Here is a 224,818-nt window from a genome sequence, read left to right as displayed (position 1 = left end):
CTGACCCTTAATATTTTTAGTTTGTTTCATTGCTAAGTTGTCGTCTGGCTCAAAGGAATAGGCATTACAATTACAAACTGCTGGCTCTAGGTGTCTACAACATTGGGGATCACAGTTGGAGGTGTTCCTTCCACTGTGACATCACAAGTGGAGGTTTTCAATTCAATGTGACTAATAATAATAATAATTATATATATTATATAAGTAATTTCCAGCACATCATTAATCTTATGAAATTAACCTGTGACATTTCCAATCGTATTCAAGGAAAAAAAAGGCCTGTATTACACTGTGTCGACTGCCGGTATCAGAGCTGAGTCTGCTACTGAGTCTGACTTCACAAAGCAAGATCCTTTTTTTTTGTTTTTACTTCAGGAGGAGGTATATTCAACTGAAAACCTCAAGGATGTGTGCATACCAATTTCTGATGTCTGAAAACCTCTAAAAAGCTGTCATTGTAGTTATGAAGACTCGATAGCTCATCTATTTAGCCACTAGTACACAAACCCTTGTTTGTAGCACACCTGCACTGCAATGATGACAGAGTAATTCTGAACGCTAAGTCGAAATACAGTACTTTACTCTCTTATGTGTAAAAGTCATGCATTAAAGATTTACATGAGACAAAAAGATAGTATTATGAGAAAGAATTGACTGAAAAAGTATACAGGTTCTGCAGAAAGCAGTGACCTCTATGACTGATATTTTCTCATATTTTATTAGATTGCAAATACTGATGTGGTTTTGCTCAAAAGGCACTTTAATGTTGTAGTTGGTCGTGTTGGAAGTAGATTTAGCTGCAGTTAAAAAGTACAATCTGTATTCATTTTTCTCTAATCTTTCATTTTTTGTCAAATAATTGAATCTCTTTTGGCCTCACAGTTATTTAATTAAGCCATAATCTATATTCATAATAATGAATCAAGAGGCTATTAGTAATGAACCTATAGAGAAGTATCACATGGACATGCAGCTCCCCTTGGCTCTACAGAGCTCAGTAGTAAATTTCAGCTCACTGTACACTACTTGTTCAGCGCCAAACACTGGACATTCAAAGTTAGGGAGTAGCTGGTGAGCATAGTGGAGCATTTAGCAGCCAAAGAGCCTGATATTTTTCACAGGAATTGGTAGAGACCAAAAATGGAGCTAAAGGAGAGTCAACATTGGACTTTATTCATCAGGTGGCCAGAAACATGACTCCAAATGAATGATAATGTTGGTCTGTAACTGCTGGATGTCGAAATAAGCAACAGTTTCTTAACAAGTAAAGTTAAAGCAACTTAACAAGGTGGTGATAATATGTCAATATTGTGTTTACAACTTGTTTCTACTGCATCCAAGTGGCCAAAATCAGTTATTGCAGGTTTAGATAAAACAAATTGCAGAAAAGTGACAATGAGCCCCAAACACACAGGGCTCTTTTGTAAGGGGCCACAAGGTCTGGGATCTATTGGTATAATCTTGATCAATGCATAATAATAAGGTTTTTTTTATTTTAAATATTAGTCTGGAACTAGTAACTAGTTGTCAAACAAATGCAGTCAAGTACGAAGTATATTTTCTTCTGAAATGTAGTGAAGTAAGGTAGAAATTACAATTACCTCATATTTATACCTATGTACAGTACTTGAGTAAATATACTTTAACACCCAGAGGAAGACATTTACTTCAAAACGTCTATATTGAGGATGCTGGACCATTCAAAAAGCAGGTATCATCCCTGGTGGTCTCAGCATACATGTTGAAATAGTGTCATAGTTACTGCGTTACGGCTGTCAGATTTCATTGAGAAACAGCACGACACTGGGAGAGAGAATATTCTGCGGAGTCTTACCTCTCCGTCCTCGTCCATTAGATTAGAGCTGGCTGGCCGTGACCAGCCACTGGAGCAAATTGTCAATTATGATGTTTATTGTAGAGCACACAGTCGACTCCGTGGCCTTAGGGGGAAGGGTGGATGCTGCTGAGGAGGCACACGTCTCCCCTTCTCTTCTTCCTCACTTCATTCTTCCTCCAGGCTAATTCGGTGGCTGGTCTGTATGACACCTGCCACCGCGCCTAACAGAGATAACCATTTCCCCGTGGATTTCCCCTGGGAGAGACAGGAGGGAGGGCCTCTTTAATATTTGTCTGGATGCTCCTGGGGGCCAGCGCTGCCTATAGAGAAGTGGTCATGAAGCTGACAGAGTGGAAATGCCCCAATATCAGTGCTCATTATTTGATTATTGTGTATAAATTATGAGACGCATACAAATTTTACATTTAATTATCTCTATCAGAACTTGATTAATCAAAAAACTATCAAGACAAGGTAAAATTACAAGATTTTGTGGTTTTATTCACATATACAGTACAAACATTCACTTTTTATTTGTTACTGAAGTGCAATTTACAGACCTTAGCAGCAATTTTTCATATACTTTAATTTACATCATAATTAGACATTTGAGGATCTCTTTCACATATTCGTCAACATCTTTTATACATTTCTTTACATATGTACACTCTTAGATACAATATTGCCATTCAGACATGCCTTATATTTATTATCTCTCAAAATAAAATCTGTTTTCATGGCTAACACAGCCAATCTGACACGTGGCGTGACGTGATGAGGAATGTTGTTTCCTGTGTCGACAAATCGTGTCAAGTGGAGTGTAAGCGGATGATGAACGCTAACAGCGCACGCTGATGAAAGACAAACACTAACTCTTTGTTCTGATACACACAGACAAGATTTACACAGTCAGATTTCTGCCGCTATGGGAGAGCTGATGCAGGATTTCCAGCACTTGCTTGAGGTGTAAACAAAGAATCAGAGAGACTAAATGAGTTCCTGAAAACTGACCTCCGCAGTGTCAACTGGTTTTGGTATTTTCGTAAATTGCAGACATATAAAGGGACATTTACATGAGTGAAGGTCCGTATTCCGTCTTGCTACATGAACTAATGTTGCTCAGTCGCACCTGCTCTTGTGGCCAAATTTTTAAAATTTTTTTTTTGTTTTTAACCTTTATTTTTTAATCTATTTAGCTCTTGTGTAAAGTATGATCAATAAAATGCAATTTGGCAGTGAGTTCAGTTCAAGTAAATCTTATTTGATCTGAATTATAATCTATTTATTGTGTTTACATGGGGATTTTTTTCAAAATAAAGTTGCATCTTTTCAGATTACCACAACCTGACTAGACACACATTAATCTGCGTGTGTGGCACAGCTGCATCTGTAAAGGCGGCTGGTGTACAAGTTAATGTCACTCGCACATAATATCTTTGCATTTTGCCAATTTCATGACAAAAGAAACACTTTCTCTCCCAGTGAAAAAGCCTTAAAAGTGGCGTGCAACCAATCACATGACATAAAAACTCCAATGAATCATGAGATACTAAAATATTTTTAGTACCGCCATCTTTAAAAGACAGACACACGACAGTATTTAGTGTCAGTTGCCTTCAAACAAATCATTTTAAGGCTCTGTTTTTTCAATCAGTTTCTTACTGTGAGAAATGAGGTCTTTCAAGAACAGAACATTTTAGTTAGAACAGCTGAGGTTATTTCACAAGAGAGCTTTCTGGATTTCTGCTCTTCATACTGGTTCAAAGCGGTTGGTGCTTGTAAACCAATCAGGATTTAGCAACATTTGAATCAGCATGGAATCATATTTTGTCACTGTCACAGTTTTCAACGTTAAAATCACAATAAATATCACTAAGATTACACTAAGAATATGTTTGTTTTTTTCAAACTTTTACTTATGCCTCATATCAGGAATATTTATTGCGATTTATATATTCTTAAGATTTGAAACCGAGTTTTCAGAGGGCTTTAAAAATGTCAAAAAACAAAGAATTGAGCAATACTTAAAGGCAAATATCTTAGACGTATTAGAGACCTGGTAAATGAGTAAAAACAAGCCTATTTAATGTGAGTCCAGATGCAATTCACATGTGGGTCAGCGTCTTCTGTAAGTCTGCCTGTGTGTCAGAACATCTCCCTCACACACTGAAGGTCTTATCCGACTCATCAACAATCTGATTTGACACTGTATCCTGACTGGAGCACGTACTGTGATGCTGCCATAGCAGACCAGCACGGGGGAACAACGACAGAAAATCACCACTAGATGTCACTCTCACTACTCAGATTTTACTGCTGACTGAGCCATGCTGGTGGCAGTTTGGATGTCTGAAAAAATCCTTGAGGAGAACACAGCAACGACAGAACAACACAGTCATGATCATAATGAGTATCAACACTTGGCTGCATAAAAACAAAAAACAAAAAGTCACACACAGTGTGTTTGTTTACATGGAGCAGACATAAAAATAGTGTGAGCTACAAATGTACAGTGACGAGTGACGTCAATGTTCAATCTTTGATTTGTCAGTGAAAGTTGTGTGTTTGAGTGTGACAGAAATGGTGTTTAAAAATAAAAGCTCTCAGGTCGACCACAGTAATGACGGTGAGCAGGCGAGGGCTTACAAAACTTTCCTCCACATCGACTATTATCCGTTCAGGGCGGTCATGACCACGGAAAGAAAGTCGATCAGGTCAACGAGGCCTCGCTAATGAGTCACGACCTGAACTCACTCTTATTGGGTGGCAACAAGCTTCGATTCAGATATATGCAAACCGGCTGCGACAGGCTGAAAACTGAGGTCGCCCAGGTCGAAAGACAGAAAGAGACAGGAAACACATTTAGTATGAAAGAGAGGGGAAAAACAGGAAGCCACTCCCATTCCTCCACCGTCACCTCCACCTGTACTTAAGCAAAGCAGTAATGGCTGTGTTTACGCACCCTCTATTCTTCTCCCTCTCTCTACCCAGTGGGTTGAGGACAGGAGGAGAAAAAAAGAAAAAAAAAGGGTGTATTAACCTGTCGTCGTGTCGTGTTAACCTCAGCCGTGCTTGAAAGGCAGGGGGGGGGGGGGGGGGGGGGGGGAGGGGTGGAGCAGCAGAGGCAGAGCAAGGAGGAGAGAGTGACAAGGAGGAGGCGAGGGGAATGGGTGGAGGAGGGAGGAGAATGGAACGAGGGCAAGAAGGAGGGAGAGGTGGAGACATAAGGAGGAGGAAGTCAGGAGTCAAAGGGTGAGTCAGAGAAGGAGGAGGAAGACAGAAATGAGAGGAGGGAAGGTGAGGTGGCAAATGTGTGTCCTTTCTCTTTTTCTCACTCTCTCTTCCCATCGCTTCCTCTTCCTCTATCACCCGTCACCCTGACAGGGCTGGTAATTGGACGTGGACCTCTCTCCCTCTCTCTTTCTTTTTCTCTTTCTCTGTCTCTCTCTCCCCCGTGGCTCTACTCCTCAGCGGGAGCCTTGGGGCCCGGAAATAGCTGATGACAAGATAGCGGCTGCCTTTCATTCCGCTCAAGGTTACCCCACCCTTCCTTGACAGCCGAAGAGGGAGGCATTTAGGTGTGTGTTTGCTTAAACGTGTGTGTATTTTTCAAAGAAAGAGTCCATCTTTTTGTGTCCATTTTCTTTTCAGGCCGTCCGGTTGACCTTCTTCTTGTCGTTTTTCTGTTGGGTGGACTGGCGTGACATCCAGAATGACGTACACACATACAAAAACACACACACACACACACAGGGTGGTGATAGCCTTCTGTTTGGAGTTTGCAGTGGGAAACTTCCAGGTATGAAGGTGTGAAACAGGGTGTTGGTAAAGATCATGGAGTCATCTTACCCTACAAAAATAAAGGTTAAACACACACACTCTCTGTATCATTCACACACGCGCACACACACTCGTCCTCAGACCGTCAGCAGGAACTGTTCCTGCTCGGGCGGTTTCTTGACCCAGGTGCCGAGGCCCGTTTCCTGCAGAGATCTGAACCACTGCTGCTTCACTGTCTGGTAAGGACGCGCCGCCATCTTGGCCTCGCAGTACATGAGCTGGCGGTCGGCCGATCCGGACATGCGGATCCCCAACTGGAGAGAGCGAGTGAGCAAGAGAGAAAGAGGATAGGCAGAGAGAGACAGAGAGAAATTGTGAGTCAGATAACAGCGACACAGAGACAGACATGGAGATAGGAAGAGAAAACAAAGAGAGGAATAAAGCCGGGGCAGAGAGGCTAAAGGTTTCGTGAGAGAGAAGAAGAGGAGCGACCAAACAAAACGAATGAGCCGACACAAATGCATTTGGGTGGGGCTGGGAGGTGGCGGGGTGGTGTGTGTGTGGGGGGGGCTTCAACAGCTGTGTAATCTCCCCATTTAAATTTCACAAGCAATTGAACATTCTCTGTGCTTTTTGCGCATTCCTATTGTCGCGAGGGGAAACAATGAAGATCGGCGGAGAGACAAGTGGGGAGAGAGAGAGAGGGAGAGTGAAAGTTTCTTTTGGAGATTAGTGTGACTGCTCTTGCGTGGCCCTTATATACGGCGCGCAGGGAGCACTTAGGGCGGGGGCCTCCTCGAGTACTCCTCCAAATAATTATGGTTTCATAGTCATTATGCTTTAACGGCCGCCATTTGGGGATGCAGGCAGTGTCTGTTACATAAAAGTTTCAGAATGGAAATGAAAGTGCGGCGGCTCTGTGTGCTGACGTTAAAGATCCGCGCTGCCAGTTTTTGATAAGCCGCATAGACAGCAGATGTTGCCGGGCCAACACATTTATCTACGGCGGGGAAGGAAGGAGCGCTCACCTCCATCACTCTGATTTTAATACATGTGTCTGTGCTTTTCGACTGAGTGGATGTTGGCATGCATCTTTACAGTTAATATCCCTGTGTGTATGCGCCTGCATGTGATCCCTGATGGCAAAGGACGCCATTGCATATTGTTTTTGACGACATCTGAGTAATGCTTTTTTGCTTCCCAACAGAGGAGCGTTCACAGGGAGCCCAGACACTGATTCATATAAAAATGGACTATTGTTCAGGCTCATATTAATTAAATAGTACATCATAATATTTTTTCAGCAAGTAAAAGATACACTGTGGAGGGCGGCTTTTAATTAACATTTAAATTACTGGGACTTTTTCAGAGCAGATATTTCGACATGTCATAACAAGCAAAGCACAGTGTAATTAGAAATATCAGTAATGGCTGTGTTCCATTTAGTTGTACCACTGCACTGCACTGTGCAGGGTGGTATTCTTACATGGAACGGAGCTATTTTTAATGTTATACCTGTGCTTTTTTCTACCATAATGCATTCAAATTCACATTTCTTGCAATGATGCTAATGTAACTTGACAAAGAGACATGCGAGTCAGCTGGATAACTTAATGCTGTAATGACCAGTGTGTTATCAGCTTAGGTAGTTTAGGGGTTTAGGATCTAGGACCTTAGTTGCATCACACTCTCTCTCATTTCCTGTCACCTCTCTGCTGTCCATGACCTAATAAAGGCAAAAATACCCTTTGTTTCTGAGAAAGCCTGTACGTTTGGTGTGACAGGTGGCTCTAAATACTACAACACCCATGAAACTCTTCTTAGGCTATTTCTTTCAGCTGTAAAAATAGCGTTTATAGAATGATTATGAACTTTATTATAAATAAATGTGCAACTTGAACTTGAACCACTGCACTTGAGAAGCTCTCCAACAAACAATTCATGGTGCTGTTTGATTGCTGTCAGACTGCCCTGTTACTGCAGGTGTGTCCCTCCCATGTGTGCAGCAACACTTTTGAAAAATGTTGTTTTTGAAAGGCAAATGTGGACTGTAGCAGACTATTTCGTTAACTATAAACACATTGTTAAATTTGGAAATGATTACATGTGTCTTTTTCCAATACAGTTTGACTTTTGGACTTTGCAACGCTTTGGAGTTGTTGGTAATGTCTGGATCGCATGAAGACTGTTCAGCCTTGACGTGACTAGACACTCCTCGATCCTTTATCGGCCGTGTCGGTAAGCGGGGAGAAAACATTAGCTCAAGGCCGACTTAACACAGACCAAATATTGACTCTGTTGTTAGGTCGTTATTTAGGTTACTTGCTGGGGTAGCAAACAAGGTTTCATTACAAGTAGGAGTCTACTGATGCGACTAATATTTTCAGTTTTTAGTCAGACCTAGAGAGATAACACTAGCAAAAAGTATGTTTTTTTTTACTTTGAGAGCTAATTGTCCCACAACATGAATACATTTTGATTATGTATTTTTTTATTTATTTGGCACAGATTAAGTATAATTGCAATACTACACTCAAGGGTGCACCTTTGGCCCTGATCACATTACTGTCGTGCCACTAGTGACGGTAGAGCACACCCTCTTGTGTAACATTGCTTAATTATCTTTTATTGGATCGTTTGTACCAGTGATTCAAATGATCCAAGTCTTGGATGTGTTCCAGCTGCCACTCACCTCACATGGTCTGTGTATTTCAGAATAGCATACAATTGTGCCACTACCCAGATGTATTCCTCTCACATATTCTCTCTCCTGAGCCGATTCTGCCCCCGACTTTACCTTCTGTGTGCATGTTTGCCCTCACCTTGCGATAAAGTCTGTTCCAGCGGGTGAACAGGGCGTGCTTGCACAGACGAGAGGGTGTCCCCGATTCCCGTCTCCGTCCGGTGGCCGTGTTGACCACCTCCAACTGTGCGTCGCCAAATGTCCAGTTGACACTCACACACGAGGCCTTCCCCTGCTGCTGATACTCGGCACTGCTCAGCCCTACAGGGAAGACGAGGCAGGAGAAGAAGAATGACTTTAGGGTGGGTTTAATCCACGGGCGTTCCAAATGATCTTTATTGTGTAAAACAGAACGTTTCATAAAAGTGTTACAAAATGCACCTGTAAGTAAAAAACCCAGACAAGAAGTGGAAATTTGCAATTTTCCTTTCAAACCTCCACTTTGTTGTTTCGTTTAACCTTCCTTCACCCTTCCCTCACTCTCTCCCCGAGGCTAATGGCAGACATAAAGTTTTGCAGCGCTGCAAAAAAGCCAAGTCAACCAGGGCCTGAAACCGCATGGCTGTTTATATGAAGCTTTGATATACCCTCAGAGAGAGAGGCAGGGAGGTGAGAATAAGAAAGGCTATTGAGCATATAAGCAGCATGTTCCTGCCTTTGTATGAGTGCTTGTCTGCGCTTGAGTCCCTGCAGTTAACAATATTTGAGCGTTACCGGCTGTGATGTACGATGTAAATATTATCTCCAGTCACAAAGATGAAGCCTCCCCTACACCGGACTGTCTGCCTCTCTGCCCCGCCCTCGCCACCTTCGCTCTCTGAAATAATTAGCCTCGCTAGCAAAGCACACAAAGCGATCAGTCAAGGAACGAGAGAGAGAGAGAGAGAGAGAGGTGGAGGTGAGGCAGTCACATCGGGTTCCATGTAGAGAATTTCTGCACTGAGAACACTGGTGTTGGCAGAGGTGCGAGGCCTGTGGTGGAAACGGAGCTGACAGTGGGGTGAGAAACAAATGAAAGGTCAGGGCCAATATTTCCCCGAGAGGCCACAGTGACTGTTTCACAAGAGGTCGTTTCAAAGTAGTAGCAGCAGAAAATGGTGAATCATAAACTGCTTGGGGGTGGAGGGATGAAACTGATCTGCCAGAAGTTTCACGTAGTTGTAAAGAGGCATACTGTATATTTTTACTTCTTTGCACAGGAACAATGTGAATTGATCACTGTATATGTGCCAATGCTAGCCAGTAGCCAGTTTCCAACTGCTGTCCAAGGCGTTAAGTTAGCTGTAAAAGGGTTTTTGTGATTAACCATAAAAAAAAAGTATTCCTACAAATTAAAGAAGTACTGTAGCTTGTGACGCTCGCTAACAGCTGTCTAGCTTCGCTTAGCAGAAGCTGGAAACGTGGAAACAGTTAGCATGGCTCTGTCCGAAGCTAACAAAATCTGCCTAACAACTCATCAGAGAACAGTCTACTGCTCAACGTCAGCGAAACCAAGGAGCTGAGTGTTGATTTTAGAAAAAAAGGAGGCAAAGACATGCACCTGTCTACATCAGTGGAGCTGAGGATATTAAAAGGCACTACGTCCTACAGAAACTTAGGAAGGCTAAATTCCAGAGCCAGATTCTGGTCGACTTTTACAGAGGAGCAATAGAAAGCATCCTGACCAGAAAAATCACAAACTGGCATGGTTCGTGCACGGCCCAGGACCGGAAGGCTCTACAGCAGGTGATTAAAACCACCCAGTACATCACGGGTACCCATCTACACAGCATCAGCTACATCAGTGTGGTGAGATGTCTATAACGGCGGGAGGAATTTGACTTGAATGTTGAAATTGGACGTGTCATATCGAACATGGACGGGATAGTGGAGCCCACACTTTCTTCAAAGTTAATAAATTCTAGCCAACAGGTCTGAAGCAATCGTATTTTGGAGAAAGTGGAATAAGATTTACTACAACAGAGAAAAGGTTCGGTGCAATATGCGTCATAGTGTTGAGCCACACGTCACGTAGCATCTAGACTAACAAAACCTGACAGTTAAGTGCTGCTTTAACACTATATCCACTCTAAACCTGTAAAAAACTGTTTTCAGAAAGGAATCGCTTTTCTTGAATTTCACCTTGACTTCAAACCCAGTTTATTTATTGTATCATGCAGTGTTAAATGTAGGCTACCTTCATGGAAAATCAGCAGACAGATTCTGTGTGTCGGGTGAACAACAGTTGCCTCTGATCTCACCGTCTGACAGACAGCTTGTTATAGTACAATACCTGATGTACAATACCACAATACATGCCTGCAGATCATCTCTCTCCCTGCCACACTCATTTTCCCGTCTTCACTCTTCCATTCACCAATCTCAGCTCTTCTTTTCTGTAGCTCCTTGGAGCTGGAATGAATTGCCTGCCACAGTAACAATCCTCCAAGTCTCTTATTACCCATCTCTTCTCTCTTGTGGAGACGCACCTCTTTGAACAAAAGACTCTCCTATCCATCCTGCCTTTTTCCTTTCTCTCGCTCCATTCATGGCTCATTTCATCCCTTCAATGGACTTGACTCCTCTGTTTCTGTAATAGCCAATTTGATTTTTCCCTCATTGAAGACTTGATCAATTTCTCTTCTGGGAAGTGTTTGGCAGACATGAAAGAGGCAGAATTAGAGCCTTTGGTTATGGGATTTATAACTGTACAGTACACACACAACCGCGGCTTAATATCTGAGGCTGCTGTAGAAACACAATAAAGGATAGCCTGAGTGTTTATGTGTACACGTTGCTTCTATCCTGCATTACTGGAGTACTGCAGGGTTTTCAGAAGGGGTTCCTCATGGGGGTGGAGCAGCATAGGAGGAGTGATGAAGCAACAGGTATGCGAAAATGTCTGGGGTAGGGGTAGCAACTCATTTATGATAAAGGCTGGGATGTGACTAAAGGCTTCTGGTTCAAAGCACTGAAATTTCTTGGTATCACTGATCTTTATTCGCCATTAACAAGGGGACGGGCTATTCTTCTGATGGCCCATTGTTCTGAAACCCCAGTGGTCCAAAAAAAGTCCCAGTTGACTGAAAATCAATTTTCCCATTTGCCTGTTAAACCAAAACCAAATGTTTTCTGACGTGCAAATAAGGACGAAGTCAGGTGACTTTCATCAGGTGTCCTTTGGTGTCATGGTAACAATAATAACCAGGTGGTTAACAGATCAAACAGTTTCAGTTTAGTTAGGTTTAGTCATTAAAACTACTTGGTTACATTTAGGAAAAGATCATGGTTTGAGGTCCAGTGTGTAGGATTTAAGGGGATCTATCGGCAGAAATAGAATATAATCTTCTTATTATGCATTCATCAGTGTGTAAACACCTAATATTAAAAATTGTGTTTTTGTTACCTTAGAATGAGCCTTTCATATCTACAGAGGGAGTGGGTCCCCCTCCACCAAACACTGACTCTAGAGAATGTACATATATGTGAAATGTGAACAAAACAGGGTGTAGCTGTAAAACATGAATGTGCATTCAATCAAATGCAAAACTCCAAAACCGGAGAACAACCATTATCAATGTTTCCTTTATCTACTGTTGTTCTAATTCTTCTTATCCAAAATGACAGAAGCCGCAGTTTCTGTTCACGCTGCGGTGGATGTACACAGGCAGGACGGGAGTGAAGGACAAGTCAGTCCATCGATGTGTTTGGCCCTCGGGGTTCAGGTGGAGCTGCTTTGGCTGTGTGCGATAAGAGCCGGGCCCTGCGATCCCCAGGAATTTCCTCCGGGGGTGTTGCTTTTAAATAACCCTGGACACACAATAGCTGGGGAGCTCATCAGAGCCAATGAAAGGCTGGAGGAGGAGATGAGAGGAGGTGTGTGGGGGGGAGGTACGCACATCTGAATGCAACCGAGGCTCTCTTCTTTTTCCTCCCTTCCTGCCTCGCTGTCTTCCTCTCTTCCCCTCACCCTGTCTCTCTCTCTATCTGTCCAAGCTCCCTTCAGATTGAATGGCTGTCTGATAAGGGCTGTGATTACATTGATTTGGTGTAGGGCCATCTCCGCTGTCTGTCCATCTCCCTTCCTCTGCCTTCACCCTTCTACCCTTCAGTAGACTTTAGCTTCTCAAGGTACTGCAGGTGCAAAGATCTGATGCAGAGAACACACATGTTAGAGGGGAGGGCAGAGCATTTATGGGAGACGTGGGAGGCCATCTTTGTTTTGAGTAAAGAGGATGTCAGTGGGTAAAGAGCCTGCCATGCCTGTGTGATTCGTCAACATGAGGAACCTTTGATACTAAGAAATAGTGTGAAGGGCACTCTGCAGCATCATTCATTCGTCATTAAACAAACTATGTACTCACTGTGAGATCTATTATAGTTTAAGTGAATAACTTAATATTGTAACTAAGTGTGAATGATGAACAAATTGATCACACCTGACCACAATTCTCCAAATGTGAACCGCAGCTTGTAATATCTGAAACCAAAAAACTCTGCTCCAGACAAGTCAAACGACTCCATTCAAAAAGCCATCGAACAAATCATGAGAAATGCTCGCCGAAAGGCCGTGGTCGGAGGATTCGATGATGAATCCGTCCTAGCTATCACCACCAGAGGACGATTCAGTGCAATTATCAATCTTGATGAGGATAGGCCTCACAAAATATTCATCCTCATGGCACCCAATTACCCGGAGCAGAGGCCCGCAACGCAAAGAGCTCCTGTGCCCTTCAAGAAGTACACTCCGAACCTGATAAAAGTATGGCGGGTACGGAGAACGTAGTATGTGCTGTATGTGATTGTCACCGTCTTTGTTCTCATCAATGACGCTTGCGACGAAATGTGCCCTACATCGCTGCGCGTCTCTGTCGCTCAGCCACTCCGGCTGGCCTAGATCTGAAGTGATGGCTGATGCAGTTTCTACAAGTTGGGTGTCATTCAGATCCTCTTCCAGCATTCATCTTCGCTACAAACGGAAGCCTCCGGTCTCAGCGGAGCCCCGCAGGCAGACGTGCCAGACAACTTCTTAGCTGTTGCCTGTCTGGCTGGCACAATGTAAGCGTAGAGAAGCAGGGGTACACGAGTTTGTTAAGCGTGTGCGGGTGCGTGTGTGTGTGTGTGTGTGTGGGTGATACATGTGTGATCTGTTGTGATTCATTTGGTCGGGAGCTGACATATTTATTAGAATGAACCTCTGAAAATAGATGCTGTATGGATCTCAGTATGGGATGGTCCCATCTGAAAACACAGAGACGCTTTTATTTAGCACAGGGAGGAATGTGACTGGTGAAAGAATAGAAAGCACAGTGAGTGATTTAGCTGGAGAAAATGTAAAATATAGGGAATAACTTTAACTCAGCCAACCCGTGAACACCTGGTTTAGTTTAATTAGTGTCTTTAATTAACTGGATGGGCAACAGGCTCCTCCAGTGTGTTTTCATCATGCTTTAAAATAGTTAAATTACATTAATCCTTATTTTTCTGCAACTTATTGTTGGAAATATGAACATAAAAAATTAAGAAGTCATTAAAAATTGACACAAGCAGACATCCATATCTTCTCAGTAGATCTTTTAATGTGGTAAAGTACAGAACTAGCTTTATATTAAATTGAGAAGACTAATCTTAAAAGTGGCTGTAACCAATATTCTAATAATAAGGATGGATTCAATGACTATGTTTAATGTAAAAAGGGGTAGTGAAAAACCCACAGAGTTATCATCAACTTCCCCGGGCTGTGCAGAGCTACCATGTTTTCACTCACTGTTTGGGTTTTCTACCTGCATCTTGTTCGTTTTTGTTCACCCTTACCACTCTATGGCCTCTTGCATCTTTTTCAGCCAGAGGAAGCTGTTTTCAGTGAAAAAACCTGCCCAGCGCCAAACATCAGCTACTTAACAACCACCTGGTGAACAAGACCCTTTTCACACTAGACAAAAAACCTACACCTACTAACAACTGGATTTTGTCGTTCCTGTGAATGGGTACAATCTCCAGCTCTGATGGAAACACAACACCTGTGTGGTCATGTAAATTTCCGCCTTTTGTAAAGTGTGATGCTACAACACACATTGAAGTTAAGGCCGCTGGATTGTTAATACTTTTTCATCCATCTTCAAGCAGCGCTTGAGCATCATTCAGTCAGCGCTGAGTTTGAAAAGAGATACTGAAGTAAAAGACAAAGAAATAAGTTCCCACTGTAACGCAGTCAGTGACTTCTGTGTCACTAGGGTCTCAACAGAGATGAGAAAGAAGCAAGATGTCTCACTTCTTAGCCACTTCCATCATCGGCTCCAGAATAAATGATGTGACTAATTCAGAATGTTATAGATTAAGACATTTTAAAACAAGTTCGATGTATTAAATGGATGTATTCTGATGAGCGATATGATCTGCTGCTTTCTACCGTTTCCTGTTTTTCCAGCGAGATCGTGGGGACGTATGTGACGTCGCTGTGAGTACTGAAATCACTACTCATATCAAATACTGCATCACTCTTGAGCTAAGAGTGTCCTTCAACCACTTCAAAAAAGAGCTGAATTACTATTAATCTAACTTTAGAGCCAAATGGATAATCTGGGTGTCCATATTTGTATCACATTTCAGGGAAACTGAACAAAGCAGCGAAATTTCGGACAAAAATCAGTTCATTTCAACGGAATCGCTGCCGTGACTTGATTTGCTCACAGAAGTAAATGTGCACTCTTTCACCGTCTTGACAGTTCTGACCTTTGAGGAAACAGAGAGACCTGGAGACAGATTCAAAACAAAGAGAAATCTCATTACCTGCGCACAACAACTCAAATAGTCAATATGTCACCAAGCTTCCAGCAACAGCTACACTGAAAGGAAATTTCATTGTACCACTTTCTGGCGCGAAGTAACTTCCCAAAGTCGATGTATTCCTGAATGTAATTATCGCACTGGGACATGTGTGACTGTGTGTGTCGCAGTCGTACCGCTGAGCAGGGGCTGGTTGCGTCTGTGCGTGGCGGGCAGTGGGCCCAGGCGCTCCAGCCGCTGGTTCAGTACTCTGCCCAGATGGCCCGTGTGGCGAAGGCTGCCGACGGTCACGCTGTGCAGGTACACCGGCTCCACAAAGTGGCTCAGCAACGCCCCCTGCAGGCCGAGGATGTTCCATCTGAGGGGAGGGAGTCAGGGAGAAAGTGGTATGATGGTTTGAAAAGTAGATAAGGAAGGGAAGGTGGGCGAGGAAGAGAAAGGAGGATGAGTGGACGAGGATGAAGGAAAAAGGGAGGGAAGGCAACAGTTGGGGGGGAGAAACGGGAGAGATAGGCAGAGAGAGGATGGGAGAGTCAGATGTGAGAGCTTCAATGACAGGTAGAGACAATTTGATCATTATCTTGATGTGGGACGTGATGAATAACAGCCACCGGACTGACAACACACACACAAACAGAAACACACACATAATCTGACAGAAACACACACACACATGTCCTCTTATTCCACTTTTCCTGGTTCAGAGACACAAACCATCACCACCACCAACAACAACAACACTGCCAAAGGTCAGTGCATCAGCATTCATTACATGGAACAACACATTACCATGTGTGCATTCATCAGTGCCACCGAGGTTAATGCACTGCGCCGGGCTGCGGGAAAAGCTTCCGTCGATTGCTCAGCGCGAGGACCGATCACCTCAGGATTTGTTTCGGGGGATCCACGAGTGACACAAAATCACTGTGGGGCTAATCCTGCCAGTCGCACCGACGCCTGGTACTGTAGCCAGCTGGTCGTGTGCCACCTACTGTCGAAATCCCCTCTATTTAACCAGCAGATGCTAATTTATGGATGGAAAATGATAATTACCGTGTTTATTATCATTCCTGCCCTTCATAGAGAGAGAGAGAGCCTGCTGTGTGCCTGAGCTGCGTACTCCGGTGCGCCGGAGTAATGAACTTATGCGATGCACAATCAAAGGCTCGACATTATGCTGCAAATTTTTAGATCATTGTTCTTTTTGTTAATCAATGTCTCTTTATCATGTATGCAATTACAGCGGCTGCTTGGTTTTTTTTTTTTGTGTTGTTTTTTTTCCTCTCCCCCCGACTTAATAATCACTCATTACGGCTTCCTTCGCTTTCCCGAGCAGTCAATTAACATCAGCGGCTTTCTGGGAATCACTTAATGCGCTCACGATGCCTACGCTTTACCTGCAATCTGTCAGCGAGATCTGTCCTTGCCTCTCAAACAGAGAGGAGGAGCTTTTGTTCAAAAAGCTCACGCGCAACCTCGGTGCCCCACCAAAACAGAAATAGTTTAGCCTGAAATATTAATTTACCCAGAAAGCGACACCGTGAATCAGAAACATCTTCTAATCTCATGCAAGAAAAGACAGCCATCTGGCTCTGGGTGTGTGAATTTAAAGAGAGGAGAGGGGAGAGACCTCTCTCCCTCTCCCTCCCGCTCTACATCTTCCCTTTCTTCCCTCTCCCGGTAAACGCCGACCATTAAAGTAATGTGTTCATCTGCATAAAACTGCAGTGGAATTGAGAACATCATCGTTATATGAAAGCCATTTAGGCCCCTCAATTAAATCCAGCTGTCGACTTCAAATCAAATATTAGCAGAGGAGCCTCATCGGGGCCTTGCTTAAGAAAACAAAGCGATGATCATCAGGTGAAGCGACGACGGGGGTGAGACGTTGCACATTATCAAAAAATGTTTATAGTAAGAACAAAGATCCTAAAATCCCCGATGGTCAGAGCTGAACCAACTATAATAAAGTGCAGGACCTGAAGGAAGTGGGGGAAATAAAAAAGTAATGGGAGGTTGCAAAATGAGTGTGACAGAGGACAAGAAGAGTATCCAGGGGATCACTTTAAAACCGCACCAGTGTGTGTGTGTGTGTGTGTGTGTGTTGAGTCTGCGCTCCTAAGCTCCTCTCAGTTCCACCCTCCACCCTGACCTTGATAAACTGGCCCTTGGTGACCCACTCACTTTAACGACGGCCACCCATCATTTACAGCAATATAAAAGGGGAAAAAAAAAAGAAAAACGGAAAGGGGAGGCTGTGGAGCAAAGAGAGTGCGTCTGCCGTCTGGCCTGGAGGGGGTGGAGGGGAGGTGATGGTGGGAGGGAAGAAAAGCAGGGTGTCCCTTCTCCCTCCCCCGTCACTCTATTTTTTTGTAAAGTAATTGCTTTCACCCCCGTTGGTGACCTGGGTAGATTTAATCACACCATCTCCAGCCCTGGCCAACTGAATCAAATTGGTCAAATTAACAGCGGCTCCACAGGAGAAGGGTTCACCTCTCTCTCTCTGTCTCACGCGCTGTCCCTCGCTTCCTCCCTCTCTCCCTCCATGTGTGTGTTTGTGCCAGGCCTTTCACACACACACACACACATACAACAGTGGCTCAGCTGTAGTCCTGTACGGCTCAGTTGGCACAGTGCGGTGCTTACTAAGCTAAATTCATGGGTTCAGTTCCTGTTGAGGCCCAGACCTGGCAGAAAAACTGAGACTATATTAAAAATTGATTTCAGATATGTCAGAAAAGACATCAAGGGTGGGAGTATTTATTTATTTATTTTTATTTTAGCCAAGCTAACGGCATGATTCTAGGGATAGTAATGTCACTCCACCATAATGTCCAGTGCTTAGGTTTATGAAAAAATACCCTACAAACTGAGTACAGTCCCACCAGCCTCAGCTGTACTTGTTTAGTGAGAATTTCCAATTGTTAGCATGCTAACAAGTTAACGAAGATGGTGAATGTGGTTCAAAATGGGACATATGAGCTTGTGGTTATGACATGGGAAGCCGTGTACGTGATATGCTTGGTGTTTACGGGGTTAAGCGTTAGGCAACAACGTCTAAAAGCTACAGAAGCCAACAATTTGGCAAGCTAGCAAGAAGGTAATGTAATGCAGGGAAGTGCAAAAGCATGAAAAAGATGAGGCTTCTGGAACATTTTCCTCATATTATAAAATTGCGCAGAAAAAAATTATTCAATATATCACTTCCCATCTGTCAAAAATGTAACTTCCATGGCGTCTGCCAGTACTGAAAACATCAGCAAGCATGTCACAACTCGTGAACTCTGAGCTTTCAGAAATTGCCACCGATGAGGTTGCTAATACCACAGAAGGGGAGCGTTCATGTGTGAACGCGGTTAAGGAGACCCCATTTGAAGGCAGCATACATTGTCATGTTAGCTTGTGAGAATTTGAGCAAGCTAATGTTAGCACAAAAACACTGCTGTGCTGCAGTGGCTTACTAGCATGGTTACACCACTGCTACCACCAAAAGACTAGTAGTGCTATGATTTGATTAGGCTGACTCTTAATGTTGTTTACTTTAAGGTGTGCAGTGATAATATAATATGTGATATGTTCCTAAATATGTACATTTTTCCTTAGTCTGGTATGACCAATAGTGTATTGTAGCTAATGTTAGCAAATGCTAGCTAACCTTAGATATATGTTGTAACTCACATTTATAACATTTCACAGTCTGTATTTTAATATTAACCATTAATCAATAACCGAAGTTTAGCAAAGGATACACTGACTTGGATATACTGTAGGCTAAGTCATTGTAAAACTTCTCGTTCATGGCTTCTGGTCCCTACAGAAGCAGATGTTCTCTAACTGAAAAAAGGCACAAATAGCCTCTTTTCACACAGTGTGTGTACAACTAAAATACAAATTCATTTAATTAAAGAAACATAATGATCAGCTATCACCTCTAATAGTGTGTTAAATTAAATATCCAGTAAGTAAATATCATTATGCATATTTGTGTGTGTGTGTGTGTGTGTGAAGATGTCTCCCTCTGCCTGTAAAGATGCTCCAGTGTGTACACACTGATGCCTTCACTCCTCACACACGAGGACAGTGTGAAAACGGAGGCGGAAGAGCAAAGCTGTCCTGATTTAGCGGCGCCGTCTGTCCTGCGCAGGCTTGCCAGCATGCATTAACAATTTATGAACATACACAGGCTCCATTGTGTTTTTTGTTCTCTGTGTAGTACGAAAGTTACCAGTCGCAAGTCGGCAAAATAAATGGCTAATAAGTGACACTGTTATTAGTTCCAAGTTAAACTGTTTAACCTTGATAGCGACATACAGATTCCATTGTAGAAACATGCCGTCACATTTTGGCATGTACCTGGTTAAGTACCAATACAGCCTACAGTTGTGAAAGGGTTGTATGACTAATATGATAGCGAGCTAGAAGAATCTGATCTGGGGATTAACACAATGACGTGATTTATACACTAATTCATTACAATGGGATTAGACGTTCCAGTCACATATGGGAAATCAATACTCACCACCCACGCTATAAAAGATTTCACATACAGCATGGCTCATGTCAACACAAACACACACACACACACACACACACACACACACACACACACACACACACACACACACACACACACACACACACACACACACACACACACACACACACACACACACACACACAGATGCCCTGAGGTAAATATCAGACAAATCTCTGCCCAGCTCATCATTTTAAAATGCTTTATTTAAACAGAGATCACTGCTTCTCATAAGGAAACTAATCTCCTCATAAAGTTAAACTTTCAAACAATCCTTTGACCTTTTCTTTTCTTATGTAGGTCAGGGACCTCCTGGGTGACAGGATGTGCTGATCACATGGTGTGTTAGGAGGTCATGTTAGGATATCTTGTGTCGACCTTTACAATGAAATCGACACCGATTACTGAAATGATAGAAATGAGGAAAAGCAGTTTGGCAGTGGTGTTGATGGTATGATGGTTTCCCTTTATCTATTTACCAGTGGTAAATGCTTGAGATATAGAACTGCGGGTCTATTCAACTTCACTTTTATGAGAGAGATATGGTCAATAAAGCAGTAATAAGAGAAAACAGTCTAAGTCAAAACTGCAAAACAGTGAACAGAGTAGGGTTTTCTCTGCAGTCCAACATCAAACTTCAAGGCTAGATCAACAGCACCTCATCTGATAAACTGATTCGATTTTAAGTTTGAACTCACCAGGAGGGCTCGTTCAGTTTACAGGTTATTCAGAGTGTCAGCTGGACAGAAAGGAGCGTCTGTTCAATTAAGTTTTGACCCACTTTGACGGATATATTCAGGAGGAATATAAACAGAAAGGAAAAACACAACCTAAAACCCATAAAGTAATAAAGTTCTGAACCCACAGGTAACATCTGGCAGCACTGACCTGGTGATCTTGTCGGTACAGGACATGGTGATGAGCTGCTCCCCCTGTAAGACGCCGTCCCACGTCTGGACGGGTCCCCGGCATCGTACAGGCACCGTCCCCTCGCCGGACTCGATTTTGGTCCGCAGGTGGCTGCGGTGCTTTCTCATGAGGTGTCTGCTGCTGTGTACTGCCAACACAACACAAACAAAACCAGCCTGAGCTCCATCGCTCCACATTATGTCATTTCTTATCACACGGCTTTGCTGGATACCCAATTTAAAGAGCCGATAATGAAGTCTGTTATTTCTTTAAAACACAAAGCTTTTTTCATTTTGTAGGTTTTTGATGAAAATGTACTTAATACACACCAGATCAGAAAGCCGTGCTGAAGACAGTTAACATCTTGCAATATTACTTTTTAGATATTATAACAAAATATCCATTATATGGCACACATCATTTTCTGTTTAATTAGAGATGTTCTCAGCTACTTAGCATTAGTGTTCCTATGCACTTAGCTGCATGTAATTAGAAAAAGTTTTATTGTTTATCAGCTTACCATAATATTGAATAAACCTTTAAACTTTCAGATTCCAGTGGAGCACAAATATTGCAATTCCTTGCAAGCAAAAGTTTAATTGAGGTTAATCGCTTATTTAAGGCAATTAAATGTAATATTTTGGGATTGCTGACTGCCTAATTGATAATGATTTTGACTGGACTGTTGCTGGCTATACAGAGCAGTATGCAGTTAGGAACCATTCACCTGGATTAAAGGGTAACTCCACCAATTTTACACATCAAAGTGTGTTTATAGGTCTTAGGGAGCACTGTTGCATATATGAAAAAAAAACAAACTATTATGAAGCCTAGTGTGGCTCCAGAGGAACCTCTATGCAATCTGATAAATTGCCTCCAGTGGCTAAGCTGCATTGTGGGTAATGTAGGCGTCAGGTTTTAAAAAGCAGTCCACTGGTCTAGCATTGCACTCATTCAAGGACAAAAAAACAACAAATGATAAAAATCAATACAGCAGAGATATCGCCTTTTTCATTCCACGCATTCTTTTTCCTTTTCAAAACCTGGTGCCTACACTACCCACAATGCAACTTAGCCACTGATTGACATCACTGGAGGCAATGTATCCGATCCTTTTACACCAGTTCCAGTTTCATGTGGGGGTGCAGGACAGCATGAACTCTAGTGCTAATATAGTTAAAGGTGCACTGTGTCGTTTTTGGGTAGACATTTTAAGAGAGGAGAAAGAGAGTAAGAGACAAGAGAGAATGATTGATTTTAATGACTGAAACAACTAAAACAAACACAAAGGAAAACACAATTTCATACTGTTTTACCTGGTGTACACTTGCAGGACCCTCCTACATAGCTATCTTTTTAGCAGTGTTCTGAGGACCTTATTTCCCTCGAGGATGGCTTGTTTAAATGTAAATATATCAAATCACTATTTCTGAGTTTGTATTGTTACCTTATGACTATTGTAATTATTAATTTTCTGAGTTTTGATTTCTTTTCTGAAACTATATAGTGCATGTTTCAAGTACGGCATTCATAACATCAGAAAAAGAAGCAGAATATCCACTTTCAGAAAACAGCCGCACTGGATAAATTGTAGATATTGTTTTTCTTGCTTTCAGTAAAGTTACAATATGGAGATCTCCTGAACAGAACAGGGTGAACGAGTGTATGTAGATAACTGCTGTTTTTTGTTTTAATAACCTCTCAATTCTTGAGGCTTAAACTCTACTTCCTTCTCTCTTCCCATCCCTCTCTTCCTCCATGGCTCATGTCACAGCAGCTAAAAATTAAGCCCCGACTTCCAGAACAGTCAGAAAAAGGTACTAAGTAATTTTCTAATCTCTGAGAGCGCACTGCAGAACATTTAAAAAGGTTTAATGACCAAAGACGTTGGGTTCAAAGGCTTCTCCAACAACAGCATCGTCTTCTCTCCCTTTCCATCCTCACTGGCTTCATGTAAAACCTCCCCATGCACTCCACTGTAGTGTATATTCATAGAGCCGAATAGCAGCTTCAGCCTGTGATGAAAGGAAGGGGGGGTGTATATATTCTACTGATGGAAACTGCCGTCCAGATTACATTTCTCAACTCGTAGGCCACCAGAAAAATGCTGGGCAAACTGTCTAAATGAATATACAATTTATTTTCAGCGGGTAAGCAATAAAATGTCATCTAGTCAGCACAGCGTGGCTGAAAGAGGCCAAAGACGGAATGTGACATGAAAAGGATGCCAGCTCCTTGACTGTGTCTGGTGAAAAAAAAAAGAAGAAGCAGAGCAGTGCCTTTTGAGAATATCTGCAAGATATATCTCCATAAACCTGACAGACTGAAATGACAATGACTGATTAAAAAGCAATACATCATCACGTGTTCATTACCCATAGATTTCATTTTCTATTTTCAGCATTATCAACCTATGTAGAACAATAAAAACAGAAAAGGCCCGGTGTCTTACGGTCGGTGGTGATTTCATACGGCGAGTTGAGCCTCCCGTCCCCGCACGGCGACGTGCTGATGTACATGTGGAAATGGACGTTGTCTCTCAACCTGTAGCCGCACTCCTTGTGCCGGACGAATATCGACTCCTCCCAGTCCTCTGGCCTTTTACTTCAGTTGTGAAAAAGAGGAAATGCAAACAACAAGTACGAGGGAGACTGATGAGAGAGGCCGCACCATTCATCACAGCATAGGAAATAGATTTCCACTTTCAGTTTACAATGATGGAGTGAGGCAGAGAGATGGACACTGACTCTCTGCCTGACCACGGTCCATTCTCCTGCTGTCACACAGACTCTGAGACATTACTTGGGCCGTCTAAATGTCTCGAGGGGAACAGGGAGGACAGCCTTAACGTGTGGTCTAAACATGCTTTGCATTTTAGTCATGAAAGTTTCATCATGAAGGTCAACTAAAGATGTGGCTGTGTTAAAATGATGGTTAAGTGTAAAACTAACATGCAAGACAGTGAGGAATATCTTAAAGTGCAGAATTTCTGGCAGTGTAAACAATACATAAGTTACTAACTAGCTAAAACTAGAGCTAACGTCTGTGCAGTCCTTTAATTGGCTCGCCCTACTCTGCTGCAATTGGCAGGCACTTGTTGCCCCAACACTTAATCGTGATTGGATGCCAGCTTAAGTCATAGGCGAGTCTAATAGCCGATACACTGAAGGGTCCTTTTTTAGGGTTTTTAAAATATGTCACCCACTGCTGACTATGAGTGCAACTCCTGCCCGATTGTGGTGTAAGTGCGGGTGTAGATATCGGCAGTTGGAAGGACTCTATAAAGGAGGGCATTGCTAATGAAATTATTATGGATCCCACTGGTTTTCTCTGTTTGGCTTGCGTCTGTCATTGATTGCTTCATGGTCCTGGTACTTTCAACTTATTCTTCCCATCCAATAAACTGAATAAATCTCACAGAGATTTTCATGCCAACACCCCCCTGGGTACCCCGGTAGTCCACTGGAAATTGAGTGATGAATTGGTCGAATTGCTCGGTGTGTTTACCGGGGAAACTACAGCTCATAAACCGCCATATAAGAGCAGCAAGCAAAGCAGACATAACACGCTACACTATGAGTTAACAGTTTGAGTCAAGCATAGAGAATGCAACCAAGGAAGGCAACCAATCAAAGGCAGGGTAGGGTGGGTCTTGCAAGAAAACCAGTGGGATCCATAATAACACGTCAAACACAAGGACTTCCAACCAGCTGACTAGGGTACATTTCCTGTGTGAAAACAAAAGTCAATGTTGATTTATATTTAGACATCGACTTTTTAATCTTTTTTTATAAAACACGTGTTAGAAATGCCTTCCAGTATTAAAAAGGACACTTCTGGGTAATGAATACTATCCAAACACAGCTAAGAAGTACTATCTAAAGAGCACAGTAAGACAGGACTACTGTAGGTGGCCCACTCTTTATGTGGACCACCTACATTATGTATTAGCTAGCAAGCTAACATCTGTACAGTCCGCACATTAGTAATTAATTGGTTGGTAAATACACACTCATAATGCTAGCAACTGCTATCTGTATGTACCATTTTACTGTAACAACAACACAGGATTGAGGTGACTCATCAGAAAAGATGCTTTTTTTAGGACATCAAAAGTTTTTCTCATCCATTTACAATGAGCTGAATACTCGCAATGTGTAAGACTAGGTGATACATAATCTAACTTTAAAAAAAATGGGTCATTGTTTTTGAGCAGGGATAAGGCCTTCATCACACACACACACACACACACACACACACACACACACACACACACACACACACGCACACGCACGCACGCACACATGCACACACACACGAGTACGTACACAAGGTATATTTAAACTATGCATCACAATGCAAAGCACGGCTGCACTCTTTCTATAACCTCTCCTCTGTCTCCGATGTCCTTTCACTGAGTGTAAATATGGCAGTTCTGGCATTTTGTTTGGTCATTTCATTATGAGTTATCTTCCCCATTAGCCATTTTACTCAGCCGCAAAGTCTCTGTACCTGCCATCCAGCATTGTGCTAAGACAAAAAGTCAGTGCTGCATATGCAAATATGACATTCAACGATCTAGACTTCTAGCCACTAATCTGATGAATCAGCCTTGCTATCGAGCTCCTCAGGGAGCTCAAAAACATAATATATGCTTATGCACTGGAGGCAGTTTGGAGTCAAAGCTCATCAACACTGTCTCTTGATACTGTTAAAAATGGTTGGTGAGACTTTCTGTGCACCGGATCGTGCTTTACAGGTTGCAAAGGTACACAAAGTAGATGCATTTAGTGCAAAGTATAGTGCTAAAAACAAATAGGCTGCGACCCTGAGCTGAACTAGTTGAGTGTGTGATAGTATGCCTAGTTAGCTGGAGAGAGCTGCACACATATGGCTCGTTGATTATTGAAAAGTCTCTGGTGAACAAAGCAGTACAGTTTCCATGGAGCTTATAATAGAGGAGAGGGCATTCTTTGGCAGTGCAGCGGGAGTCACAACAAACAACATATTTAATGCTATTAAGCATCCTGTAATGTAATGCATGGTACAGTTGTTGGAGGCACCTTGGAAACTACAGTCTATACAAACTGCACAACTTTCTGCCCTTTTTGTAGTCAAATATAATGTCAACATATTTTAATGTAACGTTAATAGTCTTTTCTATTTACATGGAAGAAAAAGGTCTTGAGAAATATCAGAAATGTCTCAATTGGCCGTGGGGGTTCGTCCTTGTTTAACTGACAAGTGCAAGTGTTACACCACAGGGAACAAGACAAAGTCAGGGTTCCCACTATTTTCTCTGTATCATTTTCCAGGACTTTTCCAGGACTTTTCCAGGACATTTTCAGTGATGATCTAGCTGGTACGATAAACAGGGAGCGTGCCCATACACTAATGCGTTGCTTAATTGATCAATTTATAACTCCAATGCCTTTTTCTTTTGTGAATTACAGTGTATTATCCATGGCTGCCTGAACATCAATAACTGAATAGCATGAAGTAAGCAAGGGGTTGTTGAAAGTTTTGCTTTCATCAAGATCAATAGTTAATATACAAAAGAAAAATGAGACTCTTCAAACAACAACTGACTGGTTCATTTGAATTCATACCACTAATACTATACTGTTTTGTGTAGTTTTGGGGAATTTCAATAATGTTCCAGGACGACACAAGATTTCCCATGACATTTTGCTTTTTCTCTAATTTTCCATGTGTTTTCTATGACTGGAAAACTGGTCAACTGTTTTCCAGATTTTCCAGGTTTTCCAGGACAAGTGAGAACCCTGAAAGTAAACAAACTTGCAGTGACGCCTAGGCAGTGTGTTCTTAGAGGTATTCAAGAGAACGGAGCAGACCGGCATCTAACTGGACTGAAGTGACATTTGCAGCCACGTTTGCATGGCGTTTAATGTGCTGCAGCCGAGCAGCTAATTAGCTGTCTAGCCTGCAAACTGATGTTAGCAGTGGAGGACACGTTTTCCTCTGTGAATGTTTGCGGTCTCGTTCAACAAGCTGACGGACATGATGTGTGTTCATGTTTGTAAAGTGGATAAGAAGGAGACGGAGGAAAACTAATGTGTGACTGTCTGCCTGTCATAGAACACTGATGTTACTGCTTAATGGAAGATAGATACACTGCCAATCGACAAGTCATAGCGAGCATTATCTGGCTATTTCAGGGGATTCATGTAAAAATCACAGGAATTGCAAAGCTGCAGACGATGTAAATGCAGCACTTTAAGAATGAGACAGCAGAGAACAGATCTATTACCTCAAGAAGAGTTCAAGTTGAGAGTAGAGGAAGCGTAGCAGGGCTCTGCGGGCCGTGACCTCAGCGTGACAGTCATTGACCACTTGTCCCTGGTCGCTCAGATACTCCCCGTTGATGCATTTGGTCCCCGTGGATAACGCCACCACCTGGGCGTGCCTCAGGTCCAGACCTGTTGAAAATAACACACAGACAAATGTTCTCCTTATTGTGCTTGTCGTACAATCCACTGACTACATCGATTCCTTAATTCATGAGCTTAATAGTAACCCTCAATTTTTAATACCTAATGCATGTCCTTCCTCAGCTTTCTGTCTGTGGGAGGCATTTCATCTTTATTAAGAAAGTCCAAGAAGGAGGAAGACAGACTCAGATTCCTTAGATTGCTAAAACTAACAACAAGAAACCAACAGCAAGGTGGCAGAAGGTGAAAAAGCCAGCGTGTTCTCAGACAATAAATGCAAAATATCTGTTTGTAATATATTTATACATAATCAATAAAGACTTGTTTTGGTAAAGGACACGAATAAATAAATAAATGTTGGGTTTCAAGCACATGTTGGCATAAAAAAAACATAAAGAAGCCAGTAGAAGCCCAAGACAGCTTTCCTCTATCCCATTTTTGTGCTGAATTATATAAATAGTCTAATTTGTATGCTGCGGAGGCGTCATATCTTAAGTATTTTAGAAAATAGAGCTACAGTCGCCACAAGGCCTTCTCCAGAATAAATACTGAAATCTGGTTTTAAGAAATGCATCTTCCATCAATAGGGTCATGCTCTGCTTGCTGCCACTTTGCACCTGTGCACATTTTAACAGTTTGAGACATTGCCAACTTGGCCTGAGGAAGTAGTGAATAGACAAAGAAGTCCGGACACTACTTTGTAAAAAGCATTTTCATGTCATGCAGCACAAAATAAAAGGCAAATTAGTCTCTTTTGAAAAATATAAGACAAACTAAAATAAAGTCAATGCAACCATTAACAGAGATGGAAGGATGTGAAACTAAACCACAAACTGAACTCGGTTGTGTCCCTCACTTGACCAAACAAGAGTTCCCTTTGCTCACATAGCGAAACGAAAATTAACACATGAGAGGAGAACAGGGTGAAAAGGTCATTCTGACAGATAGCTTTGGGTTATTTCCATAACCACAGTTCTCTGAGTAGCATGAGTGAGCGTCTCTTCAGAAGCTCCTATCACACCACACCAGCCAGGATTAGCTGGATCCAAGGAGTGAGGGAGGGAAGAGACCCTCCACCACCTATAAACTCAGCTAGCACCACACCTTCTCATTCAATATTCAATGGATGTATAGCAACCTGAGTGGTCTTTCTCCTACACCAGTACATTTTACAAATACCTTTGGAGGACTAGATACAGAGTTGATCCTCTGAGAAGGAAGCCTGATTTGTCTTCTGTGGGTGTTATATAGAGATGCAAATAAAGGCATCTATTAAAATCAAATGAACCAAACACAAAGGCCTAGAAAACACAGCAGAGAACCAGACTTGCTCTCTGTATACAAGTAGGCTATCAGGCCTGCTGCCTCTTTCAACTGAGGGGAACTGGAGGCAGGTTGGACAGTCCAGGGGCATGCTTGCTGGAAAAAATATTTTCTTTATGTACAATGGACCCTTGGGATGAAGGGCTGTCTGTTACCGACTCAGCACGACACAGTCTGAGCAAATGTCTAGCATTGCACCACAGGAGTGATGATCCTTTGTAGACTTCACAGCCTTATCATCCCTCTTTTTCTACTATCTTGCATTTATGTGACAGCTGCAACAAAGATCAAGGTCCTGGAATGTTATTAAAGTCAAGAGGATGTCCTCATTGTGCTGCTGGACCATCAGTGACTGACCTTGAGAAGGTACATTTCTAAACCAGGGAAAGAGGGTCAGCTACTGGGTAGGGGCTGTGGAAGCCGCAGCATCTGATATCGCTCTTTTGTTTCTGCGGTATCATAATTATTAATGTTGCTTCAGGACCATCACTGCAACTGACCAATCACCTTTTTGTAATGTCATAGCTATGAGACTTAGGAAAAAGACCAGAAATATGCACAAAGGAGTAGTAGTAGTGGTAGTAGTTTAACCTAAATCATGACCCTTTCCTAAACCTATACATATGTTGCCTAAACCTTACCAAGTACATGTGTTGCCTAAACCTAACCAGGTGCTTGTGTTGTCTAAACCTAACCAAGTACTTGTGTTGTCTAAACCTAACCAAGTACTTGTGTTGTCTAAACCTAACCAGGTACATGTGTTGCCTAAACCTAACCATGTACTTGTGTTGTCTAAACCTAACCAAGTACTTGTGTTGTCTAAACCTAACCAGGTACATGTGTTGCCTAAACCTAACCAGGTACATGTGTTGTCTAAACCTAACCAGGTACTTGTGTTGTCTAAACCTAACCAAGTACTTGTGTTGTCTAAACCTAACCAGGTACATGTGTTGCCTAAACCTAACCATGTACTTGTGTTGTCTAAACCTAACCAAGTACTTGTGTTGTCTAAACCTAACCAGGTACATGTGTTGCCTAAACCTAACCAGGTACATGTGTTGTCTAAACCTAACCAGGTACATGTGTTGTCTAAACCTAACCAGGTACTTGTGTTGTCTAAACCTAACCAGGTACATGTGTTGCCTAAACCTAACCAAGTACTTGTGTTGCCTAAACCTAACCAAATACTTGTGTTGTCTAAACCTAACCAGGTACATGTGTTGCCTAAACCTAACCAAGTACTTGTGTTGCCTAAACCTAACCAAGTACTTGTGTTGCCTAAACCTAACCAAGTACTTGTGTTGCCTAAACCTAACCAAGTACTTGTGTTGCCTAAACCTAACCAGGTACTTGTGTTGCCTAAACCTAACCATGTTCTTGTGTTGCCTAAACCTAACCAAACTGCGACAGAAAAATGAAAATAACAATAAATAAGTCAACTAAATCAAAAGTACACACACTGACACCTCCTGCTCCCTTTTTAACTTTTTTCTCTTTTTGGTCAGTTGTGATGATGGTCACGAAGCAAATTTTCATGTTGTAGGAACAACACCAACACACTGATATCAGATAAACCGTGGAACCCATCGCTGTATCATTGCAGCAAGAAATCAGTTTGTAGTGCCAGTCTTCACCTTGAAGAAGAACCAGCACAGTTGGTCAGCTTCTTCAAGAACTCAGTGGTGGCTTGAGAGAGGAGCTTCTAACCCACCCAACTCACATAAGCAGCATTGTCAATGTGAGACATAAAGCGATCATAGATCACAAAGTCTTCCTGTCTCCTGTTGTTTTTTCTTTGAGAAAAAGACACTTTTGTCGGTGAAGATTCAGGCCAGTGCAGGGCCATGTGAGACCCCAACTGACTAACAGATAGACAGGGGTGGTGCAGAGGGGGAGAGGCTGGATCAGCACGTTAACAGCATGCCATTCCTTCCTTGGCTGCCACAAATCTCTCCCCATCGGCTCTGAAAGTCAGGCTTCGCTGGCTTCTGGCAGACCTGCAGGCATCGGCGGCCCGGCACATGAGCTTTTATCAGCCTCGGCCCAGATGGCACTGCGGCGTTAGAGTCCTGACACCTCCACTGATGAGGAATGGGAAGGAGGGCAAAGGAGGTAAAAGTTAGAGGAGGTAGGAGTGTGTGTGTGGGCAGTTGTGAAAAAAAGAGCATAGAGAAGAAAGGAAAGTCTAAGGTAGGGTGAAACAAGTTCCACTTATACTGTCGAAACTACAGCAGAAAAAATAAATCATTTTTCGTGTAAAATCTAATATTATATGAACTAAGGACTAATCAAAAGATGAGTTAATGGCACTGAAAATTGGGTTTGATGTACTCGGACTAGACTTCAAAATATACTTACAAAGTGCTTACTTGGAGCCATGGAATGAGACTAAAAACAGCATCAACCTATTATATTACATTATTTTTCATCTCCTATTTTGTCCAGTAGACGAAAAATAATTACACTTGTTCCGAAGCATAATGAATTAATCTGCCTTATTCTGTACAATGACAAATGAAATGAATCACAATTCTTCATCATGTTGTTGAAGTTATTTCCTTGCTTTTACTTAAAACTGCATCACCTCTTAAGTTTTGGATTCTTTTCTAGCCACCTGGAGAATTGTAGTCCAATATTCACTCTCCTTTTGGCTCTGTTTTTGTTCTCTACCAGCTCCTGTGAAACATATCTGGCTCTTTAGTGGCAAAAAGCTCCCTTATCTTTACTTCTACTTTCTAACATCCATTACTTTAGTCTCTCTTCCACACTCAACGCAAGCTGAACAATGGAAAATGGACATGGTGCTTGAACAAAAACGGGTCGGAAAGTATTTTCTATCGTCCAGAACTTCGCATAGCGTTCCGGCAGAAAGTGTGTCCACCCTTTTTTTCCTTTTTCACACTCAAGTGCTGTTTGAACAGAGACTAAACTATTTATGCACCTATGTCCGAAACTTCAACGCGGATCATAAAATTGCAACAGAAAAGGGGGTAAAAAATTAGCGTGTAAAAGTGTCATGTTTCCATAACAGCCGAGTGGAGTTGGAACCAATAAACACCTGATGCTACTGGAGACTCATTTGACCCGGGAATGAATGCTGATGTTTTTTTCCTGTGTGAAAGGGGTGTAATACTGTATAGCAAAATTTTATCTAAAAGACACTGCCGGTGTAGGAGGTGATTTTAATCTATATAAAAAATGGTAAGTGTGCTCTTGCCATGGTTGTTTTCAGCACTATTTGACACATTTCTGTATTCGCTTGGATTGAAGCTTTTTCTAAATTAAATGTTAAAGTATGTTCCAAAGCAACAAGTGTTGTAAGTGCTCTTGTTGTAGTCATGACATAGTGAGTCATCAGTACATTTTTTCAGTTGCATGTTTTACTAGCATTACATCTTTGTTTTGGTGTAAATAAGTCATTTGTATATACACATTATCCCGTGCATACAGCCATGTGAAGTGATCGATCAAATGTTCCAACAGTTCAAACTATTAAAGCATCTTTTAGCACCTTTTGTTGCAAATATCAGATATTGAGCATTAAGTTAAGGCCTAGAAAACCTTCTATACTACTGCACAGAAAACATACAATATGTATTATTGAACAGTGCCATAAAAATCTCTATATCATGAGGTCAACTACTGGAATTCCCTGTAAGCAATGCACCCCAATTCCTTCTCGGTGATAAAGCGAGTTCAAAAAGGTAACAGACTCTCCCAATTTCATTCTCCTGCTTTTCCTTGCCGTTCCACTTTGCGATTGTTTAGATCAATTTTGCAGTGGATAATTTCTGCTGCGCTGCTCACTAGCCTGGCATGAAATTGGCAGTGAGGTTGCCTTCAGTTTGCAGGAGGAGAGGAGAGGAGGAGGAGGAGGAGAGATGAATGAGAGAGAGGTAGAAAGAGAGAGAGACGCACAGAAACGATCGAGAGCCCTACAGGCAGTACGCTGTTTTTAAACCAGGAATAATCAGCTGCATCACAGAAATACAAAAAGAGAGGGTCAAAAGGAACAAGGTAGAGTAGAGTCGAAGGCCTGAGGCTCTCTTCACACACAAATACATCTGTTACTGGTGATTCAAAGATGTCACACCCCAGGATAACAGCACTGTCAAAAAGCATGCACATCACAAGCTAGGACCTGGAAGTACTCGCTATTGCAACTGTTCACAACACAGCACTACCAACGACCTTTAACAGGAAAAGCAAATGTAACTCGACTTTTGTCAGGTGAACACAGGTATTTATTTAACAGTATTTTGAGGCTGAACCCTAAGAAGATGGAAAAGTGAGTATGGGGTGTGGTTACAATCAAGTAAAATGGTACAATTTCCTACCAAGCATTAAAGGGAACCTGTGCAGCCAAAAAGGTCTGAGAAAACCACTCTCAAACTCAAATAAAGTAATATTACGAGCAATTTCTGAGCCCCAGTTGGTCACTTCAACTTATTTATATTTATATTATATTCAGCCATGGGGATTGTAGTTTCCTCTTGAGAGAAGCTCTTGTGGCAGATCCAGTCTACACAGCTGCAGCCATCACAAAAGTGCTTGAGTCCTGTGGCATAGAAATACTGCTTTCAAAATAAGGCAGCGAGGTAATTTTATTGGTCATGACTGATGTCAGCACCTGTGCCTAAATGTATTCTTCCAGCTGTGCCACAAAACTTTACTTTCTAATGACCAGACATTGGTCATTGCTCTGAGGACTAAAGACTAAGGTGCATGTAAAATCCGTAGATATTTTTGTTGATCCTGTTTTTTTTTTCCTTTCGTTAAAATGTAATGTTATTAATAAAAAAAGAAAAGAAAAAAACAGAGAATATGTATTACCTCTGTGTTTCTGCTTAATGTTGCATTACTTCCACCCCACAACACCGGTTCACCACTTGTTCTGTCTGCACGGCCTCTCGCAACCAGGCTGCATCACACTACATTACACACTGCCGCAGCAGATTGTGAGCCAGTCGTTTAGGCTGTTAGACGAGACAGACTCACCCACATTTATATTTTGATTTAAGAGGCCAGGCCTCTGATTGAAGGGGCCGGGAAAACAAAATGTGAACCGCACCGCCACATGGTCAGTTGATAAAAGGGATAAATCCTCAGTAAAAAAACAAATGACATCTATCAAATGAAAAGCGAGGACTAAATTGAAAAGATGATCAGGAACCAGTGGGAGAGTCAAACAGTGAAATACAAACAAATGATATGACCATGAACTTTAAAGTGATCCACTCCAACAAGGCGACTGCAATCAACAGACACCATTAGTCATTATCTGAATCCCTTTATTCTTTATGGTTATAAAACAGGGGAAAATGTTTCCTAATAAGCCACCCATTATATCTCTGAGCCTCATAAAGCAGACATAAGAACATTTTCTTCTAAAGCAGAATGAGTGCTCAAGGTCAACTTTTAGTAAACTCATTTATATGCCATTTAGGTTGAGCTCCATAAATCCCATCTTTCATGTGTTTCTTTCATCACAAGTTGTTGGATGATTGCGCTGAATGTCATTCAATGCTTGTCATTTGAATGACAGAAAATCTCTGAAAATGCTCAGCTCTTGCATAAAAAAAACAACAACTTGGCAAGAGTAGAGAAAACACCCTGTTGAATCTTTATTAGCAACCGCTCTGAACATATAAGGGTGTCTTTGTGAAACGCTGCTGAAGCTCTCAAATCTCTCTGTGCTGCAACACACCCCGATCACATCTCCGCTAATTTTTTTTTTTTTGCCTCTTAGCGAGCTGTTTTGCTGCTGCTTGTGATTATTGAACATTAAAATTTGCAGCACCGGAAAACCAGATAAAGAGTAAAAGTAAAATCCCTATTTGAAAATGGATATGCAGACTAAGAACCGTGGCTTAACTGTCGTTTGTGATCAACTTGTTTGAAGCCCTTTGCTCTCATCTCTCTCTTTGAGCCCCTGTGGTATTTTTTCCCCACTCTGAGTCTCTTCACTCTGCTGAATAAAAGGCCTCAGAAGATCTTTCTCTCATCCCAACAAACAAGTTAAAAAAAGGAGGAAAAGGAGGTTCTTTTTTAGCATTTTTCCATGTGGACGTTCCTGATTTTTCATGTCTCTGAGCACATCTGAACACTGTTTACCATCTCCAGGCACCCAATGCTATCTCAGATAGATTCAAATGAGATTTTCCACACTATTTGTCAATGTGTGCTGGTGGTTTACTTTGGCGGTCGTCTCGCAACTCTCAGCCTGGTGGCGAGGCTAATCTCACTCAGGTTGCAGCTCAACTGTCTCGGCGGGACTCCAGCAAAGGGTTGGTGTGGGGGGGGTTTGCTGTCTGTCTACGGTTCAAAGACGGACCTTGATTAATATTCTTGAGGCAAAGGCAGAGGCATGAGACACACAGAGAGACAGAGAGAAAGAGGGTGGGGTGGGGGGTGGGGGGGCAGAACAGGACTCCCCAGCGTTCCTGTCAAGTTTGGTGTCTGACTGTACGGATGCCGGCCACCTCGACGCTGCTGCCGCTGCCGTCTCGCTGCGAATACTTGGCAGCCCAACGTCTGGATCTCTGAAGATAACGTGTGCTATTAATAAACAAACAGAAGCAATTACTGGGAGGCAGAGGAGAGGAGAGGGATTGGATTAGGTCAGGATGAGCGGCGGTCTCACTGAAGTCTAAACTGATGAGCTGCAGCACTCCAAAGACAGGAGAGATACCAATCCCTCCTCACTGACCCCTGCACTCCCACAGCCTGCAGCCACACGGGGAGATAACACCCCTCTGTGTGTGTGTGCGAGCATGGATTTGTGTTTGTGTGTCTGTACTCCACATGTGCAGATCTGTGTGTATTTGTGGATGTGTGGTCATATTGGTTTTTTAAAAGTGAAGGCCCCGTGCTTTGGAAAATAACGTCCACTGTATTTTTTTTCGTTGAACACTGCTGTTTATTGTCATTTTGGTTGCTATTTCTTGGGGTTATGGTTTATTTTTGGTGAGTTGGTGACACAAGTTGACATCTGCCGAGGCTAGGTGAGCCCAATATACAATATATGTTGAATGAGTTTTAATCATTAGGCCTTGCAGTGTGGATCTCTGACAGGTGACACCATTCTCTAGCCCTGACCTAATGTAAACTCATCCAAGCAAGGAGCAGACACTCAGAGCAGCTTGACCACCCCCTTATATCTACATTGTATCTGAGTAAACTACAATGGCTGGCCCCTCTGGCTTAAGGGGCACCATCTAAATGCAATGGCCCACTCAGTTGTCCAGTCACTATCACTGCATATACATTTTCCCCCTGTTTTTTAAAGAACCAATAGTTAGCAACCCCTCTGTTATGAGAAGCTTTGCATGAATCATGCTCCTTCACTTGTCTTACTGAAGAAGAAATAAAAATGGGTTCAAGATGAAGTTGTGTGTAAGCATGTAGACAGGTTTACAGGTTCATCAGGTGAGCACCTTCTCAATAACTAGTGTTTCACTGCGTTGGATCCACAACATGCACTTGCACCCACGCACTCAAATGCAAGCAATATTCACTTGTTTCTGTAGCATCGTCAGCTAACATCATCAGTTAATAACATGTTAGCTAACAACAAGCTACTTAGCATTCGGCCTAGCCCACCAAACACACTCCTCGGCTATTTCACCCTAGTAAGCAACACTAAAACTTCAACAGCTAAGGGCAACAACTATCTATTAACATGGTACGCTCATGGATGGTGACCAGATGTTCACAGATAGAGCTGTCTCTTGAAATGTCCAAATTTCAATTGTGCATTAAAAGACAGAGAGGAACGATATTTTATGTGGCAAGAAAGAGCGGGCAGCAGAGCCTGAACGTCAGAACAGTTGGCATCTCTATAACGCTGTGCTTGCTTTGACTAACAGAGATGGGCTGCTTCATATCAACAATAGCTAACAATGTTAATCTAATAGCATGTTAGGCTCGCTAACACCAACAACACAACAATAGCTAACAATGCCCCTCTAATAACATGTTAAGATAGCTGACATCAAATGAACAACAGCTGTTTTTGGGTCTGATTTAACTTTGTTTTATATAAAAAGTAAAACGTTAAAATTGTCAGCAGTTTTTCATAAATTGCAGATTTCTATCCTCCTGGGGTTTATGTGTGTATCAGTGCGCCTATTGTGTTATGTGTGAGTTTGTATGGATCTGTCTGTTTTCACGTGCACTTGTGTAGGAGGCCCAATGTAATATGCAAAACAAACACCACGCACGGAGGATAAATAAAGCATTAAAGTTAAATGTGTGGTAATAACTCATTGTTTCGTGCAGCAGGAGAACAGCAGTGTGGAGCTTCCTCCTTCTCACTGTTCCTTCGGCGTGTCACTTGGCTGGGTTTCAGATTAAGTTTTAAGATGATCTAGTTACGATTTCCACTGTGGCATCTGGAAACTCCTGTCAAAGCTGCCCGAGCACAGCAAGTCCAGCATGCAGTGGGGATGACTGACACTCACTACCATGTCTCATTCTCCTCAGAGACTCTGAATAGTCAATAATTCATCAGGAAGGTATACTCTCCTGCACGAATGTAAGGTACAGCACGGAGTGGAAACTCTCTCCCTCCTCCCTCCTTCAGTTTATCATTTCTCTCTCAATCTAGAACTCCTTCCTCTTCCCATTTCTTCTCCCCTCTCTCTCTTTAGCTCCCTCCCTCACTCTCTCTATATTGCACCACTTCAATAATTCAAAGTGATATATAAAAGTCAATGAAATTTGCCATACCTCGGGTCATTACGATGCCTGCCAGGGATTTGTGTCGAGCGTGCGCAGGACTGCAGCCGCCCACCAGCGACCGGTACTTCTCCCTCACCAAGTGGAATATTGAATCGGCAAAGTCCTGAAAAACACAATCGCTCCCTTAATTTCTATTAGACACAATCTATAGAGACTGACTTCATTTCGCTGGATAACGTTCCACTTCCCTGATCTGTTCAGGTAAGACAGTGAGTTTTAGAGAGACTGGCCCGAATGCCAACTTACCTGTTTAGAGTACATATAGAAATTAGCAATCAATATTCGTCATTACAGTGATGTTTCCGAAACTAAGTAAGGTTTCAGTCATGACAGTATGTTTATGTTATTGCATACTGTATGTTAATAATGTTTTATAGCTCATATAGCCAAGATTGCTCTTGGAACTATTTGAGGTGAGAAATTCATCGTCTCCTCTACTGTGTGAGTGTATTCTGCACACAGTCTGACTTTAGGAAACACTTCTTACTTCCATATGTACAGGGCAAGTACACCCCTGATACTCACCAAGCACAAAACTGCAAGTATCCTGCTATCACTCAACATATAGTGTACACTAAAGCCTCTATGGGGACACATACAGTGGATTTAGTGTTAACATTCTCATAACTTAAAGGTTAAGTTGACCAAAGGAGCATAAACGGTATCATCTGTATATTTTATGGATATCATGTATTTCTTTTCCAGTATGAAGTTTGAAAGATGGTGGTATTCACAAGGCATGGAGGGTCTGAGGACAGATGCTATGGAATTACATTATGGGAAATGTAGTAAACGACATTTTTTGGGAGCTTGATCCATACAAGAGACTAAAAGTGAGGATGACTAGACCACTGATGCTCACATTTTGATGATCCTTTATTTATTCCGTCTCTTGTGACTACCCCTTAATAAAGAAAAGAAAACAAGAAGGCAAATGAGGTTTTTTCAGAGTTGAAAAAGCCTTAAAATGTTCAACCTGGGAGGGCAGTGAAACATTGCTTTTCAGAATAATTAATTACCATGAAAAAGCCACAAGAAAAAGCAACAGTGGATTGAACCCTCATGTAATCAATGTCGTATTGTGAGTGCAGAATACACAGAAATAATAATGGTTACACTATGATTATGATGAGACCGCACTAGGAAGAAACTGTTTCCTATTTAACCATGTGCTAACGGATTGGCCTATTGCTGCCAAGTTTTCACTGGCATTGTCTGACCGTGTGGTGTGAATCACATTGTGAAAAAATGAAATGTATTTCTAATCGGAGCATTTCTGGCATCAACATCAACAGAACCATTGTTAGGAGAATGGTTACTCATCGGCGTAAAAAAGGAGTTTTTTAAAGTGGGAGGAGGTGCACCAAAATGTTTCAGGGGTGGCTCAGAGAATCAAGGTGAAAACAATGCTAATGACAAATATCAAAAGAGAAACATGCCGTATTGCCCAAATATCTTTAAATTGGTTAAAACCACATTATGTAACTATTCTGTCTCAATCTAAGAACAGTTTTCAAATCATTTTGATGTTACACTGATTGGTAAAAGGGAGAATGGTGCCTCTGTCATTGCCACCAGTCACTGAACTTGAGTAAGCGGGTACGATCTCCTGCAAGAAGTGTGTTTTATACTATGCTGAACAGCAATATTAGATTATTTTAACACACTTGCTGGATATCTATGGGATCTGCTACGTGACCCCATAGACATGCAGGAGATGAACTAAAGGCAAGCTTGTTTTTTCTAGGCTTTGTCCGAGGAGAGTGCTTCAATGCCATAGGTAGCCTGGTATGTTTTATATATTTATACATACACCATCTGTCACATTTTTGAAGACTCTCTGAAATCTTTAGTCTCCTTTGTACTGGAAGAACAGTGCTCCAGTTTTGTGCTGTAAACAAGCTCTCTTTGAGCCACGAAGCAACCCAGAGGATTTACCGCCGATTTGTCCAAATCTTTCACATTATAAAATGCAGACTGTTATGAAGTATGTACAGAACTCAGAACAATACTTCTAAACAGAAATCCACTGAATCCACACTGTTCAACAGATCATATCCACGCCTCTCCAAACCTTTAATGCTCATTACTCTAGTGGTAATTAAGGGCTTAGTCTCTGAGCGGCCTTCACGCCAACTGTAGAGCATAAATGGATCACCGGGAGATGGCAACAGAGTGGCAGCAGAGTGGGCCTTTTGGACAGATTGAGCCCCCAGTAGCTAAAAGGAGATCAACAGATGCCACACTGACGGACGTGTAGAGTGAGAAAGGAGGAGATTAAGGGTGAAAAAAAGGGAGCAAGAGGGAGGGAGCGACTGAATTAGTGAGCATATTGCACATTATAGCCCTCGTCGGGGCTGTGAAATATTCTCACAGTTGGAACTGGCGGTCGAGGTGCTCACAGCCTGTGATGTGGTGGGTGGTGTGTGTGTGTCCATGTGTGTGTAAGCACATGCACATATTGCTGCTCTGACACTGGTGTCAGACTGAAACAGAAAAGAAGCGGCGAGGTGTTGTGAAAAAGTAAATGGTGAATAACTTTTAGCAGTTTGTTTCAGGAGGTGCAATGATGCCTCGTCGAGCTCTATAAAAGTTACATGACAGGTCACTGCTGAGATGGATGTAGCTCTCTTGGACAACTGGCAGGCAAGACAAGATAAAGAAAAGGTATTTTTCTGAACTTTTCCATGTTGTTTACTTTATGCTTGAATAACCAATCCTGTTTTAGAGCATGTTTGTCGAGCTCTAACTCAGTGCGGCTCATGTTACAGGGCAATGAACAGAAAATTCAAGTGGACAGGTCTTCAGTGGATCTGTTGAAAAAACTCAGAGGTCAATTTATGCTGCAAAAACATTTACCCTTTGTAAAAAGGGAATATTTTAATTGTTGAGCTTCAGTCTATCACAGACTCAGGACAGAAGTGATTCAATAGCAGCAAAACGGATTTTAAATCCCCTCTTCTAGATTCCCTTATGCTAATGCCATTCAAGCTAGCTAACTAACTGAGCTAACGTTATTTTACAAATGCTGTCTCTGGTCCACTCTTTCAATGTTGTCAGACGATAAATCTGGGGGCATGTGACACACATAAACAAACATTTCTTTTTAATAGGTTTATATAGAAGAACTAGATACCAGATGGAAAGATGAGAATTGCTCGTCTGGCGCATAGACCCCAAAAGTTTTCTTGCTTCCGAGTTTACTTCCTGGTTATGCAGCACATTGAACATGTGCAGTGCAGTGGCCCCACCAGCGAGTTCCTGCTCGGCCCATAGACTTTACATTGTAATGACGTCACAGATTTTTAAATCATTTTTCTCAGCTTATAGGAATTTTTCTTTGCAGTTCTTTATGTCCTGACAACAGTTTTACAGATGTCTCTTTTAAAATGGTGGTCTATGTGGAAAAATGCTTTTTAGGCCGCACTGGAATTTTTAGCTGCAATCCCGCAAGTGGGCACCTTGCCAAATTAGAAACAAAGCTAGGCGACCTGACCGAAGAGGGACGGCCACCTCACCTGCTGCAAATCACCCACTGGGTATGACCCTGCTAAACCCACTTTTGACATACAGTCAAGTTGGGCTGTAGTCAGTTCCAGTATTGTTAGATAGGTAGAAGGATATACAACTATAATTGGTTGCCATATCTTGATAAATTGCCTGATATTGTCATGTAGGATTTGTGTCCATTTCTGCAAAGGCAGTATTCTTACAACCCTTCATACGAGTCATCCACTGAGGGAGCATTTTTTGAAATCCAAATTTTAACCATGTCTTAACAATATTTCCATGGCAACAATTTTGATAGACTGATCATTTATCTGTTCATCAATGCCAAACATTTGCTAGTTTCAGCTTCTAACGTGAAGGTTTCTCTTTCTCTGTTTTATATCATTTTGAATGGTATATTTTGGCTTATTGATTTTTGATGGGCCAAAACAAGACATCTAAACATGTCACCTCAGAAATTGTGGATTATCTTTCTTTAACCATCAGCCCCTTTTACACAGCCTGTTCAAGACTGTTGCACCTTTATACCACCTCTCCGTTTTCATATGAAGTACCAAGGCGTAACAGGGGATCATTGTTGTTTTGCCTCTGAGCTGGCAGATGAGGTAGTAACAGCGCCAAGATCAACGTGTGTGTAAAAAGAGCAAGCCGTAGAGGCAGCAGGACGGAAAGAAGAAAAATGTCTGCAAAATTGGGTAGGAAACGAGATCCAGAAACTCCTTACTCTCAGAGGAGCAGAGGACGAGATCAACAACCATATAACAGTAGAGACAGTAAATGATTACAGTAAATGATTGTTAAATCCATGTTCTGCCATTGTTTAGAAAGCGCTGCCCAACGTGTATTTAAAATGTTACACTATATGCTGATGATGTTGAGTCACACATCTTTTGCTCAGAGAATACCAGCATGCTATCTAAAAAAAAAAATCACACGCTGGGCTGTCATTATGCTGCCATTGTTCTATTCAGTGCAAATAAACAAAAGGTGGCGTAAAGAAGGGCCTTCGTTGCTGCAGTATTGCGTGATCTCTGGGTAAAAAGGGCTATATTGATTAAAAAAATCTGCCTATGAAGTGAGAGCCCTCTACCTCTTTAAAGTCAACTTTTCAGGAATGTAAGAAAAACCTTGTTGAGAAAAGCTTTGTTTTGAGATTATACACTGGATTTCATCAGCCCAAACGTTGCAGGATCTTTTGATTCGCTCAGAGCACGAGTTACAAAAATGTGGAAAGAAAAAAAAATATGCCTTGTTCCTTGTACCTGAAAGTGACATCCAATTAATTCTAACAGAATCCAGCTTGGCTTGGCAGCGTCAGCTGGTGTCGGTCACAGTCTGAACCCCGAGTCAAGTCCTCCATCCCTCCTAAAGGCCTTTTCATTGATGACATTACAGAGGTGAGAGAAGGTGGCAGCTCAGAAAGGCCCAGAGAGCAAAGGTGGAATAGACCCTGGCACACGGCCCAGCTTTTTGTCCCTCCCTCATGCTTCCTCCTCCTCCTCTCCTTTTGTTCTCTCTCCTCTCTTCCCCTTCACACTTCCTCGTCTGCTCTCCCATCTTTATTAGTCCAACTCTTCAGATTCTGGCCTCGCCTTTCATTCCTCCTCTTCTCCCTTTAACCAACCTGCCTCCTCCTCCTTCTTCATTGTCAGGTTTCCTTTCCCTCTCTCATGCTGGTGTGTGATAGAGGGCAGTGATGTGCCAGCGCTAAGAAGCCAACGGTGAGTCAGAACCTATAATTTCCTCATCCTGTGAGCCAGAGTGGGGGAAACAACATAATCTACATCACCTGACAGAAAAAAGGAAAATAGGCTGTGATTTGACAGCAGTGGTTCCCTTCATGACAAATAAACATCTTACACTTTCTCTGTTTATATGAGCTAATATCTAAATACATACATCTGCAAGTACCCGCATTTCTCACATTTTCCCCTATCATTTTTCTTAACATACGTGCACACACTCTCTTTCCTCAGTGGGAGAGTTGAGTGCCACCTTCAGTGTGGGCCTAATGTGGCAGAAAAATGGGGCCAAGGATCTTGCTCCTCAGTCAGACAGAACATCAGCGCGACCTGCCACACAGCGAGAAGAGCGGCCGGCATGTGGCTGGCTGGCTGGCTTCCTCTTGGATGAGCATCAAGGTTAACGCTGCTCCATATAGCCACATTTGGGAATTTGGCTTTTAAAATCTGTTTCAGGTAACTGATGTAAGCTCCACTCGGAATACATCTCAGGTAGAAAGTGCTCAGAGCAGAAACTGCTGCGGTGGCTGTTGTGTTACTCACCCCACCTGGTGTCTTTCCTGCATTAGTTCTGACCAATTTACTCAGAAACTCCTCTGGGCCTCCTCAGGTGGAAGAAACAAGCAGCAGTGGTTATTTGGTAACTGCTACAGCTGCAAGATTTACTGCGGCAATGCCATAATCAGCCTTAATAAAGAAGAGGTGTTACAGAACATTTAAACTGATCTGCTGACTTTTGACCCCATTTACACTTTTCTTATAGTGTAAATAAACAGGTGGGATAGGTCTACAGCAAAACACTGAAATACATGAGAACATATGCTCATACAGAGGTTACACACCGAGGTGTGATCTGTTATCTGATCCCAGATTATTTGTACAACTTATCGGTATGGGTGAGGTTTGAGTGAGAGCCGATAAAACTTTAATATTGTTCGTATTTCATAGATTTGATCATCAAATCATTTGCGTGTTTGTTTCAGTGTATGGAAAGTTGCTAGCTAGAAGTCATTGCTAACATTTAAACGTTGTAATTAGACTACTGCTGAAATGATTCCTCTTCCACATGCATTAGAATACAAATGGGTAATTTCTGTACCTAAATAAACAATAAAATCCATTCTGTCAACGTACAAACTCAATTACTGCAATAGCATGACACATAATCCAAGTTCAAATTTGCCAATGATGCTACAAACACTGATAAGCGTCATAATTTCCAAAAAAATTTCTGAAAACGGTCAGTTTTCAGTGACCTGTAATGTGTGCACAGAAGGCCCAAACGCATAGAAAGAGCTTCATTCTAAGAAATACCTGTGGACAAGGCCTAAGAATGAGGATTTACATCCTGTTACCATGGAAAACACCTGTTCCTGTTAAGTGGTGGGATGCACAGAAAGTCGTGCCCATGGTATGATGAGGGCGAGGAATAAGGTGGATACAGAATCAATGTAAAGAAACGGAAGAAAAGAGATGAAAATATATTCAAGGCAACAAGGCAAAGAAGAAGCCACTTGAGTTAAAAAAGGGGAAAAATATCATTTGTCGGCCCCTAAATACCACTGTGAACAAGGTCTGACTCACTGGATGTAGACAGTTGGTCTAAGCCAGCCAACTATGTAATGTCAATAATCATTTTAGTTTCAAAAATTTGCGACTAGCCCTTTGCCTCACAATGGTTTTGACCCACTGTTCCTTAGCAGAGTTATGGCGCTGCTCTCGGTGTACCCCTTAGGAATTGCTTTTTTCATGCATCAGATTTTTGCCCTTTGGTGAGCTAAAAGAGCTAAAAGACGCCATGGAAGCCCCTAGAACTGGAGGGAAACTGCAGAGTCAGGGACTAATTCAATGCAGATATGTTACTTTTTACAACAATACGACTTTTTCTTCGTCTAGTTGCGTGATGTTGTGAATATAGAGGCTTTAAGTTGGGTTGTACTGTAAGTTTCTGGTCATCAAAATATTTTTCAGAACCCACAGAACAAAATTTAAAGGAAAGATAAGATCTTAAATGTGTCGCTGTCCTATTTTGCTCAACTTTCCTTCATTTTTTTTATCCGTCCATCAATCCATCCATCCATTCCAGCCCTCTCTGCATCTTTTTTCCTTCTCTCCCCCTCCCCAGCCGTTTGTGCACGTAGACAGTTCGGCATCTATCTCCAAGGTAATGTGGAATGTCACCAACAATCCTCCTGCTGCCTTCCCTCTGAAGTCAATATTGGGCCAGAAACACAAAATGTCAACGGGGAAAATTTTCCCCGCTGCTGCCTGACCTAGAAGTGTGTGCATGCTGGTAGGAGTGAAGATATGAGTGTGTGTGTGTGTGTGTGTGTGTGTGTGTGTTTGTGAGGAAGGGAAAATGTTTGATTGTATAATTTATTGTTTAGCACGAAGGGAAGTGATGACTGCAGATTTAATGATTACAGTTTGAGGTCTTCCATATGCCACTGTATATTGTACCTGAGTGTAAAACTGAGGCAGCCATGTTGATTGTGAGTGTCCATGTGTGTCGCTGTGTTCGGGGTAGAAGGGGGTGGATGTGGGTTTGATTTTACCCCACCCTCAGGAAAACACACACACACACACACACACACACACACACACACACACACACACACACACACACACACACACACACACACACACACACACACACACACACACACACACACACACACACACACACACACACACACACACACACACACACACACACACACACACGCCTAAACCCACCACCCTCACCACCTTATCACCCGCCTGCAGAGCAGCCCAGGCAGCATAAAAACGGGGCCATGTCTTATATTTCTTTATAGAGGTATTTAACAATTCATTCTCCCGAGTTTTAATAGTGTCTGCCCTCTGCCTAGATATCTTCCCCCGTACACCACCACCGGCCCACCCTTCCCTCTCCCAGTCCCCTCGCCTGCCGCCAAGCATGAGTCTTTTGAAAATGGATATCTATTCATTTGGTGGAAACTTTGCCTCTGGGGGCTTTTTTAGATTCTCAAAAAGCCAGACTCCTTGCGGCGAGACAGATTTCCCTCTTGTTTGTTCTCCATATGACACATGGCATCTCTCTCACTCCTAAATCTTTTGCTCCTCTCTGTCCTCCAGATCTGTATTACAAGAGGAAACAATAAAACAAAATAAGACACGTCAGTGATCATACTCAGCGGTTCTACTGTCGTCTTGTCCTTTTATTGACAGTAAAAGATGCTGTTGTGTCATGTGATAACAGAGTGCGACCCAGAGACGTTGAACTGTGTACAAATTTGGAGAGTGCTGTGAAACACTCCAGCACCTCGCCTCTAACTACATCCAACCTTTTCTTGTGTGATGGCCAGATGGCCCTGCAGCCCATGGAACAGATTTTTCTCAGTGTGCGTGTTTGTGTGTCAAACTTTTCGCCTGAACAGCAGGGCCTTGTCAGTCAGATCAGACAGCCGGCCTGCACCATGCTGCCGCCATCATCATAAGAAGAGGTTTTTCCCTTTCAAACCACAAGCTTGATGTTAGCGAGCGAGAACAAAGGCAGATGAAGGGGCACAAGAGACAGAACAAGTGACAGAGATTGTGCAATTGATCTGTCTTTGCCACAGCGCGCCCAGCCTTCTATCCCCGGTGTGTGTGAGGAGGGGGAGATGGGATGCTGCACCACAGGTTCTCGTCAGCAAAGCAAAGCTCAAGCAGAGATTCCTCATTAGGCCTGAAACGGTAGAAAGCAAGACGAGCGTGGTGCATGTGGTAAGGATCAGAGTCAGGGATAAGCTGCCACAAGAATGATAGCCTCACCAAAAAACCAAGGACACCACTTCCTAGTGGTGATGCTAAACATAGAAGTAGATCATTATTTAGTTCCTATTCCTCACTTGGGGTTACCATCAATCCCTATGGCCCAGTTCTTCTGTAAGAAACCTTTCTAACTGTAAAGCAAAATACACAACGAAGACCACAGACAGCTTGGAATATACAACGAGATCTTCAGCCACGCTAGCAGCATGGCTCTAGGGATGGTAAAGTCATTGGGTCCAATACTTTTGTCCAGGCTGAAAAAGCTCAAGAACTATTGGATTGATTGTTATGAAATTTTGTGGAGACACTCATGGTCCCCCATAGGATGAATTCTGATTCTCTGACTGTTCCTCTGACATCACCAGAGACATCAATGTCATTTCACCTAGTGAAATATCTCAACATCTATGTGATGGATTGGAAGCGCCTGCCCTTTTCCAAACAGTTTTGGTGACTTCCCACATGGTTCTCTGTGACAAACCATCTGGCACGTTAGGTTACTTAAGGGCGTGGCTAACTTGTTACTGACAAGGTAACTGCCACGTCACTACCAGGTGACGATGACTACCACGTGTGTTTACAGGTTCTCAGTGAGTTCCAATCAGGACGTCCACCCCAGCTCCACCCTCTCGTCCAAATATGGTCACTTCTTGCTTCAAAAAAACAAAACGTTGATGGCAAAAATGACAAATTTGAGGCTTCAAAACAGTAGCCCATAAACCAATTGATGAGTTCATGGTGGGGTTAAGTATGACTTGTCAGCTAACACACAATTCTAACAAACATGATAGATTTTCTCTACAGTTTTGTTATTAATATGCTTAACTCAAAATAACATAAGAATGAAGTACTGTAAATGCAACCACAGGAGATGCATTTGAGACAATTTCACTATTTCACAATTTAACTTGAACTTCAGTCACGACTAACTTCATATGTCCCCTGATTGGTTACATCTGCTCAGAGCCACCAAGGCTCTTAAGCCTAAATCCAAACATTAATTTGGGAAATGAAACCCCAACATTCAAAGCCAAAACGAACTGAAGCCACTGAAACATAACCACCAACCCGCAGATGTTAAGCACGACTGACTCTAAAACTCATTATCAATCTAAATTCTCTTCATCTGATCAAACAAGCACAGCCAGTTATGACAACATACACGCTATCAGGTCCTGGCCCATGTTTGGCGCCATGTTTGTTGTGGTTGTAACCTGGTAACTGTGCCAGCCAATTTCCCACATAACCTTCACCAGCCCCCCTCCGCATGGTTTTTCTGCGGTTCAGCCGAGTTCTCTGCCTCAAAAAGGCAACAGCAAACAGAGACATATGTGAATTTGTGGGTCTCAGACATGAGACACAGTCAGAGCTACAATGTTCAGCCTATAAGCTCATATACGTCAAAGGGCCTGGGCTATGTCTCTATAGGGAAATATATCATTTGTTTGTCAAGACAACACTCATTTGCTGAGCGTTCAGGTCAGGCTTTCCATCACTCGAAGCAAGAAACTGATAAATGCGTACATTTTCAAGGCCTTTAAAGAAAAGCCTGGCTGATGAGGAAAATAGCAGTTTAGGCTTCTAGCATTTCTGCTGTTCAGTGTTCAATTTATTTTTCAATTTTGTAGATAAATGCAAGTTATTTGAAACCATCCACAGCAGGCATGGTAAACTAACAGAGAAATAATGAATACTGATGACAATGATTTCATATCCAGTATGATGGTAAGAGAAGTATGTTTTACAATTACAATGTCTAATATGATACCGAGTTTCCCATTTAAACCTGTAATTTATAGATTTGACTGTATTAAAGGACCAGTGTGTAGGATTTAGTAGCATCTTGCTGTGAGGTTGCAGTACACGAAAGGGCCTCTGTGTAGCCGGATACATTTTTTTGGCATCACAATTTGATCCATTTGGTCCTATAAAGATTTCAAAAGTCTAGAAGAGCCACAGGATTAAATCATTGTATCTTCCTTCAAGTTATAAGAGGAAATATTCACAGGAAGTAAGCCGGCAGAAGTCTCTGGTACACATGGGCCCCACAATATGGAAACTATGCAGACATACATGGGAAGTCAAACACTTTTGGCTTCATGCGCCACTGACAAACTTTAAATAAATGGGGCCCCACCTCCAAAACTGTATCCAGATTTTCCTTAATATACCCAAGAGACCTGCTTCCTTTGTAGATGTAAAAGGCTCATCTGAGCTCATAAAAAAGCCCAATTATTATTTTCAGGGTGATTATACACTAATGAAAACATAATTATGAATATCATATGCCGAGAGAGCCCCCTAAAATCCTACACATTGGACCTTTTATGCAATAATTACTGTAATTAACATTACCGAGAAATTAGAGATGCAATTATGCTGCATTTTCCTCCTAGGCTATGTATGTAAAAGTTGCTAGACGCAGTATTAATTGTTGTAAATCTGCGTGATGATGCACCACAGGGCTGCTCCGAGACCTCCCAAGAAATCACTTTATTCACTTCTGCTTTACTTGACAGTTCACAGTTTAAATTGACTGGATAGACTAACATCCTGTTCCTCAATCTGTCTTTAAAATATGCACAGGGCAGAAGAAATGATCGAGTGAGAGGAGGAAAAGAAAAAAAAAAGGTTCAGGGTGACATCGGTTGAAGCGCGTCTAAGTCGTTTTGGTATAAATCCCCTCTGATTAACCTCCACGGTGGAGATAAAAGCAGCGATATGCCTGAAACGACTTAATAATGTCAGGCACAGTGTAAAACACACACCAGCGGCTTTATACATTATGCACCAAAGGCCAGCAGAGGGACTCCTGCGAAAAGATAACATGACCTACCCCCGAGAGAGATGGAGAGAAGGGGAAGAGAGAGGGAAGGAAGGAGAGAGGAGATGAACAGGCAGCCACTTAGAGAGGCTGGATGGAGACAGAGGAGGAAATGAGAGGGTCAGCAATGAGGATTTAACAAGAGTCTATCAACTACAGTACGTAGTTGACTAAGGGAGGATGGAGGAGGAGGAGGAGGAGGAGGCCACTCCAAAGGCCCCTGAGGGCTGTTCACACAACTCCCATTAATCTGCACATGATTCAGCAGAGAGAGGGAAGAGACACCAACCTCTGTGGTCCGCTAGATCATCACACACCACAAACTGGAGTGTGGCAGGAAATTCTTGCAAATCCGTAATAATTTAAGACATGTTGTGATATTGAACAGCAGCCTAAGAGATTTATTAGCCACTTTGAAGGGACAAGCATTAAACAAGTGTTTATCAACTGCAACTAATAGTCACTAAAAGATCAACAGATATGAATACATGGAGATTTTCTGCGTGAGTCTGCTGAGTTGATTACAATCCATGATTTATTGCTGAAACCAGGTAACCATATATCAACACCTGTTTATTAACCCTAGAGTAATGTGACTTTTTGAAGTTAGTGATATTACCAGAAGTGAATATTTGGGCATTTCCAAGATCTTTAATTTGCATGCCTCAACAATTAAAAGGGCAAAGAAGATGTAAGTAGGATGTAATGCAGGCTCTCATCAGAAATCTGTCACGTTGTTGGGTGTGAACATATGGTGTTAAGTTTTTTACAATACGAATGTGTTAGAGGCACGTTATGTTATTAGACCTCCTGTTATATGAAGTAGTTTTCCCAGCTTATAGTAGGCACTAATTAAAAGAAAGATTTCTGATAACTGATATATGCACACATTTTCTCTACCTAAATGCAGAGAACATCACGTCTCTTCTTTAATGTAATTATCATGTGAGACATTCATGCTTTTCAAAATCTACATATTCACGGGGCAATATAAGAAACCTTCTTAGGCAATGACTTGTGTAGTGGGCGCAAAATTAAAGCATCATCTCATCTCATCTTTTTGCTGATGAAATACTCCATTTTAAAGTCTTGAATACGGATGACGTGTTGATTTCATTGTGCGTCCCCGACAGAAATATATTGAGAAGCAAATACAAAACAAAACACAAAGAAGTAGCCTACTTGATGGACAAGCGCAGATCACATCAGGGCCAAAGTTACTGTGCTTGAGTCAGAGTTTTAACAGCTGCATACACATGACACAGGCTTTCTGCTAAAGTCAAATTTTTCTAACTCGTTCAATTGGGGAACTACGTTTCATAAACCCTGTACAATATATTGTCATCGCAATGTGCATGTGTGCAATAGTCACATTGCAGGACATGCAACGACAAATAAGGCAAATTTACTTTTAAATAGTGAAAGTTGCCGGCAACCATTTTCATTTGGATATTATTTGAGGCCAGATGGAATGTGTCCCAAAGGCAAATTACAGGCTGGTGCAGCCACTCCTTAAAGCAGGCTGATGCAGGTTTTACTCCAGGGTTTATATGGTCACTAAATATAGTACCCCCACACCGCGCTAGCAGGGTTTTTTAAGTCATATATGTGACATAAATTGAAATCATAATAAAATAATACCCACTAGCTGTGGTCAGATACTGACGCTATCATACCAGAGGTATGGGACTTTGAGTTTTTAATAAAGCCACATATTGGCATGATGTGTACATGATATGTGTGCTCACAGATTTTCAGTCTGACACTGTTCTCAGTCTCCCGACAGAGAATTTCTGTCTGGAATCTGTAATATTTTACGCCGGCCAGAGCAGAGCCACAGAAATAATAACAACAACCAAACGGTGTTTGCTGTTTCGACATGTGGAGAAGCTGCAGCGACAGCTTGAAAACATCCGGGAGGACGGCGGGATCTCACATCGCCTTTCATGTCTTAAAAGAGCCGAGCCATTCAAATGGCTCCTCTGAAGCGCTGCGATGGCTCCCTCCAAAGGCTGGGCGATTGTGACGGCCTCCACCCAGACGCGGCGACCGCGCCTCCATCTCTGCTGCTCTTGAAGATACCGCTGTGGCTCTTTTGGCGGGCTCGACCCTGGCAATCAGCGAGACTTCAAACCCCGGCGCCACCCTTTGAACGGTGCTCATGAACGTCTGTTGCCAAGCACCGCTTTCCCCTCGGCGTGGAGATTAGAGATGCAGACGAGGGGAAACACTGGTGCTTTCAGATGCCTCTCTGTCTCCTTGTCAAGCCATGCCTGCAACATAATGTACTGTCAAGGGTACAATGTGCTGCTAATACCAGTGTAGAAATACAGCAAACTCACTACTGTTCACAATTATCAGGACACGATCATGCCCAACTTAAATGATGCCAACATTAATAAACAGTACTATTCTGCAAGAGTTAAATAAGTTTGTCTTATTATGGTTAACAGTGCAAATACTTGGAAGTATCTGAAAATGTCCTGGCTGACTTTTTGGTTCTGTCTTTCAAGAAAAATAATAGTTTTTTATGATGGAGTATGAGTCTATTTGACACCTTTAGCTGGGTTTTTTGCAGTACATTCCCTTCTGAAGGAGTCATTTATCCAGCGTCCTTCCCTCTGCTGGTGACTAAGTGCAGACCAGACTCTGTGTCATGTCTGTGGGTGCTGCTGTGGCCAAAAGGCCTTACAGCCAGCCATACATCATCAGATATTGATACGGCTGCACCACAGAGCCATGGCTGACATTTGATTCATAGCTCTGGGTGCTCTTTTTGAATTCCTAACAGTCAACAAGGGATCATGGGGAAATGTCAATGTTGTGTTGGTTTGGGGCGCCTCGATGACATGAGGCAGACCGGTAGGAATAATGGAGGCGGCCTGGACAGGTAGCTAACTTTGTCTCAAACTAATGGCCCTTTGGCGTGTGGCTTTGTTTGTGTTTCTGGAGGCAGGATTTAACATAGACTTTATACATTTGATCAAAGTTCAAATCTGTTTGTCAGTTTTGTTCCAGTTAATCCTTTATAATATATGATTTTGTTAAACATAATAAAGGATGAGTATTTATTATTAATATCATTATCATACATACATTTGGTGCATAAAGATGCAGCAGCCGGTAGCTCCTTCAAATCATGCTACATTTTTGTTTTTTTCAACCGTCATTTTTCAGCTTTATCATTGAAGCATATACTGCCTATGGCTGAAATACTGTCATCATCATTGGAGAAGACAGCCGGTGTTTTGGATTAAGGGCAGTGGACTTTGAGACCATCATGGCCTATGGCGTCTTTTCGACCATCCAACCTGAAAGTCTGGACCGCCCCAGGGAGGAAGAGAGTTGGAGCCATGCTAATCCAGCTTGGTTTAAGAAGGCTGCTCCTGGCTAATGTCTGGTGGCAGGGAAAGGAATGGAAATGGATAAAATGGGACTCAGGCTTGAAAAACAACATGAAATTAGAGACTGATGCCCACAGAGACCTGTCTCCACCACAACATTTCAGATCAAGCTGTCATGCAACCCAGTGTTGTATAATGTAATATAAATTACCTTGTATGTAATAAGATGAAGCCCAAGTGAATGTAAAGATGATTTGTGAAAAAGTGAAAAAAAAAAGCAACAACTCTCGACAAAAACCTGAAAAGGGCTCTTAGCCATTCTGCATGCACTTTTGAGACGGTCCCTAACCTCAGCTTGTGATCTATAGTTGAGTCGTGTAACGTGCTAGCAAGGGATCATTGCAAAAAACGTGTGTATATCAGCTAAAACGTTGATGTCAGAATTTTTCTGAAATATTGGTATCTGCATTGGCCCCAAATATAGAGTATCAGCCAAGCTCTAGTTAAAATTGTTATAGAGTTATTAATAATGAATACTACTACAAAAAGTATTTCTGCATAGTGTGTTATCCGTTTGTTCAGGGCCTGACTCTCCAAGCAGGTCTATGCATTGTTGTGAAGTGAGCCCAGCTTCAGTGCTGCAATGATTGGACAACTAATCGATCAAAATAAACCACGTTTCCAACTTATTTGATAATTGATTTATGAAAATCTTATGAAGCGTCTTTGGGTAATGGACTGTTGGCTGAAATAAGCAATTTGATGACCTCGCTGTGGGCTCCTGGAAATCGTGATGAGCATTTTTCACAACATTCTGACATTTTAAGAACATACTTACAATCGATCAGTTGTGAATATAACTGGCAGATTAATTGATAACGAAAACAATCGTTAGTCGCAGCCCTATTGCTGGGCGAAACTCCACGCCTTCAAACTTTACTGACTGCCATGTTTCAGCTTCTCAGTGTGGTGACAAAGTTAACCTTTGAGGGCTTACGACAACCTTAAAATCCCCTCTGGACAAACCGAACGCATGTATGTCAAACTCCAAACAGAGGTGTTCAGTTGCAGATGTGAGCTTTTCTCCCAACAGCAGTGATGTGTTTATCCTGCAGACAGTGGCCATAAGTTCACACCTGCCCTTTGGAGAAAACAGCGCTGCTCTTTTCTGCCCTGATGAATGCGGCTTCTAACAAACCTCCCCTGACAGAAGAGGCTTAAACAGCGCATGATCCCTCTCACCGCCGACCGCTGTGCACACACAGATGCAGCCTGTGCGACATAATATAATATGCACTTCACAGCCCCGCGGATGGAATGAATGCAAATAACTGCGTGAGAAAGGCTTTTGAGCGTGCCGGAGAAATCAGTCTGTGGCCCCTGCTCTTTTAACATTTGCTAAAAATCCATCACGTGGCGTTTGCAGAGTAAGCAGAATGGCAGATAGACTGTAACAAATGCTCATGCTCTCTTTTGTCACCTTTTCTTTCCTTTTTCCGAAAAAACCTTTCAAGTGCACATACTTCATAAGCTCCTGCAGCAGGCCAGCAGAGAGAGCAGGAGAGGCATGACAATAGACTGAAAGGAGAGTCAATATTGAACTGAGCAGGAAAAAAGGCAAAGAACACTGAAAGGTCTTTACCTATTGTGTGTGTGTGTGTGTGTATGTGTGCATGGTGCACTTTTAAGTCTCTGCCTCCTTTTGAAAATTACACACCACCGCTTGGCGCTGTCTGATGTGTCAGAAAGTTTCTCTAATGAATGCATGTCGAGCTGCTAAGCGTGGAGATTTAAGGAGATTTAACAAGCTGTTTTCTTTATTCCTTTTTCATGTTTTCCTCTGGTCCTTCCCTGCAGCTCATAATGTGCGTGGTGGCTACGTTAGAGAGTGGGGTGAAGAGTGGTCAGAAAAAAGAAACGGAGACAAATGAGCGGTTCACCTTAAGACAGGGAGATCATCGTTTCTCCGCCTCCACAATCTGTGGGTGCATCTCCCTCGACCGCTGGTTAGGTTAGGCTTTATAACAGCAATGAGAGAGAATGAATGTCAGCTGTGCTGAGGCGCCTGGCTGCTGTTGTGTAAAGTAGCTGCCACATCTAAACAAGCCAAAGCTGTAAATGGGTTATTAAGTGGTTCAGAGGGGAAGATGCTTGACATTACAGTTGTGTAGAGAGAAGAAAGAAAGAGGAAGCAAATGACAAAAGACAATAGAGAGGAGTGTGGTTTGCATACATACATGTGTATGGATGACAGCATGTGTGCATGTGCTCCTGCTATGAGTACCACCTGATTATGAGCACTTGTGTGGGAGACTGAGAATGAGACTGAAATGAGGCAATACAGCACAACATGTCACAATGCTCAGTGCTGACATTTCACGCAGCAATTAGAAAAAACATAACCGCAGCCAGACTAATCCCTTACAAATAACTGCACATTTTTAATTATTTAAGTATTGTAAAAAAGAAAATCAACCATGTATCTTCAAAATGTCAGCTTCTCATGCGTTAAACCAAACAGCTCTTTTCAGCTTTGTGACAATGCAGTTTCCAGATGATCTAGTAGGTTTGTAAAGTGTTTTATTTAGCTTAAAGTAGCAGTATAATGCTTAATATATATATATATATACATATATATACATATATACACATATATACACATATACACATATATATATATATATATACACATATGTATATATATATATATATATATATATATATACATACACATATGTATATATATATATATATATATATATATATACACACATATGTATATATATATATATATATATATATATATATATATATATATATATATATATATATATATATATATATATATATATATATATATATATATATATATATATATACATATACATATATGTATATATATATATATATACACACATATCTGCATGTTAATCAGTTTTAAATATTGCAGGGGGGTAATAACACAAGAAGGAGCAGCCACAGTGAGCTGTTAGCAAGCTAACCAACTCCTTCTACTGCGCCCTGCTGCTGTGCAGAAAGCTGCTCGCACCGTGCACAGCATGAGATCAGATTGCGGTTGCTCTTGGACTGATGGAAAAAAGGCAGATTATTGACTGACTTCTTTATTAAAACAACATGAGCTTTTACACCACTTGGTCTTCTGTTGTATTTCTGACAAAGAAGATGCTCAAGACGTGTTACCACGGCAACCGTAGGTGTTGCCAGATCAACCAGAGGGTAATTTTTAAGGATTAATACTTTAATTAACTGCGAAATTCTGATGCTTCAGTTTCTGCTTTAGTTTCAATCATTGTTATTTCTTGTTTTTTTCATTTCCTCCCCCACAATAATTATAATAATAATAATAATAAATAGTTTTGTTTATTTTGCTCGTGGCTCTCACCATCACTGTCACATCATGTGTGGTGTAAAGCTCCCTACTGTGTGAGAACCTGTTCCAGTGGAGGAAAACCTGAAAACATCCTCACACAGAAGGATGTTTTTAACACACACCACTGTTTTGTTTATGCCTTTAGTGTCTCAAACTCTTGTTGTCAGCCCACATGTGGCTGTGGTGCTTCATCTCTACATCAGCAGGGACGCTGCTAGTTCATCATCCTGCACAGGAGAGTGCAACAACAGGCCCTGAGACCCAGCCGGGGCATGGAGACAGGGAACAGGGCAGTGGGAATGGATTTGTTATGTAGCTGCTGACGTACAACCAGGTGCTAAAGCAATGCTAGAAATGTCTTAAAACTCAGAGTGTGTGCATTCGTCGCCGGCGGTTACAGTTAGACACTTTACCAGTATTAGTAATTCAACATCTTTGTACCAAATGTGATGGATAAGTGAAGCGAGCGGGGTCAAACTTTTCTTAGACTAAAAGCTTAAAAGTCACCAGGACTGAAAACTTTTCCTTTCAGCCTCTGACTAAAGCATATGATAACTATTCATGCTGTGAGCGTGGAGGTTTTTTTTTTTTTGTTCCTTGTAACACAATCTGTCAAAGCTTTATCACTGCTCTGTGAAGCCAATCGAACGCCTAATCAGCCAATCTACCCAGAAGACTTTGTTCTAAAGTTCACGCTGCTGAGATATCTTGAGGCCGCACATACGAGACACCTCTGTGATAGTGTTAATGATTGGTACAAATGTTCGAAGGCCATGATTTGCCCTAGCCTCCAGAATGGCTCTTATTTGATCTGCTAAGTGCTTTGCGAGGAGACGGCGTCGAGCGAAGATATTATGACTCACGGCAACCGCCGCCTGTCATCTGTATGCAGAGTTCAGCACTTCCTGTATCGGAGGGGAAAGAGTGCCATCAAAGGTCGCCCCAGAAACATCCCTCTGTGACAATGACAACGGAGACGGTATTAACAGGCAGCTTCGGGTCCGCCTCTTAAATTTGGAGGTGACGCCTGCGACCCGAATCGGCAATTCAGCTGTTCTGGAAGGGATTGTTACCACAAAAAAAAAAAAAGAAAAATCAGCTGATAAGAGCAGAGAAAGGATGAAGTTCAGTGTGAGTTCAGCTGCATTTACTTTGTGCATCATACTCGTCTTATTTGTCAGAGCTCAGCTATGGCGAAGGGGAAATGCTGCTATACGGAGTGAATACTATGAAATATTGCACCCATTTCCCTGCGATTTTATACACACACACGTGCATGCACGCCTGATCACATTTACAAAATATGTGCGGAGAAATCCAACAGGAGTGTGAAACCATCATGTAAACATTATGCGGTACATGTATGACCTCTGTGCCTCCTCTTATTGCCCAGTGGGATAACATAAAAATACATGAAGATGTAGAGGGAGCTCCATCCATAACACAATGGACAGTGGTTCCAGGCACAGCGCAGACCTTAACTAGCTGCCTGTTGTATACTCATGGGCAGGCAGGCTGAAATATGAGGGCTGAGGACATGAGGTCTTCCCAGAATGCTAAACTCTCCCCCTCTCTCCCCCTCTATATCTCTCACCCTCTCTCTCTCTCCCCCCGCTGTGCCCTGCAACCAATCTGACGCCTAATTAATCCTGAAGGTCTTTTGTTCCGCTGAGGTTTTCCTCTCTTTCCCCCCACTGCACTCCATCCATCCTCACCTCCCTCGCCCCCTCCCCACACAGCCTGCCTCTCATCCCTCCCCCTGCCAGCTTACCCCTCCATCTCCATCTCCACACACACCTACACACACTCTCTCATACATGCACCTCATTCCAGCCTCTCCCATTTTGTCTCCCCCAAGGGAGGCACGGTGCAGTCCCAGAGAGCAGGACGGAGGTAACAGATGTTTTGTGTTTCCACTTTAAGGTAATTTAGGCAGAGAAATATATGACTGTCATTACATGTATTCCCAGTATTCTACTAATTATGCACATATGGGACATTTTCATGGCTTTCAGTATGCAGGTTTGCGTCCGTGTGGATACAGAATAACGCAAAGATGTGTAACACACAACGATAACCCTAAATGGTTCACTTCTCATATCTTGAAAAAAGAAAAGGTTAACATTTTTGGATATACACTTATTTGTTTTCTTGCCAAGAGTCTGATGAGAAGATTGATACCACTCTCATGCCTGAACACCAAGCTATAACCAGTAGCTAGTTAGCTTAGCTAAGTCTATAAGTAAATAAGTAACAATAAGTAAAATGACATATAAGTAATATACAATAAGTAATGAATAAGTAATGTATAAGTTTGAATAATTAAAAAAAAACAGTAGAAATTCTCTGATTCTAGCTTTTTAAATGTGAATATTTTCTAGTGTCTTTCCTCATCTGTGGCTGTAACTGAATATCTTTGGCTTGTGGACAAAACAAGACATTTGAGGACGTCATCTTGGGCTTTGGAAAACACTGATCATCTGCATACTTCACAATGAGTTCTCTTGATGTGTGGAAGTATAGTTGTGGGTGTACAATGTGAACAGGAGGAGACTGAGCACACAGCCATGGGGGGCTCCCTATAAATAATGGAAAAAAATCGCTAGCAGCCACCCTAAAAACAATTGATATAAAACGTAGTTATTATTAGATTTTCACCAAAGTCAGTTCCTAAAAGACCATTCCTTTTTTAAGCATGCCATGGATGTACAACAGACCGATGCAAAGGTGAGTATTTTAACACAACAGCCGTGGTAAAACTCCCCTGGTCATATTCCATCCGTCAGTCGAGCTGAGCAGATCAACAACACAGGCTGTGTTGCCTCAGCCATGGCAGTGAGGGGAGGGCACCCTCGGGAGAACATCTACAGAGGTTTGGGGGAGGCCCAGTGGGTCCAAGTGATCAGCCAGGCATGTGAGTAGGTGGAGAGGGACGATCACTGTCAAGGGACGTATGTCTGTTTCTTTGTGTTTGTGTAGACATTTCGTTTGGGGGATATAAAACAGCGTCATGGCTGATTATTATTTTGTGAAAAGCCAAATCAATCATCAATGTAATGCCTTGAAACATCCACACTGTATTGGTAGACTAACAGCGAGATTTGTGAATCAGAAGGAAAGCAAATGCTGTATGCTGACTGCAAATATGATAATAGATTAATGTCTGTATAAAGAAATTACAGCTCATTGTTCCTCTGCAGATACAGATTTTTTTCTCCTTCCTCTTCCTCTTGCTCTGTTTTTTTTTTTACATTGTTAGAAATAGTAAAAATAATTCAAAGTTAACAGTGGTTATCTCCAACATGTACCGAGGCAGTCCAAACATTCCTGTCACCACACTTCCAAACTTCTCTACACATTGAACATACTGAAAGAAATGAAGTATTGAGTCTGCTGAATGTCTAATGCTTTCTTTAGCTATCCTGACTAAATTACCAACAGCCCTTTTCAACCAAATAGTTCAAGGAACTACGGAACCAGAGGAACTTGTGTTTCTGCTGCATCTGTTGAGCCATGAAGAGTCGGCACATTAAACTCCTGACAATTAAACCACTACAGTGGAGTTAAAAACGTAACTTTGATTGTAACTAAATTCAGTTGCTGGTTACTCCAGTCCAAATGCAAATATTGTCCCTAAAATGGTTCTTGGAGGAAAAGCTATGAAAGATACGTTTAGTCCTCTGAGAGGACAAAAACATCGTACCAGCTACTAAATGTCAGCTGATACTAATATGAATGATATCATGCAGTTTGATTGCATATTTAAAGCAGGATTAATTTGTGACTGTCACCCTAATCCTTTTGTCTCCTTTGGATCTAAATCCACGTTTCCCCTATGGGAACTTTTGCTAGGGACTAGGAACCTTTTGAGAACCACTGCAGGGACCAGAGTCTAAATCTAGTTCTAGGGACATTTTTTAACCCCCCCAAGAAGGCCCTGCTCAGGGGGAAATACTTTACAAAAGGACTGGAATTTTGGGGGCGGGGCTTGCACTGCTGAACATTTCTGATTGGTGGAATACTTGCATTAACTTTATTTCAGCCATTATTTTTTAAATCTGCAGCCGCAAACCAGTTTATTTTGTTCATTGTGCTTCAGCACATCAGCATTGACCGATGGCCTCTTTGCTGTGTACTCATGCACAGAAGTGACATGTCACAACAGCTGTCACCTTTTCATATGTCAGCGGACTAGTTTTTCTGATCTTCGCAGGTCCATCGTGGTGGAATAACAGACAACAAAGGGCATTTTTAGTAATATGGTTCCTTGAAAAGTAGTTCCTGGGACACTTTTGGGTGAAAATGCAGCTAATAGTTTCAATGATATAACTATTGTTCGGACAGCTTTCTTCTGCCTAATAAGAACAAAGTATATTAAAGATAATACATCTAAAACAGCTGAAGATAGAACAGTAAATCCGGTGGTGTTGTGGCTGCAGCATGTATGTTAAATTATAAAACTATCCTTTGGTGGCACATCTGTTGATCCACTGTCTGCACGTCACCGTGTTGGCTTCATGAACAATCTGATCTCCCAGCTGCGACGCGTCCTGATTTGGGTGTGTGCATGTTTCCATTCGCCGTGTATGACAGAACGGTCCATTGCTCCCGGCTGGAAGGTCATTTAAAGGCCAGACATCCAGACCTCTCCTCCCTCCTCTCCTCCTCTCTCCTGCCTGAGAGCCGGAGATAAACCTACACATGCCAGCCACACAGGACCAATAGTCGTGATTTATCGGAAGCCATTTGGTACCTGAACGCCTATGAAATTGTAATGAACTTGATTATCCTTTTAATGAAGTGTGAGAGGTTCTTCAGAAATGATTATAGCCATGCTCCGGCTCACAGCTAGGGGCTGTGGAGGGGAGAGGAGGAGGGAGAAAAGGGAGGAATGGAGGACTGTCACAAACAATGAAGACTTTGTAGCAGCGACTACAGAATAGTGGAGGGCGAGCAGGGGTGCAGACAGGAGCGCCACGCTTCTTTGGAATAGATTACAGGGGCGTTTTACTGTATATGCGAGGTGCCTTGACCCGACCAACCCCATTTCAATTCCTCTGTGCGCAGGGATTTTCCCTCAAAGCTGCATGCTGACGCGGTACATTAGATCCAACAGCCTGCAGCCTCATAGGTCATATTTTGCATACATATGAGACAGATGAGGATGATTCTAACCTTTCAATGTACAGGCTGCTCCCGTTCAGACGGGGAAACATTATCGTTCGGTAATTTCACACACAAATCTCCACTCTCCTGCGCTGCTTTCTCTTTAAATACCACATGATGAGGTAAGTGGCTGCCTAAAGGGCAGACTGACAGTCCAGGTGCAAACAGTGGCTTTTTGGCTCAAACTATTATTGTACGCTAAGTGACAAATTGTAATGAGACACTTCATGAATGCATATAAGGAATTCCCTTCGCACTCTCACTTACAGATCGGGAGTCATTTCAAATACAACAAGACGAACTGTTGTTCTTTAAAAGATCATTCTAGTTTGTTAAAAATAGTGTACGTGTCATTCTGATCAGCCAAGGAATTGCTATTGCTATAATATATACTGTGATCCAATCAGTGAAATAATACACTTGTGACATTTGAATCTTTCTATATTTTTTCAGCCTCCCTGGAGAAACACTCAGCCGCATGAGGCGTTTCGTCGGACTGCCTCCGTGGACAGTGATGGATGCAGATGTTTTATCACTCTATTTGCACTGCACCACTTACGGTGATTATCACAGTTGATCCTGCGAGTACAGTCTGCTGCTGTAGCTGTCACTATGTGTGTATCTGTCGCTGTCACTGTCCACATGCTGAGGCTGTAACACTATCTGCAAGGTCTCCGAAGCTGTTAATCAACTCCTCTCTAATGTGTTGTTCACACCTCTCCCTCTCCCTCTCCCTCTCTGACTTGGTGGATTTCTATCTTAGACAGGGTGCTTGGCTGGGCGATCGCTGTCGCTAATTTGTTGTGGCAATATTAATTAATGATCAGCCTGTCACAGCTGTTTATATTGAGACAGATTAGAAGTGGGAGAGATTAGACAAAGAAAACAATCTGCGAGAGGCTCAGCGGCTGACAGGGGTCACCTTTGCGTGTCTGAAATCATATTCAATTTGCCGCGGTGGAGGCAGGGAAATTACTCCACTTGACCAGTCTATATCCTTCTCTATCTTCGACGGCTCGCATTTAGATACAACTAAATCAAATCATTTTGAGCCACAATAAACTGAAGGACAATATACAGTCGGCTTTCATCTCAGCTGATATGATGAAAAATTAAAATATTCGGTTTGTAATAACCAAACGACAAACATGCTGAAGCTTTTTTTTTTATCCGTCTCTCTTCAACCCCTCCTCCATTAACCCTAATTTTCATTCTGCTCTGCCACTAAGCACATTTCCCTATTCAAATGGACTTTAATCCAAGGTGGCAGAGCGTGGCGTCCTGACCACTGACCTCTGCACTGTCCTTCCACGTGGACCTGCTGACGCTGTGACTTCCCACGGCTGCACACAAGTCTCAGAGCTTAGTTGACTTGGCATCACCACAGTGCATTGTGACGGCGAGGGGAGATTAAGTGGCCAATCAAGGCCTGAACAGTGGGGTAATCATTCCACTTGGTGAAATGGGTGTCAGGATTACTCCGGCACTTTCTCACTTCACTGTGCAGGCTTTAGCAGGGCAAAGACATTTTCCGGTAACTAGAGTGCTGTGAGTTGGATTAAAGGACAGCCTCTTACTGACTGATTAATAATGAAGACTGAAAGTTATCATTAGAGGTAAACATAACCTTGAGGTTAGAGACTGCACAGACACTATAAAGAGTATTTTACGTTTTATTGTTGCTGAGGCATTTCATATTTTATTTGATACAGCACGTCCTCACAAGAACAACAGCAGTGGGAGTCATTTTTGCTGCAGCTAAGTACGACCCATATTTATGTTAATTGTTAGACAGCGGCCTCTAGTGATGGTAGTAATTATGACAGGGGCTAAGGAGGAAGTCAGCTGAGTTCTTCTATTTTAGCGACATCATATACGTAATGTATCTTTAAGTTAGTAATGTAGCTTACTTAATCTTACTAATTTAGAAACAAAGCATGATCTTTTTCTACACCAAGTAGTTTTCGTGAATAAAACCTAACCGAACTAAAACCGTTTCATGACGTTAACCACATGGACGAAGGTCCAGTCCGGTTTTGGTTAGTGTGCCTGTCTCTGGTACTCTCCAACAGTCATATGTGAGGGAGGGAATGGTCATTTATGTCATTTTGGGGTGGATGGATGGCTCAAACAAATCCAAGACTTCAGGATACCACTTGTGTAACGTGCTTAACTTACATCATGTACATAACGTAACATTTACATACATAACATACTTATTATTAACCCAAACCATGATCTTTTGCCAAATCTAACCAAGTAGATTTGTATGTAAGTATTTCACAACATCAACCAACTGTCAAGGTAATGACAAAGGTCCACTATGCTTGTACGCCTGGTATGCTTGTCGCTGTCATTGGGGAGTCATCAACCTATTCAGTCTTTGAGGTGTGTGGGCGTGCTGATTTGATGTATTATATACAAGACTAATTATATAAAAAAGAGATGAACTCTAGAAATTACTTTACACTACATTTGACTTCTTTGCAGCAGCAAATACACTTTACAAGAAACATTATGGTTCCCAATTACATTTTAAATTAACATAATGAGGAAATTGCAACAACATTTCATTTTTTTCCTGCCAAAATACCCTACCTTGCAATACTTTATCCACTCATAGCAGCTTTGTTAACATTTTGCTATAGTTTGGTTTAAGCACTAGCCTTAAAGGAGCTCTGTGGAACTTCTTTGTTGTGCTGGAAGCCGGTCATTAGTTTATATTAGCGGACTCCATTTCTAAACTAACATTAGCTATGGTTGCTCTCTGTTAACAGAGCAGAGAGAGGCACTGAGACAAGGCACTCAAGAACATTGAACTAGTCCTTTACTCAAGTCCAGCAGCATTTAACAACTCAAACAAATCGTCTACAGTCTTGTGTAGGCAACTGAGAGAGACGGGGATGGTCTCGTTTTTCGCATAGGGTCAATAAAAAAAGTGAATAATTGCATGTAAGTAGCTACAAATCGTTACACAGAGTTTAAGTGCTTTTGTCGCACAAACCTAACCACAGACCAGACAGCTTTGTACGCCCACCATCCACTGCTGAGCGAGCCAGTTTACTCCCAATAGCTTTAAGAGCGCTGCTACTTGTTGATGAATGTAGTTTTGGGCATCTCTCAGCTAAGAATAAACAGAGAGAAGTCGATATAAGGCAAAATATCTATGCAGAATGCATTCTCGTTTGATTCCCTGGATAAATAAAGGTTAAATGGAGGAATAAGAAATTAAAGTCCATGCTGGAAGACAAATATATCCTTAATGTCAGGCAGACTGCAGCCCAGTGCCTCATTTCTGGTTTGATTGTTCAAGTCAATTCCCACAGACATGAGCGTAGGTGGGGTATAGGACAGTATAGGCTATATTAATGCAGGAAAGAGTCTATTGCATGTGTGGATTTGCAGTAGTATGCTTGTCTTGTCACCTTCGCTGTATTACTCCTCAGTATGTATTTGAAGAAGGATACAGCACCATGCAGTTCTGGTGAGTTTAAATATTTCATCGGGTGGAAGGATCCTGCAGCTCCCAGACATCCAGTTTGAGAGACTAATGCAGTTCCTCATGATTATGTTCCACTCTGTTGAGTTAATGCAATGTCCCCCCCCCCACACACACACTTTCATTGTCCACCATCAATATATTCAAGTGTTGAATCCATTTCTTCTTCTCTGCATCCCCACTTCTTTTTCCAAGGAGGAAGCAGCAGTGTTGTCATAACCCTGTGCTACACCTCTGACCCTGTCAGAAATCAGCCAGTGGTGTACCCTGTAGGTCTATATTAAAAGTAAAACAATCAATCCAGAGGTCGTTAATGAAAGCCCTCCAATCCCGAATGGTTAAGATGATCCATTGAGTACTTTGCCAGGAGGAACGTAAATACAGGGTATCCTCATGGTTAGGACTATTTTCCAGTGTGCTGTATCTTTGACATCAGGCTAGTGTTAACTGTATCTACAAAAACAGTGGTGACATTAGAATCAGTGCTCGGATGACTGCTGGGATTTATTCTGTTAAAAACAAGTCAGACAGGGCAAAAAGTAAATATTGTGCTAATCAAGTTAAAAATAGATTTTCTTTTTTTGTGAAAAACTACTAAACTACTAAACTAACTACAAAATATTTTTACTTATTAAGGCCTTCTAAATGATTATTTTATGAAACCATCTGAGATGTTTTGTGGGAGAAATGACTCGTGGAACTTCTCACACCTAATATGCGGCCAGTCATCAGGGTAATGACTGGAATGCTAAACAAGTTCACAGAAGTTGTCAGAGATCTTAAACGCCATCACGTCGAAACACAGAGGCTCATCTCCATCCGAGCTCACTGGTGAAATTTAGTTGCAAACTGTTCTGACTCTAACTTGAGGATTCATAGTAAAGTCCGTGTAGTATCTTAGTGGTGGTGACGTTGAAATCATGTAAACACAGTGTGGTTTGGTCATAGCCACAACATTAGCTTTTCACTCGTGGCGGTTTCATTTACGTCCCCAAAATCATAAAAGTGGTGTTCATCTGTGCAGATTATCTTGCAGAACAAAACGTGTAAACTTGTGTTTCCCATAGAGCTCTTTTTCTGCAATAATCCCAAATCCAATGGAAAAAAATCCCATAAGCTTTTAGTGGAGGGAACCAGGGCGATGCCAACATCCGGGTTAGCCTAAAAAAACCTGCAGCACTAGTTGACATTGGAGATATAACGTTTTCTTCTTCATTATAGGAAGTAGCATCCTACATGCATGAAACTTAAAAGAAACCAATTAAAAATATAAATTTCTCAAAGAATAGTGTGATAAGTAGTGTATGCTATTTATGCTATGCGACCATTAAAATCTTCTCAACAAAGCATTATCCTGCAACAGGTACAGCCAGAGGGAATTCTGGGATGAGAGAAAACAGACCGATGCGGTACACACAATTTGGCGTACCACCACAACGTTTGCATTACCCCGAGGCTACAGCTGGCAACCACCCCCACATTACCCGTCACATCTGCAGTGTAGTCAACCACTGCCCAAGCAATCAATGCTTGGCAAGAAGATCAACTCACATGTGAACATGGAGAGAGAGAAGAATCTGAGCTGGAGGGTTTTGTATTAACATTACGCAACAGCAAAGACTTGCAACACACAGTCACATGTTTATTCCCACATGCATACATAGCGTATGTGCGCTTTTGTGCCTCACCAATGAAAATAAAATGCCTCTCGAGCCTGGCAGACAGCACGGCTGACTTTCAAGAAATTCCACAAGCGAGTGCTTTCTGGAACTAAACGGGTGCGGCAAATCCTCTTAAAATCCTTTTAGACACCGTGGCAGCAGGGAGAAAAAGAAAAAGTTTCTCCGAGGCAAACATGTGCAGGTTTGTTGGGTTGATGTCGTGCTCTGGGGAAGGACACTCTCGCCAGTTTATTTTCTTCAAGGCTCGAAAAGAATGTTAATACGACACATACCCTACAGGACGCACGGGAGCACAATATGGTGGCGCGTGTGTCGACAGAAGGCTTCAAGGAAAGACTTTAGGGAAAGGACGCTTTGGATGTGTGCGGCTTAATTTTTCCGATTCCAGACTTGAAGAGTGTGCCGCTTTGCACATTTTTCTGTGGATTATTAGGACAGTAGGGGGAAGAATCTAAAGTTTCACATTCAGCTGCCGACATGTTTGACCCAGACGGCTTGTTTATAAGGTTTTTCTCTACGCAGACGATAATAAACAACTAAAAACAGTGTGACTATCTACTCAGGGCAGTCTTACTTTTCGATATTCTTCTGCGGAAATGAAGTTTTAAATGGCTGTCAACAAGTGCCAGCCAATACAGCCACTATGTCTTTAGGCTCTCCAATTTCCTCAAGTTTCTAAAAAACTAGTTTCCTCGCTCTGATTGCCATTTACATATTTGGGTAAATGAGCATGGGATTGGGCTCGGTGGTTTGTTTGTCGATTTGCTCTTTGCTTTTCTATCTCCTTTGGGCAGCAGATTGAATTAATGTTTGTAGACACAGTGATGCCACACATGAGGAAACAGGAGATCTTGCAAAATTACAAAACTCTCCCAATTACAGCTCTACAAACACATAATACTTGGAAAAAAACCTCATTTGGGTTATGATGCAGATTTCTCTTGTGTCAGATGCACAAGGACAATAATTAGCTTCATTTACATGCTTTTCTATTTAAATAGACCAACAAACAGATTTTGTTTACTGAAGGCACAGGCTTTGCAGAACACGCAAATGCACCCGCAAACACACAAATTCATGATTTGCATTTTCTCTATTTTTTGACACAAGGTAAATTCCAGCTTGCTTACACGTATCTTTATCAGCGCTGACACCATTTCTCCTTTCATCCCTGCTCTTTTTAGCTTGTATCTCCTTTCCTCCTTAATTACTTGTTGGAAGGTGTTTGGCTTTTCGCTGCACGCCTGCTGTTTTGGTCATTACAGGCCCCTGTAGGAAGTGGAGTGGCTGCCAAAGAAGCTTAGCGGAAGACAGCCGTGGGGATGTGTCTGTACTCACCTGGGGTAAATGAGGACAGCTCTTCCTGCTGGCTTTGAGGCCTGTCCTCCCCTCAGGGCCTGTCCTGATGTTGAAGAGGGCCTGAAGAGCACACTGGGCCGCCTGGTTCTTGGCCAGCTTCTTGCTGCGACCGCAGCCCTCGAATATCCGTCCGTCCACGCGCACCGCCATCACAAAGCTACGCAGCCGTCGGCCTTCGGCTCGTTCAGAAAGGCAGGCATATCGCAGGCCCGGCCGGAGCTCATTGAGCAAGGCTACGGGGCTCTTGGGGGCCTCTGGCTCTGGAACAATCCCACCCAGCCTCTGCTGAGCCTGCACCATCAGGTCCAAGGTATGGCGAAGCAACCGTCCATGTCTCAGTAGCTCACTCGATAATAACTCACTCTCTGCTGCTGAGGTGCAGAGCGAGAGGCCATCGGAGCACGACGAAGTCTCGAATTCCTTGAAGAGCGTGTCAGGGAAGTCTGCCTGATCTGAGGTGAAGTCAGCCGAAGGGTTGGAGATGTTTCCCATGGCCAGGTGGGCCTGAGGAGCGTTAGGGAACTGGACGAAGGACTTGAGGGCGAGCTCAGCAGCCCTCATCTTAGCTTTCTTCTTTGTGGGGCCCGTGCCCTCGAAGGTCAGCCCGTTCACCTCCACAGCGATGGAGAAGACCGGAGCATGGACCGGGCCTGTCTGTGACACCATGCGGTACTGCAGGCCCGGCCGGAGCTCATTGAGCTGCACCAAGGCATTCTTCGGTGCCTCCGACCAGGACAGTTTCTTATAGATCAGGCGAAGTTGACACAAGTGCCCGTTGTTGTCTTCCTCTAGCGGCCGTTTCCTTTTGAGGCCGGAGCTCCCACTTCTTGCAGAATCGGAGCAGAAAAGCGACTGGCACTCTGCAGGTCCTATGGAGCGATCCTCTAAGTTACCAATATTACGGTTCTCCTTTACCTCTGCACTGCTGGTACCTGCAGTTAAAACAGCAAAAAGAGAAACAGTTTGACTTAAAGTAATAAAAAATACTCCGAACACAAGAGCAAAAAAGCAGTCATTACTGTGCAGCGCTCACATTTATCCTGGCTGAACCAAATGGAAAATCTCCCAAGGCAGATTGAGCCACTTGATACACAATGAAATGGTAATGAACAAATCCACAATCATCTCCCTGAGCCGAGCCCACTTCATACCACAGGGCTCTATCATATTTAAGTGTTTTAAAATCCAAACACAAATCCCCTAAAAATGGCGATGTTATCTGCCAAATCATCCTGTAATCTGCCTCCAAATTGGTTCTGAATCTGTGTCGTAAGTGGGGAAACATCGGTCCCTGTGGCCAATGCAAAGCATCAATCCTATTTGTAATGGGGGTGGGGATCACATCGAGTGGCAGACATTCCAAGAAAGGATGAAATGTCTGTAGCCCGCTTTATTTCACACTTCTATCCTCTGTGAGAGCAAAGTCTGAACAGCTGTGATACGCTCTTCAAACCTAGTTACGGGGAAGTGGTGGCGTATTGCATTTCTGATGGGAAATGAACAAAAATAGGGTGTTCAGATCTCGCCACAAGAATGTTAATGGTGGAGTGGGAGTCTGGGATCAAGTGCTGACATTCACTGGTGGGCTGAAGCAGATTGTAGCTTGAGATGATAGGTACATGCACGCCTGCAGACACTATCTAATGACTTATTTATCACCAAACGCTCAGATTTAATATTCAATAGCTCACTTTTATAAGATAATACAGATTTTAACACACAAGCTGACACCCGTGCGTAATCAAATAGCCCATTTCCAAAATAATTAATTATGTGGGTGACAGAGAGATCATTTCCATATTAGGTCTGCCACTGAGGGAGTTAGTGCGGCGTGTTGACAGATAGACAGATAGAAAAGATGCAGCAGCTTACTTAAACTGTCCTCGTCCTCTGTGCTGCTGGTCCCAGGGCTTATGTACTTGAAAGGAGCGATCAATGCTGACAGCATACTGACTTTCTCTGGAGGAGAGACAAGAGACACGCAGAGTCAACAAGAGGGCAGGGGCGGAGACGGTTTGATAGTTTTATCGATTGAAGCCGCAGATCAGAGTCGGCCCAACACGGGGACAGAGACGGAGCATAAGTGAGCGGGGGTATGCACACAAGGCCACGTCTCTGTCACCCCTGCATGGACTACGGTGTATACACGCCCACATCAGGGAGCAAACACACACTTACACATGAACGTACACAACACACACACACACACATTTAATGAAATACACACCGGGCCTAAACCAAGGACATTTTCGTATTCTTATTCTAACACTTAATTCTGTTAGATTTGTGTGTTTGAGTCCGAAAACTCATTTAACTGGACAAACTTTTCGGGAATTGCTCATTTCATGATGGATGTCGTCTGTTCATGTGGAGGTGCGTGCTTGTGAGATTTGATCATATGAATAATTTGTGCTTCTTAAAGTGGGGTCCCATAAAACATCTAAAAGACAAAATCATGGGAGTCCGTGGTCTAATTGTGTCTGTCTAAAGATTGCTGACGTGAGAAAGCTTGAGAACCAAACACTCAACTCCCCAACAACTGCATAATATGGCTCAGTTTGTAGAAAAGTTTCAGAAATGATACCAAAAAGATGGCCATGGATGTGTTATCAGAGCAGCGCTGAACTGTGACTTTATGTTCATTCATTCACTCTTTATTTCTGTCAGTCTAAATAACGTCTTTCTAATGCAAAATGGTGCCGTAACAGTCACACAGACAGGTGATGTTACACTGTTAAGAAGGTAAGAAACAGATTTTTTTTCTAGTATCTACTGTAATTGGCTGCATAAGTAATTGGGATATGATATATTTAGCATATAAGATGGAATATGCTAAATTATTCACTTTATATTTAAACTCCTCTTCAATCATATCTTACATGCTGTATAAAAATGAACCTTGAATGAGAGGATATTGTATGGGGCCCTTTGTTATATGTATTTTACTATTTAAAAATAAATTTCATGTGTCATAATGAAAAAAGAACAATTGTTTGTCGCTGTGTCTGAAACACTAAGCTCTGCCCATGTTCCCACCCCTGAGCTGTGATTGGAGATTTATTTGGTTGTCAAAAATTCAGTTAGTAAATAAATAAATAAATATGTCATTTAAGTGCACAGCATGCAATTTCTGCCACTAGGGGGCTCTCAGTCAAAACAAAACAGAAGACGTTAAGTAGTGATGCATCATGGGGAGTCTTCAGTGTTAAACAACCACTGTTGCTGATGAAAATCTATCAACATGACTCAATCAGAAATGTTCACAAACGAGGTCATGTTATGAGGTTTATTGACGTTATGTTGTATTGTATCTTCCTTCCTCCCTCTCTGACTCTCTCCCAGAAGTTATAGCGACAGGCGACGAAATGAAACGCACAAGGTAAGTACACAACTCAATCAAATATACAGCAAAGGCCCAGTTGTTTTTATAATACAGAAATGTTACATATTAGATCTTTAAACATCAATTAGTTATGGCGCAGTAAATGCACACACACACACACACACACACACACACACACACACACACACACACACACACACACACACACACACCCCTTCTAGTGATAAACTTCCTTTCTTTATCAGCACTAACTTGTCGACACTGGCTTTCTCCTGTGTCTCCCTGGGGCCTGCTGCTGTCCAGGTGTGCGTGTTGTTTACAGTATGAAGCCCTATTAGGACCATCTCTTGGTCTGGTGCACTCCATGAAATGCTGAGCAGAATTGACAGACCCGTCTGGCTCCTTAATTACACCCCCTGTCTCCTCCCAACATCAGCTAATGATCAATAAAAGAGAAAGGTAAGGGAGAGGCAGCAGGAGGGAGGATTCGGGGGTGGACAGGAGTAGGGGGAGGTGATGAAGTGGGGAAAAAAGTAAGAGGAAGAAAATGAGGTGGAATGAGTTTATGTAGGAGTGCCGAAGGTTAGAGGGTGAGCCCGAGGTCAGGCTCTCACCGCCACGGTCGTGGAGCAGCGTTCACGCCCCGCAGCAGCAACAATCTCATGGAGCTAAATGCTGCATAAACGGGGCGCCACATTACAGTGCAATAAACATGTTTTGATAAGAGGGCAAGGTTGTGAATGAGCTCGGCCCCCGGTGCTTTCTCGCTCCTCGCAGCTCAACAGCACGAGAGGGGCTCAATGAGTCACTCTGACACACATGGATACACTCTAAACACCGAGACTGGAGCTGTGCTGGTCCTCGTGGGCCAACATCACAATACAGGCATTTGCATTCTGACCTAATTACGGACTAAAGCCCAATACAAGCAGCAATTTGGCCCTAAATGACTCCCTTGGCCAACACGGTCATTATCCAGACCATTTTCAAATCAGTCTATATTGTTTTTTAAGCCCCTAAAGCCCTACTTACAGTACAAACCATGGCTGTCTGGTATGTTTTCAAAAGTGGCAAAATTAGAGGTGTTTAAGGGGCTATTGGCCTGGACAGAGTATCTCAGCTCATTGTCGCATTTGTACACAAAATGTATCCAGTTCCACTGTAGCGCTAACGACAAATGTTCACATCAAGCCTGAAATTACAGGCGATTAACACACAGGAGGCCGAGCTATCACACTGTGGCCTGAAACGCCTGTAATGTATATTTGATAATCTTGTTTTTCGCCAAAGGGTCTAAAAACCACCCACTCTACAGCTTCTGCCAAGTCAAAAGGGCCCACTGGGCGATGAGACACCAAAGTTTGGTGTAAACAGATGACGAGGAGTGTACAATAGGCCGTGAGCTTTAAAAAAATCAAAAGGCTGCTACAGCATGAGCAAATCTCCTCTCCTTGGAGAATTATCTGACACTCACATCAACATGTTTACAGATATTCTATTGATCTCCTTCACTGCTGTCTTCTGTGAATGAAGATCTGAGGAACGATGTACAGAAGCAAAGGAAACCCAGATCACCCATGTGAGAGCTACCAGAGCCATTTTATCTTTCCCTTCTCCAACATAATAGGAAGCAGGTTTTTACATCTGGTTGCCAAATATGACCAGGGATGGTTTATCGCTGTGATGAAGATAGTTTTGTGAATACGCTGTGAGTGTGTTTAGTGGGCCCAAATGTTACCAATTGCCTTCTCAACCTGCAACATGCAACTCTCTTTTTAATCAGTGCTTATTTGAACAAATGTGCTGTTTGTTAAGAGTTCCAGGAGTTAGACAAGACCGAGGCCCCATTTACACCTGGCATTAACACATGATCTGTATCTGGATGAGGAAATAACACAAGTTAATATGGTAAAGGTGTAAATTAGGAAGTGGTTCAGCCTGCATTCAAATGATCTCAGCCAGGTGTGAATGCAAATTGAAATGTTCACCTGATGATGGTGCTAGATGAAAATTTAAGGGATCAAAGATTTTACAATTCAAAATGTAATGGCAATCCCTTCAAAAGTTGTTCAGATATTTAAGTTGTTTCTTTTTCTTTAATCAGTTGTATTACTTTATATTATTTTTCACAAATATATTTCACAGAGTACAGAAAGGTCACGTGATAAACTGTGTAGGAACGAACCACAAGACGAGTGTTAGATCAGCAGAGAAGCAGACACGCCTGCAGTTTTGTGCGACTGACATTTGCATTCTGCGTCTGACAGAGATGTTCACGGTGGACCCTCTGGCAGTGACTTTTACATTTAACGAAGAACTCCTGCCTTCTGTCAGGTGCGAGGCCCTTATGTTGTTTTCTTCTTTTCGACTGTTAAATCATTGTCACAGTTATGATTGTGTCTCGTTCAGCTCAAACCTTTAAGGAGCGCGGTGGGGCAGAGAGGCCGAGTGGACCGACTCATGCTGTGAGAATTAACGAGCATGGAAGTTGAGCCTAAAGTAGATTGTTGAGGACTTCGCAGTACACAGGACTGAGTGTTGTTCAGCAGGCAGGTGAGAACAAGAACAAACTCACTGATTGACAAACCGCTGCATTGCCTATAGCAACCCGTGGTGTTATCGTGTGTGTGTCAGTTTTTGTGTGTAAAAACTTCCTCTTGTGTATCCTTGGTGGTTGCACCCACGGAGTGTCCATAGCTCTTTTTATCAACTGTTGGCCATTTTTGTTTAATTGTCTGAGTTTTGTTTTATTTTTGAGTTTATTCTAGAAGTCTACAGTGAGAGAGGTGGTGGTTTATTAATAATTGCTCATCAGCTGTATACATAGGCTGCAAATGTCTGTCTGTAGAAATGCATAAATGCAATTTTTTTTTAAAGTTTGGACTGTATGGAGGACAGAAAATGCCAAAATCAAAAATAAAGAATTAAATGGCTTGATGAGTAAATTAATATGCCATTAAATGCCCCCAAAATAAACACAGGTAGTAATTAATTTTAAAAAATGTGACATTTTTTTTTTCTGCTTTAATTCACCTCTGTATTTATTTACCTTTGTAATAAAAATCTATGTATGTACTTTCCCATTTAAGTTTCCATTGTTTTAGTTAATTAATTTTTAAATGTACAAATGTATTCACACATTTATTTCTGCATTCATTTCTGTATTATTTTTCCCCAAACGTTTTTACATCCGTATTGTCCTTAAACGTTTCTTTATCCGTTTCCTTCATCATGCAAATGAGGCTGTAGTCACCTATTGGCTGATCAACATCAGAGTGCACAGATATATTATGCATGCCTGTTAGTCTCAGTATTGTACATATAGTATATTCCTCATTTAGTTTTGATTTTGGCAGCTTCAGTCCTCGGTGCGCTTCACACCTCAGAGCTGGAGTTATGTTGTCTCACCAGCCTGTTTGGTGACATGTTAATGCAGTTTGTTTTTAGATCTATCATATATTAATATTATCATCATTTTCCCTTTGAGAAATGCCACACAGTGAAATTGACATCACTCTACGATACATTTGCTCACAGGTAATTGTAATTTTACTTTCTATTCTTGCTCCATTAATCCCTGCAAAGAGGAAACTAATTCTTCGCTCTATCCTCAGTGCTTGCTGCTGCGTTGGGCTGTACAAAAGCCTGAATAGACCCTTTTATTCTGTATTCAGAGGATTTTTATTTTGATGACAAAGTTCACAGTCAGAATAGAGCTTTTCTGTAAAGCGCTCTTCAGGTCTTTATAATTTCAAAGTAGCCCTCAAAAACAATTCTTCTCTCTTTCAATGGGCCGCATTTCATTTCAAATGTCTCAGGAAGTAGCTATTGAGTGGAAAATATCATCATGTTTTCAGAAACTCTGATGCTGAATCAACTGCGCAGTGGTAAGCAGTGCAGTTTAGAGGTCATCCTCCAAATGCCACCTCTTATCGTTTTTTGATAGGTTTATGAAGTGCCGGCAGAAAAAACACACTTCAGCCTGATTTATGAGGGATCGGTGTAGAACGTCACGGGCAGTTTTTGTTTGTGTTTTACAGAATGTAGTGTGATTGATTTGCCCACAGAGATGCAGCATATTTTCAGCTGTGTAAATTAAAATATGGCAGAGGGTTCATGCGGTCCAAGAAAAGATCGTTCTGGTAATAAATTCTAAAGGTTAGTCCAGATAGTTGTGCGTATAAACAGTCCTAACCGATGTCCGTGACATTTTGGTAATGAGGACTTGATTTAATAAGGAAGTTTTCTGGAAATAATTGTTTAATTTGGTTGTAATTATAGGTAAAATAGAAATTTCCTAGAAAGCGTGGTGTTGCAGCATTCTCCCAACTAACTGAAGAAGATTGGGGAGTTGTTTTTAAAAAAAACAAACAGAAATAAGTATATAAAAAGGCTCCGTGCAGTTTTTCTGGTGTAATCCGACTCTCCAGAAGTCCTGAGATCCCAAATTGATTCGACAAGACGTTATATAGATCCTCGACACACGGTCGAGCTCGTGCACCCACTTCAAACGAAGTGCGCGCTAATGCTTTTAGCTTAGCAGCTACAGTGAGGATTTAAGCTTAATAAAAAGGTGTCAATAACATATTTTCAAGCCAATTTTGTATTTTGCATTTGCCAAACTATAAGGAGTCATTTTATGTCTATGTTTTTTTTCTTTTTTTAAACGTTTTAAAGCAAGTCCCCATCTACTTCCATTGTTTTGGAGAATGCTGCCACACAGGCTTTGGGTGAACTTATTCTCTAAATCTAATTCCTCAATACATCATGTAAATGATTGTAAACGGGAATAAATCACAACACACAACAAGAAGCTGCGAAGTGCTCATGTTTAAAGTGCTTGACAAACACAAAAAATTAAATCAACCTCAGATATTATTGGGATATTGTGAAAGCCACTGATTGATATAAAAGTTCAAAGTTAGTGTTGGTGAATCTCTATACCATAGAGCTGGCTCTTAAATATGGAGGTTTGGCAGAGAATTAATTTAATAATGTTTAAACGTACTGTAGGCTCCCCAGAGAGGCATATCAATGGCATCTAAAGCTGACCTACTGTGCACTGACGAGAAGTCTCTGTAGGTTACACTCGCAGTTCATTACAATTAATTACATGGTAATGTACCAATTGAGAACCACTTCCATTTTCCCTATCAGTACCAAATCATACCGTTGTTTTCAGGAAACTTAAAGTACATTTATAAGGAAATGTAAGGACCTGTATAATAAAGTGTTACTGAAAAAAAAAATGGAGCTACAGAAATTGAGAAATTAGAGAACACATAAGGAGATGTATTACAACCTGTGAGTACATTAAATCCAACACTTTAAACCGGCTATCTACGAATACTCAAAATAAATTATCAACATATTTTATTGCTCGTCTTGTCTTTTGTTGTTGTAGTCTACCTGAAAGAACCAGAGTCATTTAGAGATGATTTTAGGAATCAGGGTAATCTGTCACATTTGTCAAATTGCTTTACACAGGTAGTCTTTTTCTGTCTTTCCTAAACACAGTCTTCTGCTCACAGAGCCACTGTAATGCTGCTGAGGAGGTCCATATGGCAGCCAGGCTGTCAGACCACCTGAAAGCTACTTCACACAGAAATCATGCGAATGCTCATCCTGCATTTCTTCTTTGTGTGTGTGTTATTAAGTTAAACTGTCTGCAGGGAGGCCAGCTTTGTGTTTCCCATATTTCTCACCTAAACTGTGCACAGCGAGATCCTCCCAGTGACCTCGCATGATGTCAGAACTCCATTTGGGCTGTTATGGTGAATCTACAATCTTCTCTGTTAAAGCCTCACTTGTCTGGCCAGGTGCAAAGTTCATCAAATGTACCACCAATCACCGGCCGCTGATGTGGACATCGTTACCTTACATGCCCTTCACGCTATCTGTCATCCATCCCTTCTTATTCACCAGCCGGCCGAGCGGATGAGACAATGCATGCCAATAGTCTCGGCCCGCTACGTCCATCCCCCCACTGCACCAGGACACGGTGAGAGGAGACGACGCTCATTTGTTTCCACCGCACAAAGGCGGGGGAAGGCGGAGGAGAGCCAGGTTAGATAGGGAGAGCCTTGGCAGATGGCCATACACTCCTGATAGTGACAACCCTGGTGTTGGTGTCCATTCACAATGAGCTGGAGAAGAGGCTCTCAATCTCTCTCTCTCTTTCTCTCTCTCTCCTTGCACTTCCTGTATCAGTCCTGAGGAGAGGGTAATGAGCCCAATCAGATTTCCCCATGGCTCAGCATAACGAATGGGTCAGATGAGCGACAGGAGACACTATTGAAACAGGCGCTGGGGGAAATCATTGACTCTCTCTCTCTGTCTCTCTCTCTCTCACTCTCCTGTCTCTATCTTTTTCTCCATGTCTTCCTGCGAGCCTCTGATTGAAAGCCACTGAGCCACTAAATGAGAGGCTGCATTGTTTCTCCACAGCACTTAAAACCAGATTCCTGTCACTTCCCGCGTCTGATCTCCGAGCAAAGAGCAACACAAAAATAGACGCCGTGTTAAGTGTCATCTCCTTTTATCCGTAAACATTAGAGATAACTCCAGAGCTTACATAAAAAGTCTAACATAATTATATGTCGCCAGGACGCGTTCACCACCAACGCTGCAGTGCAATGTGACAAACATGTCGACGTGTGTCTTGGCGATGTGAGCTGAAGTTATCCAGGTACAGAACGCATGTGTGCAAGTGTTCTACTTGACAGAAAACGCCCAGATAGTGACTGGATGCAGCAAGTGATCGCCAGTTTTATACAGAGACAAATACCAGACACAACTCCAGCATAATAAACTATTTCCTTCCAAGTTTAAATAAGATTTATGTTCGATGCACCAACTTGTTTAAAATCAAAGATCTGTGTTAACTGTAGGCCTGATTATCAAAGGAAACTACATTCTTGATTCATCAGTAAGAGTTTTCCTTTAATCATAAGCTTTTTCCACTTTAGACCTTTGTGACTGACAATACGGAGAAAAAACTCAGGGAGAACAACAAAAACATTTTGAGCTTATTGTTAAACTGGCACAGACACATTTTCTGCTTCAGTGTATCATAATGAAGTAAATGTTGTTTACATTGGTTCCCTATAAACCTTGCCATCACTATACAATGTAAACTCGTGTTTTTATTTGCGACTCTGAGGAAAACAGGCACGATCCAGCTGTCTTTGCAATACGTGTGCTAACAATAATGTCACTTGGAAACACCGTTTCCTGTTGTCTGTTGCCAGTTTGTCACTTTTCACTGTAAAATATCCTGCCTCCAATATGACTTTGTGCTTCATTGCAAAAAATGTCTTTATCTGCTGATAAAAAGGAATTTTTTTTTACAAATGCTCATAATAACCTAGATTACTGGTATGAAGTACTGATTTTGCAAGCAGAATACCAGTATATACTGTATGCAGACGCAAAAGACGACACATATCCCAGCCACAGTCTGTTCACCCTGCTGCTGTCTGGCAAGCGATACAGAAGTATCCGCTGCCGTACCACCAGACTGCAGAGCAGCTTCATTCCTCAGGCTGTGAGACTCTCCGTCATCCTCCACACTCATAAATAATGAATATTTTTGTTTTGAGACTTGCATAAAGGGACGACAACTTGTATGTCATTGGACAAAGTTGTGTTGTAGAATGATAAATAAATTAACCTTCAAATGATTTCATCTTCTAACAAATGTGTTTGGCTCATGTGCATTCAGTGTCTGCATGTTTTCCCCTAAAAATTAAGTGACTTCACTGCTCAGAGTCTGAAAAGTACAACTGTGTTTAAATACAAACTCTAACGCATCAAAAGAAAGTACAGGGCTGTTAACACCTGCAGAAACTGATGGAGGACTACGATGTGGGGAAGGGAAGCAAGTGATAGGAGCATCTCAATCCCCTTAACTGCATCCATGTTTCTAATTTCAGGACAACAAGTGTTGCAGGACTGTAAAGGAAACAAGTATTCAGCTGTTTAATTGCATCTCCTACGTCACTGCAGAGCTTTAACTACAGCACAAAGCTCAGCTCTAGAGGCCAACGTGAACTTAGACAGCAAAACCATAAACAACACTTACACTGCCATGGGTCCCATTTTCACAGGCTTACTGCACATTCAAACATGGCTATGAAGTGGTTAGATGTGCGATTTCTCAGGTTCTCTGATGCTGGGCTCGATACTGCTGTATAAAAACACTTGTCAGCAGTGGAGACCCGTTCTAATCACAACCACCCAGTGATAATTAATAACAGGATGTGGCTTTTTAATTCAGACTCTGGTAGTGTGGGAGACATATTTAAATCAGCTCTGGATTGGAATTTGTCTTTAAGTTTCTATTGGTGAGTGTTGCTCCAGACATTATTGAGGCTACGTATGCTATGAAATAACTAGAATTATCCTTTTAATAGAGGACAGAGGGAGTAAAACAGAGGTAGGGGGATGTATTAGCACAGACTGATGGATATTTAGCACCTGATTAGCGGCAGTGAGGACAAAGTAGCCAGGCCATCTGCTTTATATTTGCTCTCCTGGCCATGAATGCCAAGGACAGAGAGCTGTTATGTTACGGTGTGCTCAGAGTAATATCAGCTTAAGCTTTTCACATAAATGTAGTTAATGTTCATGAAAATACAGCATATTGCAGTTTGAACGGTGCATACACATCATTCACCATATGCATGTTGTGACATGAGGTATTCATGTTGACGCCTTTAAAAAATGTCTCACTCTCTGTTAAGTTATTGTCATTTCTTGCTCTTGCATCTCGAGACTGAGGCTGGCAGATATTACTTTTCATTTAATCGTTTTATAAAGCAAAGTGTGTGACACCCTTTGAGACCGAGACTGATTAAACTTCTCTGAAAATTCTCACATCCGTTGGCTTCATAATCTTGCTTTTTTTTAATCATTTGATTTGTTTGCAAATAATATCTTATTTAGCTTTATAAAATAATCATTACAACAGATAATAAGATAAAGAGGAATTATGGAGGAACAAACTTCAAAAAACAATTAGACAGAAAAATAAAATAAAATACTGTATAACATTCACCTAAATTATTATATTAAACACCTACACACATTATCATACACTGATATACATTGACATTTTTGGCAAACAGGCAACAGGAGAAACAGCTGGTCTGACTGTCCAAAAGTACCTGTGGACTGTAGTTGTTTAGTGGTTTTAACAAATAACATGTAACAAGTTAATGAATGAGCTTTAGAGGAGCTGGTAGGTGGATTTTGACACCTTTGGACAGGGCCAGGCTAGCTGTTTCTTCTTGTTTCCTGGTCTTTATGCTAAGCTAGCCAGCTGGTGGCTGTACATATATATTTAGCATTGAGCTATTAGATAAAAAATATTGGGATTGGGATCGTTTTTGTTTTGTATTGCAATATAGACTTAAAATATTGTCATTTTATATTAAAGGTCCTAAACAGTAATATGTTAGTTTTCAGGTTCATACTTTTGTTTTGAGGGTCTATTAGAAAATGTTTACCTGCTTTATTGTTCAAAGAACACATTATGTTTCTCATACTGTCCATTGCTGCAGCACCTCCACTCACCTTCTGTCTGATCGCTTCCTTTGAGGGCCTGTCTCTTTAAGGCCCCCCTCCCAAAAAGCCCATTCTACTCTAATTGGTCAGCTCTCACACGCCTGAGCAGGCACCACCCACCGTATTTCTGCCAAGGTTTTGCCAAGCAGAGCCGTTCTGGCGGCATGGCAGAGGGAGGCAACTGTACAGTTGTGACATCACAACCTTAAGGAAGTCCTGACTACTCATTCAAGGGCGCAGTTTCTGAATATGTGCTGTGGCCAGATCTCTGTGGATTCAGCGTTTTGATACTTTCTCAGTGTTTATGTAGCACCTAGACCTGCTTATAATAAATAAAGATAGGAAATCTCACTTTCTACGATATGGGACCTTAAGGCCGTATTGCCCAGTCCTACATGACAGTGGTGTCTTCTTGTCCATAGTAACTCTCGGTGAGACAGAATACCAAAACACGTCTGACGGCTTGCTGTCATTAAGTCACATATTATAGCACTACCTTTGTGAAGTTTGTGCTTTATAAAACTCCATAATTAAGGAATCTAGACGATGATGAAGCCATATTTTGGGTCCAGTTGAAGAAGTCAAAAACATTTGTTTTTCTAAGTTGATTAATATGACAACACTCGTGTTGCCAAGATGTAATCAAGCAGCACCATCTCATCATGATCCCAGAGAATAAAAGTGACACAGCTGAAACGCAGCTGTCCTGCGTATCACTGGGCTCTCTCAAATTGTGTACATACTGTTTATCCAAACCACACATTATATCCTAACAGAGTGTATTGATGTAAAATTTCATTCATCTGATTTTTCTCAGCATGATTAACTGGTGTTGCTTTCTGTCATTGTGCTGCCTATGGACTTTCTTTTTGCTGTATTGCTTGCTGTAACAATGGGGGCCTGCTTTCCTACACTATATAATACAATCAAAGATAGGCTTTAGCCAGGCCTTTTTCAAATTCATAGGCAGTTTCACTCTGAGTGAAGTACCCCTCACTGCCAGCACCGAGGTGGCCACAGAATACAACAAGGTATTCGACTGTGCAGTGTATAAGTAGAATAACTCCAGTGGTCATTGAATTGCTTAATCATATTGTGCCACTGGGGAAAATTTGATGCCAGTTTCTCTCTTACTTTTTTTTTTTCTGTTGCTATTCCATTTTGACAGCGAGACACAGAGTACACTCTCCGGCTCCTGAGAGGCGACTTGCCATGGTTGAGTGTCATTGAGGAACCTGCTCAGAGTGTGTGACGGCTGTGGATTGTCACCGAGGCCCAGCAGACGGTGAGATGGTACAGCGGGGGCTTATGATCGCGAAGGGGCTCTGCCTCGTCGACCACACCGCCGCCTGACACCGCTCAAGCACTCAACCTCCGAGAGCCGCGCTTACTTTCAACGCGGGGATAAAAACTTGAGAATACTGTCGTGATAAAAGCTTTTTAATGTCACATCTCATGCCTGAACTGTACAAAAGCATGTTTTTTCATGAAACAATAAATATGAATTTTTCACTCCATGTTTTTATTCATCATGCACCTTGAACAGAAAGCATGTTGCCTTTGAATGTGTTGAGTTTCGCCGCAAAAGCTTTTAGAGCTAAAATAGCGCCGATGTACCTCAGAGTGCTGAAAGGCCTATATGAAAGAGTGAAGGAGGAGAAACACACAAGCAACATGTCACCCTAAAAACAAACTCGGCGTCAGCTGTAAAGTCAGTACGACCTGGTGCTGAAGTTGGAGTAGAAACGAGCCATATGAATCCCATATGTCGTCACCATCCTTCCCCCCGAATACCTTTTGGCAATTAAAAGCAAACAGGCATGACTTTTTTTTTTTTTCAAAGTTCGACACAGATCACGATCTCCACCTGATAAGTGGCGGATTTAATGCGCACTCGCTTCCCTCCTTAACAGAATATTAATGTAGGCTGTCATCCATGAGAATGACTCATTTACAAGCATGCAGAGGAAGCTGAGGACTGAAACCTGGATGAGGTTTGTCGCCTCGCTCGTTTGATAACAAGCACTCGAGTGTATTTACAAGGCAGAGCGAGCGAGATAAGTCTGCGGTGTAATGACACTAAGCAGGTCAGGAATGTCTCTGCCTCTCAGTGTGTTGTTGCTCATCTCCCTCCTGCGGTTATCCCTCTTTCTGTCAGGCAGCGACGCTCCCCCTGTGCAGCCTGACGCTGTGCAGCGCTGTCATCTGCGCCGATGCGACGCATGAATATCAAATGCTGCCATTCTCTAGTTTGACTTGTGAAGCCTTTTTACTGCTCTCTCGACTTTCATCACGTGTGTGCCTAGAGCTGAAATCCTGTCCTTCCGGTGCACTCGGAACAGAGAAAACATTGTGTTGCTCATTTCTTGCCTCGGCAGCAGGCGCATAACCATGCTGACACGGCACTCAGATGGTGTTGTGACCCGGCGTGTAGTCTCCAATCTCCGAGTGTGTGGGAGTCAATAGGTAGGTGTGAGGTTAGATACAAATTGGCCCGTTGGTGTCACAGCCCTGCAGTCACCAGCTCAAGCCTGGACGGTGGCTGGGACTGAAAAGCAACACTCTGAGCAGAGGGAAGGTGTGAGGGAGAAAAATAGCTGAAAGGAATGTGATATTTTTGGTGCAACTTAATATGAACCAAAAGTTATGTGTTTGGAGGCCTGCAAGAAATTTCTCAATGTTTCGTTCTTTCACTTTTATAAGCCTGCTCGCGTCTCCCTCCATCCATTCATTATTTCAGCGACATCCTGTCCTTTTCTGCCCAATTCCTCCCTCTCCTCTCATCAAATAAACCTGCCAGCTTCTCTGTGATCTTCCCCAGCAGTGTTTTATGCCTCACATTATGACACATATAATCAGCCTGGCTGTTTGCACTACTTTGTTCAGCACAAATTGCTGCACCGATGGTCGCGGCAAAGCACAGATGGGACGTGGACAGTTTTTCATCGGCTGTTCCATACCACAGAGCCCAACACATCTGGTATGCAGCGAGAAGCATCTTTGCACTAATTTGTTTGTCACTATACATTGAAGGGACTATCTGTCATCCTGCCATGCTTTGGTTGCAGCATGATGTTTGAAGAACATGGCTAGTCATAAGTTTCAGGCAGCCCGGCTGGCTGGCCGCTTGGGACTCGCTCACATGAGCCATCTGACTGTGGGAGTGAAGGGGGAGGAGGGGGGGAAGAAATGGGATGCAGGGGAGGGAAGGAGAATAGAAACAGGGCGAAGAGGGAGTCAAATTTAACTCCCCAACCCTGAATATCCAAGGTGAGGTGAGGAGATAATCCATTTTCACCTCCAACTTCTTCTTACCGAAACTGTCGCTGGACAATTTTATCATTAAACCTGCAGTGAGGGACTTTTACATATAACTGAACATCCGTTACATTCAAGCCCTTGCAAAAGGAGTTCTAATGATGCTCATTAAACTATCGTTTTTAAATCTGGAGTCTGTGACGGCTGATGTTTCAAGCCGACTCATTTTAAAATAAAATGTCTTAAATATGCATTTATTGGCTATATGATGTCCTGCTAAAAAAAAGATGATGATACATGCAGGCAACGTGAAAACATATAAGCAACATTATTCTTATACTGCAGCGTAGAACAAGTTAGCCAAAGTAATATAATGATAAGAAAAAATGTAAGATCAGACCGTTAAATCTTTCTACCAAATCCCTATTTAGCTGCTAAGCTAATATACGTGTTCATGTTTTCAAAAGGTTTGTTTTTACTTTCAGTGTTAGAAAAGAAAACACTTTCAGAATTAGGACTAATGGATGTATTTCTCTAATGTAAGGTTATTTGTGTGTAACTTCAACTCTGATAGCATCCCGGACCAGATTTAACACAGTGGGGGAACACTACACAGTGCTAAGTGCTTGTAAGCTCTATAAAAACAGTAACAGGTATTTACTACAGTAGCAGTAAGCTAGTGAGCAGGACATGCTAATGATTGACGCTTATTTTGAAGTGGTAAAACACACCGTTTATTCCATCACTTACTCTTTTGCACTGCTGTTAGTGGTTTATGAAAAGCTTTTAAAAAAAACAGAAACCACCTTTCAAACTCTTTAAATCAAAATGCAATCCAAAGCCTGACAAGCCTGCCGTACATTGTCAGGGTTTGCTAAGCTATGGTTGCACAATCTCTGAGCGGGGGAGGCAAACGGTCAGTTTCATGCCACAACATTTCACACATTGACGAGAGCAGTTGTGGAAATATCTGGATCCCAACCGCAGATTCCTCACAGGTCTCTCAGCCTAGTTTTTGTCGAGCCACAACTTTCCATACAATGCCAGAGTGGAAAAAACAGAAAAGAAGGTGATGAATTCAATCTGACAGCTCATAATATCCCCTTTCCCTTTCTATGCTCTACATTTAGTGTGATTCTAAGTCAATTAAAGAACTGTTTGATGTTGATGCATTCAGACTTGGACATTAAGCACCAGTCTGGTAGTTTGTTAGGTTGGTAGCGTTGGTCTTCATGTCCATTTTTTACACCAACAGTTTCCTACAGGCCCATACAGCTTTGCTGAGGATATCAGAACATATCTATAAATAAATATTGTAAACCTAGCTTTGGTTAACAATAGATGTTTTGATGATATATTTTTACCCAAAGTACCATAGAACAGGAAAAAGACTGGAAGGGGGAGTGAAAAAGTGTTTTTTGAGTGAAATGTAAATGGCTCGGTGCTCACATAGCAATCTATTTTTCAGGGAGAAAAAAAAGGCACTTTTATCTGACGACAAGCACTTTCCCTGGCTGCTTAAGAGTGACATTAATGTTGCAGGGGTGTGGGGGTGCGGGAGTGAGGGGTGACAATGTGGTAACACTGGCTGCAACGGGACTTGGACAGTTCCAACGCACTCAATATCTCAGAAATATCAGTTGTATGCTTACTTAAATTGACAAGGGAAAAGCTTATGCATTTTTCTCAGGGCTTGTTTTAGCCTTATCTTTATTACCTTACTGAAGTAACTAAAAATATTTTCCCATTTGCCCAAAATCCTGTTTAAAGAGCTCAAAATGACATGAGAGTGCAGAGCAGGAAAATGTGATTTCCTGTAATTCAATGGATGGAATTTGTGGAGTCTGAAATGGATGTTTTTTTTATGAAATAGAGAGACCGAATTTTCTCTGAGCAGGGACCAAGCTTAGTGGATTGTTCACATTCACAATGCTTTAAAATCTAAATTCAAACATTAAGGGGCAAATCTCTCACGTACAAACAGGTCGGTTTTGACTCAGTGAATAATTGTGAAACATGTGGCCTATTCACACGTATCTCCTCTTGCGTGTCACATTCAGGAGCACATCACTGTACAGCTGGTTTAATGCACAGCTGGTTTTAAAAAAAAATAATCTGAGCCTTCACATGAAACAAACGCACAGTCAAGCAGAATTGAAGAGAAAGAGAGAGCAGGTATATTTAGTCCTCCAACTGTCAGAAGTGTGCTGAATAATGGAGCGGTGGAATGTGGGCACGCAGACACAGTAAAAGGTTTTTGCTGTATTTCTTTGATTTGGTGCCAGTGAGATGAAGGTTTGCGTTATGTCATCATGATCCACATTTTTTAATGCTCTCCGTGCCCACATGCTGAAGCCCATACCTTCTCTATTACCATGTTTTCAAATCTTTTATTTCTCTAAGACATCCTACTGACCTGAAACAGAGGTCATGGTGGCAGATGTTTTAGAGTGTGACAAGCTGGGAGAAGAACCAAACAAAGAATAAAGCACTGTGAGACCACTGACAGCTACATATTCCCTTATCTGAACTCCATCACATTATATCAGCTAATAGTTATCAAAATAATAGATCTGAAAGTACTGTAAATTACTGTCATTTCCCAGATTAATAACTATTTAGTCTGTAAAAATGGAATAACATTAATAAAGAGTTCACTAGACTCTTTATTCAAAGTTTATTGTCACTTCATTAGGATATTTGAATTTTTAAAAAAATGAGAAGATTCGAGTGTGGAAACTGACGTTCGAACTTGTGCCTTAGCATGCGTCGTGACGTTCGGCATTGTTATGCTTACAAGATGGCGGGGAGCAGCGCGCCAACAGACGCAGAGCTGGAAAGCATAACTCCTGAAAACTTAAAAAGCGTCGTGTGGAAAAATTTTGGATTTCCATCAAGAAACGGGAAGATTACATCCAGAGAAACCGTCATTTGCAAGTTATGCTGTAAGTCGTTAAAGTACCACTCGACTACGAGCAACATGAGCGCACACCTCCATTCAATGCATTACTCGGAGTACGCAGAACTGTTAGCGACTGAGGAAGAGCCACGGTTAAAACAGGCAAGAATAACATCGTTTTTGCCTCCCTCCTCATCTCGTTGTCTGCCAGCTGCTCGGCAAGAGGCGATAATGAAAAAGCTGACTGAGTTTATCTGCAAAGATATGAGGCCAGTTAACATCTCGCAGGGGGACGGGTTTAAGGAGTTCATCCGCGAGATTGAGCCAAGGTACACGATTCCCTCTAGTGGACGTGGGACGTAGGCCTAATAATAAGCTGGTATCGGTGTATATAATGATATAATAATAAAAAAAAAAACATTAAAAAATGTGAATATTATTCGAATATTTAACAAAAGAAGCATTAGAAATTCAAATATGATTTGAGGGGAGGATTGACAGCCCTAATTTACGTGCATTAGTCACTTTGTTATTGGCCGTATGTGAGCGGATTGTAACATAACCCTAACCCTAACCTTTTCCATCTCTCCGTTACCTACAGTATACAAGCCTGTGTTGTTAAGTTGTTTAATGCTGAGTCCACAAACGTAATCAAATGAGCGGCTTCCAGCACAACACTGACGCTCCACAGAGCCACTTTAAACTAAACAAAATTTGAATATTTATAGATTTTGGATTTTTCAATAAGGAAGATAAAGTCTCTATAGACCAAGAACACATTTTAACGAGGTGATTTAACTTTTTCAATGGAGAAAGTTTTTTGATTTGTGAATGTCATAAAACATGTCTGGAGGAAGAATATTTAAAAATAGTATATGAACCATAAAAATCAGTACCATGCAGGGATGGAGTGGAGAGTAAACGCACCCAAATTCAGCTGCTTAAACCGAGTTTATCTCCCTTTCAGCCGACATAAAGGAGTGAAATCCACAGTGCTACAGTAGGTAGCAACAGACAGACAGAAGAGTCTCGAGCAGCAATCACACCGTATTTGAAGTAAAGATAAAAAAAGAGCTAATGAAGCCAAACATAGCGAGGCAAACGTCACATGGAATAAAACTGACTATTATTCTGAGGGGGGCATCATAAAGTCTTATCCAAACTACTCCAGAAATCGCTTTCATTCACGCAAGCCTCCCGCCCCCCCATCACCTTCTGCAAGCCTCGAATCCACAAGGCAGCACCACCCTCCCACCACAGCAGCATCTGAATGAATGATGAGTAATCGTGTAGGAGAGTGAGGTCATTATCGAGATGCGGAACTTTGAATCGGCACATGGGAGCCTTCATTTGTGCCGCATTCAGGACTCCTTTTGACTTTGAAGTGTGCAGCACACCTGACTCTTGGTGAGGAGACTGGTGTTTCTGCTCATTTCAGCTACGTCTTTTTGAAGCTAAAGCAGGCTGGTCTATTTTGAGAAGGGGCCTCTACAATACTTCCTTAAATGCTGGATGGAAGCAATGTGGGAAGCTGCTGTAAAATGTAATGTTCTTCTGTCTATGAATGTTAGTGTGTGTGTGTGTGTGTTTGTGTGGAGATTTCTTGCCCACAGTGTTTCTCGTTGCAGACGAGTAAGAAAAATAACAAGATGGATAGAAATGTGTGTGTGTGAGCGTTTGGTAAGACAGAGAGAAAAGTAGTTTATTGTACAATATTTCACCCAGCCAAAACATTTCAAGATTTTTCAATATGATGTTTTAATCATATGTTTGATGGCAACCAATGTCACCTCCGCACATACTAATTGTCATTTCTGTCTCATATCATACAAAGTACAACATGTTGAAACTGGCAACCGCAGTACATGCAAACTCAACAATCCTGCCCCAACGGGATTCAAACCCAGGACCTCCTTGATGTGAGGGAACAGTGCTAAAAACTGTGCTACTGTGCTGCCACTGTACTGATCAATATGGCTGCGTTAAATGTAAAAAGGGTTGTGTAGTGACGAACCCACAGAGAATAATGCACTGACTCTGCAGTTCCCTTTAGATCCACAGAGCATTTTAGCATCTTTAAGCTAATCGTTTTGGTTTGCAAGCTCCGCAACTTTACTGTTTTCATTTGGTTTCTAATCAGTCGCATTTTCGAGCAGCAGAAGGCAGCCGTTTGGACCAAAACATGCAATAATAGACTGATGTGTGCCACATACCCAGCCGCCTCAATGTTTGTACTTATTTACTTAATTCAGTCTGCTATACAAAATAAGTTTCAAGTATTTTCGAGAACAGCTGAAGACAACGTGTAGTTAAGAGTCTAAGTTAACTTCCAAAAAATTAAACCAATGTATCAAAATAAATTGACCTCCACCCATACTGTAACAACATCTTTATATACCCGTCTTACTTGTCAATTGTCTGGTTGTTATTCATTATTTGCGCTCGGCTGAATCTCACCTGCATGACACCAGGCAGGGTTGCTAGGAGACCTGTGACGCAACTCCAAAGTCTCTATGAGTATCACATTATACTAATTTCCAATAGAGGTGGTTTTGTGTGTGTGTCTGTGTCTGTGTGTGTGTGTGTGTCCGCGAGGCAACACCAACTTCACTCTGTGCGTCTCCCTCTGCTTCCCACCTGAAACGTCTCCTCTGAGTCACTCCATGGTTTCATTTTCTTTGATCTCAAGTGGATAGCTGTTATTTCAAGGGTGATGCCACATATTTAGTCATTTCAAGGTTGTGCTTGTTTGTGAACTACAAGAAAGTGAGTGTCGTGATATCCTCTAGAGTAACCAGGTGAAAACAAATTCTTAAAACAGAAAGACTTCCCCCTCCACAAAAAACCCCACAAACACCACAGGGAATGTTTAAGTCTTCCACAGAGTAAATAATGGGATCAGAGATGTTATCCGCTGTCTGTGTCGGCAAAGCATTTCGCTTCTGGTGCATGACCCAAAACAGACAAGCCCATGAAATGGAACACCAGCTTAGTATTGCTCTAGTAGACTCTGATGGGTGGAAACAAATGGAGTTTGGCACTGCTACCCAACATAGCTGTGTATGATACAGTGTGTCCTAAATGCTCTCTGACAGTAATACAAGCCTTTGTCTGTTTAGATCCATACAGGAATACAGATCGGAGGGAGGAGAGCACATCAGCTAAATGTACTGTAAACGCTGTGAGGCCTTCGCACGTAATCCTGCTTTGCAAATTGTGTTGGCATCCAAGGTAACAGAACCTGTATTTTTGCATTACAGGTGACCTTTCGACTAAACCCCTCCTTCTCCAGCAACTGGCCATCGTAGCTTGGCAATAGGGGATGCAACGATCGACCAGCTACCAGCCAATCAGTGTCAGATATATCAGATCCTCCCCCCAACAGGACCATCAGCTGAACTGAAAGACACAAACTAAATATTTTATGTTATTTACCAAAAATATGCATACTCCTTGCGTATCTTATATCTTTCATTTTCAGGTCAGTGTGAGAGCCTTTACTACGATTTGCCGTCATTTACAGCCATGACAGACACGGAGCGGAGCAGAGACACGGACGTTACTCTAGTTGACAACAGGATTTGTTGTGATCTCTTGCACTGTTCTCGTTTTTTGTTTTTTTTGTAGCCAAGGGTTATAAATTGTATATTTACCTTGAGAATAAGGATCTGCCAAGGATCTGGACATTTTCACTATTCACAAAAAGATTCATTGATACACCAGTATACACTTTTCACTAACAGGCCTTTTAAATATCTTTTTATTTAGTTATTCATAGGTAGTGTTTTATTACAAACTGGGGTTAGTTAATTTTCCGTGAAAAAAATGTTAGGGTATGCTGTTAATTATAGCTCTTAGACAGAAAGAAAAAATGAATCGGCAAAAATTGGAATCACCACGTGGACTTCAAATCAGAAATCAGAACCGTCCAAGGAAAGCTAATTCTACATGAGCCTTTCGTTTTACGTTTGTTGAGCTGTTTCTACATTTTCCAGTCCTCTTACTTGGATCATCAACCTTTCAGTATGTTGACTTTTAGCATTACATATGTCACAAATGTAGCTGCCATGTCTATATTTAAGATCATTTTTTAAAAAAGGCACCAAGAAGTCATCTGGAAACAGCAATTTGCTCAGATCCAGCATTTCGACCAACTCACAGAGCTATCGTTAGCTTAAATAGCTGGCTAGCTACAGCTACAGTTGTTCTTTCAGCTGGCACTGTCAGCTGCGTAAATGGCAGCTGTGCTTCACTGTTGCCTGTTTTGCCAGAATTTGTACCAAAGCAAATGTAAAAAGATGTCATGGCTGACTGTACTTGTGTTAAACCTGAGGAGTAAAAGGAAAAGGTTAAGGGTAATTACAATTTTATTAATGATCATCAAGTAAATATCAAGTGTGAGACCAGTGTCCTTGTGATCAGCTGCCTCTGCCCCATGTTACTGCCTCTCCCCGTCTATCTTTGCCTCCCTCTGTCTGCCTCCACACCCTGTGTGTACGCCTCCATAAGCCTCTCTACCTGGCTGCCTGTCGCCCTGCCTGTCAGAGCGACTATCTACCTATCAATCTGTGAGTGTGTCCGCCTGCGTGTGGTGATAAGGAGCCGTGGGTGTCTGTAGCCCTGACACCAGCTGATTTATGCCGGCCTCTTTCCCTTTAGGGGTCCGATTTGTGAGAAAATCCCCAACGAATCACGCTGACTTTGTGTGCGCGAGTGTGTTTTCTGTTTGTCTGGGTGTTTGCATGTGCGTGCGTGCTGCCGTTGCCAGGATCGTCTGTCAAAACAAAGATGACAGGGAGCTGTAACTCTTTTATTGCCATATTTCAACTCCCGTACATCACTCAAGCCTGATTTAATATTTGAACTGCCCTTCGAAAAACAACACAATGAAAAGATGTTCACTTACAGAAACATGTCTGAGTCTCTTCCGCCCACAACATGGCTGAAATCAATATGCAATAAAAGATAAATGAGTAAAAGCCCAAAGTATTGCTATCTCGACTAAAAAGTTGATGACTTCCCCCTAAAAGGACTGTTTGATTTGGAGTTAAACATTTATGTGAGAAACAGTCTGAAATCTGTTTCCCAGTGTGTGGGGGAGTCTTTCATATCTTATGTGATTCAATCAATTTAGATTTTTTTTTCATTTTTCAAACCAAACTTTACTCACTTTTTCTGCAAATCTAGAAAAATATCAGGCAGATCACAAATAACATGAAACATACATCTGAACAGGAATCTAATTAAAGCTCTCAAACCTGACCGGGGATTTTAGAAGCTGCACATTAGCATCCAACAATTAGATTTTGATAGCTGATACCTTAGTCAACATGTTTATTTATACCTATTCAATATGTGCATGAAGAAAACTGAGTGAAAACAGCAGGAATGTGAAAAAAGACAAAAAAACACTTAACATCGCAAAAGTTTTATGGGTGGCTGAAGTGGAGAAGTTGGTGAACCAATAAATAAATAAATACTTTTCAACATCCACCAAAGCTCCCACTCCGCATTACATATGTAGAGCGATGAGGAGACGGCAACGTTCCTCAAAATAATACAGCGAACAGATAGAAATGCCGTATTTTCATCATTTTCCTGTGTTAGAGGTTGGACTGGCACCCTTTTCTACAGCAATGGTTGAACCTCTTAAGCCCCAACTGAGGTTTATTTGAAACATTAGTGTTTTTGTGTCCAGAGCAATGCATAAATAGAATATTTCCAATCGTCTGAATGGCTCATATGGCTTCGATTAAAGGAATAGTTTTGAGAAATATGCCAGTTAACTTTCTTTCTGAGAGTTAAAGGAGAAGACTGATACCACTGTCATGATACGTTCAAGAATTATAAGTAATGACCAGGATTAACTCTCAAGGACAAACTAATTTCTACAATTATCTGCTTATTCTTAACTTAATTGCCTGGAAATTAAACCAAAATGTATGTAAAAGGTGCAAACCAGAGCTTATAAATGAGCGCCACCAACTGTTTATGTCAACACTTACATCTGCTACTATTTGTATCACTGTAGGATAGAGAACCCACATTATTTAGTCATTTTTGTTGCCAATTTTCTGGATGTTTGATTAAAATCTGTGCTACACTTGGATGGAAATGTGACTAATGTTCCATGGCCCAGGTGACTGAGTATAGGTATAGGGCCTTTCATTTGGTTTCGGGGTGCCATGCCATTGTTCCAACAGTCCATTGTTCCAAAACCATAATAGTCCCAAAAATGTTCTATTGCTCATTGCTACAGAAATACTTGTTCTTCCTGCAGTTGTTGGTTCCAGAAAAGAAAGCCTATGAAGGGCAAACCCCCGTCAGTTCAGCACCATGGACAGAGCCATGGACAGGGCTGGCAGTCACTGGAATAACAAAGGCAGCGAGAGTGTGTTTGGAGCACTAGGCATTCATTTTTGGGACAAAGGGGGATATTTGGAACTTTTGGGATTTTGGAGTGATGGGCTGTCAGTCCCCATTTTTTTGCCCTTATGTCCAATTCTGTTGAAATTCAGCAGGATACCTGCCATCTCTGGCATGTAAGAGCTGACCTGAAGTCAGGTCTCAGTTCATCATGTGCTAACCTGATCAGTTTATCATTTACATGAATGCAAATAACTCTAAAACTTCACATCAACAAAGATGACAATGACAGTGTTCTGCTTTGTGAATGTGACTGACCGTCATGGGTCAAGGGAAGACCTCAATCCACCTCGGCTGGCCAGATGTGAACTCAGTTCTGTATCTGTCTGTCATTTATCACATCTGCCCTCATTCGCCAAAAGCTACTCTCAGAAATCCAGAGCACTTAGGCTTCTGGATTGACTCGGATCAAGTGTGCTAACAGGGAAGCAAAGAGGAGACTCTAGCTAAGGATGGACCTGCTGGGTGGCATTCAGGCGCTGCCTTTGCACTGTGTTATTCAGCATGCAATGATTAGATCTCTACTTTGTCTCCAGCTGTCTTTGTAAAGTTTCGTCCTCATGTTTGTGGCAAAGCGACAGCCTGGAATGACAGAAAAGTCAGAATGAAACAACATGTCTCTGTACTGTTCTGGCTCCAGTACAACTCTGTTGATAGGATGTATATTCAACACACCCAGAGCCTGTTTGCAGAGATAATTAAATTCTCAAAGGATGCGAGGAGACGCAACACGTAAATTAATTTGAGCTGGAGCAACAGACAGGATTTATGCCGCTTTGGCGGGAGCATTCACTTCCAGAACAAATAAATGGGATGTTTTTGAAATTAATTACTGTTCCAGTGCGCCATTAAAGAGTATCAGTTATCAGATGACTTTGAAATACACACTTGGCTCTTTTGATGTGTTAATGATGACAAAGTAAATCATCCTCCCTGCCATGGAGGAGTAAGAGAGACAGAGGATGAGACAGAAATGGAATGAGAAAAGAGGAAAGAGCAGCAACGAGTAAAAGAAAAGGAAAGAAGACATGTGAAAGGAATAAATGGAAGAAAGTAACAGTGCAAACTCATGAAATAATGTGTTTTATATCAAACCCTTTAATACGAAGGTTATGACCTTCATGGCTCAGACACTAAAACATTTCTTTTGCTGTTTTTATTCCCCATTCACCATCCCCGAGAAGGTTTCAAGCGGAGGTTAGGATCATGCCTAAGGCTCGTTCAGTGTACTCTGAAAAGTACAAGCTTCACTCACTTTGAATGTGTGTCTGAATGTAGGCCAGAGTTACAGCGGATATGACTGATTGTGGTTCAGTCTCCCTCTCTGTTGTAATGTAGGGCTGGATTTAATAGTCTGCCTCTTAATCCATGTCAAGGAAGGCAGAAAAGGCCCATTTGACATGGGCTAACTTCCTTCTGTAATTAGAAAACCTCATTAAGTTCATTAAGTCATTCCCCGTGTTAGGGGATTTGTTTTACACGCGCCGCCAACAGACTCAGGCCACCGCTAGCAGAATGTGGGCTAACTGAGGCGGGACTCAGTGAATGAAAGACAGGGTGGGAAGCATTGTGAATGACAAATAAACATCAGGAAAACTTGTTAGAGACTTTAAACGTTAACACTTGACCTTTTTCAGATTTATACATGCCATAATTTTGCTGCTGGTACCTGACTTTTCCTTAAAGTGTCTGTACTTTCATTAAAAATGTTTACACACACACACACACACACACACACACATATATATATATATGTATATATATATATATATAAAAATTACACAAAAGACAGAGGGCAGTAGTGTGTGTGTGTGTGTGTGTGTGTGTGTTTGTGAGGGGGATATTAGTTCATACACCTCTATTGACTTTTTAAAAGATATCATAACACATTGAAAGCATTACTCCCTATATTGGATATAGGGGCGGCTGTAGCTCAGGAGGTAGAGCGTCTAGTAATCGGAAGGTCACTGGTTCGAATCCCTGGCTCCCCCAGCTGCATGTTGAAGTGACCTTGAGCAAGATTCTGAACCCCAAATTGCTCCTGATGGGCAGTTGGCACTTTGCATGGCAGCCTCTGCCATCAGTGTGTGTGAATGGGTGAGTGTGACAAGTGTTGTAAAGCGCTTTGACTGACTACTCATGACAGTTCTAGTTGTTTTAGATTTCTGGCCCTTCCAGTGTTAAAGGAAGAGCTCAACATCATCTCAAACTGTTGGGAAACCTTAAAAAAAGCTACATTTGAATGGTTGTCCTACAGCTTTTCTTCTTTTTCTATCATGACCATTTCTTCTTTTACAAGACACCTTTGCTGCAACCATCAGTCAACATCTCCAAATGGGGATTCTCATAGAAGCATCATTCTGATGGGGAGGGATATCAATGTGACACCTTCCTGAAAGGTCCTTTGTTTTTCTATTTATCAGCGGCCTTGAGCACACAGAGGGGGGAATACCTTGTGCGGCCTCGGAAAGCGACACAGTAACAGATGACTAGACGCCATCGCCAGAGGCCCTCTGTTTTTTTTTTTGTTTTTTTCCCTCCAGTTTTGGCTCCTGGACCCAATGATTCCAATTTGGGTGTCAGTGAGAGCAGCGATTCATCATTGGCTGGATTACTTAGTGGGCCGAGAGCAGAGGGCTATTCATCTCTGTAGCTGACATAACCCTGGCCAGAGAGACGCCATGCTGCCAGCGCTACCACTGCTACTGATGCAGCTGCTGCAAAACTGAGTGCTAAAAACACACACATGTACACAAGGAGTCTCCTTCACAGATGTATGTAGAAATGTGAAATGTCACTTGAGTTACCGTACACTGGAAAACATGTTACTTTAAAAATAAGTTTAAAAAAACAGTGAACACAGGGTGTTTCATGCTTGTACAAAGTAAAACAATCCCAATGGATTAAGCAAAAATTGCCTAAAAACAAGCCATTTATTAACTGAAATGCTAAATTCTAGGTGATTATGTCCTTTATTAAGTGTGATGAGATGATATTGACTAGAAATAGGAAACAAATACTGTGAACCTGTTAAGATATTTTTTGTAAAAGGTTGCACAGCTGCAATTTTTTACGTTTGATGTTTTTATACTTAAAAAAAAAAATAGTTGTATAATAATTTGGGAAACACGTTTACTTTCTGCCTGGTTAAGGATGTTTAGGGAAAATTGGTACCATTCACATATCTGTCCACTGAATACAAGGCTACAGTCAGCAGATGGTTAGCTTAGCTTAGCACTTTGACAGGGGGGTTAAGCTAGTTGCTAATTAAAAATATCTTGTTCAAAATCCATACAATAACTGAATCATAAACTATACCAGGGCTTATGTGTATGAGCAGTTGCCAGGCAACCAGCCGTGACTCCAGGAAGTTACTACTCCCAGTCCAGAAAAGGTCAAGCATTACCCTCCTCTAACCTGCATAGATTAACAAACTAATGCGGTATGATGTGGTAATTATTGAGCTATGAAGTTTCTGGTAGGCGAATTTTGTTTACATAAAGGTCCAGTGTGTAGGATTTAGTAGCATCTAGAGGTGAGGTTACAGATTGCAACCAACTGAACACCCCTCGACTTGAGCCAGTGTTTGATTTGTACATTCTGGGCTACTGTGGAAAACATGGCAGTGCAACATGGCGGACTCTTAGGAATATTATATTCCATATCTACCAATCAGTCCCCCTAAATCCTACACACTGGAACTTTAAGACAGAGCTAGACTAGCTGTGTCCCCCTTTTTGCAGTTGTTATGCTAAGCTAAGCTAATTAGCTTTAGTTTTGTATTTAATAAATGGTATGGAAGTAGAATCAATCTTCTTATCCAACTCTCCACCAAACTGCAAATAAACGTATTTTCCAAAATGTAGAACCACTCCTTTAAGATATGAAGGAAACAAGGACGCCAGTACATGCACAAATAAATCTAAGTATACGAGTATGTAAGATACAGCAAACAAAAAATTACTAAGACTATACAGGAAACCCTGACTCCACACACACACACACACACACACACACACACACACACACACACACACACACACACACACACACACACACACACACACACACACACACACACACACACACACACACACACACACACACACACACACCTCCTGCCAGGCCTAAACACCACTATGTGCTGATAAGACAGAGGAACCACTTGCTTCCCTGCAGGTGAAAAACAAGGTGGACATCCACATACTGCGCCTCACACAGCGTGCTGCATTTACAATACACCTCTGTGGCATCAACATAAATCTGCAGTGTGTGCTTGTCCAGAATACGCATGATTTAAAGCCCTGGAATGAATGTCGGAGCCTCTATTCATTTCAGGGACGACAATGGAATGAAATGCATATGCACAGGGGGAATAAAAGGGTTAGTTCAAAATGGTAAATGGGGCACCTCGAGGTAAAGTGGAGCATTTCTCTGTCTTGTAGTGGCACACTTTTACTTTGGTCATGAGTTGGATAAAAAAAAGAGAACAAAAAGGCAAAGGGCACATGGTCTCTCTACGTGCCTTCATACCCAGAATCGTTTTTCTTGTATTTATCTTCTTTCATTTTGTCTTTGACACCAGCCGTGGAGGTCCAACAGCACAAAAAGTGCGCGTCCCCCAACGTCATTTAGCTCCCACAGGCCACCACTACGCGTCGGACAACAATGCCGCGCCTCCATGTCATCTGTACTCTGCGCTAGCCCAAGCAAATGCACACACCCGTCGCCACAGAGTCTCCGCTGTGAACTGTGCACTCCATAAAGCTGTATGACAACTCAGGGAAATGGACTTCAGTCGTGCCCAGCCATCTGAAATGCCACAACTAAATTATCAGCTATCACTGAGGAGGGAGAAACACAGAGAGAGAGAGACACAGACGGAGAAGAGAGAGATTCCATCTAGAGTCCGCTTATTCTTGTGAGTCGCATCAAAAGGAAAAGTAATTAAGTCGTCTGAGGATGTTATTGGAAACGAGAATTCTATCAGTGAGGCTGTGGGCTTGTGATGCCTGCAGCTTATCCAGCCTGTGTGTGCGTGTGTGTGTGTCTGTGTGTATTTCTGTGACTGACACAGTAGAAGATGAGACCTCTGTTGTGCGTTTGTAACAGGCGCAGCCAGCCGCTCCTCATTAACCTTTTGGGAGATAAGCCTGTTTTAAGTCCATGTTTGAACAGCCTGTGTGAAGTATCTCCCACTGATATGTGGCTAGCCAACCACCCAAACCGTCCTTCCCTTCCCTCCCCTTTCACATTCAATATTCCTCTTCCCCTCACCTCCGCCAGATTACCAGAATTAAATTTCAATTTTAATCACAGGCCTGAAAATCTCCATAAATCTAGCACCTGAGCCACCCTTAATTACGGAACAAGCATTCTGGGGCGTGCGCTGCCGTGGCCCGCTAACAAGGTTAAAAGGTGCAGAGTGTGTGTAATGGGAGGCAGAGGAACTCACTGAGCAATTGTTAACACCATGTTAGCTACTCCACTTCTTTGTCTCATGCCATGTTCTCTTCCTATTTTCCCAGCTAGCGGAATACACAGAGCACCTTGTTAGAGGCACTAGGCTAGAAGTAATGTAATTTAGCTAAGTGGTGAATGTGGAGGTGCCAGATGCGCGTTTTGCAGTGGATGGTGTCGGCAGCGGTGATGGAGCAGGAACACAGAGGCAGAAGCTGTTACATTATCTGCTGCTCGCTGGTCTGCTGTAGACAGGATCTGATAATTGGCAAAGAGGTGGAGTCTGTTTTCTGGAGGGACCCAGACTTTTGTTGTGTTGTTTTCAACAGGCAAAACTGCCTCAAACAAAATACGTTAACAGTGATGAAAAACATTAAATGCCGTTTCTGATCTGACGCTGCACCGTATACATCACAATTATGCTGCAGGTACAGAAGATGTATACATTTAAATTAAAGGCTCAGTCTGATTCTGCCATGATGAGGCTCTACTAGGTGCACACCCATTCCCTGACAAATACCACCCCAAAGTTATATTCATTTAGATCATATTTGTAATCAAACTCTATTTTTTTATCCTATTTATGGTCGGCATTTGTTTTATAAATAGCCATCGTATACATTTAGTGGTTAACTATTTATATAGTTGTTTGCTAATGGTGGGGTCCGCCATTCCTACACTGGTTTTAAACAGACTAACCAAGGGTGAAACACAGGAGACACCTCAGTTGTTCCAACCAAACAAAGGGATTTAAGGTTGCACGTTCATCCATTCATATGTGAAGCCCACTTAAATGTTAGTTTCAATATTGGACATGGTTTTAGTGTAATTTTACTGGAAATGTGCATAACTACCAAAGTACAGTAAAGTATTTGTTTGTCTTGTGGAGATGCTGAAAAAACTCAAACATGACCAGGCCTGTTACAGTAATTACATTATCATCATATTGTGTCTTATTGACTTAGTTATATATGTACAAATATGCCATTATTTTTGCTGAACTCTGCATTAACTGAGCCGTGGTCAGTTTTATTCATTGTTTTGGTTTTGTGATTTATTTGATTTATTTTCTTTTTAGGATACTTCAATATTTGTTTCACTTTCCAGTTCCAATGTCTGAATATTCTTACGAAATAATTGTTCATCGCTCTTTCCAAGAGTGTACTTGTATTGTTATACTTAGTGTATATATTATCACATCAGTGGCTTAAAATGGTATCAAAACACAAATAATGTTAATCGCAGTTATTTGTGGGACCATATTTGGTCCAACTGAAGCAGCCATTGTGACAGGCCCAGATACGACCTCTAGATTTACAGTTAAGGCGCCATTTGTTTGCTGACTTTGCCTACACAAGATGATGGGATGGGTTTCAGCCTATCGAGGGAATAATCGGGTGAGTGTGCGCTGACAAAGACAGTCTGAGAAACCAGCGAATCCCACATACGCTCGAGTCTTTGTTTCACAATGTGTAAGCCGCAGGCGGTGAATTAAAGCGAGACAATGTAATGCAGTCCATAATACAATTATGCGTGAGAGGACTGCATGTAGGAATTGTGAAAAGGGGTTTTTGTGACAGGATTTTATGAGTGCGAAAAGCGACTTTAATTAAGCAGTGGTGCATAATAGAAGTCTTTGAGCTTTCCACTGTGTGAAATTGTATGCCAATTAGATAATCATCTGTGAAAACGTTGGACATGAAATACAATTCCATGATAACAGTATGATTATACACAAATGCAGCATCACAGTAATTATGCATGTCATTCATTTCGTGCAAAGTCTGTGTGATTATTATATTATCGTTGCACAAAAACACTCCCGTCGCCCGTGCAATGTGTCCCGACACAAACAGAGAAATGCCCATTAAATGTGCTTTCTGTTTACTGTATTGTTAATATCTTCTCCTCAGTCTTGCAACAAATAAATAAAAAATGGAAACTGCCAGAAAGGGACTAATTTACACAAGTTTCATCCTGACAGCTGGCCAGCTAACACTGCATAGCGGCCTTGTTTTGTTTACATATTGGCTTGATTTTGATCACTGGTCTGCACAGCTTTCCAGATGTCTTGCCCACATGTGTGTCTGCCATCTTTGAATGCTGAAACCTCAGTGATGGATCTGTCTGTCTGTCTGTCTGTCTGTCACATCTGAACATGTAATCTGTTTTAAGACGTGTTTCATTTTCTTCGACATCCACACACAGAATAATCAATATGATTCCAGCAGCAGTGAGCATTGAGTGTGCACGTGCAGGCGTGTGTGTATATCTTGTGTGTGTGTGTGTGTGTGTGTGTGTGACTTGTCAGATAGCGGTGGGGGAAGCAGCTGTTCTCCCTCCCGTCCCCTGCCACTGATTTAACATATGGCTAACCTTTTGGAGATAACGCCGCTGTTTACTTTCCTGCTCTGCACTGATAACATCCCCAAATCATTACCTGAAACCTGTGTCACACTAAGCTTTTAGAATCCAGCCACAATGAATTTGGTACTATACTCATGTTAAGGAGAGGAAACAAAAAGATGGCGATCGTTTGCACACATCTGGTTGAAACCTCACAGAGACGCAGGTTTGTTTTGTTCTGATCATCAGGGAAAATTAAGGCTCTGCATGGGCCAAATTAAATCTTGTGAACTTCTTGCAATTATTCAATGTAACTTTAGTATTGTAATGTTCAATGGAAATGTTTACATGTTGGACACCATGGGTACTTTCACTTTTAGTTATTTACCTATTCACAAACAAAAGTGCTTTAAAAAAACATTTATTAAGCTATTGTTTATTATAATGTTGCAACTAAACTACACACTATCTATTAACCATTTACGAACATTATTTGGACAACCATTATAAAATGTCAACTGATGTTTATAAACCTTTACAATTGCTTTAAAAATGGTTTATAAAGCATTTTTTTGTTAACAGTAAAATAACTATTAAAGAAGAAATGCTCATTTTCAGGTTCATAATTTTATTTTGGGTTACTAATACTCATAAAAGTTGAATCAGCTTTCTCATACTGCATCCCCCCTCTCTTTTAGCTCCTGTCTCTTTAAGGCTCCCCCCTCCCGAATACCCAGTTTGCTCCGATTGGTCGGCTCACACGTGCCTGAGCCAGCACTGCTTACCATTTCTCCAGGTTGGCTCTGTCCCGTTTTCAGCTTCCAGTTTGCTTTACTTCCATTGCAAATATAGCCACAAAGTATGTAATTAAAGGCGTAGATTTGGGGCTTTTTAACATTCAGGAGCGTCTACATGCACAAGCACCTAAATAACACAATGAAGGAAAAGGAAAAAATGAAAAAGCACAATATGTTCCCTTTAACTAAAGTTTAATTACCTATAAATGTAACATTTATTAATGATGGCTACCGTAAAATCTATTATGTGAATATACTGGGATTATATAATAAATATCACAGATTGAACTTGATTTTGAGTTTATTAGCTCAAGCTGTTGGTCGTAAAACCTGCATAATGCATCAGTGTATAATAGGCCAATGCGTTTGTGCCAAAGAAAGCTCCACAATGAGTAACCTTGTTAAGGTGAATCGTGAGGGGGTGGTTGTTTGTCGTGGCGTTACACACTTGGCTAATACCGAGGGACTCTTGCCCCTCTGCTTCCTAACAACATTAAATGAATGGTCCACTTAGAATTAATGACTTCCTCACTCTGGACAAATTTGATTGTGTTAAGCTAACGACCAATCCTCAGCGAGAACCGGGCCAACATTTAAGTAGAGCTACGATTGGTTCCGCCGCTGTTTCAGACCTTTATTGATAGCACCGCACACTCACACACACACACACACCAACATATACACACATAAGCACTCACAAATGGTTGCAAGAACACATACACACACCTTGAAATCAACACCTTCCCTCTGTTTCACAGTCAAGCAGGGGCAGCAAATCGCACGGCTCCCCAGACAATATTATCTCATATGCACAGACAAATTACCTCTTTGTTTTAAGGACATGAGTATTTCTCAAAAAGGGGAAAAAAACACACACACATTATGAAAATCCCTCCATAAATAGGAAAAAGAAAGCACTCAAAGGGGAAGCTAAAGTGGCACTTATGGATACTGTTAGCGTTTCGCGTGGCCAAAAGAAATGCTCCTATTAAATGGGTCTCTCTCTCTCCCTCTCTCTCTCGCCCGGCTCGCCGCAGAACAGATCAAATGAAGGTTACGCTGTCCTCTCTCATGGCCTACATCCTGATGCCAGAGCTAATTGCATAATTTGTTTCAGAATTAACAGCTAATAGCAGTCTCTTCTAGGCTCATGCCAGCCCCCTCCCTTCATATACTCACTCTATTTTTTTCCCCAACCTCTCCTTTCCATTATGCCTGTATTTGCAGAAGCTTTAAAAAATATAGCAAAAAAAAAACAAAAACCCAAATTTTTTTTTATATATATATATATATGCCATGAAGGCAGTCTGCTGATAAATTATAGGCCAATTCCCCCACTTGGCCCTTGCTTATTAAATCTAATAGCATTGTTAAAATCTACAATGGATATTTCTCACTGCATTGACTGTTTGTCAAAAAGAAATGAAAGGACACAAAAAACCATTCTAATGGGAAAAACCTGCAAAGATTCGCAAGCTACATTTTAGCCGTCAAACACGCCAATACCCTCATTTCCTCTCCGCAACAAACGTCTTGCTCATTACGATCAGCTGGCACGGTGGGATTAGCATCATAACACCTCAGGCCAGCCTGCTAACAGACGACTGAGGATGCAAGAAGCTGAGAAAGACAGATGAACTGCTTCGAAGGTGGCCACTATGAGTCAATGCCCCCTCGCGCCAGGCAATAACCTTCCCTCCTCTCCGTGTAATAACCATCCTGAGTTTCAAAACTAAACCAAACAAACAGGAAGGGGAGCGAGGGAGCGAGGGAGGAGGAGGTAGTGGAGAAAGACAGAGAGAGACAGAGAGAGAAGGACCAGGACTGCAGAACAAAGAGACCCTGGATTCAATCAATACTGTGATCCAGCTGTCAATCATCGGCTATATTAACCTGCGCTTGGAGGGTGTGAATGTTTTATCTGTTCATCTGTCCCAGGACGCATCAGTAAACCTCCGCAACCGGCCTACAGCATGGAAATGAGGCTTGCCAGGAAGTGAAGCAAAATGTGTTGTTTGGCTGCGGTCAAGTTCCGATCGGAGCGAGAATAAATATTTTTCCAAGAAGTTGTTGCAATCAATAAATCTGTGAGCGGTGTTATTTTCCCTGCCCTCACAGTGTGCCCCTTTTATACAAAACAACTACACATTCACGTCACCGAAAAAGCTACAATGCAACCTCTTCACATTTCTCAAATTAAAAGGTCACTTTCACCTAAAAAACATTAAAACTGGCAGGTAGTGAATGAGCTCACACGCCTCCATCTGTCTTGGGAAAAAAAACGAAAACAAAACATATTTGATTGCTAAGTCAGAAGGGTCACCATGGTGAAAATGTTAATACTTTCTCCTAATCACATGACTTGACCCGGGTAGCCAATGATCTGTATCTGGCTCTCGCTCGTTCCTGATGTACTACAGCTTGCAAACAGAGCCCCAGGCACAAAAATCTTAATTAAGGTCCTTCTCAATGCGCAACCTTCAGATGGTGACGCCGAAACAAAGAGAAAAAAAACGGAAAAGAAAACCTTTTTTTTCTCTAAATACCATTTAGGAAATAACAGCCACTCGTCGAAAACTCTTCAAACCTTTGCCTGCATTTGGAATTTGATTGTAACCTCAGGTTGCCTTTTCTATTATGGAGGGAAATACTGTTATAATGCATAGCAGCAGGTTTTAAATTGAAATTTGACAGCTCTACCGTGCAGCGATGTGAAAAAAAAAGGAGACTCAATATCGCGTATTCACAGAACTCTTTTTCCTTTCTCTGCTTTTTTTTTATGTGGTACAGAGTATTGTTAGCTATCTCCTTCAGTGGAGAAAAGGCTTAATCATGTAACTCTACACCTGATTTTTCTCCCGTCATTAACATTATACCAGCCGACACATACAGTATCTGCTCTATAACAAGAGTGCTGTGACTGGGTTCTGTGTTTTCGAGCCAGGATTTGCTGGGACTGCGGTCTAATGGGCCCCTTAATAGCCTACTTTTAAAAGGGATCACTGCTGTGCAATCTGAACAGCTGTTGGGTGACACAAAATCATTTTTAAATAATAAAATAATTGATATTAGACATATTATATTACACCATTTTTATTCTCAGTTACACTAGAAATGATATTTTTTATGTTCATATGGATAAAAAACAGGGCGAGAAAGAGAAAACTGAAGAGTATTTTACCTTTTTATTTATTTATTTTTAGTTTTTTTATTTGAGGTCAACCTTTAAGCTGCTCTGAATATAGAAAACCAAGCCAATTTACTTTAGTTGACATTTCGTGATTAAAAACTATGTTACCATGACAACTAAAATGGCTTAAATGACATTATTATGATAAATATTCAACAGTGACATATTTCGTGTTGACTGCTTCATATGTAGTTTTTCCACTTGTGGTGAAAATGATAAGTAAAAGCTGAAGATATCATCTAAATTCATCTTGTTGACAGCCCTTTGAATGCTGTTACGTTAGCTAACGTTGGCTAATGTTATATTTAGCCTACTATGCAGACTGACAGAACAAACTAAATGTTTACACAATTAAAGTATTAATGTAATGTACTTAAAAGAACTGACGAATACAAACAAATGATGGTTATCTGCTAGCATTTGCTTTTGCCCAGTGCTTTACTGCTATCTAGCTAGCCTACAATGTAGGCTACAGGGTGGGAAAGGATTTGGCAGCTGTTGCTCATTGCGAACAGAAAAAATACACAATTCTCACCATCTTCATATGTATCAAAACAACATAAAGGTGCATTTTCAGTCCATAAAAACTTTTTGGCAGAGCTTTGGCTAACTCAACAATGATGCTAACAGCTTATTAAATCTAACAGCAACGACCCCGCCCTTTGATTTTAGGCTATGTGGACAATTGTACGTGCATTATAGTGATTGGACATTTCACGTTTGTGTGTTTTGAAGGGCCACGTTGGGTGTGACCCGGTTTACCAGCGAGATGGAACTAGACGATCCGCTGTGGCGACCCCTAAAGGGGAGCAGCCGTAAGAAGAAGAAAAAAAGCCCCCTTTTATATAAAATATACGTTACAATTTGGCATAATCCAAGGACATTAAAAAGAAATGCTTAACATGTGTTAGGAACGTCATTGCATACATGTGAAAAAGGAGGAAATTCATCTTCCTGATGTTTCTACATGCTGTCAATCTGCAGGTCCAGTAACAATAAGGAAGCCCTCCAACTCGCACTATAGTTGTTCTGATCTACTGTATGTTACTCAGGTATCATCCAATTGTAACCCATCAATAGTGGGTGTAAAGTGTGCAGGCCACGGTCTGTTATTGGATGTGTGTGTGTGTGTGTGTGTGTGTGTGTGTGTGTGTGTGAAGAATGAATGTGTGTCATAATTCTTTCACTTTCAGCAGTGCCCCCTGTAAGCCCCCCACAGCCGGAGCAATATCAGCAGCACCAGAGACAGCATGTGACCCAGCTTTACTCATCTCGGCTAAACCCACCTCTGACACACACACAGGCAGACACACACACACACACAGGCAGACACACACACACACACAGGCATGTGAACATACACTGTGAAAAAGCACACGAGCTGAAAGGAGAGCTAATAACTGTCTTACCTGCTTCACCGAGTCAGCAGCAGCAAAGAGAGCGAGACAGGAGAGAAACAAAAGAAGTTGATGTGAGAGGCAGCATGAAAAAATATACTGCATTAGATTACAAAACAGGAGAAGTGTAGATGAATGTGCCTAAATATAACCATCAGGAAATTACACTCACTATATACACTTCATGTAGCCTGTTCAAACATTGTTATAGGCTATTCAAGTCTAATTAATCACTGCTAAATTAACATGGTTTAATTAGTGTAAACAAATGAAATCATGGTTGACATGAATATTGCCTTTATCTTATGCCAGTGGTACTGTTAGCACTGTTATGTTCAAATTAAGAGCACATTAACAACAATCCCTGTTGCTGACGATCTTTAACTCCAGTCAAGTATGTTGCTTTTAGCTTCAGTGAGGAGAATAATACATGCTGGAGGTCATTTGTTTCCCGCCAATTTCTTGGCTCATGATGTAAAATAACCGCACAGAGGACGCTGCATATCTTCTCTGCATTACACTTAATTGTTAAAGCAGTTGTTCGACATTTTGCGCTCATGCCAAGAGTTCGATGACACTTTCAAGTGTAAAGTTAGATATAGGAGGTGATAAGCTTATCTTAGCATAGCATGCTAACATGCTGACTAGAAGTAGAGAGAAACAGTAAGCCTAATTTAATCTGTACACAACCAGAAACACTTGTAAGAACGACAAGTTGCGGGTTGTGCAGTCAACAATTAGCTTAGCATTAGCTTAGCATTAGCTTAGCTTAGCAGAACAACTAAAAAGAAGGGAATACAGCTAGCAGGAACATTTGAGAAATGAGCTTTAGAGGTGCTTGTAGGGGGATTTTATTACCTTTAAACAAAGCAAACAAGCACTTTCTCCATTTCAAGTCTTTATGCTATGCTAAGCGCAGCTAATTGTTTGCTGGCTGTAGCTTCATATTCACTGTACAGACATGAGAGTGGTAGCAATCATCTAACCTAAAAGGCATATTTCCCAACTATTCCTTTAGAATTAATTATACTAATGTTTAAAAAAAGATTATGGTAATGATAACTATCATATTGTTGTACATTTCTCAGTTCATAACAACATCAAACCCCATAGATGTCCGTGCATACAGGGCAGTAGTGATGGTGATAACCTTGTACTCCTAATGTGCCTATAATGATGTTTATGATCCTTTATGAGCAGCACTTCATTAAGATAAAAAGGTATCAATATGGCTCGATCAGGACCATAAACAAAATCACTGCGAGCTGAACACAGGACACAACCTCCACTCAGCCGTTATGGTAAACAACACAGAGTAAAGCTGCCACGAACACAATGTAAAACAAATATTCACACCCTGAAAAGCAAGCATTAGGAACAGGGTAAAGGCAGGGAAGACGTTAGGAAAACGCAGGCATGCTGATTGGCTTTTTAGAGCGAGCAAAACCGAGAGATTTCAATCAAGATTTCTGACAGTCTATTAGGATTGGCATAGGTTATCATTACCTTGTGTGTCGGCATCCTAATGCATGTTTTCCTTATCGACGTTTAGCACATTGATAACGCCAGAGAGCAGCGAAATGTCATTCTCTGGCTAAAAGCAGGTCTATATGTCTGTGGCAAACAATGCAGCCGTCTTTGAAATAATCAGGTTTATCTTGTGGGGACACATATTGAGCGTCAACTTTGGTGAAGATTGAAGTAATGTCACCAATTTGCCTCTTGTAAACATCACTGCACCGGCCAAATGTCTATAGCGCAGAGCGAGTATGATGTGTAGTCAACAATATTTTGCAGAAGCATTGATGTCAAGGACAGCTATTGTATGTGTTGAATTCAATAAAAGTACAATACTTCTTTCTGAAATGTTCAAAATCCAAACTCTCAGTCTTTTGTTGAAGCATTTGAAAACTTTAACTTAGACATAATTATGTTGATATTCAAAGTTTAATTTGGGACCAGTTCATTTAGTGGGGACGGGGCTTCTTCCTGTTCTAGTTGTTTAGATTTTACCAAGATGTTGCCCAGGGGGGAGGGTCCTTCAAGCACAAAGCAAATTATTGTTGATTTGGTAGAAATTCGGTCTCAGAATTTGCGCTGTGAATGGAAATCTCAGCACCTTGCCTGTTTCTGACTCAACATCGATCTGCTGTTATTTAGAAAGTCACCAAAGTAGCTGCAAACTAAATTCCTGTAGTACATCCACAGAAATAAGGCAAAAATGCTTTAAATGTATATAATCTATTTTAATTAAATATCCTTCAACCAACTGACCTTTTAGATCGGAATAAAAAAAAACTGTCAATGTGTTTATATTTATCAGTAAAAGAATATGTCTATGCTAAGTTGCTAATCCTAACCATTAAATCACAAGCAAATCAAAGTACATTGGCGGTTTAAGCCAAATGTTAGAACAGTTCATTTACTAGCTTGCTAACATTTGCATAGCGCTGAACAAAATGTTGATTGATGGGCAAAGGTTTTGCACATATTTGGTAAGAGACCAAAGTATTGGGCAGATTGATATTCCCATTTACTTTACTCTAGCGACATCATCAGGGCAATCCATACTTAATGGCAGTTGCATCGAAAGGTAATCGAAAAGTTGGTTGAGTCACTTAAATCCATCTACAGTATGTGAACCTTGTGGTGGCGCTGGAGGAAAGTTCAGGTGGTCATCAAAGTCATCAGGGTACAACATATGGGAACCTTGAATGTCTGTACAAAATTTTGCACCAATCCATCAAGTAAATGCTGAAATATTTCAGTCCAAACCAAAAAGTGGTTGACTGACGAACAAACAATCTTTCCATAGAGCTGCTAGTACAGCTAACAATCTTGCCTAGTCTCAGTTTGGGCAGCAACCTGCATTCCACAATTCTGAACTTTTTATATCTCCAGATGACGTCTCTGCCAAGCCTTACAGCCTCTTGGAGAGCTACTTATCATTCAACCTCCCCAAGTACAGTATTCAAGCAACATGAGCAGGGAGACAAATGGATGAAAAGATAGCAGACTTGGAGACGATCTAAGGATGTGTGCCTACAGATATGCAAATAGAGATTAGAGGGAAATGGGAATGAAGAGGGGAGGCAAAAGCAGAGACAAAGTGAGAGACATGCCATGAGACACTGGGAGATTAAGCAGGTTTCTTGGCTGAGGCCACACGCACACACAGTCACGCCTAAAGAGTAGTGTGAAGTTGTAAACCTGAACAGCGTCGCTGGCAGGCAGGTTTTTCTCTCAACTGTCAAACGGATCATCCAAGTCTGGCCAGACGTGTTTTACATCTGTACTTACAAGTGGCTTTAGATGCTGAATGTTCAGTGATAGTGTGTGGTGGCAAAGTGATATGAAACACAGGCAAAGAATCTGGTTTTAACTCCTCTGTTCACTCTCCAAACTTTATAATACATGCATACTGTAGGCTATGTGCAGACAGTGCATTCACTAAAAAGTTAATAAACCAAAAATAAAAACAATAATCCTTGTGGTGAAGCCAGAAAATGAGATGTGGATATAATGTAACTAGACTTTTTTAAGAAATTATTATTAATATCATCACTGAAATATCTTCGTTTTTAACAATATAAGTCAAAGTGGCAGCAGGATCCTGGGTTTTGAAGAGTTTTAGGTTCCAAATCCTAAAAAGATTGAAGAATGTATGTGAAATACTTAATGTCAATAATGTTTTTTTTTTTTTTTTTTTCTTTTCAAAATTATACTGAAGATATTCGGCAGAAAATATTATTTTTGGTAGCATTCATCCACAAAATATCATTATTGACCTTCAATGACCCATTTCTGTCCCCTCCACTGCACACTGTCAAAAACAGCAATAGAGAAAAGCATTTGATGCCATTGTCCTCATTCTGCTGACATAGTTGCCAGCTTATCTCTTTGGTGAAACTGGAGCTCCTGGAGTCGGTGCTCAGAATCACACACATAGGCCATTACTACACAGATGTTGCGGTGTTGTAGCGCACAACTCTCCCATGATTTGATTGGCAGGCCAAGCCAGACAAGCGACACGGTGCTATAATTACTGATGGTGAGGCTGCATGCGCAAAAACAAACAGCAAGTCGACACAGAAATCTACGTTGAGTCGAGCTGCGCCATTCATCTCAACAGAGGCAACATCCTCAGAGTTGTGCTAACATCATTCAATCATGGAGGTAATTGATGTATTTTTTTGCAGCTACAAGCAAGCTCGGGGGAAGGCGCTTTTGTCAGTGTGCTTTTTTTCCCTCCTCACTCTTGCTTTTTCCTCTCACCACCTGCCACATGTTGCTCTGGCAGACAATCGACGGCACAGGCGAGGGGAAGAGAGCGAAAAAGGAAAAAATGCAGGGATGCAATGAAAGAAAGGAAAGGCACTGGGAGAAACTAAAAAAAAAAACAGTGACAGACAAACACAAGGACAGCGAGATCATTGAAGGCAGGGAAACTGGGAGTCAAAGTGGAGGAGGCAGATGAGGCGGAGGAGGAGGAGGAGTGAGTAAGTAAGTATGCATCCAAACAGAGCAAAACACACGAGGGCGAATGTGTGACAGAGTCGTGCTGGCAGCCATCCATCCAACACAGCGAGGCTGACACTAACATGCATGTCAAGCAATTAAGACACAGCCAAGGTGCAAAAGCCATAAATCATCAGCAGGCGTGTGAAACAATCTTCTATTTTATTATGTACTTGTAAATAGTGATGTGGGTTTACAATACAGTCCACAGGAAGGTTACATTAGACATTTAGAATTCAGACAGGCCTAAGAACTACACCTGAATAAGGTATGAAGGGAATAATAAGTCACGTTGTGTGCAACAATTAACTTCTTGCTCGCTAAAAGGGGCAAAAATTAGCGTGTCCACCCTGGTTTCATGTCAAGCCAATGAATACCCGTGACAAGTGCGGAGTCATTTGACCCAGAAATGAATGCCAGTTGTACCATTTCCTATTGAAGGAGTGTTAGTGGGCTCTATGTCCAGTGTTTAAGGGCTATACCGTAGCTTTAGAGGTGCTGGTAAATGATTTTTTTTTAACTGTGACTGAACCCTGGCTAGTTGTTTTCCCCTCTCTGTAGCTTTATACCACACGGACAGATATGAGACTGCCATCTTCTGATCTAACTTTCCACAATAAAGAATAAAAGCTTATGTCCCAAAGTATTATTTTATTTCTTTCACAGAACACTGATTAAAGTAACTAACTTTACTGGCCTCCACTGTGTGTTACTGTGATTTTGCACTGACTCCTCTTGAGTAGTTGTGGGTTATCTGTCGGCCTTGTTGGCTACAACACTCCCCTTGATACAGTAAGTGGACTGGATACCAGCTGCCAATGTTTATACTTCAAGTATTTATCAACCGATTAGTTATCCAGCTCAAGATCTGAGGCAAATATGTTTGAAGAGACCCCATTTCCCATGCTGCCCAACCCCATTATAGCAGAGTCCTGGCTTCATGATATTATGTGACCAGTGTTGAGAGTTGACCCATTTGTATGTTGCTGAGCGTGCCACAGTAGGAGGAAGGGGCCATTCTTCTGCCATCTGCTCCACACAGAGCCACAGTTGCCCACTGCCCCCATTGATTTCAACTGGCTGGAGGTGCAACTGCTGAGCCAGTCAAGACACAAGGAGGAGCATTCAGGTCCTGCCAGCTCCGACTCTCAGCTCGGTTACACAAGCTCACTTGTACAAATTGGAGAGCCAAAAACGAGATAGATGACGGTGAAAACAAATGAAGGAATAATGAGCCGCTCAGAATGCATGATAATTGGCAATACATCTGTTTGTCATTTTGCTGAACTTTCTGCTATCATAAAAAAAAACCTAAACCCAACTGACTAATTAGAAATAGGTTACATGGTTAAATGTAAATGTGTCATTATTTTGTGAAGCAAGTGCATTCGCCAGCGAGGGCAAGCGTTTCAGTGGTTGGGGCCTAATTAAATCTGGGTTTGTCTGCACACAGCCAATGAACCTTGATGTGCGATGCCATCTCATTAAATAACAGTGACGACTAGATGGATGGATAGATAGATGACTGGATGGATCGGACGGATGGATGGAGACATAAACAGAACACATGCGAGCGCTCGATGTCGCTGTCAAAACAAAAAGCCGAGACGAACACGAATGAAAATACACAGACGCCGCGCACACACAGTCGGCCCAGCAAACAGCTGGCTACTGACAGGAGTGCCAACCTGCCCAGCGTCGTATCTCTTTATTGGACACTTCATGCGTGACCGTCGTGATGCTGCTAAGTTTGGAGCACCCACAGACAAACAACAGGGGAAGGAAAGTTGTTTCTGTCAGTGAGTCAGAGGCTGACAGAATGAGACAGGGCTGACACGGCCACTGCTGTCTCTTACCAAGAGATATCTGCCAGTTTGGTGAAGAATCCCACCCGAACCCACAACCCGAGCCATTAGTGTAACTCGGGTGTCACGACTTAGCAGACCTGTAATTCAACGCATTATCAAGGAAGTAATAAAACCACTTAAGTGAGCGCATAATGTTGAGCTTATTATTATTATTATAGTAAGGCAGCATAAAGTGTGGCTGCCAGTGCCTGCCAGCACTAATACAATGTTGGCAAAGGTAGGCTTTCACAGAATATTTTCAGACTTCTTTTTTTTGCACATGATCTGTCTTTAAGGCTAAATATGCAACCAAGAGTAGGCGCATGGCAGTCATTCAGATGTGACTCAAGAAATAACAACTAATTGGCCGACCATGACTAAAAACAATTTTTTTTAATGTCTCTTCTTGGAGCGATACCTCGTTCTAAATTTGCAGAGCTGAGTCTCACCCAAAGATAAGCAGGCCATCCCACAGTTCTCTCTTCTCCCCCCCATTGTTAGCTTTCTTCCTGGCAGCCTCTCTAATATGTTTTTATAGCCCTGAAGCAACACAACATATATGTGTGACAGCGTTGTGTCCGGTAGTCTAACTCGGAGCTTGTGTTTATTCCGCGTGTATGTACGTGCATTAACCTGTCAAAATGACTGCTGTTCCTCCTGCTGCGCATGCATGTGCGTGTTAGCGTTTGCGTGATTTGCTTTAATTGGCTCTCTCAGGTGATCCTGCTTGCTGTGACATGAGCATAGCAGCGCTAAAGTGGCAGAGGGGATCCTCACCATCAGTGCCACCAATAATGCGACCAGTACTACAAACAGCAGTGTGTTGTTTAATGCCTTCCCTACCATTAACTCTCAGGGTGTGTGCTTGTGTGTGAAAGCATGTGTGTGTGTGGAGGAGAGAAGGATTTCCTCCGGGGGCCCTCTGGAAGACAACAAACACTTCAAAGGATCCCTCCGCGATACTGAGCATGATATCTGCCCGAAGACACAAGGTTTAAGCGCTGATCTGCCACTGTTTTCTTTACGATTAGCCAGGCGGCAGAGCAAAATGTCATTTAGTCTAACACTGTTCTGGTGGATTTGCAGCGCTGTTTGTCTTCTTAAATCTACAACAGAGGACTTGGCAAATGAACCCTGAGCCCTATGAATAAAACAACAGGGGAGGAGGGAGGTGGCGAGAGAAAAGCCTCGCTCGGCTTGAGCGTTTGAGGAACAGCGTGGTACAGAAGGCGCCGTGATTGGAGCTGACAGCGGCAGCCAGCAGTCACCTGCGCGGGAGAAAAAGCCCCGTCTGGCTTTGCTCAGAAGGGCTTTTAGCGTTCAATCAGAGAGGGAGCGTTTTGTCAGGTGTATTAACACGTAAGGCCCATGTGGCTTTTACCTCACTGCAGCGGTGTCGGCAAGGACAAGTTGTTGCCATGTTGCATTTTGTTCCACCCTGACCGCTTTTAAACGCTGTGACCCAGAACACACACTTGATCATTAGAGTTATTCATCACGGCTCCTGACACTTCATAACCCAGACTGTTTGCAAAAGCCGTTTCCAAGGCGCAGCCAGGCTCCTAAGACAGCAGATCTCCAGCTCTGACTTTGCACTGAGCCATTTAGCTTGTATTCATAGCATTTTTTCACGAGACACAGTTAAACAAAGAAAAGCATTGTAGGGGCGTAATTCATACTGTACTTGTTTGTTATTTAATATAAATACCAACTGCCTTGGAAAAAAAAAAACATTTAGGTCAACCTTCACTCGTTAATTACAAGTTGGACATGTGGGTTTATTTTGAAGGGCTCCTACTACTGAAGGGCAGATCCACCAGTGTTGTTTAAGGCCAAAAATGATGGACTCATCAGTCATTCATCTAATGGGTTTGTTTTTTCATTGTTTTTATATTTGCAGCAAATGCTCATTCAAGAGGCAACTGATGGTTCTGCATTCGTATTCATGCTAGCGGCAGGGGTCTATGGGTGTCAATCTCGGTCAGTTCAACACTTTGTTACAGACTGAAATATCTCAAAAACTTTTGGATGAGTTACCATGAAACTCATGTACATTCATTGTTCCCAGAGACTGATCATTTGTCTTAGCCGATACCGATAATTAACTTCTTCTCATGGCTGATACAGATAAGACAACCGATCATTTCACATATCTGTATTGTAAAAAGTAGTTCCTAACCTGTGGTTTATGCACATCTGAGGGCAAGAAAGGCTAAGATGTAGCGAGCAAGGACAGATGAATTATTATGCCATAGCTCATTTGTTATGTTAAAATGCATGGATTCAACATTCAAGGTGCAAACAGCCACCTTTTGTTTTCGGAGTGTGTAAATGCTGATCTTGTTCAGTCAAATTAATCTCGCTTTGTATTTTGGTTGGTCAACTATTTCACAAATTTGACCTTTCAGTTAACATACTATCACGCTAAACTAAGATTGCAAACATGTTACACATTATACCTCTTAACCTCAGCATGTTTGCTTTGCCATTATGAGCATGTTAGCACTTAGCTCCAAGCACGGCTATGGCCAAGCACTGTACAGCCTCACAGGGCTGCTAACATGGCCGGCAACTCTTAGTCTTGTTTGAGAAAATCACAAATAATTGATCATAAGAAATGTCTTTCCACTCAATTCAGCATTATTACAGTGGAATATAAATGTTATACTTAAACAACAATCACACTATCTGATCAGTTTTTTTATGCCAATCAGGTACCAGCACCTCATACCTACTGGTTATTTAATCAGGAAGAGGACCAGAGGAATATTATGACTCCATCTAACTCAGACTTGGAGGTCATTAGTCCAGGGAGACGTTTGGCCCAGTGACATTTCAACCAACCCAGTCAGTCATTCCTCACTAATGAATATGTTAGTGTCTGGCCAAAGAGAGCCTGTGTAATTTTTCCCTCCTTTTATCACAAGGATGCAGGCCGACACAGCCATGGCATACGTTCAACACTCTGCGGGGATAGACAAACAGGCTCTGCCAACAAGATGGAGTGTTTATGTATTTCCCACCTCTCAGTTAATATTCAAATACCTCTGCCCACTGGCACTGCGCGTGTTTGTGCCTGTGGTACACGAAGCACTGCTTTAGCATGATATCCTATCTCTCCGGTATTGATGACAACTCAATGTGCTCTCCTGATCCACTGGTCCTAATCACCATCATAATCCACCCACTCACTATCGCTCACCTCCTCCATAACAGACTGCTGGTGGCTGCGTCACCACTGGGCTCATTAACTTGTTATGTCAAGAGAAGTCTATTTTATGGTGGAGGCAGGTTGGTGGACAATAATTAGCCCAACATTTGTCCATATGCATTATTCAATTGTGTAGGAGGTATTTTGGCAAAGTAAAGTCAGAAATTCGCCTCCATATGAAGTGATTTGCAACTAATCACACCATTTACATATTCACATCTGAGAAGGTCCTTTCATTTCATTTCAAAGCAGCAACTTCTTGAATATAGTTACTGTATTAACAACAGCTTGGTTCCTTTTATTGTTGGATCATTCAGGTAAATAAAACTTGTTCTGCCAGTGAGTCAGACAATGATCATCACTAAAAGAAAGGCGAGAGTTGGTGAAGAAACACATCCAAGCTTTAATAGATCATTAGAGGCAACTTTTGGCTGACAAAAATGTCTTGGATGACATCTCGATGTAATAAACTGCCCCGGCGAGGTTTCAGATGAGGCTCTGAGGCCGGCTGCCAGCAGTGATAGAAGGTTGGCACATTCCAGCTAAACAAGAATATTTAAAAGACCAGTTCAAAATACACTAATATGCTTGTGGCGTTGACTCAAATGTTAACTCAACAAGTCAGCGAGTAAAGTAGAAATGCTGACAGTCCAAGCAAATATTATGGGCCACAGTCAGCTGCAATTTAAGAGATTTTGGAATGAGTGCCTCTTGCCTACTGAAAATACTCACGGGAACACTGATGGAGCACTTGTTTTTAATATCATGACAAAATGTATGAAGTCACAGAGTAACATATGAATGACTCATACAACAGATAATCAAGTTTAGCACGTCCCCATGCTAGTGAACTACTTGTATATCCTTTAAAGTGATATTACAAAACACATTGAGTGCCGCATGGGCAGATTATGAGGCACCCAGACTGAAAGAGACACAAAAGGACTACAGAGGACATGGCCGTGACATATGTCATTTCTCTTTAGTTCTTTTGTTCCTTCTTGTAGTCATTTTGCATATCTTTGTACTCCTTGTGCATCTCTTTGCTGTCATTTTGTTTGATAGCTCTTTGTATTTATGCATTTGTGTCTCTTTGTCATTATTTTGCATCTCTTTGCTTTTGATTTGTGTCTGTTTGCGTCTATTTGTAGTTGTTATCCACGTCTCTGTAGTCAACTTGTGGATTTGTAGTGGTAGTTTTAGAGACATGTTGCATGTCTTTGTATTTGTTGTGTGTTTATTTGTTGTAGTTTTAAAAACATTTTTTTTGTGTTGCATCTCTTTGTATTGTTTTGCATCTTTCGTGATTTTGATTCTCTTTGTGTTTATTTTGTATTTTTTTGTCTCTTAAGTGGTTTTGCATCTTTCTTTAATATTTTTCCATCTCTTTGTAATTGTTTTGCCTCTCTTTGTGTTGTTTTGCGTCTCTTTGTATTTGTTTTGCATGTCTTTGCAGTCATTTTGTGTTTCTTTGTAGTCGTTGTGCATCTCTTTGTAGCTGTTAAGCATTGTGCAAACTGAACTATCAGGTGCCGCTGTTGGTTCAAAGAAAAGGTCCGTTCAGCACTGCACCATCATGGCAGAAAAAAAAGGTTTCTTCTTTTCGGTAATTACAATTTTGTCCGAACAAGCATCACGTCACGTTGAAACACGCTACAAGATTTCTGGCTATTTAAATACGGATTTCTCAGCAAAAATGAATCTTAATTTCAGTTCGACTTTAACATTTAAGTGCAGCTTAATGGTTAGTCCAAATTCTACATTCTCATTCTACAGTCCTGCGACAACCATCTGCCAAACCAGAGACGAGGGAGAAGTGGAAGGCAATCATCGCTACATTTTATTAACAACTCCATTTAAATGGCTTAGTGGCAGCAGCAATCTGCAGAGGGCACCTTCAGCAATCAACAGCGTTTGAGCACAGCTGCCATGTGAGGTGCACTATGGGTAGCGGAGAAAGCTGAACAATGTGATAAATCCGGCAGGATAAGAGAAAAAGAAGAAATTCTACAGACAATTTAAGTGCCACGACCTATTTTGCCATACACAGGCCCGTTTGAATAAGTACTTCATTTAATAATAATTGATTGGGGAGAATTCTGAACGGTGAAGTTCGGTAGTGCACTGGTGACACACTCCCTCTCTCTTTCTCTCTCTCTTTTCTGCCCGCTTTTCCTCCTCTCTCCAGAAATGTATTTTGTGCTTGAGTGAATTAGGTGATCATTTTTTATCTTACATGCCGCGCTGGCTTCTGGAGTTTCTAGCTCCAAGGAAATTGGAAGGGAAGAAGAAGTCGAACATTTATCGCATGCCGAGGTTAATCTCCTGAAATGGTGGGATTTGGTCAGAGAGGAAGTAGAAAATCCACGCTTGCCACTGTTATTTTTTTCTCTCCCTTCTTTCGCTCTCTCGCTCACTCCATCCTGCCTTTCCTCATGGTGGAAGTAAAATCCTTCGAGCTGAACAGCGGTGACAAGACGGAGTAGCAATGCATAAATTAAGGCAGTGACTGTACTCATCACTCACTGTCTGATGCGCTGATAATACTGTGTGCCGTGTGATCATCTTTCATCGCTGTTGTTAATGCCTCAAACGCGAGCATCGGCGCTGTTGTGTTTTGTCTTGCAGCAGTGCACGTGAAATGTTAACTATGACGTGACCGCAGACGACTAACGATTTCGACAGGAGCGCTGCTAATTGCCGCGCTGCAGGAGAGATAAAAGAAACTTGGTGACGAATAGAAACTGACTGCAGGTGTCTTTTTCAATTGAGCTAATGCATCAGCATTGTAAAAGTAAAAGTACTCAGTGTTGAGTGAGGATTTCACCACCCCCATGTAACAGCACTGTTTTTTTTTGCAAGCAAAAGTTCAATCTTAAGCCATTTATGACGAGTTTAGTTCAAGTCATACATTTTGATAAGCAAACTCTTTTAGGTAACACCTTCTCATCCATGTCTGTTTAAAACTTGACCTCAAAGGTCATTATTGAACTTAAAAGTAGCAGTTTACAAATTAAATTTGGAATTAGAAACTGATCATGTGGTATCATACGAAACTCAAGAACAGCTACAAATGGACTTGACTTGTTTTGTCAACTGGTTCGAAGTAGAGATCGAACTTTGAAACTCAAGCTTTTAGCCAACGTGGATGAGAAGTCTATGGGATCAGAAAAAAACAATCAACATCCTCATTTTCCTGACACTGAGCACCACAGATAGAAACGTAGACGTCTCATTGGTCGCTGGATTGTACATCAACATTGCCGCATTTCTAAACAGATTTTAATAAGTCGTTTTTAAAATCAAGGGTTTATGATGTGGCTACATGGTGTAAGAAAAGGAAAAAGTGTGTCTGAGGCGGATGTTAATGTGGTGGAAATTAATTCATTGTCAATGTTTGTCCAGCATAATTTTGGCTTATTTTCCTTGGTTAATAGTTGTGGAGACGTCCCTTTATAATATAGTATGTGTCCAGAAAGTTTAATGAAATGTTTGGAATATAAGTAGAGGCTAATTGGGGCGGCTGTAGCTCAGGAGGTAGAGTGGGTTGTCTAGTAATTGGAAGGTTGCTGGTTCGAATCCTGGCTCCTCCTAGCTGCATGCCGAAGTGTCCTTAAGCAAGATACTTGACCCCAAATTGCGCCTGATGAGCAGTTGGCACCTTGCATGGCAGCCTCTGCCATCAGTGTATGAATGGGTGAATCTGAAGTGTTGTAAAGCGTCTTTGAGCAGTCAGTAGACTGGAAAAGCGCTATAGAAATGCAAGTCCATAATATAGTATTAATTGAGTAGTAGGTCCTATCAGTAGTACAACAAATATGGCGGCGGCGCTGACACATCGCAGCAACAACTGACTGACAGAGTTCCACAACAGACCTTTAACAAACTTAAGGTGAGATTTTTTTTTTTGTGTAAGAATGAAGTCAGAACTTTTGAACTGTTCCAGGATTTCACCAGGTCAAAGTGGTCATTTCTGTGTCTTACAGCAAGTCTGGCTCAAGTCATTCACGCAAAATAATAACTTCTTTCCATAACTTTCTCCTGAGTATTGTCTGAAATCACTGAGTTTTAAGAATTTTTGCCGACGTGCTGATAGCAGCCACGCTCTGAATAAAAGCATGTTGAATGTCTCGTCTCGGTCTAAAAGCTGGAGTTGTTAGCCTGCCTACTCTACAAATCCAGTGAGAAGTGTTTGCCATGATTGCAGCACATCTGTCAAAATCATCTACTGGCCTCCAAAGCTTTGTACCTGTTTTTTGGCACCTTAAAAAAAGCATGAGTCACCACTGTGTACCAGCCACTTCTAACACTACTGTAGAATACTTCTTTATGTTTTTTTTTTTCATTTACAGAATTGAAGAGGCTCTCACTGTAAACACATGCTTGACAAGACGACTGCTGCTGAAGAGCCCAGAAGCCTTAAATTAAGTGGATCTCGGTAGGAGATTTATACCTGCACTTTATGACATTTGTAAATGACTGTCTTAGTGGTGGCAGAGTAATTCCATCCTGTCATATTTGTCTTTAGAAACTGTAACAAATTACAGCGAGTTTGCGACAGAAGAAACTCTTCTACACCATTTTCCAGCTTCCTTCCCTCCTTTTTCGCCCACCCTTTTATCCACTTTCGGGCCGCAGAGATAAGTCGCTGATGGCAAGATTGCGGGGGCCATCCATTTACAGTGTGTGGCAGATGACAGGGAGACATGTTTCATTCTGCCTCGTGCCGCGTGATGTGGTTCCCTTTTCCCCTCACAGTCTATTCTCCCTCTTCTCTTTTCTCCTCCCCCCTCTGAACTCCCCCAGCTTTCACCCTTCCATCACTTTTCTCCTTCTCCTCTTCTTCCTTCCATCCCTCTCTTTTGACTTTCTCCCCCCACTTTCTAGAGGGGTGCCTGTCAGCATAACTCAACCCGTCAGCTCAAGGGACAGGATAGGGGTAATTGGGGTAGAAGTGTGTGTGTGTGTGTTTGTGTGAGATGGTGCTTTCATGGCAGACATAACTGCCATTCTCTTTTCCACTACCTACTAATGAGGTGTGACTTGTGTCTTGTGGAGAGTTGGACAGACGATCATACCCTCCCTCCCCCGGCACACACCTCCTAGTGACCCTCTCTTTTCCTCTTCTTTTCCAGTCAATAGATGCTGGAGATCCATCAGTCACCCAGACAACAACTGAGGCCTGACCAGAGCACAGCGAGCGGGGTGTCAACACATTGCACACGATTGCATCCGACCACAGCCAACACACTCTCTCCCCAGTGTCATTCTTACACGTATCAATACTTTCTGCGAAGACAGTGATTATTGGAACAGTAGCTGCAAAAAGTCATAAAGCGATTTTTATGAGTTATCTTACCAAGAACCTTCACAATATAAAGTCAAAGGCAAATGGTGTATATATACAATGACGGGCAGCATGTGTAGTTGCTGGAGTTACACAAAGTTACAGATATAAATAGAAAATCAACATTTTTGTTCCATTTCTCATCTTCACACTGCCAAACACACAGATGGATGACATCAACTAGAAAAGAAAATTTAAGTGCTTCCGCTGGTGCTGAAAATGCAGGTGCACCCACTGAAAACAGGTAATTCTTCTCTTGTTGCGGCTTAACTTGAAGCACCGAAAGGAGCTGCGGTGTCAGTTGGTGTTAAACCATTGAAAAAGCTTGGTGTGTCAGTAGTTGAGGTGTGAGGTAATGTTGTAGAGCACAGCAGTTATAATTGTTTGAAGTTTTTGCTGAAAATCCTGAAAGAATGTCAAATTCCAGTTGTCAGTTTTTATGTTTAATGTAAGACTAAGGGCTGGAAGCAGTCTTACATTGCCAGATTCTCAAGCCATATGTGTTGATGCGTAAACGCTAAAAGCAGTTGAACTGTAATTTAAAGTTCAACACAAAAGTTCAAATGTTAGTTGAACATTGGGATTCAATTTACAATGTCGCTCATCTGCAGATGTATTTATACACCAAAACTGATGTATTCAAGTTAACTCTGATAAGTCTATAGCCCAATCCCAAAACACCCCTTGCTCTGCCACTTAGCTCTAGGGGTAGGGTGTCCCACGTCACGTTGGGATAGAGGGGTAGGGTGAAGTATTGGGGCTACATGACCCTTCAAACAGGGGTTTTTCAGAGACACACTTCCAACTGAGGGTTTTGAGAACCTGTCGTTTCAATGTAATATTATCATTACGGTCGCTTCTAGTTTACTGATGTCTCGGTGTTATCGCTGATTTTGTGCACGACAGTCTCAAATTTTGATGTACTTCAATGTTGCATTCGCCCCTTCAATGGCACATGATGTCAGAGCAGACTGGCAGGGTAGGAGCAGAGATATTGCTAATACTAGCCTAAAGCACTGTGAGTGGTCGGATAATGAAGCAGTGAACGTCCTTGCTTTTCTATCTCCATTAGATAAATGGCAAATATCATTTAGATGATACCAGGATTGACACAGTAACACAACTGAAATCACCACAGCTGAAGGCAGCATGCTGAAAACGTCCGGTCACGTCTGTTCACATGAACGCCATTGACGACTGCTGATGACATATAAGGGTTCTCCGATTTCATAGGGGGCAAGGGGGCAATCAAAAACTAGGGACAGGAGTAAGTTATTATCCCAGCATTGTCAATCTTGGAGACACAGCTCTTCAAATGAGTTGTTACTAAGCATGTAAGGAGCCTATAGTAAAGGTAACTGCTATCAGGTGAGCCATCATTTGCAAAAACTTCCAGAACCAGCTATTGCTTGATTCTGATCTGCCTCTGTTTGGGCTGTTACAATAACAGTGCTTGGTTCCACCAAAAAGGACGAAACACTCGCAATAAAGCAAAGTAGCACTGCATATCTTGTTAAATTATTTATTGGTCACACCTTATAAACATTTAATGATTAATTTAGGAAAACTAACCCCCCTGTCTCAGCTAACACCATGAATAGAATCTAACTAACTAGATTCATCAAGACTAACGGGGTAAATCTAGAGTATTATTAAAGTGTGCGTATACATCATTGTCAGTAGTGCCCCAATTAAGTGGAATAGGGTGTTTTTTCTGTGGCAGCTCATATTGGTCATTGCTCATTAAGACCGAAAAGACAATGAATTGCTGCATGATGTATGTACAAAGCTACATACTTGTTGTACATTCAAGTCTATTGTCTAATACAACTGCAGTGACCCATGCAAATTAACTCCCAGCATCAGTGGTGGTGATAATGTACATTGAACATGTTCCATATCTGTCCAAAGTAATTATCCATAAAACCTAATACAAGACCCTTAGAACCATATATGAATGATTGTAGTGTTTAAAGGCAGCGGTGTCTCCGGACTGACGCACAGGATTTCTATTTTTAAACCCAGGGTTTTCAGACTTTGCTGGATATATATATATATATATATATATATATATATATTTATCAGACCCTGACCTGCTCTCACTCCCGACGCCTCAGCCACAGCAATGAGCATTTAGCCGGTGCACTCCCTGTTGCTCAGCCTGTCAGCCACTTTAACAAACCACTTGCTTGCTGTGGTGGCTTGTACCTCCGCAGCAAGGCCGGCGGTCTCATCGCTCAACTACAAAAGTGCCTGTGTACAATATCTCCTCTCATTAAGTCAGCTATAATGTGTCCCTCAGGCGGGAGTCACACGTAATGTGAAGCCGTCTCATTAGCGCTGTCACGTCACTTTCATTTAGGAGCTATCCGACAGCATTACGCGCCTCTTTGAGCGTTCTGGCCCTCCCGGCCTAGTTCAGCATGTCCAATGACTTATTCCTGCTTGGCGCTTCACATTTCCTTAACTTTCACTCATTACGGGTGTATTATAAAAAACATATTCACAGCAGAGTTCTGCCAATTTAATCTTTTGTCAAACGTGTGAGGTAAAGTTGTAATCTAATAAACCTCATTAGAAGGAAATAAGGCTTGATGAAGACGAGGGGATTTACGAGAGGCTGGCTAACCGCCCCGCTTCGGCCTTGAAAGAAATTTCTAATCAATGACCGGCCCACAACTAATTGCTAAAGTAGCTTGGACAGACATTCCCAGAGAAGCTCATGGGAATATTGCTGTCACTTTCTTCCATTCAACTCAAAACTGAGGGTATATGAAGTACATTGTGGACTGCGAAAAACGTCAGAGCTTCAGAGCTAGTTTCTACTGCACAGATACATTACTCACAGCTGTAAAATTATTTCAATAAGTTTGCCGTAATGCAATGTTCATGTTGAGCTATTCTTGTCAGATAATGCAGTTATTGCTAATTAATGGGCTGCAAATTGGTTTCACTTGCCTTTAGAAACTGTAAAAATGAATTAAAACAATATGACTATAGAGCTAAAGTGATTAAAAGAGTAATATTGCACCCTCATAAGCCAAAATAACCCCCTGGCATGAATGGTAATATGAGCTTTTTGCTGCAGTGCCTCTATTCATTCCCGACATTTAGCTGCTCATTTACACAGTTGTTAGCGTCTATACATACTTCAAACGCAACGCCTGACAAAACGACTTCAAGGAAACTGCTGTGTGTTCAGACGTTTTGTCGGAGAGAAAGGCGTGAGCGGCAGAGAGAAGCCAGATGAGAGGAAAAGTGGCCCTGAGCGGCAGGTTGGGAGCGTTAAGAGGAAATTTGAGATGAAAATAGTCACCTGGGTGTCGGCAGTGGGCTGGTTATCGATTTGTGCTCATGGGCGCCCGTCACTGAGACAAACTAAGGGGAAATCCCTGGAGGTGATCATTACCGTTGAACGCATGTCAGCGGGCCCATTAGGCAGCACGGCTGCCGCTGGACTAAAGGGAGGCAGAGGGGTAACACGCTGATCCTCATGGAAGCAACACAGCGCAGGAGACATGCACAAATAAATCACTGACCGCTCCCATTAGCTGGGCATCTTTATAGATCAGATACAGTACAGGTCACTAAGGGACTGTATAACAATTATAAGGGGTGGAGGGGGGGTCAAGGAAAGATAGTTTGGCCTTTATCAGAGAGCAGGGGAGGGTTTTAAAGCTTTACTCAGCAAAAATTCATATTTCAGCCTTTGCCTTGAACAAAAAAAGTCACAAATGATGGCAACTAGCCAATAGGACCCATATGTCAGTCGAGAGAAAATTACACATGGATCCTTTTGGATATAAGGAATTTGATTAGTATCTCTACAGTTGTTCTCTGTGTCCTACACTTAAGTTAAAAAAAAGTTTTTATACATTAGATCTGCAACGATAACTCTGCGATTTTTCTACCAAAAATGTCAAACAGTTCCTGGTCCCTGGCTTCTTAAATGTAAGGGTTTGCTGCTTTTCTTTGTTATATATGAGAGTTTTTGTGTTTTAGTCTGTTGGGTGGACAAAAGAAGCAAGTTTCAAGTCTTATAAATCAGGTTTAGCCTTTAGTTTGTTTTTCCATAGTCTAAAATAGAGAGCGGCTGGAATAATCATAATTTTTGGGAGAATGTTTTGTGAATATTTTTGGTCCCGAAAAATAATGGACATATTTCATTCGACTTTTATTGCATATCTATGCAGTTAGCCTTTAATATTTCTAGGAAGGGTCTTGCAGTTTTAAAAATGATTATATCAGGGCTTAAGAATTCATCAAAATGTTAGCGAAATTGCAAAATGGCCCTATGGATACATGCTTGCTCTCTACAGACCCCATCATCATTTTTATATGTGTATGTTTCTAACTGCAAAAATTACCATAACCAAATCACAAACCCAATATCTGTCAAAATAATCACAACCTAATTTTGCGGCATATCGTTCATCCCTAGATTATACTGTATAAAAACTCTCCTCACCATCAGACTTTTTCATACAGTTTTACCCAGACTCACTGAGTTAACACCTCAGAATTCTCATTATTTTCATTATTTTGTGTGTGCGTGTGTCTTAAATGACCATCTTTCTTCCAAAAATATAAACACCATGGAACATTTGTAATCTTTGGAGTACAAGTCTCCTGGGCTCTTTCCAAACACATTATGTGCAGTTCACTTAACTTTGATTGACAACAAGCCAGGAAAACATTCATAGGGAACAGCAGGCTGTGTGTGATACTGCTGACTACACAAACCCGCCGTTTAAGTCCTGCTCTCGCGCGCCAAGCTGGGCACTTTTTCAGCTACTTTTGTCCTTTCAGCTCTCCTTCGCTCCCCGTCTTCCTCCCTTTTCTCTCTCTCTCCCTCAATCCCCGTCGTCCTACCTCATTTGATCCCACTCTCTATCCTTCTTCCTTCCTTCCTTCCGTCCCCCTCTCTCTGTCCAAAGCAGAGACAAATTAAACAAGTCTCCCCGTAATGGTGGAAACATAAGCCTCTGGCAGTGCTCTATTAGCCGGGGCTGCTTATTTGTTAACAGACTGGATTAATGTGCTGTACTTGGTATGGGAGGCCACCTGCTCAGGCACTGAAGGGTATTCACAGGCTCACCGGTCCTCTCGCTAATCTGCCTCCAAGGATGATTGTAGGCTTCTGTGGCATGATAAGGCAGCTAACCCCTTTTCCTCCCTCCCTCCTGGAACATCAGTAAATGGTTAATTTCATCACTTGAGGGACTCTTGACCCCCGAGCTGCCTCCACTCCTCTGGTCTGTCAGGTCAACCCGCATGCTAATGGAAGAGATGCGTCAGCCGAGACTCGTTCCTTAACACTGAACTGCACTAGGCATTGTTAACATCCAAAGGGGATGCGGATATGTACGAAATGGGTTGTTTACTTTGGAGTACAATTTGACTAATGCGTCAAAGTAGAGGACTTCATGGGTCCACTAGCTTCCTTGTGACGAAAGGATTGTCCACACCTGGAAAGATCACTATAACGATAATGATATGAGCATCCATGGCCAGGCTCAAGATCCTGTCGTCGTGGGGATGAAAATGTGCTTTGGACGAACAGAAATCTTCCCAAAACTGTGTACTATCTATGTGTATGACTATCGCTTAGCACATGACAGATGTGCTCAGATGGATTAAACAAAAACTACGCAACAGACTTCCTTGAAACTTGGATGGAGGAGTTGTCTCAGCCCAGAACAGACCCCGTTATTGGGGATTTTTTGTTTAACATTGTGAGAGAGGCTGTTTTTACAACATTTTTATTAATTTCCCAGGGAATAATGCATGGACTTTGATTAATAAATCAGATTAATAATGTGTATTTAGGTGTCTGGTTTCTATCTTTGAATTAAAAAAGGGGACTGTTGGGCTTTTGGTCTGGGTATGCGCTCTAATTAGTGCCATTCTAGCTTCTCCTTGGATATAAGTTGATGCATAGCTGGATACAGGGCCCCTGGGGGTAAAAAGCTGCACTGACCCTACTGCCATCTGTGCAATGTATACTGTAAATACCAAGTCGCCCCCAAGTTCCCATAAAATACCAGTAATCCTGTTCTGGAATAATGCTCAATTTGCGTCAGGCTGTGGTAGTTTCATGAGACACAAATGTATTAGAAATATGCATTATAATCACGAATAGAGCTGTTAAAACTAGATTTTGACAAAGGGTTTCTCTACGAGGCATGGCTACAAAATTAGCTAATACTGGGGGACCTACTTAGTTCATCTTGTACTTAAGAGCTGCTTATTCCCAAACAAATTTGCCATTAATGACACCATCAAAACCAATTGACATGCAATGAACCTTGGGCTTATAGGACAGGACAATTGCCTGCTTATGTCAGGGCACTCGCTTTAAGCATTTCTCGTCTCATTATTATAGAGAAACTGGATCTTTCCCTGTGCATCAGATTGTTTTTCTTCATAAACCAGCAACAGGACACGAGCTGCTTTTGAACATCAAACTTAAAAGGCTTTCATGAATCACTCTTGTATTCCATAAATCAGAGAAAGAGACGAGCAAAGCAGCTATTTATTACAGATGAGTTAGACTTGAAGGCTGATAAAACTCATTCAGAGCACACAATAGAACAACAACGTGTGTGTGACAGTCGGACTGTATCAAAAAATGAGATTTTCAGCAGGCAGCGGCTGAGTGCTGCGTGGTGAGTTGAGTGCAGAGAAACAAAATTGATTTCCAGCAATTTGTCAATAGATTGATCACTTTGAAATGAATTTAAATGAACACCGCACACTGTTCGGTGTGTGAACTGACTTTCAATGTGATGAATTACCTGTGCTTCAAAAGAACTTCCAGAATAAAACTAATTGAATTGGCCGTCTGAACTTTACAAAAATGAGTAAACACTCTGCTGTATTGACAGTCTACACAGCTGCAGGATAATAAGATCAAATTAAGTCTTAAGGCAGCGTTTATAGTCGTGATACAATCGATGGTGTCCACGGCAACCTTGTGAAAATGTAGTTTGCGTGTATCTACAGTATCGCACAGCATGTTAACAAAGTGAGGCAGCCAGCTTGAATGGCAGGGGGCCCTGAGGGTTTGCAGTCTGCGGGAGGTGCTGATGGCTTGAGGTTTGGGCCCCTTTGCAACACACACAGACACACACAAACAGAGGCGATGTCATGCTCTGTCAGGCACCCCAGGGCTGTGCTGCTTGTACTGTGTCAGGGAAGAGAAATGATCTGTGAATCCTGGGGGAGCAGTCAACTAATGTGCACTGAGCTCTGTGTCCCTGTACAACCTGGATAAGTGACATAAAAGGTTCCCTCCACTGTATCTTTTTCTTCCCAGACACTCTTCATTGTCCAATGAAATCAGAGTGTGATGTTTATTTTGGCAGACAAACCCTTAAAAATTGTTGGAAGGTGAAAATATGACTGTGCTGTTAATGTGCTAAAGCTATCATGATCTAAAAGAAACTTTGTTAATTGACCACTCGCAACTTTCGTCTAATCATACCTTGGCAAGTGTAACTAGGCACAGCAGACCTAAAGCAGATACTCTGCATCTCCAGAGTTTGGAGGGCAGTGTCTTTGTTTTGAGCCAAAACAAAAACACAAAGCATAAAGAATGGATTAAACACCATGTTGTCTGATTTTGTGGCTGCTATGGGTGACAACTAGTTTGCGCTTGCCAAGGTTATTGGTGTTACCAGTGTTACATCGCATTCAGGCATACACCAACTTCATTACTTGCCCATTGTCGTTTTGTTTTTTGATTGACACTACAATACAAAACTGAAGGTGTCGGGAGTCACGCGTCACGTAATGAAAGTAAGGAGAGTCGACTGACAAGACGATGGCAGAGGATTTGTTGTCAGCGAAAAGCAAAAGCGCCAATTTTGCAATATTTTGGATTTAAACCCAGCGCTTACACCGACCCTGATAACAAACATGAGGGTAAAGGAGTTAGTTACCTCACTGAGAATTATGAAGTATACAGTGTTACAGGGCACTGGGCTGGACAGCAGCCAGCAGCTCTGGTGGTTTCCTTATGAAGCTTTGTTAGGCTACTATAATTGCTTATTCATTATTAGTGAGGCTAATTTTAAAATATTTTAAACATTTTCAATAAACTGCAGAGGCGAATCCTGAACACATTAGATTTCCTGGAACTAGCCTACTTCAAAATAAAAGTCAACTCATGTTACGCCAGTTAAATACTTTTTAATGTGAATCTGCAGCAGGAAATGTTGAATTTTCATTTACAGCAAATGAACACAGTGCTCCATAGACATTTATTGTAAAAAAAAAAAAAAAAATCCCAGTCTACATCATTAGCTAATTATTTTGTGGCTGTGTTAGAAGCACCCTCCTCAGGACATTCACTGGGACATTCACTGTTGAGTTTTAGCAACCCTGGCCCAGTCGTTTCCTGAGTAGTATCTCCACACTTTGTTTAAGCACTGTAAAAATTCCCGCCAAAATGAATGAATAGCCAATGGCGGGCTAATACCAGCAGCCTATTTTGTGTAAGTCAAACTATCATGTATGTAACTATTAACTGCATATTCAAAGACCCTCTGAGAGTCTCATTTCAGAACAAGTTGAACACAAAGTTTTCAAGCAACTATTGGAGTTACAGATGATTGGCTAGCTAGCCACGATAAAATATGCTATGTTTCGCTAGTTATGTGTTATTTCAAGCAGAATAATTTACGGTTGCCGGTGAGAATTGAGAAGCCTGCTTTTGTCAACCCTGTGTGGGACCAATCATTTCAAAAATCACTAGTCAAGTAGTAGATCTGCCACTGTTCTCATTGATGAGTATAAACAGTGACTACGGAGGCAGAGTTTAGCAAACAGCCAATTATAGAACAGAAATAATTCTGTAGAGATAGAGACCTGGCTTTTCACGACACAAGCCAAACATCTTTAACATTTAACATTGACCAAACAATCATTTGTTCCCTCTAAATATGAAATGAAGCCTTTTTCATGCCTCAATTAATTTGCGAGCAGAGAGACACAGAGACCGAGAGCAGAAGGAGGCAGGAGGAGAGAAGGAGAAATGAAAGCATCACAGAGAAACGAGTGGAAGAGATGAATATGATGAGAGCGAGCGAGCGAGCGAGGGAGACATAGATGGGCGCCACCACTCGCTGTGTAGTCGGGTGACAAAGCGCCCCGCCCGAGGCTACAGCCGTCATAAAAGCAGTAATAGAGTGAACACACATTTTCATTAGCTATTGATTCATTTCCAATTCTCCATTAATTTCGGGGGGCCATCACCGCACAGTGGCCTTTCTCCTCCCCAGGCTACGTTCCTCAGCTCCGCCTGACATAACCGTGGTAATTACTGCGCTCCCGCCCCGCAAGCTGTTCACAGTCTCATATAGCAGTAAAAATTGAATGAGTATTCTGGAGGAAAAAAAGGCAGACGAAGGGAAGAGAGGGAAGAAAAACATTGAGTGAAAGGGAGAAATCAAAAAGACAGCAAGGCTATCACCTACAGGCGCGCGGTTTGACAAAACAGAATCACTATGGGCCTGAACAATTGCCATTGTGCTATTTCAGCCTTAATTGTCAAAGTGCTCGATCCGTTCAAAGCTCCGGGTGTGCTGCTGCAGCTGTGGCGGCTACAGTAGGAGCAAACTTTTCCTCAGAAAGTGAGGAGAGTCGTAACAACAAGCACCAGTGACTGAGCGAATGATCCGACGTTAAACGAGACCAACCTTGAGGATAATGCTCAAGTCAGAAAGCAAGAGCTAACTGTGCATTATACTCTCCTTGGAGATGGTGATACATCCCCCATCCACTGTATACTTTATGGGTATATAATTCTCAGCAGCTGACAAACACACCAGGATGCATATGATGTATGACAACACGCGGCTGACCTGTGCTTTAGACTGCGGGGAGGTTTATCTCTGGGAGATTGTGCACACGGGCCTCTTGGCCTGTTAGCGAGAGGTCAGTGACTGACTCAAGTGTCAGGCATGATGAAACACATGCAATGAAATGTGTACAGTACACACACATAAAAAAACCACACTGGAAACAAAGCACGGGGAAGAGTTCTTACCTGACGGAGATAACATCACGAAAGACGTGAAAAAAGAGAGAAAAAAAGGAGTAATAAGTATTTTTGGCATCATAAGCAGTAAGTATATACAGCACGTTATTCATTAAACATCGCAGGAGGGCATTTAAATCATCTGAAAATTCACCCGACTGGAAAACACAAATTTCTCTTTTTCCCCTTTTCTCTCTTTAGAAAGAAATCGAAACACCATGCAGACTGGAAATCCACATATAATGGGAGACACATGTTTGGTAAGTGAGGAACATTACTATTCTGCCATAACCTGTGCTGGAAAGCAACACTGTTCATTGCACTGGAGGCTGCCCAGCAGTGTGGAGGGAAAAATGAACTCCACCAGGTTCATCTATCACACCAGCTGCCTCCTATGCTCCACAAAAGATGAAAAAAAGGGGGAAACAAATGGCAAAGCAAATCAATTACACGAAAAAGAATCATGTCACCTGTCAAATATACACTCTGTTCTACGTCGCCGTTTCCTTTTTTTTTTTCTCCAACGGCGCACATTTTCGAAATTGAATTTTGAAAACCTTATACATTATTAACACCCTTCATGCTTCATCAATTTAGCCAGGTAGATTCTTATTTTTTCCGCTCTCTCTCTCCTCTGTTTCGATGGGACAAAACCTAATGAACATGGCGTTTGTTCGTGGCATCGATGCTCTTTTTAATCCGACATGTTAAGAGCCCGATGCCACACATGAAATTCAACAGGGAGTCCCCTTCAAACTCACAACGGGTGTGTCGGGGGGGGAAGAATCAGAACAAGAGGAAGAGAGAAAAATCAAGCATCGACCACACTTTCCATTTAAGTCCCTCAAAAAAAAGAACCCCCTGATGTGGGCTTAAGAGGTCATACAGACAGCACTAGTGTGGCTAACTGGGGGAAAAATACACATGAAGAGTTTTCATATCCGCTCAGATTAAGGGTACTTGGAAGACGGGTGAAATAACGATGGCGTTGTCAAGGAAACAAGTGCCACAGCGACACCTTAATCTGGAGAAATATAATTGGAAAAGGAGTGATAAACATCTTCCTATCTGAGTGTGTGATGTACTGAACGGTATTCGTAAGGAAGCCGCCTGAGCACTCATTACTGGAGTTATTGTAAGAATAGCACTAATGAATGGAGAGATGTCCTCAGGGGCTAAAAGAAGGATCTAGAAACAGCCTCACAGCGCTTCTCTTACAGGATACGACAATGCTTAAAAGGGCTTGTTGCACATTCCCGCATGCAAATGTGATGAGCAGCAGTGGAAGCGGCACTTGTGTAGAAAATGACTCTGGATTACTCCACAAAACAAATATTGAATCTTGCGAGTGTACAGGTGCAAGCCGCACATGCTGCTTCGCTTCCCTCTTCGGCTGCACGCTCTCAGTTTGAATCCACAGCACAAGCAAGTCACACCGTGGGGCACAGTATCATTAGCGTCTCAACCTCCACAGATGAAAAAAGAAGTCATAAAGAACTCTGTGCAAAATGACATGCAAATAAGGAAGAACTCAAGAAATCTTTGCCATCTCTCACCAATTATCTTGTTAATTACAAGCCATTGTGAAGGGCTCCCACTGTCGACGGGCTCTCTGATTATACAGTGCATTTGTCCCCACTTTCCACAGCCTAATCAGTAATTACTACCTGCAGCTGCAGCTCAGTGCAGAGCAGGCTCGGCCATCTTGGGACAACAGGGAACGCTGGGCAATTTGAGCGATTCTGGGCCCGTCAGCGGCGTACATATTTAGTTCGCTCAGTAGGAGTGTGTTGCGGAAAGTCAGGTCTTCTGGGAGTTCACAGAGTTGCCCGTGAGTCACTCAGCAGTTCTCACTTTCACACCTCTCAGCTTCCTTTAACGGTGCTATGTGTAGCATTTGAACCATTTTACTGTTGGTAACTTGGCAGTTAAGCACTGTTACAAATTGAGACCATCTCCAAGACAACAAGTAGCCTTTATTTGTTTCTAAGTTTTATTTTGCATTCGAGAAGGTCAAGGAACTTGAAACTGAAACTGTTCTTTGACAAGTTATTAATGTATAGTGTATTGTTATTTCAATGGCCATGTAATGAGAACAAAAGAAATGCAGAACATCTCCGAAGGCATTCTGTAACTTGGTACCTGTGAAGCCAATGACAAGTCCTGCCTCTTTAGCATGTTGCCTTCAGTGCTCTATAACTCTTGAGCTGAAAAGATCATGCATCGGTAATCGTGATGATTTTATCAGAAACCTTATTAATGAACAGAGCCAGCCTGACACTTAGACACAAACTAAGTGTCTGCTCAGAGCCCAGAGGCTGCAAGAGAGTCCCCAAGAAATGTTACACAAGAGAGCTTGAAATGTTTTCTTTTTTTGTGATATATTATATAATGTCTGTATGTCTATATTAAAATAACAGAAAGGAGTAAACATCATGAAGAAAGGAAGAAATCATCTTTAAAATAGATCCATCTGAAGGTGGCACCAAAAAAAAAAAAAAAGATGGCAACCGTTACTGAAGTTTCGCTTTCAGTTTCCAATTCTGGTGGAGCCATTACATTGGCACACCGCTGAAAAGAGAGGAGCACAAGACAGTATGTGTCTGCTTTGTTTGTCGGCAGAATTTTTTTCACCTCTGATTCGATTTCACAACAGCAGACCAAAACCTTGTATGTTGAACTTGTTTACAGTACATCCATTGTCTGCTTGTTGTCCTGCCAGTCAGTGGTTGGTTAGCAGTATAAGTAATGGTACAACAGCACAACTCTGCCTTTTGCTACTGCTGCACCAACAGGAAGGAGTGAATCAACAGCATGATCCCTGTATTTAGCTGCCATCTTCATGTCGATATCCCTCGGGAAAACTTCAATCTACCTCCTATCTACACACTCCTGCGTTCCTCACACCTACTGGGTGTCATTGCCAAAGTCTCTCTCTGTATAGAATCTAAAAATCACATGGCAACAGCTTATAAAGACATTTTTCTGGCTTCTGTACAAATACATTTTAATGTGGCGTTAGTGGCGTTTCTGATGGGATCCTCATAAACTAATGAGGATCCTGACTCAAAAGCAACTCCTGGACTCGAGAGCAAACCAGGAACAATTATCTGAGCATCCAGCTCATGTAACACATTTCCGTGGGAGAAACCATAGGCTTCTTCTCCATTCTGTTCCAGGCTTTGGGGGTCATGACCCGCACCCACCCACCAGCACCTAGAGAGAAACTGGAAAGCAATGCATATCAATAGGGCTGCTCTATTAAAGAAGGTGGCAAGGGAGAGGATAACCAGGCGGAAGGATGGTTTCTATCTGACTGCCATCAAGGTCAGAAAGGGTTGAGGAGGGCATTAGGTATGATGACACAGACCAGATGGCTCCGCTGGTATGACTTATGGGTAATAAGAGTCTGGCCTTCGTCTTTCTCTTCGTCATTATCTCCCAACAGAAGACAACGTGGAGATGCACCAATTAATGGCTGGTCTGTGAAATACAGTGCTAAAGCTTCAGTTTCAAGTACACCACGGGGCTTATTTACGATCTCCACTTGGTCACTTGTCATTTGGCAGGGGTAGTATTATGACTCTGTGACATGCTAATGAAAGCCAAGGCGTCTTATCACACCAGTAAACCTGAGAGTCAGAGCTCTTCAGTGGCCAGTAAATACACAGAATATTGTCTCGTTGGTATTGGTGCAGAGGCAGTGGTGCGTTAGACTGCTTCGGTGTGCGCCCCTTCTTGTATATGGCTATGAATAAGTGTGCCGTGTGTGTGTGTGCTTATGTGGCTAGTCAAACAGGAAACAACCTGGCGACCTTCAGGGGTCAGGGCTCCACCGTCAGCCTATTAATCACAGCTGTGTCTCGCTCCTCTGCTGCCACAAAGGCAGACTGGCAGGGCTCACACTGTGTTTAGCGCTGATGTCTGAGTGTCAGGTTAGACATCCAACATTCAGGCTCACTGCCCACATGTCCGCTCCATCAAAGAACAACTCCCCAAACAGGCAATCAAATGAAACATCGTTAGTAGCCTGTTATTAGCCCAGAATTATTGCTGATCAGTGGACGTAGAGCATACTGAATGCATCATGGGTGAATCAGACGGCTATCTGATAGCAGAAAAGGTGTAAATGCAACCAGGAAGCATTCAGATTTGATTGTAGAATAACAGTTTAAACTGCATCTGTACAAAAGCAACTTTTGGAAGTATTAATTTATGATTTGGCAGCTGAATTGACACTAAAATAAGTATTTCAGACGACTCTTGTCTGACTCAGTCCATTCATTAAAGTATTTAATGTAGTTATGGTAGTTAGTAGTTTTGTTAGTTAGCCATGTAATCGCAAGGTCTGGTGAAAGACATGTCATAAAGAGGGGCGAGGTGCAATATCCGCTAAAATGTTGAGAATGGTGACTTCCTTCAGAATATTCATATTCATTGCACTTGTTTGTGCATACAAAAAGTGACAGAAGTCGCTGTGTGAAGAATGAAAAACGCTTGACAGCTGGTTCCTGCATACTGTGTTCTTCACACAGCTGGTCAATTGCTGCATAGAGTGGCAATGATGATATGGGGTTTTAGACACTGATGACTTGACGAGCACTTACTATGAAGGTACCATTATACTTCCTCAGAAATGCTTGTCCGATAGAGCTGTGACGATCAGTCGATTATAGATCGAAATAAATTTAGTTACAAATCAATTTGTCGTTTCAGTCATTTTTCAAAATGTTAAATATGTGCTGGTTCCAGCTCCTGAAACGTAAGGATCTGCCGCTTTTCTTTGTCATTTATGATAGTAACTGAAGAGTCTTTGCATTTTGAGTGTTAAAACAATGGCAATAAACATCTATTCTATTCTAAAAGAATCGGTTTAAAAGATGTCACTTTGCGCGATGGGAAATTTGATGACGATTTATCAAAATTTTTGAGATTTGAGAGACTAATCGATTAATCATGAAAATCATCGACAGATGGCCACTAGTGAACATGCTGCCATGTGTGGTGATTACCACTGTGCGTTCATGTGGTGATGTAGAGAGGAGATTTCTAACTGCAAGATGGACAGGAAGTTAGCTAAAACTTCAGAGTGGTTTTAGATGTCAGAATTAAAGGGGTTTTTAACAACTGCCTTCTGAGAGAGTCTGAAAATGTGCGTTGTTATCCCCATACTCTAATGATTATTTCGCCCCACTGTATGATGGCTGTGTCATCACTCCACCTTGGAGTGTAGCCTAACCAGACTGGCACCTAGCATGGGCAAAGCAAGACAGATATAACCTTATTTTAAAGCCGGCTAACGGAGACACAGTGGCTACATGTACAGTGGAAGCACTTTTACACGACCTCCTGTGCAAGGTTGCCGCGATCAGTGCGGTAGTGGATTTACCTATGCGTCACATACGCGGCGCCCCCTGTTGACACTACATTGTAACACATGCTGCTGCAGCATAGTTTGGGGCATCATTCTCACGGTTGGTTGGGACACTCTGAAGGGCTACCATTGTAAATAAAACAGTATTACATTGCACCTGAGTCTTGAATTTCAAGTTGGAGACTTGTGTGGGTGGTGAAGTTGGGATGCACATGGTGTTTTACAGTCTGATCACCGGTGTGATGGGCGGAGGAGGAAAACATCCACGTCTCAGCCAAGAACAGCACATCATGCAAAGGGCACAACAAGCTTTGAGTCTGAATTATTTTTAATACACCATTGTGTTTGATACATTTCTCCTACGACCTCAGGACATTTCTTTCTGCCACGTGTAAATAAATCATAAGCTTAGTTAAGGAGTTATTACATGTGAGAGTGCTTGATGACTAAGGTGCTTACTCACCTCCTGCTGCCAGCAAGGCATGAAAAAGGTTATTATTGAAGCAGAACAAGAGTTTGCCTTCTGTCCATTTCATTACAGTGTTTATACTCTTTTAGTTGATGCAGTACTTTGTCTTTTTGTCCTGATTATCAAACCATACCTCTCGTAGGGTTTGGGAGTAAGCATTTCAAACAGTGCTTAACATTAATTGACTGATGGTGATACTAAAGTAGGTGAACTGTATTCTTGATCATGTTACGCCGAAAGACAAACTTCCTTTGGTTCCCCGACAAAAGCTTGATGCTGAAACGCATCCAACATGACAACCTGACAATAAAGGTATCTTAACTGTTTAAAAAGGGAATGCCTCGGAGTGTTCTCGGGATTTTAATTGGCTCTAGAATGTCTAAAAAAAAAATGCAGAGATGTTGCCTCGCTAGAAACCTTCAATATCTCTGTGTGGGAGGATGGAAAGCTGAGAAGAGATGGACGGATGAATGAAGGGGAATGACAAAGGGGAGGGAGATCACTCCTGCAGCCCTGATGGGTGTACAGGTAAAGGAAATGGGGGGATGGTGCGCACAAGGATGAGCAGGCAAAGGAGCATGCCAGGAAGGGGGGGGGGGGGGGGGGGGGGACTGGAAGGGGAGATGGAGGAATGGATGGATGGATGGATGGATAGAAGTGGAGAGGAGAGGAGAGAGAATGCTTCAGTGGCTCCACTTGACAGCTGAGTGAGAGGGGAAGCGGAGTGGCTACTCTATGTAATTTGTTAGCGGGTCCATGATGCATGCAGGCATGATACCACACCAAGCCTGGCGAACACAGACTAGACAGACTGGAGAGAGACAGACAGCAGAGAGGAAGGAGGGAGGAAAGACAGGGGAGTATTTTTGACAGATCAGGGTGCATCAAGGGAAAGACAAGGTGTGGGAAGAAGAGGGGATAAAGATCCACATCCCGCCCTGTGTTTCCAGCCTCTGTCAGCCGGGTGAGACCGACTGGCGTCCCTATCTATCTCCCGTATTGTACACAAGGCAGGGGATGTTTAGCATAACAGCGGCTGCATCCTGCACAACTTTGCGACGAGCTTTAAAATCATTGTCTCCCCGTTATCTCGACAGCTCCTTCTGCTTTGCTCCGCGGCAGGTGCATCTCATCTCCGTACAAGCCACTCTGGATGCGTCGCAGACACAATTTGCCCGGGCTCGTCTGAGACGCTGAATAAAATGACACAAATCTGGGCATCAGCCCGCTAATAATGATGCCACGTTGATGTGGGACCTATCTTGTGTGTGCGTGTGTGTCAAAGTGTGTGTTTGCGGCTTGTTGACGTGGGACTGATCCAGGATGCCATGGCAGCTGTCTGCTATAATTACCTGGGAGCCCGATCACACACACAAACGCACCCCTACGCACACACACGCACGTCTCCTGATTACCTCATAAGGCGAGGTTTGTCTGATTAGCTTCCATATTTACACCAAAGACTTGTTATTAATGAACATGTGTTCGGCGTTTCGCTCCGCTTTACTTTGTAACTCTCCGAACATTTGGCAGGCAATCTTTGACAATGTTTGAGGAGCATCACTGATTAGATGCCACATTCAAAAAATACCAAGGCCCGTTTTGATTGGAAAAACAAATTTCCGCATGTGTATAATTTTCAAATTTTTGAGAACGAGGCTTTATGGCTGTTTGTTGTGCAGGAAATAGAAAGTGAGAACGAGGGGGGAAAGAGGGCGCCTGGCATCCCGTCGCAGACACCTTGGAGGAGCGCAGACATTACCAGACGGTATTTCTGGGGGGCATGTCTGCGAGACTGAACGGCTCCATCAACCAAACACAGTCTGCTGTCTCACACACATTCACACACACTCACAACAACAAGGCGGCGCAATCCCACCCACAGCTCTCAGCCCACACCTTTTTCTGCCAAATATTAGCATAATGAAATGCACTGTTATTTATGTGTCATCAGACTCTGCAGGACCTCAAAATGAAGTGCTCGTTAGCTGCATGGATCTCCAAACAGATCATCAGGGCGTCAAATACAGGGACAGACACACTACAGTGGCTCCTGCCTTTTTCCTGCCTCGCTTAAATGCCACACATTTGATTAAAAAAAATAATAATTATAATATTAGAGAGTAACAGAAGAGGGAGGGGAGCAAGCACTTGCAGGATCTGTAAAAATGAAAATACTGTAAAAATCAACCTGACAAGGGCGAGAAAGAGACATGAAAAGGAGGGATGGGAGTTGGACAAATGGGGGCAGCAAAGAAGGTGAGAAAGAGCATCGAGGGAGGGAGGGAGGGATTGTGGGTAGCGGAGGTGATGGGCTGCTCTGTTTTCTCCAGTCATGCCTGTCCATGTTACCTGGAGAGCCTTTTCCCCATTTATCAGGGCGTCAGGTGTGGAATGCAAATGGAGCCGGTGGCTGCCTGCATGTACTCGACAGCTTAGAGACCTCCAGGGCCGCCACTTAATGAGCTCACTTTAAGGCGTTAATATGGCAGAGAAAGACGGCGGTCGCGTGGTTAGCCTCAAACTGCTTTATGTGCTGGTCAGTGTGAAGGAGAGGAGGCAGCATTTTACTGGGTGTACTGAGAATAGAGTTATAGGAAAGGTGGGAATAAGAGTCAGCACAGGTGCAGGACAGAAGAAACGCAGAGTCTCAACATCTGCAAATGAATTGCTATGAAGTTTTTAACCAACTGAGGATTTAAGAAGTAGAAATTTAAAAAGAGTATGCAGGAAAGAGCGGCAAAAAAACACAAAAAGCTTTGAGCTAAGGGCTTTCATCAGCGTGCTGACATGCTCATGCTGATATGCTCACAATGACAATGTTACCATGCTAACGTTCAGTAGTTGTATGTATAGTGTGTTCACCATTTTGATATGCTAGCATGCTAACATTTGCTAATTAGCCCGAAAACAGCTAATGGCTTATTTAATAACACGTTCATTTCAAACGATGTAACCAAAACTGCCCACATGCTTCCATCCGTCCTTTATGTTGGCATGGATATTGAGCATCCATTAGACAACAAACAAACATGGCAACAGTCGAGGAGGTTGTGATAGTGTACCTGCAGGCAGCGTTGTAGACCGCAGGGGTCTGTGACGCCATTAAATACTAGAGGTGTGGAAATTTCTGAATTATAAGATGCATTCCAATGCAGACGTGGAAGATTCTGCATCGATGCAGAGACAGAGCATAATGGAGAGTCTGCAGCTTATGTTGATTGTTGATTGTCAGGCCTCAGCTGGACAATGAAGTTATGTTGCGACGTTGCTCCCATGCTTTGATTTGTGGGTGGACATTAGACTGACGTTACTTATGTAGGAGGAATGTTGGAGGGAGGCAGAGATCATCTGTGAGTGATTAAAAAAAAAAAAAAAAACTTGCCAAGCATTTTTTTTTTAAAACGGACATCTCGGGGCACATGTGGGATTTTATTAACTTTCTGGGAGGCACGAACTGGACGAGACCCACGCTGAACAACAATTACTAATCACGTTGGCAATTTTCACGTGAAGCTAACATCTGCAGCCATAAATAATAACTGTAACAACAAGCCCAGCTAATCAGCCAAGATCTAAAGAGGAGCTGTCAACCTTGGTGTCCAACTCAGGTGTGTCCAGCAGAGTCAAATGCCTTATCTTAAAGCTGCCATGTGAAAACAATAATTGTAGATAACAACAAACGTGTAAGGCACTGCAGACAGATAAATGTTTTGTTTTTGTAATGTTGATGTTTTGAAAAGATGCAGCTTTTATTTTATAGACTGCTGCAGTCTGATTGTTGGAAGGACTTTCTGAATAAAAGGGGAATTTAAATGATGAAAGAGTAGCCATGTGCAGTGATATAGATCACTGAGGATGCCATACATTGATGCATCGAGGTGCATCAAGAATCGTTTTGCATTCGAATCGTTGACAGTTGAACCGTAATCGAATCATGAGGCCAGTGAAGATTCACACCTCTATTAAATACATTGCAATGTGTCAACGGACGTCATTTCCAGTACTTTTGAATGTCAGCCAGTATTCACACTTCTTCACTGGTGACACTGACCCCATGATTTCAATTGGTACTGCTACATTTTGTCCTGATCCATAAGCTTTTAGAAAACTTGCACAAATTTGATCTTTTTTGTTTCTAGAAATCTAAAAGTATTTAAAAATATATATATATAAAAAAAATATTAAACACAGTTATGATATACCTATATTGACCTTATGCAGCCCGGCCTATGTATTGTCTCCTACTGCACATGAAAGTCTCTAATTTCCTTCCAGCTCTGGCAGTCCCTCATGCAGAACATTATATTATGAAACTGTTCATTTGCTGAAAATGTGGGCGCAGGCTGATCACAAGCAGCAGATGTCAACAACACAACACATCTCAATTTCCTTTGTAGACAGGAAGTCAAAAGACAAAATTACACAGTCGGATCACTCCCCTGTTGCTCAAACACATAAGGTCACCGTCGAAAAAACGGCTCACGTCCTCGTTTTAACTCCTATTGCACTCGGATGATCACACAGTAGACTTGGGGCTGGAGGCATATAGGTACAGAGAAAGAGTGTAAACACTGGGCTTTGTCTCTGTGGGCACGCCTACACAAGGAGAGGAGGATTTCTTTCCCTCTAATCCTCCCGTTTACAAGAGCAGCCACTTTCCAGGGCCATTGTGGACGGTCGTCTCCCTCCATTTACTCCCTGCATGGCACTCATTCCAGCTAGTTTAACGCTGCCTGGGTTCCAGGGGGAAGGATTAGGACGTGACGCGCGCCGGCTAGTGTGGAAACAACATTGACTACGGAGCCCTCTGTCGCTCCCCTCTCCTCCCTGAAGGGCACACTTGTGGACTTTGTGAAATTCTCCACATGGATTTATGCTGATTATCGGTGCAAGCGTGCATTCTTAAACCAATCAGGAGGGTTTGAGCTGCAGCAGGAGGGGAGCAGCGGAGCACTTTGCTACATTCAGAGGACTGGTTTTAGTCTATTTACCCCTATTAGTTAGGCTTTTTTTCTCCATGTCCCGAGACTAGAATGCAGATTTGGGGGAATTAATCTTGCCTTGTTTGTCTGGCAACACCCAGACTCTTCAATGAAGGAAGGAAGAAACGCTAACAGCAATCATCATCTGAGTATCTGTGGTCCACATGTTAACTTCTCAGCCTGGCAATTAAAGCAACCCCCTGGCTTAAATATCATTTGTGGGTTTGTTGTCTAATTGTAGGCCCCGAACAATGACTTGACATATTTTATGTTAATGCATGGAATGAGACTGGAAGCAGGGGTAGACACCTAGCCTGGCTCTGTCCAAAGATTAAAAGCTGTAACAACTGCAGTTTGAAGATGACAAGTTGTGGTTTAAGGTTGTACAAAGGGGTCGTTATGTGCTGGAACTATGTCTTGCCCTGGAGCAGTGACTTTCCTAGTGTAGTGACTGTGATGATGCTTGGAAAGTCACTGCTCTGACCAAGACAATCTAGCACATGAATCAAAATACAATCGCTTCATTTTGTATTTGTTTGTGTAAAGATATAATGTGTTATTCATTGATTATTTGATGTGCTGGTAGGCTGTTTTCTAAGTTTTGGACAGACCAGAGCTGGCGATTGCCCCTTTTTCTAGTCTTTATGTTAAGCTAAGTTTTAAGACCTCAGCATTGATCACTGAACATGACTTGAAATGTGTTTTTTTGTTTCTCTCCGCAGCTGAAGAACCAGTGAACTTCTACAATGATTCACAACAAGTTAACATTTGGGCACATTTGTACCAAACTGTACATAATGATGAAAGTAAATTAAAATGAGCTGACTCCATATCCATAGACAAACTTCTCCAAAGCTCCTCAAACATATGGCGGAAAAGAGTCATGTTGAGATAATGGTGATGAAATGAGAGTTTAACGGAGGGAATCTCCTCCCCCTGCGCTCACTGATGGGCAGCAAAGTGAGTCAGTGGATTACCCGATTTCACAGAGCTCACAGTGGAGGGCAAGGCTAATGGCACGTCACTTATTGAAATGGAGCAGCATAGGTTAACCTCACACGTGGGCCGACATCTTTTCATTTAGTTTGCACAGCTAACCAAAAAGGCGATTACCACAGGGAGCAAAGCCATTAAAATGCTGACCTTTTCCCTTTGTGAGGATAGCTGTGCATGTGTGTATGTGTGTGTGTGTGTGTGTTGGCCAAATGCCATAATAACTTGCATTAACTTGGTTAGCATGATCGAGCATTCGCAGCGTGGTGAGCTAAAGGGCAATATGTCATTTTAGGGAATGAGTACAAGTGTATGAGCACACACACCTGTCTCAATCCTGTTACAGGGTTTATTATATAAACCTTATAGAAGCAACCTTTCCTTTGTCCCAGTTGCCGGTTCAATCATTTGTAATTTTCCCACAATCCTCAGACTTCATTACAGTGATCAAAGCATATTGGAAAACCAATAAGATGCGAACTAACAGGTTGCAGTTCATCTAAAGCCTGAATTCATTTTGATAAATCACTGCCCAGCGGCTTAATTGCTTATTTTTCCTGACATGCCATTAGCAATTTCTGGAAGGCATTGTCCTCTTCTATTCAAAATGAATTGGTCAGAGGTACAGCCAGTGTCCTTTTGTGAATAAATCACTCAGAAATGTCCTAATTAAGTCTGCCCATTGGTGAGCGAGGGAAGTCAGCAGCCGACACGGGCAGAAAACCACGGGAAAAAAAAAAAAATCCAATTCCTTCTGTAAAAAGCGGAACAATGGCAGAGATGGCCGGGCCCTGGCTGACAAAAGGAGAATTCACAACAGCTGAGGCGCGAAGGCATTCTTTTTGACTTCCTATTATGTTTGTACCTTGGAGATGTTGGGATCTGATTTTCCTGCGCGCCGTTCTGTTCCAATCTCCCTCCATTCACTCGCACGTCAGTCCATTATCATTAAATACGTGTTTGATTTCCTCACAATGCACTCACTCCTCACAATGAACAGAGACGTAGAGAGTGAGAGGAGAAGGAGAAGGAGAACACATTAAATAAATGGCCTATGAGCGAATGACAACAATAAACATATTTGCGGTGGGAGCAATGAGCAGTGTTTATAGTGATAAATGATGTGCACAGGTGGATCGGCCTAGATGCACTGCAGGAAGGAAAGTGAGGACTCCTAATGAAAGAAGACACTGAGAGGAAGAACAGGTAATGAAAAAGAAAGAATATTTAATGTTACAGTGGTGCAATGTGATTTTGTAAGCAAATTTCTATCACTTCGGCTGAATAAATATGAATCAGTAAACTGCATTTATGTGAATGTATTCATGAGAGTGCGACAAGATAATGTTATTAATCAAACACTAGTGACTCTGATACCTCGTGGCATTTTATTGCCACTTCCCACCTGAGATGGCATTTGTGATTTTTAATGAACGACCGTGTCTCTTCTGATCCATCTGTATCCTGTGGTGTTTTCTCCGAGCTGCTATGGTAATAGATTTAGCATTTGAACAGATGATGTTGCATATTTCTGGGCTCTCAGGTAAAGTGGAGACGTAACGATGAGTTAGTGTGAAGGGAAAGTTTTATCTTCAGTTGGGAGATGTGGACAGAGGCGCAGGAATATAAGTGAGTCGGAGTCAGCTATGTGTGGCTGTAGCTAGGCACAGCAGTGCTTTGAGCTTAATGCTAAGATTAGTATATGCTAACATGCTGATGGAGTTACCAGGTTCACTGTCAAAGTTTTGCAGTGCAAGTTTTGCAGTTATTTGGTCATGAGGCAAAGTACCGGGCAAATTAAAATTTGTACCTGACAATGAGGCTGAATGAAAAGTCAGTAAAAGTAAATACGCACATTTCAAGCCAATGGCTGGCAAGATACAGTACTTCACTCAAACCTTTAAGTGTTATCTTCATGGTAGTGCTAAAGGAAAAGTCAGAGGATCACCAAAGTCATCAGGACACATCCTCTGGGAACCACAAATGGCTGTGTTTTTGTGCCAATCCATCCAGTAGATGTCAAGATATTCTACGTATATGTGAAGAATTTGACCTACTGTTGGCATTAGATGAAAGTCGGGGGATCACCAAAATAATTTAGATTCATCTCCTGGGGACCTCGAACGTCTGCACAAAATCTCATGGCAATCCATCAGACTGTTGCTGAGAGATTTCAGTCCGGACCAAAGTGGTGGTCCGACTGCCCTTATACTACTAATATATTCTACAGAGCCTGACAAAATTAGTTAGTAAATTGAGCAGCGCTAACTCTGATACATCATGACATTTAATACTTCCCACCATAGACAGCATTTGTGTTTTCTAATGAATGAATTTGTCTCTACTGATCCATGTGTACCCTGCTGTGTTTATCAGCGGCTGCTATGGTGATACAGAGGGGGCGAACATGCAACATGATGTTCACCCCTGACATTCTTGCTATGTTTATTCTTCATTCTTGGGCTTTCTGGTGAAGTGAAAGCTTTATATACAGTAGAAGTGGTTGAAACATCAGCCTCTGTCACATCTTACAGTTTTATGTAGAGCCTGTTCATCCCATTAAGTTCTTTACCAAAGACCTCCGTTTACACAGACGGAGTATTTTTTTTCTTCTGGTGCAAACATAATCAAACGTAGAGAAGATGACATGATATTGAGATACTTCCAACATCGCCACAATGGAGTCTGATATCACAAAGCGGTTTAGTGATCATAAAACATGAGCAGTGAATGCCAGGTTTTGGTGGCAGTCACTTGAAATCAAAGAGAACGGGCTTCTTTCTGCTTTTTGTACTGCTTCGCACTGACAAACAATGACAGTGGGAGATATTTATTATGGAACAGGATGTCAAGTTTCACAGTGACAGTGGCCTCCTTAGACCAGAATTCAGTACAGCGAGAAGACAGGTTTTGTTTTCAGTAAAAGAGCTTTATTGTGGAAAAAGGAAAACTACTACACTTGAATGAAGTGACACCTGTCCACATCACCTAGTCCCTTGGGGTTCCTTGAAATGCACTCTGGGACATGTAGGAAAACACTAAATGAGGCAAACAAGGCAAAATCAGAGACGGCAGTTACACAAACAATCCCCACCGTCATCGTTTCAGTTTAGATCCCTTTCAGGTCACAAACCTCCTGTGATACTATAACCTCGAGGCAACCACCGGCCCCATTAAACCCATCCAGAGACGTGCGCTGTGGGAGAACAGATCGACACGTGCAGCAGCACTGGGCCACTTAACCAGATTAGGAAGTAATGCCTGTCTGCTTCTCCAAGATACTCGGGACCTCTGGGGCTGATATGTGTGTTTATGTGTGTTAGAGAACACAGAGGATCCACACACACACGCACACACACACACACACACACACGGAGGAGAAAGAACAGGAACAAAAATTAAATATGTTAAATATAATGTCACATAAGAACCAAAGGGACCACACATCATGCTGACATGGCTCTGGATCAAGAGGGGAGGCTCATCATCACCCCGCTCCGTGAGATAACTGAAGAAAAGCCAGGGCACTATGGGTAATGCTGCTGATTAATAGCATTCAGCAGACATTAAGGCGCTATGATTATCTCTCCCGCACTGCACCTCTCTCTCCCGCTATGCTAATTATTGTGGTGTCGCTCTAAGCGGTATTTCTTTTTTTTTTTTCTTTCCATTTTCTTTTTCTCCCTTACATCTCTCGGCGACACGCGTTCCTCTCTCCCTGCATCTGATATCACTTGTTATCAAATCATCAAAACTTGCTTTTATCAGCTAAATCACTGGTGATTAAGTGAAGCAATGGCTGATGAATGACAAGATACTACCAGATGAAGATATTATTAGCCTTAAAATCTTTGTTTAGATATTTCCTGCAAACAGATCCCTGGTGATTTCTGCTTGATCTTTCCATTCGGATGATGAACGTAATGATTAATGAGACTTTCTTAGGCCTAAATGGCCAACTGAGAGCTAATCAAACAGGTGTCTGAGCAGCTGGGGAGTACAGCAGTCTGAGAGAGTCTTCTTAAATAAAGAAAATATCATACTTAATAACATACCTGTGAGGTTCAAAAAGACTTCAGAGTCTAATAGCAAGTAGAGACAAGCTGTTGTTATTCTTGTGCTGAAGCTAATGTTGTCCACATTTCATGTTGACTCTTAGAGCGATGCACAGAAATGTGTCTGGCAATATTTTCTGTCACCACAACTAATGGCAACAGAGCCATGACAGGTTGATTATACCTGCAGCAACAGCATGAAGGACATCCGTGGGAAGGTTGTAGCGGACAGATGTTTTACAGGCAGACATTGCTTCTTTCGTATTTATCGACAAAAAATATATAATTCCATCCTAATTTTCATACATTTCGTTCCGTCTACCTCGAGCAAAAGTGTTTTTGTAAAATTGGGAGATTGACTTGTTTACCAAGCCATTTTAAATGATTCCCTTTAAAAATTCTTGGCGAATTCGCATGTACAGGTTATAAAGCCAAAGGTGGGGATGTCACGATGATTCAAATCCACCATCCAATTTTACTTTCAATTTTAAGGCCACAATTCGATCGCCGGTACTGCCTTTGAATTCAGCGATCGAAACTGAAAGCTCATTTCGATCAATTTTTTATTTAGAATTGAAATCATGACACCCCTAGTCATAGGTGGAATAAACTTTATTTAACTATGTTTCATCAGCTGTAGCTTGCTGGGTAATTAAGTTAAAGTTAGCTCCAGGAGATTGTAGAAAATACTGTTTCCAGTTTACTCTTTCAACACATGCTTTAAAACGAGAACCTGTAATAGTAGTCTTAAAGGTGAAATTAGTAAGAAAGTAGATTTTTAACCGTCATTCCCAACTCGCGAAATACTGATGCTTTGGGATTGTACAACTTTTGATGGATTCATACATGATTTTGTACTAAAAGACTGAGAACTCTGCATGAAAAATAAAGAGATAGCAATGATCACATATACCTCTGTAGAGCTGCTTAGTCCAGGTATTATAAGTATGATTAGTAAATAAAATAAGACTGTTGTTTCATTCTCACATAACCCTGTTTGGCTGATGGCTAACATACTTGGACAGGCAAATTAACTTGTAATTTCAACAAGAAAAAAGCCTGCGGGATGAGGATTAAATTATGCGGTTGGCAAAAATAATGCTTTCTTAGATAACAAGTTTGGCTGTGGTTGTTTGGAGTGTCAGCTTCCCCAAATCCAATTAAGAGGAGGACAGAGCTGTGTTTGTAGCCTAAACTCTGATAAAGCAGCTACTATACAGAGGGGGAAATATGACACAGTGGATCTGAACCTCGGGTCTTTAGCTAATGTCATTTGTAACCCTACAAAATATAGGAATGACATGCCCCTGGTCATTGAAGTAACAGCGAGTTGGACTACTAAACTCTTTATTTACAGAGAATTACTCTCACTGCGGCACCATGCACACCACTTCAGCCATCATAACATAATCTATTACTTTGTAATTAAAACATGCAGTGTGAAAATATTCCATCACCAAATCATTAAATCTGATCACAGAATCTACTGCCTTATAACTGAAATATTTTCCGTGAGCATGGAGTAATGTCATTCATACAGAAGTTATGGGTCAGTGCTCAAATAAGCAGATATACCAGACAAGTTACTGAATTGGAAAAAGGAAAAAGCAGACAGAAATAGACAAATGTGTGTGTGTGTGCGCGTGTGTGTGTGTCTCAGGTATAAGCGTGTGGAAATTGGATGCCAGGCTTTGTAGATCCCCTTACCGCGATAACACACAACCCATCCACACGTCATAAACACATGCTCACAAGTTGTGACAGTTGAATATGAGAAAAACACTGAACTCTAACTCAGACCAAAACAAACCCGCCAAAAACAGAAAATGATTTGGATTTTAAAGCTGCGAGAACTCAATGCTCAAATCTGATGACTGACGGGACCTGTGAAACACTCGACAGCCTCATTGACTTCTCCTGAGTCTGCATGTGACAACGCTGCTGTCAGTGCGAGACAAGGCAACATTTTATATTCCACCAGAGGCGAGCCTGATCTGCGCTGCTAACGCTGGATGCCAAACGTCTTGAAATGAGCTCAGGCGACAAGCGAGCACACCCCCTGGTTGTTTCAATCACAGTTACAGGCAATGTCTCCTCTCTCCCAGGGCCTCTTCTTCCCCCTCGTTTGAAAATATAGACGATTCACGTGAAGGCTAGTGGCGCTGCTTTTGCGAGGATAGGTGGTGAAAATGCACAGCGGTGGTGCTGGGAGCGTTGGCAAGGATTTCTTGCTGGCCCAGTACGGTGGTTCTGATCCGGCCCTGAGGGAGAAGCAGCTCGAGGCGAGATGGCATGGGGAGAGCTGACACTTAACATGGACAGTGGCAGGATGGGGCAGGCAGGGAAGGTCACAAGGTCCCCCTGGAAGTGTGTATGTGTGTGTGTGTGTGTGAAGCAAAGCTAGACAGAGGTAGCGCCACCGGCATGTAGCCAGAGGAGAGGTTCTGAGACTGCTCTGCGTGCATATGTGAAGCATATACTGTATTGTGCATGGTTGGGAGTGTCTGCACAGTGTGTGTGTGTTTTTGTCCGTGTGTGTGAAGAGGTAATAGAAGCTGACAATAGCGAGGTGCGTCCCCTAAGTCTGAGTGGCCTGACAAGGACATGTGACAGCATCCAGGCCAGCTCAACTGTCAGCGCCACTCACCGAAGAGCCACACTGATGACAGCAGACAGCGGCCAAACACCACCTCGCACAGAACCACTGAACACACACGCACACCCTTTATGTTTTTATATTTACAGCGTCCCATCAGAACACTTAAAGTGATAATCTGTTATTTATGAAGACAAAACGTCTGTTTGCTACCGCCTGTGCCCTCTTTCTGTGCTTCAAACGGCAGCCGTTCTTAGAGCTTTTCAATATGCTGTCGCTCAGGTAGCACCTTACCGCGACACATCCTCTCACACACAGGAAGGGAGGCATTTAACAGTCCCTGCGGCAGCGATGTGCATTGTTTAGCATAAACAGAAGGATGACAGGGGACATAGCGATACAAAGTGATAGCCACAACTTCTGAGCAGACAGAGAAATTTCATAATTTGATTTCTTTACTGTAACACAAGATACCTGGTACTGCTAGATTGACAAATAGTGGTAAAAATAAGTTGTTTACTGGGTTAGGGTTAGCGGAAGCCATTTCCAACCTAACATTGGCTACTGAGAGAGAGAGGCACTTAGACAAAGCACTCAAGAATTTGCATGAAGTCACTCCAGCAGCATTAAACAACTTATACACATCATCCACAGGCTTGTATAGGCGACCGAGAGGGACAGGAAAGGTCTAATTTTTCACGTCATGTTGCCATCCGCGCACATATAGCCAGAAAAGTGTGATTCATACATGTAAATCCCTTTAAAGACTAAACGCTTGATCCTCACTATCGAGAGGTGCTACATTTTGTATTATAGAAGCCTACATTGGGAAGTTTTTCTTTCATCCATTTTCTCACAGTTGACTCGTTCGTTATTTCAGACAGAAAGACACTCATTTCAGTGCAAAGCATCAGATTGGATTGACGAAGTAGATTTTACCAAACTTTGCAACACTTTGTAACTTTTCCTAACCAGCGTCCACAGTGGCCACAAAGTGACATGATGGTAAAATAGTAAATACTAACAACCTAGCATAATAGTTTTCAGCAGAGAAAAGTCACAAAGTCAGCAAATCGAATAAGCAGTGTCTGTTTTAAGCAAGTTGGCTAACATTACCATCATAAGCTACAGGTCATACCAGACTAAGTAGCCTAAGGCTATAGCGAGGGTCGGTGCCACATGTGACTCAGCTGCTCCCCGGAGGAACATAATCAGAGCCCATTAATGACAGCAGCACTACAGTCCATCATGTCAACTGTGACACATCATGTTTTTATTTCTCACAACAATTCAACTTTACTTTTTAAATTCTGAAGTTTCATGATAAATAGATTAAGACTTTAGCTGAGTGAAACTGGAGGAAAGACACAGAAGCCCCATATACGTTTTTTTCACAACATGTTCCTGCAAATGCTTCCCAATAACAGCCTTGTTAAGAAATGAAAGGTTACCTGTTCACTAAATGCAGAAGGGCTTTTAATTTGAAATGGTTACAGGAAGTGTTGAGTTTGTATTAACAGCTTAATGCAGTACATTTAACAGGGCAAACAGGAGCAGAGGATCAAAACGAGGCTTTGTACTGCAGGCCACAGAAACACTTGACAAATGCTGGTTCAGGCATTCGGCACCAAATCAGACCAATTGCAGATTGTTCACCGGATCGGACCGGCACAACTGGAAACTTACCCAACCTTAGCTATAGCTGCATTACCTCTGAGTGTACTGACCCAAACAAGGGTGGGATTTATTTCTTGTTTCCTCGAAAACTTACATAACAAGCTTTTAATAAAAAAAATATATTTTCTATGAGTCAGAAGTTACTGAGCTGAAATCAGCAGTGAGGTACTTGGGTCACCCAGCAGCACTACCTCAGAGGACAAACAATACAACCAGTCACAGCTTTTCTGACAGAAGCCATTTCATTCGAGCCTTTTCTCTTTGCATTTCTACCTTCTCTGCCGTCGGCATTCTCTTTCCTGCGCTCTCTCCCTCTCACTGGAGGCAGGCGAGCCAGCAGCAACCCTGCCCGCCCCACATGCAGTACTGTACGGGAGCCAGCCCCTGGGTCCAGCCGTGTACTGCGAGGTCAATACACATCCTGACAGTCAGTAATTGTACCAGAGGGAGGTGTGGGAGGGCGCCATAATGCAGGGTGACATCTCGCAAGACTTCCAGGCAGCCAAATGCTGGGAGGGAGGAGGGGGAGAGAACGGAGAGCGGCACCTCAAAAAACACCACTGACAGATGTGGAAACCTCTGACTTGAGAGCTGACCCTTATGTTTCTACTTCTGTCATGAGTTCAGGGAGGATCTGTGAGATACTGTAGCAAACTGTACATTCCAGTCATAAAGCCGTTCAGTCCCCTCCGACAACAATCCTCCATAGAACTTAATGTTAATGTAACAAGTATTTAACAGTCTCCCGTGTCTGCATGCACCAGAAATCTGTTCATTTCGCATCCACTTCTTACCCAGTCACACCCCCCACCCCTCCCCTCCTCTCAAGAGGAAAAAAAAAATACAATTTAGCTGCCACTTTGTTATGATTGCATTTTGCAATCTGATGGGATTCTTAACGAAAGGAAAGCCAGTTGGGGTTTTTAGTCAGATGTTTTCTGGCGCTCAGCAGGGGATCTCCAGCTGATGGTATCTGATGGCACAACACACAACACACACACACACACACACACACACACACACACACAAACACACAGATGCCCTAGTCTATAGAGACACACGCATGTTCTCACACATACCATGCATGTATAAATGTACAAACGTTCACGCAGCATCTGTAATAAGGGTGTTAATCAAGGCAAAAATAACAGAGCATTTTCTGGGGTCTTTCAGAGATGCAGGGTTAATTTTGATACTGCCACTTGAAAGTCAGCAGGTTGCTGTGCTAATTAATGGAGCATGACTGCTGTCCTCGGGCAGATCCTCTCTCTCTTACACACACACACACACACACACACACACACAAACACACACACACACACACACACAGACACACAGACACACAGACACACAGACACACACACACACACACACAGAGGAATTAAATGACTAGACAAACACAGACAAACATGATAACTATAAAATATGATAACTTTTTATAGAAGTGTGTGTTTTAGTGTGTATCCATTTATGTTTGCGAAGGTAATCAAGTGACATGCAGCTGCACACTCAATCAGACCAGCCTCGATTGGAACCCACCCACACACACACACATGCAGATGCACCCAAACAAGCACACACACACACACACAGCGGCAAACAAACATTTTCCATTAGCTCAAATGCACATGCAGCAGTGGCTATATAATACGTAATGTTTAGTGGAGTCTTGTACACAAATTGCTTTAGCTAACTACTTAAATCATTTAGTCCATTATATTTGGCTAACTATTTTGACTTCTCCTGTAGCTTGCAAACTACTTTTCATTCATTTTTAATGAAAACAAGGTGTCAGTGTGTTACTCTGGTTACTCTGTAGTCACTCCATCATAGCTACAGTAGTATCTTATATTGTGACGATAAATGTATTAAATATCATTTGTATCATTTTGTAAGATAATGTTTCCATCAATGTTTCTCCTTAATACAGGTATATGCATATCTTTAATATAAAATCATAATTAAATCATAATTCCTGTTTCTTTAATATCAGTTGAGCTACTCCAGAATCTCTTCACGTACTCACTGGTAAAAGAAGGAATCTTGTTTAATCTTCAAATTAGTCTAAAAGAAAGCTACTTTACAGTTGGTGAACTGGACTAATATGGTTATGGTACTGACCTACATCATGCATAATCTCATATGATGCTGCATTGAGTCAGCACCTGTCTCAACAATCCTTGAACCAAGTCACCTATGTTCATCTGAGAGGCAGTGGTTACTGCTTTCATTTGAACGCAGTCAGGTCCATTAAAAAACGCACACATACAGTAAAATAACCCTGGAGGACGAGTAAGTGTGTGTCTATGTGTGTGCGTATGTGTGTGTTATGAAAATGAGGGAGGGGGCGGGGGGTCAAAGTCAGAGGCTGGTATCCTTGTGCATTGATGAGCGGGCGGGCTGCTGACATAACCATGATTATACAGGACCAGCTTGACCTGGAACAACACCACTAACAACAACACACACACACACGCACACACACAGCAGCACATGGTTATTTCACTGCGAGAGGTATAAAACGGGACAAATAGCAGGTTGGGAAATATACCAAGGCCAGATGGGACAAGGCAGCACATACACCTGTTCAAAATCACACAACCTGTCGGCAGACAAAAGCCTGCGGTGCCTGACATGAATAGCACCCTTGTTTTCCATCATGTGGACCGCACACACTGTCATTATGAATCACTGGAAATGAGCATTAAACAGGGAAGCCTCCGTGATGCCCGTTAGCACAGTATCAGATGTTCTATCCATGCTAATTATGTGACAAAACGGTGCGATGCATAGTTCAGTAGCAAATGTCACTTCTGCAGGTACCTGTTTTGGGGCAGATTGCACCATGTACAACAGCCTGTGCAAAATCAGGCCCACTTCATTCTGCATCTCCCAAAATGAAGAAGAATTTGTCTTTTAAAACGGGGGTTTCTGCCTTTCAAGAAACCTCACGGGCGGGGGTGGGTAGGGGGCTTTTCCCTCCAGCGAAGTGACTATCTGACGCCAACCCAGTTTCCAAATGACTATAATTTTGCTTTTAAGCTGAATCCTGACCCAGAATCATAATTCATTATCAGCGACGCCGAGAGAGAATGAATCGGGGACTCCGAAAAATTACTTATAAAAGCCATCAGTGGTCTGACAAGGGTAGTAAATCTTGGCTTGCACTCAGGTGTGACTGCATTGTGCGAATCAGGTGTTAAATTTGGAATTAGCTGCTTGCTGGCTAACAACACATACATCACACTAATGCAGTTCTGTCATTGCTGCGCTCGCCCTTAATCAGGGCGCATCTGTGTTCTGATGAGGCGCCTCGGTTTTCTATGATGATAATACACACACAAACACACGTAGAGGAAGTCCCCAGAAAGCTAATGTTTGCATTGGACTGCTGTAGGAAAGGTAGCAGATCAGTGTGACACAGATTCAGTCTGGTGTCATGCAGGGTTTTTGACGCTCCAAGTAATGGAGAATCACAGCTGGATCTGTGTGTGTTTACTGGAGTTCGGATGCCATTGTCATTTAGTTGCACAGTGTTGTTACCGCTAATGCTGAGGGGGCAGAGGGAATGTAGTCAGCCGCAGCTTTTACACAGCGAAGATTGACAGAGCCACACACCATTTCCTGCTACCTCTTTATATGGAAGCACTGTAATAAAAACTGGTATGTTATTCTGAAGAAACAGTTATGAACCTAATGGTTGAACCTAATGTTTGACTTTTAAAAAAGCAAACATTAATTTTTTCTATGGTTTTATATTTCCCTTAACTATACCCCCGATTTTCCTGATCATACATTAGAAGTGTAATAATTACTCCCTCCCCCCGTCAGTCCCTAATAAAACTTAAAAGACCTTTTACGGACAGGATAAGTTCACTGATCAGAATATTTTGGTCTTTATCGCCACAAAAAATTCCCCTTACTGTACTTTGGGACATCCCTCAGCAACTCAAAACAAGTATGTTTTCACTTTATCAGGGGTACAGCGGTTTGAAGAGGTGTTGAAACAGTTTTTATCACAAGTACCTCTCCCAAACGACATATTCTATTGATGTCTGGTACTTGACTTTTCTCTGAAGTACAGCTTTGTGATTCATGTCTGGCAAAAAAAACATCAATGAACACATCTTTTATTTTGTACCTGCAGGCAGTGTGACACGGAATATATTCTGACTAAAGCTTTTTGCTTCTTTCACGTCTGTAGACGGCACCTCCGATTTATCAGAAGTGTATCTGGGACCCATGCTGTTCAAAGGTGATATAAAGGCCATAAGAAATCTGTCTTCTGCTAATGGAAACATGGAGTCGTCTGTCAGTCCACCCCAAAGTTTCTCCCTCCCATGGATACAGACATGCCTCAACAAGGCCAGCGATGCAGTATCTGACGCAGTCTGCTCTCTCGCTCTTTCCATGTCTGTCCTGGGTGGCAGACTGTTAGTTATGACCCGGATATGTTTCATTATCACTGACAGAAGGTGGTAACACAGTGATGTCTACACCAGTGACAACTTCAGAAGCAGAAAAAAAAAACAGTTTTTGATTAATATTTGATTTGATGTGACCAAGTTTTGATTTCCTCTGCGATGGCTTTTTGAAAACGTTAAGTTTACATTCTGTTGTGACTGAGGCACCAATGACAAACACTCATTTCACAGAAATTATCTCATGACCTCTCAGTAAATTTGAGCTAGCTAATAGCCTAAATTGAGGCATAGGTTGCTAATGAGGACAAGGCTGGTTGTTCAGTGATCATTTTCAGTGACTGTATTCTACAACAAAAATGTTGTTTCAGTCATAATGTAACAACCCGATGTTATCTAAATACAAATGACCTAATTAGAACCAAGCAACATGGTACACAGTTACTGGAAGAGAAAAAGTAGGATCAGTGCATCAATACTTAGTAGAAGTTACTTAAAAGTTTAAAGAGTTTTTGTCTACTACTAGCTATAGCTGACTTGAATGCTTCAAAACTTCAACTGCTGCCATGATAACTGACATCCAAGTCAGTAATTGAAGGCTTCAGATTTTTTCTATTGTTTTAAAGAGAAAGTACAGATTGCATCGGCTGCATAAAAAAAAAAAAAAAAAACGCAAAATACTGGTGAAAAGCAAGATATGGAGTTCCTGTATAGCATTTGCGGGCGAAGAAGTTTAAATCAACTCAACTTTAGGAGAAAAGCAGCCCGACATCACGTTGCGATGGCCAATCACATAAGCTGCCAATCAGACTACAACCACAGTGGATTGTAACTTGATATGTAATGTGTATTCATTCAGTTTGGCTTTGTGCACCAGTTTAAAATACATCCATGGATGCTGATGATAGCTGTAGCACCGGCATGTTTAACCTACTGTTGCAGAGGCATGACCAGAGATCATAAACAGAGCAGAACGGATCAATTGCGAGCCATGTTATTAAGCATAGCTAAATGCTACAGAGGGAACACAACAGACATTTCTCTGTGTAGCGCTATGACTCATTTGTGATCACTTGGTTTGGTCTTGTGCACCAGTTTAAAACACACCTTAATGACATGCCTCGCATTGTTTACTGTTATTCTGAATCTGTCGATGTGGACATGTGGTCCCAGCACGTCACACTCACGGCAAGCTTGACCCTCCCTACATGCATGCAGTTTCTCAGCAGTGATGTCCCCTCTCCTGTCATCATCTCTCATTAGTCTCTGAAGTATGAAAAACATTACCACAAGAGGATTGCTTGTATTGTAAGCTTCAAATATTAACGGGTAAATGTTTTTGTGGGTAGGTCCTTGCTTCTTCCCCTATTCTATAAAGTTATTCAACTTTTCCAAGCATTTAGTAATACATTCAACACATGTTCAGACATTCAAACTTAATAACTGATGCTGCCATTTTCTGTGAAATAACAAAAAATAATAAAAATAATAAGTAAAATGACTCCAGAGAATCTCCTCTTCAATAGTGATACACTATACAATAAGTATACTTCAGCAGGGTTGCTGTTGGTGGACACAGTAGCCCTACCCAGATTTATAACTCACTACTCACCTCAACGGCCACATAACAATATTATCCACTCCCCATCACCTTCAACTTCATCCCACAAAAATCTTCCCCTAACTCCATGATTTGCCACATTTCCATGCTGCAGCACTGCCAGCATTTGGCGTCACACCTGACCATGGGATGGCTCCATCTGTGACCGGTTTGTCCTGGTTCATCCCAGGGATTATCAGCTATCAGCCGCTGACTTTTCCGCTGGGGCCGGCTCTCAAGTCATCTGCTCCTGAGCAGCGCTCCACTGCCCGTCATAATTGAGGCCGATACCGTTCCCCCATGGCTGCCATCTTACATTGCTTCCACCACCTCCACACTCCCTCCCCCTTTTCCCTCCTCACATCCCTCTACCTTCCGTTGTGTGCCTTATCGCTTCCCAAAAACCTTCTCCCCGGGCCAGGCCGGGAGAAAGCACCAGACAGCCCTGAGTTTAGTGAACAGTTTGTAGTCTCTTTTTTGACCTACAGCATATTAACATAGTTTCATGAAGACTGAAGGTTTTGAAGGTCAGTACCAATATTATTATTGTTTGACCTAAGTGACTCACAGCTAACATGTTAGCTACCAGGAGACTTAAGCTCTCCAAACCATTGGGTATATGACCCATTAGTCTAATTCTTTAACACACTTTCAATGTATGTGTTTGACTATGTTATTTGTGAGACTTTTCTGTTGAGATTTTCTAAAAATGTTTGACCCCTCTTTGCCAGAAATCAAAGTCGTCTTCCTCTGTCAGAGAGAGGAAGGAATGTGAGTTGAACTTTCAAAGGCTCAGACTGCTGGTTGACAGTGTTTTTCCTCCTTTGATCGGCGGCGATGTCAGACAGAAGACTCGCTCTTTGAGGTGCCAGCGAAGGTGAGAACAGCTGACGGGCTGGAACAAAGTCCTTGCTCTCGTCTATTAGCGAAAACAAAAAATCTGCTAACAATAAATCGTCCACATTTATGCACACAGGCGACACAAGATGGAAACTGCTTTGGGCTTTAGCACCAGCTACCTCCGTGAAGTCAACACACAGAGCACAAGATCTGAGGTAAGAAAGCTTTTCACTGAGAACAACAGATAAGGACGATAAAGTAAAAGCATTCACCTTTATTTCATTCAAACGGGCTGATAAAACACGAGCCCATAACCATAGCATTTGACTTTTATGCCCTAACAGCATATTCTGTCCATGCGTCATTGCGACCTTCAGATTCAAAACTGTGTGCTGTCAGGAGTAAAAAGGTAACTAGGTCATCTGTGCAGAACAGACGTCTATTCAAATGTTAAATCACCTTGCAAAAGGAATGAGCCATTTCTGCGTGTATTGCTGAAATGATGGCAGCAATAATACCTGGCGGTGAAAATGAACCATCCGAACAAGATTCTCTGACCCGGAATCTGCAGCCCAGATGAGACATCAAAAAATAATAAGAAATAAAGACAAAACAAGAACCATCATAGCCTTGCATAACAGTTACAGTGACTTCCCTCTTTTATATATCTTATCTGCATGCAAAGGCTGACAAATTGTGATGTACATTTTAGAACCAATAAACACATCCAGACAGACTGACTCACAAAACACAAGCGCACTGTTGGCGCTCATTATTGACCCAATTCCTCAACAAGTAATTCAATGTCATCTTCCTGGCATGGGAATACAGCTTAGTTTGCTCGTAACAATACCCGGGCTAAATAATGATGTTTGCCCCGCTAACTAACAAAGCCATCCAGCTCAGCAAACTTCCTAGACGAGACAGCATCATTATGTGCAAATCAGCCATGAAATGTGATCTAAAACACTTGATCCATCCGGATATTTGACAGCGACAAGAGGGAATGGAGTTCAGGGTCACTGATTTAGTTCACAGTAAGAGGATGAGGAGATACCAGCAGAAGTTGTTAGTATTTTCAAAGTATTTTAAAGGGGTAATCTATATTTTTATTTTTGGTGCCATCTTTGGTGTTACATGTAGTATTTCTGTCTTTGGAGACATATTGACATCTCTGTTCTGTTGTTAAAAGGCTGAGTTTTTGTACTTTCTTAGCCAGTTCAACCTTTTATTTCATGTTTCTTTATTTAAACAGGGATCATTAACCTTATATAAAACAAGGTGATATAGCAATTTGCTAAAACCTGCTACATTACATATTTTCAACCCATATTCCCTTGCAGGTAGGTTTAAGAATATCAGTGGTGGCTAATGCAGCTTAACTATCCAGTTCTTATTCAAAGGAAGAACACTCAAGACTGTTGAGGAGTTCAAAAGTGAATACATACTATGTACCCATAGGTTTCCCTGTCACTTACATCCTTTATTTCGCACTTTGTCCCAATAACAGAAAGTGACCATCAACCCGGAACACTTCTACGCAGGAGTGTAAATAAACAATCTCCCAAGTGCTGAGGCTGCCATGCGTAAAAACGGGCTTCACAGGCCAGGAAAAGAAATCTTAGTTCAGAAGGAGTAGTCTTCTACCATGACAACAAGGTAATTCCACGTCAGTGACTTCTGTTATTCTGTTATACTGTAAACACAGATCCATGAAAAGTACCATACAGATTATCTTCTATTTGAGATTGGTTCTAGTGATGGGTCCGTCTACCCATTCACCATCCATCCCTTGAGGGCCCGCGAGAGATCACTATTGCAATTGCTGGAAATCCAGATTTGTTTTCCCATTGTGTTGTCATTGAGAGAAAATCTGCCATTTACAGTGAGTTGGATCATTGTTGTGTTGCAGTAGCTGGCCATAGAGAGTAGTAAAACGGTTCATTCATTTCTATGGAAATGCTGGGGCCTAATACTTTATTATGTAATACATAGCAATAATCACATTTAAGCCTTATGTGGAATCTCCGTGGCTGCGTTAAAGAGGATTTTATCTCCATTCACTTAAGAGATCATCAGAGTGCTAACTTGCTTTTAGGAAGCCCGGCTTGGCTTCCGTTAGGTCAGGGATCACGTAACATAACACAGCTTGTGGCATCTCACTGTGTGCCACAGAGGTACAGAAGTATTAGAAGTGAGGGAGGGTGGGCGTTTTGGGCGGAAGGCAGGAGGCTGATCCGCCACCCGAATGCTTCGCCGAGTCTCCTCGCCATCAGTGAGCCAGTCAGTGGGCGCGGGGGAAGACAAATTACCAGAGGAATGACTGGAGAGTAAGGCGAGCTTCCCATTCCCAGCCTCCTCCAGATGGACATAATTAAACCATTAGCCGGCGAGTGGGGGCTGATGACTCCATCAGGACCCATTTTGGGCTTAAATAAACGGTGGAAAATAAAGCTGCGTTCAAAATTGCAGCCCGCTTGTTCACGCGCTGTTTACCAGCAGTGTGCTAGAAACCAAAGGGAAAAAAGACGGGGTGGGCTGTTTTTCCATATTCATCTGTTGTTGTTTTGCTTTTTCTGCCTACTTTTCTTTTTTATTCGATGACAGGGGGACTTTTTATCTCAGAGGAACTTAAGCAGCACTTAAGGAGGCTTGGCTGTGAGAGCATCTTGCAGGCAATCCTACTGGAGGATCCCAAACGAGGGTGATGATTTAAGACGAAACATTCAGGGATGAGATCTGAAGAGGCCTTCTCCCTTCTCCTCCTGGGTCCAGTTTATCTGTCTTCACCTCAGCTGTCCAATATATCCGCACACAGAGAGGCTGGTGGTATGAATCAGGCCTGCCATCATTCACTCTGTCCGAGTCTCTTAGAGTCTCTGCAACTACCGCCACAAGTGCTGCAGCAAGCAATCACGGCCACAATAGCCCCACATTTACTCCCTCTATCTGCTACTTTTAGCGGCTGTTTGAGTGATAAGACATCGATCTGTAGCGGGTGTTTTCTTTCCAACTCAAGAACACGATTCGACAAAGACAGCAAAGGTAAGATTTTCCTGCAACAAGACAGTTTTTTAAAAGCGGCGACCTGTGTTGTTGCACTCTCCCTTGCTATCCTTACCATCTGACTCCGGGGGCATTACTCACACACCTCACCTTGACAAATAACTTTCTTCAAAATAAACACGAAATAGCTAACATGAAGAGAACCTGACCTCTCAGTGACTTCAGCCACAGGGATTTATAACCCTATTTATCACCCTGTAAGGATGAAATAATGGCTGATCGTAAATTCTTCCGGATCACAGCGAAAGTTATATAACTCCAAAGGGCGATTTATTGTGAGGTGGCAAGCAAAACTGTCAAACTGATCTTAAAGATGTCAGCATCACCTTATACACAGAAGTAGCTGAATCATGGGAAATGTTGTTTTCCCATTCCTTCCGGTCTAAATGACAGGGCGCACTCGCCAGGTCAACCTGTGATTGAACCAGGCATCACTTCTCCTGTGCCTCTGTTTACCTGCCCCTGATTGCCAACACAAGGTCCTTTTTTTCTTCCCTCTCTTCCACACCATCAGGTAATATAAGAGCAGCTGCTCCAGGGTCTGTCGCTCCTTTTACTTTCATTTTTTTCCCGCCTCACCCCAATCCTTCTCCTCTCTCTCTGTACATCACAATGTCTCTAGTGTTTCTCTCCCTTTCTTCTCCCTGACAATGAAATACAGTGACACCAATCTCGGGGGTCCCTCGACACCAAAACACAGCTGTGTGGCTGTCCCACTTTCCTGCCATCGAACACCCCGCCTGCCAACACTTCCACTTAGTTCTACCAACAGCGCCGCTTTTCCTTTTCCTCCTCGTTGTTTCCTTTCACTCATCTCCTCCTCCCTCCCTCTTTATTCTCTCCTCTTCCGTCACTCACTTTACCAGAGGATGGCAGCGTCAAAGATAAGGGCCAAACAAAGTCAACATTCCTGTGAACATCTGTTCTGTATCGCCGCTCGCTCTGGTGCTCCATTTTACGTTTGATTTCTCTGTCAGCGTCAGGGGAATGCCACTTCGAGCTGCTAGCGTATGGCATGCTACAAGGCTTCCAAAACGCCCTTGTTGAATTAAAAATACAGCATATGCTGCAGACAGCGCTTTGTGATGTGACAAATAGCAGACATACCCCCTCTTTAAGAAGTGGAGCACACGACTGACATGAACAGAAAGGTGTTTACCGACATAAGAACTTATTTAGATAGAGGCAGAGGGGCATGCCAGTGTCAAGTCTCTACACGGGGGGTATGACTGTATTCTGCTTTAAATTATAATGAAGACAGTGATTCCTTATTGATGCCTTGGGGGATGTATCAGCAGGGAGGTTAGAGGTTGGCATCAACCACAGAGCAACACCCTTGGAGCAAGGATTAAGTGTAATATCTGACATGATACGACACAACATCACTTTGATAATTACCCCATCCAGCAGACATGGGGTCTTACGAACAAATATGAACATCTGGCATGACAATTTGTCCTTTAATCCAGCGTAGTTTGTCATGGATGGAAGATCACGGGAGACAACCGACTCTGTGTCCTGGGTGCCTCGAGTGGCCCAGACAGACAGACTATCATGTCAAACTTTTTTCCTCTTCTCTTGCTTAGTTTGACAATGTCTGAAACATGCTCTATGATGCTTCAGACGCCACAGTTGTTGACATTCCTGACACAGGAAGTCTGTCTCAGGCCCCTTCTGCCGCAATCTTTGATTGGTAAGGGTTCAACATGTCGTCTGACATGATTCTTGGCCAAGTCACAGAAGGAATACGAGACATCATGATCAACTAATCTGGTATAATGACCATGATAAAGTCTTAGTGTTGATCGGCATTCGGGCACTTATTTGGTTCGGTATAAACAAACTGATGCATTGACTCATTTGGATTGTTAAGGCTCCTGTGAAAGCTGTTAAACTCTGGGTAAAGACTTTGTTGTGTGATAGCAAAACAGACCAATCACGTGACTGCATGGTAGGATATGTGATTTTAAAGCTAGTTAGTCAGATTATTCAGTGTTGATGGGCTTCTACTTGTGATGTGTCACCAATCAGATAGTATAACAGAGAGAGATTACAGATAAGGAAAGGATGCTGCATCACAGCCAAAGTTTTGCAATTTTAAATTAATTTGTTTGATAGGCAATCAGACACAAAAACACTGATAATCAAAAAAATGCAGAATATCGGCCCTGATAATCGTCCAGGCCAATAATCAGTCTGTCACTGATGATAACATGTAACGTGTATCACCGTGTGGTCCTTGACTCCATGTTTTCAAGCAGTTTCACAATAGAAAGTGGGAAACAGAAAAGAAAGCTCTTTAAGACCAAGAGCGAAGATAAATGGTTTCAGAGCATCCAGTGACTTGTCAGTCCACATGACCTCATGTCCAGAGCTCTTGGTTTGTTGGTAAAAAGCCAATGCGAACATGCACTGGACCAGAAATAAAAGGCAACACATTCTTTTTTGTTTCTTGGCCTGGAAAAATGAACCAACTACAGGTGTGAAAGCACTGTAGAAATATAAAAAATACCAGAAACTGACACTTATCTTGATTTTGTTCTTCTGACAGAATAACAATGGACTCTAAATCATGGGTTGCAACCCCTTGAGACATTAACATATTAAGTCTGAGGGGCCCAAGAGATGATTAACAGAACAGGAAAGACAGAAGTGACATTTTCTGACTTCAGCTGCATTTTGTTGGACAGTTTAACCTATTGAAATATAATTCAAATGTAACAATCTGAGAAGGACTACTGGAACAGTACTCACAACTCATTTATATATACACACACACAAGATGAGATAAGGCATCTCTAGTAGAAATGCCTTTATTTTAAGGAGCCATGAGGCAAAAATTGTTGGGAACCACTGTGCTTAATTGAAAGAGACTGTACCTAACACGCACATCACCCATTTTTTAGGCCTCATACAACATTCAATGTAACAATTTGGGTTAGTATGTCACTGTCTTGTCTGTATTTTCTTCATTTTCTTATGTTAAACCTGCACACTTTGGACGGCGCAACAAGTTGTATCATCTTGAAATACAAATCGATAACAGACAAGACACCAGCAAACTGTGCTGAGCTCACTGTGTTGTTTCCAACATGTACAGCAGCTACAGTTGTAGCTGAGTGTTAATTTTGACACACTGTCACAACAGCAGCCACAGCAGGCTTTCACAAGGGGACCGCAGGCACCGCCAAAGACCCAGAACACCCACTCTAAAGCCCCGACCACCAGCCAGGCAGAGCGCATGTGGGGTAGATTGTGTCTGTCATGTTCAAGCTGAGACCCAGCGAGGAGAAGCTTTAGTCTTCTCTCTCCATCGCCCTCCCAACCCTCTAATAAACACTGACACTCACATCTCTTTGACATCCCCTCCTCCTCTCTCATCTGATGCTCCGGCGAAACCAGCAATTGGCCTCAAATCAGCCAAACATAATCTCGCCATCCTCCTCATTTCCTCGCCGACTTGCACGGGAGAGACAACAGAGAAGAACAAAGGAGCTGGTAGAGGTTTCGTGTCTTGATCCGGCTCAGCCGTTCTGCCTCCTCTGGTGTCAGAGAGGAGCAGTGTTTAGCACAGTCAGCTAGCACCATGCTGTCTCTATTGTTCTGTGTAATTGCACTCAATGGACCTTGAGAAGTACATAGGCTGCGGATGCTCTTCCTCTCACTTATGACTGCTGTCTTCATGGACACTGAGAAGGTGAGCGGATCGGAGCTGCCTTAAAAAACATAACAAAAAACTATCCTTTCAGTCTCCTGTGTGTGACTCCTGTGAGCCTCTCCTACTCATCAGTTCCTCTCCTCCAGCCCTCGTCTTCATCCATCAAACTGTCGCTCTCTAAACTGGGGGAGCTTGTCAACCTGGTGCTTAACCCCTCTTCTCTTCCTCTGCTCAATCATCCACCCTCCGAACTGCTTTCCCTCACACCTGCCCTGGATCGTTTGCATGTGCTTTGCTGAGTTTAACCTCTGGTTGCTCAGGTGCGATACCTGACCTCTGAGTAGGGGGGACACCAGAACTGGCAGCTGTCTCGACTGTCAGACACTCGTAGAAACACACACAAACTGCCACGTGCTCATTTCCTCCCCTCTGTCTCACCGTCTTCTACACATGAACACGGACACACACAGTTCCCTGGGAATCACCCTAATTTTCCATCCATCATCCAGTCCCACTACCCCCCACACCGTCGCCATGTGTGCCCCTGCTCCACTTTCATCCTGCCTCCCACTGCACCCTCTGGAATCTTTTTGTGCTTCTTATGCAGGAGCCCTCAAAGCAGAGGCAGCACGCCCAGGTACCAAGAGGTGGTGCTGGGTACATGCTCACAGACATGGATGGCTAACCACTTGAAAGGCAGGTGGGATTACCAAGACAATGGCTTGGCTTTATGGGACATTTGTGGGCTTTCTGGCCGGTCTGCCACAGAGTAGAGAAATCCAAGCTCCCTTCTGTGTTGGCAAACGTCCTTGAACAAGACACTGAATCTCTACCAGGTCTGGAGCGGTTGTTCTGTAGCTGGCACTGACCTCTGACCTCCCCTCTGGAGGAGGTGGAATGGAGCACAATATTTATGGGAATGCAGTGGTATTAAAACTTTAAGCAGGATGCAGTGTTGATGAGCATGTGCAGCTCTGACAAAGTTTTCAGTTTGTTAACCCTCCATGGACCTTGCTTAAACGTGGCACACTTAGCTTTGATGATGTGTTTTGTTTGAGACAGACAGATGGTTTATGAGAAATGTGGTCCCTTAATACTGATTCTAATACACAAAGTTATGGTTAGTAAAAACTAGAGAAAAAATCAGGGGCTCACCAAAGTCATCAGGATTCATCCTCTAAGTGGCCTGAATGGCTATACAAAATTTGATGACAATCCTTCAACTAGTTGTTGACTGACATTGCCATCCCTGGAGCCAAGCCAACAGCCTTCTTAAGGAAATACAAGTAAAATTTGCTCTGTAGAACTGATTAAGATCATTAATATTTGTGTAAGATGAGGCTGTAAATACACATAAAGTAGAGACATATATAAACCAACATCCTTTTTGGGCTTGTGCAAATGTTAATGTCCTGTATCTTCACTTCACCCAGGGACTAAAACTGTATTTAACCTAACGTGGCTCTGTCAAATCTCAACAATACCCAATCCACTTAGCATCAGTACCAGTGCTGATACTGATCCGACGGATCAGAGCATTTCTGCTAATACTTAAAATACCAGTGGTTATCTAGGGCCAAGGTATAAAAAATCCATTGAGAACAACATATTAATTTGCAAAGAATGGTAAAACAGAAGACATAAAAGAAAGTGAAACACCTACAGTATATTCTAGATCACCTTTAACCTACAGTTTGTCGCTTATTGGTTTTTGCCTTTGCTTTTCTCACTGGTTTTAAGTGGGTGGTGCCGAGTTGGACCATGGTGATGTCATGCATTTTCCTGCATCAGTCAGTGATATTTTAATCAAAATCTGATGTCAGATGTCTGGTTGTTTGTTTACGTTTCCAGGCCATTGTCAATTAATTGTTTTTGAGTGTTGATCTCTGACTGTTGCTTATTTGAGGCGAATCCTTTTTTTAGAGAAATACCTGAAATACCTAGTGTTTGAAACCGAGCTTTCATGTTTGTTTGACAGTTCTAACATCAAAACAAAACCTCTCGTTAACCTTCTATGAGCATTAGATTACACACATTCCACACATAACTGTGAATATAGCTCGACAAGCCTGAACAGGGAACATAGGGGAGATAATATGAGATTATCACCATGTGAAAACTATCATGATCACTGAGATGATGGCAATAAAGATGGCATATTAGTGCATAACGACTTGCAGGGGGAGAAGGGAAGTGTGTGTGCCCGCGTGTGTGTGCGTGTGTGTGTGTGTGTGGTGGAGGGAGGGCTTAGAGCAAAACAACGCCGGCTCCCATTTTCTCAAGTTCAATTAAATGGCTTGTGACAGTGCGCATGTGAGGGCATATCTGCCGCGCGCCACTTGACTCCCGTCATTAGGGTGTGATGGTGCCAGGCTACACCAGTTTTATAAGCGTATTTTTAGCCATAATAACCAGCTGGTGAACATAGATGGCTGCGGAAACGCTGGGGGGGGGGCCTGCAATCGCGTCAAGTTGAGTCTGAGGCTCCAGGGGATGATGAGTGACAATGAAGTCTTTGCTGTGCTGTTATTAGTGTGATTAAGGCATACAGTGAAAGGCAGCGGAATGTCATTTAGAAATATGCGTGTATGCATGTACCTGTGTGTAAGTGTAGCTACGACACAGGCTCTGCATCCTATCAGTAACACCTTGTCTTTCACAAAGCAATCTGTTGATTAGCTTAACAAAGAGGTAAGAAAAGTAAAACATGTCAAAGTAACTGCCTACTAAGTCTCCTGCCAATTGTCAGACTAATTAAAAAAACGCTAATTATAATGTGCGTTCGTCTCAAACAGGCACTCAGGTGAAAACGCCCTGGCTGTCAGGTGTAAACAAGGCTCACAGTTGCACAGGAAGGAAAATCAATCGACATCTGTTAATTTATCTCAGGCAGGAGACCAAATTGAAAAATGGATTGCTCGACGTGCGCCCGCCGCAAATCTGCATTGTGATCGAGGAGCGATACGTCTCAGCACCTGCTTAGAGCACGATAATGGGCATCACTGCAGTTTGGCCAAGTGAGCAGCCAATAAGGATCAGATTATCATCTTGGCAAGAGAGCTGGTTGACGACAAGCAGGTGTGTGAAGGACTTCAGTCTGGAAGCCGGAGCTGTTTTGATGAAGGGCGGAGAGAGAACACGACAACAGAAAAGTCTGATTATTTCAGTTTATTTTCCGGGACTGAAATGTTTGATGTTTGTCATGAACTCTGTGTTCTATTAATTTTTTTTTTGCTGAAAGCTGTGATTATGAATCCAAACATGAATCCAACAAATGTCTACAAAATCATCTGTACATGTGCATTATCACTTGATGATGATATTGTATTATCAAGTTATGATACAAAATGTTTTCTTTGGATAACTTTTACTGATTAAAACCTGAAAGTCGGCAAAAGTTGACTTATGTATAAAGGAGATAACTTGGTCAAGTTCTCCAAATAACTCAGTAAAACTGATTTATACACTAATACATACATAGTAATGTTGTTCCAACATAGTTTTTAACCATTTGTTCCCATGAAAAATGTTTACAAAACAACTGCTATATGGATAACGACTCAATAGGTCGATTGCCAGCAACTTCCAAAATGACAAATGATAAATTGCCGTTCCCAAAACAACATGACAGTTGCAGCATAAAAGCAAGAAGCATACTGGACCTCGTGGTATGGTCCCAGTTTGGTTAGGTTCAGGCACCTAAACTACTTGGTTAGGTTTAGGAAATCATCATGGTTCGGGTTTAAATCACTACGTTACTGCTGTAACTTTAGTTACAAAACATACCTATGTTACATTACGTTATGTATGTAATGTTACTTTACTATGATAGTTAAGAACTCAATGTTGACTTTTGGCTTCACACCGGACACAAACAGCAGCCTCTTGAATGAACGTCCTGTGCTTCCCGACCTCCTCCATATATGGACTTTACACTCTTTATACTACTCCTCCTCACTTCCTCCTTTGCAGCGGTAATAATTACTACAGCCACGAGAGGTCGCCACCTTACAACAAATGTAAATATGAGCGGTACTAAGCTGCTTTCATAGTCGAGCTATATGATTGTTTTTTTTAAATGGTGACGGGCTGAGATTACTTGTCAAAGGTGTGCAGTAGAGACACTGAGGTTCTACAATATATGCTGCTTCAGTTTACTAAACGTGAACGTGCATCCTATTCAGAACTTTATGCATTATGATGGAAACATTTGTGATGCAAGTGTTACGAAATTAGGAAAGTTTTATAGGAAGTTATAGATGTTAATAAAGACAAATAAGCATGTATATCTTTTTAAAACAACAGTGTGTTATAATAATTAATCATTGACTTATACAGTACATCTAAGAAATTCTTTACCAATTTTTTTTTTTTTAATTAATCTACAATACTTCTGCCATATACACTAGTATGAGTTTTATTTTTTGCTAAATCTTATCATAGTAGACACAGCACATTTCTTTTCTTTGGTGTTTTATGGTCTCCAGGTGTTGCTTACCGTGTTAATGTAATAATTAACAATGTTTTCCAATTTTATTTATCCACGCCTGTTTAATGTTGAAATTGCTGGTCTGGGCTCATTTAATACCCCCCACTCTGCTTTATTCATACGATAATCCTATTTTTCTTCAGTTCCCATTATTACAAGCTGCAGCTGCAACACCCCAATTCCCCCACAGGGATCATTAAAGTTTCATGTTATTTTATCTTATCTGAACAGGTGATGTTGGTGGCTGAGTAAAGAGTTGCCTGTTAAGAAGGTAAATTCTTGCTAGGAGCAAACCAGTCTTCATTATAGGAGCCTAATGAGTGGAAATGAAAGACAATGAATCTATTCTCCATTCAGGGTTGGCTGGCTCTTTACTGTAGCCAGACTAATGATAATGCTTTCTCTGGTTTGAACAAAGAGCCAATCCATATGCCCTGTGACTCATTACATAACATTGCTCCAACTCACAGCCAGGAGGTCTGGGTGGATGGTAAAAGCTAATCTGTTTATGTGGTAATGTTTTGCTCGTTTTATTGGAATTCAAAATTTCATTACTGCGTTCAGTTTATCATTGTAAAACACTGTAACAGCAGTGTTGCTCTCTTTATCACAAGTTACTGCTCTGCACTCATGTTTTCAGTGTCGGGCAATCACATTTTGATAGTTAAAATTTAACAATCTCATACGGGTGAAATGACACACACATATCTTTTCATTTTTTATCGTTAATATGACGACACAGTGAGTTAGTAAATACATTTATTTCCTTCATTATAGAGAGTTAGATGAAAGGATTGATACAACTCCATCTGTCAAGGAAATGTACGGCTAGAGCCAGGTGCTAAGCTTAGCTTCTCATCTGATTCTCAGCGAGAATGTTAGCAAGGGTTTTTCTCAATATCTCCAACTCTAACCTTTACCAACTAACATAACATCTAGCCTAATTAGCCTGTTTTTAAGCTTGGTCAGTGACTTCAAAAACAAAATGGACGATGTGGTCTTGCTAGAACTAGTCAAATTTAATGTTGCTGGTAAATGCTTTTTGTGTTTGTTTGTTTGTTTTTTACTTTGGACAAAGCTATGCTAGCTCTTCTCCCTGCTTCCAGTCTAAGCTAATCACCAGCTACAAGCATGAACTAAACTATTGAATCGAGTTTTATTGAAAAAAACAATTTCTAATTTCAAATTTGGACAAATGTGCGGGTGAATGCCACAGAATAAGTTCATTAAGTGGAAAAAAAATTATCACAACTACCAGATGTGTGAACATGGATAATAGGACATTGAAAATAAAGCATGGCAGTATGAAAAATAGAGTAACATTATAATTGCATGCTGAAATTGAGTCCTCAAGTCAGTCACTGTGGCTGTGAGTGGGAGGATGTGTGTGAGTGTGTGTGTGGCAGCATAAGCCTCCGACAGACAGGCATACTTGCCCGAAGACAAATAGTCCTTTGACCTTTGTATGAACCAGCAGCCCCTGGTGGGTGATAACTCATGACCTGGTGGACTGGTAGGGCATCCATCTCTCACCCTGGTAAGGATGAATGTGATGATGAACGCACCCGCTTGCTGCTATTTAGATAGCCCTGAAGTCACAGCTATGACAAACTACCCACACAGAGAGAGCCAGGGCTGAGCCTTGTTTATACTGTCTGCCCATTCAGCACCAGTCGAGCACTGTACAAACTCCAACTGTGCCACAGGGAGCTAGAACAAACTCAGGGTCAACTAAGAACAGATATCTGTCTCGGTGAGGACAAACTTAAGAGTTTCACAGTACGTACAGTATACAGAGCACTTAACATATTCCTACATTACACAGCTGTGTAGAATGAAGCCATCTTGATGAAGATGATGAGAATCAAAATAATATAAATAATCTCAGCAGCAACACGGACTGAAACAAAATGCGTGAACTTCATTGATTTCTTTCACCTTCACATTTGGTCTCATCTCAGCTATTTTGCATAGATACACAGTATAGTCAGGGTTAAAATGCCTCTCATACAGTATTCATCATGGTGCTTTAAGAGGCTCCAGAAATACAGACTATATGTAAAATTATTGAAATCAACATTATGTAACTCCTTAAACTTAAAATAACAGCTTCAAAATCATTTACAGCGCCTTGGAATAGGGTAAATGCTCTTCTCGTCTCAGCCACTCTGCCCCCCTTACTGCTTATTTCTGTGCTATGGTGAGCAGGTGGCATCACAATGCTTTACGTCAGTACATAATAAATATTTAATAAGCCAACTATCACTGCTTTTGTAGCTGGATAGTATTTCATAGAGAAAATCTGGTTTTCCCTCTGATGTCATCCAGCTGCTCTACCTCAACTCTCTGTGATTTATGGATTTATGAACACATGACAATCTCACATATTCATTCCACAATCCATCCAACCTGGTGAATTGTTTAAAGCTGAATAGATGTGTGGTTTCTTCCTGAAACAAACAGCAACTTAAGACTCTTTGTCTGCCATCTTGGTGTTTCAAGCCTCAGCTGTGGCTGACAGTTGGAGGAAACTCTCCTGGAACAGGTGCCAAGAAGATAATAGCACCTGCAGCCCAGAGAGGTCACCACACTGACCTGCGGGCATTTCTCTATTGTTGTGTCTTTGTTTGCAAGCACAGACCAGACAGTGTGTGTATGTGTGTGTGTGTACATGCATGTGCCTGCACCCTTTTCTCTCCATGCTCGAGTTCTCTTCCACACAAGTCAGCACACGTACGCAGGCGAGCGCTTCTCTCCTTATCCAACTGATGGTCCTTTCAAATTAAAATGAACCTCCATCACACTAATAGGGGGAGCGGAGAACAAAGCGCGGGCTCTCTGCAGTCAGCAGGAATAGCAGGAGGATTATCATTGCTATCGTCAGGGCTATTATCATTAAACCCAGTTGCCACTCTCCCCTGCCGCTGCAAACCAAACGGGCCACGCTGAGTTTACTGCAGCACAAGTTGGAGTTGAGCTCAGAGCGCCGAGCTGTTGTTTCAGTGGGAGAACCCTGCTGTGCTGCACATGTGGAACAGTAGACAGATGATAAGTTTTACTTCAAGATATGTTTCACTCTGTTTTATAGACAGTAAATATTTGTTAAAATCAACTGTAGTGAAAGTCAAGTTCATCTTAGAATATTTCATCTTAAACTGTATTTAAAAGCTGCACCTGGCTCTGTAGCATGAACATACCATTGCTTAAAAAAGAGTAAGCTTGTTTCATTTTTGAGCCGCCATGACAAAAAAGTATGAATTTACACTTCCATCCGGCTCTTTACATAAAAGGATCCCAAATTAATGTACAGTAGATTCACAGTAGGGATGTAACGCAACGCTACTATCTATGCCTCTATCTGCTATCTGTTATAAAATAATATATTAGATATTTTTAATATGTATTTTAGATTGATGGCAGGAATGGGGAAATCTTACATCATTAGTTGTTAGGCATTGTCTAGAGTAGGTCTAAATAAATGCTGTGTAACTGTTCAACCTGCAATAACTTTTTTTGGGGCCACTTGGGGGCAGCAGAGACAAGTTGTGAGCACAACACTGACATATTACCTCCCATAAGTTAATATATATTGAACACAGCAACATTATCATCCACTTGTCATGTTCCCGATGTTTCTGAAGTCCAATATTCACTCTCTTTTAGCTCTGTCAAGTCGTGAAAGGTGCCATGCTTCAGCAATGGAACATGAGGTGTGGAACATCATCACATTACCACCTTCTGTGTTTTTAGATGCCAATTTCTGCAAGTTTGTTTCATTTTTGTACAGTTCAGCTCACATTACCTGCCCATGTCTGAATAATGTCATCCAATTTGTTTACATCCCTGCAGATATATGACATTTGAAGTTCTGGGGTTGTTGTGTTTTTCGTGATTAATCAGAGAAATGGAAGACGTGCAAGATGAACCGAGGCGAAGCTGTTTGAGAGACTCCTCAGATGTACAGCGGGGCTTCTCCACTGAAATTGGGATAACTGGAGGCATATCTCTTACTGGGACTTACACAATATACCTTGAGTCTAAATTTGGAATGATGATTACGCAGGTTCATCTGTGCCAGCATTTCAGGGACTCAACCCAGAGACATCCTCTCTCTTTGTCCTTTACGCAAGGCAGCACTCGTAGCCTCGGGTCCTATGCACCCTTCACCCTTCACCGACAGCATCGGCCCCAAAGCACCACTGTGGGATTGTCAGTACGGGAGGGGTGGTGGTGGTGTTGGGGGGATTGGGGATGGAATTCTCCATCATGCCAAAGCCCATCCAAGCAGACCAGTGCCAAAGCACCATGTGTGTACAAACAATTCAACTGAATCCGACTCAATGTATACTCAGGCCTTATCTGGGCGAAGCCAAATACACCCTGAGCTATCAAAGGCAATGGATGAGCGATTGGAACTCTCAGTTTTTCGGCGAATGCAAACACATCTATTACGCTCCACCACTTCAAGCTGTACAAATCAAAATCAGTGCGGCAAGGAGGAAAAATAAACACCATGCCGTGTGACTGTTAAGAAACTTGGGAAACAGGACTTCACATATCACGCGGATCGGCCCAGAGGTATAAAAAACTCCAACTCGCCCATCGCCCGGCCGGCTCTGTGGTGATACGCACAACATTAGACAGAGTTAATGCAGGCAAAGATTTTTTTTTTTAAAATACCTTTTAAAGGATTTGCAAGATAAGCCTGTCGGTCTCTCCTAGAAGGAGCCCCTAAAGGATGCTTGAATCGATGGATGAGAGAGGATTTACTGTAGGGCGAAGAGGAGCAAAAACTGTTATTTAATGCTCGTGTGTGAACGGAATAATGAAGCAGCCGGGAAGCTCACATGTGTGCGCTCATCATTATCAATGCACTAATCTGCCATTAAGCAGTTCCATCAGCCACATGGATCTAATGTGCACCGGATGAAACGTTTATTTAACATTTACTACGACTCATTCTCCATCAGATATAATGTATTTACATAGTGAAGGAGAAGAAGAAGAAGTGGGAGACTGCTCTCAAGCCTTCATAGAGCGCGAGGTGAAAATATCACATTCTGTTTACAAGTACAGTAACTGAGCTCATGACACAGAGCGCTTTACTGCACAAAGATAAAGCACTGTCGCCCATAATGCTTCACACCGATCATATAATGTCGTCATCCTTTGTGGATATATTTCTTCATCATAACCAAACAGATAAAGGACATTTGCTCAAACACTCCTCCGAACAGTGATTGGCCAATCATTGCTTGGTAAAAACAAGTCAAGCTTTGGATTTTTCCACATGCCGAACCGCCAGACAAAGAGCTGTAGTAGGAGCCTACCACCTATAGTGGTGACGTAACATGGCGTTACTTCCAAGACCACATTAACTCATTATAGTTTTGGGGTTGAGTCAAAAAACATTCATGATTTTTACATCACCTGGTCCTGGATTACTGTATTATAATGTATGCTAGCATTAGCGTCTCTGTCTTTATCAGATTAAGAGAGTGTTGCACTCCAGCACCTGAGCACATATTGTTATTCGAGCTGGCGTCGTGTTGACCAAACGTATTAGTCCTCATCCTGAAAGCCCTTTCTATTGTAAGTATATGAACAATTAAGCTTAAATAAAGCCTCAGTCCTGCTTTTCCAAATATGTGAGCTAACCAATCAGGTTTATGATAAGTCTGATCGTGCATTATTTCTTCCAGCAACTTAGAATACATTGACTAACTAACTAATTCTTAACGCATAATGTAAATGACTAACAGAAAATATATTTATAGGCTAATCCTGTTGGTGTTAAAATAATAAAATCAGGAGCATCGGAGCGACCAATGAAAATGTTTAGTCGCACTTGACAGACTTTTGTGCACGTGTGATCAAAACATTCACCCTGGAGTATTGTGTAGCAGCAGTAACTGAGGGTAACTCATACGAACAACATACTACAGTGCTGACAGAGCAAAGGTGCAGCTTCTCCAGCTGCTCAGAATTATATTAATGAGCTTAAAAAAGATATATCAAGGATGGACAGCAGTGATTATGGTGATTGAGTGTCCACTTCAGCCAGTTGTGCGGAGCCACGTCAAGGTTAAGACAAGTTTCTTTGGGGAGAAGACACGCTGCAGTGTGTCTCCACGAGCCCACTCGGTGAAATGAACTCGTTCGGAGCCTGTTTAAGGTGTAGGATTCTCTCCGACCTCCGGAGAGAGCCCTCAGGAGAGGCCCTCTTGTAAAATGCTCCATCTTATTAATGGAAATAAATGCTGTTAGCGCCCCACCCCCTCCCCGTCGCCCGTCCCCCCCCCTCCGGCAATAAGACGTGTCTATTCTTGGCTAAAGTCCCCTTCATTAACGTTATCTCAAATAGGCACCCAGTCCGATGGTGAGAGAAGGGACGGCGCGCGGTTAAGCTGCTTCATCCAATTTCATTATTCCATATGAGGCGGGGTATCAGTGTTAACTTTGCTATGTCAGCACAGCGGACGAGGTAGTTGTGCCGTCATGTGTCTCTGGCGTGACATCAGTCGCTGAGAATCAACACTGCAGAGTCTGCCGGCTGATCAGATCCTGTCAAAGGGGCATTTATGTGTTTGTAACTTTTAATTTTAAACCTCACCCAAATGGCAGCTAAACATATTTCATGCATGACTCTCTGTATTTTTTGACCGAGTTTCTGAAATAGCAGAAAGCTTCTTTAGCGCACAAGCTCCAACACCTTCCTTAGCTATTTTCTGCTTATGAAATATGTCCCTTTTCACAGTAGCAGCTAGCGTGCTGTGAATACACACGAGCGAGCCGGAGGACAACAATAAGAGTGTGTGCGCTGCTGAAAATGAGACACAGGGAGGGCGAGAGAGAGAGAGAGAGAGAGAGAGAGAGGCAGAAAAACGAAAGAGGAGAGTGGAGAAGAGAAGAAGAGAGCGAGGAGAGGGATGAAGAAAGTGTGAAACTGCGGACCGTCAAATGATCTGGCCCCTCTCCAGGCATGATGACTCAGGGATGATGGCACAGTTAGAGCTAATTAGGATCATAAACTGGAGAAATGTTTTGCCACCATGATGTGTGGGGCGATTCCACACTATTGGCAGGACTTCAGATTAGATGTGAGAGCTTGTCTGGACAGCATGCTAAAACGGCAACGAAAAAAAAAGAGGGAAAAAAAAAAAAATCAGCTGCCTGCAATCAACGAGTGTTGATTTTCTGAAATACGCAGATAAAACCTATTCTGGACGACTATGCTTTTGTTTGAAGCTGGCTGTCATGATGCAAGAGCAGGCATGAAAAGGGGATTTCCGTTCATTTTACAAACTATTTTTGTACTTTACACTTTCATTTCCATTGTCATACTCAAATAAACAAAACTAGTCCCGCCCTCAAAATCCAAATATATTACAAGCGATTATCTTTACAAGCAGCCGCGAGGTGTGTTTTGTGATTTTCTGACGTTCTTTGGCCCCGAGTTTGGACTCTCAGCCTACGTACACGGTGCCCGACCTTCCTGTTGGAACTTTTTGCAGCCTGAGAGGAAGCCTGCAGACATTACTCAGGGTTGAGAAAAGCTCTGCATGTTTTCCCCTATGACAAAAACAATTTCATCTACAACATGTTTTAATTCGTAGTTTACTTTTTACTAAAAAGAGGCTAGAATTGAACATAAAAGTTAAGGCGACCCGTTACTTATCATTAAGTCTCTATCAAGGAAACAGAACATGATTTTAAAGTAGGATTAGTGCAGTAACAATGCAGATTTACAAAGCTTTCATATTTTAAGCAGTATTCTTTTTTTTTAAAATAAGTAATTAATTGAGCAACTATCAACGCAGGCATCTAATATGATGATTCAAAGAAGACATTGCTTTCCACTTGTAGTTGAACCTGTTCAAAACAAAATGTTTTTCTTTTTGATAAATTATTTAAGTAACTTCTCCAGCACTGAACTCTTAGCCAGACTAAACAGGACATTTATAGACATCAGCTTGGCCTCTGTGGAATTGTGATGGTAGTACTTTGACATTTGATGAGCAAGTTATTGATAGATTGAACAGGAATATTATTAATCAGATTAAATCAATAAATGAAAATAGTATTAAGTTGTGGCGCCTAGTGTTGTTTCAAAATAAGAGCCAACACCTAGATGATGAGATCACAGAAGAGTTGAAGCTCCTGCTCTAAAAAACATCAGAGATCTCTCATGTTAAAACTGCTGTGATGCGTTCACTGAACGCCTGACACGACATGTGCAACACAAAGTTATATACTCTCGCCGCTGTGACTCAAACGGCAGTGAAAGGGCTGCGCCTTGACTCGACATCCGACGCCACCTCAGACTCTCTTGACAGTCGCTACTAGGCAGTCTCGCTCCCTCTTTTACGCCATCAACTCTCTCATGTTGCGTTGTCTAGTGGACTGCAGACACACAAACGCTGACAGGAAGCGATAATGCTGCTGACTTGCTGTGCTACATCTCTGTTTATGAGGACTGACAGTTCGCTGCGAACGGCAGCACACCAGCTCGTACTGTACAAATAACCCACACAGGGAAAACACACATACACACAAATCTATTCTAATACACCCTCACAGACAAATTAACACACACACACACACACACACACACACATCTTCAGATTCACTCTGCAGCAGCAATACATTAGCGCGGGTGAACTATATTGCAGTATAACATTTCTCAGATGTCTTCCCAAGAGTAGTTATTGTAGTAGAAGCTGTTGTGGACAGACTGATGGAGTGTAAACACATGACTAACTCAATTAAATTTCTGTGTTTTGTCGTCATAGCAACAAGTGCAACAAGTTATTTGCGATGTGAGTAATACGCTTATCTCTCCAACTGTGGGAGTCATCAAACAACAGACTAATTAACTTAAGTGTCACCTTCTGAATTTTTTAAAATCTGCATCTGTGCTTTTTTGATTCTCGTGATTCATTTTCTCCCCAAACCTGACTCTCCGCACAGAATGTGTGTGTGTGTGAGACACTTTGGCACGGGATTTGTTTTCTGCGCCTGAACTTTAAGTACAATTTCTCACTGCCGAGCTCCAAAAAAGCCAAGAGGGACTATTACGAGATAATTACTAATTATGCTAATGTGCTAAAGTTGTGCTATTCCTTTTTCCTTGGTCATTTTATCAGCCATCCTCAAGAGACCACAGTCAGTAGTAATAACCTTTTTTCCCTCAGCTAAACGCTCAGTCAGTTAGAGGACGCTGTGTCCTAAACCGCCGACTCCTCCGCCGCTACCCTTAATCAGGAAGTGCCTGTAAATTCACAAAGCCATGCATGCGCACACAGAGGAGCGCCGCGCCGTTTCCATCGGCACTGACCTTCATTAACCTCATAAATGCCAGCGGTGTTTTCGTCGCCGCTCTTAATGCGGTTATCAGCACAAACACAAACAAATGTGACAGAAGTGTTTCAGGGCTAAAACTAGAGCGCTACATCTGTGAAACACATCTCGCTTTCCCTCCCACAACACATAGGCTGGGTGACATTGGGCTGTCCCAACATGGAAACCAGCACCGATAACTAGTGATCCACAACTAGAAACACACACACACACACACACACACACACACACACACACACACACACACACCCCCCGCTGTGAATAAACCTACATTACGACAGTGTGCATTTAAGTCCTATCTGTGTCTCGCTGCACTAGGATTGTACTAATGAATGGATATTGTGAATGTAAATCTAGGCCATGGCAGAGCATGTACTGCACCGTTACAATGCATATGTGCAGGTTTACAAGTAAAGTTAAGCTTTTTTTCCACCAAGCACAGAAAACACTGACATAACTGACAGGTGAGATAAAAATACTGAGAATGAATGAAACATTTTCATCTGAGCTGCTCATCACAGTGCACCACCATGAATGAACCGCAATACAATATTTGGACCGTTTACACAACTGTAGCTTGAGTGTGACCATTTTGACTATTTTTCAATGGGATCTCGGTGCAATATTATCTGTCATTGACCAGATCCTTGACTATTGACCTAACACTTATTGATGCTATCATTATGGCTCTAACAGACACCATGGAGAACCTGTGCTGCAAACAGCAGAGACCTTTTTACCAAAATTGTGTTATTTTTATTCTGTTCTTGCTTAAAACACCTCTGAACTGCAATTTTATTAAAATTTTTAGGAGGCTGACTAAAAAAAGCGACTTAAAAATAACAAAATCACATGCGAAGATGCATCTTGTAAGGTTGAATGCCAACTTAGCAACATTTGTGAGCTATAATTGCTTTCATATTAGTACAAGTTGAAATACAAAAACCCTCCAAGAGACCAAATTATCATTTAAAAGCATTTTTTCTTCGGGGACGGCCTTCAGCAAAACCATGTAACCACAGAGCCCCCAGCACCGTTCTGGCTGAGAACCTTTCCTGCATGTCATTCCCGCTCTTTTCCAACTGACATATAAACGCAAAACACTAAAAATATATCATTCTGCTATTGGGAATTAAAAAAAGAATTGGAGATGCACATTCACAAACATTTGCAAAGCACAGACAAACTGTCCTGACAGATAGCGAGTTAGAGGTGACAATATGAAAATAACTACTTATTTTGAACAGTACGGTAGTTTTCAAGCACTGCGAACACAACTGTGATTGAGCCACTTTACATTTCATGCTCCACTAAAGGCTAAATAAAACCGTACATCATCAAAAAAAACACTCTTTTGTTGCTCATTACAATATATGACATTTAGGAGATACAAGGCTTTCATCCAATTGTGACAAATACTGACAGTTTTGTGTTAACCAGTAAAAAAAAAAATAAAAAAATTTGCAGAAACATACCTGTCAGGTTCAACAAACACAGAATTTTGGATTTGTTAAAAACAGTAAAATCCTAATGGAGGTTATGTCTTCCTCGGCCTCCGCTCTCCATCCTGACCTTTGCCCTCACCTCCACGCAGCCTGTATCACCATCATGACCCTTAAGAGGGAAGTGGATGATACTTCAGTTCCCTCTCACTCTTCCTCCCTCTGTTGTCTGCATGTCAGACAGCCAGAGCGGCCCCCAGAGAGCATCGAGGGGCCGGACGCCGATCGACTCGTCCGCCCCGCTAATGTCTCTGCTGGTGGCCCCCTCACCTCTTTAAGAAAGGGGAGCCTCTGCTGTGAGGAAGGCGATGACCCTCGTCCCCTCTCCTGCCCCGCTCACCTCCCCTCTTCCCCTGCCTCCGCCACGACTTTCATCACCACCCGACAGCCCACACTCGACCCCTCTGCCTGCCGCGAGAGCGTAAACAGTAATTGCTACATAAATTATGTTACACTCTGTGTTTTTCACATTTCCCCCTCGGCGCTCTTGATGATGCGCTGATATACTGTACGCCGAGAGTACAGGGTGATAAGTGTGGTTGTAAAAAATAATGTCGGCCTATAAATCTCAGCTGTGCTTATTTTTTGTTCATAAAAAACACATTGTGGATAAAAGGCAAGGAATATGTTGTACGTATGAACAGTTTACGGTCGCAGAGAGAGGAAAAAAGGTCACGCTGTACTGATGATTGGCAGGTACGCTTCTACAGACGGTGGACGTTGCATCACTGGACTGTCACACACTTCCAAAAAGGATTTTATTTGTGGCGACGACATCCCTGAGGGACATAACCGTAAATCACAAAGGCTGTGACTAATTAAGAGACAGACACAGGGCGTTGTTCATGAATCCTTCTGGGAGCGATGACACTGGTCAAACATTGTGCTTAAGGGAGGGCTAACAGATGCAGAGCGAGGTGTGTGTACGTACAACGCGGAGCTGACAGGAGCACTGTAACCTGAACAATACGAGGAGGAGTGTGAGTGAAGAGCAGCAGAGAGAGCTTAAAACACAGATGATGAATTTAGGAAAGTGCGTGATTTCTAGGAACTCCGAGCACAGACGAGAAGTGTAAGCAAATAAATCTTTAATCTTCATCCTGTAGTTATTTGTTTTGCACTCTCACAGCCGGCCAAAAAAAAAAAACAGCGAACAATTGCAAAGAGGAGTTTGGTGGGAAATAAAATTAAGTTGTAGTGGGAATCTGCTTACAATCTTTTGAGTACACACACAGGTTTTACTGAGTCCATCTATGAATAATCTGCAGCCTTTTCAAGGGATTAACACCCAAATGCCACGCAATAATCCCTCTGTGACTTTTATGCCTTGAGGTCGATAAAAATAATTGTGCGAAATCTCAAGATGATAATCACTTGGCATTTGAGTCGAAGGATAATAATGATAAAAAAAAAAGAAAAAAGATCAATATGGCTTTGTGTAATTTGAAGTTTCAAGTAAGAAAAAAGAAAATCCTTCAATCATGAATTGTGCTCTTATTTTGACAGCTTAAGAGCAAATTCTGGATTTCCGAGAGCTACTCGAATGTGTCCCCGCCCGACCAAAGAGGAGAAAAAACACTGAAACACAGGAAAGAGAACCGATGTGACTGAGTGTTCCAGCTGCTGGAGCACAGTGAGCCCACCTCCTGCAGCTCTGGAGGAGTCAGTGGCCATCAGCACTTCCCAGAGACACAGTTCATTTACAAGCGGTCCCTGAACTGGCCCCTAATGTCCCGTGTTATCAGAATGAATCAGCAACGCTGATAAATTAGCCGTTCGGAAACACGCTGCGAAAGGCCTGTCAGCTAATGTGCGCGGGTTTGTGTGGTACTCATATGCAATGCTTAATGTTGTGGAACCAATTCTGTCGTTTCCATTATGTAAATACATTTGCCTCAGCACTATATTTTATGTATTGTCTCCCTTGTCTCAATTACTTGGGCTATTAAAAATCAAGAGGTTATGGAAATGAGGTGCAGTTGTCTGTTTGTAGTTTGATGACAAGTGCAAAGTGTTTATGAAAGCTCGTTATGCATTCAATTGCAGTCGGATACGTCAACACGCTCCGAGCGTTCATCCATATTCCACAATGCAATGGGGTGGCACGTCAGTGTCTCCAAGCATAAACAACACTAACAGTTGTGTTATCATCTGTTATACATATAAATAAATAAAAATAAAAAAATGTGTCATTGCTATTTCATTTAGAGCCTCCCTGCTCTCTTCTGGAGGAAGCAGAAAATGTGAAATTGGAGGAAAAAGAAGCTGATTTCTGGGAGCGTTTGTGGCCTGTGCCAGAGCAAATACGTGTTTGATGCTTCAGTTTTGGGTGACTTAGTGTTAATTAGCCAAAATACCTCAGGAAATAATCAAGAAAGCTGAATCAGGGAGGATCTCTTAAGAGGCAGTTAAGCTTTTAAGTATTAAAGCTTTCACTGACATATCGAAACAACTCCTTTCTTAATCTTTTTTTTTTTTTTTTTTAAATGTCATTTGCCCATTTTTCTTCCACTGCGAGGCACAGTATGAAATAAGTTAAAATGACTGCAATTGCAAGATTAATTTTTAACATTCTGGAGCAAATTGTGACCATTTTTTGAAATAGACAAAACACACACACACTCACACACACACAGAGAAAATCTCAAAGTGAGGGGTGGTTAGATGGAAATGTGGCACCAGTCAAAGTGCTGCAAATGTGCTCTTTTTTCTTCTTTTCTTTAGTAAATGCATAAATGGCATAAGTGTGGCAGAGAAAGTGTAGGTTTGCAGGGCATAAAAAAAAAAAAAACCACACAGGGGATTTGTTTACCGTGAGCTCCGGTCAGCATCCATTTACACCACGGCTACAGAGAAAATGTTGCATTGTTGTGATCATGTTTCAGTCACAAGAAATCAGCATGCCTTTTCCATTTTGATTACAGATTTAATTAGTTGTCGTGCGGCATGTCGAAGAGGTTTCACACACACTCCATCATGAGGAACACGTCGACTCTATGAAGGAAATTTTAAACACCCAAATAAAAGCAGTGGCTTTAAGTTAAATGTTATTTCAAAAAAGGAGTAAACAGCTGAGGACAGTTTTTTCATCTCCTCCTCTCTCCCTGCTGAAGGCCCAGAAGTGCTTCTCAAACTTTACACTCTTTAGTGTTTGGTAAAGCTGAATTAAGCCCAGCAGAGCGTTGAAGTCCAAACCTCTAATGAGGCAAAAATACTTTATGAGACAACAGCAAAAAGAAAGAAGCTCTGAGAAATTATAAGGAAGACTGCAGCTCAGGATGTTGGTCTGCTACAGCACACAGCAGTGACATTTAACTGTTTTCTTTATATACGTTTTACAGCTTTACTGCAATGAATGTGTCGTTAGTTTAAATATAAAAGCCACGAATACACACTGACTCTGTAACCTGACTGAACTGATGGAGGAGGTCTGCTGTTTTCAGTGAGAAGTTAAATGGGGTTCGGTGGAAACGTCGGCTCCGTTTTGGATGCAACAAAAACAACCAGAAAAACAAAGCAGGTTTTCCAGCATTCAAACTTGTATTAAAGCAAAAACGACTCAGCTGATTTTCCTCCTCGTCCTCGTCGATGTTTCACACAACGGCAGCTTTGTAACCGGACAACAGACGCGGCAGCAACTAAACTTTCAAACACAATGCGTCATTCAGAGCCGAGCAGGACCCGTTTCTCCAGGTTCTGTTTGTTTTACGGTCTGAACGTTAAAGAGGAAGTGAAGCGGCCGCGGCGTGTGCTGAGCACGAGGCTGTGTAAAAGCAGCGCGGGGGTCGGACCGGGGGCTGCCGCGCGCTCCGATGCCCCCGCCAAGGTGCGCACGACCTCTGCTCGCGCTGCGAAGAGGAGACGCAAAAAAGGGGGGAAAAGAAGAAGTGTTGTAAAGTTGTACCTTTTCTCTTCGACCGCCTCCTCCGTCTCCGCTTCAGCTTGCATTTGACCTGGCCGCTCTGAGCCCCCGACGCGCGGCTGCTGTTTCCAAGTACGGATGCCATCAGCGCAGCGCAGCCGCCTCTGGAGCGCAGCGCAGGAATAACTTGGACTCGGCGGCTCGACTCTCCTTTGTACTTGTCTCGCTTCAGCCTCCGTTGCTCTCTGATAAACGCAGCGTCCTCCGGCTTTGACGTAGACTCGGACTATATTTTCGGCTCTCCCCCTCTCTCTCTCTTTTTTTTTTTATCCCTCCAAACCAGGGGGGAGCGCGTCTTGCTGTTCCTATATCACCTCTGAAACTCCAGCTCGCCTCCAGCTCACGGAGAGGACTGTTCGCAGCGCAGCGTGGCAGCTCTCAGCAGCACTGATACCGGCGCCCCGTCTCCTCTCTGCTCCTCTCCGACAGTTTTTTTCCGCGCCTCTGCAGAAATTTTGGCATCAGCCACTTTGAATTCAATCATGCAGGACGCCTATCTATTTGCTGCCGAGCTTTCTAATTAGGGTCCAATCGTGGCTGTCTGGGAGGTGTGACATCACCAGCGACACCAACCAACTCACACCCCTTATTCACCCGCTGCTTTTTTAAAACCTTCTCTTACATTTGGACTTCTTCCTCGCACTTTTTTACTTTACTTTTTTTTTTCTCCACACTGCAGGGTGAATCTGTTCTCTTTCGCCCTCCGCAGGGCGGGGTCAGGGGTCAGCCCGGTAGGGATTTTGGCTCAAGGGCACCTCAGCAGCAGCAGCATGAGGGACTTGAATATGGTTATCCTCGCTCCATACATACTACATGCCACCCTGCTGCAAACTCACCACCAACTCCAGGCTATAAGAACAGGCAGATGTGGTGTTTTGGACACAAAAACACAAATTCTTCACTCCTCTGTTACACAACTCCTTCTCCTCATTCTCCTTGTTTGTCTACTGAGATTTGGGATTTATAATTTTGTTGCAGGATTATGGATCTGAAATAAATTCCCTCTCGTTCCCACTCTCTGTTCTAAAGTCACTGACAAGTCCTCAAAGGGAGATTACTCTAAGATGCACAGTGTTCAATGACAGCTCAGTTATAACAAACGCATCTTTCATTTAGTTTTTGAGTTTTCCAGCTCAATAATCACACCAGCCTCCTAATTACAAAAGTCTTCCTTTATTTTGAAAATCCTGTTTGGAAGTTGCAGGTGACCTTCAGCGCACTAGGCATAAACTCCAGCGACAGTGTGTCGCAGCCACAAAGTTTGAAGATTGTGACATTTTGGCATTTTTGTGTGAAAGTGCAGCGTTGAGGCTTTCAGAATGCATTTGTGGCTTTCGTAGCTCCAGGTTATTGTTTTATTCCCCCAGCCTCTGCTGTGGAAGGTCAGGTGTGGGCTGGGAGGAGGCGCCATGGTGCTGCTGGATACATTCAGGGCCAATGCAGTGAAATAAATGCAGATCTGTGAGGGCCTCATAAAAAAAAACAACATAATTTTATTTTGTTTTCTGCGGCTTTAAAGGGGCTCTATGTCACAATTTGTTTAGAAATGGAGTCTGCTAATATGAACAAACGACCGGCCACAACACCCTTTAAGGTTTTTGTCTTTTTTTTTGCATGTGCAGCTAAAAGAAAGAATTATATTTAAGAAATTACAAAAATCTGTCTTCTGTCTCCTGTAAATGCGGCTATTTTCCATATAAACATCTCCTTTAACCTCACCAGCTTTCATCCATTTTAATGTTAAAAAAAAAAAAGGAAAACAGCATTTGCAGGAGAAACCAGATGTCAGATTGAAAAGTCACTTTGAGGCCCTGTTGTCGGGTGAAAAAAAACATTTCCTCCCGGCCTGAGGGGCAGAGAAGGAGAGTGAGGGCGAGGGGCGGTCCGCCAGGCTGCAGCCTGCCCTCAGGACGCCCACAAATATCCATGTAAATTGCAGTTTAAGAGAAATCAATACAAGTGACAAGTTGCCAATGCCACTATCTGGGGCAGTAATGAAGGTATGCTAGCGGGGGGCTAGAGCGTACATAGATAACAGCAAACGGGCCGGGTGGGGCCGAGGTACAGGTCAGAGGAACGTGTACGTGCACACACACAAACACACACATCAAGGTCAGTTGTTTGATAGATGCAAAGTGCAACTTACCTGGATTATCTCCACGGTTACCAATCATATATCTCCATGTGACATGTGCCATTGTTGTCTACACATGGGTCGTTTGTTCACAGCTCAAACCATCAGGGAACCGTACACAACGCTTTAATTTATGGCTCTGTTCTTCAAATAAAACCCTGCCTGGCTTGTAATGGTGCTCTACTTCAGCAATATAAACTCCATGTTTTAGCATTTTCTGAAAAGTTCTTTTGCAGTTTAAGAGAAACAAATGACGTTGTAAAGTATACTGATACTGAAGGAGAGACGGACTAGTAAAATGTATTTATCTAATTTAAACCAGGCGTTAGGCCCAAACCTAGTGCAAGGTTTATATAAGGTATCCGTGAGAAGAAAAGATTTGCGCCATTTAAAACTAATGAACATGCAGATGTATAATTCTGTTTGCATTTCTTTTTGTTAAATTTGAAGAGAATATCAGTGCAAGGTTTCAGTGAGTTAGTTAAGAGTAGGGGGGAAAAAGACTTGTAATGTTAAAAACTAATCATATAAATATGTATATAAACAGCTATTTGCATTTTTGTATTGTTATGTTAACAACGGAATAAAAAACATTTTCAGTTAACTTTCTTGTAGTACTTAAACGCTGAAGTCCTACGAGATGACAGTACCAGCAGCAGCCCCAAGCTAATCTGAGTTTGAGACTTCTGATTTAAACCGAGTTTTATCAGAACCCCAGCGTCCACGGTGACATCTTCATATAGCTAATATCGCCAGACACAAATATAGGGGCCCTCATGTACAAAATCTTGAGCTATACCCCTGCTAACAGTTATCAAATTGGTGGAAGGTTTATTCTCTGTCTCTGTCAGCTGACTAATTGATATCAATCCAAATAACGTTAAACTCAAGGTTATATAACGTTAAAAAAAACTTAATGAAATGGACAATATGGACAAAAGACATTCGCCGAGTTTGTGTGGAGGGCCGGGTGGAGAGGAGGGTAGAGCCGCTTCTCAGCTGTTAAGAGCTAGCCAGCTCTGGAGGAGTGAGTTGGGTGCAGAGCCAGACCTCGTGGAGGAATAAACACCCTGGAGTCAAATAGGAACCAGGTCAGAGACAACATTTTAACATTTTTGGATTAAAAGGTGGATTTATCCTCTCTCCCATTTATCGACCTGACTGCAGCAGCGATCTGTTCTGTATAATGCTGACTGCCAACTGTAGCTGAAGGGGGAAATCTACCTAAACATTACAGAGAGGAGAGGAGAAAATGAAGAAAGAGAACCGGATTCTCTGGTGAGTGCGATCGACCTGAAGTCAAACACACAGACATGCTCGCCCTCGGCTTGTGTCGTTGCTTGCTATCTCACAGCTAACGTACAGTAAAGTAAGGTGGCTGTTTGGATGAGTAACGCAATACACACAAACAATCCCACAGTCAAACCCACGGCAGTCTATGTGACACGACTCAGGCACACATGTTCATGAGCGAGGTCATGTTTTTAAGTTTTAATCACATTACGTTTGGTTTTGTTGGGCTGACGTCCTTCCTCATGCGATGTCAACGTTAAATATACACTTGAAAAATATCTGCATTTGACTATTCCTGTTAGGCAAACACACTACGAGTTATGGCATGTGCTCTCTGTTTCTGTTTACTCACTCAGCCTAGCACTTGGCATTAGTCTGATGTCATATCTATGGATTAAAGAGTTTGATTTAAATTGAGATTACAGCAAACACGTGGCAACAACTCCTCTTTTTTTCCCATCATCAAATCAGACACCTGCAATCTAAGATAAGGAGGCCAATCAGTACGCCGTTCAGACACATTCATTTTCTGCACTTTTGATTTTGATTTAGAAAAAAACCCCATAAATGATGGAATATGGCTGTAGACGAATTAAGAAATAGCTGGTCTACATGCCTCAGTGCTTTTCATTTGCCAACTTTGATCTTTATTTTTTTTTAGCTGTTTAATCATTAGAATAATTAATATAACACTCTCAGTGTCTCCATGGTAATACACGAGTTGCTGTCTAATCAAAATACTGGAATCAACAGTTATTTTTCATAACTAATAGTTGAGGGGGAAAAAGCACGCTTGTCAATGCTGAGCAGAGCTTTTAGCCTTGAGACATCATTCGAGGAGACTGAAAAGAATGCTGTCCTGTGTCATTGTCTTATTATTCTTGACTTTAAAATGGAAACAATAGTGACCAAGTTCACAAAATATTCTCCTTTTAAAAATTGGGCATTTGCTGTTACAAACTCATGAACTAAATGTTGGGTGGATTGTGCTGCAGGGGGCTCTTCAGTCTCTACCATCAGGCCTGTAGCAAGCACAGGCTCCAGTAGCCAGCTACAGTAGCTACAGGAAGCTCATCAGTGTTCATCCATCCACTTTATACTGGGAATTATTGTTTTATATGGCTAAGAAGTACTGAAAAAAATGTGATTTAATAATAATATATATATAACTTTACACACAAAATTAGAATACATTCAGATAGATGTATGTATTGTTGCTGAATATGTCAGTATTGAGAAAATACAAGCTGCTGGTCTCATGTTATATTGTGAATAGCTCTGTATAGTATCTAGAGAAGCAGTCTTTAGCGTCGGCATTAAAGCCTGTCAAATCTTCCAACGTTTTTTCCCCTAAAGAGTTATTTATATGTTTGTTGCAACAGAAGTTATTTTCCTTTTCGCAGAGAAAATCCAGTAGTTCTGTCCATTTGACCTCCCTAGAAATCTGTGAAATATCTGAGACGTACTCCTCAACATACGGCCCCCACATATATACAGGGGGGTCATTCATCAGGGTTCAAATGCATCTTGACGAGGCTGGGTTTAAGCTAAAATGGCGTTTTAAGTTGTTCTTTAACATTAATGACTAATCGTGACTAAGTATGCAACAATTAGTTTAAAAGTTAGGGGAAAAAAAACATTCCTATGTATTATTTATTAAGGTTTTTTAATTGGTGCATGGGAGTATGTGACATTATCTTTTTCCTAATGAGCCCTAAATGACCAAAACTGTGTGCTCATATAGCACCACATCACCACAAGTCAATGACAACCACTTTCCTTAAGTGTAGATGGCACCTGCACGCATAGTGAGCTGTATTTGTATTGCAGTTATAGCTCACATTATGATGCTAGCAAAAAAACAACCTGGTACATACATAGAACCACAGGATCAAAATACAAACGAGAATCAGTACTTTCAATTAATGACAGAATGAGTCCCTGAGAGTCCACATGTAGACTCCTCTCAGCATCAGGTGTTACAGTAAGTGCTGTATGAATAGAGAGTGTTTTTACCTGACTTTAACATGTAGATCTAGCATCTGAAATAAACCAAGAAAGACAGAAAGAGTCCTGCCTGACATTAACATGCAACCTGTGTGGATATCAAAAGACTGGATAACAAATACATAAATTCAGGTGTAAGAATCCTGCACTGACGATCCTTAACACAACATCATCTTCATTTCCACAATCCCCATATAAGAGCTACGTAAACAAAAATAAGCTTTTGTACTCAGATTCCAGCGAGATGCGTCAAACAGGTGGCAGGCATTTAAATAAGCAATGCACTTCAGGAACCGGGCTGTCGAGACAAAAATCAAAACAAGTTTCAAGTGGTGTCAACACGAGGAGAGGAAGTGACATTTGTGACGAGCTGTTTTTGCAAATGAAAACGGATTCTGGGTCCAGCTGTGAATACATTCTGACTGCATCTAGAGACAAAACAAGACAAACAAATGTTTAGCAGCAGCTTTCAAACCATGTTCCTGCTCAAGTCTAAACTTTATACCGTCAGTTTCCAGAGGCTGTTGTTGCACGGCCGGCCGGCAGAATGAAGGACACGCAAGGACATTTGTGACAGGAAACTGACTGGTACCTTACTTGGCCTAACCACCGGTGGCAAAGAGCAACTAGAGGCAATATTGCAGAGCTGGAATTACACCAGAGAATGCATTTTTTTCTGGGGGAAATGTCAGGAATTTGAGGAAACTATGCCTTAATATACCTCGCAAACATTACCAACACAAAGAAAACTAATTGCTATTTGCAAACTCTCGCCCACATCTAATTTCAAGGTTGCATTCCCCTGCCGTATTTAAAACTTTGAAAGTCACATTGAAGATTTCATTTTACAGCACTCAGCTCACAGCCAGGGGGGCTAAATTCTCGCTGCCGCTGATGAAGTTCCGCCAATGTACCTTTTTTCTTCAGCAAGAATCTCCTTTGGATGACTTTTTCTTTTCTTTCTCAACCTCACCCCACCCCTCTTAAGTGACACCCATTAATCACATTAGGTCTTTGGGAAGAATTGTCTGCTGAGCGTCAAGTCTTGGCTGACCCCAACATTTGGAGAGTGAAGATAAAGACGTTGCACTGACAGCTCGGAAATAGCCCCTTTTTTCTGCGGGTCAGCGTTCAGGGGAATATGAATATTATTATACATAAAGAGAGGGGAAAAACAATTGAGTTCTTACTTCAGAGGAGCTGAATGACATTGGGAATTCTCCGTGTTTCTGCTGCTGTGGATAGATTGCCTGGGTAAGGTTTTAAATTAACGTATTGGTAGCAAAAGGCTTCAATGCGGCGACTATTATACGTGCAAATGCAAATGTACAAGTGAATAAGATCATCATTAAAGTCTATCTACCTAATGTTAATGCTGTATTAGTTAGTCTTCACTTTTTTGCCTATCTGGAAAGCAGGCATCTCCTGACACACAGGCTAATGAAATACTCAGAGTCGGCGATTGTGCAGATCAATGGTGATTGTGTTTAATATTGGATTCCTTAATTTCTGAAAGCATATAATATTATGGCACTCTTTGTGAGTCTACATTCCAATCAAAATGTCTCTGTGAATAGGAACTAACATCATTGCCCTTAATGTCACGTAACATTATCAGCCCTGTGGTTTAGCACAATGGAGCCATTGTGTTCTGTGGTGATGGGAGCTTATCAGTGAAAGACAGGAAAGGAGAAAGGAAAGGAGAAAATGAATAGAATAAAAAGTAAATTCGATCTCTGTTTAGCAAAGGGAGAGATTTCTGAAAATAGTTTCGTCTTTGCTATGCTTGATTCAGACACCTTGTTCAACTGACATGAGAAATTGCTAAGAAATCAGTATTCATTCGTAGTTTCATTGGTGAGAATTGTAACTATAAAGAAGCCAAAAAAGCACCCAATTCATTTATGTTCTCTAATTTGATTGGTCCAGTTTCTGTGTGGATGGACACTAAAAGTGGTCGGTGATATCATTTCAGGTCCAACCCAAATAAAGGCCAGCTGGGGACTGACATTGTTAGACACTGATATTTTACTCAGTGACTTTGTACGTCAGTTGCTCCGTGTCATCATTCAAAGCTACAGGTTTGAATTAAAGGACTACTTGTTGGAGGACTACCTGTTACAGGACTTCTTGTTGAGGTGACTTTTGACATTCTGGTCATTTGCCATATCGAGGCCCATGAAAGAGAATTCACGCTAGCTTCTTTTTTATATTATGAGCACAACACTGAGTGTCTAAGAACTGCCATTGACTCTGCATGTGTTGAACTACCATGTACGAAAAGTAACATCCAGTGGGAATCAGTGCTAACGTTAACGGTAGCTAACTAGCTTCCATGCGGAAGCTACATAGCCTATCATTCCAGCTTTCCAAGGGAAATACAAATTTAACGGAACAATGATCATAGGAAATCTCCAATCAGAGGAAAGAATTATGAGAAACCTAGAATTTTTTATAATTAGTATTTTGACTGATTTGAGGCCCCACACCGTTTCTGAGTGCAGCACTGTCGTAAATACTAATCCCAAGTGTATCTGTAATAAACTGTCAGATGTAATGTCACGTCATACCACTGTTAATTCTTAAAAAAAATGTATGTCTCTCGTCATTTGACAGTCATTGTTTGCACAAGCGCTGCACACGGCTTACTACAGTAAAAACATACCAAGCTAACGTAACTTGAACCAGAGACCGTTACACCTGACTGTAACATGCTACAGACTAAACCTCCGTCAAAATGGGCTAACTTGGCTTGTGATCAAAAGCTAGCAAATTATTAATGTTGCTAACACAGCCAAACATCGAGCGTGTGCAACAACACAAGACATATAACTTAGCAAGCCAGCTAATATTATTTACTATTCAACAGCAAAAGGTTTGAGACTCTTGTCTCTTGCAGACACTTTCGCCTTATATTGCTCTGGCAGCTGCTACGAACCACAAGCTACCGGCAAGTGCAGTTTTATTAGACTGGAGGGGTTCGCTGGTCAGCCCAAATTTGCATTTAATTGCAAGAATTTATGTTCCCCTCAAATTCAAGATAAGTCTTTAAAAAAAAACTTCCAAGAATGAAGCTGAAAAGACTTCTTTTTTGACAGAAATTTGGCACATAATAAGAGATAAACGAGCAATTAACACAAGGCCACAGGATTATATCTTGGAAATGATATTTCTAATTTCAGTGTGTCTTTAAGCTTGGGCTGTGTTTTCACAGATATGTCAACAAAGAAATTAAAATTATTTTTTGAAAAATTGGATAATATGTATGATAACCAAAGTGTCTTCATAGTGGACGTCATCTTACGCAAAAAGTGGAGCGAGTCCAGCTCAAATTGAAGTGAAACTTGGATAAAACCAGCACATTAAAAATTGTGTTTGACACTTGTTTTGGCCTTATTGATACAAGAGACCAACAAGTTCGACTGGAGCTCATGCTACATACTTCCATGTTTGTTCCTCTTGTAGTTTGTGTTTTCAGGCAGATGAAGAGTTATATCTGCACAGACAGATGGAGAAAAACCATTGTGGAGCTCCCGAAGGTACAGATGCCAGGTCTGATCAGGCTGAATTCTGCGGCCGAGGGGGGAAATGATGTACAGCTACATGCGGCTTTTGTTTTTGCTCATTGGCGTCAGGCAGGTACAGCGCTGGAAACCCTCCCCCACCCCCCAACCTGACCTCCCCAACGGCGGTTTTCATATATTTCATGAAAGTTAAAAAAAAAACCTCTCTGAAGCTCCGTTGTGAACAAACCTGCACTATGTTTGTTGAACACCTCATGTAGACATTATGAGCTGTTCTGGTTTTGACCTGACAACAGAGCGCGGAACAAGGACGCAAGTAAAAAAAAAAAACAAAATCAAATGTCAGCAGAGCTTAGTTCTGATCAAACATCCTGTTCCAACTGATAGTGGCCCGGACGGTGGAGCCGCTCGGGGAACTGGCTGTAATTGAAAATGAGCAAAACAAAATCAAACAAACTCCGGTGCTCTCATGCATGTCTGATTAAAAGAATGAATGGGTTTCATCACTAAACCTGCTTTTTTTAAATAACCCATAATTGCACCCTCACACATGCATGTTTGGATATCTGCCACACATTCACGCGCACCACCGTCAACATGACCACATGGGAAAATTAGTAAACAGAAGCTTATCATTTTCCAAAAGATCCTAAAGGCCTTGAAGCTCAGCTGTATCCCATTTTGAAGACAGAGATTAATTGCCTCTTTTCCGCCCCGACAGTAATCCTTGAAACTGCCTCTGCTTGGTGCAACAGCATCTCAGCCAGCCTCCACTCGTCTCACACACACCAAGGATACCGCCACATAGAGTCAAACAGGCAAACACACACACACAAACACACACATGCCTTGCTACATCGCTAATATCCAGCCCATTAGCACTTTAAAGCCAGCATCCAGAATTACTTTAAGTCTCGCAGGCGTTTGAAGTATTACAGAGTCGCGGAAAGTAACAATGATGCTCTGCTCATGTTTGCTCGGCTCGGCTCGAGTTGAGTTTGTTAATCTCACAATGCAGGGAGAATTGGTAGCTTGGGTATGGAGAGTCTTAGCACTTGTGGATTGTCGCTCCATCTCTAATCTAATACCTCACGGAATAAAACACAGAGCAGAGAGGCTACATCTGGTGTTTCCCTGTGATATTTGCAGGTCTTAATAAAAAAACAAACCCAGCAAGCCATGGTTTCAATTAATTTCTCCGTCTTTGTTCACAAGACCGAGCGTGTGCGCAGAATGGCAGCATATGGTGAGCTCTGTTTTGCAAATCCTCAAGAATCCAGACCCGTGTGGGATTTATGAATGTAACAGATGAGGTTTTGATGATTATGAGGTTGCTGATGGTCAACAACGCTGGAAAAGGTTGTGCCTTCGACTCAGCGGCGCAGCATATGCTGCCCGGTGGATAGCGAGAGGTCATCCAGATCTTCTGCCAGCGCTAGCCATTTCATTACACCAACAGATGGCTGCGGGGATTTTATCATTAAAACATCCCTCTGCTGAATCTTTCTTCATATTATGAAAGTTAGCAAATTGACATAGTCTTGTCATATGTGCCATTAACCACGCTGTCACTTTTGAATTTCCACTTTCATGGAAATGAAACTAAGTAGTCAAATGATATTATTGAGCTGTTGACCAAATGAGCATCATGCTTGTGGTTTGCTCATAACACTCAAGATTAATGAGGATTAGGGTTACAGGATATTTTTCACTGCATTTGCCAGCAATGAATCAAAGGCTGACTGGAAAGCACTCAAAGCTTTTACAGAACGAATCCTCGCTTGGCAATTAACTTTGTATGTGCTGAGGACATGGCAGATTTCGATTTTGGAGCTGAAATTATGACACTCGGTATGTGTCGGCGCTGAAATCAGCCGGGTGATTTTCCTACCACCACGGCGCCATGCCACCGCTGCATTGGCACTGATTACAAGGCCCCATTGACCGGCGGTGCATGCGTTTCTGTCCTCCAATGATGGCGCCGCATGAATGGGGTGTAATCAATCTTTGATCCAATCAGAGGTCGGTGTCCCGATGACTGACAGAGAGGTCTCTGTGGGGCTCTTATGAGGCCAGAGTTAAAGGGCTCCCAGGGGACCTGAGGACATTACAAAGAGATGCTCTGAACAGCGGTGACTCACTGAAATGAATTTAGTGAGCAGTGCTGACGACTATGTCCTCTGCTCTGTCCATCACAGCCTATTTATTAACCCCAAAAAGGAGTGTTTTGTAATGACAGTCCAAAGGATGTGACTTTATGTGCGTTTCGGATGACTTGTCTCAGTGCCTCTCTTTGCAGGGAGCTGAAGCTAACGTTAGCTTTGAAATAGAGTCTGCTAACATAAACTAACGTGCCACAGAGCCCCATGAATCAATCCTAAAGTCACATTTTAATATGTGGAACCAGCAGTTGACACCTCAAAGTATTTTAAAACAAAAGGATACAAATGAAACCATATGTGAGAGTTACTATTGCCAGTGTTTCGCACGTATCCTGTTACATTCTGCTGCAAAGATGTTGCTGCTTCTGTTTGCACTTGAAGAACAGTGCTTGCCATCTTTTGTGCAACCCAGCAGCTTTCTAAATTTAACATACAGTAAGGGCACACAATGAAATATACAGCTAAGTGCTGCTCTCTTTTAGTCGTGTTAAAAATACTACAAACACCACTTTTACATTCACAGGAAAAGTCACGAAAACTTAAAGTTCTCAAGGAAGTCTGCATTTACTCTAAGTTTTAAAAGTATTTGCTTTCAAAGCCTCGTACGCTGTCTTTAAGGACTAATGGTTTACTTGAGCGACATGGTGTTCGAATGATGGAGACCTTCAAGTGCACTGAGTGAGTGGGCCTGAAAACCTTGAGTTTCCTCATTCATTCTTTGCAGAAAGCTTCAGTGACTGGTACTTCTGGTGTACAGCACAAAGCCAGGAAGTGTAATGTAACCTCTGTCTTCTGCATGAAAGGAAGTAAACACATTTTTCTGATTCTTTCTTGCTGGCATATACATTAAAAAATCAATAATGCTGGTTATCCTTGGAAGCGTTGTATCTTTAAGTGCTTCTCAGGGACAGAGAAGGCCGGAGTCGACATCTTAACAGAGTGACTTTTCTAAACTGTGCTGCTTGTAATCAATCTCTCTTGCTCAGATTTGTCTGATCCCAGTTGTTTCCCATCTTTTGATTAAAATCAAGGTATTTTTCCCCTCCTTATTTCGTATGGAGCCATTTGAATCAAATGTTTTCAGCTTTAAAAAGTCAACTCCTCCAAGTGAACAGTAGATGGTGGTAGTAAACATTTTACATGGAGCTGGGACAGGGACAGCACAGTGTCAGACACAATGCCTCTTAAAAAATGTGCATTTGATTGGTGGATATTTTGTTTCATTTTGGAAATTTACAAGTTTTCATTTTTTATTCTGATGAGTTGATGGTTATGAGAAATGTCCAATAAATCCTTTACAGTTACAGTTTGAACGCATCTGCATGATGTTTTGTTTCACCTCCTACATATATAATTACCTTTATTCACCCCACTGTTAACATTTTCTAGGAATCAAAGACGAGTGTCATTACTTTCCTGTTTCTCAGAATAACAATCAGGCATGAGGTCTACACAGTGTTCGACAAAACGCGGGAAGGGAGAGACGGAGCTGCTAAATCCCCAAAGTTAAGCTCATCACCACCTCTTCTCTGAAGCTCCAGTCTTTCATCAGGCAGGGTTTATCACTGCGTCAGAGACCGCCAGTGTTTGAAGTTTCAAGCTTTCTCCCCTCACTAAACCGCACATCGAGGTGAGCAGCCGAGACTGGATCCCCGTCAAAATGGACAAAGGCGCTCACGAGTGCAGGAAGAAATAGGGTGAGAATTCAGCACGGCTGTCATTTGACATGCCAGACATGCGTGAACAGGGGTGGGGTTTATTTTTCTGTCAGAAGAAACACAGACTGACAAAATGCACAGACATACAGCGGTGGAGGGAGTGTATGGAGTTTTGTCAAGTGCAGGGAATGAAAGTGCTGTCGATGGACATTAAAGCTGGCAGATCAATAACTGTGGGAACCAAACCCCTGTCAGAGACAATACAGTACGAATACTAGACTCTAAATGTATTCTAGACTGATAATGGAACATGTTACATGTGTATGTAATATAGTGACATTCATTAACAGCCATTCTGCTTGGAAAAAAAAAAAACTTGAGTCAGGGTTTACTTTCTCAGTACTTACTGTGGCCAAAAGCACAATCTCGCTCTCATCAGTGTTTCCAGATGCAGCTTTTTTAGTGAAAGAAAGTCCCAAAAGTCACTGTACATGACCTGTTCGGCATCAAATGTCACACAGACAGAGTTAGCAACCAGTTAGCTGCTTAAATTGTGGCGCATATAGTAGCTAAGAGCCAGATATGTCTCTCAGAGATTGAATAATTGGAATTAAATTCAATGACAGCAAAAATATATCCAAAAGACGTCAATTCAACACCTGGATGACGTTGAAAAGACTTCCTTTTTTATTTTCAACGTTCACTATTGATGTCCAGGCGACATCATCACAGGGTTCAAAATTAAAGTTTTTATAATGTAATTTTAGACTTCTTTTCAACTTCAGTTACAGATGTCTAAATAACTTCCTGTGGTTCAAAATTTCTTAAATTTCTTTCTTTTCAAATTTTCAAAAGTTCTTATGATGGCCAAATTTGAATTCATGCAGCAAAAACTACAGGATGGATCTGATCCCCAAGCCTCAACCTCAGCAGCCTGCTGGAGGCGTGCACTTTACCAGGAGAGCTATTCTTGCACATTGTAAAAACTTTAATTTTGAACCCTGTAATGATGTCACTTGGACATCAATAGGGAACGTTGAAAAGATGTCTAAAAAGATATCAGTTCTAGCTCTCCAGTGGAAGTCGTTTCAACCTTCTCAAAGAAGCTGAATTGACATCTTCTGGATGTTTTTGCTCAGTGGGAGGTGGTCAAATGACTCTGTGTGCTGGATGTAGAATAAAAACCGTTTAATAGCAATATCATCTTTATAAGCTGATAATATGTCAGTGTAGTGTTTAGAGGTTGTCTACGCAGATTCAAACAAGTGGTTAAATTGCCTAAACCAACACATTCCCATACTTAAATGACTGTGTAGGTCCACTGACTCCCAAAATGACTTATATCACTATCTCCAACAGGACATGACTGTTGCAGTTTGGTTAGGTTTAAGCATTCAAACTACTCGCTAAGGTTCAGGATGAGATTGCTGTATGTGACTACATTACTAACTTAAAATAACTCACCCTTGACTTGTGGCTTCACACGCATCACAAACCGCAGTGTCTTGGGTGAAAGTGTTTGTCTGTCTACCCCTTCTACCTCCTTATGCAGACTTTGTTCCTCTTAACTTCCTCCTCCCCTGCTGTAGACTGCAGATACAACAGGCTGCTGCCCAACAATAAATGCAAACATGGGTCAGAAAAAGCTGCTCGCACAGTCGACCTTTATGGTTTTTTTGAGTGTTTTGGTGAGGACGGCCTGGCCTGAACATAAACATAAAAACATAAGAATGTTGATAATGAATATTTTGCAGATACATTTGACATGAACATCTTGCCTATGGATGTATTTCCATGAATATATGAAGGGGTGTCCCTGCGGTTTATGGTGCTGACCATGAACCACAACATCCTTGGTTCACATCTGACCAGGAGACTTTGTTTATGTGTATGTAGCATGCCATTCACCATATCTTTATTATCAGCACACAAATAAAGGCCTGAAGCACCCCAAATAATAATGTTTAAAACAAAATCTTTGCAGTAAGTGGCTGACGATGTGTTGAGTGAAAAAAATCTGGGTTGCATTTTGTGACACAAAAACATGTACGCACAGAAATACTAGAAATTCCATGTTAGCAGTGCTCCTTCAGCTTAATGAAAAATGAAATTTTAAATTGTGCTGTCCCTGAAAAATAGTCCAAGGGCACCCTGACAGCCTAGTTAGGGCAGATACCACATAAAATTCAACATCCACAGTTGTGTCTTGTACTCCTCTCTCTTCCTCCTCGTGTTTCTGGTCTCTCTACACAGTCAGATCTCAAATGAAATACAAAAGAAAGAAAGTCCCAACAAACACTTCCAAGACTGAAATGTTCTGTTTAATGTTGTACTGTACGTATACCAAAGAAAGGCCCAAAAGCATCTCCATGCATGTCTTTGAATTGACAGAGCTGAGGGATGGCAGAACGGCAGGGGAATTCTCTCTTTTGCCTCTTTAGCTGGAATTGATTTCTTCAAAGGCGACTGTTGTTTTTTAATTAAAACACTGAACTGGCTAATTGTGAAATTGATTCCGGTTGTGTTTTTCACTGCGTATAGCAATATACTGTTGCCCTCAGTGCTATCTATATTTATCAGGGAAAGTAAAGCAGCTTGCACTCTCTGCCTGTCTTGCTTTTTTCTATTCCTGCGACAGACACATATCTGTGAACACACACAAACACACAGACAGTTTAGACCGTTTAATGCTGTAATCCTGCAACTGTTCAAAATGTTTTGGAAGTTTCTCAGTAAGCTATACGTATAACTGACAGTGTGAGAGTCTTTAACTCACAGCAAACCCTGTAAGCTCATCCTCAAAGTAGCTTGAAAGTCTGTATCAACAACAGGATTAAACATTGGACCAATCCGAACTTTAGGAAGTGATTTGCACTTAGTTTACATGTTGCTTCCTGGTATCCTGGACAATTGAGCTATAATTGTGCGTGATGTAGACATATTCATGATGAACTTATTGTACTTTCCCCTGCCAGTAAGATTTATGTCGTGCCCGAGATGAAATTTCCCTTAGAAAATCGCATGACAAACCTCCACATCCGTCTTTCTTGAGGGCTAAAGTTACCTTCAGAGACGATATATTTCAGCAGGGCGTTTTGCCACTGGATTAATCATTAGGCCTTAAATTATTCATCCCTTATCCAATCTTGAAGAACTGTCCTCAGCTCAATGTAATTCCATAATTTTGCCAAGAAAAATGGCCCCATATGATGCTGCCGAGGGTGTCCTGGCACAGGTCCACTTGCTCGCCACGGTCTCTCTTCAGCGGCTCCTCTCAGCCATTCAGCAATATTATTTTATTAATTCAAAAATACGAAAGGTAATACTAGGTTCACACGTGTGAGCCACAAACTAGGCACTTACTGTAAGTCACATACACACAAACACTATCCAAGGTCAGAGGATACAGTTTGATAATTCTCTGAGGCAGAAATAATCTCATAGGTTGAATTAAAAACTGAAAGGACTGGATCACACCAAGTTATATTACCACAGACTGAAAAACATCTAACTATGCTATTGTGTCTAGGTTAGGTAGGGGATGGTTTTGTTAGCTAAATGTGGTACTGTAGCACCTCTACCTGAGGTTTAAACCACTACCACTTGGCTCTAGGGCAGTTCACAAGGTTTCAAGGTTAAAGGTTTTATTTTTATCGTCAATGTACAATAGTACTGAACAAAACAATGCAGTTGTTGGAAGGTGTTGCCAAAAAAGCGAAACGTTTGGCTGGTCAAAGGTCTTTCAGGCCCTTCTTGATTTAAAGTACTAACCAGTATGCCACTGTTTGTCCCATCCATTATTCTTATTTACTTCATCCATGTCGTGCAAGAGTTAAGTAAGAGACCATAAGGGATTCATATTTCGCCAGCTTAATTTCTGAGTGAAGCAAATTAAGTCACACTCTTCCCGTCTGATGTTTCCACTGGTGCAAATCTCTCATCGCTGACCTGTTCCTTTGAGGAGGCACAGCGAGACACCGCGGGGTTTGGGTCTGGGGGACAGACATGACAGCGCTATGTTAACCGCTCACGCTGTTAAATCTGCTGGGAAATTAATCCCTCGTTTGTTAGCTGCACACATTCCAATTAATCACGGCCCCCCTCAGCACACGGCTAAATGGTCGGAGTTTAGAATAATGTAAAGGAGTCAAGCTTATTTATTCCCGCCAAACACTTAAAGACTTCAATCAGCTGTCCCCTCAGCTGCTGCTCTCCCGCGGAGACACACACACACACACACACACACACACACACACACACACACACACACACACACACACACACACACACACAGAGATGATCTAGCCCTCATCATAAATCATGCTTCTGAGCCAATAAACAGCTCTGCTCGGCCATCTCTGAACCTTCCAAACGCACTGTTAGCCTTCCTGTCATGTTAGTGCTACGGAGTAATTAACAAGATGTTTCTGCAGGGAGGGAAAAAAAAGAGCCACTTATACACATTTCACTGGAGTGTGTGCTGTCTTTGAGTGTATTGCCATGGTGATGCTCACATATGAAGAGCGAGTCAACAAGGGTGACCCACCACTGGGAAAAACATCACGGTGCAAAGTTTCAGCAGCTTTTACTTTCATTTTTGATTTCGCTACACATGTTGAAACAACTTTATCACGCCATGTAGAATCTAGCTCCGCCGGCGTTAGCTCCATATTTAACTTTGGGCACATTTTCAGGCACTTATATAGCCAAAATGGCAGCTGCGAAGCGTGCGAAGAATGATTGAATAAACATTGAGATGTCATCCCAAACAAAGAGCGAGCAAGCCACAAATCTCACTGCTGAGAGGAAATCATTCTCACCTAAATCCCAGCGAGACTAAAAAGGATTCAAGGATTACAGCAAGCGCTCACTTAGCTTTAATCAAAGTGCAAAGCTGTGCAGGCTAGTGTCGTCCTTGGTAGACATTTGAGCAAAGGAAGGAGTTGGGTTGAGGAAGCGCTGTAGCACTAATCAGACTGGTGAGCAAATGCTTCCATTCTTTCACTCTTGAAAGGGAAACATCTCCCTCAGATATATTTTAGCTCGTGTTTGTTTCTTTGCAACAAATCTCAAAATATTCACCCTTTCTTTCTGTTTCCCTTGTGCGTCTTTTGTATTTCAAATGAGGGCAGGCGAGAATACTCTCATCTGATCATCTCCACCCTCAATGTTCCAAGCTCATGTTTTGCGTATATTTCTGTTGGATGTTTAAAGTGTTTTTGACGTCGCCTTGTTATCCTGCAGCGCTTGCGTACGCGTGTGATCTCCATATAGAAGGGTGTTCGTGTAGCCTTGTTCTCTATGAAACGATGAAACCCAGTGTATTTATGCATATGTCTGTTCTCGCTACGGCGGAGAGTGCATGTGTTTTCACTTCGTATCATACTCCACTCCTCCTTACCCCCACATCATTACATTGTGCTTTAATCCCTCCCCGCCTCTCTGGTTTACCTCTTTTTACCCACAGTTCCCTCTGGGAATGTGACTTATGCTACACTGCCTCTTTGTACATACAGCACAGGTAACACTGAGGACAGAAGGCAGTGTCTGTCTTGGTTCTTCAGGGAGCGGGGGAAAGACAAAGAGAAACCCTGAAGCTGTCTCACAGGTACAAAAACCAGCAGAGAAAAAGGTAAATATGGATTATTGAATGCAGGAGTGTGTAGGCAGCAGGTACAGGAATAACACTCATAAAACCTGATGTGAAAATTAATGGGTGTGGAAAGGTTCAGTTACAAATAACTTTCTGGAACTGTTCAAATTTTAAAATAATATTAGTATAAGTCATGGCTGCCCAAAGTGGGGCCTGCAGGCCAGAGGTGGCCCGCGGGCCATTTTGGCTATATCAAAGTGCCTGAAAATCTGCCCGAAGTTAAATATGGAGCTAACGGCTCTGAGCGGGTGTTCCCCCTTCAAATATATGGTGTTTCCAGTTCGGGATGTTAGCTACTGCATTTGGGGAGGGGTTATGTACTCCGGCCAACGATACCTGAGATATCAGTGGGCAGTGTTGGGGGAAACACACTGCAGAAGTAACATGCCACAGTAATATTTGACTTGTAACAGGGTATATAACCTGTTTATGTAACCCGTTAATGATTAAATTATGTTTTTTGTCTCCCACTGTCTGACATCAAGAACACATTGTTTAAAAAAATGACTAACAATTATGAGCGGTAATCTGCCTGTTGCTCCATTATCATTAGAAAATGCATGTGAAAGGGCAGACATGCTAGACATGCTAATGTTGCATCTTCCAATGTTAGCATATCAAGCTTTCCAATTTTGGAAAACACATAGTCTGACATATTGTTGAGCCTTTAAAAGCTTTACAAATACATTTACATGTTGTAAATCTCTTCAACGCTTGTCTTTGAGAAAACTTAAAGTAAAGATAGAAATAAGTTACATGGGTTAGCTATTGTAGCTAACGACATACGAATCTACTTCCATGGCAAATATCACCACACTTCACCTTCACCAGTAACTAACAGCTGGTGCCTTAGTTGGTAAGATAAACATATGTACAGGCCAAGTGTGCTTACTTTCTATGACCATGGCAACATAAAATCTTTCAGCCAAACTACTACAACAACTCTTCCTACTGCTACTTTTTCTGAGCTCAACAGTGTGAACTTCTCTCACTCATTAGCAGGGTAACCCAGGTTGACCATGACAGTCCTGAGATTAGACCCAAAGTCTTCAAAGGGAACCACGGTGGATAGTGGGGCTGAAAGTGATCAGGCTGCACTGGACAAGAGGATCACTTTTAATGAGTCTCTCCTCTGTTCCCACTAACCAGGCAGTACCACCTGAAGACCGCCTTCTGTCCGCTGGGAAACAGACTGATGTGCAGCCTGGTGGGAGGAACAGGAGCAGGTGAGGTTCTACTACAACTACCGCAACTTTCTTCAAGAACTGGGTGCAGCAGGAGCTTTAACTGGATCACTGAATATTGTATTCACAGCTTCACTATACACCTGCACATGACCTACGGCACTCTGCAGGTCTTTGCACCAACTCTCTCATTGGTCATCCTCTGCTGTAAAAAGTAATTATACAATAATTTATCATGGAACAGGTGCATAAGGAATAAAATATGTTATTTTTATTCTCTCGCACCTTCAAAATGCTCCACTGTGAAAGAAGAGGAAGAGGAACATGGCTATTTTAATTATTATAATCATAAAAAAAAAAATCATAAAGGACTTAAAGGAGTAACACAATTTTTTAATTGCAACAAAAAAAAAACACAAGATGTTAACAAATGACTACACAGAACCTACCAGGAATGAAAACAATTTAAGGCATTGTAATAGTCATAAAAGCCCAAGGCAACAACTTTGTTTGTACTCAGTAAAAATGCACTGCAGTGGATGTTCAATAGAATCAGAATCAGAATCAGAATCAGAATCAGCTTTATTGGCCAAGTATGTGAAACACAAACAAGGAATTTGACTTGGTTTTTTCTTCGCACACAATGTACATAGACATAGACATGAACATAAACAAACATAACAACATTCAACTAGAAGGAACAAGAACAACAAAGAACAGTGAGTTAAAGGTGTTCAGAAGTCCGGACTATTATAAATATATAAATATATATTTAAGTATATTTATATTATATTATTTACAGTGTGGATATATGTTGTTCAATTATGTACAGGTAGAAATATATATATATATATATATATACATATAAAGTGCAATTTGGTCTGTGAATGTAAAGACTATGAGTGGATGGTTTTTGGAGTCAGGGGGGTCACTGACACTGGGTGACTGATCAAGTGTTCATCAGTGCGACGGCCTGGGGGAAGAAACTGTTCTTATGTCTGGTTGTTTTGGCGAACAGTGTTCTGTAGCGCCTGCCGGAGGGGAGAAGTTCGAACAGATTGTGTCCAGGGTGTGATGGGTCTGCAGAGATGTTTCCTGCCCGTTTCCTGACTCTGGATGAGTATAGGGCCTGGATGGTGGGCAGTTTAGCACCAATGATTTTTTCTGCAGACCTTATTGTCCGTGTCAGTCTTTTCCTGTCCTGTTTGGTGGCTGATCCAAACCAGACGGTGATGGAGGTGCAGAGAACAGACTGAACTATTGCTGTGTAGAACTGGATCAGCAGCTCCTGGGGCAGGTTGAACTTCCTGAGCTGACGCAGGAAGTACATCCTCTGCTGGGCCTTTTTGATTATGGAGTCTATGTGGAGAGACCACTTTAGGTCCTGGGAGATGGAAGATCCCAGAAACCTGAAGGTTTCCACAGCAGACACGGAGTTATTTAAAATGGTGATGGGGGACAGTATAGGGGGGCTACTCCTGAAGTCCACTGTCATCTCCACAGTTTTGAGCGTGTTCAGCTCCAAATTGTTCTGACCACACCAGAGGGCCAGCTGTTCCACCTCCCGTCTGTAAGCAGACTCGTCACCGTCACGGATGAGGCCGATGACCGTTGTGTCGTCTGCAAACTTCAGGAGTTTGACAGATGGGTCTCTCGAGGTGCAGTCGTTGGTATACAGGGAGAAGAGCAGTGGGGAGAGCACACATCCCTGGGGGGCGCCTGTGCTGATTGACCGGGTGCTGGATGTGATTTTCCCCAACCTCACCTGCTGCCTCCTGTCTGTCAGGAAGTTTGTGATCCACTGACAGGTGGAGGCTGGGACGGTGAGCTGGGTGATAAAAAAATATAAAAGGTATTTTTCAGTAATGTCCCTGTGATTCATGTCAGCTATATTGTATGTCAGCATTCATGTATCAGATGTTTAAGTCAAAGAAAAGGTATTTGCTCACATACAACTTAGTTGCCTGGTCCAGACAAAAGGATGTCGAGGACAAAATGTGCCAACTATTTCCGCATTTCTCTCTTCTGTTGAGCATAATAAAGGCCACTATTTGAGAATTTACAGTAAGCTATTTAGGTTGTATGACTGCAAGTTTGGCTATCTGATGAAGTGTACTGATACACAGTATGTGTAAGGGTTTTTCAGATACAAAGGCAATATTTCAATGAAAAAGAATGACATTTTTCATAAAGTTAAAAAAAAGAGTCATTATATATACTGAATGAAAACTATGACATTTATTGTCTTTGAGTGTGAGCTGGCTAGCTAGCCATAGCCTCTACTAGGGTTGTGACTTTTCCCAAAATAAAGTTCAAGGATACTAATACAAAATTAATTTGATTTGATTTGAACACAGCCCACAATGCTTACCCAAATTATGTTATAAAAACACTGTTGTTGCATTCTTTTGTGATACCTCAACTGCCTAATTTGACTGACAAGCTAACAATACTAAAAGATATTTGCATATTACAAAGACAGCCTCATATTTAAACACGATTTACCACGAGCACAACAATAACCAAACGTTCGGTAAGCTAGGCTAACCAGCTGTCTCCTGTTGTAGCCTGAGCTACATTCAGGTACCCAGGAGGGCGCACAAAACGGATGTACAATATATGAATGAATGTTAAAGTTCTTCCTATTCCTCTTATACTGTATGTCTTATACAACAGCCCCTCGTAGTAAATGGTTTGTGTTGTCAATTTAAGGACACAGATAAATCTGCCCCGCCACCAACAGTGCCCTGGTTTATTCCCATTTCCGCTCTCCCACTAAGAATCTTACTGACAGAATACATGGCGTCAGCATGCTCCAAATCTTTGAGCCTTTTAGCCTCTTCTGTAATGCTTACACAGGGAAATGGAGCAAGTGGAAGCACTGTGTCACCCAACAATATTATACAGTTTAGAGCAGAAATTTCATTCTCTTAAGCCTTAAACTTTAGTGACCCTCCACAGGGTGCTTGTTCTCAGATGAAGTGGAAATCAACATTTATATCAGCTGCATCAGTCCTGTGTTGTGTTGGGTTCATTTTTTAAAGGTATTTCTCATCTACTGAACACCAAAGTAATTACATGATATATATGCAGTTCATGGAAAAGTGAAAACACTATTCAGTAAAGTTGATACTGTGAAAATTATGCCATTGTGGAAATCATTATATTTGACTGAAGAGGTAATGTTTTTATAACACTGAGGCCTCAGTGCAAAGGATGGCTCTTCTACTCACTGATTGTTCTTTCTTTTTCATTTTATTCCTCTAGAATTAAATTATGTGGGCCCAGAGTGGATAATAGTGACCTAAACTCTAACATGCATACTTCAAATACATTTCCCTAAAGGACTGGCTTGAAACAGCGATCCTGCTACAGTTATAAGTCCTTTCAAAGCCACATAACTCTGAAAGCATGGGTTGTGTTTCTTACAACATGCCACTGCAAAGAGGAGATCAAAGAAACCAAAAGATGTTCGAGAGTATTCTTCACATTCGGGGTGACTCTGTAACGAGTTTTGAGGTGCAAAACAGCGTCATCATCGACATAATATGATGCAGGATCTGCCCTCTTGTTTCATGTTGGGTAATATCCAGCAATTTGCCACCTCCACTCCTCTCCTTCTTTCTTTTCTTTCGGAGGAGTCTTTGATGCTGTGTCAAATGTCTCCCTCTTCAAAGTGTTCAAGGATATGGACCATGCTACCAAAATTGGTTGCATCCACACACTGTGCCTGTTATGAACCTGCCAAACAGAGAGGACATTGATGGAGGACTGTGCTGATGCAAGGTTGTATGCTTTATCAGCTCTCATGACAATGTGCGCCTGGCTTGATTTTATAATCTGATGGGACGCTGTGAGCGAGAAAAGTTTTGTCTGGCTGCACTTTTGTGAGTTCATTCATACATTGTCGCCTCAAACAGCATCCCTTAAAGTTCAAAAATAGAGTCTGATGAGTTAGACTTTATCATACGGTGTGAGACATTTAATCTTTTCACAGGGCCAGCTCTTCTCTTTCAGCCATTGATTTTGACCATCATAAGCTGTACTGTAGATAATGATCAGACTCTAATCAGCTGCATTATCAGTATGCCCTTCCCTATCAGAGCAGCCAACACCTGAGGCTGTCCAGTCAAACGTCACTTTGGTGCACAACTCAATGGTAGACCAACAACCTTGCTGTGATGTGTCAGACAGGTTTCAATAAATGCCCTTTTCTGTCTGTACTCTGTTTCACTTCATTTTCCTTTGTGTCCATTTAATTGGGAGGACATAATAGTGACAGATCTGCTGTAGTCATTACCCTTTGAATTTAATTGAATACGATTAAGATTTGTCCGAGCGGCGCGGCTGCAGGGATGGCAATGTTGGTTGGTCAGTTGGTCAGCCAATTTAATTCAGATTGAGTTGTCTGAAAAATTATTGAATGGATTGCTATGATATGTTGTACATGCTTTGCAGTAGAGGATCCTATTGACTTTGGTGATCCTCTGACTTTTCAACACATTGTCATTTGTGATTTTTAGAGAGTCTTGAGAGAAAAGATTGCTCTAACACTTTGTACAGACATTCATGGTCCCCAGAGAATGACTCCCATTGATCCCATCAATACGTTCTCACTCCCAACTCGTCAGATTCAGCAGCTCTCCCCCATGTGGAGAAGCAGCACGTAAGACCGACAGGGAAGCAGAGCATTGTACTGCTAAACGGTATCGTCAGCAAGACCTAATTTATCAACCTGAAAGTAAAGAACAAACAGTTCACACTGTTATATATATTATGACTTTTGGAGTGTTAATTAATGTTGTTGAACATTCAGGAGTTGGTTAGGTTTAGGCATCAAAACTACTTGGTAAGGGTATGGAAAAGATCATACTTGGGTAAAAATAACTACATTCAGTCTCGTAAGTTAGATAAGGGATGTAACTCACGTAATGTGCGTAACATCAGTTACGCCAATTATGTATGTCAACTTACTTATGATACATACATTTTTTTTAAAAAGCACTCTTGACTCTTTATTGTAAACGGGACCTGAACCCCAGTCTCTAAATGGAAAGTCCTGTGAATGATCCATCCATCCAAGTGATGCTTGAGGGGAACGTATAGCCTTAAACTAAGAAGCGTACGACCACTGACCAGGCTGCTGTATTTGACTGGTTGGGGTGAGAATGGGCAGATCCCATGACTATTCATTTAGTGCCAACAGCAGCTCATAGTTCTCCCTTATTCAGTGAAACATCTTAACATTCACTGGATGGATTGCCCTACAGTTTTGTAAAGTTATTCATGACTCTCAGATGAAGAATCCTTGAGAGTACGGTGAGCCCATATCTTTTCCTCTAGCACCATCACGATTGACATGATTTTCAGTGAAATATCTCCACAACTATTGGATGGACAGCCACAAAATAAAATCTGTACACAAATTCAAGGATGACTTTTCCTCTAGCGCCATCGTTAGGTGATACCTTTTATTTCTGTCTTGTCCAGTGTGGTCGTAGACCACCCCACTTGCAGCCATAATCCTGCCAGTGTGGTCATCGATTCATTTGCAGCAGACCCAGGGTTTCAGGAAAGATCCCAAATGTGTGCCCTCTATCAGTAATAACTCCTTCATCCATGTCACTCTGTGGTATGCATTATTCCTGCAGCTATTACCGAGAATTCATTATTTAAGTAAGTAGCTATCAGCAAAGAGGCAAGCAATTTACTTGTCAAAATACATTACTATGTGTGGTTTGAAATATGACTAGGGGGAGCTCTGGCCCTGTGCGAGCAGAGAACAGGCAGGAGCCGTCTGCTTAATTATGGATGGTAGGCGATATTTTAAATGGAGTCGCAGAAAAACAGTACATCTCCCATGTGTTCTTGAAATGTTACTTTGAATCCTTCAGACTAGATTCTGACATCTCCCAGCTTGCTTTTCAGAGGGTAAATGAAATAACCGCTCTTTTCATCTGGTGAAACAGTTCTTTCCTTGATGGGTACTTACGTCGCTATACCTGCCATTTACTGCATTCCAGAAGCGCTGTGATTCACGGTGAAGATTACTGCCAAGGCCCAGGAAAGTTTCTTTGCATCTGTCAAGTCTTTAATGCTAATCTACCTCTTCTTGTTACATCAGCTTTTCCCTCCTCAAGACTTCTCTTATTTTCGCTGAAGCGGCTTTGATCCCCAACAGACCTAGGTGATCTCCACCGCACCTCTTTGGTTAAGTGCTTAGGCTGGATTAGGAGGGATGGATGAGGAAAGGGAGGAAGCAGCACTATCTACGCTCTTTTTACCCACAACCCCATTGGGAAAAGACGACATCCAGCTGTGTAGATTGACAGCTTGCAGGACAGCACCCCAGCGCTGAAGACTTATCTTGTCTTCTACCTGGTTCAGTGTGCCCCCACCCCCTCGTCCCCCCATCTGTTTCCTCTGTCATCTAGCTCTTTAGTTCCTGCTTCCTCATCTGCAACCTCACCCTCCCGAGACCTTCACTTTAGAGGATTAAAGGCCCTCTAATGTGATTCATGAGATACATCTAACTCATTCTCTGCTGGTTAGAGAACAACATTACACTCCCGAGAGAGTCGCAGAGAGAGACTTGGAGGAAAAAAAGGATTATCTAATGGAGTTTTTTGTTTCTGTGTTGTTAAATGGCTGGCCCTGCCTGCCGCAGTTGAAATGAGGACTGTCGTTTAGTCCCTGGTGGGGTTATCTTTTTCCTCTCTACCCACGCGCATCGCCCAGGCTCTGTTGGCTGCTACCCACTTGGGAGAACGGGCTGGATGATCTGCTGTTGCGTAGCTCCCAGCAAATCTAACACAACCAAAGAACCTTTCAAAGTTAAACAAATCACCCTTGGGCGTTGTGTCCTTCCACATTTGGCTCCAACTCTCAGAGCACAGTAATGTTTGTAGACTGCATAAACAGCTGGGCGGCACAGAAAGTGAGAAACAATATTGGACAATAAGCTGGTCTTACTCATCTGCAGGATAATATGCAGAGGCAACCAGAGCGCTGATATTATTTCTTAATATAGTGAACAAGGCTGTTTAGTTGAAATGTGCTCATTCTTATGTATGAATGCTGTCACAAACTTTGACATCATAAGGTTAATATTCAACATGAAAGTAAATTAAAGTGATTTTAACAATTTGGCCTTATTTCAATATTTTTGCCTTCATTTCCATCTGTAATGTGAACATTGTACTGACCAAGTTCTCTGCTGAGATCTGGGAAAGCGGCAACATTACTCCTTATCTAAACTAAAGGGTCTAAGGACAGAACATGGTATAATCTGTATACAGGGCCGGCTCTAGCCATTTTGGTGCCCTAGGCGAGATTAGGATTTGGACATTCAGATGATCCATAAACATCCTTAGCAGCTAACATAGCTTCATTATCTAGCATTCATTAACGAGTTTTGCATCATTTTAATTTAAGATAGCTAGTACAAATGAAACGTCTTTATACAACACAGTATTGTTTTTAATGATATAAAAGATGACATACTTCTATAGTGGGATTTCTCTTCCTCCTAGTCTTTTCTGTGTTTTCTATGTAGCGCTTTCTACGTATCCTGGCTTTAAGATACAGCACTAAGGGTTCTTTTACTTTGTTATGTCTGATGCTATTAACTGTACTGATGCTTTAATTGTTATGACCTGTAACCCAGCTTACCTGATGAACTCCTCAAATACCATGAACTGAATATGACACCAGATGTTAGTGTTTTTTCGTGTTGCACCTCTGTTTTTAAACAACCTTTTTAATCTTTTAAACACTATTTATTAACTTTTAAACACTATTATTAACTTGACACAAAGGGAATCATGAATTAAAATAAAGGAGGTATTTATTCACACAATCAAAATTTGTAGGTAATGGTAAAATAAGGCTAATTAATAAACATAAATGTTACTCTCTTTTATAGTTTTAGTAACCCAAGTTAAAGTATTTCAGAAAAATTAAAGAGTTGCCCTTTAATCTCAGCAATAAGTAAAAAACCAAAAATCAGGCAAGTGCCCTTTAAACTTCACCAAGGCAATGTTATCACACTGTAAAGTGCATAGACTCTCTCAATCCTTCATACACATTTGTTAATCCCGTTCAAAAGGTATCAGCAGGATATAAACCAATAATACTCAATAATAATACCCTGAATCTCTGGAACACAGAATATTACTTTCAAATTTAGTGTGGGCCCACATAAAATATTAATACAACAGCCGGCAAGGAAAATAACAAACCCCGTTGCAGGCCTGTTTGTTCACGAGTTGTGAGGTGTTGTGACACTTTGGCGACACTATGTCCGATGCCGTGACACTCACCCACGCTGAACCACCAGTCTCTCTGTCTCTGTACCTGCAGCCAATGATGCAGGGAAAAGTCCCGACCTCGTCCGACACTCACGGAAGCCGCTCGTTAACCGTCTCGTTGCCGCGACGACGTCTGTTGATGTTGGAAGAAAGACACGGCGGGTCTCCCTCAACCACCACAGCTCACCCGAGTTGGTCCGATCACGCAGCACACTGTCTTTGACTCGGTCCAGGCGTCACAGTCCCTCCACGAAGTACTAGCACAAGATTAGCATTTGTGCTATCCTTTAGCAGTCTGGAGAGTTGCAGGCTAACTACGTAGCTCACAGTCTTTCAACAAAGCGTATATCAATGAACTCTTCACTTAACGTGAGAGTAAGATTACACTCTCTCATTACACACAGACTCTACCTTAGCTAACTTAGCTGCAGACTAATAGCTATGGTGAGAAAAACACACAGCGGCCATAACTCGGCGCACACCTCAATCTTCTCCCCTTCTCTTCTTCTCGTTCTTTTTTCCGATCTCTCTTATCCCGCCCCCTGCCCAATCCCCACTGAGGAAACCTGACATCTCTACTCACTGACCAATGGCAGCAGGGCTCACAATTACCAAAACAAACAAGATAGGTTGATATTCCTTGGGTTGAAAGAACTACTTTTCACACAAACTATAGCATGGTTTTAGTTTTAAAGGAACATTACACACTATTTTAATGCTGGGATTTATTCCCTGGCTACACCCTCCCCCTTTTAAAGGTCTGGATGTCCCCATCAGACTTGCTCTTTATCAATTTTGAGGCCTAAGGGTTTGCCATATCAGATTTTTTAGATAGTTCCCTACTCATGCTCTCCTCACACTGAACCTTGAGTCTATAGGAAGGCATGGGTGTGATGCATATCCTCATCCCTCTATGCAGAATGACAAGTGGTTTATTAGTAGGCTCTCCTGGTTCATCATAACTCAAGCGGATGACTGGCTTAACTGCTCTTTTTACAACTGGGTCACTACAAGGTGCTGGTCCATCTTCAGACTCACTAAGAACTAGGACGTCTCCCAATTCCAGTCCTGTGTCCGCCACAGGGTCCTCAGATGACAACACAATGCTGGCAGTTTCCTCCTCTGCCCTAGGAGCAGTGTCAGTCCCTTCTTCATTTGGAGGTGTACCAGGGGCACCACTACTCTCCAACCAAACTGCCTTGATCTCATCTTGGGCACAGTTCAGAGTTTGCAAGGAAGTAGGCAAACTTGGCCAGTCAGAGCTTGTGATCCCTCTCAAAGTGTAGTGAGAGTCCTCCTCTTCAGACTCAGAACCACAATGCTCGGATTCACCAGTCATTGGCACCCCATTACCTGTTGCCCTTGCTCTGGTGGTGGGTCTCTGGTATTGGGGTTTCTCTTCCTGGTCTCCAGGCATCCTCACCAGGAACCCTATCGGAAGCAGATGATCTCTGTGAAGTGTTTTTACTATGCTTCTTCCTTCTTCAGACTTGACCCTGTAAACAGGTAAGTTGGGAAGCTTTCCAACAATCACATATGGCTGCAAGTTCCATTTCTCTTTTAATTTGTGTTTTCCCGGTACTCCCAATGCTCGAATGAGTACACGGTCTCCTTCTTGCAGGTTGTGGACTCGGACTCTATTGTCGTAGTTTCGCTTGTTCTTCAGATGGTTTTTCTCGGAGGCTTCAGATGCAAGGTGGTAAGCATGACGCAACTCCTTTCTTAGCTCTTCCACGTACCGGTGGTGAGTTGTCTTGTCTTCTCCTCCACTAGACAAACCAAAACACACATCAATAGGGAGACGGGCCTCTCTCCCGAACATCAGGAAATAAGGGGAGTAACCAGTTGCCTCATTGCGACTGCAATTGTAAGCATGCACCAGAAAAGCTACCTGTTGACTCCACCTCTGTTTGTTTGTGGGATTAAGAGTACCCAACATGGACAGGAGAGTGCGGTTGAAGCGCTCTGGCTGTGGATCCCCCTGCGGGTGATAAGGGGTAGTTCTTGATTTCTTAATTCCCAGCATGCCCAAGAGCTCCTTTATCAACCGACTCTCAAAGTCTCGCCCTTGGTCTGAATGTATACGTGCAGGCAGTCCATAATTGACGAAGAACTTCTCCAACAGCACTTTGGCCACTGTTGATGCAGTCTGATTACTCGTGGGGAAGGCTTGAGCATAGCGAGTAAAATGGTCGGTGACCACTAGGACATTAGCTACCCCTCGGGCGTCTGGTTCAATTGACAGGAAATCAATGCAAACCAAATCCATCGGACCTCGACTGGTGATTTGGTGCAGTGGGGATGCCTTGTGCGGCAAAGTCTTCTGAGCCACGCACCTCCCACAGGTCTTGATATACTGGTCGATTTCAACAGCCATTTTGGGCCAGTAAAATCTATCACGCACTAGCTCAGTTGTCTTATCAATCCCAAGATGTCCAAAATCATCGTGCAAGGACTTTAGCACATGGCGTCGGTGTTGTTCTGGAAGCACTAACTGAAATATTGCTTTCCCAGTCGGCTTTACCACCTTCCTGTATAGGAGCCCATTTTGCAAGTGCAATTTTCCACCCTCTCGTTGGAACAGGACAGCTTCCTTATGGGTGCTCTGGATGGGACAAGGCCAGTTGTTGGCTCTTATCTCCTGTTTCACTCTTCCAATGACTTCATCCGTGTTCTGATCTTTCTGCATGTCCATGAGACTTACTGGGTCTACAGGGCCTCCATCAAACCTAACTGGGTATACATACAAATCTGGGATAGCAGAGGGCGATGCACCTAGCTGATCCAAGCACCGGTTTGGGGAACTTGGGGACTCGATGACATTGAGTCTTCTACAGAGGGCTTTTACCCCTGATGGAGGTATCCATCCTTCATCCTCCTCACTTGGGTTCCTGGACAGCAGGTCTGCATCCACATTCTCTCTTCCGGGCCTATATTTTATTGCAAAATCATATGTAGACAGGGCTGCCAGCCACCGATGTCCTGTGGCATTGAGCTTGGCAGTCGTGAGAACATAGGTCAGTGGGTTATTATCAGTTCTGACGGTGAATTTGGCCCCATATAGGTAATCATGAAATTTGTCAACCACTGCCCACTTCAGTGCTAGAAACTCGAGCTGATGAACAGGGTAATTTCTTTCAGAGTTCCTCAGTTTCCTACTAGCAAAAGCTACAGGGCGCAACCCATTTGAGTACTCCTGGTTGAGGACCGCACCCAACCCTTCGAAGCTGGCGTCCACATGGAGTATATAGGGCTTGGCCGGGTCTGCATAGGCCAGGACAGGAGCGTGGGTGAGACAGTGGATTATCTTTTGAAACGCCGCCGTACATTCCGCGGTCCACCTCTCACCAAATGGCTCAGGCCTCTTGAAGTAGCTAGCTGTCTGTGAGGTTGCTTTCTTGTTGCGTTGTGTGGGAAGGTAGCCTTTTGTAAGGTCTGTCAAAGGTTTTACAATCGCTGAATAGTTGGCAATGAAGCGTCTATAATACCCGCAGAAGCCCAGGAACGACTGCAGGGTTTTAAGGTCAGTTGGCTGTTCCCAGCGGGTGACTGCTACTATCTTTTCAGGGTCGGTGGCTATCCCTTCAGCTGACACAATATGGCCGACGTATTTGACCTGCGGCTGACAAAATTGACATTTGTCAATGGATACTTTTAGCCCATACTCCTGGAGACGATCTAGCACCTTCAAAAGGCGTTCCTCATGTTCTTCTAATGTCTTGCCAAAAACAATGAGATCGTCCAGATATACAAGGCACTGGAGCAAGTTCATATCCCCTACCACCCTCTCCATGAGGCGCTGGAATGTGGACGGTGCTCCAGTGATGCCTTGGGGCATTCGTTCAAACTGAAAGAATCCCAATGGACAAATAAAGGCTGTTTTCTCTTTGTCTTCTTCAGCCATTGGGATCTGGTAGTAGCCATTTCTTAAGTCCAACACAGAAAACCAACGGCTGCCAGTCATACAGTCGAGGGCATCATCGATCCTGGGGACTGTGTACTGATCAGGAATGGTGCGAGCATTCAGAGTACGGTAATCGATACACATTCGGACAGAACCATTTTTTTTTCTTGCCACAACAATGGGCGATGCATATGGGCTGCGGGATTCCTTTATTATCCCAGCAGCTAGAAGCTTCTGTAGGTGTCGCCGGACGTCATCTATATCCGCAGGCGCAAGTCGTCTTGACCGCTCTCTGAAAGGTCGGGGGTCATTAATGCGGATGTTGTGTTCCACGCCTTTAGCCAATCCCACATCCCATTCCACCAGTGAAAACACTCCCGCTCTCTCCGATAGCTTCGTTGCCAATCTCTCCTTCCAAGAAGTGGGGATGGGGGACTCTCCAAAATTAAACAATCCAGGATCTAGTGTGGAAGGGGATCCTTTATCCTTCTGGAGTGCCATCACTACTTCAACTTTGTGGACATGGGCTACGACTGTACCTTTGGGAATGGATTTAGTTTTTAGTGACTCGTTCCTGAGTAGCACAGAAAAATTGTTCACATCCATATCGGAGGGAAGGAGGACGCAGGGGGGTACCACAACTCCAGCAGGAAGAAAGGATTGGACAGGTGCCTCAACCACTAGTACGTCTTGCTTCAGTGTCTCGTCTGCAGTCACTTTGCAGGCGGCAAAAACTGCGCCACCTGGGGGGATTTTAAGTGGTCCGGGGCCCACCCATCTTATGTGTCCTATCGTGTCCATCCCAGGGCTTTTGGAAGAGTTTTGTTCACCTGAGGCCTGTGCACACACTCGCCATGCTTGGGCCTGCCCATTACTCCCTGTATCATCTGTAGTCCTGGGCCCATGGCAAAACTTCCTTGCGTTGGTCCCAAAAAGTACTGGCGGCTGATCTGGACCATTAGGATCTGGGCAGACAAGGGCCAACACAGTCTTTGGTGCAGGGTTGGGTCCGTCGTCCACAAACTGAACATTCATTACCACATACCCCTTGTAGGGATAACAGGACTCACTAAGACCCCAAAGGGCCAAGCTGGAAATGGGATGGAGTGGCAAATGAGACAGATGTTCTTGAAACCAACTCTCAAAAACTATGGAAACGGTGGAGCCACCATCCATCAGTGCTGTGAGCGGGTGCCCCTCGATGATGACCTTGCTCAAGGAAGTCTCTCCCACAAGCCCTTCAGGAAGGCTACCAGCCGTTTTGTGGTCTACTGCACTCCGTTTAACAGAACAATGGGTGTTTTCAGTCTCTTTATCCGGGTTTGTTTGCTCTTTGTTGGGGTGTTCTTTGTGCCTTCTCAAGGTACGAACCAGTTTTTGTATGACTTTGGCGGAGTCTTCTGGGGCAGTACAACGTGAGGCTACATGACCGTTTTCTCCACATCGATAGCAGAAAAAATCATCTCTATCATTTCTGTCACTTGATTGGCCTTTGTAACTCAGCCTGTTGGGGACATTATTGCTTCCTTTATTTTCTCTGGGGTCTGCTCTCCAACTAGACCCCCTTGTTGGTCTGGTGTCTGTGTGTGTAACCGTCATAACCCCAATCTGGTTCTGCAGACTCTCCACTTGTTTCTTTAATGCTTGAACCTCACTGTTAGATTTGGTTTTGGGTTGTTTCTCTGTCTGTATCTCTTTAGTGGGTTTAGTTATAGGGGTAGCCTTTAACGGCCCAACCGTCAACTCAGATACTCGGGACTGCAACAACTCAATCTGGACTTTTAGGTCTTGAACCTCTTTGTCTGTTAGCTTAGCTTCATCATCAACTCGCACTTGTCTAACCATAGGCTTGGCTGGGTTAGGAGCCGATTTTTTTCGTACTATCTGTTGGTCCTCTTCTTGTCGAATTTCATTCAACAGTTCCAGGAAAGAGGGTGGATTATTCTTCCTCTCTCTCAAGCGTAACTGCAGAAGCAGTAAATCTGACTCAATGGCTCCCCTGAGGAGTTGTTCCACACGTGCACTGTCTCTTTGGCTAGTGCGTAGCCCACCTCTCTCCACCACCTTGGTTAGCAAGCGCTCCACTCTTCTCAAAAAATCAGAAAGTCTCTCACCCGAACTTTGGCGGAGGGCTCTGAATGAGAAATACAGATCTTCAGGGGTTTCAGAGGTCCCAAATGCTCTCTCCAGAGCCTCCATATATTCCTGAGGTGTAGCATCAGGGTCATTGGCTCTCACAGCTTGGGCTATCTCTAAAGCTGGCCCTTTCAAACTCTCCACAATCCTCTTTCGTTTTTCTCGACTTGAACAGTCACATTCGTCCACCATCAATCGTGCCTGCTCTATCCAAGTGTCCAAATTCTCCTCCCCAGCAGGTGTAGGTGTTAGTCCAGAATATGCCCTCAAGCGTCGGAAAACATTGCTCTCTTGAGGCTTCATTGTTTTGATGAGTAGATCACCTACTGCACGTATAATAGACTCAGCAGAGTTTCCCAGTGTAGTGCCAGGAGGTGCCATCTCGGATTCAGTTGTTCCACCTGTAGACGGGGAACTGTCTTCGGGGGCCTCAGGCACATCTCCTCCTTCATCACCAGCAGTGGCCTCTTCTCCATCTGTTGGCCCATGCAAAGTCCACAGCTCCCCTCCATCAACAGGGGGCACATTAATGGGAATAGTCCTAAGGTTGACTGGTTCACTACATTCACAAAGCACCATTAGTGACTGGGAGTTGGGGTCATACATTCGTCCTCTGGCCTTCACTCTTCCCAGGGCTTTGATGGTTTTTAAAGTCTCTTCAATGTGGTCTCTAGTGGCATCTAAGGGGACTTGCTTCACTATGAGAGCATGAGCTTGGTCTACTCCCTCCCCTTTACACCAATTCTCGAGTAGTGACATGTCTATAAAGTTGTGGATTTTCTTTTACAAATTATTTAGTTGTTGGTTTACAAAATGCTATCCTAACAAGTTAGCTTTGATAAACTCCCATAGGAATCAAGAAAATTTAACTGAATAATTACTGAAGAGAAAACTAGGATAGTTAAATCACAGAGGTAAACAGGGGTTTACTTTAAAGTAGGTGTTACAGGCTAAACTACTTTAATTAGTTAATAGCGATCCCAGCGGTGCCTCCATTTATGTAGCGCTTTCTACGTATCCTGGCTTTAAGATACAGCACTAAGGGTTCTTTTACTTTGTTATGTCTGATGCTATTAACTGTACTGATGCTTTAATTGTTATGACCTGTAACCCAGCTTACCTGATGAACTCCTCAAATACCATGAACTGAATATGACACCAGATGTTAGTGTTTTTTCGTGTTGCACCTCTGTTTTTAAACAACCTTTTTAATCTTTTAAACACTATTTATTAACTTTTAAACACTATTATTAACTTGACACAAAGGGAATCATGAATTAAAATAAAGGAGGTATTTATTCACACAATCAAAATTTGTAGGTAATGGTAAAATAAGGCTAATTAATAAACATAAATGTTACTCTCTTTTATAGTTTTAGTAACCCAAGTTAAAGTATTTCAGAAAAATTAAAGAGTTGCCCTTTAATCTCAGCAATAAGTAAAAAACCAAAAATCAGGCAAGTGCCCTTTAAACTTCACCAAGGCAATGTTATCACACTGTAAAGTGCATAGACTCTCTCAATCCTTCATACACATTTGTTAATCCCGTTCAAAAGGTATCAGCAGGATATAAACCAATAATACTCAATAATAATACCCTGAATCTCTGGAACACAGAATATTACTTTCAAATTTAGTGTGGGCCCACATAAAATATTAATACAACAGCCGGCAAGGAAAATAACAAACCCCGTTGCAGGCCTGTTTGTTCACGAGTTGTGAGGTGTTGTGACACTTTGGCGACACTATGTCCGATGCCGTGACACTCACCCACGCTGAACCACCAGTCTCTCTGTCTCTGTACCTGCAGCCAATGATGCAGGGAAAAGTCCCGACCTCGTCCGACACTCACGGAAGCCGCTCGTTAACCGTCTCGTTGCCGCGACGACGTCTGTTGATGTTGGAAGAAAGACACGGCGGGTCTCCCTCAACCACCACAGCTCACCCGAGTTGGTCCGATCACGCAGCACACTGTCTTTGACTCGGTCCAGGCGTCACAGTCCCTCCACGAAGTACTAGCACAAGATTAGCATTTGTGCTATCCTTTAGCAGTCTGGAGAGTTGCAGGCTAACTACGTAGCTCACAGTCTTTCAACAAAGCGTATATCAATGAACTCTTCACTTAACGTGAGAGTAAGATTACACTCTCTCATTACACACAGACTCTACCTTAGCTAACTTAGCTGCAGACTAATAGCTATGGTGAGAAAAACACACAGCGGCCATAACTCGGCGCACACCTCAATCTTCTCCCCTTCTCTTCTTCTCGTTCTTTTTTCCGATCTCTCTTATCCCGCCCCCTGCCCAATCCCCACTGAGGAAACCTGACATCTCTACTCACTGACCAATGGCAGCAGGGCTCACAATTACCAAAACAAACAAGATAGGTTGATATTCCTTGGGTTGAAAGAACTACTTTTCACACAAACTATAGCATGGTTTTAGTTTTAAAGGAACATTACACACTATTTTAATGCTGGGATTTATTCCCTGGCTACATCTAAATTGTGCAAGGCTCGGGCCTTGAAATTTAAAAATAGAAACCTATAACCTGCCTCTTGACATCTGTCAGTCAGGCCTGCCGCTCTCTCATGCAGGCAGGGGCATCGTGGCGCCCCTCCAGCATGTGTTGCTCTAGTCGACTGCCTATATGGCCTATATGCCAAGAGTCTGTATAGATAGTGCAGCCCCTTAAGGCAAGTTTGTGATCCGTCATTCTGGACTATAACAATAAAATTACCTTGACTGTTAGGCCCAAAGTCAGTTTCTACAATTAAACAAAAGTTAATTGTTTAATCAAGGACACACTGCGTCATGGATAAGGTGCAAAAATCATCGGTGGTGACTCCTGTTTCAAGGATAACTGACATGTACACCTGCACCGTAGCTCATAAACATTTTCACCTGCCGCGTAGTTTATGCACGTTCTCGAGTGCCTTGTCTTAGTGCCTCACTCCTCTTCGCAAACAGAGAGCAACTATAGCTAACGTTGGTTTAATAATGGATTCTGTTGACATAAACTAATGACCGGCTTCCAGCACAATGCAGAAGTTCCCCTTTAAACCTTTCTAAACTGTGACTGTAGGACGAAGGTCTGGTAAGCTTGTCACCGGTATGCTGCAAAAGTCATGCTGTTTTGGGAATGGTAGTATTTTGGACCTACCTAGTCATTTAGGAATGAGGATGTGTGTCTAATTATCCAGTGTCATGCTTTAATATTAGGACACGTGTAAGAAAGAGGCTACAAATGATCTTGAATCTTGTTTGTGGTAATTAAAGTTTCCAGGGAATTCCTTCCTAACAGTTTTTGAATCCAGAAAGTGTTCATCTGATACATTTCCAATAGCTTGTGAGAGAGGCTATAGATGAGATATCATACAAACATCATGGTCGTCAGCAGAAGCCATCTGCCTCTTCATTATCCATCTCCAAATGTGTCACTAGTGGGCTTTCACACTTTGCCTGCATTAGGTAGGTGGAAGTGAGTCAACTCCACCAAACTAACAAAGCGTGTTGGCAGCAAATAACAAAGCACTCTGTGGACTTTTAGCATTTAAGTAGAATTACTAACACATTGCTACTTACAAACAATAATTAAAACTTCAGTACTGCTGAATATTGCTGTCATACACTGTAGAAAAAAACGATACAGTGCCTTGTCAATGAACTCTTGCTGTCTCCCTTCAATCCAGAGCCATAATTATAGTCAAAATGGAGAGCCATCTACTATATCCACTGTCCAGAAATTGCAGGATCAATAACACTTTCACTTTAGACTTGGATAATTGCTACAGAGCTTGGATTTCATGTGGCATTATATGATATGACACAGCGAAAGAGTGAAATTGCGAGGTCCACGCATTATATAGATTAAATGGTCTTTAGGCTGAATGAGGACACTTGTGTTTCCACAGGGCCAAAGTAAGAGCTCTCACATCACAGTTATTTCAGACACAAATGGCATATGATGTAATGGTCAGGCTCTTAAACACAATTATCTGACAGCTTTGTGTCTGACTGGGCAAAACACTGCACATGACAGTTTAGGAGAGGGGAGAGAGGCTTAATTATAGTCTCACACAGTACAAAAAAAAAGCACGAGGCTAATGCTTGTCATATTACGAGCCTTGATAGGTCCGTTTATGAAATTGTTTGTGCAAAAAGCTTATGCCGCAGACATGCTGAGCTGGGGAGGAGGAGCATATGACATGCAGGCACATCATAAACTTTGTTTTTTCATCAGTATTTTTTTATTGAGTTTTAACATAATAAATGTACATACATAAAAAACATATTTGACTCTTAAGGAAAAATTAATAAATAAATAAAAAATGTATAAATGTAAATGACACAGACATTACAATAAATAAATGATAACAATAAATAAATAAATAACAATACATAAATAAATAAATGACACAGACATTAAAATAAATAAATAATAACAATACATAAATAAATAATAACAATAAATTAAGCAAATAAACAAATGACACAGACATTAAAATAAATAACTAAATAAACAAATAAAAACGTATCTGAAAGCTTCTCGTCACATCATATTACTTTTGACACAACTTCTCAATCAACTATCGGTCCGTCATCTCCACCATGTTCAAGAAAGGATAAGAAAGGACTCCAGATTCCCTCAAACCTCCTATATTTACCTTTAACAAAATAAGTTACTTTTTCCATACACATAATTATTGCCATTTCTTTCAACCACTTACCTATACTTGGTGTCTTTATGTTCTTCCATTGTAAAGCAATGACCCTTTGCTTGTAATAGACACGTGTCTATGAATGTATATTCCTGACTCTTCAGTGGCATGTTTATGTTATATAAGTGTTTTTGCAGATAATGGCATATTGATATTCAGGATTTTATCTATCATATACTTCATATCCTTCCAAAATTTCATTATATGGCCATCATAATCTTTACTACCTATAGGTAGTAAAGATTATGATGTACTGTGTATGTTTAAATAAATATATTTAAACATACACAGTATATAAATGGAGTTAGTAGAAGCATCCACAATACACTTCTGCTCTGCTTAGCCCACTGGGAGCTCCTTATCTTCAGTAAAATTCCTCCCCATAACTGCAACTTTACCTCCCATACACAGTATATCCAGTCCTACTGTAGACCTACTATACAATACTGACTGCCAAAGTCAAGAGCGCTGGCCAGGGCGCTGTTTGGTGGTTAGGGTGCTGATCAGTGTCCAGGGTGCTGGTGGGTTGGAATCCTTCTGCTGTAGGTCCTATGGGCCAGTCATCAGTATAGTATTTGTGCTTGCCTCAAAATTAGTATTCAGTTTATGGTGGATGTAACATAGTGTGTTTAGTTTGTAGTCTTTTTAGATTGCAAGCCTCTTTTCCTTAATTTGTTCTCAAGTGAACAGATTCCATACGTAGTTCTTGCCGTACAACATTTTCCTTAATTTTTTTTCCGGTAAGGCTTTATTTTCCTCATTTCCGACTAACCTATTACATTTTCCTTGAATGTATGTAATAGCACCAAAATAATTACAAAAAAATAGGTGGGCAAGTTCTGAGACAGTTATTTTCATTCAAATTCACTTTGTTTATAAGCAGTTATTAAGTTCCTTGAAAGAAATGCTGCATTGAAAATCAATTAAATAATTAGAGACCAGTCATTACTACATTACTATATGAGTATGGCATCAAAACAAATGTGGGCCAGGGGCGTAAAGTGTGAGGGGTCTCGTGCTGTGCACTGACCGAAAGACTCTCCAGGATCTGCTCGCCTCTTGTCCAATAAAGGTGAAAAACTCTCCCAAAATAATCTAAAAAATAATTACCATACTGTATGTGTTGACAGTGTGGGCACTGTTTTTTGTTACTTCAACTTCTCCTTCAGCACCTGGGTGTATGCAGGTGTGCGTAGATGACCTTTTCTCATATTGCTATATTTAGTTCAACACTACATGGACTGTAAGGATATTTCCAGGGACCCTCTGAAACAAATTCCTCCAAGTACTTCAGCGGATCTCTTTCAACACGTCCTTAGTTTTTGCGAAAACACACTTAGCCATAAGCTCATCGTACAGCGAGCAGGACTGTTTACCTACTGTAAGAGAGAGTCCAAAGCAACTCTTCTCTCTCCCTTTCTCCTCCTCTCTGTGTAAGAATGATTGATCTCTCCATCGGTGATAAGAAGCTCTTCTCCATCATGCGCCTGCTGCCACCTCTGTCCCACTTTCCCTGAGCTATCATAGCGGGCCTGTCTGAGAGGCCCATGATAACGACAGGCCTGGGACACAAAGGTAAATCAATCTCAGCGAGGGAAGTGAGGGGAGGGCTCGCTGCTGTGTGTATATGGGCATGCACATCTGTGTATTTACTTTTTTTTTCAACAGCTGACGGGGCGATGTTAGCAATACACATGTCTGCACAAATATTTACATGTCAGAAGATATTTGCCTATGCACTGTATAGATTTTCTTGCCAGTTAAAGTCTTCCAGGAAAAGGTTGTTTTTACTAAGTGGATCATTTAAGCTTCCACTCTATTTTTGAGGTGACATTTCCACTCTTCTCTAACCGCTGTCGTTTATCATCAATTGCTTAAAATTGTGTTTAAGGAAATGTTCATTCAGATCAAATGGGACATGTATCAATAATGACATCTGGCACAACATGCTGAACTGCTTCATGTGCTGTTGCAGGATGTTTTGAAAGAAAAAGAAGTCACAAGATGCACACATTAAGTCACAACTTAGTCTCCGGAGACATAGGGCTTGTGTCTTGCCTCCCATGTGATGCTTAAGATGC

General features: G+C 42.1%; 1 protein-coding gene across 1 annotated transcript; it reads right to left on the bottom strand.

Moving 5' to 3' along the window:
- Positions 1-4,941: 4,941 nt before the first annotated feature.
- Positions 4,942-184,491, bottom strand: adarb2 (adenosine deaminase RNA specific B2 (inactive)). The gene is made up of 10 exons (XM_073487873.1): positions 184,035-184,491; positions 69,270-69,356; positions 67,377-68,329; positions 37,074-37,188; positions 26,840-27,008; positions 23,021-23,172; positions 20,548-20,716; positions 15,302-15,483; positions 8,440-8,621; positions 4,942-5,931 (listed from the first exon to the last, which is right to left on the bottom strand). The coding sequence occupies exons 1-10, from the start codon at positions 184,135-184,137 to the stop codon at positions 5,755-5,757; spliced, it is 2,289 nt and encodes a 762-aa protein (XP_073343974.1). The 5' UTR covers positions 184,138-184,491; the 3' UTR covers positions 4,942-5,754.
- Between the last annotated feature and the right edge of the window lie 40,327 nt (positions 184,492-224,818).

The sequence above is a fragment of the Pagrus major genome, chromosome 19, assembly GCF_040436345.1.
Source record: "Pagrus major chromosome 19, Pma_NU_1.0".
NCBI classification, from domain to species: Eukaryota; Metazoa; Chordata; class Actinopteri; order Spariformes; family Sparidae; genus Pagrus; species Pagrus major.
Note: the sequence above shows the minus strand (reverse complement) of the source record. Positions and strands in the feature narration are given on the sequence as shown.

Coding starts and splice junctions, on each gene's coding strand:
- adarb2 (XM_073487873.1), bottom strand. CDS start 184,137: ATGGCATCCGTACTTGGAAACAGCAGCCGCGCGTCGGGGGCTCAGAGC. Junction 68,330..69,269: donor AGAGGACGAGGACAGTTTAA/GTAAGCTGCTGC, acceptor TTTTAACTGCAG/GTACCAGCAGTGCAGAGGTA. Junction 37,189..67,376: donor GCTGTCCTCATTTACCCCAG/GTGAGTACAGAC, acceptor TGTGTTTTTCAG/GACTTTGCCGATTCAATATT.